The sequence below is a fragment of the Equus przewalskii genome, chromosome 32 (assembly GCF_037783145.1).
Source record: "Equus przewalskii isolate Varuska chromosome 32, EquPr2, whole genome shotgun sequence".
In the NCBI taxonomy this organism is placed as follows: domain Eukaryota; kingdom Metazoa; phylum Chordata; class Mammalia; order Perissodactyla; family Equidae; genus Equus; species Equus przewalskii.
Genome location: NC_091862.1, coordinates 5,665,179 through 5,914,451, shown reverse-complemented (window position 1 = coordinate 5,914,451; position 249,273 = coordinate 5,665,179). Strand labels below are relative to the sequence as shown.

At 38.4% G+C, this 249,273-nt stretch overlaps 1 protein-coding gene and 1 long non-coding RNA gene across 35 annotated transcripts; one reads left to right on the top strand and one right to left on the bottom strand.

The window, feature by feature from the left end:
* Positions 1–25,646: 25,646 nt before the first annotated feature.
* On the bottom strand, positions 25,647–56,914 carry LOC139080775 (uncharacterized). Of its 3 annotated transcripts, XR_011535529.1 has the most exons (7): positions 53,486–54,767; positions 49,082–49,307; positions 43,581–43,695; positions 36,356–36,468; positions 27,650–27,766; positions 26,417–26,568; positions 25,647–26,097 (listed from the first exon to the last, which is right to left on the bottom strand). It is a non-coding gene; the product is annotated as an uncharacterized lncRNA (long non-coding RNA). The 3 variants fall into 3 exon arrangements; XR_011535528.1 differs by lacking the exons at positions 25,647–26,097; positions 26,417–26,568; positions 27,650–27,766 and adding an exon at positions 55,826–56,914 and having other exon boundaries at positions 35,308–36,468; positions 53,486–53,761; XR_011535527.1 differs by lacking the exons at positions 25,647–26,097; positions 26,417–26,568; positions 27,650–27,766 and having other exon boundaries at positions 35,308–36,468; positions 53,486–53,972.
* Positions 56,915–65,096: 8,182 nt separating this feature from the next.
* Positions 65,097–216,801, top strand: QKI (QKI, KH domain containing RNA binding). Of its 32 annotated transcripts, XM_070602991.1 has the most exons (10): positions 70,510–70,812; positions 71,037–71,111; positions 74,199–74,310; positions 103,718–103,860; positions 123,605–123,721; positions 172,673–172,816; positions 202,040–202,127; positions 203,700–203,999; positions 206,771–206,845; positions 210,789–216,801. In XM_070602991.1, exons 3-10 carry the CDS (start codon positions 74,262–74,264, stop codon positions 210,803–210,805), a joined length of 933 nt encoding a protein of 310 aa, XP_070459092.1. In that variant the 5' UTR covers positions 70,510–70,812; positions 71,037–71,111; positions 74,199–74,261; the 3' UTR covers positions 210,806–216,801. The 32 variants fall into 32 exon arrangements, 30 of the variants coding, with proteins under 30 accessions (XP_070459085.1, XP_070459084.1, XP_070459083.1 ...); XM_070602992.1 differs by lacking the exons at positions 70,510–70,812; positions 71,037–71,111 and adding an exon at positions 67,959–69,046; XM_070602997.1 differs by lacking the exons at positions 70,510–70,812; positions 210,789–216,801 and adding an exon at positions 70,476–70,501 and having other exon boundaries at positions 205,986–210,241.
* The last annotated feature ends 32,472 nt before the right edge of the window (positions 216,802–249,273 follow it).

Below are 249,273 nucleotides of genomic sequence, written 5' to 3'. Positions count from 1 at the left end.
CCAGGCCAGCCCCTCCACTTCCTCTCTGAACTCCCCAGGAACGAGGTTATCATGTCTCACACACTGAAATTCAATAAACGGGAACAATCAGAGGAAGTGTGGAGCTTTCTCCACATAGGGAGCTGAACGGGACCCTGCTTATCAAAGGGACAAGATTTATTCAGTTGCCACAAACTTCCAAAGACTTCCTTTCCAGAAGAAAAGCCGGAGGAAGGTCATGTCCTTCGGCCACCTCCGTTGAGCCAAGAGCACCATCTGCTTCGCTTCAAGCAAAGCTTCAGGCCCTCCCTCACCCCCGGCTCCTAGATCCAGGACCGTGGGGGGGATCCATCATTCAAGGGGGGCCGGGTGAAGGAGGCACAGTCTACAGCATGGGGAATGCCATACATGTCCCTGTCACTACCTGGGAGAGGGGAGGGGAGGAGAAGAGGGAGGGGAAAATAAGTAAGAGAGCAGGAGAGGGGAGGGGAGGCACATGGAGGGGAGGACAAGGACGGGGGAGGGGGGAAAGGGGGTAGGGAGAGGAGAGAGGGGGAAGGGAGGCAAGCAGGGGAAAGAGAGGAAGGAAAGGAAGGTGGGAGGGAAGGGGAGGAGGACACCTGTGGCTTTCTCTAGGCGCTCTCTGTACAACCCGGGCCCTCGAGCCCGAGCCCCACACCCTCCAGATGGTTCTCCCTGCCTCTGGGCCCCCCTTCCTTTCCCTCCCGCAGCAGAGGAGTCTTCCTACAACCTCATTTCCATCAATCATCTTCCCACCCCAGCGCCTTCCCTACGTCTCCCCATCAGAGTAGAAGAAATATTCCAGCCCAGGAGACAGAAGCTCTCGGTCACCTGGACCCAAGCAGGCCCCACGTCCTGTCCCAGGCCCTCGCCCAGGCCACCCCTTCTGGTGGAGGGCCCTGTCCTCTCCTCTCCCGGGTGGCCAGGTAGAGCCTCCCGCGAACCCTGCTGAGCTGAGCAGGCCTCTCCTCCCAGTCTCTGTACCCTGTGCTCTCCCGCTCGGATGTGGTTAACCTCAGTCCCCGCGCACATCCCACCGAGTTCGGTGAGCAGAGAGCACCGCAGAGCTGGCTGTGACTGGGGGACCAGCACCCTAACCAGAGCCATGGGCTGCACAGCATCAGAGCAGACACCCCTTCATCCTGCCTCCGGGCTGCTGGGCCCAGAGAGACTTACCAAAGGCCCCTCCACGGAGGATGTGCTGGCCGGGATGAAAGCCAGTCTCAGCGCGCCTGACTCTGCACCAGGCTTAGGGAAGTGACATCCAAGCAGAGGCAGCTGGACAGAAGGTCTCACTCTTCTCCATGCACTCTGGAAAAAGGGGACATGCCAGAGTTTGCCCACTGCCATCTGAGGAAGAGGCTGCTCCAGGCATAGATGGAAACACCTTTACCGAGAATCAGTGATAAACCTGATACCGGTTAATGGATTTATGTCCAAAGTGGCTTAAGAATAGCCCCTTCACCTGCTTTCTCCAAGACCCGTGGCCTCAGATTCAGATGGTTTTTAAACAGAGAAGTGTATCAAAGGGAGGCGGGCCTTAAGTGTGAACCCACTTTTGATAGTCTCCACTTTAGAGGGGCTCCCTGAGTTTCCCAATCTAGAATCAGACCCTAGACAGAGCGGACTAATAAGTAACATGAATGCATTGATTCCTTTCATTTGTGTCCTTGGGAGACTTAAGGAATAACCAAGGCTAAAGTTAGACACAGCTTCAGAATCCCTCTCAACAGTACAAATCAGAGTGGGCCTGTAAGTTGAAACCTATTTGACCCCTTGCTCTTGATGAGGAGGACTCAACTCACGTCCATCCACCAGTGAAGTGGTACCCAAGCCAGGAGCCGGCAGCGGCTTCTCTCAGGCACCTCCCTCTGTACCACACCCCAAGAACCTGCTTGCTCCAGCTTCTAGGCCTCTCTCCTCCTCCTCCCTGGCCTGGCAGCGCTGAGCAGTGGCCTTCGGGATGGAAACAACGCATTCCAGATAGCAGCCTCCTCTAAACAGGCTTGGCAAATTCCCATGGCCCCTGGATTCCTCAGAGGCATCTCCAGGGTTTCTCTGCCCTTCAGTCTGTCAGTCAATTGATCAATCAGCATCTACTGAGCACGTTCTACAGAGATCCATAACCTTGGCAAGCGGGGGACACTCAGATTCATTTCATCATGTAATGAAAACTCTAAACAACTGCATTCATATTAAGTTTATCAGCTACAAAAATAGAGAAAATTCAGTTAAAAGTGCCTTAAGAAATAGGACATTTATTGTATCACATAACAAGCTCAAAGTCAACCAATCGGGGCTGGTGAAGGCAGTGTTTGGTCACATCTAAAGGTCCCAGGTGCCTCCCAACTTCCGACTCTGCCTCTTGTCACATCCTGAGGATGTCCAATGAGGAGCAGGAGCCTCCCTCTCATGTCCCCCACCCCTCACTAGTAAGGACCCTCTTTCCCAGAAGTTCCTGGCCAACTTCCCATCGGATCCCACTGGTTTGGAAGGTGAGGTGCCAAAACCTACATCAGTTGCCGGACAGTGGAAGGAGACCTCCAGGATTGGCACAAACCACAGGGGGCCTCCTAGGACAGAAGAAGTGAGCAACCCCTGTTGGGAGGCCACAACATTGTCTGCCTGACATGTGCACAAACTTTTCCCACGACTTCAGGGCCTTCATGGACCCCCTAAACTCTCTCCATGGACCACACATTAAGATCCCCTGAGATTCTGTGGGCCGGACACTATGGTAGCACCATGGACTAGAGACGGGTCTCCTCTGGTGAAGGGGACACACAAGTTCCCGTCAGTGCTACATAAAGATTACCATGTGAGTGTGAAAACAGCAAGAGCCAGCCCACAACTGCTACGGAGATGGCGTGGAGGTAGGTGATCTGGGACGATGTGGGGACATGCTGGTAAGAACGGACAGGATTCCAGGGGAAGGAAAGGCAAGAGAAGGCGTGGCCAACAGACATTCCAGGCCAGAAAAAGCCCGGAGTTTTTCACATGACAGGAGAGTTTGCAGCTGCGGTCACAGCTAAGCCACTGGCCAGCCCACTGCTGTATTCCTATTGAGTCCTTTTGATGACAGCATGAATTCTGAGAACAAAGCTTCCAGGCCATGGCTATGTAACTGGAACCCAGAGACAAAAATAGCTTCTCTTCACATGCATATGTAGGGGCTGATCTGTAGCTTTGAGAAAGGGTTTTTGTCATTTATGAAACTTAGGGGGATCCTTAAAAACCACAAAACAGGTGAATGACCAAGCATTCCTATCTGGCTAGTTCCGTCAGGTATGATGTTCTTTTAGTTATTTGGTACTTTCCTAATTAACTTTTCCTTCTCTGATTGAAAAACCCAGTGACTTTTGAAACTGACTTGAGGTACAATACAGAATGATTTGGCAGATTAAAAGGTTGGACTTCTTATAACAATGTGAAAGAGAGTATGACGGAGCCACGTGCGAATCTTGAGGAATAAAGTTTTCCTTAGAGACACACATACACGTGCTCAGGCAATATTTCTAAATCGAGTCAGAAAATGAACCAAAGAGGATGTAGCTGGCTCGTGTCTTACCTGAACCCCCAAACTGGGATTTTTATACCCTAATATAGGTCAATCCAAAAGGAATCATGAGAAGTTACAGATTCAGAACAGATAATGTGGAGAAATTATGATAATTAGTCACATATATTTTAGGATATTTAGTAATAAAACAGTACACAGATAATTATATCCAAACCCCTTTACTGATATAAAATGAATTGCATTTCTTTATAGCTTCCTTTCATCTGTATACATATATATTTATACATTATTTTTTACATATTTTCAGTTATTTCAATATATTGTATCCTACTTGACACTATTCTATAAAAATACACTCTATTCCGTTTACTTTCTGTCATTTTTAATTACCATGTCATATGTTATAGAGACAGTATTCTATGACAAAGTAACCATTGCTATATTATTGGATTTTTTTTTATTCTTACAATCCTACCTACATGCCTCATTACAAGTATAGCTTTCTCTTGATTTAAATTATTTCATTCTCAGGAACAGAATTATGGGATCGAAGTGCAGAATATTATGGTTCTTGATAACAGTTACCAAATTCTCTTCCAAAATAATCAAATTTGCGCTCCCATCAGGAATTCCTGGATATTCTTAGTTAACGGAAGTCTCTCCAGCATCTGTGTTGTTATAATGGCATTTGATATTTGCTTTACTTTGTACTTTGTTCTCAGTGAGTGCAGTAAGCAAAGCAGGGTTTTTTCCCTCTAACAGTCATTGAATCCATTCATTTACTTTTATTTCCACTTCTGTGAACTGTGAACTCTTTTGCTCATTTTTTAGGGATTCTCATATCCTTGGCGATTTGCAAGAGCCCTTTATTTTTCACATTAAGTCTCTATCTGTCATTATTACACGTAGAATTACTATGACCACATTATTATCATTCATCATTCATTACTGCTGCCATATGCCACGCTGTGTGCTGAGTCACTTCATTATAACAACCCTATCATAAAGTATTATCCCCACTTATAGTTGAGAAAGTAGAGGCTCCATGGCTGACATCTTTTGGCCAAGGCCACAAAGCTAGAAAATCTCAGCCCTGACCCGAGACGGTCCCTCACTGCCCAGCAATGGTTCCCATGTTGTTTGTACAGCTTCTTTCTATCTTAGTGTCTTCCGGTGACTTGAATTTTATAACGTGGCTTTTAATTCCATATAATCATATACGTCCATGTAGTTTTAAATTTTTTGTGTCTCTGTAATCATAATTACCACTAAGTACACATTTGTGATTTTACTTGATATGGGTATTTTAATAAACCCCACTGAGCAGTTCCCTTTCTTATTTTATAGGGGGATTCCAACATGCTAGGCACTACTTCCAGACCCGGAGATCTTTTTGTTACACAGAGAGTTTTGATTTAGAGAGATTTTTTTCATAACTCAGATCTATGCATCTTTATTTTAAAATTAGCATGAGTAATATTTTCCAGGTAGGAGAAGCAAAAATGAGGTTTTAAATATTTATACTTTAGTCAAAGAGTAGAAGTGAAAGGAACTTGAAGACTCTGAGACGATTGTCCCTTGCTGTCATGCTAAGTCCCCTCTGCCAAATGCCAGCCTTAAAAAGCCCTGTCTTTGAGATCGATGATGAAATTATGCTCTCGGGGGCATCACTTCCAATCTCTGATATTCAGAGCACGAGTTCAGGTAGCCTTCCTTGGCTCCCGTGTTTTGTCTGCTGTTTACCTCTTGTCAAGTCTAGACACAACCCCCGAGACTCTGGAACCGTCTCCTCTAATCCCAAATGGGCCACTGGCTCCAGTCTTGCCACATGAACCCGTCCTGGTGTGCTGCCCACATTTCAGCCGCCGGCCAAGCTCTCATTTTAGCTTTATTCTGCAGCCCTGGAGCTGGCAGCTCATCCCAACCCCAAGTTATGAGAACCAGGGCTCCGGCTGCCCTGCCTCTGAGGTGACAGAGGGATTCCTGAACCACTCTTCTTGTCGCTTTGGGATACAGACCCTTTGATCTCCACATTTGCTGCTGCTGCCGCTCTTGTCATTCTGAGCAATTCTAATGACGGAGGTGCTTATTAAAGAATCAGTTCCTACAATTGTCCTAAACCCAGACACCAAATTCCTGACAGGTGGTTCATTCTGCCCCTGCTGCTCGAGGAGACGACAGAGGACACTGCCGTTTCCCTCAGGGCCTCTTCATTCCACAATGCTGCCTCTGCTGCCTTTGGTAGCCGGGCTCACCCAGCAGGCAAGCTTCAATTTCCTGCTCTGACTTCTTGGAACTGCCTTTTATTTCAGACTTCTCTACTTTTCCCGACCTCTTGCATCTGCAAATTTACAGGCCTCACGCACTCTTCTCTTCCGCTTTATTGGCTGCTTGCATCCCCCTGGCCATCCACGTTGGTCATTTCCACCACAAGTCTATTGATTTCTCACTGGTGCACGTGTGTGTGGAGCTCCAGGCAATTCGGTGTTGTCTATCTATCTGGTCCCACAGGCCCTGCTGTACAGCCAGCCCCTGCTGTGGACCTCACATGAATGTTCTTTTTCTGGCCCATAGTTTATTGTGTGCCTGTTAAGATCCCCAGTACTTCCAATATATGATAATGATAATCTCCGCTATTTATCACTATGAGGAATCAGTTTTTAGGAACGAGTAAAATAGGCTGTATCAGCTTTCCAGGGCCACCATAACAAAGTACCACAAACTGGGGGGCTGGGAACAACAGAAATTATTCTCTCACAGTTTTGGAGGCCACAAGTCCAAAATCAAGGTGTTGACAGGGCCATCCTCTCTCCAAAGGTCCAGGGGAGAAGCCTTCCTTGCCTCTTCCAGTTTCTGGCGGCTCCAGGTGTTCCTTAGCTTATGGTAGCATCACGCCAGTCACGTGGCTCCATAATCACGTGGCTTTCTGTGTGTCTCCGTCTCCTCTTCTTATAAGGACCCCAGCCATATTGGATTAGGTCCACACCAGGGACCTCGTCTTAACTTGATTACATTTCCAAAACTCTATGCCCAAATATGGTCCATCCACAGGTACTGATGGTTAGGACTTCAATATATCTTTTTGGGGGACACAACTGAACCCCTACACAGGCAAAGTCTGTCTTCACCCCCCTTCCCCATCATCCCATTCTTCAATTCCATCTCAGCCTCACTGGAACCCCTTCCTTTCTCTATCTCCATTCCCCGCTCCCCAACATTTTTCAAAATCGACACTGGCATGAGGTAGGCGGGAAGATGAGCTCTTGTTGAGGTGGGACTAAAAGTCTTAACAGAATGACACACTAATAATGGAGCTCTATAAATCCATGAAGAAGGACTGAGGAGGGGTGGATCTTTGGGGGCCCTTGAAATCATTTCAGGAGGCATTTGCTTGGTTTGCTGATGCTGAAGCCAACACTTGTTCTGGAACCTGACGTCCCTCGGGTCCACACGAGTTCACCTGTCCCTGCACTGCTTAGCACCCAGCCAGCAGCTACTTACTACTTCAGGGCGGAATGACCCATCGGGCAAGCAGATCTGTGAACATGAAATGCGCAAGCTCATGAAGACCAAGAGGGTTCCTGTGAAGAAACAGGCGTGGGTCCAGACAGGATGGCTCAATGTTCCCCCTTGAATAGAGGAACCATGTTGAAAGCCACTACGCAGACAGGAAACCAACATTCCCAGGCCAAGATGAAAAACACAAGACAAACGTGTTTTTGGGCTCCTTTCCAGCACCTACAGCTGACAGGATCAATCAGAGGTGGCTGATTCCTATAAGCCTAAAGATGTCCTTGAAATGCCCCCTAAACAGCAGTCCCGGCAGCACCTGCTGTCAAAAGGAGTTGACACAAATTAAGGCTGCCTACTATCCTTTGTCCGGACCTGGAAGGACAAACGTCCCTCATGTTTTGAACTGAGCTGCCTTTGACCACTATTGCTGATCTGACTGACAGATCTACCCTCCTCTCCGGCTTCTAGTGTGTGGGGCAGGACATGGGGAGAAGGGAAGAGACCTGCATTAAGAACCCAGACGCCACACACCTGTAGAGTAGGGACCACTTTCCTGCACCTACCTATAGATGGAGACACTGAAGCCAGGGTCAGGGCCAGCCTGAATTGCATTGTTCCTTAAATTTTGCCCCTCACTCAGGGTTAAAATGAAAGCCTGCTAGTTCAAGCTCTTGGCTCGAAAGGTTGGTGGTTGGAGGGGAAGTTGAGATCGCTCACAAATACACTATTTGGAAAGCATTTATAGTTGGAGGATGCAGTATCTGGGATATTTTAGAATCAACCATCTCTTCTAAAAGTACATGTATATCCTGTTTTTAAAATTATGCTGCATCAAAATTCCAATTCAAACAATAGATATAGCAGTTATTCATTTAACAAATAGGTTTTGGTGCCTTCTTCAGAAGTTTACTTTCTAAAATGATCCATCGTATATCCTTTAAGTGCCAGCTCTCTGACACATCTTTAAAGCTATTTGATTCATAACAACTGGTTATGACATAAGCTGCACAGGGTAAGTGACACCTGTAGACGAGGCTATCAGGTATGAATTGAAACATTGGTTTGCCACATAGAAGAAATTCTTCACTTTTCTTTATTAATCATCCACCTTTTATCAGACATAGAAAGAAATATCAGATAACTAAAAATAAAGCTGTACCTTGGCATTAAACTCTCTGTGTAGTCTCCCGGACCTGCCACCAGCCCAGATCCCAGGGACCTACCTCCAGGTGGCACACTCTTCTCCCTGGGCTCCTCCCCCAGGGCAGAGCTCCAAGCAAAGTCAGCAACTGCAAATGTTGACTTACTTCCCCAAAGCCAGATTGAGAAATAGCACACCCCACCACGTGTTCAGACCCTCGACGTGAGCATTATGTGTTTGGAAATGGGAAGAGAAAGTACTCCTCCACGGCTGGCCCTTTAGCTCACATTCAGCAGTTTGTTGGGGCCCACTCCTTGCCCCATCTCCTCTGCTGTGACTTCAGTTGCACCTCTGCAGGCCTTTCTTTTCTGCCTTCTCCCTTCCTTTTAGTCTTTGCAGGCCACCTCCCACCCCAGGGCCATGTCTGGAGTCCCATAAAGAATTCAGATACCTGATGTATCTGCAACAGTTTGGGGACTGGAAAATAACTTTGGGCAGCTACAATGTCCAAATCCATTCCTGTCTGCGCTCCTGTGCCAGGCAGGTCCTCTGGGAAGCAGCCACAGGTGCAGAGAAGGGGGGCAAGAGATTTATTGGGGAATAAGACCTGTAAAAGATGGAAGGGAAGGAAGCAGGATTAGGCAAGGAGAGCCACAGACTACAATGCAGATCTGGCAAAGTCTCAAGGCTCCAGGTCCCATTAGAGGATGCAGGGGGAGAAGAAATGCCCAGGCCCTCATTCCTCATACCCTGCTGAGTTCAGTCACTGGTGGAGGCAGCTCAGGGAGAGTGTGGCCTTGGCTTGAAAGCTGAGTCCAGTTGTGAAGAAACTAGTAGCCTCTTGAAAGAAGATGAGGTGATCCTAGGGGTACACCTCCCATGGTGGCCACAGCAGAGATGTGTTTTGTGTATGTGTGTTTTGTTCTGCTACGTCGTTGAGGCTCTTTCTAAAAAGGAACCATCTCTTCTCTTCCCTGCCCTTGGTCACTAGTGGGGCCACATGCAGCCAAGGTCACTCTCCTCCTTGGTGTCCATTTATAGGGCACCATGTGATATCACCGCACTCAACATCCAGCCAGTGCCACTTCTGCCTCAAAAGTAAGAGAGACCCAAACAACCTCGAGGTGCCTTTTCTGGGACCTTTCTCAAAGCGCAAATGTGACCAGCAACATACAGGCACTTCCATGATAATGCAGGTACACGGGGGCCTGGGAGGATCAGGAAAGTCTTAGCTGTCTTGGCCACTGAGTCAGCCCTGCAGCCCTCACCCCCATTCCGCCCCCTCCTCCAGAAGTCCTGGTGGCTCCAGCCCAGGCCTCCCATTGTCCTGGCTCTAAGGAGAGGGAGAGAGGACTGTGAATCAGCTCAAGTGCCCCTTGGCTGCATCATCCGAGTGCTCGGGGCTCAGCAGCGTGTTAAACATATCACATCAAAACATCTCTAAAAATACAGGCTGATGTCATGAGGCTGGCAGATTGAAAGCTGGAGGTGGAAGGGCAGAAATAGCCAAACCCTAAGAGTGTCTTTTGCTCCTAAGTTTCTTTTCCTGGGGACATGGAAGAACCCAGTACAAGCAAATGGTACCCTTCAACTTCAGAAATACCCTGAAATGCTTGCTTTCCAGTTAAGATTATACAACAGGAAACTTTTTCAAAATTCGTTTCTTCCGATTTGGACTCCAGCACAAGTGTGTCCCTTCTCCTCCAGCCACACATCTCACACCTTCCCTCCTCCTCCGAGGACTCCTCCCTGCTCCCTTCTCCCTCCCACTCCCTCGGCTGTCAGCTGTCCTGAGCCTCCTGCAGGTTGGACTGTAACCGGAGCTCCTCCGCATCCCCCAGGCAGCCAGCTCTGCTGTTATCTTCCAAACTGTTCTCACAGATGCTGACCCAACAAGCACAAAGAGTAGCTGGGAGCCCAACCAAGGGGAAAGAGCCCCGAGTGTCAGAGATAGGGGCCTGTGCCCAAGTGGCAGTGAGCACTGATCCAGGGGTCAGCACCTAGGGAGAAGCGTCTAGTGGGCAGAGGCCCGGGAACGCTGTAGCGCCGGCACTGAGACCGGCACTGAGAATGGTTTTATTTTATGGATGTTAACACACTAGAAGCTCGTAACACGGCCAAGTGGTTATGAGCTCAAAAGCTTTGTGAGAGATTTTCTCTGAGGACTCGTTAATGTGGTCTTTTAATGGAATACTCCCGAATCTGAATCCTTAACTGGAGCTATAAATAGGCTGATAAGTACTTGACAGTGAAGCAGTCCTGGCCTCAGAGCCCTCTTTGTCCAGGGGTTCTGTTCGCGAAGACCAGAGAAGGAGATGGAGCAGGGCAGGAGGATGACACTAGGACAGTTTCGGGAAATGTGCTTCTTGGCATTAGAAGCACACACGAGCACGGTAGGGATGGCACTATATCCAGAGAGAAGTTTAATGGACTGGTTCCAGGCACGTTCTGATCGCCAAGCGCTGCGGAATTGCCTCCCAGCACAATCGTTAACTTGGATAAATCCCATAAATTAACCCAACCATGAATATAAGTGCTGCCCACCCCACCCCACTACCCAACCCCAAGCCTAAAATACTTGGGCCGAACTTGCCCAGTGACTCACGATGAACTTCCTGGGCTCCACCCCTCCTGCCTATGGCCCTCTCTCGTGCAACCTTCCTGAAACATACATGGTTGAGGGAAATTGCTCAGGATATTTTTGGGAGACAGCTGTTACGATTCTAGCTGAGAGCTATGGATGACACTGGCAAAAGGGCGGGGCACAGGAACTAGAGCAGGTGAATGTGGGCCGGGAAAATGCAGATGTGGAGTCCCCTAGAGAATGTAGCCTCATAAACACTCATTAAGTGGCTGGATGGATGAAAGAATAAGTGAAGGATGAATTCTCTACCTGTCTTTGAGGGTGCAGTTGAGTTCAAGCAAATCCTAGTCAGATATTTCCAAGGGGAAATTTCAGATCCTAAACGAGGAATTCCTCTTCCCCAGTTTTCAGTTATTCACATGACGGCATGTGGTGGCCTCCAGAGAATGTGCTAAATGCAGAGGTATAATTCTGTCTGTAATCTATGAAAGCAGCCCCCCAAACCCGGGTGACCTTGAACCTCTTCATGTGGGGCCTCGTTTTTCTGGTTGGGCTGAAGTATGTTTCCTGAGACTGTGCTCCCACTTTCTCCTGAAATGTTAATCGGTTTTACACAGGAAAAAAAGGGATGGGGAGGGATCTTTGGTCAAACAAGATTGGAAAATACTACGTACGAAATTTCTCTCTTGGATTCTATAATATACATTAGCATATTAAGAATTGCAAAAAGCTCTGCAATAAAGAAACCTCTTTAACTTTATTTAACCCAACATTTCCAAAATTTGTTAAAAAAAGAACACTTTTTGCAGTGTGTGGTAGACAGAACAATACCCCCAAAAAGATGTCCACATCCCAGAACCTATGACTGTGTTATCTCACATGGCAAAAGGGATTTGGCTCATATGATTAAGTTAAGGGTTTTGAGATGGGAAGAGTATCCTAGATTATCCAGGTGGGCCTAATCTAATCAAAACGGTCTTTATGAGAGAGAGGCAAGGAGGTCAAAGTCAAAACGAGGTGGGCCCGTGAAGCAGAAGTTGGAAGGATGCATTTGAAGATGGAGGAAAGGCCACAAGTCAAAAAACGTGAGCACCTCAGGAAGCTGGAAAAGTCAAGGAAATGGATTCTCCCCAGAATGTCCAGAAAGATCGAAGCCACACCTTGATTTTAGCACCCCCTTTAGAGTTCTGACCTCCAGAACTATAAGAAAATAAATTTGTGTTGATTTAAGGTGCTAAGTTTGCAGCAACTTGTTACAGCAGCAGTAGGAAACTAATACATTGAGTAAGTATTAATATCTCATGGTTGGTTCATAGAATTTGGAAAGCTGAAGACATCCCTGCTTAATTGTCAGGCGCGATGAAACCCCACAACAGGCCTCCCCAGGCACCCCGTCTAGCACTCAGCTTCGAGTCCTCCTGGAGTCTTGCTGTGGACATGGGAACAGCTGTTGAAGGACCACATCGTCCAGTATACGGTATCAGCAATTTTCTTTTTTGTAATGCTGTAACCATAGAACAGGGACAAAGGGGCTGAGCTCTTGTTTTGGTGGCTGGTCCAATACAAAGCTGTGAAAAGTCTGTCCTTCAGGGGAGACCCAGCTGGGAAGGGGCGGAGGAGCTGAGCACGTGGAAATATTCTGCACAGGAGTAATGAATCTTCACCAGTTAAGAACGCCTGTCATTGACATCCTGGCACTTCATTCTGTTTCTCTGGCAGATATAATTAAAGAGACACGGTTAAACTTCTCAGGTTCCTCCATAGAATATTCTGGGAAAGGGCTTGGCAAAGAAACCTTCAAGGTTTCCTTCCAGAACCAGTTTAAGTCAATGTTTGGGGCTAAGAGTCAAAGTGATTGAGCTGCTCTATAATAGGCCCAGATGGATGTTTTGGTGTAAAGAAAGGTCAGAGGAGTTGGAAAAAATGTAAAAAAACATAAAATCATCCTGCCTAAAGTTTTGCAAAGGAGAACTGGATCAAAAATGAAATTGCTGAAATAGAAGAATACCTCTAATTCTTTATTTCTCACGTGTTGGGTCTTTAATGCAAGAATTCAGTAGTGTGGTTGAAACACATAGTTCTTTGCTGTCCACCCAATTACAATGTATTGTTCTCCGTGGGGCCTTCCCACCCCCCGTGGCCAAATGAAACAGTGTGCAGTTTCACACACAGGCCCATTGTGTGCCTGCCCCCAGTCCTCGCACTGTTGTTTCCTTTGGAATGCTCTCCCCATCTCCGCGCAGCCAACTCCTATGTCTTCAAGGTCTCGCTCCTCCAATTGGCCTTCTCTGACTCACCAGCCAGAAACAATCTTTCACTCTCTGGATCAAGGAGTCACACCACTCACCCACACCTTGCTATGGCCCCTTACCACATCCATGTCAGAATTACGCATATCTCTTTGTCTCCTTCCTTAGACCACAAGTTCATTGAGAATCTGTCTTCATCAGGGCTCTTTGCCTTGCAGATGTCAGAAACCCACTCAGTCTAGCTGAATCAGAAATGGAAATGTCTTATAAGAATGCTGGTTTCTCTCGTGAAGCCTAGAGCCGATGTTGCTAGTTATCTGCCCACTATCCCTTACCTTTGTCTTCCTACGTATATCAGTTTCTTAGGGCCGATGTACAAGTACCACAGACTAGGGGTCTTAAACAACAGCAGTCTCACAGCTCTGGAGGCCAGGAGTCTGAGACCAAGGTGTGGGCAGCGTTGGTTCCTGCTGAGGCTGGTTCCTGTGAGGGAGAGGCCCTAGGCCTCTCTCCCAGCTTCTGCTGGTTTGCTGGCCGTCTTCCATGTTCCTTGGTTTGTGGCACCATCACCTGGATCCCTGCCTCCATCTTCACATGGCGCTCTCCCTGTTCACGTCTGTGTGTCCAAATTTCCTCTTTTTATAAGGACTCCAGCTATATCAGATTAAGGGCCCACCCTAATAACCTCATTTTAATTAATTACATATGCAATGGCTCTATTCCAAATAAGGTCACAATCTAAGGTACTAGAGGTTAGGACTTAACATGTGAATTGGGAGTGTGGGGACACAATTCAACTCATAACATTTAGTAACAGAACCCTCATTTTGATTGAGGTGGCAATGTGGCCAATTAAAAATACTTCTCTCTGGGGCCGGCTCAGTGGCATAGTGGTTAAGTTCATACGCTCCGATTCGGCAGCCCAGGGTTCTCAGGTTTGGATCTTGGGCACGGATCTAATACCACTCATCAAGCCATGCTGTGGCAGTGACCCACATAAAGTAGAGGAAGATTGGCACAGATGTTAGCTCAGGGTCAATCTTCCTCACACACACACACACAAGATTTCTCTCTGGGGCTGGCCCTGGGGTGTGGACCTACACCACTCGTCAGCCATGCTATGGTGGTGACCCACAAACAAAATAGATGGAAATTGGCACAGATGTTCACTCAAGTCCTCTTCAAGCGAAAAAGGAGGAAGACTGGCAAAAGATTTTAGCTCAGGATGAATCTTCCTCAGGGAAAAAAAAATTCCCTCTCCACAGTTCCCTTTATCTGAGGTGGCCATGAGACCCAGTTCTGGTGCACAAGATGTAAATAAAATGCTCTTGGGTGAGGCTTCTGGAAAAGTTAGTGTAGCTCTTCACCCTGTCCCCTTTTTCCTTCCCGAGCATGGATGTGATGCAGAAAAAGGGTAGAGCAGCCATCTCACCACACGAGCATAAAAGCCACATGCTAAAATGGTGGAGCAAGAAGTCAGAAGGAATCTAGGTCCGTGGCGACTTCTCTGAGCCATTACACCATCTCTGGTCCATCTCCTTGCCACATGAGAAAAATAACCTTCTGCTTATGTAAGTCAGTGGTTCTCAACCAGAAACAATTTCCCTCCTCCCTTGCCCCTTGTCCCCTGGAAGACATGTGACAATGCATGGAGACACTTTTGGTTGTCACAACCAGGGAGGGTCCTACCAGTATAGTGGGTCAAGGCCAGGGATGCTACTAAACAACCTGCAGTGCACAGAGCCGTCCCACCTCCCAACAAAGCATTATCAAGCCCAAATGTCAACAGGGCCAAGGTTCGAGAAACCCTGGTTAAAGTCACTGTTGACAGATTTTTGTTACATGACATCCATACTGATAGGCAGGGAGTAGAGCGGAGCCAGAAGAGAGATCAGAACCAGGAGTTGGAAGCCATCAGAAATTCCATTTTATTTTCTCCGGTTCTCCGGAATCCCCCAGCCTCTCCTTTCTGTTTCTCTCTGCAAGCCTGTTCTATTCTTTTCTCTCTGTTGACTGAGGCTCTTTGCTTTTCTGTAAGTACACAGCCAAATGTAACATTCCCTCGTCTCTCGAACTGACCTGTCCTAAATTCCAGCTGCTAGTAGAAAATGCCTTGTATCTCTGATACAAATTTCCAATTTCTGGAAGAAAGAATTTGATCAGCCCATCTTAAGTCAGGCTCCAAATCAATTCTGCTCAGGGGAAGTAAGTCATTTGACTAAAATAGGCTGCTGGGTCCCTCTTTGAGGGTGTGGATGGTGAGACTAGAGGAGGAAGTTTCCTAGAAATGGGGCCCCTGACTGGGAAGACCCGGTGGGTGTGTCCTTCAAGAGACGGCACACTTTCTCAGTTTTGTGTCCTTCCTAGCACTCAGCACAGCGCCTTTCATACAGAAAGTGCCAGTGAACAAGGAGGAGTTAAGAGGACTCAGAAATAGCAAGATGCTCTGTTACTAAGGACCTATGTTGTTATATTATTTATTTAGGAGTCCCAGGACACCCATGGGGTGGTTAGAACAGATCCTTTTCCCCATCGATACACAAATGATGAAAAGTAAGTGCCCTCCACTCACACCTACCCCAGATAAATTTACCCAACTTTTTTCTGAGTTTCCAGAATTCTCTGACACCTGTAGTATATTTATTATACTTTTGTCAGATTAATATTAGGATCCATTGCTTTAAATGTATGAGTTCCTTACCTGGAAAAGTATCAGAGTTTGAATAAAAATATACTGAACATATTATTCGAAAATCACTAGTAGTCTGGTTAAAAATAAATGTGTCCTGTGTTTCACAACCTTTTGGACGCTTGGTAACTGGTTCCTCATACCCCTCAACCCCCCGCCCCTCCCCCAGCTGCCACAGTCTTAGCCATGAACTCAATTCCCTTCTTTACCTTCACAGCCCTAAGCCATTGCCCCCACCATCGGCCTTTTGGGGTCAGGACTCTTCCCCCCCCCCCACCCCCGCATCCCCTAAGGCCATTCCCACACCACCCCTCCAAATTGGCCTGCGGTTTGCCCAATTGTCAGAGCCTGCTAATTAACTGACTGGTTGACCTGATAAACTGATTTAAACAAAGGTGTTTGCAGCTGGGTAATGGGGCCCTGTCCCAGTCCCCTCCCCCCAGCCCCTGGAGAATGGTTTGTGTTTTAAGAGGAGCCTTCAAATGACATCATCTAATGACTGAGTGATAGCAGGAGTTTCATCCATTGACACAAGTCAGTGGGGAAGATAATTTCAGATAATTTTGATTGGAGGGCCTTTCTCAGGACCCACCAAGCTGTAATGACATGCCTGTGCATTGGGCACCTTGAAGTGCCAGACCCCGTGCTGTGCACTGACGTGCAGCACTGCATCCTCCCAAAGACCCAGAAAGGTGGACATTGGTGCCTGCAATTTGCAGAAGAGGGTCGCAGAGATTAACCAGTTTTCTTTCCCAAGGCCACACAAGTCAGGACTAGACCTGCGATCCAAATTCAGATCTATCTGTCTGTCTTTTACCCCATGCAACCAATCCGCTGTTCCTTGTCTCAGCTGGCTTCTCCGCGAGCTCTAAAGACAACAGACCTTTAGAAATAAACATGTGTGTCCCCATCCAGCCCAGAAAGTGGTCGCAGTACCTACTTCCAGGTTGCCAAGGAAGGCCTCTGTCAGCCGTGGGCCTTCTGCACTGTCCCCCACTTGTCTCTCGCTGACCACCCCTGGAGGACCTGACCACCTCCACAGTCACATCCCAGCTCTGCATTTACTAACTGAAGACTTGCTAAGATGTTTAGGGAAGAAAGGACATCACTCAGGCAGCACTGGCACAGATTCACTGGGGCCACGTCTCTTCTCCTACGTCTATATCCCTACATCCAGATATGACCATGCTCCTGAGCTCTGCAGCCCAGGAGGAGACTCGATGAAGCTGCGGGCCACTATGCCTGCAGGCTCCTCTTCTGTCACCAGCCCTCAGCCCTCCCAAGAAAATCCACAGAGGGCATCCTCCAGCATTTGTGTCAGTGGGACCTCTCCCCCAAAGGGACCATCAGAACCAAAACTCCTGGCCAGGCTGGAATCCTGCACTTCACTTTCCCTGAAAATATTTACATTGAAAGAATTTTTACAAATCAAATCAAATCATAAGCGCATTAGAGTTAATTATAAACTATTAAATTCACTGCTGTGGCAAAGCCTTGGAAAATGAAGAATCGTTTTCTAATTAAAATAAACAAATTTCAGGTCACCTCTTGGCTTTACTTTTCTGTAACACCCTCTGAGTAAAATTGAGGCACATTCACATATCCAAAAATGTTGCCAAAACAAATGTAAAGAATCTAAGAGACATTTGGTAAACCGGAATTTCTGACCCTTTCTGAACATCTTCAGTAATGACTTTCGGCCTGTACTTTTCTTCCTGGAGAGTTCAAGGGTCTGGGGGTGAAAGGGAGGGGGGCACAGAAAAGAGCTAATGATACCCCCATCCTGTAGTTGGAAATGTGGCAATAGTCAGAATAGCTGAAGCAAGAAATGAACCAAAGTTTTCACTGAGTCCAATACCAACAAGCTTGATAATAAAGGCTGCATATTTAATTCTGCAAATGCATACGCCTGTTTGGCTGTGAGAATGTGCATAGCCCATTTTATGTAATTTGCAGAGGAATTTCGAGAATGTGAGGGTGTGAAATATTAGCAACTCGCTATATAATTATTAAGGGATTTTTTTTTTCAGAGTAAAAAATTGTTATGGAGCTTAAATAAAGGCTGAGAAGAACATTTCATTAGTTTTCCTCTAAGTTTCTTTCAGACCAGTGGGAATCAAAATTTATAATAATGGAGCTTTCTTTGGTAAAGAGTGATAAGGCTGAGGTTTCTGATTATAGCTACAAATGCTTTAAATAGCCATCATAATTAATTATTAAGAGAAGTAGCTTTCTTTTACATGTAGAAGACTAAAATTGTAAGGAAGGAAGAAATATAAGATGTCAGTACATGATCGTTTAGGGCACCAGGAGCTTAAAATGGGATTCCTGTCGGTCAGCATTTCAGGAGTGGAGATGTCACTTTTGAGGAAGTGTCTCCAGGAGACGTTTTTGCCCTCAAAAAGTCATGATAAAGGAAACGCTGTTCTTTCTTTCAGCTGGGGCTGTTCAATGCTGGGGGACGAGGAGAAAAGTCAGACACTCACTCTTGCCTTCCATCTCTGTGGTTCACAGGCATAGATCTGACTTGCAGAAAACATGTGCCAGAGACCAGAGAAATTGTCTCACAGCAACACGAAAGGGTCCAGACAGTGCCCAGGGGGTGGCACACCAGTGTATAAATGGGGGAGGAAAGGAACCCAGCTAGCTAGATTCATTTCCTTTTTTGATTCTTGAGAGGCTGACTTTCATTTCCCCAAAGTACACGCAGAGTTGGCATGGAAGCTCCCAGACTGGCCAGCCCCTGGCAGGAGCTGTAGACAAAACCCTCAGGTCTGGGGCTAAGCGTTCAGAAGCACAAAACACTGCAAACTCCTACAGACCCAATGGCATTCTGCCTCATGGCCACACGCTTCCAGAAACGTTAACAGACAGTGGATTCCGTGTTGGGTGGAGGGCAGAGTCAGGGAAGCAGATGTCATAGGGCTTGTGCATGTGCACATACGTGTGCTGCTTTGCACAAGCATGCATCTGTATGTGGTGTGTGTGGCCTCTACTTTGTTAGCAAGAATAAAAATCATGAAGGCCTTCAGAGGCACTTCAGCTGGACAGGCAGTTTTTTATCTTTTTTTCCTGCTTGGCTACAAACGTCCAGAGGAAGTGAATCTCCACTTGCTGGTGACCTCATTTCCACCGTTTCTCAACAATGCACCAAGCTGGCAGGAGGAAACTTACTCAGCTAGTCATTCGGAGCTGAGGGGAATGGGAGGTGCTATAGGCACGGATTGCACCCTATCCTTTCTCTACTGCTCTAGCTGCACCCCAAGCTCACCCTGCTGACCCCTAGCCCCACACACCTCTCCTTCGATGAGCTGCAGTTGGCAAAGTCATTTCTAAGATGAAGCATTAAGGTGATAGCCATTCGCAAATTTGAGAGTCCAAGTAGGCAGGATCCAGCCGACAGGGTGGGGTCATCAGTTATCTGCAGGGACACCAGAACTGTGACAGTGATGTAGGTTTCCTGTGATTATGCCATGGAAATTAGTTGCGCAACAAAATCAGCAGAACATCTATCACTGATGACGTTCGCCAAACTGGAGATAAATTGGTGCTTTATCCTGACCCAGTGACAATGATAAGTGACTTTTATTAAATCAACAGATCGATCCAAAGCCAATAAGTTGAGATATCCAGAGGCCGATCAAAGCAATATACTACCACAGGGAGCCCAAAGGTCAGCTCCCCAAGAAAGGGGAGCTTAGGAACACACTGAGACAGCCCACCAACAAGCGGAGAGTTAAAAAACAGATTCTTTTCCTTTCTCTGCTTATTTCTTCAATTTCAAAGAAAAGTAGAAATTGTGCAACGGCTAGAGTTCTATCCATTGTATCCATGATGCATAAGAGGTTATACACATGGCAGGAGTGCATGGAGAGAAACTCTCCGTTATATTAAAGTCCTTTTCACCAGCAAAGCCCCTTCCTGCGTATTTTCCGTCTCATCCAGTCCTCACCAGGTTGTCCTCATTTTGCAGTTGGTATCGTCACCATTTTACAAATGAGAAAGTTGAGGGTCCTGGTGGGGTTAGGAGGCCATGTGAGAAGCCGGAGGGAGAATGTCGAGGCACGCAATGTGGATGAGGAGCACAAATTCCTCACCACTGCAAGGCCTGCAAGCTGCGCACAGGCAGTGGTTCCCTGAGAACAGCGTCCCTCCCCCGCCGCCTCACTCTTCGCCCCCCGCCACACTCCTCTAGGCCCAGCAGGTGGGAGGGGTGCCTCCTGGGAGCTAGTGGCTGATTCTCTGCACACACACAAGGCGTGCACTCACAGACACACTCACACATGCATACACACTCACATACACATACAGACACAAAGACACTGTCTCACAAACACTCATATACACTCTAACACATAAACACACACACCACTCACAAGTACACACACTCTCACAAATGTAGACACACACAAACACTTGGTCACTCTCATAAACACACACACACCATCACACACAAACACACTCACAAACATACGTTCTCACCTACACAGGTACACACTCTCAGGACAGCAGGGCCGTCCCAGGCAGCAGCTCCGGGAAGGCTGGAGGTGGCTCTGTTCCTTGCTTCACTCTCCCCCAACCCTGACCTTCTGTGTAGCAGGTTCAGATCACAGGCAGAAGATGGAGAAATACCATTACTTTCTCATCTGACCACCTAGAGAGAGAGAGTGTTAGCAGAGGATGTACATTGGCAATATTGAAACAAGGAAAAGTACCAGATTCTGAGACTGGCTCTTCTGCATGTTAAAGAGAAACAGACACTTATTAAGGATTTAGGGCTTGGTAAACCTGGTGACAGGCTGATCATCAAGAAAGAAAAGAAAGTACTATGACAATTTTTTTAAAGCTTCCATCTGGAGAAGAGCAGGGTTTTGAAGTGGAGGTTGGGTTTACAAGTACAAACTGTGCTCAGGAAACTTAAAAGCCTTTTTGATAGCATTGCGGAGCCCACAGATCAGGGCGCAGTGTCGATATTGTATTTTATACTTCAGCAAAGCCTCTCGTGAGGGGTCTTATGGATCTCTGCTTGCAGTCAGTTCAAGTGGACTTCGGTAAGTCTCAGGCTGGCGGATGAGACCTGAATGAGGCAGTGAGACGGAAGTCACGTGGTGGAGGACAAGCCCCGATGACAATGTGAGCGAAGGGGGCCTGTTGGGGGAAAAGGCTGGAAAATGGTACCCGTGTAAAGAAGAACAAGCTGAGTTTAACTAAGCTTGTTTTACTGGACACTTACACGTTCAAAGAACACTTTACCAAGCTCCAAGTATAGGGAAAAGAAGTTGTTCAAATAACACTGCCAAACCCCATGGATATAAATAAAATAAGAAGTTCTTAAAAGGCACAGAGGCTGAACCCAAAAAGCTTACGTTCAAGTACAGTCCAGAAAACAAGAATTACAGAAACAGTATATATGTTTTTATAGCTGTTCATAAATGTCAAGGAGTCGCTGAAACAGGAGTGACTTGGAGTCCTGGAGGGAATTTGATTCAAGAGCTTCTCAGAGGAGTGTGGTGACGTGTTGGAGGAATGTGGGTGGGTGGCCAGGAGGAAGGCAGGCAGCCTGAGAGAACATATTGCTGGGGGCAAGCTAGGGAGAGAACGTGGCTGAGTCTCAGTGATGGGACGAATCTGGGGAGTGATGAAGAATAGCTGGGTCAAACTTAATCTGTATCTTAGGTAGGAAGGAATGCTTGGTGGGGCCTGTGAAGATCATAGTTGAGAGTCGTAAGTTTTCTTTGAAAGGAAATGAGAGACATTGAGACTTCCGAGGAAAATGGTTCCTTGGCTGGAGAACTTCTGTGGGTGCAGGATGAGGCGGGTGGGGGGGGCCTCTCTAGTTCTGAGGATTGGAATCACCCACTGTGTGAATGGAAGATGGAAAGAGGTAGCAGAAAGCAGCTTCACTGGCAGGTCAGAGTTGGGCTGAATCTCAGAGACAAAGGAGAGAAAACTCACAGATAGCCGGAAGTTGCTAACTAGCAGGACAATAGGAATACAATCATGGAGAAACAAGGAAAATATTACAGCAGGAGGAAACTTAATGTGGATCTTGGATTCAGATATGTTAGCTTTAAATAGCAGTGGACTTCTAAGTAGACATCTCCTACCAAAAAAATACTACTACTAATAATAATGGCCAGACTTGGTCTGGATAAGCACAGGGGAATACAACAGTCTTGGAAGTGCAAGGTTCCGGAACTAGAGACCCCATATACTGTGGTGGCAAAGACATTGGTGCCAAAGACCCTGCTTCAACGACTGGAAAAGTCTAGTCTAGAACGTCCAGCCCACGAGGAGGGAGATTTGTGGTTGGTCTGATTCAGTAGAAAAATACTGATTATTGGACTGATACCAACTGGCAAGAGGTCACTAGCTGATGATCACAAATTTCTTGTTCTTGTCTATTGAGCATTATTTTAAAAGTTATGTAATTTCCTTTCTTTTATTCTTATTTTTTAATAATTTGGGGGGAGGAATGATTTTAGATATACAGAAAAGTTGCAAAGATAGTACATTTCATTGTCATGCTTCTTCCTCAGTCTCCTCTGCTCTGTGACAGTTTCTCAGTCTTTCCTTGTTTTTGACGGCTTGACAGTTTTGAGGACTACTGGTCAGCTATTTTGTAGAATGTCCCTCAATTTTGTTTTTTCTGATGTTTTTTCATGAATAGGCTGTAGTTAATGGGTTTGGGGGGGAAAGACCACAGAGACAAAGTGCCATTCTCATCACATCATATCGAGGTGCCCACTATCCATGTGACATATCGATGATGACATTGACCTTGATCACCGACCAGGTGGTGTTCAACAAGTTTGTCCATGTGACATATCAATGATGACATTGACCTTGATCACCGACCAGGTGGTGTTCAACAAGTTTGTCCAGTGTAAAGCTACTTTCCCCTCTCTTCCATACTGTATTCTTTGGCAGCAAGTCACTAAGTCCAGCCACATTCAAGGGCAGAAGGTTGCACTGGGGAAGTGTCTATGTAAATTATTTGGAATTCTTCTGTAAGGAATATTTGTTCCTTCACTCCCATTTATGTATTTACTCAGTCATTTACTTATGTCAACATGGACTCATAGATTTATTTTATACTTTGAGTTATAATACAGTACTATGTTATTTTCTTCTTTGCTCCAATTATTACAGCTTTGGCCCCTGAGAGCTTCTTCAGGTTGGCTCTTGAGTCCTTTGACATGGCCTGTCCTTATGTTATTTGAGCATTTCCTCACCTTTTGCTACTACAAGATGGTCCAGGCTTATCTGGTACTGTCCGTGACCCAATCCTAAAACGAGCCATTTCTCCAAGGAGGCCTGGTTCCTTTTACTGGAGAATTGCATTTAGAAACCAAGATACGGGCCCTGGTTGTGCTCAATGCTACTGGAATGTGCCGGCTTTTAGGTCCTCTCAGCAGACAGAGCTAGAAATATGTGTATGTATGCTAATTCATGTATTTACACATATCTATAGTTATTTTTGTATCCACCTAGCTGCATCTAAGCTAAACATGAGTTCATACTGATGTCTCTGACTCTAATCTAGTAACCTCTCCTTTCATGTATCTTTAAATTTCCTCTCCCAACAGTGAGAAACTCGGTTCCCACCATCCACCATCCATTTACTTATTAGCTGGACCCCAGTGCACAGGTAAACTCCCTCAGAATTGTGAACCAGTGCCCCTACTTTTATCTATGCTTTTGAAGCACAAAATAGTCACATATTAAACTTGTGCACAACAAAAGCTTGGAGGAAATGTATAGGTGCACAACAGAATGGGGATTCAAAAAGATACCAATTGGCTAGAAGAATGAATCCGAGTAAAGACGTAAATTCACAGGATACACAAAGGTTTGAAAATAAATAAGGAATGAGAAAACTGAGCCCAGGCTGAGCAGCAATTCATAAGAGAGGGGAGAGTGTCCATGTATTTGGTTGACCAGAAGCTCAGAATGTCACTGTGCTGCTAAACAAAACCAATGGAGAGTCTGCACTGATGAAAACAGAATATTCCAGCCAAGGCAGGAAAATGCCACCTGGTCTGTGTACAGGTCAGACACCATCGCTACAGATGCAAGCATTTATATCCATCCTTTACAAGAGTGCACAGGAGAGGGCGCAGAGCCATGCAAGAGGGATAGGATCACACTCTTAAAATACGAGCAGGGATTACATGTACCCTGTGCCACTCCAGAGGACAGAACTGAGACCTACAAGTGTGAGCATCAGTCCCAAACCCATAGGGCTGAACAGGGCGGGGCAGGCCATCTACCCCATGCACTCCGGACTTGAGGACAGCAAACTCAGCACAAAGTCCAGGAGACTGAAGGACAATATTGGAGGTCACGTCCTAGAGAAAGCGTCAAGGCGGCGCTGGAAGGACAGTCCACCTGGGTTGTTAATGACAAAGCTTCGGTGAAAAATGCAAATAAAGTGAGGAACCAATATGAGGGAGGTCAGGGGACCAGGGCCACTGATATCAAGGAGCAGGAGGAGGAGGGGCCGGGGGACTCCTGAGGATAAACGCCCCCTTTGGTTCCGTCCCAGCATACTGCTGACCTGCAAGCCAAGTCCGTTTGAAGGACACAGAGCAAAACAGCCCCAGTGAGGACAGTAAGAGGAAGGCAGACTTTGTTTGATTAGAGGGAAAACGTTCTAACAATTAGAATTGTCAAAAAATAAAACATAATCCCTATCAAAAGAGGGTTTCCAACAGAGCTGGTCAGGCAATATCAGCGGGGGCGGCTGCCAATGACAAATTGATGCAGACACTCCATGATCATAAGAGGTTAATAAATGCTGGGAAGGGAGACCTGGGGCTCTGTTGGTTTAGGAGGGCAACTGAACCACTGTGAGCTGATGGGGTCCCTGAGGAAGTAAATAACGCTAATCAGAGATTCAAAATGCCTGGGATGAAATCGTACGTTCCAGTGCCATGGAGTACTGGAAATGTGTTTGATTTGATGTGGCATTGTAAGTTGCTTTGGTTCTTTCTTTTACATCCATATTTTTAATTTTTAAAAGTATTTGAAAAAAAAAGATAGTCTTTAAAAAAAACACTCCCACACTAAAATGAGTCAGGAGGCCAGAATTCTAATCCTGACTCGGGCACAGACTCCCCACAGGAGTCTGGGCAAGTCACTTGGCTGCTCCGAACTTTGATTTCTCAATCCATAAAAGAAAAGGACCGGAAATAAAGCTAATCAAGCCCCTGTTCCAAGTCTGGGTAATGTCTCTTTAACATCTTTGTTAGCAGAAGGAAAATGAATTGAAAAACACAAGCATCTGACTTCCCACCAGGGCCGTAGTTCAAATAGTGACGAGGAGAAAAAATATGAATGGATTCAAAGCTTACAAATAGAGGAGCCAAAAAAGTCAACTTAGATCTATAACAGAACTTCACGATGTGTGCCGTAAAGTGACCAAAATGTGTGAGAGGTGAGACTAGACATTATGTCAGGACGAGTTTAGAAAGGAACAGAGCCGCACAAAGGCCAGTGCTATTTTGGTTTGCACATGGAAAGACATCCTGTCATGGGATATTATATTCTGTGTGGGCACCTCAGAGTGCAGGAACAAGAAGGACTCCTGAGGGATGAAAAGGAAGATGGAGAGCCGAGAATTAGCACATGAGCTAAGAGGCGACAGTGTTTCGCCCAGAGCCTGGCGTCTCAGAGGAGCTCAGCACACGTTGGTTGAATGAATAACTCAAAACTCACAGCAGAAGGGAAGAGTGGGCAGATGAAGAACTGTTTACTTTGTAAAATGTGAATAAATAAAATCCAGCGTGAAACTAACCCAATCTGATATTGATATTTACATACATACATACATGTTTGCCAGTTATTTGTGAAAGAGTGTAAGGTCAACACTTGAACCAAGATTCTCAGCAAAAAATTTTGGATAAAAGTAAATGTATGCAGAATCACAAACAGAAAGTACAAACCGGTTACCAGGGAACTGTGAATTTATTTCCCAGAAGCCTTAGGGGCAGCCCAGGGTACCATGAAAAATCATCCTGGGGAAAACCCCACATCCACATGGTAGAAATTTATCCTTCTCAAAGCAATATGCCCAAGGGTCTGGCCAGAGCTGTTTCGGAGGTCGGTGCTATGTCTCCATACGTCTACGTTTTTCTAGCATTGATTATTCCTGTGGCCCACCCAGGCCTAGGAGAGAGGCGATGTTGATGACAGTAGAGGTCCCATCTGATCCTGCAATTCTCGGGTGTAGGGAAGACAGTGTGAGTAATTTAAAATGAAAGAAAAAGCTTGGGTTTGGGATGTTTTGATCATTGAGTCTGTCAGCAAACTTCTTGAGCTTTTAAGGTGGGTAAAATGCTGAATTGATAAGGGTGTTGAAAATGAAAAAATGTGTCCTTTTGAAACTCGAATCACAATCTGAGCAGAGAAAAACAATACAAACAGAAAATTTATTATAAATATTGGCAGCTTTAATAAATGTTAAAATAACAAAACAAGAAAATGTTAAAAGAAAACAAAGAAACAATAAAGGGATATACAGAAATGATTTGCAAATAAGATAAATGATTATGGGGCATGTGAGGATGACTATGGTGACTTCTAACACAACCCAAGACTTCTTCCCTTGGGAAGGCTGAGGGCGGAGGTGGGCCTCGGTTGAGCACCTTCCAGGACCCAACCCACTGTGTGTGACCTCCTCTAACCCTGATCCCCTGGGAGTAGAGGTGACGATTACTTGTGGTTTGCAGGACAGGAAACTGAGCCTCAGACAAGTTAGGTCACATGCCTGAATTCCCCACGGCTACTAGGTGGAGGAGCAGAGATTCAAACCCACATCGGCCTCACAGTGCACACTCTTTCCACTAATCTCCACGGTCACGTGACTGGCTAAATGATGGAAGAGAACAGAAATCAATTTAAAATATGTCAGTTTTGGGTAATAACCAATGAGAGTGTGGGAGATCCACCCTTGGAGAGCTTTCTGGAAGTAGACTGCAGAAGCAACACTTCCTCTGAGAGCTCTGTTGACGGAGGGAGCTCTCACCCTCAATTCAGCCCTGATTTTTAAAAAGCTCGCATGTGTCTCTCACAGGTTCTCTTTTACGGCAATGTCCTTAAGCAAGATCAACCTCAGGATTCAGGGAGAGCCTAGTGTGAAATACCACAGGTGCTCCATCATGCGGTGACTCAGTAAATGGGAGAGCGCGTGCTCTCACCCTGGAATCCACCTGCTCCCCCTTCCAAAGATTTGATCTGTAAATCAGAGATTGGGAGCCCAGGAGCAAAACTGTAAGAAAGGATTGCTGTTGTGAATTGTTTGTAAATTGCTATTTCTGTGTTAATTTGTAGACTAAAAATGTCGTCAGACCCCATAGACTACTTGAGGAGTATTCCTACCCACAGAGAGAGAGAAAATGGGGCTGCAGGTGGGAGCTGTTTCCTCTCTCCTGCTCTATTTTATTTTCCATCACCTTTCTCCTTTCCCCATGGAGAACAGGGCCACATGGAGAATTAATCCGAAAGACTAACGTGTTATCTTCACCAGGTGGAAATTTGCCGAAAGCATGGGGTGAACTGAAGTCAATTCTGAATGAGAATGTCATGTTTAAGAGCTTTTAAGGTTCTGATAACACTATATAAAATTTCTCCATTGAACTTTCAAGTTCTAGAAGTAAGAAATGAGTCAAAATGCAACTCTTCATTATTGTGGATCCCAGGATGTCTACACTTTGGGCTCTCAAGCCTTCCAGAGGCCCTGACTCATTGGTCAGAGGCCTGGCTTGGGGGTCACATCTGATTTCCAGGCTTGATGCGACATGACATGGGACAATTCACTTAGCTTCTCTGTGCCTTAGTTCCAGCTCTAAAATCTGGAAATTCCATAACTCAGCCTACCTGGCTCAAATGCTTTAAATACGGCCTTCTGTATAAAACATGGACACTTGTAGTTAAATATCTTATTAATTACCTGTTGAATGAATGAATGAAGGAATGCCAGTCAGAGCTCTGAAACCATTTTCTTGAAAACTTTGAAAGAACAATCAAAGGCAAAGTTCAGCAACGAAAAACTGGAGACTTTGATTTCCTGTCACCAAACAAGTTGAAAAATCTTAGTAAGAGACACTTGAACCTTTTAAGTATCATCTTGCGGTAATAATGACCTCTCATGCATATTTATGCACTTAGCTTTATAATAACCACTTGAAAGACTAGCTTTTTTTTCCCCCTGGGAATGAAGCTATGTGAAGTGTGACAAAATATTCCAAGTTCAAAGGTCCAAATATGTAAAATACAAAAATGTTGGAATTTCTTCCACAAGTAGAAGGCATCTTGGTGTTTATTGACTCAGGGAACATTGGTACACTCAGCCTGTCCTTGAAAGTCATGAAATTCTTGCCTGCCTTCAACTCAGCATTCCTCCTGAGGAACACAGGTCATCCTTGCTGAAGTGTGCATGGTTTGGTCTGGGTCAAGACAGGTAATATTTGGTGATGGAGAAAACTGGTTGGCTGTTGGGTATTTCACAAAAAATCCCAAACAGACTCCACAGCCAGAGCTGCCTTGCAAAACCTTTTTGTTGCTGTTACTCAACGTCATTCATTACTCTCTCAAAGTAAAATCATATGACCCCCATTTCCTCGGTAAGTTAATTATTTTATTTCTTTGTATGAGGCAAAACACTACTTTTATTGTTAATTAATATGCTAAAATTAGGTTATACCATTCTAGACATGTGAAATTGAATTTAGTACTTTCAGATATATTTTTTAAAAGCTGGTTAAAAATAAATGCCTTAAACATCTTTTCTTTTTCCAACTGAGCATAGAATTTCCTTCCAATGCAATTTTATTTCTTCCTGCTGTTAAAAATGACATAATGCCACTTATTTTCCAAAGGGAGGGGGCAAAATAAGAATAAGACATTCAGTTAGCATTTCAAAATTCAGATATTTAAGAATTGAGCAAAAAAAAGAAAAGAAAAAAATACAACAACAGAGAGATAATTACCCCTTGGTTTCAGGACAAAAATAATTAAATGGAAAAAAATGAGCAGACTTTGTTGTTTTTTTTAAACTAATTTCAAGCACTTAAGATTTTTCTTTTCTTTGCCCATTGATCAAAGTGAAGATATAATAGGAGATTCAGAAATTTCTCTTCTTGAAGAAAAGTAGAAATAACACATCCATCCTAGGGAAAGGCAGCATGAGAGCTTCATCAGACGATGGGGCACAAAATGATTTCTCGATTCTCTCAGTTCTTCTGCTCTAATGAAATTCCACCTGATATATCTGCCATTGAGTGCTGTTAATTACTTTTCTATTTATTTAGTAGACCTACAAGTGGAAAGCAATCTATTGCCAGGGAATTGTTTGACTCTTATGCTAAGTAGACGGCATTCCAATCCGGTGAGGTTGACAGCAGCTGGAGCTGAACTTTTATCTCATTGCCATGTCAAATTAGCACCCAGCAGGCCCTAGATACAGCGAGGGGTTTTTTTCCTTCTCTGCAAAAGGTTAATAGTTCTTAGAAGTCAATAAACTGAGCCTGGGCATCTCTGTTGTCAGCCCCTGCTTCTTTTTCCCTGAAAATGATAGGAAGGATTGTGTGTAGAGTTCACATGGCAGGGAAGGGGTTCTTTATGTCAAGGATCTAACTGTAAGTACGTAGCCTTTTAAATCTGTGATGTAAAATGCACTTTTAAAAGTATGCCGTGTCTCCTAGAGATGAACGAAAGAGCAAGTTCATGTCTAAATAACGATGAAGCTTACAAGTCCGTATTGTATTACAAGTCCTTTATTCCCCTGTACCAGGTTTTCACCAAGCAAATGTGTGAATTATGGTCACATTAATATGGGCCTGACCTTCCTTCTTCACCCCTGGGGTCATTTGGTGGTCAGTTAAGAGGAAACCCAAAGGAGAGATAAGACTTATCTTTGCACCCCACTCTGGGTTTTCCAGGAGATGGGGGAGAAGCAGATGCCGCAGATGTCCAGCTAAAAAGCAGTTATTTAAGGCAAAGAGAGAAGAGCACAAACTGATGAGTGAAAGATCAATCCAGACGTTTCTCTCGAACAATAGAGTGAGGTTCTTTACGTGTGAAACCCTCACCGTTCAAGAGTAGAAAATAAGGCTTTCTCTCCATTTCAATCTCTTCTCATCATGTGCTCTGCTTTTTAAAAATTTTTATTTTTCTTAAGACTGCAAGCCACACAGGCTCTTTCTGGAACATTAAAATAAGCCAAGAGAAGAGGCACAGTTACACAGGGAGAGTAGTAGTAAGATAGGCTAGCAATGAAAATTCTGCTTCCTGTTTCCATTTTTTACTGAGACCTCCTTCCTTTATTGAAGCTATTGCTAAGTGATTGAGTGACTGTTCAATATGAAGACTGCTTATGCTTGAGGGGCTGCACTGGATGGAAGTCTAGAACTTTGAGTGGTGACCTGAGATGCTGAGCAGGCATCCCGGCTGCTCCCATCCTGGCTGATCCAGGCACACCTCCTTCCCACCACTGGTGAGTCTGCTCTCCCCTCTCTGAGCCTGGCTCCTGACCTTCCCCTTGTGTCATGGTGACTTCCTCCCCCATCCACCCACCCAAGGCCCTCATTTCCTTTGACCTTCAACTCCTTCAAGAAGCATTTCCTGAATCTCTGGGGCCCACACTGGTGACGGCCCAGCTCCCAGTTCCTCCTCACTTAGGGAGACTTGCCCTGCCATCCTTACCAGCTCGTATTTGCTTTGAAAGCAGGACTCACGTGTCCTACTGGAGGGGGTCCTTCTGCAGGTCCTGCTGCAACATCCTGTGACCCCAGAAGGGGAATGAGGAGCCCAAGGCATCATTCTCCCTCTGGGCTTCACTGCCACCAAACTGGAAGCCCCTGGGCCAGTCCTCTGTGGATCCACTTCCATTTCCTTCCTTGTTGGAACCCTGTCCTCCTTGTTGCCTCTTCCAAGCTCAGGCTTCAGTCCCTCCTGCCCGGCTGGATCCCGTCCCAAGGGCCCTGCAATGAAGTCTATTTTTAACTCCGTCCAGTCAAGCGTCTGTGAAAAGAGAGCATGAGTGACCCTCCAAGACCACCTTCTCCAGGGCTGACTCTTCTACTCGTCTCCATTCTCTCCCCTACCTTGATCTGTCCATGTGTCTAGACACCATGTCACCACGGGAGTGTTACTTTTGCGAGGGCTAGGATTAGACGCTCTCTCTTTTCTTCTCCCGATGGGAGAGTCAATTATGCATCAGAGTCTATTAATCTTATAAACAGTTATGGAGCTGAAGAGGCTGAATCGAACAGCTGAGGTTTTAAAGAAGTTGGAGTACTAGAGCCATTATTATAATGAAGTTCCGTGATGTATAATCATATCTCTGGGTGACCAGGTGCAATTCTTTAAGTCTGAGAAATTGTAAATAATGCATAGGGTATTTTTTATGTATACAAAGCAGCCTCCCCAAAGCTTGAGCTCATAACCAACCATCTCCAGGTCCCCTATCTGAGGGGAGCACCTACTCTTAGCCTAAGCAGTGTGTCTTTGGTGCCTTCATCCGTAAGCTGACAAACCCCGCAGGCTAGAAGACACCTCCTCCTCCTCCTGTCCTGTCCACACAGGACCGAGAAAGATAGCCAGCGCGAGGAAGAGGGATGTGAGGCTGTCCTCTTGGATTAAGACCTGTGTGTTTGTCTGTCTCTTAAATTTGGTTCAGTGGCATAAAAAAGGGAATTTATCTTTCTCCCCAGATGCAACAAACAGATGCTGGGGACCAGAGACCTTGCATAGTCAATAAAAGATAAGTTATAAAATCTATAAAACTGCTGAAAGAAATCAGAATTTCAGCAAATTTCAGGGGTTTTTTCCAGGCTGCTCCTTTTGATCAACTATGGGGAGAGAGAGGGAAAATTCACTCGTGCATAAATTCCATCTGTTATTATAGCATGGTATGATTGTGGCCGGAAGAAGAATACAGGATAGAGTGATATTGGAGCTGTGGTATTGACGAAGTAGAAATGGAGAATGATGCCAGTGATAAAAACAAGGCTGTCATGATCAATTAGCATTTAACTTTTTCTAAAGATCTTGGAGGCAATGGGTTCTTTAGATTTTAATGTGCATCTTCAAAGTAATTTTGTAAGCTGTTTAAATGATGCTCCCTTTTTACAACTCTACATAATTTGATTATACAAACCATCCTCCAATCCTTGGATATGCAAATCCTGCATCAAAATGATTGTTTTCCCTATTTTGATAGAATCTGATGTTCATTGCCATGATAAGAAGTGACACAGATGACGGCAGAGCATCAGTAACCCATTCATCTGGCGCACTGGAGCTGTAGAGATTTTTATATGACTGCTTTTTGAGAATCACTCTTAAGAATAAAAATTTGGAAATCAAAGACAGGTTAGTGACTGAGGTTTGGAGTCAAACTGCCGTGGATATAATCCTAGGGCCACCAGGATGCTGAGTTTGCAAACTAAATTCTCAGAGCCTCAGTTTTCCCACCTGTAAAAGGGAATAGTAAGACAGAGCTCACAGAAATGTTATAATTTTAGTACTTAGGGTGAAAACAGCTGGCAGGACATGGAGAAGACCCTTAAATGGCAGCAGCTGCTATCATAGCTCTAACACTACTATTAGTATGACTATTAACAAAATCTGGGTTATTGCCTTGGCAAAGTTATTTTTCAAGCAAGAATCAAGTGACATTGTGATGCTGTGATTATGCCAATGGCTGAGTTTCTTAGGAGAACTTAGATGAGAGGACAATCGAGATGTGTCTTTGAGGAGTCATCACCAGAAAGTACCAGCCTAGAATGGCAGACCGTCCATTCAGCCAACCTTTCTTCAACACTTTCTATGGGTCAGATATTGTACTAAGTGCTCAGGACTTAAGAATATAGATTTGGAGGCATAATCCTTGAAGTCTGAGATTTCACGATCTAATTGGCACAGAGGGGAGACAAACAATTACACTCCCATAGCATAAGCACCAAATGGAGGTGCAAATCTCTAAGGCTCAGGATCAGCAGAGAGAAGACATCTAGTTCTGCCTGGAGCAGTTCCAAAGGCTTCAAGGTGGACATGATATTTGAGTTGATGCATGAAAGACGAGTTGATGCTAGACAGACGAGTGTCAAGAAGTCCATTCCTCTTGAGCGGTGGTTACCGCCCAGGTATCATTTGGCAATGTCTGGAAACATTTTTGATTGTCATGACTTGGGGGTATTACTGGCCTCTAGTGGGGTAGAAGCCAGCTAGAGATGCTGCTACAAGGTACGGACAGCCCCCTCAAAAAATCCAGCCCCAAATGGTAACAGTGGCCAGGTTGAGACAACCTGAGCTGAAGGTACCATGTGAGCAAGCACATGGGGGTAGGAGAGCACACAGCGAGTCTGGAAAATCCCAGGTGATTCAGTATGGCCTTGTCTGCTTGGGGTAGACGGGGAGGAATCTGGATGTATAGGTAAGGGTCAAATTGTGGACTTTATAGGCCATCATGAGCTTAGGTTTGGTCCTGTTTTGGGGCTCCTTAAACTTCCCTTGAAATGGCCCCAACACTAGAGGGAACGAAACTCAGTTCCCCGTATTGGGAAGCAATAGTCTGAAAAAGCCTAAGTTCCTGCATTGTCCTAAAAAGTCAAGCAAGTTTTGTTTCTTTTCATAATTAAAATAAAAAACAATGATGAGGTCTTTTTCCCCTAGAGATTTAAAATCATTACTTCAGGCAGACGAGCCGTTATGTGTGATCGAGGATGAGAAACATGAATGGGCAGGGCAAGCGCTGAAGAATTTTGAAGAAGGAGATGACAGGAGCAGATGTGTGGGTTTGAGTCCTTCTGTCACACAGGGCTGCGCAGAGTGGGCCACATCCCCGAAGGACTGACTCACGACCTGGTGCCACGTTGACCCAAGGTCACAGCTAGTTTTGTCCCCAGCAGCAGTGGGATCTGAGGAGCAGGCTCCATTAGTGGAAAGAGCACTGGACTGAGACACCAGGAACTTCTAGAGACTCTGGCTCTGCCACTCATAAGCTGTGTGACCCAAAGAAAATACTTCATCTCTCTGGTCCCAGGTGACTAGAGTAACCCAGGTGAGGTGAGCCCTCACATTCTGTGCCTCTTGGCAGTCGAGTAAGCCTTTCTGCTGGGTGCTCACACAGTGGTGTGATCTGGGAAGTCAGCTGAGTCCTGGCTGGGCCCGCACCCCAAACACAGCCCAATTATGGGCCTGAGGGGACCTCAGTGGAATTTAGCAGCAGTGAGTTTAATTTTCCACTTTCCTAACTTCATTCCTTCGAGTGTTGAGAACACTTTGGCCTTCAAGAGTCCCTTATTATTACACAAATCTCCCAAATCCCTTGTCAGCTGACATCTCAGGCTTCAGAGAGCCGTCCAGCACCCAGCACGTATTCACAGGAACAAGACTTCGGAGAACAGCAGAGAGAAGCCAGCTCGTGTTACAGGAGGACAAATACCGTTAATGTCTTTTCAAACATATTGACTTCCCTGTTTATTTAGGTAAGGCTCTTTCTCTCTGGGGTTGCAAAGCATATTACAAAACTAGAAATGGATCTTTTCTGCCTGCTCCAAGGGCCGCAGTTGAACAAAAGGCACACGAAGAGAGAGAAGAGATCACGGCCCCTCACTGCCAGGCACGTGGTCACAGGCTCAGAAATGTCCTCCTTGTTCTCCACGTGGTCTTGACTAAATCCTGAACTGCTCCAGTGTGTGTCCTCGGCTGTAAATGAAGAAGCTGAAATAGACGGCTTCCACAACTCCTTCCGCTTTTGTGATTATGAGGGGTGAGCCAGTGGCTCTGGGCTGGCTCTTGCTGAAAACTGGGGATGGTAACCCTAGTTAGTAAATAAAAGGCCGCTGAGGCAGTGAAGTGAGACTGAGGGCCGCCCTGTGGGCATGGCTGCGTTGGAAGTGCTGCTACCACTCAACAAATAATTGCCCCACAGTGCTGGGGCGTTAAGGACGAAGAATGGCCCCATTGAAGGAAGGACACCAGAGAGCATGGGGGGAGTGGGCGGGAGGGGGCCCAGGATGAGGAGGACCACAGCAGGAGGACTGCAAGACTTGCAGGTGCTGCTGGGATCTCAGGGAGCACATCCCCTTGTGGTTTGGGGGGATGGACTGATCATGGAGGGATTGCCCCTTGACTCACGGGCATTTGGGAAATACGTTCTTCCCTTGCCCTCTTTGTTTGATCGTAGTTATTCTTCAAGTAAGAATCATACAGTCATATCACAGGGCAGTTTTTAAGGGCAGTCCACGTGACCACTGGAGTGTGTGGCTTTCGTGTCATTCGTGTGTGCGTGAGCTCCTCCAGCATCCCCTCTCCCAGCCCGTTCCATAGGATCCGTCGGTTGGTTTGTCCTACGTCCCCAACCTCAGAGTGACCTGGATGACCCAGGCCTCTGGTTCTCACGGGAAGGAAGCTGAAGTCCTGTGTCCTTGGGTGACTGGACCTGGAGTTAGAGGCTGGGGTGATGCAGGCACAGGCTGGTGGCAGAACCTGTCTCCACGTGATGCCCTGAGAAGGATCCAGGTTGGAGACATATCGACGGACTTTTTACCAGTTTTTTGAGCATTAAAAACCTAGATTTGTTATGTATGAAATATTCATAAATTGGCCCAATTTCATCTTTTTATTGATTGATGCAGAGAAATACGTGTATCAGCAATACAAATCATGCATACCATAAAAAAAGATATTCTTTTGAGAGTTGTCTTTGCTGAGATATCAGATCGCATCGCATCTCCACGGGCTGTTACTTCACCCGCTCCTGAGAACAAAGCCCACGGAGGTCCCCCTAGCACATGGCAGCTCCCTCAGACTCCGGGGCCAGGGCTGAGCCTCCTCCCAGTGGGGAAACTTGGCACTAGACCTCCTCAGGGAGCCAGAAGCCCTAGCATTGAGTCTGGGTCCCAAGGCCAGTGCTCAGGCTCCTGTCCCGCCCATCAGACCCGGATCCGGTGCCCTGGGGTTGCCTGTACGTCCAGCTGTCCCAGCAGCTGTGCTGGCCCTGCGCCTCATCAGAGCCAGAATGCTGTGACTACATCCTAGTGCCAGATGCCCTTCTACCCCTCCCTACAGCCCCTGTGAGGAGGTCCCATTCCTCAGCCCCTCTCAGATGAGGACATGGAGGCACTGAGAGGGTAAATTGTGTTAGAGCCAGGTTCCAAACTCGGCAGTCTTGCCATGTGTCCACATTCTGAACCACCATGCAGCAGATCCCCACGTGCATCCAGGCGAGTGGAGGCCCTTTCAGAGGTCTCCAAGGTCAGAACTAACTAAATTATAACACTAAGATGTTAGGGACCTTCTTCCCGCCCACTCCCGGATGTATACAGTGAGTCTTCCAGAGGCTGCCTGAGGTGTGGTGACATCATCACTGTGACAGCTAGTGGCATGCCTACTTTTGTTCTTGGGTCTTAAAAAATGTCTCAGTTTTAATTTCTAATGAGGCTGACATTGATTGATATAGGCACCCGGGCCTTTGTGGGATTCTCAATAATTTTTAAGGATGTAAAGAGATCCTTAGACAAAATGGTTTGAGATCCACTGCTCTGGGCTAGGCCACACCCAAGTCTGCTTCTTTGCTCCTGCTCTCTGGCCCCACCCAACCCCAGTCCAGCCACTGAGGCCCTGTACCCTTTGGCCACCCCCTGACCACCTGTCACAGATCCCAGTTGGGGTGACTTCTCCAGCTCACAGCTGCCATGCCTACACCACGGCTGATTATTCTCACACTCGATTGGGGCCAGCTTCTTCCTCCGGAATCTGAAACTTGAAAGCGGAGAAAGACCAGACGTCAGGAGAGCAATAGTATTTTAATGACAGAATTCTAGAAAATGGCAGTGTCTAATGACAGTATCTACTCTGGATTCTGTGTTGGCCCTTGAAGTGGATTGTTCGGCTCTTCTGTAAATTCTCTGAGCTACCCCAGTAGCTGTCAAATATCCTTTTATCACTTAAGGTTGCTTGAAAAAGCAGAAGCTTAACTAATAGGAAAAATTTAATATACCTTTCCTGGATTCCCCACTCCATCTGCTTATTATAATCTGTTAATTTTCCTTTGGGCCCCATTGCTCGTCTCCTGCCTGAAACTGCTGTGGGCATTGCACTCTGAGGATCACCTGGCCAGCCTTAGTATCATTCCAGAGCTGCTAGCTCTAGTGGGTGGTCTCGTCTCCTCATCTCTCTGCCCATCCCGCAGCTCCTCAAAGGAAACCCCATGCCTCAAGCTTCAGCGTTAAGAAGGGACAAATGGAATCTATAATATGACAGGTCTAGGCACCTTTTGGAATATCTTATTCTTTGGGCTCAAAGCCCCTGTGAGAAACCTGGGCATCTCTCTCCCTGGAGCAGCCCAACTGACTGGCACAAAATCCTCCCCTGGAAACAAACTGGCCACTATGTAGCAAAAATAATAACAATAATAATTAAAAGAAAATTAACAAACATTAACTACGACATAACAGGAAAGATGCATGAATTTCACGTTGCATAATGAGTATTTCCTCTCTGTTATTTACCATCAGTAGTGCATTGAATACTGGTCCCCCAAAAGATGTGTCCAGGTCCTAACCCCAAGAACCTGAGTGTGATCTTATTCAGAAAAAGAATCTTTGAAGACGTAATTAAATTCAGGATCTTGAGATGAGATCATTCTGGATTATCCGGGTGGGCCCTAAATCCAATGACAGGTATCTTTATAAGAGACACTCAGAGGACAGACAGAGAGAAGAGGGGAAGGTCATGTGAAGACGGAGGCAGAGATTGGAGTGATGCAGCCACAAGCCAAGGAATACCTGCAACCCCCAGAAGGTGGAAGAGGCAAGCAATGGAATCTCTGTTAGAGCATCAGCCCTGCCGACACCTTGACTTTGGATTTCTGTCCTCCAGAACTGTTAGAGACTAGATTTCTGCTGTTTTAAACCACCAAGTTGTGGTAATGTGTTAGGGCAGCCCCAGGAAATGAATCCACCACCTTAGATGGAAAGCCCATGATTTCAGGGACTCTCACCTACTGGCCCACCCTCTGATACTAGAAGGTGCTCCCAAAGTGCAATACAGTGCTCCTGGCAGCCCCGGCTGTTCCACTGTTACACTCACTCTCACCCAAAACGTGGATAGTCCCGTCCCCTGCCTTCCCCACAGCTTCTGGCTGGAGAAATCTCCTAATAAAGCAGTGCAAGAGGGACTGGCCAACGATGGCCACTTCTCTGACAGAAGGTGCAGCCCTTGCAATAAGGGGCCATGTAGAGGACATCTTCACCTTGAACCTCTGCATGCACAGAAGGCTAAACTTGTATGTACGCTCTTCATTTGATCTCGCACCATGTGGTTCTTCACTCTCCACTCCTCTTCTTTTCAGTTGCCCCCTGTTGGGTTTCTACATCAGAAATTATTGTTCAACAAAGAATGCTTGGCTTGCTTAGCTCTCTCCAGCTTCCCAGACTGGGTTGAGCATCTTTGAGGAAGAGTCTCCATCACGTGTGCTACCATGCCCTCCCTCCTACCCCACCCCGAGTTCTTCCCCATCTTTGTCCCATCAGGCAAAGGCACAAATGGGGAAAATACCACGTGCTGAGCCCTTCACAGCCCTCCGTCATCCCAGGAGGGGAGTTCATTCTAGGATGATTTCTAGGCACACAGGCTGGAGACTCACTTTCATATCCCCTCTGTATATGCAGGAAGGTCAGAACTCAGGTTTTTACCCTAGCTGACCAGAGGTCATTGACGTGGACATTCCTTGATGCCTGGGGACCCTAAAGAAAAAAATATTCTGGTCTTATGTATGGGTATATGTATGTAGCTAAACATGCAGCACAAACATTAAAATCCAACTTTCCAAGGAAGTGAGAGAAGCCAAAGTCGTAAAAGAGGAAAATGAGAAACCTGGGCCTGTGGCAACTCAGGTGGGACCTCTGAATTTCCACTCTCAGCCACCGCTGGCGTCACGGTCTGCTGCCCCTGCATAATGGGATCTGAAAGTGCCACCGAGCAGAGGGCAGAGCACCTTGTTAGGTCTGAAATGAATAATGATGAATCCCAGGCTCAGTCCTGCTTGGGTAAGGATAAATAAAATTAAAATTCGGAAATTTGTTTTAAATGGGTTGTTAATTGCTGTTGAGCTTTAAATATTTGAGTTTATTAATTTCTCCCTCACCCCCTGAATTATATTTCAGCAACATTCCCCTGTTATTAGGCTATTAAATCAGACATATCAAAAAGGAAGCATTTATTTATATCTTCAGAGACATGTACATCTAATTAAGATAGTGTTACTGTGCATATTTTATATTAGGCAAACGCTGCCTGTGTTTTCAGTCTCATCAGCTCTGAAGGGCCCTAATAAGCGTTTGGAAGATTTGGCTTGAGCTGGATGAGGAAGCATCCTATATCTTTCCGAGCAGTGATTGCTTAAGAACCTTCACCTTGGAGGAAGTAGCTGTTCCTAGACATTATAAAGCTCCCTCTTAAAGTTAAAGAATCCAAAATGGCAACCTCTGGAAAACAAGAGATTTGAAAATTGGCTGCATTGCCAGAATGTGTCTGTGTTAATAAAAACAATGAAACTAGCCAGCATCTAGAGAGCTCCTTCTGCATGCCACAAGCTCTTAATGAATATTCATCACTTCATGCAACCCTCACTACAGTTTGAGGGAGGAGGAAATATTTTTATCCCCATTTTATAGATGAGCAAAACAGATGCTTAAAGAGATTAAGTAATTTTCCCAAGAGGCAGAGTCAGGACTGAAACTAAAGGCTGTCTGACTGGAGCCCATGCCTTTTCCACTTTTCTTCCCTTCATTGCCAAGAAGAGTTCATCCATTCTAGAACATTCTCAACCAAAGTGTTATCATCCCTTCCCCCTTACAATGTGATGAACATTGGTTCTTGGGGAGCAAAAGAGCACATTCCTTTTATGGATAAAACACAAATATACAGGCAGTACATAAATAAATAAACAGTACTAAACTGTGGTACTAAAACTTCACGGGAGAGGACAATTAGGAGAAGACGTCTGAAAAGGCACATTAGGGAGACGACAACGACAAAGGTTGAGAAATACTGTTTTAGAGCAACTGCAGTAATACGCAGCCCCACACAGATGACTCCCTTATCCTCGTGCACAATGATGGTATCACCGTCCTGCATGCCTGTTACTACCGCTGTTTAATTTTTACAACTCAGATAAACTGGACGTGAACACGCTGTTAGCTCACTGTAATAGCAGGCCCAAGCTCCAGTGTTGGATTGCAAATTTCCTTTAGTTGTGATAAGTCTCTTATCTGGTAAACTTTTGTCAAAAGACAACGGATTCCCATTTCTAAAGGAAGATCAAGTTCTCCATGTGAAGCCATTCCAAACTGTGGAAATGATCTTTTGATGCTCACATTTATTTATGTTTTGGGGCTTCTTGAGCCCCAAGATTTGTGATTCGGTTTTCTGTAATGTTGTACAGGAAGGTAGGGGAGATATGAGTTTGGGTTATATCAGAAAAACTCAGGATGAATCGTGGTTCTCTCCTTTGCAGTTCATGAGTCTTGGGGCGAGATATTTAACGTCAAGTCTCTGTTTTCTCAGTGATAAACCTGGGTTCTTACTGTGCGTCAAGATTTTACCCATATTTTACCCTGGACTTGCACTGTCCAATATGGTAGGCCACTAGCCACATGTGGCTATTTCAAATTAAATTCATTAAAAGTAAATAAAATTTGATACTTAATTCTTCAGCCACACTAGCCACATTTCAAGTACTCAGTGATCACACATGGTTACCAACTGAACAATGCAGATAAGGAACATTTCTACCACCACAGAAATTTCGATCAGACAGCACCGTTCTAGAGACAGTAACACCAAGAAGACAAGACCTTATCAGCAAATGGGTGGTTACTTTCCATTTAACAAATTTTCAATGAGACCCAACTTCGTGCAGACCCCATTCTAAGCACAAGAGATAATCTATGATCAAAACGAAGTTCCTACACTTAAGGAAGTGTTCCTATTTTACTACTACAGGTTTTTGTGATTTCCTAATTAGTGGGCGATACAGTAGTGTGTTTAGGAATATTAGCATGGCGTCAGAGTCCTTGAGTCCGAGCTGTGTGCATGGGTAAATTTACTTATTCTCTCTGAGACTCAGTTTCTTCATCTGTAAAATGGGTATACTAATAACTTCACAGATTATTGTGAAGATGAAATGAAGAAATGGGTTTAACGCAATGTCTGGCACAGCAGGCGCTCAATAAATTATTGGTCTCCTAATTAAGATAAAAACCAGTCGGTTCCCTAAATTGCCAGTTTGTTAACATAATTAGGACATTTCCCCTGCTATCTGGAATTTATTGGTTTGTTATTAAGGCTCTATCTCAGGATGTTTCTACAGGTTACTTGATAACACTAAAGTCATGCTTAAAGTGCCATAGGAATCCATTTTTAATTCACATTTCAGAATTCATTGCTCCTATAGTAATCTTAACAACATTCTTGTTGGTATTGATTGCTGTAATTGCAGAATGTTGGAGCCTAAAGAGATGTTAGAGAAAATAGAATCGAGTTCACCTGTTGCAAAGGTAAGGCACATGAAACCCAGGGAGAAGGAGTGATGTGTCCAAAGCCACGGCCATTTAGTGGCAAAACAAGGACTAGAATGCTCGTCTCTAATCACCACATACAGCGTACACAGTATTTCAAGAAACTTTCCTCACTCCCTATCTCTTTGGCAGCTACTCCACCTCCCAAAAGAAAACGACAATACACTGATCATCCATCAGGCAAATACGTCTTCCTCTTCTCTGGACATGGAAGTGGGTGTTCATTCAAAATAGCGCAGCATTTGAAGCCCAGAGAGAACTTGGGTGTCCATGGTCATCGTGGTCCCACCCCCATGGCAGCCTTGGTGGCCAGTGGCTGCGGGACCATTTTCGCTCCCTTGTTTTGGGTGCTGCTGTGTGTATTTTGTTCCCTCCTTGTCACCTCACGATTCTCTCCCCAAAATGACAAGCCTGGAAGGGGAGTCGATCCTCTCCCTTGATGTTATTTTGTCCCGAGGGTGGAGGAATCATCTGAAGGGAAACACGCAGAGTGACTCCTCTCTTCTGGTCACTGCATAGAAAAGAATCTTGTGCTTTCAGCCATTTTTAGCGACACACTCAAATTTTGATAGAAAGAGAATGTTAAGAGAAATCACACATATAAATCCCTGGATACAGAGAAGGGAACACAATCCTCAGCCAGGTTTGAACTTTCCTACCAGAAAATGCAGGGTTTTACAAAAGTGATCAATTTCACTCGATGGGCAGTGAGGGTGTGAATAAAGAAGCCTTCTTTATAAAAAGGGCTTTTTCTTGTTTTCTTGTCCTCTAGAGTCCAAAACTTTTTTATATTCCCATTAGGAAGCCCAGAGAATGAAAATTACAGTGGACTCTGGATTATTCATGGGCCACCTGGCTTGTTTCCATCTCCTGGCGCCAAGGTGGGTCTCCATTCAATTACACAGTTCAGGCGGTGAGGGAGGTGGGCTGCTTGTCTCTCCTTCCTTCCTTTGCCTCTGGCAGTGGGAGGAAGGGAAGGAGGCAAAAGGAGCAGAGCAGAGGGAGAGAGACCTTTTCCCCTGAACTTGGGGAGAAACGGATGCATCAGCATTTCAAAGCCAAATAACAGAGGACGAGTAACTCAGTCACCAAAGGTTTGGACTAACTTGTGCAAACTTCAGCTAGCTGTGTGTGTTTGATTTTCCTGTCAGAAATGTTTTTAAGGATTTAAAAAAAGTTAGTGTCTGAGTAACGGGCACCAATATAGTTTTGCCTTTGTATGAAACAAGTATGTAGTTATGGATCATGGCATTATAGAAGCGATTAGATTTTACTTGGGGGTTGAAAAGGTTGAAAATTTTTCTTTTTTAAGGAGTATGGTTAGTTTTTATGATATGAGTGAAAGTGTAACAGAAAATCTGGCCTTGCAATTGGACCCTGATTTAGATCATCATAAAGTGCTATTTCCTCTGGAATCTTACGGCATTGGGCATGTACAAAAAAGTCCCAACAGGAAGAGAGGGAAGAGGAGGAAGTGTATGGATAGTTAGATAAAGTATGGAAACTGTCACAATATAGCATCCTGCCCTATCCCCTTCACACACGCACAGGGCAAGCAAGCAATCACAAACTCATTTGTACATATTGTGCTGACCGTATGGCTGCCTGAACACCTTTTTCTGCTAGGTTTTTCTCTGCGCTAAAGGTGCCAGTGCTCAATGTTCTGCAGGGCAGCACAAAAATGTGGATTGATTCCTTTTTGGATAAAGGTAACACGATTAAAACTGAAATTGGCTCTGCATGTATCATGGTTTGTTTGGGATTAGAATAACCAAAGAATAGAATTTCCTGCCCATCTGTGAAGAGCTTCAGAGATCAGAATTAACATGGGGAATCCCTGGGAGCATATGGAATTATCTAGTAAATGAGCAAGCATGCTTTTGCCTACTGTGTCCGTGTCTGCAGGCCTGGAACCGTCCTGGACCTGGCCAGCCTGCAAGCAGAAGTGCCTCGCTGACCTTCGTCAGTGTGACCTGTCGCACTTCCTCCCTCTCGTAGTTCTTGGCATGCTCTGTGGCTCAGCACCACTCATTTTGGCTCCATAATTCAGCTCCCAGTTTTCCAACAGTTACTTTAATTTACGACACAGTTTGGACACACTTGCTGGCCATGACCTTGGCCCTCACCCCAGAATATTATTTTCAGCATTTATCCTCTAGCTCTCCCATTGCAACCATGGGCAGGAGGTGCTCCATCCTATTGCGGCCCCACATCCCAGGCCCAGATGGACAAAGGCCAGGGCAAACCTATTCCAGTTCCCACCCCTAGTTGCCAATCAGGTAAGAGACTCACCCGGGAGTGGGGCAGAGAGATAAAGTTGGCTAAGTTTTTCTGCTGTGCATCCTACTTTTACAATGAGATGCCAAATACTTTTCTTCTGGCAGCACTGACGGTCACTGCACTCCTCCTGCAAAGAAATTTGGCACTCACTCAGGTTTTACCTATGGTAAACATACACATGTAGCAACTTGAGAAGATGCACAAAACTATGCCTGAGAAGTGCCAACGGATATGCTTGGATCACATATTCACCCAAAATAAAGAAGCACTCCTAAAGTGAGTGGGCCAATGGGTTAGGTGTCTACCCCAGACCACTACGTTTCAACCCAGTCTTGAAGGACATGATGGACATATCCTATGATGGGTAGTGACAACTAAATGGAGATACGTTCCAAGTAGACAGTACCCACATGAGGCAATGTAGAGAAGCTGGGTCTAGCTGACACCTAAAGTAACTTAAGTATGGGATGTAAGTCCCCATCATAGGGTCACAAATACCTCCACTCTTCTGTAGATCTAAGTGGGATAAAATATTTTCCATTATCTTGAGACTTGATAAAGTATAAATAGCTTGTGCTTTGTCTCTCTTGGCTTTGACACCTAATGAAATGTGAAAAGGCAAGATGACACATGAAAGAAAAGCAAAAGCTAACTAATTCAGGGATTAATTTTGGAAATGCTCCAAAATTAGATCATGTAATTAGTTCACAGTTTAGAAGCCTTTGGTGGAAACAGATTTATGCAAACAAATTCCATTCACATAGGTTAGGAAGACTGAAAGATTGTATAGATGAATTATGCTTAAAACTGAGATTATGTCAGTCTTATTCCTCATTTTCTCTATTAACTGGTTTTAACAATCAAGAAAACCCAAGAATGGGTGCTATACTGCTCACTGGAAAAATTGGCAGTAGACACCAAAATGGTGGAAAGAAGGCTGTAACAAAGTTAAATGATGGCAACTCTTTAAAAGGCATAAACATTCCTTGAAGGCAAGTAGCCAAGGTTGGGAAGCTCCAAATTTGATCTGCCCTGGTTTTCATGTCTTTGTGCAATACTGTACAGGGGTGAAACGAGTAAAAGGCTAGACTGTATTATTGGTTTTTAAGCTGTATTTTTGTTGTTGTTGTTAAGAAATCCAACATAGAAAATTGTCAACAGTGGAACTTTTGTCATTGGAGGGGTCAGGGAAGGAAACACAGAAACCCAGGGCTCTTTAATAGCCACTGGCCACGATAAAATCTCTGGAGTTTTCCCACCTGAAACATTTGCGACTCAATATTAGTTCCAATTAACCATATGCTTAAATATTGATTACAGTAATATGATCATAACTTAAAACATTACCCAATTCCAATGGGAATTCTTGCTTAGATTATGAAAATTCAGATTGAAGATTCAACTATGTAGATAACTCAATGACTAACCAATACAAACAAACCATGCAATTGAGTAAGTCAACTCGAATATTAAAAAGAAAATGTTTGCTTTTTTCCACTCAGTTGACTGGTTGTCTATACGGACAAAATAAAATGACTATTTCATTGTGTGAATACTTCTTGGACGGTAAACCAGCTATTTACAAAACAGCGATTTTCAAACCAGTCAGTACATGAACATACTGTCGGAGAACAGGGGAAGGCAGATCAGGGAAGTTTTGAATTTGGCAGTTAGCCAGAAAACTTCTAAATTCAATTTGGATTTAGGCTCAGCTGTGAAGCATGTGTCTTGGTGTAGGGCAATAACAGTTTTAGGTTGGAAAAATATCACAATGTGTAAGAGCAGCCACTCCCAGTGATTCCATGAAAACAGCTCGGGGCTGATCTGTGGGTTCATATCATGTTTGAGAACTACGAGTAAACATTCTGAAATCGGCAGTATTTTTAAACTTTGCAATGAGTTGCATGAAGGTTTCAAGAATCAAGTATTTGAAAATGTTTGAGAGACAAAAATCATACCGTGAGATAAACCCTTGTGAAAAATGAGACTGAATACAAAACTGTCGTTTTTAATATTTCAGTTCTGAGTTAAGACTTCATATAGATATTTTCATTTATTCATCGCTGTTTTAATACTAATTCAGATTGGTTCTGGTTTGAGAAAAGATAATGTTCTGCAATGCTTTCCTACTTGCATGACACACCATGGTAATGAAGTTGCTAAGTGTTGCCTATATTTTGCGTGTATTTAGTTGTATTTCAAAAAGCAAGTGAGAAATTATAAACTTTTCAGAAATATATATATATTTGAATTAATTAAAACAAATTTTGTCTACAGGTCTCAAAACATAACTATTTTGCTGACATTTTGCATGTTTTGTTTTGATGTCAGGAAAAGCTCTGGCTTAAGAGTATCTGCACAAGGTTTTCCATACATCCTGGGACCTGAGCATTTCTGTGACACCGGAATAGGAGCTTACTCACTGTGGACAAACTTTTTATCTTAACAAATTTTATTGCCAATTTCTTATTACATAATTAATCCATGTTTATCAGAGAAAATATAGCTAAGCAAAAATAATAAAATAAAATAATAAAACAAAAGAAATAATAGTAAAACAAAAGTTCTTTCTTCTAAATCCTCATTAGAAATAAGAATATTGCTATCTTTGTCCATCTATGATTATTTATACAAAATAAATTCCCAGAAGTAAAATACAGCCCAAAGGCATAAAAAATTATAAATCTTTTGATATATGTCATCAAATTGCCTTGCAAAAATCTTTTACCAACTTCTAGTATTATCATTGGTGTATGGGAATGTCTTTTTCTTTGCTTTGTTTACAGTGGATCATATCATTAAGACATAGTTTCCAATTTTAGAGGTAAAAACATAGTTTATTTTCCTGGACAAACTTCCACACTGTGCAAAGTTTGTCTTCAGCTTCCTCCACCCTGATAGATGTCTCCTTTAGGTGCTAGTCTCTCCTCCACTGCAAAAATGTATTTTAGCCTCCCAGGGAACCCTGTTCTAGCACATTCTAGTACATTCTAGCATGTTCCTCTACAGGAACTGTTGCAAAGGTCGGATATTTTCCTCCTTTTGTGTATTCTGTGTTTTCAATTACAGTCTTTTTTCTCTCCCTCTTTCTCTGCTAAGGTTAATCCAATACACTAATTTCAATCAGAGCTTAACTACTGATGACATCATCCCAGGAAACATACATGTTTTTTAGAGGCTTATAACTAATAAGAATTCTAAGAAGTAAAGGACACTGGGGAGGAACGATCTATTTTTAGTCAAGGAAGATCTTTCTCAGAGACCTTCATCTTACACAAGGCAGATGCTGGCCCTCTATTGAGACCTATATGCAAGACCAGCCCTACTGCTTCCTGTCCCAGTCAAAGTGTACGATGCCAGTCTCAGCCTAGACCTGGAGATGGGTGTGGGGTGGCTCCTTCTCACTAGGCATTCTTAGGGGAGAGCAGAGCCTGCAGCAGCTTGAAGTATGGGACATAAGTTGGGCTTGAGCAATATACCATCAAGAGATAAGAGTTCTGTTGATGTCTGCATATATATATTTATTTGTGCATAAGTTGATGACTAAACTGTGCATGTGTACATTTAATTTTTTTGATCAAAGCCATGCAACATTTATTTAAAAACTCTTACTGAATATTTGCACTGATTTCCCAAGTTTTCTACAAAATGCCTTTCTGAAATACCTTCCAAGCAATGCTTTTTTTTTTTCTGGGGGAATTTGGAACAATTTTGTGAACTTTCACTAAATTTTTCTTTAAAATCTAGATAGCGTTTTCTCTAAACTTAGATATAGCCAAGTGCCTATTCATTCAGACAAGTAAGTAACAAATGACCATGAAATGATGCTGGGCAAATACAATTTCCTGTCGGCGTATCAGACAAAAGACTATTAAAAATTTGTGTGAACATTTTGTCTTAGTTTTTATTGATGAAACTGATTTAAAGACACCCTGGCTATAAACTAAGAATATGTAATGCTTAGATTATAACGTTAGTTACATAAATAGACTGGAGGCAATTATTATTTGGACTTCAAATAAGAAAAAATCAAGTAACCAGGTTTATTTATTTTTTGGGAGTGGAAAGTAGGAGAGCACATTCTATACTTTAATGTGAAATAAACAAAAAAAATTAATAATCAACAACCAATTTTGAGTTTGTCACAAAAATGTGTAGGGAAGCTTCCTGCATGTTGAAAGGGAAGCTGGAGGTTTCCTTTCTACCTTCCCTCCCTTCAGCTAGAGCAGCAGTGTGGGCCATGTGAAGTCTGAGGTAGGATTTCTCAACCTTTTTGGTACCCTATGAAGATAGGTGATGAGAGCCAGGCTAAGTTATTTCTTGAATCCAGCAAGAATTTTTGAAAATAACAAACACAACCTTAGTCTTTTTGTATATCAGTTGAGGGGTAATAGTTTTTTAAAAAGAAAAAAAAGTATGCTTTTAAACCTAACATTCTGATGCACAAATATTAAAGATAATTACAGAGCCACCTCACCCTTTGTGAGCAGGGACCTGACCGACTGCTCTGGCATTCTGTGCTCACCGGAGAACAGAAGGGAAGGGAAGATGATTAAAGGTTGGAAAGATGACTGTTTCTGGCAGGGTGATATTAAGGCCATTAATATGTCTGCATTTCAGTTCCAGTGTGCTGATATATTATTCTATCTATTAAAACATCATAAAGATTACCTATAATTAAAGATGATTTATAGTCTAAGCCATAACTAGATATAATTTCATGCAAACACATTTAGGGTGAATTCTCTTTAAAGTGGATTTAGCTAGCATAATGAAAACAGTAACCACAAGGCCTTGAGAAGACAGAGGAAAAAAAGACAGTATATTTGGCCAGTACAATAAAAACCCTGACACCCTTTTATGGATTCAGACCTAAATAATCTGTATTGAAGGAACATGTGTAAAGGGATTGCTTAAAAGAAAATGTTGGTTAGTCCTCTGTTTTCTAATAAACTATTTACTTCCGATATTGAAACCCTGTCCTTAATTTTTCTCATCACTGGGAAGAGCCAGGCCAGCCAGTTCTCATTTTTCATTCGGCATGTTTTATCTCACATTTGTACTGACTTGAAACAACAGTTACACTTGCAGCTCCAGAAAGCAAAGATGAAACTTTGTTCTTGCTTTTGTGTTGAGCTGTACAATTTATTTCTCTCCTGGCAACGGATTTGAAATCTCTCTTCCTCCCCCTCTCTCTTTTCTTCCTTTTCATGGGAACTGTTTGGTGAGCGCCGACAAAGCGGTGCGTGTGTGTGTGTGTGTGTGTGTGTTTTCCCTTTGCCTGGTTTCTGTGTCGGTGTGTGCAGGCACGCATTCATTAACGTAATTCCTCAACATCCAACAAGAGTGCATCATAAACCAGGGAGAAAAAGCCTCATAAATATTTAGATGCTCCTACCTTCCAAACTAGAGTGAAAAACCGTATTTAGAGAGGAGTTGGTCTGGGTTAATCTGCATGTGAATCGAAAAGAGGGACAAAAGGATGAAAAGGTGATGGAAACTCGAATACAAACCCTATGGTCTCCAGGGGGTCATTCATCTTGCTCTTGTCAATACCGTCGCAGGCTTGGCTTTTTTCTGCGCATGAGCAAACAGAGCAGTTTTCCAAAGACAGCTGGCAAAAGATGTGGATGCTTTGTTCTATCTTGTAGTTTTTTAAGGAATGAAATTGCTTTGCACTTCATATTTGACTGACTTATTCATTCTTCTTAGTTGCTGCTATCCATACGAGTGATGCATCTATATTTAGTGATGTATGGAAATATACAAGAAGGGACGTATGAACAAGATTTTTTTTATTGTGGCAAAATATACATAAAACTGACCATCTTAACCATTTTTAAGCATACAGTTCAGTGGCATTAATGACAATTACAATGTTGTGTAACCATCACCACCACGTGTTTCCAGAACTTTTTCATCATCCCAAACAGAAGTTCTGTACATATTAAACAATAACTCCTGAATCTCCCCTCCCCCAGCATCAACAAGATCTTAAAAAACGCCATTCCCAGAGACTCTCCATGGAGTTAGAACTCCCAGCACTTGATTTTAGAGGGGTTGGGGCGTGCAGAGCAAGTGAGAGTGACGGAAGGTAAAGATAAAGAAATGAGATAAAGTCAGAAAAGTCTTTGCTCCCAAGTGAGAGCTGATGAATTCAAAGTCTGGAAATCAATATGGGGAAAGAAAACTGAGTGTCAAATGGCCAGTCTGATTTTCACCAGAATGAAAGAAAATGAGAGTGAAAAGGTTAGTAGCATTTGAAAATTCTCCATTTTTTTTTTTTAAGGAATTGGTTTACCCAAGTAAGAATTTCAAAATAAAATTCAAAGATAAAAGCCTTGTAATACCTGCTATTATTTGAGACAAAACAAATGGAATACATATTTTATAGAACTATTCCACCAAATAGTGGGAGATGCACTGTACTTGACCAAGAGACTAAAGTGAAGGCTGGGAGCCTAACCTGTATAATTAACTAAAAATTAACTCATATTGTTATTACGCTTTTCCAAATCTCTGGGGTTGCAACTATGTTGCTTTAAATGAAAAACATATCCAAGTATTATCGGTCAAATTCCATTAGAAGGCAACATATCCTGGAGGAAATTTGCAAGAATTTCCCAACCCCTAAATTCACCACTTACTTTAAGAAATCTTTAATAAATGTTCAATGCAATTAAAAATAAAATGCGGGCAGTCCCACTGAGTTTGTTTTAATGGGATCTTGTTTCGTAGCACATACAGCCAGGCTCCCTCCCTAAGAATGAGCACTATCAGTTGAGACCACGTGTGAGTGACCAATACTCTTCTTCCCTCAGTGGAAGTCATGCCTGTTAATGCCACTCATTATTTAAGGAATTTTAATATCTTATATAATGTGAAGGTAGGATTATCAAGATGGCTCTCAGGGCAGGTGTTGGGGGAGGGGAGAGAGTGTGTGGAACCAGAGGCCCAAGGGAACTGGAGGAAGGGGCAGAGCTGGTAAACTGGAAACCTGCAGATCCAAAGAAGGGGAGAACTAGCTCTAATTACCTTAACCAAAAAGGAGGTTCACTGACAGAGGGGATGGGGAAATACGAATCAGACATAATGAATATAGGAGTTCAAACGATGTCGTAAGGAACGTTCTTCCATAGTGGCTCTGCTCTCCTCCATGTTGGCATTTTTCCTTGGCAGGCTCTTCCCATGTGGTAAATACCACCATGGCCACAGTATCCCTAAAATATGTTTGTCCTTAGACACCAGCAATCCCACCAAAAAAAAAGACATCCCTGTTTTCCTAAAGTTTCAGAGGAGTGGTGGCAATGATTGATTAGCCTGCCCTGGGTCAGATGGCTATCCTGGAAAGACATGGAGTCTTGTGTACATGCCTGCCAGTGGTGGTGGAGGTGTTAAGCCACACTAAAGTCACACTAGATTTCCCACAAAACAAGAGAGGGCATTCATGGAAAGGAGGAGGAGGAAGGGAAAACATGCTGGGTAGACAACTATAGCTCCAACAGTTCACTGAGAAATTGATCCTTCATTGAGCTCAGTATACGTGAGTTGTATTGGTAAGGATGGGCTGGGATGCCAGCCACACGCGTACTAGTTCAATACAATAAAAGTGGGTTTCCTATGTAGGTAACAGAACTGTGCAAGTGAAGAGGTCTGCAAAATGGCCTTTCTCCAGGCAGTCATCTTCAACAAGTCTCCATTCCAGCTGGCCTCAGTAGGACGGGCAATGCTAGAGGACATAGGAGGCATTTATGGGCTTGGCCTGGAAGGGGTACACATCACTTTAGCTCATATTCTGTCGACTAGAACTCAGTCACATGGCCACGCCTAACTTCAGAAGAAGTGGGAAATGTAGACTAGCTGTGTGTCCTGGAAGAAGAGGGAATGTGTTTTGGTGAACCGCTATCAATCTTTGCCTCATCAGTCTCTACCACTCTGCAAATGGGTCCAAAACTAGAGGCACTTGCAGTGGCATAATAATAGCAGTATCAAGTTCATACTATGTGCCAGGGGCTGTTTGAAGAGCTTTGCATATATTAACTCACATAGTCCTCTCATCAACCTGGGAGGTGGGATGAGCATCCTCATTGGAAGATGAAGAAACACAGGCACAGGGAGGTCACTTAACTTGTCCAAGGTTGCGAAACTAGAAATTGTTGGAGCCAGGATTTGTCACAAGACAGGCTGACCACACAGGGTTGTTGGGGAGACTAATTGAGATGATGTTTGTAAAGGTCTAGGTCATGCAGGTCACAAGGGAAACACAATCAGTGGAAGTAGGATTATTAAACTATTTCTCAGGGTAAGCATAGCATCTTGGATGAAGGCTCATCTGGAGGCCTAGCTGGAGGCTGAGGGACAGTGTCCATAGACACAGGCTCCAGAAGGCTCTTTCTTCCTGAGTCTACAGGGCCCCTGGGGAGTTGGGATCTGTTCATTAAATTCAGGCAATTGTTGAACCAGCCATGTTGATGCAAGGGCAGGACCAGCCTTCACCCCTCCTTGTACACATTACCTGCCCGAGCAAGAATACCTTTCCACCATGATCTGCACACCCTTCCCCTGTTCTTGGCCTCAGGTGGAGTTAGTTGCTCCTTGCTCAATGTTCCTGAAAGACTTCCAGCAGAATCCCATTGAAAGATAGCCCACTGCTTTGCAATGTTTGGTTTACTTGCCCCCTTTGCCACACTGCAAATTTCCTGAAGGCGGAAATGATTACTCACTTTGTATCCTCAGAGCCTCACATCGTGCATGACAGAGCAGGCCATCTAAAAGTGCTAACTGGGTGTTGATGATAATTATAATAATAGCCAATATACATTGACCAATCGCTACACTCCAGGCATATGCTAAGGGCTTTAAAATCATTGACTCATCCTCATAGTAACACTATAAAGTGGGTATTATCAGTATCCTCATTTTGCAGCTGAGAAAACTGAGGGTTGCTGAAATCAAGCTGTCTGCCCAATGTTACAGCAGAGCCAGAGCTTTTCAACATCATATCACCTCACCAGGCCAGCTTTAATTCAATGATGGAGACCCACATCCTGTTCTATGCCAGAAGCAAGGAGACCTCCAGAAGGAGCAGAGAAGCAAGTGCTAGATCAGTGAAGAACGGCCCAGTGGGGAAGCCTTGGGTGTGGGAGGAGCAGCAGGAAGGAGAGATCCCCAAGACCTCAACCAGGAGATGCTACATTAGGGACCACGGTGGCAAATTCAATGTCAGAACAAGTAGCCCTGAGCCCACATGAGAAGCCTTGGAGGGGGAGGACAAGGGACTCCTTTGTCAAAGGATCAGAGATTGGGCCTGGATCCCTAGGAGCTAGGGCGCACCCCCCAGGTACAGAGAAGGTGCCTCAAGGACCTCTACAGGAACAATTTATAAGAATGTTTGGGAAATATTCCCAATGGTTGACCAGGTCTCCATTGAAATGTAAATGAGGTCAGGCCCTGGGAACACCTGCTGGATTTTTCTGAGATTCTTTAGCAACCTTGTAATTTCTCAATGTTTGTAATTTTATAGAACTCTATAGAACAGAACTCTGACCTTTCTACAAGTAAAACTCCTGTGTCCTTTTCTCTAATTTGTGTTTGTTTTGGAGGCAGTGGGGATAAAGAGGGGTGGAGGAAGCCATGTGTGTCCTGTAGTGGGCCCACGGAGGAGAGCCCGGGGAGAAACTGTGGGAGGAGCTGGGAAGGAGGAGTGAGCAGCCCCAATTGCCAGGGGCTGGCGAGGAGGAAGGGAAACAGGTAGGGTTGAGCGGCTAGGGGATGGTGGCTGGCCTGGGATACAGGGGGTGCAGTGGGTTGACACGATTCTTTGGCTACTTCTAGAACTGAACTCTCAGACCCAAGAAGGATCTGTGTCATCCAGAATCTCATGTCAGCATTAGAGGGAAGCCAGTGCATGCACTTACCTCTATTACACATGCAGCTTAAATTAAATTCGGAAGGGAAGACTACAAGCTTTGCCTATGTCCTTCGTAGGAATCTGGGGATCAGCGACACTTGACAGCTGAAATCACTGGAGGCTCACCATTGCAAAGAGTGAACACTGGCTCCTGAACTATTCGGTGGAAACTGCTGGGCCATGGAAGCTCCTGTAGCTGGGCAGATGAGGTCCAGGTAGAACAAACTGTGAGGTTTAATGAGCCCGAAGATTTTCTCCCCAGATCCGAGGCCTCCTTCTGACTCTTAAAGAGGGAAAATAGATCGTGAATGGCAGTATTTCTCAGTTTTGTGAAGTTAACCACTTATTTAATTCAATTCCAATTAAAAATAAATGACAGGTCCAAGGACTCTTTTTTTTATTCTCTGAAATGTTTTCTAATATTTTTCTTTGGTTAACATTATACAGAAACCAGGATCTTTACTTCAGCAATGCAGATCTTGCAAACAATTTTCAAACAGAGCACAGAATCTGAACACTCTCTCAAGCCACCTGGGACCAACCTGAACTTTAGGACATATAGGAAGACTAAAGCCACATAACACTTTGGGGTTGAGAGACAGATGAGCTAAAATTGAGCTAGCAGGCAAGGAGTAGCGTTTTTTTTGTTTAGAATTTAAAAAATGCAACTATTAAGCTAACTTCCTAGCAAATTTGCCTTTTGGAAACTTTTTCCTTGTGTTCTTTTCTTCCTCATGCAGTTTACCTTTACTTCCTTTCCTAGAATGACATCGTTAATGACTGCTGTGCAAAGTGGTGACTGCTGAACACGGTGTCAAGTGAAGGATAAACAACAATGATTAATTTTATATGCTCAGCATTTTTTAAAAGCTATATTAAGATGCCAGCAGAGTTTCCCATCCAGGAAGTTCGATGATAGACATTAAGAACCAGGTCATGGGAAATACATATCACGGTGCTAATATGCACACATTATGTTATAAATAAAAATTCTATCACATCACAGCAGCAAGTTTCAAAAATAAAGTAACCCATGTTGCCTCCAACACTCTGTGTGGAGAAGCTGCTGGGCTGGTAGGAAATGACCCTCTGACCAAGAGGACAGAGAGAATGAGAGGAGTCAGGCAGTGAGGAGAGCTCTTGAACTTGAGACGGAATAGGGGAGGGGAAACACCATGAGGGAGGGCCAAGGCCTGAGCTCAGATTTGTGTCATTCCCATGACAGCTCAAGGACATGTCAAAGATTTTGCCTTGGGAAAATCTGTTGTAAAAATAAGTGATTCAAGGTTTTTGCTGTAGTTCATAGCATTACCCTCACTTGGTACATAATTGTTGCATACAAGTTGCAAGAAGCCAGTTTTGTAAAAAGACCTATCAAGAGGAAAATTCTCATCGAGCCCTTGTGATGTCAGGGATTCAATGAATAGTTCAGAGTGAATCACGCCCCCAGAGATCTAGTGATAACGTATCATCCTTTGGTAACAACAAAACATACCATGCAAATGTAAATTTTGTTCAACATTAGTATTATAATGGATATGTGATTCACTGTGAAGCCAGACTCATAATTATAAAACTGATTATTTGAAAATTCTTTTTTCCTTTCAGTTATCTTGATTTAATTGTGTGTCTTGGGCTTAATTTTGAAATGATGCTCTGAAAACCACTTTGATACCTTGAAAACCACTGAGAGAAAATTTTGGTTCCATTGGCAAATTTTCTGAGGCTATATGGTGGCCTGGGGGCTGGCCAGTGGTGACAGATCCAGGGCAATGGAAATCCTGGTCTCTGGGATCTGGTCTTGCCAAAGCTGAGACTTCCAGGGGTTCACTTGGATAGATCAAGCTCACCTCAGGAAAGGCCCTGGGGACCTAGAGCTGTCGTGATCTCCTTGTTGCTTCATCTGCAATCTCATGAAACTGACCTGCAGAAGCCATTTGTGAGTGTAGGTACATTTGTCTCCTCCCACCACTCTCAGATTTTAAGCTCCTCAAAACATGAGTAATTTCTTCCCATGGTATCTGATTTTAAACGTCGGTGGTGGGGGCAGGCTTGGTGGCATAGTGGTTAAGTTTGTGCACTCTGCTTCGGCAGCCTGAGGTTCATGGGTTTGGACCCCAGGTGCAGACCTATGCATTGCTCATCAAGCCATGCTGTGGCAGCATCCCACATACAAAATAGACGAGAATTGGCACAGATGTTAGCTCAGCAACAATCCTCCTCAAGCAAACAGAGGAAGATTGGGAACAGATGTTAGCTCAGGGCCAATCTTCCTCACCAAAATAACCTCCAGAAAACAAAAAACAAAAGTTAGTGGGGAAGGGGGAGCGCTCATTGCTTTACTTACCAAATGTCTGTTGAGACAGGAAGAAAGCATGGTTTTGCTGAGTGGGCAGGTGGGGCAGATGTCCCTGCTCCTTCCCTCACCTGTGTGTGCTGGCTGTAGCTGCCTGAGCCAGAGATTGGAAGAAGCCCTTGAACCAGGCTAATGTAGCCCAACAGTTGCTTGGACATCACATTTCAAACCCTGGGTCAGCCCACAACTGTCAGTGTTTGAACAGAATAATGGGATCAATGCAGTTGTTGTGGGAGCTCCTGCAAGTGTGGTAGGGTGTGTGCCTGTCCACTCTGGTCCTGGACCCTCCAGAGGATGTGCTCTCCCAAGGCGCCTCTGCTATCTGCCAGCTCAGTTGTTCAGAGGGCAGGAATGCAGGGACGCAGTTTCTTCTTGGCCACATTTGCCCCACTGCTACAGAGCTGTTTCTACTGTCCGGGAGCTGAAAACCGGGTCTTGAAGAGCCTGGAGGCCCTGGGCCAGCAGCTTTGGATCAACCGTTGTTGCTGCTGACAACACAGCCAGCCTGGGATCAAGGCTCCTTTTCATCAAGTTATTTGTCCTTTTACTTCCTAGTGTCAGCAGTCCTGGGAACAGGAAATAGTTTGTGCAATAGGAAGCGGCAGGAAACTGATGATTAATTACTTTTGAGCTTTGTGGATACAGTATCAACGTAAATAAGGTATTTACACACATTCCAAACCCCATGTGCATTGATAAATATGAGCTATATCCAGGCCTTACTCTTTTCAGTTTTAAAAACAATACTGTTTTTAAAAACAATACTGAAAGCTTACTGAGTGCCAGGGATTTTGCTAGGCACTTCATGTTATTCACTCCATAATCCTGACAACATCCTTAGGTCACATTCTCCTATTTTACATGTGAGAAGAAAGAGGCAAAGGTAGTTTCTGTAGCTTTGGTAAGAGGCAGGGCTGAGAATATGAACCCGGGGCCTCCTTAGCTGCTGCCCTGTGCTCAGCTGCCTCCTCCAGGCACCAGCCAACTCTTCAGGATAAATGTTTTAGGACTTTGTTTCACTGCTTGGGTTTAAAGATAATTCATCTACATATCTGTGACCAAAGCATTTCTATGGCTTGGCAGGTGGTTATGTAGTGGGGCTAAGGTATTATTATTTCACATTTTCAAAGAGCCGAAGGAAGTACTTATTAGACACCAATTGTCTGAGCCTAGAGATGAAAGGCCTCCTTCCCCTACCAGGCTCAGTGCTGAGCCAGCCACTACTGTCCCCACTTAGTATCTGCTCCCTGCCCCCACATTGAGTGACAGGGCCTGGTTTGGCCATTTGATTAAGGGAAGGTGTGTCTCCATAAAATGAGGCACCGGACTAGCTGAAATGTTGAAATCTGGTCAGCTGAGGGAGAGGAGAAAGTCAAGTCTGGCTATGGGTCCCTAGAGGTTAAGGAACCTCATGCATAGAAGGGCCTGCCACCTTTGTCCCCCTCAGCCAGCCAGCCAGAGAGGAAGCTGGTACTGGAGGGGGAGCAGGATTATTGGTGGCATGTCAGCAGATGGGGCAGTTTACAGGGCTGTCTTTGAATTCTGTGAACCCAAGTCTTTTTTCTCTTTCCTCATTTCACAATTTAACACGTTAGTGTTCCTGATTCCCCCCTCACATTCTTTCTGCTCCTTGAATAGCTTTACCTGGAAAGAGAAATGATACTAGCAAGAGGAAAGCCCGATCCCACCGTCTGTCACAGCTGCAGCATGCAATTCCCCACTACTACTTAATTCCACGCTCACACTACAAATATAGGGCACCCATTTTAGAACTGTTACGCAAAAAGTGTTCCTCATTTCAGAATGCTACATTTTATTTCCATCTACAAAATGATGCTTACTACCAATGGACATTGAGAAAAATACAGTGTAATTAATGTCAGTTAATCAAGTTGGTGGCCCTTGAAGATCTATAAAATGTAACTGTAACACATTTTTACAGAAGGGCTTGGACAGAATAATTAGGAAATAGTAAATGCTGACATCATCAGTATTACTTGTGCAATTCAGCAAAGGAACATGAATGGCTATGGAGGACTGGGGGAGAGCAGAACGGAAGCACCTCTTTGGTGTGAAATATGAAGGGTTTACCCTAAGGGGGAGGAGTAATCATTTTTCAGCTCTGGTGACAACCTGTTTATTAAAACATTATTTGTTGGAAAATAGAAAGTAAAACTGAAGGCTTTGGTATTTCATCGTAACCGGGCAAACATGATTTTCAGAAATCTTCTTTCTAAATTTGGATATTGAACCTACACATATTTTAGATAAAAAGTTATCCATTTTTGTTGCAATCAGTAAAAACTAGTAAACTCAGGTTTAATGGACATGAAGATATGAAGTAAACAACGTTCTGAATTTGTAAATCAGCTGACACAAATAGAGGGAATATTTAAAATGTTCTTAGCAATTGGTACAGCAGGAGCTCAAATAACCCGAGTGGCTGCAGCCTGGGTGGGAGCAGAGCGCTGGGCATTGTGCCTTCGGCTGCTGGCTTGGGGGCATTCCTGGGGGCTCTGGGAGAAGGCTGGGAGGTGTTGCTAAGAGGAGGAACTATGCTCTGTGAGTGGTGTGGAAATAGTTCAAAACTTAAAAGTGACAAAGCTGAAGCGGTGAGCACTAGTTGAGTGTCAGTGCTCCGAATAACTGCTTTTCATCTTATATCTAAATACGTAGTAAAGTAATTCTGATACAATCTCATTGTTATACAAGCTCCTTTAATATTAAAACAAGAGATCCTCATTTTCTGACCTGTTGGGGACTCAAGGGACTAGGTGTGCTCTGACCCTGTCATCCCAATGGGATATACATTTCTTGCAGAGTGAGGCATATCTCATGCTCCAAAATACTTCCCAGGAACCAGTGAATCACCTTGCAGAAAGCTGTTCCCACAGTGCCAGGCCCCACTGTCCCCTTCTGTTTTCTCTATGTCACTGAAGGCAAAGAAATCTTTTGGATTTTCAGATGCTACTATTTACTCAAGTAAGTATTCTCGGCTGTGAGCAGCTTACACAGCTGCTCGCCCTCCCTAGAGCCTAAGTATGTCTATGTGTTTCTTTCTTTCTTCTTTCATTCATTCAAACAACTAACTATTGAAAGTAGACTATTTGTAAAGCATTTAAAGAGCAGAAAGAGGAAGAGGCCTGGATTCTACCCTCCAAGGAATTTTTATGCTTTCCTAATATAAGTTTCTCCAGTAGGAGCCCTAGATGCAATTTTTTGGCGCTCCCACTTTTTATTAAGTTGTAATATGTTAAAAAAATAAAACAAAAAGGAAGAAGATTGGTTTTAACCTGTTGGAAATTATAAAGATGTAATTTTCAGTCAAACGTATTGTATTGCCTGAGGGAAACAAAAATCCTTAAATACGTATTTTTTAAATTTCAGTATAGAGTACAAAATTGGACATCTGAGATTTTCAAATACATTTCTTATTGCCATTACATGACTATCCATCTGTGCACAGGGTTATCCTAGACACTGAAATTACATTAAAACAAAGTCAATTTGCTGATATAGATGAGAACATTTTATTCAGAATCACGGAATTTTGGAACTCTGAAAAACTTCCAAGATCACTTAGCTCCAATTTCAGAGAGACTAAGTTACTTACTCAGTGTTTCACAGTCATTGTGATAGAACTAATAAGGCTTTTTTATACCCAGCACAGCAATCTTTTGTCTACATGACATGAATGCTATTTCAATTAGATACAAGAGCACAATGTTTGAAAAGGTTCAACATAACTGTTGGTTAGAACACTAAAAAAATAAAGACTCAAAGATGACAGTATTTTAATCATTTAAAGACATAGCTCTTAAGGTACCCAAATTTAACCTATGGAAGGGCCAGCAGTGTGCTGTAAATCGCTTAGGAGTTGAAGGTCTGGTTTGAATGTCGTCCCCAACATTTACTAGCTGTGTCATCAGAGTCACATCACTTAGCTAACTCTCAGCCTCGGCTTCTTCACTATAAAATGGGATAATAATTAACTCAGAGCTGCTGTGCATTCATTGAGATAATAACTGAAGGGCCTGACAGCGCGTAGGGACTCTATAAATGTCAGTCTTCTTTTTGTCTGCCTGGTCCCACTAGGAACTCTGTTTAGAAAGCATGAATACACAGAAGTTACTGGAAAAATGCAACATTTAGGCTATAAGCTAAATGCTAGTAAAGGATAACAACATTTGATCAAATGTCTGGGACATGACTAAGCACTTCCCTTACTTGTAAAATGTTTACTCACAGTTAGTTATTTAAAACTAATGCATAGATTATGAATCAAACAGTATCCGTTAAACATGTTAAAAAATCTAATCACAGATTCATCGTCAAGGAACAAGATCCTGAAGGAAAAAAACAACAAATCAGCGCAGTCCACGGGAACACTACGGAAATTGTTTTGCAATTATAAAACCATGAATCTGTCTGAAAGTTGATCAAAACAAAATGCATTTTTAATTCACTCTCATATTCGTATAATTAACAGACAATTATTTTTTAGTTAAAGTTTCTGTTTAAAATGGCATGCAGATCGGATTACATGGCACCAGGCCTGCCTCCTGGCTGACAATGTTCTTACCTCTAACGTTTCATTTAGGGTCAAATGAGTAGAAACCTGACACCACCAGTTAGCAGTTAACCCCTGTACAGTGGTGGAAGCTAAATATTAGTGGGAGTCTGCAGCCATCAGGGTAGTGGTTTGAAAAGGCAGTACAATTAACACTAGAAGGGCCGTGAAGAGCAGTGCCCATGGTTTTACAAATGCTGTTTTTGCACTCAGAGATGTAACGATGCCCCACTGAAAGGAATCTATGTTACTATTCTATTGATTCATTTCTTTGTATTAAAAAAAAAAAATTCCCAAGGCTCTTCTTTACTAACACTTTAGCTTGACATTGGAGGCCAACCAAAATCTGGCATCTGCTCTTCTTTACAGAAACTCCTCCCCTACAGTCCCGTACGTTCCCACTTTCCAGCCTTTTGTCAGCACCCTCCCTCAGCACTTTGACTTCTCCTTAAAGAAGAGCGCAAACCCACCTCCCTGTGTGGGTCAGCTGTGGCTTTCAGGCCTGGAAAGGCAGTGCTCATTTCCATTCTTAGAGCAGTTTGTCTTTAGCACCTATTTTTATTAGCTAACTTTTCATTTGTTTGTGATATGAACTCCCAGCTTAGCCCGTAAGTGCCTTAGGGTTAATGACAGGTGCTTAGATATAATAGGAACTTAAATATTTGTTGACAAAGACATTCATATTCAAAAATGTGTCGTTTTCAACCTTTTAAATAGCACCTGATGCGCTACCTCACAATTTAAAAAGATAAGAAGTCTTTTAAGACAATAAACAAACATTCACTTTACAAAGATACTGGGAAAGTTCCATTCCCTTTTTGGAAAAAGTAAGGATTAAGATTTTTCAAAAGACTATATGGGACAAATAGCCATCAAAGATTGATTCTTAAGTCTAAGAAACATTTTAGTTCCTGCAAGAACTCCTTGGCTATAAACAAAAAAATTTTTGTAGTATTATAATTTTCTATTTTAAATGTCAAGAATAGCAATAAGCAAATAGAGCCGATCAAATTTAAGAGAACAGAAAACATTTTACTCGTGATTAATTACTGATGTTAGAGGAGAACCATTTTTAGTGTCAACACATTAAATGACAATTTTTCACAGCGAAAAAAAGTTATTATAAGAATCTTCAATTGGAGGATCACCTATACATATATACCTGTATGCTGTAAATTGTGTTAAGCTGATACTCTTGTAATAATGTGACAAGAGTCTTTCCACATTAATTTTTAGATGTGTGAGCTTTTCGAAGGCAAGTGATGTACCCGAAGAATTTTAGTATTCCTCATTGCACTTACCATGTGTTGGGTAATTAATGGTGTAACATACACCTAAAACGCCTGATGCAGGAGGGTGAGAAAGAAAGGGGAGGGATACAGTGGGTACCTGAAGACAGTGCAGTTGTCTCGGTGAAAGGCATCACCCTGCATGGACCCAGTTTTGTCCTGAATGGGACCAGGTACTACTACTCTTAAGCATCAGCCATCTCTCCTCTGAAATCTGGCTATTCACGCCTACCTCAAATGTTTGCTGTGCAGATCAAAAGAAATAACGTAGCTAAGGGTTTTGCACAGTTCCTGGGGAATAACGAGTACTTAATACTTCTTTGAACATATTTTTAGTGAGTGCCTATATGTTCCACGTGCTGTTCTATGTGCTGGGAATTCCACATAGAGAAAAATAGTCTTCGCTGTCATGGAGCTTATAGGCGGGGAAGGTTGCAAATTTATCCATAAAGCACATCAGGTGGAAACAAATGCTATGAAAAAATTTAAAGGGGGGCGGTAGGCAGATAGAATAACAGAGAACATGTGTGTGTGCACATGCATCCAAGCATGCACTATTTTATATAGGGTGGTAAGGGAAGCCTTCTCTGTTAAGACCTGGGAAAGGGTGGGAGGCAGGCTTGCAGACATGGGAAAAGCTTGCAAGGGGAGGGAACACCAAGGGCAAAGTCCTGGAGTAGAAAGCATGCTTGGCCTGTTTAAGGATCAGGAGGGATTCCAGGGGGTAGAGCCCAGCGCACTGGGGGAAGAGAGGACACAAGGTCAGCGAGGCAGCAGCGGGCCAGAGCACGTGGGGGCTCACAGGCCTTGGTAAAATCTTTGGGTTTTTCATCTGATGGGGAAAACCACTGAAGAACTGCGAGCAGAGAAGTGAAGTGATAGTATGTATACTTGAAAAGGCAATACATAGCAGCTATGATCAAATGCTATAACCATAAGGGATTGAATACGAGGGAAATGAATACTGCCTCTCACTGCTCTTTAACTCTGATCTAGCTCACCTAGATTATAAGAACTAGGTGAGTCATATGAAACTGCAGTTTCTATGGGTCAAAAATTTCAACCTAACTTGTTGGATAGGGTTAGTAGAAGTGCAAAGAACATGGGCTTTAGAATAAAATATAAGCGGATTTGAATCCCAGACCCAGGACTCATAAGCTATATGGTTTTGGGCAAGTTACTTAACCTCCTTCTCCTTGGGTTTCTCCTGTGTAAAATAAGGCCTTGGCCAACCTAAACCACAAGGTTGAACTGAAGATTAAACGAGATATTCATGTAAAGCATTTAGCACAGGGCCTAGGAGCTTAATAAACAAGTGAACCAATTAAGAAGGGAGATGGAATCTTCTATAGTAGCAAATCAAACGAATAACTTGGTACCAAAACTCTTCAAAACTACCTATCACTTTCCTAGGTACTGAGAAAGCACACCTTACATTAGTTTTTAAAGAGACAACAGCTTTTTGATCAAATTATATTCCTTGCATTTATAAATTCATCCTTTAAACAGATAATTAAGTAGGTAAATATTCCACGGCTCTATTAACAGCGATGGATGTTGGAGAACTTAAAATATTTGAGTTCAATGTTTTTAACTCTGTCTACTTAAGGAATTCCATTTCCTCTATCAAAGTAACTTACTTTTAAAAACAAACTCATTCTTATGTTCTTCAAAAGAACAGGCTAGAAGCTACTTGCCACTCAAAGAGTATTTGTTTGAATTCATGTAGTAGTTTCAACACAACTCAAAAGTATTCCTCAGAATCGGTTTGAAACAAAATTTTACCAAAAATCCCACTTAAGGTCTTCACAGTTAAAGCGCAGTGGACATGATTAGCACATATTTCAGCCCGTGTTAACTCTCACAATGGTCAGTCTGATATTGAATAATTTTGTCTATATTAACTGAACACGTCATAAAGAGCTGGCAGTAAAATGCAGATGCAGATGTAGTGCCTGACAACATTCTATAAACCCGGGAACTACACTGCTGTAGTTCAGAAAATTCTTTCCCAAACCAACCTAAATATTTGAAATCCATCATATTACTTGGAAAACCTCTTGCCCGCTGTACGATTATTTTGGCAAGTTTGCAAATACGAACGAACGTCGACTCTCGCTTTTCGACCTAAGTGCAGTACGTGGTCTTTATTCCAATTGTTACTGTGGCTGCATTTTACTACTGGGCACGGATGCCATCGCGAAGCGCAGCATCGCCCACACCATCGCGTTCTCCTCGCTGCTCCGTGCGCCGCGGCGCCCTGTCCTGTGACCGACTCCCGGAATAACGGCATGCTGCGACAAAGCACAGCCTGTCCCCAAAGGCGTGCCCGCCGCTCGCACAGCTCCTGCGCCGGCAGCGGCGACGCCGTCGGGGCGACGAGGGGCGCCCATGCGGGGCCCGCCGCTCCGCAGGCTCCTTCGCGCCGCGCGGCTCCCGAAGCCGGAGGGGACCGCAGGGACACCGGGGGTCCTCACGCGGTCCCGCCAGCTTTGCAGCGACACGCGGAGCCCACCGTGAATATGTCCTACCGAGGCGGACCCGGGGCTGGGGAGCGAAGACCCCACTGCTTCCCGCCCCCGCTGCTCCGGGTCCCTCCCCCACCCCTCGCCCCCGGGCGCGCCCCCTCCCCGGTCCCGCCCCACGCAGGCGCGCAGCAGGCCCCGCCCCTCCCCCCTCGCCGGCGGGACACGGGCGGGGGCGGGGCGACCCTCGGAAGGGGCGTGGACGCCGGCCTCGACGCGCGCACGCGCTCTCGGACCTTACGGCTACGTGTCGGGCCACGTGACGCCCACCCCGAAAGTCCCCCGTGAAGCAACAGGACGTTGGAAAAAAAAAAAAAAATCTGCTTTGGGGGGTGGCGGCTGAGCAGGGTTTAGAAAACTATAGTAACGGGAGGCGAGGACGGCGCCAGCTGCGGCGAGCGCTGCCTGGCGCGTCCCGCTGGAAAGCCCGCTCACCTAGCGCGCAGCCCGACCGCGCCCGCCAGACGAGCCGCCTGGCGGCGGCGGCGAGCGCGAGGCGGCCCCCGCCCCAGTCGCAAGCACCGCCACCCGGCGCCCCTGCCGCCCCGCCCGCCGCCCTCCCCCGGCCGGCGGCCCGCACCGGCCCCTCCCTCCGCTCTCGCCCGCCCGGGGCGGCGACCCCGGCCCGGCGCCCAGGCCCCGCTCGCCGAGCGCCGCCTCCGTCACGCCGCCCACCCCGCCGCAAGGAGACGGCGCGGCTGCGGCGGCGGCGGCCGGGCCGGGGGCCGCGGGGGGCGGCGGCGAGAGGAGGAGCGCGCCGGCCGGGCCCCGCTAACGGCCGCCCTGCGCGGCCCCGCCCGCCGCCCGCCCCCGGCCCTCCCCGCGCCGCCGCCCCTCCCCCCGCGCCGCCGCCGCCGCCGCCGCTGGCAGCGCCGCCTGAACTGAGGCGAACTCCGCCGCCAAGTGAGTGAGGAGGAGGAGGAGGCGGCGGCGAGGAGGAGGAGGAAGAGGAGGAGCGCAGTCAGAGCGCGGCGGCAGCGGCAGCGGCAGAGGCGGCCGCGGCGGGGACCAGCCCAGAGAGACCCCGAGCCCGCGGCAGAGGCGGCGGCGGCGGCTGAGCGGGCGCGACCAGCCGAGCGAGCGGGCGAGCGAGCGGCGGCGGCCGGCTCCTCCTCGTCGGGCGCCGAGCGGCCCGCGCCCGCACTCGGCCCGCGGAGACCCGCCTCCCGCCCGCCGGCCTCGTGAGGGACGCGCCGAGCCGGCGGCCGAGGAGCGGCGGCGGCGGCGGCGGGCCGGGAGCGCGTCGGGCCGCGGGCCGAAAGTGCCTGCGGGGGCGGGGAGAGCGCGGCGAGCGCGCGGTCCGGCCGCCCCGGCGCCCGGCGCGGGAGCGGAGCGGAGCGGGACGCCGAGTCCCGAGCGGCCGGCGGCCGGGGCTCCCCGCCCCTCCCTCCCTCCTCTCCGGCGGCGGCGGCGGCGGCGGCGGCGGGCGGAGTGAGCTGCGGAGCCTGGAATATGGTCGGGGAAATGGAAACGAAGGAGAAGCCGAAGCCCACCCCGGATTACCTGATGCAGCTGATGAACGACAAGAAGCTCATGAGCAGCCTGCCCAACTTCTGCGGGATCTTCAACCACCTCGAGCGGCTGCTGGACGAAGGTGAGTCGCCGCGCCGGCCCCCGGCCCCCGGCCGCCCCTCTCCCCGGGGCCCGCCGCGAGGGGGGAGGGCGGGAGGTCGCGGCCGCGGGGCCCGGGCGCCCGGAGCGGGGAGGCCCGGGCGGGGCGCACGGAGGCGGCGCCCAGGCCGGGCTCGCGGGGCGGGCGGGCCGGGCCGGCCGGGGAGTGGGGCCCGCGCCCCGGGGGTGTGTGGGGCCGGCCGCAGGCCCCTCCGCGCCCCGGCGTCCGCGACGGCCCGGAGCTCTGCGGGCCTCCCGGGGAGGAGCCCGGCCGCGCCGGCCCGCGGGCGCCTGAAGGGCACCGGCCCGGGCCTCCCGCAGGACGCCGGCGGCCCCCGGGCGGAGGACCCCGCGGCCGGGGCTGTTTTGGAGTTTGTGTGGCGGGGAGACCCTCGAGGGGAGCGGCGCGGGCGCGCGAGGGTGGAGGGACGCCGCGGAGCCCTGGGGTGCCGCGGACGCAGCCCCGGCGCGCCCCGAGTGACAGCGGAAAGCACTTTCGGTCCTTTTGTTTGGGGAAGCGAGAAGTGTTCGCGAGTTTAACTTCACTTTTGGGGTGGGGGTGGGGGCGAACGCGAAATACCGCGAGGACGAGTGGAGACGTAATCCCGAGTTGGAGAGAACTCCGGCGGAGAGCCTGCTCCCGGGGCCGCCGCCGCCTGAGTTTACCGTAGGACGGGCAACCCGGCGATGCGAGAGGCCGAGCGGAAAAAGGAGCAAAAGTTTGCCCAGAGGCTCGGTCGGCGGAGAGCGGTGCGCAGCGGAGAGGGGCGAGAAGACTCCCGTCCGAGACGGTGCGGCGGCGACCTGGCGGGTTCACTCCTGGGAGCCGAGCGGTCCCTGGACGCCGAGGGGAGACGCGCGACGGGAAAGCGTGTTTGAAAATCGAGTCTCGCTTTGTCGGTTCAGAAGCATCCGCGGGGGACTGTTTAGAGAAAACTGGAAACGGTGTTTTTACAGAGCGGAACAGCGGATCGTGGGTTTTCACTGGAACGTGCAGGTTTTTACAGGAGAGCTGGGGAAAAGGACTCTGAAGTTTAGGGAGTTGGAATGTCACTAAAGAACAAAAGACCGGAAATGTCTCCGAGATGAAAGAGAGAAAAGACGGTTAAAGAAGACTCCCGGGAGCTCTTGTTGTCAAGAAAGTCAGAGGAACAACTTTCAAAGTACCGAAGTTAGGTGTTCCTGCGCCCTCGTCCCTTGCTGACGTGTGTGAAACCTGCAGCGCTAATCCGTATTGCCCTGGCTTTTTCCGCCCTTGAAACAGCAAATCTGTTAATTTCAAATTGCTCCAGAGAAAGCTTGAGCTGTCCCTTTAAGGGGTTCTGCTTTTCCTATTTGTGTTGGCATTTGAAAGATTGTGGAGGCAGAAAACTTTCTGGAATGTCAAAAAAAAAAAAAAAAAATTTTGTTGGAACTCTTAAATTGAGTGCTTCCAAATGTGAGCGCTAAGGGGCGCCAGTTATTTTTTTTTAAAACGAGAAATGTTTGGAGCAAAATGTGTAACATATTCAATAATCTGACCTATATTAAATTCAGTTGAAATTTAAATGATAGTGGGTTATTTCATCTCACTTTGTGTCCGTATATGTTTACAAACATTGGGAATGCTTTGTTTAAAATTATTGGAACGATTTTATCACATTTCAAAAGTAGTATGCTGTTGTTTTCTTTTTGGCATATTTTGGTGAAGTGAAAGTTTTAGTAGTGTTAGTAAAAATTTCTAAGGTTTTTTTTTCTTAAGCATTGTTGTTTAGAATGAATCCTTTCTAGACATCAAAATGAAAATAGGCCTTGCTAGTATTTAGGGTTAAAGTTAAATTACATTCTTTGAATTAAAATGTTGCGTTCAATCAGCAGAGGCAGTAGTAAAAAAAGTTTGGAAATATTTTCATCTTCTGCGTACTATTTAAAAATAGAGTTTCTTGATTAGTTCTGAAAGGCTTCTCGCTTGTGCTTTTGTGTTGATCTCAAATCTCTAAATGATAATTTGGTGTTGGTCCTCTTTTGAGAAGTTTCTAACCTTTGGCTTCAAAAATTTTTGATCTTCTAAATGTAGAATTCCGATTACGTCATTATCTCTAACAGAGATTTGTTTGGTCATTTCTGTCCCGTTGAAATAGTAACTACTTGAGTTGTAAATGTTGGAGACCACTAGTTGAAGATGAAACATTCTAAATAATATTTTTTTCCTTTAATATGGTTTACTCTGTCTCTTTTCTTAGTCTATCTTGAGTTTTAGCCTTTTCAACTCCGTAGCGTAAAGAGTGCTTCTGTGTGGTAGCTAGGATGTTTAAAATGGACAGCATAATGACTAGGAAGTTTGATTGTTTTTTTATCAGACCGGTACAAACATGCAGGAAAAGGGGCTATTCCTTAGTGTGGAATAAGCTGCTTCCTGTAATTGTTAGTCGTCTTATAAACTTAATTTAACTAAAGAAAAATATTGGTTTCTGAAGTGCATCATGATTTTACATGCTGGGTGATTTAATTACGAAATTTGGCAAGTTGTCCCCTTTGTGGCTTGTCATTGTCCAAAACAGATTAATGATGACTTCTGTTTGTAGTTAGGAATTACCTTTTCCTTTGTCTATATGATTGGTTGAAAAATTCTTTTTAAATTTAGATAAACTGCAAATTTTCCTTAAATGATTAATCAAGATACTGAGTTACAGTAGATGTATTCTCTGATGACTAGAAATTTTGAACGAATATTTAGCAGTTTTATTTCAAAATATTTTTCAAAAGTAAGCTTTTAAAAAACTTGCCTGTCAGTTTGAGAATTTTTATTTGGCTGGTTACAAATTTGGGACTTATGTGTGCTAGATTTTCTTAGTTGATTAAAACTTAAATGCTTTAGACTGAGTATTTTAATTCCATGCCAAGTTAACCTTTAGCCTATATTTGGACTGTGGACTATGGACAATCTTTTTGGTTTTGTTTTTTGATTTTTTTTTTTTTTTTGGTGGGGAGGGGTTATAAGATCTTCCTGCCAAATATCTTCATCACGGTTGCTTTTTACAGTTTTGTGTACATTCTAGGTTGGACCAGTCATAAAAAGGATGTAACTTCAGTTGATAATTTCAGTATGTACTTAAGAATCTTTCATTCAAGATAGAGACGATTACAGATAAAACAGAGGTCTTAAAGTCGTCAACTGCTCTTTCTTTAGAAGTTTTCAACTGAACCCTGGGACCATCCATGGGAAAGAGTAGTTACTGTAAGAAGTTTTTGCTGTTTTTTTTTTTTAAACCTTTCTTTGTCATGAAAAGGAAACTTAAGTAACAACAGTACTTGAATGCAAATTCTGTTTTTTATAAAGTATTGCAATTTAGAAGTAAGGCCAAAATTAAAATGAGCTTGACTTAAAAATCCCAAATAAGGCACAATGGAGAGCTAGGGATTTTAAAATCAGATTTTGAGTTTTCATTTTTTAGGGAGATGGAAGGTTAATTGCTGATATAAAAATTAACAAATATATAGTATGATTTATGAGGAAGGCCAGCTTAAATCTTTTTATTGTGAATATCTGAAAAATTAGTGTGTGGCTCAGAAAAAGTGAACAGACATGCTAATTAGATTCTGCATTACTGATTTGAGAAATTCATTTTCATTTTTTCATGATCTTTTTTTTTTTTGGTAATACAATTTCTTTTTCACTTCAATTTAGTTTCTTACACTGCTTGGTCTCCCTTAAAAAATGTGGGCAAAAAAATATTTTAAGTTAAAATTTGCTTTACGAGTTAACATTTTGTCACATTAATGTTTTTTCCACTTATTATGCGTGCATTGTTGAATGTCTCATACCTTCAGTTTTCTTACCCTTCAGCTTTTTTTAGAGAAATCTTGTCTACAAAAGCTTTGGTTTAAAAATTATATGGCTATTTGTTGGTGTTGAGAAGGCTCTTGCTATTTGAGTTTATTTCAATTTTAGTTTTTTTCCCCTAAAGAAGCATTGTTGACAGTAATCAATATCTGTGACAAACAGATTTTACTTAAGTTGAAGTAATCTGTTTTTAGGAGCAAACATTTTCCTTTAATACACAAGCCCTTTGAATTAGTAGTAAGAAGGAAGCCAATATTTATAGTCAGTTCTTTTCATTATCCTTTTTGCTCCTCACTCAGGAGGTGTCACCAACCACATAAGGGAATGAATAATGGAAATGATAGTTTGTATCATAGGTCATTTATTCAGCATGCATTCTGTACTGTTGAAACGAAACTCCCACGTAGGCAGAATGTCTGTTCCAAATGTGCAGACATACTGTGAGGCAGAAGGTGATTCTTTTTTCTTTACTTTCTCCAGTTTACGTGTTTTGTAGTAAAAGCTGTACTCCCAAGGATATACAGTAATTGTGTTAATAGAAATAGGTTTCTTTGCTAATCGCGTTTGCTAGTGTGTTTGGTATGAGCTCCTTTCTTAAAAGGCTTTGAGACTATCAAGTGATAAGTTAATTTGACTTTTTAAATGATTTGTATACATTATATTTCTGTAATTATCCACTCACTAGTCACTGTCCTGAATCTGATTCAAATGCATCAGTTTTCCATAAGAACAAGTGGCTTTTGGTTTGCTTTTTAAGGGAAATAGATGCCTGTGACAAAAGGCATGAAGTGTAATAACCAAGCCCCCACCACCCCCCTCGCTCAGGGCTTTGACCTTGCCTTTACTGAGGTGTGATTCAGATGCTCCTTTTGTGAGGCCAGAATACTTAGACATGCGAGGTTTATGTTTTGTTTTTTGACTTGGTTTTTGGTGTTAAGAGAATTATACCAGTGTGATCATAGGGGCGCTTTTTATAATCTGGAACCATATTTTAATTTACTTGAGAAATTCAGTGCAGTTAATATAATTTGTTTGATTTATGATGGTGCAGTTATAAGTAAAACTTAGCTTTTTCTGTTGGAGGTGGAAAATGCTATGCCGTTGTTGGGTTTTATTTGTTGATAACTTAAAAGAGCCCAGTGAGCAACTTTCTGCTTTTGGTATGTCAGCTATTGTGAGGATATCCAAGGATCTATTTTAGGGCCAAGGGATGGGGGTAGTGCGTGGGCCCATGTCAAAAAGTCGGAATTATATACCAGTTTTACATTTACATAATTGATAGGACTTCATTATTTTCTCCGACACCTCCTTTTTTGGACATCAAGACAGTTCAGTTGTAATTTTAAGTGCAATAATGTGTTTTTCCCATAATTATAACTTTTAGGGAATGCTTGTACCCCTTTTAAAAATTGGCATTTCAGTTTTGGGGCGCAAAATAGCTAGCCTGTTTGATGTGCAGGTAAGATTTTTACAGCTTTATTTTCGCTTAACAGAAAGCAAAAAGGGCATTAAACTTTTTGTAGTGAGTACAGTTTGTTTTATTAGTGTGACTGTGTTATGAAATTTGACTGTACACATAACCTGGATCTGTGTTAAGTATTACTCTGTATGTAGTTATCATCATACTTAACATTGTAATAGTAATATCTCTTTTTGCATCTGTCTGTTAATTAGTTCCTTGAAGGTGCCCACCTCATATCCTGGCACATGTACACGCTTAGATGTTAGTTGAATTAATAAATAGGTTAATGCTTTATGTCCTTTCTTTAATTTCTAGTTTCTCTAAAATGTGGGATTAAGCAAATTATGTAATGATTAGTGATCGTTTTAGACAATTAGCAAAAGGTACATGTGTTTTTTCCTTAAAAATGATATTTTTTAGAAATCGCACAATATTATTTGCAATACTTGCCCTTAAGGAGCTTAATCTTAATTTTACTTTACTGCCATGGGTGTGAATGAGAATTAGAAAGATAAAATTGCTTTACTTAAGAAGTTTCTAGTCAGACTTTATACAAAGTGTATCAGTCCATAAGCAAAGAAAAGCTATCAGTGCTCATCTCAGCTCTTGAAAGTTTGGCATTTATTGCATTATATAGATAAACCTTTTCCCTAGTCAATTACCTGTAAAAGTAAACATTCATCCCATATGGAGATCTATACTTTGTACAAAGCACAATAGGAAAAATTCCTTGTCTTTGAGTGCTGCTTTGATGTGTTCAGGATAAATAAGGATTATTTGAATGGTTTTAGTTTAGAAGAAAGCTGAGTATAAACATATGTGGCAGTTACAGTAATTTAACACAAATAGCAATTTTTTAAACACAGGTGTTTCTTTAAGCTAATTTGAAACAGTGCCTTTACTTAGAAGACTGATAAGTTGAAAATTTCAGTTAACTGAAACTTAACCCTCTTAAAAGGAGTCTACTTTTCTGCTTTAGCCTTAACAATGTTGTAAAATAAATCTGTCATGAGTTTTTAACAATTATGTAACTTGTAGAAGATAGGTGATTTATCCAGAATTCTTGTAATTAACAAGCAAATGACTGTACTTAATGTTTTCACCATTTCCTGAATTTCCTAAAGCAGAAACTTTAGTTTGAAAATCCAGCACTACTCTCTAGTCTAACAAAATAAACAGAATTTTGTTCGTGTTCATAATGTTTCATATATTGATTCTAACCTATATATTTTATTAAACTAAATTTTGAGGCTGGTGAAATGAATCACACTGTAACACTTCTGTCACATCATTTGTGATAAAGCGGAGTTTGTCAGTTTGGATGCTTTTCAACGGTATTGAAGTGTCAGAAAAACAGGAAAATGCAGTTAATCTGTAAAGTGGTCCTATGTTATGTGGCCATGATAATAAGGAGAGGGCGTATTTGTGTGCATGGGAGTATGTGCAAGCATGCATGTGTATAAAGGGAGACATGCAGTGCATGTGAGCTGGCCTTGAAATACTTGGGAGAGGGTGCTGGGGATGGAGAAGTTCCAGAACAAGGAAGGTTTTTGATGTAAGGAAATATCTGCTTGGCCTCAGGATTGAAATGATTATATATCAACAGTGGAAAAGGGAGCAAGGTCTTAAGTAAGCATCTTAATTTTGGCTTTAGCACAGCATGAGATGTTGTAAAGACTGGGCATAATCACCTAGTCAGTTACAAATTATCAGGGGGAACCCCTGGGCTTTTAAGCTAACCTAATAGTTTAAAATATATAGGAAAAATTGAAGAATAAATATGTAACATATATATTACATTTGAGAGAACTAGGAAAGTGGTGGTAAAACAAGCTTTTATGCTGTTTTCTTTTGGAACCTTTTTTTCATTAACTCAGTGTTGTAATATTTTATGGGGGTCTCAAAATTGTTTTACGAGAGTATTTGAAGAGATGTATATGTGAAAAAAACTGGAAGAAATGCAAAACGTTTCTTCTTAGATGGAGTTGAATGTAAGGAAAATTTAAGTAATATCAGAAGATCACGAAATTACAAGAGCTGCAAGGGAACTGAGAGTAGAGGGATGATCTTTATTTCATAGGTGTAGAGACGGAGTCTAGAGACATGTGACTGGTCCAGATCACAGGCAAAGTAGTATCAGGGCTGGAGCCAGACCCTCAGTTCTACTTTCTGGTCTGTTTGGTTGACTGTGCCACTCTGTAAGTGAGACTGCAGAAGAAAAACCAAGAATAGTTCCTCGTGTTAAAAAACTGCTGCTGTGGCCTCAGGTTGTGAACATGAAGGTGAAAAAGCAAATGAGGGTTTTGCTAATCAGTGATAATATCAGTGCTGTTTTGGACTTGAGCAAATGCTGGTCAAATTCTTGGAGCTAGAATGTGTTTCTTTTTCCTTTTCTAATAGTAAATCTTTATGAGAGTTAAGCAGCTAAAAGTGAGAAAGTAAAGGCATTTTTAGAGTATTTCAGCTCATACACTTAATCTTAGAAACCAAAGGATAGAGCCTTAGCTCTTTAAGTAATATGGTATGAATAAATCTAGTGTGTATTTAGTGTTGTTGTTGCTGTTATTATTACTATGATTACTATTTTTAATAACTACTCAAGAGGAAGCAACGTTTTTGACTGGAAGATTTAATAGAGGGGATTAATGTTGCCAGGTGATTCAAGTAAGGGATGTACACTTGCATCAGTTTTAGATTAGCACAGGGTAGTTAATAGCATAGGTAGGTGACTCTGAAGAGTGACAGCCAGGAGGTGGGTGATGATGAATTGAATGGAAATGGGAACTGCACTAGGTAGCTACTACATCCCGTTCCTTATGCCTGCATCTGGAGCATCGACTGCTTCTTTCGAATATATTCAGAAGAATTAAACATAAACGACAATTCTTTACTTGCTGTATTACATTAATTGTATCACTCTACTAGAGTTTTTGTTACATGGCAGGTGAATAAATTTTTTAAGAAGAAATAAAAATTTCAAATCAAGGCCAAATATAAATTACTCTGAAAGTAACTGCAACTAATCCTCTGCTATTTTTACTGCTACCACCATTATTGCAAGTGATGTTCCCATTGTTATTACAGGTATGCTGGTGTCCACTCTGCATGTGCCTGTATGCATGTGTACACTCGTGAGCCCGCATAAGGATGAAAATGAATTTTTGTCCATATGCTAATGAGACCATATTGCAAAGTGGTAAGAGTTCTTTGACTAGTAGACCTGGTATCTCTTCATGACTTGGCAGTTAACTAGTTTGGTGACCTTGGACAAAATATCTACCCTCTCTGAACCTCAGCTGCTGCTTCTGTAAATGGAATTATCAACTCCCCTGCCAACTCAAATCAAAATACTCGGAGGCTGGAGAGTATTGTATGCAAAAGAGCTTCTCAGACTATAAAGTAGCATTCAATTTCTCTCGACAGTTTTAGGTTGTTTTTAATAGGATGGGCAATTAGATAAGCAGCTTGTAGAAAATGAGAGAAGAAAAGAAACAAGGAGAAGGATATTTTATTTATCCATATGGGTATTAGCATTTTTATGTGCCGGAGGATTACTCACTGCTAGCATTCTGAAAGTTCAGAAGTCACTTTGAGCTGAAGTATCTAGTAAGGTTTTTTTGAGAAGTGGAACCTGAGTTGGTATTAATAGTTGGTAGGATTTAATGAGTTGAATGAGAGAGTAGAAGACATTCCAGGAGAATGGATAGTGCAGCAGCATCAAAACACTGGTGATGGGAGATTGAAAGATTTTCAAAAAGTGTGTCTGAATTGTTAGTTGGGATAGCAAATGCATGTAGGGAAGTAGTGAGAATTGAGAGTTAGAGCCAGAAGATGAGGTTAGGGCTATATTGTGATGGGCCTTGAATGCCAGGATAAAGAGTTTCAATTTTATTCTGAGTTTTGTAAGGAACCATTGAAGGTTTGGATTATTTTGGGGTGTCATAATGAACTCTTTGGGGGTAAACAAGCATATGGAATATATGGGTTTGACGAAGTAGAAATTGGACACAGTGTAAAGAGTTAAGTGGTTAGGAAATTTTTTTTAAATAGTTATCTTTTCTCAAAATAATATTTAATAAAAATATTTTGAGCTTTCTGTATTTTGGATATAGACTAGAGTTTTTTAAAAATGTGTTTTAACTAAAAATAAACATATACACAAGTTATTTTTTCCTTAGCCACAGGTTATTATATTCTTCCTGAATATATTGAGAACATGTGAGGCTCATTTGTTTAGCTGTTGGCCCAATTTTTGATTAGTTAGAATTGAGCTTTCATTTCTATGTGAATTAAAGAGAATTGAAAAAGAAACTTAGTTTGGGAGAATTTTAGGAATTCGTGAGTTAGTTTGACTTGGAGAAAATTTTGTCCCAAGCTCACTCATCTATTGTTAAATCTGTGTGTTATCAGGTACAATGAAGACTTCTTGAGAACTTTACTACACTCATCATCCCATTTTACTTTTATTTAATTGTATTTATTTTTACTTAGACTTTGTTAAGTAAATTAGAGATATCTTGACATTCTCTCTCTAAATATTTATGTATCTCTTTATAAACTAACATTTTCCGACACAGTGACATCACATTGAACAAAATAGATTAATCCTAGAGTTAATGTAATAATCAGTCCATATTCAGATTTCTGTAGTTATCCCCAAAATATTCGTTGTAACTGGCTTGTCCAGATCAGAATCTGACTCAGGACCAGTCCTTGAATCTGGTTATGACTTTAAGTCTCTTTAATCTAGAACCATGTCTTTTTTTATGACACTGATGTAACTTCCTAGTCATTGAGCTTGTTCCTTTATGCCCTTGCCCTCTATATCTAGTACTTTGGAAGTTAGGTCTAAAGGATTGAATAAGTTCAAGTATAACATCATTGGTGATGCTGTGTACTTGATGTTGCATCATGCTGGGGGTGAAGAATCTGGTTCCACCATTAAGGAAGCTGAGATTGATGCCTGAGTTAGGGTAGCAATAGACTGATCCTTCCACCGTAAAGTTAGGTATTCTTTAAAAGGGAAAGCTTTCTTTCACCAGTAGGGGATATATTACTATTCTGAAGTAAGTTGCTAATGGAAAAGCCAGATAGATGCTTATTATTAATTATTGCTTGGTTCTCAAAAGTGTTGGTTTGCCAACTGTCTCAAATGGTGACAGATGAATTTTTTCTTTCTTTCTCTTTCATGATCATCATTATGGGCCCATGAATTTTCATGGACTCACTATATTTAAGTCAACTACCATTATTATTCTTTTTGAGGTTCAAATTGTCACATCTTTGGGCGGTGATAGTCTAACTGGCTCCTGTGTCTTTTGAAATTTTCCTTGCTTTCTGGGATAGTTTGATGTCCTAACTTCACCTTGTACTGTCCCTGCCCCACAGCTAGAATTAGCCGTTTCTCCAAAGTTCTTTTTAGTGGGAATGGTGTTAGAGACGTGAGTTTAGGCACTAAACGTGTTCATTGCTGTCATGAGAAGGTTACTTCCAGGCCATTTTCTGTGGACAGAACTAGACAATATCGATTTTGAAATTCATGTGTTCATGTTTGTATTTTCAATTCAATTTTAACATTACATTTGATTTTATAATCATATCTTTTTTCTGCCAACACCAAACTAACTTGGTTTCTGACAGTGACAGAATTACTTAGTATGAATAAAACACTTTCAAAATAGCAATAATATAACTAACAACAGTAAAACTAATGAATATGTTTAAACATTTTTATATGCGTTTTAGACACATTACAAATTATAGATGCAGCCAGTGACCTCTTGTTCTTCTAATTGATTGCAGTTTTCTTCCTTTTTTTTTTTTTTGGCCTTATTCTATCTATAGTAAGTATTTTTTACCAAAGCGTTTTGACTTTTTGATGCTGTCACTTATTAGCTAAGTTCTTCTATTGTACTGACCGTTTCTGTTAGCTTTCACCTGATGTCCAGCAGAAATTAGAAGAAAATATATGTATATTTTAAAATCAGGGGTTAGTAGGTGTGTGTTTTATGGAGATATGATGTAGAAAGATAGTGAACTTATAAGGAGAAGGTTGTACTACTTAGACTAATACTTTGTGTCTTAAGCAAAGGGTAGGAAAAGTACATAGCAGGCAAAAAGATTTTAATTTAGTAAATTCTTCTGAATAGTATTGGTAAAAGAATAAGTATAGCTCTTTCAGCTTTTGAAGTCCTATGAGGGTAGAGAAAACCTCGAGGTAGAAATTAAGTTTGAAAATTTTATTTATAAGTAGTTGCAAAATCTCTACAGCAAAGTTTTTGTCCTTAAGACCTGTTAATAGTAAGGAAGTTATGTTCCAGCAGATGGAGATATTAGTACACACAAGCCAGTTTTTAGTGATTAAAATGTGTTGAGAAATGACCCTTTTGCCAGAATAGGACATTTTTCTCCTTTAAATTGTAAAAGAAGAGTTGCTCAGGAGTATGGTGAATAGCAATTACTGAATTTAGTATTTGGGGTGATGTATAAATCAGTTGTGATACTTTAAAGAACTTGTTTTTTTAAGACACCATATGTTAGTATGTTTACTATATAAAATATGACTGGTTTAGGACATCGGATCGATTGCAGCAATTTTCTGAAATACAGTGTCTGCCTTTACACCTTAGTTGTTTGAAGGGTTTTTGTTTGTTTTGGCAGGGGACTGAGTCAAATTTGTTCAAAGGTGTTCTATTTGTATATTATCTTTGCAGCTGTAAAGTCATTAACCAGGAGATTGATTTGTTTTATTAAGGTAAATCAGAAAACAATGTGTGCCTTAGTTTACTCTTATATGTTATACGAAGAGAAAGTTCTTTTGGGGATTATAGTTTTATCGTAGTAATAAAAAATTATCAGCAGTAAAAGGTAATCTTATCTCACTTTATTATTATAGTTCATAGCATTCCTTGTCAGTTCTTTTTAGTTAGGTAAATGTTAAATATTTTGTTTTAAAATACGCTTTCCATTTGTTAAAGAAATAGTACTTATTTAAGTTCCTTCTTAGATATGATTTTGAAGTATGTGTTTTTGTTAATGCATTTAAATTATATTTTTCTAGTTTTTATATTGAGCTTTTTTTCAGTTGCAAAATACCTTTTTTTCTTCAGTCACTTGAGATTGAACTCAGGAGTTTGTTAGCTCTCTTATGAACTCTGATATGAGCGAAGAATATATATGTCTTTGTTTATGTGTGGAGCACCAGGGAAGAAGTGATCCATTGTGGTACCTTTGCAGAACTGATAGTAACTTGCATTTTACTTTTCTCCCCCAGACTGTTCTTTTTCTCTTTTTTGTTATTCCTAAAATGTAGAGAATTGAAGATGCAAGCATTTTCAGTTCGCCTTGACAGTAGCGTGGTTTGTGGCCTCTGAATCCTGGGGAAGGTGGTGGTATGGCCAGAGAGGTATCATAGCATATTGTATTTGAACCTTAATGTGAATTATTATCTTTCAGGGAAAGTGAGGAATGGCCAATTTTGTGTATGCATTTTTAAGATTGTTTCTTAAAGTCATTTGAGAGTTTATGAGAAACAGAAATTTTTCCCTCCTAGTAATCGTTAAAAAAAGTGTCGTTATAAAGAACTAGACACCTGCATTTTATTCTTATGATAACAAGTATTCTTCATCTCATGGAAAAAAGCCAAAAATGTATCAATTGAAAAATGAGAATCATCTATAATTCAGTGATCATCACTGTCAACATTTTGATGCATTTCCTTTTAGTCTACCCCCCCCCCCCCATTTATAGATATAACAAAATTGTGATCCTGTTGTAATACTATTCTTAGGTTTGTTTTTTTAAAGTTAATTACATCCATGAGCATTTTCCCCTGCCATTTCATATTCTTTGACAGTATAGTTTTTATGGTAACATAGTTTATCTTAATAGAGGTATATCATAATTTACTTAACTATTCTCTATTGGACATACCACTTTGCTTTTAGGAAGCTTATTTGATGATGATATCAAATGGTTTCTGAAGTTTATTACTCACTGTTTAAAAAGCCTTAAGTTACTAAATATTGTAACTGGGCCCTATGAATACCAAGCTCTCTTATTTTTGCAGTGTGGTTATTCGGAAATCAGCATTTTATACTGCCTTCCAGTAGAAAGTGATTACTATTAAGTGATATCTAATTTTTGAGTAATGTCAGAGTTGCATATGTCACATATTAGTTTTTAATGACAACATATTTATTTGAAATTTTTTATTTGCAAAATTTGAATGCATACCATGTGTAGGATGTTATGAGGAATACAACAAAGCTTCAAATTCATTCCTTACCTTCAAGTTGTCTAGTAGAGTAGATAGCATGAAAAGAAAAGTAATATAAAGTATAATAAACTAGAGACTACTAAAGACTGGTGCTAAAGAGGTCCCTTTAGGCTGAAGAGGTTATGGAATATTTCAAAAGAGTTAAAATTTCACCTGGCTCTTGAAGGGTAGATAGGATTGAAGTGGAGAAAAGGTGAGGGAGTAGTGTTCTAGATCCAGGGAACACTATCCTGGAATGTGAGAGCCTTCCAAGAAGGAGAAAGGAAGTAAATAATTCTCTACTGCAGAAAGCTTTAAATGCCTGCAGTTTAGATTCTGTCCTCTTGACAGTGGGAGACCCATTTAAGCGTTTTCCTCTTAGATCTTTCTTAGTTTTTTTTTCCCTTTCATCTGCCTCCATATTTCTGTTTAGTATGTGTTAATGTGATAGATTGCTATGCTTGCTGCATGTTTTCAGATTTTCTTTTTCTTGATTCACTCTCCCTGTTATTTTGCCACTTAACTTCTATTATTTTAACTTTTTTTTTAATCTGTGCATACTTACTTTGGCTTTGTATTCTGTTTTACTAGTATGTTTGGATTTACTTAACCCTTTATTATGATTGCGTTTGTTTTAGTTCTTTTCTGTGTCTATATGTTCGTGATTGTGTTGGGTTTGGGTGCGTGGAGAAAGATGGATGTCTGGATTTCTAGATGCGCCATAGGTTGACTGCTAGGATACCATGATCTGTATGTGTGGATGGATCTCTGCCATGTGCCTGCCTGTCATCATCCTTCCCATTTGCTTCTGCTCTGTTGGCTTGAAAGATTGCAGTCTTAAGGGGGAGCGGAGAGATTGAGATCAGCTACTTTGACTCTGAGTTGAGGGAGGCTTTAGGGAAGTGTTTGCTGTGTTTCATACAATACTGGCCTCCAGAGGTGGTCTGAGAATAGAAGGGTTCTGTAGTCAGAGAAGTGCTGCACACTCCTTTTGTGAATTCAGCATGTGTTGACATGTAAATATCCAGGATCTGCAGTAAAGAGAGCTAACTCAGTTCAGCTGAGCATTTTCTGAAATTACTTGGTAAAGAATGCCCTTTTTTTTTCCCTTTCTTCTTGGAACTAGTGGTCTGAGAGTTCCTTATGGGAAATACCAGAAAGAGGGTTATAAAGACCTGTGGATCCTAGAGAGAGGAGGTTTTAAATAATAATTATTTGAGAATCTTATTTTTGAATGAGAATGTTGGTTCAAGTCAGATCAAAGTACCCTTTGAAAAAAATAGTTAAATTTCATTTAGTTTGGGATCATTTCAAATTCCATCTGAAAGGAAACAAGAAAAAGTGTCCTTTCTGGCTTTAATTATATAACAATTGAAGCAAATGTTTTCAATAGTAAATTTTGTTTTATTCAATGTATTATTTAAACAAAAATTTAGACTTACTGCTTTAAAAAATGTAGTTCTCTAAATAAAAGAAAATTAACGTAGAATCCTTACAACTTAAACATCCAACTGAAACATACTTTAAAATAGATATGCAAAGAGGAATACGTTGATGTTCTAACGTATGCCTGGTTTAAGTCTAAAATTTTTAAATTTTGGAACTACCCAATTGTAAAGTAAAGAGAAATTGTTAAATTTTGGAAAGAAAAATATTTATGTTTGTTAGATTGTTTAATAAACATTGAGGTACAGTGATGCAGTAGTTTTGTGAGCTCTGTAAGTCAGTAACCAGTTGAATCTTTTCTGTAAAATTAGATTTTAGTCTGTGAATACAAGATTAGCTCTCTTTTTCTCTGTTGTTACAGCAGTTATTCAGTCATATCATAAAATGAAAGTTTTGATGACATTTATGATTTGCAGCATCCTTTAAAAAGGGGGAAGTACAAGGGTGGATGGTAGAAAAGCATTTCACCTGGAATGCCCAAAGGATTTTTATTAAAAAAATTTTGTCTTTATTCAAAGAAAAATCCTATAATTGAGATTTTAAAGCTGGAGTGGCTCTTAGTGATCATGTTTCCATCCTTTCATTATGTATGTAAATGCAGTTGATTTACAAAGGGTATGAAGAAGTTTTACAGGTTAGAAACTGCAGGTTTCAGGAATGGTAGCTCAGTTGGCTCTTGTGACAGAAATATATCTGTAAGTTATTATCCAGTCATAGGCTACCTTTGGGCCTGATCCCCTCTGTAGAGAATTATATCATAACTGATAATTTGTCTAGTGTGACTACTTTCTGACGTGTGGGTAGTCTTAATTATTTTAAATTTTATTTCTTTGCTTGAGAGATCTACCCAGAGTATTTTTAACTTTTCCTGTAAATAAGAGTAAAATTAAGCATCCAATACACGGAGTGATATTGTCATTAAACTGATGTTGAATCAAAGACGAAAAGCTCTCCTAGGTTCATGGTAGTCTCCATTAGCATTTTCCAGCAGGCTGACTCTAGGTCTAGGAACAATTTAGTGTACATTTGCATAAGAACTTCCACTGTCCATATTTTACACAGTATAAATATTTTAAAATCATTTGTTAGAGTAAGCTGTTCATTTCCCCCGCTTTCTTATAGATCTAGGTCATTAGCCCTAGAATAATGGGATAAAAGTCTAAGGTAAAGATAAGGGAAAGCAAGAAAACCACTTAGTGTCTTCTGAATACTCAGTTCAGGTTCTCTGCCATTGCTAGACTAAGCCTTAGACGTGTTTGTGGTGATGTTCCATACAAGTTGTCATTTCATAAGTTAGTGTAAGCTTATCTAAGTTTTGAAGGCTGATTAATTTAGGAAAGGTGTCTTTAAAAAACAGTTTATGTTGTTCTTTTATAAATCTTGAATAAAAGAAAATAGGAAAAGGGAAGGAGAACAGAGGGGTAAATGGATCCCATAAGAAAATGACAGTAATTCGGGAAGATGAAAGTAAGATCTGAGTGAGAAAATCTTAGGTTTGTTTATAAAGTATAGGGAAATTTATTTATTTTACATTGTGGTAAGGAACATGAAAGTCTTATTTTTCACATTTTGTTTTTATTCAAGGACCATCACTTTTGATTTTCTTATTGAAATATATTAACTGAACATCATAGGGGATACCACAGTAACATTGTTATTTTGTTACGTGGTAGCCGCACATGTGTCTCAGGTTGTCCAAATTTGAATACGAAAGTTTTACTTTATTGATGTTTAAAGGCATATGGCTTTGAGCCTGAGAAAGGCAAAAGAGTGAAGGTTTTGGAGGAAGTAGTGATAATTAAGAGGATCCTCAAAGTAAAAGTCTTTGTGACTTTGTGGTTTTGTGGATCAAGAGTCTCTTTGATTATTAATAATATTTATTGAATAACAAGTACATATATCCTGACATTATACATATGAACCAGAAAAATGGTGTAATATGAACCAGAAAAGGGATGTATCTTAAATGTTTTTAAATCCTACCTATAAAGAGAAATATTTTGTTATATACATGCAAATATATATATTTAGATAACTAAACAGGTGAAATGGAAAGTTTCATGAAATAATATTTGTCCATATTACCTATGATGTAATCTCGTATTTTTCTGTTCTGTTCCACTTAGAAAAATGCTGATTTTGACTAATAATATAAATTTAATGGGTTGTGGCCCGTGTAGTTTTAGCAAAACCGATGTTGACTTCTGCTGTAATTTAGTTTTCCCCAAACTTTTTTTAATCCAGCACTTGCTGGGTGCTGGTGATAGAAAGATAAATAAGATGGTGCTGGGGATGCAAAGATGAAGAAGACATAGTCCAGGCCTTAAGGAGCTCTGCACTGGTGTGGAGAGAGAAATCAAGGGGAAACTTCAGTACAGTGCTTAACTGCTGTGACAGAGGCCTGCACAGGTTAAGATGGAAGGGAACACATCATTTCCTGGCAGGAAGGTGAAAATTTCTTCTAGGTTCGCATATGATCTGATAATTCCTCTGGTTGCAGGCTTCACTTAATGTGAAATTTAGTTCTATTTTTTCCCCTGTGAATTCCGAAATGAATACTATCAAATTTACTTGAAAATAAGAGCTTTCGTAATTTTTGGCATACAGGTCAAGTTTCTAAAAGTAAAGGTTAATTTTATAGATAATCTTTAAAAAATGTAAATATCACAAATGAATAATATTTTCCTAAATGTGTCATGAAGACTAGCTTTAATGCCATTATTTGTGAAGTGTTATTTCTTTTCTGACTTTTTTTTCCCTCTGAAGCTTACATTGTGTCTTATTAAGATAAAGTCAAGATAAAAGTGTTACATAAATATAAACATATATGTCTTATAATTACCTTTGACCATTGGCCGTTTGCCCAACCGGTGAAAGTTAAGCTACAACACAAACCATGAACTTTTAAATAATGAAATAAAAGATAGATGCTTAATTATCTAACACTTAACAATTATATTGTCCTTTATTGAAATTTGGAAATACTCTATATGTTGACGTTTTATCTTGTGGCTAATTCATTCACAATGACAGTGAATTTAAAAATTTGGAGTTTGTGTTTTATCCAGAAAAACTTACAGCATGGCATTTCTATAGAACTTAGTTTCTGTGGGTTACAAAATTGTTACCAGTTTTCCCTGTGAGTGATAGGCTCCTACATCAGGTTGAGGAAGCTGATGTCTGAGTGGATGTGATGGTTGCCTTAGAATGATTTTGCCGTTAGCAGTGAAAAATGTTTTCCTTATAGTTCTTGTGCAGCAGGCCGTGGAGTAGAGCACATTTTTATAATAAAGGTGATGAATTTAATCGCAAACTGGCAGCCAAATGGAAATTGCAGACCTTGATACTGGGAGAAAATTGCCTATAAAGCAACTCTTGAGAGAACAGGCTTTAAATTTATCCACCCATTTCGACATTGAGGAGAACATAGGAATCACAGGATATTTTGCTTGGCCTGCTTAGTTCAGATGAATGACACTTGTGTGTTCTATTTAAGAACTAAAGGTAGTTGGTTTAAAGTTGTGCGTGGTTTGTACCTAAAGTCTTTAGCACATATCTTTTTATATTTTATTAAATATCTGAAATATTGCCACCTTTTTATATTTCATACATGATATGCCTAATGAATTGAAATTTGTTTACTACATTGATGGTCGTGTAATTCATGTTTCTGCCATTTATATGATCATCCTAAAGGATGCAGAATACTTTGGGTTTACAAGTAATATTCAATTGATAGAATGTCTGTCATATAAAGCATCAGTCTTTACTGTTTTTGTTTTTTTTTTTCTTTTTCAGATTGGCACCTGGGCTAACAACTGTTGCCAGTCTTCTTTTTTTTTTTTCCTGCTTTTTCTCCCCACATCCCCCCAGTACATAGTTGTATATTTTAGTTGTGGGTCCTTCTAGTTGTGGCATGTGGGACGCTGCCTCAGCGTGGCCCGACGAGCGATGCCATGTCCGTGCCCAGGATCTGAACTGGCGAAACCCTCGGTCTCTGAAGTGGAGCACGTGAACTTCACCACTCAGCCCCGGGGCCGGCCCTAGTCTTTACTGTTTTATATTTCAACAGTTTATATTATAAAATTTAAACACAGAATGGTAGAATTTCTCTTAGGGGAAATCTGAACTTTGTCACTTTTTAGTCTAAGTGACTAATGCTTGTCATTTCTTAGGAATAACCTAACCTTTGATCCAACATACAGTATTTAGGGTGTTTAACCCTGAATCTTGGGATAATGTAGCATGTATTTTGAGGTGCACTTCCCCCCATGATTCACGTATTTGTTAACAGATATCTGTGTCCAAATTCAAAGAATTGTTTATTACTGTTGGAAAGTGAGACGTATCCAAGGACGCAAAATGTTTAAAATGTAAAAATGCTAATGTAAAATATAAAAATAATGTTTCTTAGTATACTTATTGAAACCACTGGCTTCTAAAGGGCAATAAGGATTACATCTAGGAGGTTATTAGAATTTGCTTGGATATACAACTCTGATCTGATGGATTATATTTTCTGGGCAGCATGGTGCATTATGTAATAAAAGTATAACTGTGATGAGTCTGTGTTCTCTTTAAGTATAGAATTATAGAAGTGTTTAGTTTTAAAGTAAATGTGGGAATTTAATATTTGATGGTTGAGAAAGCAAGAATAGAAAGAAGAAAAAAGTTTTACAGATTCTCTTTATATAGAAAACAGTTTATTGAGGTTGTGCACATGAGTTTGAAGGAATGAAGACCAAGAAAAAGTAGTATACTTTTTCTTGTTAAAATAAGTACCAGTAATTGTATCTTTGTCATTGAAAGTAGTTTCATTTAAATTACTTTAAGTGCTAGCTTGATTGTAATACATCCTTATGAGAAGTAAGCATCCATGTAATGTTGAAGATAAATTAGAATGTTTAGCCATCTCTGAAATTTGCAAAGTTTAAAATAAATAAACTTCTCCATTCCCTTAGCAGTGATATAGATGCTTGGCTATTTGGTTTATTTGGCTTAAGTAAGCTGTGGGAAGTTTAGAATTCAGAGATAGAGCTTAAATATAAATATTCTTTATAAGAGAAATAAAGTATAATTATTTTAACTCTAATTCTCCTGATCCAATAAATCAATATGTGGAAAGCTTCATTTTCAATTTCAGAATAAAACTAAAATTTTGTGCATTTTAACATATGAGGCTGAAATAAGGTATATGAAATGTATATAAATTGTATACATGTTTATAAGTATATTAATATATAGTAAATGTTATATAATAATATATGGTATATGTAGTATAATATAATAATATAATTTATATAATAATTGTGTGTGTATATATATAGTTTATATATATTTATCTATAATTTTAATAAGTATTTTATGTTTACATGTGTGTATCTATAGTACTTTGTTAAAACTTTACTACTTTTGAGGGCTGGCCCCGTGCCTGAGTGGTTAAGTTCGTGCACTCGCCTTTGGCCCCGGGTTTCACTGGTTCAGATGCTGGGCGTGGACATGGCACTGCTCATCAAGCCAGGCTGAGGCGGCATCCCACACAGCACAACCAGAAGGAAGTACAGTTACAGTATATAACTATGTACTCCGGGGCTTTGGGGAGAAGAAGAAGAAGAAAAAAAAAGATTTGGCAAAAGATGTTAGCTCAGGTGCCAATCTTTAAAAAAAAAAAAAAGCAAAAACAAAAACTTTACTACTTTTCTGTAGCAGGGTGAGTATAATTAGTTGTCTATAAGCTGATACTAAATTAACTTCCCATAGATACTGGTGTGGTTTACTTTTTAAAAAGTGATTTTTTTAGTGAAATGCTTAAATTCATATCCACATCTACTACTGTGATAAAGGTAGCCACAGTTCAAGACTGTTTATGCAACAATCTGAAACACCTGAAGCATCTAAAATTCTGAGTTTTCCTGAAAGAATTTTAGAATTCTGTGTTTGAACAGGCACATCGCTGACTTAGCTCATGATTACAGGATTGTCAAGTGGAGTGAAGCAAGGGGAGTGTTCATGTTAACATTGCAGTTTGAAGGTGACAGTGTAAGACGTGATCCTTTTCTATTGTTTTGTTTTTGTTTAGATAACTGTTTTAAGGCACTGAGTTGTAGTTATGCAAATATACATTAAGGCAGAATGTCTCCTCAACTTTCCTTCCCCCAAATTATTCATTTGAGGTTAAAATAATCTTAAATTCTGGAAAAGTGGTTAAACCAAAACAAGTCAGATTATGGGGCAAGAAGCTCTTACCTTTTTTGAAGAGTGTTTTGGGGGAAAACATTTGACCCAAGTATTTAAGGGTCATTTTTAGTAAGCTGAATGTACTGTGGAGTTTGTATTTGAGTAGTTTGTAAGGTTTTCTGGATTACTTGGTTGAATATTTGAGGAGGAGCCTAGTACAAGCAAGTTGGAAAAGTTAACGCTGTCTTTGTTACCTTCTACTTCCACTTTGCCATTTATGATGAATTTACATGTGAGAAGTCATTTGCAAATAGTATTTGGTAGGTGCCTTTTCTAAGTATCTTTTATGCCTATAGATTCTGGGAAAAGAACAGTTAGAGATTTTAGATAATGGATATTTATTAGATTAGCAGATGCTATCTTTAAGACCTATCTGTCACATTACAGCATTTCCAGAATATATAATTTTACATCACATTCATCATTGATAATGATGATGATATGGACCTACTGATATATATGTATCAGGCACTTTATATATATGTTCATTATCTCATTTAATCTTTACAGCAATCCTGTGAGCTGGAAATAACTCCATTTTATAGATGAAGAAATAAAGGCAGGGGCCAGCCCAGTGGCATAGTGGTTAAGTTCACACGCTTGCTTTGGTGGCCCACGGTTAGCAGGTTCAGATCCCGGGCATGGACCTACACACCACTCATCAAGCCATGCTGTGGTAGCATCCCACATATAAAATAGAGGAAGCCTGGCGCAGATGTTAGCTCAGGGCCAATCTTCCTCACCAAAAGAAAAAAAAAAAAAAGAAAGAAAAAAGAAAAGAAAAGAAAAAAAGACATGGAGGCAGACTGAAACATTACAATACTTCATTTCAAAAATTGCACTTTCACCAGTTTGTTTCTCTATTCTTCATCATAGATTATTATCTACAAGCATGCAGTCGACTGTTTTGTAAATTTTTTAAAAAGTAAAGTCTTGTAAACTGTGAACTGATAGTTTAAGTTAGTTCTGGACAAAGACCTGAAGAGTCAGAGTTTTTCTCTTCTCTTCAGTTGTTCTCCTTTATATGCACATTACATTAAATTATCTTTCGCTATTGTAACTATAGCTCTAAGGAAGATAGTGGTCTGTTAACTGTGTAAATAGCTTGTTTGAATTGACAGTGTCCTTCTTTTCATAAGAGAAAAGGAAGCACAACATACTCAGAATGCAGGAAGTGTATTAAGTTTCTTTCAAAGCTTGTTTCATTTAATACTGACCTGAAAATGGGTTCACTTTTTGTTAAGTCTTCATATTCTGATGTGTCTCTTACTGAAGGTTACTACTAATACCCCCAGGCACATCTGAATTGGCCTGATTTTGAGAGATTTTGTGACCTTTTCCACTTGCTTTCTTTAAAAAAAAAAGTGTGTACTGGGGAGTTCTAATGTACATCTTACCCTTCTGTTGCCTATAAATTGTGTGACTGAAGATGGTAGATCTTGCTGTACTTAGTTTTCCTAGGAGTGTTTGGTTTTAAACCACTGTTAGAGATTCATCTCTAATGACTGGATTTCACTCACTTTCCAGTGTGGTGGGCGTGGTGGAGTGCTTTTTGAAATAAGATTGTTTTTAGACTTTGGTTTATGTCAGTGATTTTCCACCTGACCCCACCAGCACAGGCTTGGTGAGGACAGAACTTTGTTCTTAGAAATTCTATTATGAACTTTCCACTGGGAAAAATCCATATTGGTTTCAAGGAACAAATACCTGATTTGAATGATAACTTGCATGTTTTTAAACCGTAGCATGACTACTCTAGAATACACAACTGTTCATTGACCTCTGTCTTTGAGAAGTTTTTGAGTAAATGAAGACAAGTACCTTGAGCAAGGAAAACAGAACCACTTGCGGATAATCATAGGCATTACTAAAAATATCAGTACAGTACAGAGGTGGGGTTAGGATTCAGAAAACTAAGGTTTGGAAAAAATCCTTGAGGGGGACAGAAAGATATATTTTAAGGTCTTTTCGTGTACCAGATCCATCAATATAATTATGTATCATCAGGGTGATAACTATACATCCGTGTTTTTTCCACTTTTATTTTCCTTTCCTTCATAATTAAAGTGTGGGTTTACATGTCTAGAATCCTGTTTTCCCTACCTTGATCTTTCCTACTGTAGAACTAAATGAAACCGTAGAACTCTGGCTTACTCTTTGAAAATTGCTTTGTCTAGTGTTGAGGTCCAGGTGCTTATATCCCAGGACACTCAGCCTCATCTGTCACTCACTTCTAACCCTCTAATCTATTTGCATAGAAACCAGTTCTTACTACCAGAAGAATTGTGATGGAAGGGACTGTGTTGCTTACCAGCGTGTTCCCAGCACGTAGCACAGTGCCTGATGCCATAGAAGGATAGGACATAGTCAGTCAATATAGTGGCTTCTTGAGTACCTATTAGGTACCAGACACTCTACAAATATTTGTTATTCAAGGGAAAGAGGTTTTTCTATGAAACTCATAAATTTATGTCTAGAGTTATCTCAGATGCCCTTATAGATGAGAGTAAACGTATACCATGAAAAGCTTAAATGATTTGCTGAAGGATGTGTTGCTAGTCCCTGGCAGAGCTTAAATGAGACTCTCTCATCTGACATTCATTCTAGTTTTAATTTGGATTATACTATTCTTCCTTTCCTTTATTGTTACTGTGTATATATATCTCTACTTTTCCCTCTTTGTATCCATATCTCCAATTCCTACCCTCTTCCCCATCTTTTTCCTTTTCTCTATCTGCCTCTTACTGTCTGGCATCAGTGCTTTTCCCACTATCAAGACCACTTACTTTGACAGCAACCAAATTTAATTTTGGGAGATGGAGCAATCATGTTGGACAGGCAGTGTGGTGTGAGTAAAAGAATACAGCTTTTGGAGTCATGCCTAGGCTTCGATCCTCACTTTTTCACTTAGAAGTTATGTGATCTTTGGTAAAAGTACTTAATCCCCAAATCTTGGTTTCCTAACTATAAAATGGAGATGAGAATAGTACTTATTTGTAAGGAAATCCATTTAACCAGATCATAATACTAAAGTGCTGACCTCCAGGGCAGACTTTGAATAGAGACTCATTGCTTGGAAAGAAGTTAGACTTAATTACTCTAAATTCTGAGTTTAAGAGATACTCCTCCTCCTCACTAATTGTCTGCTACCATCACCACCATCAGTCAACTCTGTTTCATTCCCAGTAACACCATGCTGTGGCATTTCCATCAGCCCTGGGAAAGGTCTGGATAACAGGGGAAATAGAGACAGAGTAACAGCCAGATAAGTTGTTCATAAAGGGGAATTCATTTTAAACTGTGTCTTTGTATGGTATCTGATTGGCTTGCTTTCCCTGGGGTCTTTGTCAAATGTGTCTTCTCTTGGAAGCCAAATCTCAAGCAGGAATGTGAAGTCCAGAGGAAGCAGGAGTTCTTTTTGAATCTTGAGTTTTGGTTTCCTGTCTGAAGACTCAAATTTCCCTGAATAATTACTTCTAAGAATATCTGTCTCCAAACTGTATAGACCACATAACCACTAAATGCAACATAATACTTTTAATATTTACATAACTTCCTTAGATTGTTGTAGGATGATAGTGAGGAGTAGAAATTGCATAAAAGTTAGAATTACTGTTACTTTTATGTTGAGAGGTGCTTCTTTGAGGCTGTACCTAGGTGCTTTGCTTCAAATATTGTTTTTGCTCATGTAGTTTCTGATAGAGCAGGGACCATGTCTGTTTTTGCACACAACTATATCCCTAGGGCCTTGAGCAGTGCCTACTTCATAGTGGGAATACAATACATATTTGTTAAATGCATGTATGACAAACCATTATATTGTACCGTGGATTATTAAGATGGTTTAAAAAAAAAAACCTTAAATTATACTTTATTCAGGCCAATACATTTTATAAGCAGTTGTACTTTTAGGAGATAAAAACCTTTTATTTTATTCTTAAAAGTTTTACTAAGTATGCTTTCAATAGAGTTGATTAAAACTGTGCAGACTGCAATATAGAGGTTACGAAAAGCTCAGGAGGAATGAATCATTAAAACCTCTGGTAGCAATCCTGGTAGGGGCAGACTTTTCCTATGGATTAGGTTTTTTCTTTTTAAGCTGAGACCAATCATATTTCAATGTGTGTGCATTTTATCTTCTCAAGATTTGAAGTAAACTAGAGAATTTTAATATTGATGTAATGAACATGTTATTAACCAAGTGTTTTTAGATTCTCACAGATTCAGGATAAAGAGAGCAGGCCCTTTTGAGAAGAGGAATGCATTTCTGTTAAAGGGAAGAGAAATAAGTTTCAAGCAAATAACCTATTGATTCTGGAGTGAAATTTCACGAAAGTTTTGTAGCTTTCCATGTGTTTTTTGCTAATAGTCCTAATAAGATTTGTTCAAACAGCGTTTTTTCCAAGGGTCTAGATGTTGAGAATATAGCAAAAGAAAAAAACAAAGCTATCTGCCCTCCTGGAGTTTACATTCTGATGTAGGAGATAGGCAATAAGCAGAAAATACATTCTGAAGTATATTAGGCAATATGAGTTATGGGAATACATTGAATAGGATAAAGGGGATTGGAGTGTTCTGGATGGATTGGAGCAAGTTGCAGTTTTAAATAGGGATATCTCGATGAGCCTCCTGGAGAAAGTCACTTTGGAGCAGAGCTTTGAAGGAGATAATGGACTGAGCTGTACTGCTCTCTGGGGAATAGCTTTCCAAGGGGAGGGAAGAGTCAGTGCGCACCTACCTGCAAGGCCAGGACGAGCAGTTCCTGTGTGGCTGTGGCTGTAGTTGTGAATGAGGGCTGGGGGCGTGGATTGGTTAGGAGGGTAGGTCAGAAAGGTAAGAAGGGGAGGTGAAGGGGGAGCCTCTGTGGATGTTGTGGGCCCTTGTAGGTCTTGGTGAGGACGTGGGCTTTTACACTGAGATGGGAAATCATTAGAGGAGTGGTTGTTAAATGTGGTCTGGGCACACTTTTAGGGAGCCTTTGAGATCAAACTATTTTCATGATAATAAGATGTTATTTGACTTTCATTCTCTCATGATTGTACAGTGGAGTGTTCCAGAGGCTATGTGCTGTGTAATATTGCAACAGATTGAATTCAGGAGAAGATATTAAAATCATGTTGTCTTTATTAAGAAGGACATTTAAAAGATTTGCAAAAAATATTAAACACTGCTTTTCACTATTTTGTTGAAAAATGTTATTTTTCATAAAATGTTTTCTGTTAATATGTAATGGTATTTACTATTTTTTTAAAGTGAGTCAAAAGTAACCACTTTTCAGTTTTGATTTCTGGTACAGTAAATATTAATAGATAAAACTTTCACAAACACAAGCTCTTTCAGGTTCCTTGTAGTAAATTGTTAAGTGTGGACTCCTGAGGCCAAAAAGTTTGAGAACAGCTCCGTTAGAGGCTTTTGAGCAGAGGAATGACATATCACTGATTTTAATAGACTAACTCTGGAAGATAGAGCCTGGACTGACAGGGGCAGTGGTGGAAGCAAGGGACCAGTTATTTGAGTAGTTTTGGTGAGAAATGATTGTGACTAGAACTAGGGTGGTGGGGGTTGAGGTGGTGAGAAGCAGTATTTTGGATATGTTTTAAAAGGTGAGTATACAGTATTTGCTGATGGATTGGCTATCATGTGTGAGAGAAATGGACTTGCGATTTTCTGAGCAGCAGGAACAAGTTTGGGGGACAGATAAGGAGTTTGGTTTTGAATGTGTCAAGGTGACATGTTTAGAAGGCAGTTGGATACAGGCGTTTGGAGTTGAGGGAGGAGGGTTTGTCTGGAGTGTACTCGACCAGGGTTTTTGTTGGATTATTTTGGTAGTATTTTTATATGATAGCATTTATCTTCCATTCCAATAAATTAAACTTTTACGATCTCAAAAAGAAGACTGTATTCTCCATTTAAAAAACTCATATTAAAATTGCTTCCCAAGAATATTGTTATATGATAATAGAATGTACACTTTTGAGGGCAATAAAAATGTAGTTCTGCCAGTAGCATGCAGAACACTACTTAGATTTTCTAAATCTAATTCTTTGTACAGTAAATCGATTTTGGTTTAATTACAGGGAATCCTATTGTTTACCATATTAAAATAATGTTTTTAGTACCAATTACATTGACATCTGAGGGTAGTGTGTATGTTGCTTTTGTTACAAAAATGGAAGTTTTGTTTTCTAATTCAATCTTGATGCTTGCTATAAAGGACCTTTTGGTATAAGGTGTATAGTAGATTGTTTATTATGGCTTAAAAAAATCTCCTTAGCTTTTACATAGTTTGAGTGATTTGACTTGTATATGGGCTGTGGTAACACTCATGAATGTCATTTGACGTTCATTTGCTTTATGGAGTTACGGTGATGCTCTGGTAAACATGTGGTGCATGACTGCAGATCTTCGATTTTTCCTTCATTGAACATAGGTGGGATTTGAAATACAATTGAAACGAATAATTAAAAATCAAAGAAATAGGGGCCAGCCTGGTGGCATAGTGGTTAAGTTCGAGTGCTTCGCTTCAGCCGCCCAGGGTTCACAGGTTCAGACCCTGGGTGCAGACCTCATCAAGCCATGCCTTGGCAGTGTCCCACATACAAAATAGAGGAAGATTAGTATAGATGTTTAGCTCAGTGACAATCTTCCTCAAGCAAAAAGAGGAAGATTGGCAACAGATATTCTCTCAGGGCCAATCTTCCTCACACACACACAAAAAAATGTTACCTAGGAAAAGCAACCCGCCTGGCCTGCCTACACAGACATAATTCCTTCAAAATTTGGGGGAGTTCTGTTTCATTTTCACTGTGATTTACTAAATTCCTTTCCAACCCCTAAGGATTTTGAGCTTGAAGAGGATAAAGTACAGAGGGACAGACCCCTCCTCACCTCTCTGAATTCAGATATGTAGAGCCTGGTTATATGAGGATTTGATGCTTTACAAGGATATCATGTAAAGTAAATCCTGGTGCCCAGGAGATTAAGATATTTTGGAATGTGTAATTCCAACAGGAGTAGGATTGACTGTCTGTGGTTCAATGGGTCACTGAGTTTATATATCCCTTTCCTGTGGGATATTGATACAGAGGGAGTGCAAAATGAGATTCTCTTTGAAGAAAGAGGAATGTGCACAGACTCTTAGTTGATAGAATTTTAGAGCAAGAAGAAACCATAAATGTGATCTGGTCTAACCTTATTGTGCAGAGGAGGAAACTGAGACCCAGATGGTTAATTTCAAAGCCACACAGGAAAATCTTGCAGAGAATCAGGAGTAAAATCCAAGTTGTGTAAACTCAAGACCAGTGCTTTTTCTCTGCTACATGCAGTTATTAGAAACATTTGCTTTCTGCAGAAAGATCATTGTTTATGGATTGTAGCCTTTCTCCATGTTCTTAAGGCAGATTTAAAGTACATGTGTGTTTTAAGCAGTATCTGTTAAAGAAAATTAAAGAGATTATTTTGATTATTTTTAATTAAAGAGGTTATTTTGAGATCCTCCATTTTATTGGTAAACAGGCATTTTCTTTTTCTTTTTGCTATGACTAGAAAAGTAAGATGTTTGTATGACTTTCATTCTCTCCCACAACTGTCCTCCCACCCATTAGAATAAATAATTCTGAAGGCCAAAGCAAAAACTTTTAATTTTTTATTTTGAAATAAATTTAGATGTAAAAAGTAGAAAAAATAGTGCACAGGTTAATGTTAACAAGTTGTATAACCACAGTACAATTATGAAACCAAGAAATTAACTTTGATACAATATTATTAACTGATTTGCAGATCTTATTCAAATTCCACCAGTTTTCCTGCTCATGTTCTTTTTCTGGTCCAAGAGCCAATCCAAGATTTCGTGTTGCATTTAGTGGTATGTCTCTTTAGTTTCCTTCAATCTGTGACAATGTCACATTCTTTCATGATACTTCTGTTGACACTTTTGAAGATTATTGGTCAGTTATTTTGTAGAATATTCTTTAATTTGGGTTTGTCTGATGTTTTCTCATGATTAGATTGAGGCTATGCATTTTAGGTAAGAAAACCACAGAAGGACTGTTGGGCCCTTCTCAGTACATCATATGAGGAGTATATGTTGTCTTATTCATGATATCAACTGGTCACCTGGTTAAGGTCGTGTCTGCTAGGTTTCTCCACTGTACAGTTACTCTTTTCTTTATGACTAATAAATGTCTTGTGGGGAGATACTGAAACTGTACAGATTGTGTTGTTTCCCATCATACTTCTGTTCACTAATTTTAGCATCCATTGAATGGTCCTTGCCTTTGGTGATTTTTTTGTTGGTGATTTTCTATATCCATCTTTTCTTTTATATTTATTAATTGGAATTCTGTAAGGAAGCTCTCTCCCTTCTCTCTCATGTACTTATTTATTCAGTTATTTATATCATTATGGTCTCATGGATTATAATCCATTAGTATCATCATATTATAAGTAAAAACTTCTAAGAAAAGTATTTATTTTTCAAAAGTTAAGGGGCCAGCCCCATGACTGAGTGGTTAAGTTCGCGTGCTCTGCTTTGGTGGCCTTGGGCTCACAGGTTTGGATCCTGAGTGTGGACCTATACATTACTCAGCAAGCCATGCTGTGGTGGCTTCCCATATAGAAGAACCAGAACGACCTACAACTAGGATATACAACTGTGTATTGGGGAGCTTTAGGGAGAAAAGAGGAAGATTGGCAACAGATGTTAACTCAGTGCCAACCTTCCTCACCAAAAAAAAACACCTGAAAAAGTTAATACATTGAAATGATTAAATATTCAAAGACATATAAAGACATATAAGAGTGTATGGTGAAAAATGTCTCTTCCACCACAGTAATCCAGGGTACCCATTTCCATTGCAATGAGTATGTACTCATGCGTCTCTTAGCAACAGGGATGTGTTCTGAGAAATGCGTCGTTAGGTGATTTTGTTGTGTGAACATCATAGTGTATTTACACAAACTTAGATGGCGTAGCTGACACATACCTAGGAGGCCTATTCCAATCAAATAATTGTTTTTAATTCACTTTTAAAAAATGCTTTCCCCTACCATGTTCTGTTTTTTTTCCAGTAGCCTGTTTGCCTTCTTTGTATACCAGCAGTACCCATTTATTCATTCCCGACTGTCGCTCTGCTAGGAACCTGTGCCTAGATTTCATCTGCAGAACTGTGTTCTATTAGCATGGAGTGAAAGAGGAGGGCTGCAGAGACTTTTTTTGGTAATCACTAGTAAAACAGTGAACACATTGGACTATGCTTGTTATCTAGCCAGCAATAAGCCAAAAGTTGGTTTGTTCCATTTTCTTATTTTCCATTCTCTAATTACCATCTCTTAAAGTGAAGTTTAAGGGCTTTTTATTCCAGGAAGTCCTTTATGAAACTAAGTAAAAGCTGGTTGGACTAGCTGTGACCTTGGACCAATTCTTTAATCTCTGAGCATTCATTTCTTTCTTCTGCTGCTGTTTTTTTCTTTTTTGGTAAGATGGATGTTATGTTCTACTTCAGATTCTGTTTAAGGTCAAGTGATAGTTCATCTAACGTATTTTAGCATGAGGGAGGTACTCGTATGTTAAAAAAATAATTATATAGGTCGTTGTGGTTTACTTTTAGAGTTGGGGATCAGTGACTTAATTCTTATTATAATTTTATGTAGGAATCTAATATTATTTGTAGCATTTTGACTTAAAGTACTTTCTGCCATCCTAATGAGAATATCTTTATTTTCTAAGTGGTTATTGTAAAAAGTTTCATATAGTAAATCCATCTCCCAGAGATGACTCTGTTGATAGTTGTTTTTTGACTTCTATATGTCATGCTAAAAATACACATACTTAATATAAATTGGATCATATAATAGGCATTCTTTTCTGTAACCTTTGAAAGAGCCTTTCTAGGACTGTGTAGCTATTATTAAATACGTTCCATGATACAAAACCGCTGCTGAGAACAAGCATGGAAACAAGATGAACATTTTTATAAGCCTCTACCGTTTCATATTTTTTAAGTGAAATTTATCAGCAGTTTTGCACAATTGTTAATTTTGCCAATTTAGAGGAGGGCTATCATGTTGAACTGAATTTTGTAGTTTTTCTTTTTTGTGCTTGTAGTTGTGAAGTACAAAATACAATTTAACCCAAAAAATAAGGTCCCATCTAGAGAATTACTGATAGCTTGGTTTTTTTTCTTCCCTGTTTCAAAATAGTTGCCTCAAAATTAAGTCAGATTTAATTTATGTTTGTTCGAGTAAGCAAGACATACATTCCACTAAATAGCGTGTATTGTCTAGTAACCTGCTTTTTTATTCATTTGCTTTCTGTACCTTGTGGATGTGGCCTTTTAAAACAAGCACAGTGAAGTTACATTATTCCATGGGTTTTCCTCTGCCGAAAATATCTTTAAAACTTTCCCTGTATTTAGTAAACCCTGAATTAGAGGTTTCTTTTTACAGAAGAGATCGTTGTTGCCCCTAACTAAATAACGGTACGTAACAACCACCTCTCATGTAGTGGCAGTTGTTCTTCAGTTATAAATAGATTCCTAATATTGCTGTTTTAAGATTTAATAAGTTTCATGTAAATAGGGACAGTAATTCGTTAATGAAGATCTAAAATAACTAAAATCTTAACTTTGCTTTTGTGGTAGCATGCCAGTTTGGTGTGTAGCAAGAGATGGATTGCAGACAGTGGGGAAATAAAAGCCCACTTAAACTTTAGTTGAAATGATGAAAGCTGTCATTTTAACTTGGTTTCTAAAATTTATACTATGTACATCAAAGCATATACAGTTTTATAAGTAGTTGGCTCTTATTTTACTGAATAGATTAATGAAAAATGTTAAATTTAAAAAACGAGGCAGTAGTGGTCCAATGACATTGTAACCTTTTCATTTCTTTCTGTATTTTAGCTCCAGCTGTATTACAATAAGGTAATTTTTTTGATGGATTTAAATGTAAGGCATAAAGAAAAAGCAGATAGACGCCCAAATAAGATATATATGCCTATAACATAAGCATAGTTGATTGAACAATTGGAAGTAGCTACCACAACACTGAGTATAAGATGTGTTTTGTCTGAAAATTTTTTCAGTTTTAAAAAGTTGTCTTTTAATTTGGATTGTTACAAATTCCAAAAATAATTGTCATGAATTTTGTTTTATATTTTATTATTTGTATACCATTAATAGTTTTTTGCTTACTACTGAGCTAGTAAATATTTTTCATATTTCATTTTCTAATTTTTTTCTTGGTTTAAGTTTGTTGAAAAAATTTTAAATCATAAAGTATAATAGGGCTGTATTTTATTCTGTAGTCTTCCAACATTGCAGTATTGAATTTATATACAGCCATTATCTATCTGTCTGTCTTAGGAAATGATTACTAATTTCGTAATTTAGATTTCTCAGCCTCTGTTTTTCTATTTCTGATATTTCTTTATGTTGTCCTTAATTCTGATATTCTACTTTTTTTTTTTTTGAGGAAGATCAGCCCTGAGCTAGCTACTGCCAATCCTCCTCTTTTTGCTGAGGAAGACTGGCCCTGAGCTAACATCCATGCCCATCTTCCTCTGTTTTATCCTTTGTTTTCTACATGGGACGCCTACCACAGCATGGCTTTTGCCAAGCGGTGCCGTGTCCGTACCCGGGATCCGAACCAGCGAACCCCAGGCTGCTGAGAAGCAGAACGTGCGAACTTATCTGCTGCGCCACTGGGCCAGCCCCCTGATATTCTGCTTTTCCACAGAGTGGTTGATCTGTTAGTTAATCCAATAATTCAGATTTTAAAAGAAGGTTCAAAATTTTAAGGTGGCAGAGGGTGGGATGCACATACAATAATTCAGATATTATAAAAGTGTAGTGGTGATCGGAAAGCCAAAGGCAGAAATGAACTGAGGCTTATGAAATGTAGGAATGATTTTAAAACAAAGATGTTTAGTTAACTCGATAGTTAGGTAAATTAAGGGGAAGGGAAAAAGGTTAAGGCAGATGATGTAACATTGACAGGTCATGTAAAACAGAACTGTGCAGGGACTATTTTCCCTTTTCTCTTAGGAGCAGAATTTACTGACTGATAATTGAGCTTTAGTTTCGAAAAAGAAAAAATCAAGGTAATTAAAGCAGAGAAATGTGAGGAGACTGTAAGTAGTATAGCTGAAACAGATTTTCAGGCTTAAACCGAAATAGTTTTCAGGATATTGAAATTTGAAAAAATGTGATCCCTGAATACAATTCAAGAAAACATGGAAAATGAGAGGAACTTGAATGCTAGAAAGATAAATACTCCCAAAAGCCGAAAACTTTATATTCTAAGCTTGATGGCACATTTGTAGATTCCAAACCAGATTATTTTCTGTTTAAACTGTTGGATCCAGAGGTTGATTTGGGGGTCCTAGTGTAGCTTGAGATTTCATCAGATAGTTGATAAGGTGTGCCTGTGTTTTGGTATCTGGGCTAGAGAAATGTGTGCACTGTGAAATTATAGTTAGTTGAATCCTTGATTCATATAATAGTCATCCCTGAAGAATGCCAACTGATGGATTAACATCAGTCTAAAGGGATATGTCTAGTAGAAAACAACCAGGAAAAAATTTAAATCGTCCGCTGATGTCTAATCAAACAGTTGTGGAAGCATGGAAAGCTGGAGGCTTTGCTTAGCACCACCACCATGTCAGCAGTGTAAGGTGCTCACCAAAGAAGTCAGGGTATTCTTAAACACACTGTGGAAGTGGAGTCTTTGGGATGGGAGGTAGGCAGCCTCCATCTGCATGCTCTTCAGTTGTCAGAGAAGGATGTGTACAGTGCAGGAGTTTCCATTTTAAAAGGGATAGAGACAATTGGAGTATGTCTCGATAACCATGTCATTATATAGCTTAGAGAAGAGGACATTTACATATTATGGAACTTTTCAGGTATTTGTAGGGCTCTCATATGAGAGAGACATTTGACATATTTTATGAGCTTTGGAGTGGTGAGTGGGAGAAATTTTAGGAAAGATTTTGGTTCAGTAAAATTTGTAACATTTAAGAACTTCAGAGATGTCTATAACAAATTGTATTGATGATGTGAGGGATATCTTTGGGTTATTTTGTGGGAATTTTTATGCTAGGTGATTAAACAGATGGTTCTGAACTTATAGTTTTCTTGACCGCTGCTTCAGGTTGATGAAGGTAGTGTGGAGATGAGGGGACATTTGAGCAAGCATTATCCTGTAATGTTTGATACAATAAAAGAATATATAGAACATACTAGTTATGAAGCATTCCAGAGTTTCATAAATGAACACCTCTGAACCCACCACTCTGGAAGGAACTAGAGCATTACCCATACCCATACCCATGACATGTTTCTATACTATTTTGGCTATGATTATATCAATTTGATAGGATAGCATTAACAAAAGCTCTGATTGTCAGGGCTTATGGAATGAAAAGCTTTGGAGACAAGACTTTTTAAAACGTGGTTATAAGGGAAAATAATAAATGGGATCCTACATACTAAGATTGTTAGCCAGTGGATTCAATTGAGTCATTAAATAAGCAACCTCTAATTATTTGAGGTACAGGCACAGAGAGTTTAAGTAAGAGACTTGTGTAAAATCACACAAACAGTTACTGTTAGAACTGGAATCAGAATGTGTTCTGACTTGAGTGTTGTAAATAACATGCCAAGAAGTGATTTTCTGGCTAGAAAGGTGCTGTTGCTAAAGGTAATACTCAGCTGGTTAGATTCCACAGTGCATAAGATTGTAAATTCCTTGAGTACTAGAACTGTCTTAGTCATCTTTTCATTCCCGTCAGTATTGTCTTGTATATAATTGGTGTTCTATTATTAAATTGAGTGATACATCTTAGAGATAGCAAGAAACATGGTAGAAAGACTTTTTATCTTAAGAAAAGTAGAATTTATAATTATGTTGTTTGTACTTTTGCTTGCCGTACTCCTCATTGTTAGAAAACAAAGGCCAGAGTTTCTTTCCTCCTGACTTCTTTCTTGACCTTAGTACCCTGCAGCAGAGTTGATGACTCCTGCTTTTGTGCTACCGTTATCTCTAATCTATACCTCCTACTCTTCTTATACCCTAGATATCTATTTGTTTGTATACCTCCCATATTAAAATAAGCTCTTTGAGAGCTAGAACCATGACTTACTTAAGTTTAATGCCCTAGAACCTAGTTCATTCTTCCCTTCATTCACCAGCCGTCTACCTAATCTACTGAGTATTAATTGAGGACCCACTGGGTTCTGGGCACTATTTTAAGAGCTGGGGATACAAAGGGTAACAGAATCTTATGGAACTTTCAGTTATTAATCAAAGAATCACACCAATGTTTATAGAAACACAACGTAAGTGGTAAAAGTATCTTTTCTTCTAATTTCTATAATTCTAATTCTCTAACTCTAACTTGCAATTTCTTCTAATTATTATATCATCTAATTGGATCTATGAAGGTTGTTGGTTTTTGTGTATTTATATATTTTTTAATCTAGTCATGTTATCTGAATTTTCTTATTTCTAATTGATTCTCTTGGTTTTTCTAAGTGGGATAAATTTGTTTACCTGGGAAATCATCTTTTCCCCTTCAGTCTATTGTATTACTATGTTTACTTATAGATTTTTTAATATTGAGCTATTCTTGCATTTATGGTATAAATTCCACATTGTCCTGGTGCATCATTCATTTAGAATGTTTGTATCTATATTTATAAGCAAATTTCACCTATAGTTTCCTTTTATGCTATCGTCAGATTTTTGTATCGGTGTTACTGACTTCATAACAAGAATTAGGCAATTTCTGAAGAAGAAATTTAAATGTAACAAATTAATATTGAAAGTGCTTTTATATGGAGACCTGGACTAAAGGATATATGTATAATTTTAATTAGATTAAATTTTCATAATACCCTTTGGTTAATAACTTGCAATTATGTAAATTATGTGAAGAATCATTTATGTTTAAATTATTGGTCATTGAAAACTTGATTTGAGAATTGCTGTTACATGCTAATTTAAGATAAAGACTAATTTGATACTGGACACCTTTAGGAGAGATTTTCTTATGAAACTTAAAAGTATAAAAAAGAACTTAAAGAATGAAGTGTTGCCCTTATAATGTAATTAAATCCAAGGTACTTTCTTTTGATTTTTTAAAAATTTCATTTGCTATTCAGAGACAAACATTTGGTAAGCTTTGATAAGCAAATTGTTATTTAAGAAAGAAAATTTGTTATAAAATGAATATTGCCATCACTGAAGCAGAAAATGTGCAGTATTTTCAATGGTTGAGACTTTGTAACTGGGTAAGAACACTTTTGATCATGCCTTTTTGCGGTGTTGGATTTTATTTAACTGAAAATGATTTAAATAACTAGTTAAGAAAATAAAAGTGTGCATTCATATTTATAGTTCCTTAATAGCAATAGGTTTAAATTTCATGTTTGGAAGGCATACAAAATACATTTTAAAAATAAAAGCATTTTATTTTTAAATACTAATGGATATGAGCCTTTTCCTCAAGGAGGACATAATCCATAGCATGGAGAGATGGTTACAGAGTCATACAGCTAATTTAGTGATGACAGCCCTTATTAGCATGTTCCAGTGGGCAGGAGCCTATTCCCTAGCACATTGTGGAAGCTTAATAAAGAATTCTTGAAAAGAATTAATCAGTTTCTTTATACAGGACTTGATTCATTAAAATAGATTTTTCATGCTTTTTTTTAAGAAGTATGTTTATACCTGGGATGTCATAATAGTCTTTTTTAAAAGATCATTGGCTTTAGGTATCTCTTCTTTTTTTTTTTCCCCCTCATATTTCATTCATTAACTCAATGTAGTTTGATCCCTTACCATCTTTTCCTTACTTCTCTGATCACCAGTGGCTTAGTGGTGAAATCCAAGGTACCCTCTTTTGCTTTTTACCTTACCATGCTTTTGTGGTATTTGATACTCTTGATCATCCTGTCCTTGAATCTGTCATTTTTTAGCTGCTTTCACACCACTCTTCCCTACTTCTATCTACCTCCATTTCTTCTGGGTTTGAATCTTCTTTTCCTCACCTCTTAAATGGTGCTTTCTCTAGGATTCATTCAGTCCTTCCTTCTCCCCATACCCTCTCTTCTCCTACAGGTTTAACCACTAAATTTGTGTATCAAACTCAGACTTCTGCTGAACTTAAAATCTGTGTCTGTTAGACGTCTCTGTTTGGATATTCCAAAGACACCTAAAATATCTAACAAAGTGATCCAGTTTTAGTCTCATTCACATTAGTTCTGAAGTATAAGAGAGTCTTTGATATTAGTTTTGTCTGATAGATGTTCTTATGATAGTTATTTGACAAGCTATCATTTGGAATGACTGGCCTCATTTAGGGATGGAGACATTAGACAAAGTGACAGATCTGTTTCATACTGAATAAGAGCTTGGGCTCTGAAGTTAGTTTTAATAAAATATTATTTGGTTCGTGTAGATGTGATTCTGGTAGAAATTAATTAAGGCTATAGTTCAGTTAAACATAGACTTAATCCAGAGAATACAGGATAGATCAACAATTCTTTACCTCTGTGAGTTTTAACACTTATCATTGAAATCCTCCCCTACCCTCTTATTTTTTTTCCTGGGCTAGCAAGAATATTTTTTTGTCTAACACATTTAAAATTTTTACTTTTAACAGAAATTAGCAGAGTACGGAAAGACATGTACAATGACACATTAAATGGCAGTACAGAGAAAAGGAGTGCAGAATTGCCTGATGCTGTGGGACCTATTGTTCAGTTACAAGAGAAACTTTATGTGCCTGTAAAAGAATACCCAGATGTAAGTATATTTTGTTGTTTTATTCAATTTCTTTTCTGTTTCACATACTTTGGGAAGAGTTATATCTGGTGGTAAATACTTAAGCATTGTCAGCCACTTTAAAAAAACCTTCTTGTGAGGGACTACAGGTGTGAATAATTTGGCATGAATAATTTTAAATTTCTTTCTAAATATGTTTTCATTTAAATGCTGCTATATCACTTTTGGAAATGCACATGGTCAAAACTTAGTTTTAGATTTCAGATTGAGGCGAGAATTATGGAAAGAGCTTTGGCCTGAATGTCAGAGAGCACCAAGCATAACTTTCTGCTCATCTTTGGCTTGACCTTCGAGAAGCCTCAGTCTGGGCCAAGTCATCCTTTCAGTAAAATGAGAGCTTGGACTCTGTGACAGCTAAGGTTGCTTTCAGCTCTAAAATTTTTATGATGACCACTGTTTGTAATTTTTTTGTTTTTGTTTTCTTCATCTTAGTCGCTTGCTCAACTGTTCTCTATAAGCACCTTGTTCTAAATAGCTTCCTTGTTTTATACCAGCTAATTTATAAGTAGCTCCAAACTCTTTGCCTTTTGTTACAAAGCCCTACACGATATGGTGCTTTTTGTCTCTCTGACCTCATCTTAAATGATTTCCCTCTTCCTCCATATACTGTAGTCACATTGGCTCCTAGAACAACTCAAGTCTGTTCCCAGCCTAAGGCCCTTTATGTTAACCTGTATAGTGATCTCTACTGGCTGGCTTCTTGTCATTACGATTTTAACATAAATGTCACTTCCAAGAGGCCTCCCCTGACAATTTTATCTAAAAGAAATCTGATTACTCATTGTTTCACATAAGTCTCTTTATTTCTCTGCAGTAGCACTTATTATCTGTTATATTTCTTATTTGTTTTTCTGCGTCTCTTTAGCAGAATATAAGATACTTAAATCAAGAACCTGTTTTTCTTAATCACTGCGATATTCTCACTGTGCATAATGTTGGCGCATAATAGGCATCCAGTACGTGTTGAATAAATAAAGGCAAATTGGTGGCTTTTTGTTAGGTTTCAGAGGACTTTACTGAAAGCACATATAAGGAGGAGTTGATGTTCTAAGGTCAAAAAGGTGATGTTTACTCTTAAGATTCATTGATCATATTGACAGCATACTAGTCTGGAAATGGGAAGTAATTGTCTTAAGTTGGATTAATGGGAAAAAGCTTTGATATTTCACAAGTTGCCTTTCCAATAAAATTTTCTTTAAAGCTCTAATACGTTTACTTTTTTTCTAAGTATTTTTGCTTGCAGATATACAAAGCAGTTCTGGATAACGTAGGCAAAGAAAAAGTTTGTTGGAAGATAATTGGGTGTGGTACAAAGGATTAAAGGAATAGCTGGAGAATACACCTAAGACAGGAATCAGGGCAGCTCTGAGAACCTCTGCAGTAGGAGTTTGGATCTTCTCTGTTGAGAGCCATGCTGTTAACATAAATTGGTATCAGTGTCTCCCAGACTTTATTTTCAAACTTCAGATTCTTAGGAGAGAGAATGTGTTTTGGCCCAATCTGGCATGACTAGGAATGTGAGGTTAACTTACATAACCTAAACATGACGACTATGGTCCCACTCTGGGTATTGAGATGATTCCTAGAGATGGGAAATTGTGATTTGGGCACCTCTCCCAATTGGAATCTACAAATGTTTGGTCTTTCAGTGTCTCCTAAAGGATATCAGCCTACTCATCTGCTTGTTTAAACTCTAAAGGATAAAGTTTCTGCCGCCAGTCTTCCTCCATTTTGTATGTGGGTCACCACCACAGCATGGCTGCTGATGAGTGGTGTAGTTCTGCACCTGGGAGCTGAACCCAGGCTGCTGAAGCAGAGAGCACCAAACTTAATCACTAGGCCATGGAGCTGGCCCCCACACAATTTGTTTTTTTGGTGAGGAAGATTGGCCCTGAGCTAACATCTGTTGCTAGTCTTCCTCTTTTTGCTTGAGGAAAATTGGCCCTGAGCTAACATCTGTGCCACTCTTCCTCCATGTTTTACATGTGGGATGCCACCACAGCATGGCATGATGAGAGGTATGTAGGTCCATTCCCGGGATCCGAACCCATGAACCCCAGGCTGCTGAAGTGGAGCTCATGAAGTTAACCACTATGCCACCAGGCTGGCACCCCCAGACAATTTTTTTAATACCTTGATTTTAAATTTCTCTTAAAAGAATTTAAATTTGGCAAAATTGGGATCTGCACATATGTTTTGAATTTTTCTTCTTTGTGGTTATTAAAACATACCAAATGAGTAGTAACTGTTTTCTGGTGTATGTTAGGAACTTTAGCTCATCTTTTAGAAAAAATTAAATAGTATTAAAATAAAACAAGGGAGTCTGTGTCAGGTTTTGGCAGTATGGGAAAAGATTTGTTTTAGAATTATGACTTAGATATTGGCCACAATGAAACAAATATGCATTCTTACTCTTGCTTTTTTTCACTTAATATATCTTAGAGATCATTGCATATGGGGCTTCTCTCTCACGCCCCCCCCCCCCATTTGTATGTACGTTTGAGTTTGTGAGTGAATTCATCCTATTTGATTTGAAAATGCTTTTATTATTGTTAAAGCTTCAGAGGGACAGTGTAGCATAGTGGTTAAAAGTGTGGACTCAGACCCAGACCCCTGACTGGCTCTTCTACTTGTTTTGTGACTTTGGGCAAATTACTTGTCATTTCTGGTCCTCAGTTTTCTCATCTCTGTAATGGAGATAGTAAGTCTCTCACAGGGTTATGTGGATTTCTAAGTGAGTTACTACATGTAAAGCATTTAGAAAATGTCTTTATGCTGTGCGCGTGCTACCAGAATGTCAACTCCATAAGGGTGGGGATGTTTTCTGTTTTTATATTCCCACTGCCTGGAATAGTGTCTGATAAATGGTAGAGGCACGATAAATACTTGCTGTGCATATCTGTAAGAAAGCCTCACTCTTTCAAATATTGGTGGACTTTTTTTTTAACTTTTGCATTTGCACACAGCAAGTTATTTCTAGAAGTAAGTGTTAATTTGGAGATATTGTTTTGGGCGTGGCTGTGTATAGCTCTGGAACTGATAGGAGGAGAAAGTCTGAGATTCAGTAGTTGGGAAATGAGATTGTGCTGTATAATACCCTTCCCAGTGTTTTTGAATCAGTGGCTTAATGATGTGGGAATGAGAAGCCTATTGAAAACTTTTACAAAATTCCTATGTATTAATATTTATACTTATTAATAAAGCAGACTTTTATTGCATCCCTATTGTACACCACAAACATCCTGGGGATGGGACTATTAATTCAGCTGGGAAAACTCTTAGACCTAGTCAAGATAATAGTGGGGTTTTGAGCCAGATAGGCTTAGGTTTTGAATCCTGGCTTACTCTCTTACTGGCTGTGTTTGTCAACAACTGCCACAATAATACTCTATATAATAAGCCACCCTAAAACTCAGTGGCTTAAAATAACAAGCATTGATTTCTGTGCTCTTTAGTCTGTACCGTATATTGACGGGTTCTGCTGTTTGGGCTGAGCCAAGGTTGATCTAGGCTGACTGCAGATGTGTTTAGAGCTCTATTTAGTTCCTGCTGGGCCCAGCCCAAAGAGGAGCATGCACTTCTCATGGCAGGTCACTGGAGTGCCAGAGCCAAGCCAGATTGCTTAAGCACATGTAAGGCCTCTGCTCTTGTCCCATTCGCTAACATTTGGTTAGCCCAGTGATTGTCAACTGTGGATAATTTTGCCCCGCTGGGACGTTTGGCAATATCTGGGGATATTTTTGGTTGTCAGAACTTGGAGAGGTTACTAATGACATCTAGTGGGTAGATGCCAGATTTGCTACTAAACATCCTACAATGCACAGGACAGCCCCCTACAACAAAGAATTATTCTGCCCACAATGTCAGTAGTGCTGAGGTTGAGAAACTGCATTATCAAGTCACTCTGTCCACAGTGAGAAGGGGACTGGGATAAATATTTGCTGAAAAATGATTGAGCCTATTACATTGGCTTTGAGCATCGTTAATGTCTTAGAATTTGTTTACTTGTCTATAATATTATAAGGTCCCCCTCATAGAATTGTTGGGAGGAATGAAGATGACAAATGTGTGGCATCTGATAGAGCACTCAGTATGGTTCTTGGGATCATGAATAAGGAAAAACATCCTATTCTTGAAGGAGTCTTGTAGGAAAGATATTACATTAAATCATTTAAGACTATTTAAGTTTATCATACATTCATAAAATAACATACATGAATGAAGATTAAAGTTATATCTAGGCCATCAAACTGGTAATTTGGCCAGTTATTAAGGACTTGTTTGGATCCATGGAGATCTTATAAGCAGTGTATGAATGGAGTTAACTCTGATATAAGTAAAAAATGTTATGTTTCAATGAGTCAGTAATAATTCTGTCATTAAATTTGCCTAATTATCAACATTGAGTTGTGAGAGGTTGTTTTATAGGATCTGCTAGAGTGCTAGATAAGTTTCAAATATTGGCAAGGTCTAGCAGTTAGGGATATTAGTCATCCTGTGTATACACGAACAGATTAGGATGTGATATGAAATTGTAGTGAGGCTTTTTCCAGAAATTTTATATGAAGGTAACTCTGATTTTCTGATGTTTTTGAAATGGGTTTTAATAGCCTTGAAAGGTATGTCTTGGGTCGAGGCTATCATGATGACGCATATTGTCAAAGGTTTGTAACGTAAATAAATGCCATTTCAAATATTTTTTCCAGCTTGTAGGATCCCAGCCTGGCAACTATAATTAATAAAGTAGATTGATAATGTTATTCACAGTACTCTAAATAATAATCTATGTTAATGGTAGAGCATAAATTTTAACTTCCCATTCAATTGAATTATCTTGGTTTTGCAGATAAAATTTGGCTAGTCATAGCTTCTCAGTTAGTATTAGGTTATGGTAGTTTTCTCCTGTTTCTCAAGATTGTCAACTCTAAATTGGATATTGAGCTGGCGTTTATTTTGGAGGGGTTGTGAGAAGAGAAAGGGATCAGTGCAGTTAGTTACGTTTCCTTAGTCTTTTGTTCCTTTGACTATTGTGGTTTTCTTATTGTGTTGAAGGAATTAATCAAGAGTCCTCAAAAGTCTTGATATGAAACTACTTGTCACCTTTGTTCTTTTGAGAAACAAATGGACATTAAATCCAAATTTAATGATCTGGAAAGTCTAGTTATTCAATGCCTAAATTAAGCCTTGATTTTTGCCTGGATATCCTTAAATAAGAGTGAATATGTTATATTTTAAAATTAAGATCTATACATCTCTCTTCTTTGACAGTTTATACAGGAAACTGTTAAGGAAGATTGTTGATTTTAGGAAGGATTATATATTTTTATTGAGTGGAGTTAACTTGTGAAGTTTTTCAGATTACATAGCAACCTGTTGGAGTTTTTAATTTAGCGGTATGATTGGACAATACAGAGCGTGTCTTTAAGTTGTAGGTGGAGAAACTGTTGTTCAACGACTTAGAACTTTAAACAGATTAATTTAATGAAGGTCAATTTCATGACTTTCGTTGTTTTGCTTTTGGTTTTGAAGTTTCCTTTTTATTTTACTCTGCAAGGGTTTATTGAGGGCCTGCTGTGTATCAGATATTTAATAGGCCTCTTTGTGGTCTGAGACATAGTAAATTTCTTAGGGTGTTAATAGAAATTATTACAAAAAGGATTCCAAGACAATCTGAAAACAATAAATTTTGTTTAGCTCAGGTTTTTTCATTTTAACAATTTTTCAAATAATAAGCCTTCTCAGAGTCTTAAATTGCTAATGCTTTCTTTTGTAAGTAATATTTAAAAAGAACTAGTGTTCAGAAGAACAAATTAAAAGCTGTAGTTAGTTTTTAGGGAAGAATTATTGCTTGTAAGCAAATGTTTTCCAGGCTCGGTTGAGATAGAAAGTTTTGTCTGTGATTTATCTTATCCAAAAAGTTTCTTTGGATATGCTTGGTTAAAATTGTTACAAAAGACTTAATGAATCAGTTGGATACCTAATCACAGGTATTTAACCTCCATATCTCTAAGATCCTTATGGAAATAACCAAAGGAGTAGAGTACAAAAACTGGAGAGAGATGTGCTTTTCAGTGCTATTTATATTCCAGAAACATTGAGGTGTTTCTGTTAGATGTTAAAGGAAAGCTTGAGGTGTTGGTCTGCAGTTGGCCCATCTTGAGAGAGCATTGTTTCCTGGAACCCAGGGAAGCAGTCAATAACAGAATCTTCCTAATCCTAACTAACCCTTTCCCTCCAAAATTGGCAAATGAAATGGGTTGTTGAGTAGTCAAAGGTTATACCACTTGAATTTGAACACCCATCTTAGTGCCTGCTTATAGTAGTAGGTGACTTAAATTTATTTTATGAGTGAATGAACTTATCATTTATGCCTTCTTTTAGTTTGAATTTCAGCAGAAGACTACCATAGTTTGTGATCGAACCTGCCTTAACTTTACTCTAGGGACATCAAATTTGAACTTTTCAATGACTAGCTTTGGAACTAAATTTAGTTCATTATTTCATTGGAAAAGCATATTAAATGTCTTAATAAACCCAGCCCTTTAGAACCAAATAGTTTTTAAATAAGTAGGGACTTCCTGAAATGTAGTTTTGACTATCATAAACACTGCTCTTCCCAAGTCCCACAACACGATCGTCAGTAAGCAGCCTACGTTTCATGCACTTGGCCATCTCTCTGTTTCATATTGGTAGGATAATTTTTTCTTTGTTATTTGGTAAAGAATTGATTGAGCTTAAAAAATATGTCTATGTTTTATTTTTTGGGGTTATAGATTAATGATTGTTTTGATTAGGTTCTTGCCTTTTTATTTGTAAGATAGTATAAAGGTAGTATAAATTTGCATTTTAAGAACAGATTAAGACACAAGAAAAAAACAAAATTTGAAAAGTAATTAGAAACACGAAGGCTAAAGAGCAGATCTTAGTATAAACCAGAAAACTTTGGGCATCATTCTTTTATTCCATAATGTTGTGTGGCCTGTGCTGGGCAACTGGCAAAGGAATATAAAAAGGCATAATCTTTTTCTCATGGTACTATTACAGCCGTAATCCAGTTATACCATAATGAGAGCCTAAACTAAGGCATTGCCAGTTGAAATGAAGAAATGGGAACAGATTAAATAATGAAAATCTTAAGATTTCTTAGTCTGTTACATGTAGAGGCTAAGAGAAGACAGGGCGTTGCTAGTGGTGCTATTCATTGAAAATAGAGAATACAGAAGGAGAAGGTTTTATAATTTAATATTGAGCAGGCACTAAGAGTAAGATGATAAATGTATTATAGTAAAAGAACATAATAACCAAAAGTCACTGTAAGCTGAGTTGTTTGTAACAGTGTAGGAACATTGAATCAGGGTAGTGTTAAAGACAGTTTTCCCTAGGTCAGATATGACTAAAATTTGTGCCAAAAAAAGCAAGTCACTTTAAGAACTGAGTTAATACTTTTGGAACAGTATATGAGGCTGATAATATTTATGCAGCAAAGCTTAAGTCATCAATTTCAAATAGCCTTAGACAGTATTCATAATCTGTGGTCAGAATTACATATTTCGTCTCCTAGAGTTTTCATCAGAGTCTGAGGTGATACTTGTAAGGTCAGTCCTGACTCAAATAACCATATTCTTTGTCTCTTTTTTGAATTTATACATATTTGTCATTGAAATATGCAGATGAAATAATAATTACATAAAGGTTTTCATTCATATAAAAGGTTCTGTTGAGGTAAAAAGATGTATATGATGATTATTAAAACAATGATCCCAATCAGTAAAAGACAGATGAAAATATTGAAAAGGCAAGGTGTGGTTATGTAAACGTAGTATGGTAATGATATGTTTTGGGATGTAGGTGGAGAAGAAATTATACAAACACCATTGGACTCATTGTGAAAGTAAACTTGGATGTGATGAGAGTTTTTATTCAACTGTTGTACTAAACATTTGGAATGATTGACAAGAATGAGAAAACTAAACATGAGTTTCTGATGTGATCAGGGTATATGTTTAAGGTCTTTAAGTGATAGTGGTAATCACCTTCCAGTGTTGTGAGGATTAAGTGACTTAATGTGAGTAAAGTGCCAAGGGTAGAAACGGTCGTGTTCTGGAACACTCATTGTAAGACATACTTTAGTGTACTCAGCACCTAAGAAATGTTGAATGACATAGACTTTGCACTCAATTGATACTTCCATATTGAAATGAAAAGTGGAAATAATATTTGTTTTGTTTCTATGACATCATTGACTCTGTCATTTGGAATTTGTCCTGAGATCAGTCAGTCAGGCTTACCATGTGGGGTATTTCTGAAATGTATAAGGGTTCCTGTGCTGCATATTAACTTACTTAGTGATTGAATTTTTTCATTGAGAAAGAAAAATTACTAATGATTTCTGCAAAGACTTAAATTGTATTATCCAACAATCTGAATAAATATTAGTTTCTTCTGTTTGCTGTATAATTGTGTAAGGCACTGTGGATTGAAAAAAAAAAGACTGGGACCAGCCCAGGGGCGTATTGATTAAGTTCGTGTGCTCTGCTTTGGTGGCCTGGGGTTGGCGGGTTCGGATCCTGGGTGCAGACTTACATACCGCTCATCTAGCCACACTCTGGCAGTGTCCCACATACAGAAAAAAATGGAGGAAGATTGGCACAGATGTTAGCTTAGGGACAATCTTCCTCAAGCAAGAAGAGGAAGATAGGCAACAGATGTTAGCTCAGGGTAACTCTTCCTCACAGAAAAAGACCAGGTGCTGGTTCCTGACTTGAAGGAGTGACCTGCATGAGACAGGCAGCTCATTGCATACTGTGTGATAAGGGCATGAGAGGTGGGTACAGAGCGCTGTGAGATCTTCACTTTGGTGGAGAAAACTGCTATCTCTGGGAATCAAAGAACACACATGGAAATCACAGAAGGAATGCTTGACCTCTGTATTGTGTAATGAGGAAGATTCGACATGTTTGGTGGAGAATGAGAAAGGAACGTGTTAAAGGGAAGAAAAATTAAAAGCACCTCTAAAAGTAACTTTTAGAGAACGATGAATTGCTTATGTGTCTGAACAGAAGGGTAATAGCAAAAATAAGGGTTTGAGAAATAGCTTGAGATCTTTTAAAGGGCCTTGTGTATTAGAGTTTGGACCTTATACTGTCAAAAATATTGTCCTCTTCTTGTGTCATAAAACCCTTACTGGCTTTCATTGCCTTCATATTTTTAATTGATTAAATGATTTTTTGTTTTTCTAAGCATTTGTTATTTACCTTTTAGAAGGATAACCATCTATGTTATTTACCTGAGTTTTTTTTTTTGACTAGGTTGGCCTTGAGCAAATGTCTGTTGCCAATCTTCCTCTTGTTTAAAATTTTTTTCCTTTCTCTCCAAAGCCCCAGTGCATAGTTGTATATCCGGGTTGTAGGTCATCCTTTTCCTCTAAGTGGGAGGCTGCACCGCCATGGCCTGACGAGTGGTGTGTAGGTCCGCGCCCAGGATCCAAACCGGTGAATCCCAGGGCTGCTGAAGCAGAGTGCATGAACTTAACCACTTGGCTGTGGGGCCGGCCCCCTACCTGAGTTTGTTTTGCATGGTTTCAGCCTCTTGCTCAATTATGTCTGTACTCAGAGGGTGAAGATTTGCTGTAATTTAGGATATCCAAATTCATATGCCACAGATTTCATATTTTGGTTATTATTGGTTACTGTTTTTCCCCTTTACAACTTCTGGTTTAAATGTTTCCTCTTACATAGCTTTGTGCCACCAACAGAAGATGTGTACAAAGGCCTCATATATGAAAGGTTTTGCAAAATGAATCCTATATAATTATTATGTAGCATAGGGAGACATATTAGGCTGCTTATCTAGAATTAATATGAAGATAGAAAAGAGATAAGGCATTTATGTCCCCTAAAAGCACAAGACATTTTGATATATTTAATTCTGGTATTTTTAATTAAAAACAGTTGTACTGCAAAATAGTCACCACTCTCATCTTACACACTTATATAAGGTAGGTTCGCTGGTGTTAACTACATTAGAAGTGATCCATTTTTTGTCATCTGCTAAGTGAAAGACTTCAACATATATACATTTGTGTGTGTTTCATACCAACTGTATTACTTATGTGATATAATGTAAAGTTTGTAAGGTATCTAACTAAAATCACCTTAGAAATACTAGACACAATATTTAAAAATAGATTATCAATCTTTTGTGCGAAAAGCAATCTGAAGAAGTGCATGTCCTTTAAATTGTTTTCCAAAATTTTAAGCTGAAATTACTCTAACATTTCTTAGAAGTGTTTCACTGAAATACTTTTGGAAATTCATTTTTTATTAGTTATCTGTTTTGATAGTGTATCACAGGAGGTTTTCTCTTTAATTGTAAACTTCGTAAAAGGTTAATGGGAAGATTTGCCATAATACTTTATATTTTGTCATTGGGAGAAAAATATCATTTCCATTTAAAATGAAGCGAGCAGCAACGAATAGCGTTAGACACAATTGTTGTTAACCTCTTCTTTAGAATTAACATGCCACTTGGCAAAAATGTAATTGGTGAGCCACAGAGAATGTCTGTACTTAAAACAGTAGGGTTAATGAATCTTTTTTTTTTCTTCTTTCTTTCTCTTCGTTTGGCCTTTAAAGTTGCAGTTAGCTCAGGCTGTTTGAAATGATTTTCTCTGAGTGTGTTGTGACATTGTTTTAATTGAATGAAGCTGCAGAACTAGCATGATAAATCAACACAGAATGAATTTTAATGCAAGGCAAACGACATTAACTTGGAAATTGGTTGCAGTAGACAAAGCAGCTGCTATGATTAATTTTTTTCGTTCTCTACTTACAACATTTTGAGAAAGATGACCTTGACAGTTTGAATTGTCTTAGTATCCCAGTAGTATGCACTGTAACACACTTGAGCTGTTACGAGATTGGATCATTTTTAAGGTTAGGGAAATTTTGTGTTACAGATTTAATATGTTGGTTTTGACTGATTTTGAAACATTTTTTATTTGGTAAATAATAATTGTAAGGATTACTTAGCTGTGATAGAAATCTATTTCTATGTGTTCTTAATGCTGTGGTTCCAGCAGAAGAGGTTTAATATGTGAAAAGAATAGGATATACCAAAGAGGGTCTTCTAAGTATTTGCATGTCATGAAGCGTAGGCCAACCAGTCTGACAAAGGATGTAAGTCAAAAACAATTACATGTTAGTTATTTCAAGTGCTAAAGTACTTGCATTTATAATACGTTTTCCCAGACAGTCTTTGCCCTCTTTGAGATATATAATGTATATTCAGTATGTGAGTTGCTTTGGAAAAGGATCTCTGTAGAGCCCAACTACTATTGAGGAAGGGCTGGCAAGGCTACTTATTTTAAGAAACAGTCAAAGTAACAGAGTAAAGGCATTTTCACAGATTTCTTGAAAGCAGGGAGTATTCTCCTCCTTCTCCTCTTTGTCCTTCTTTTTTAATCCCTAGCATCTATTTCACTCTTTACCATATAGGAAACCTTGAATAAATGTTTTATTGAGTTGAATATAAAAATGAAAGGCTATCACCCAAACTAAACCAAAAGCATGAGGGATGCAATATGGAGATTCTTGTCTCTCTTCAGGCTGTTTTGAGAGGTGGAAGGGGAGTAAAGTTTTATAGAATCTGGGACTCTATAAAAAGGTGGAGTCACGAAGTTGCAGAAAAGTAGAGCGAGCTTGCTGTAAGTGAACATAGGACCAGGCCTGTTGATAGACTTTTTCTGATACGTGTTTTATTTCTCTTCCTCAGTCCCTCATATATATTTTTACCTCGTTCTGCCTGAAGTTATGTCAATTCTAGATGCATTTAGATTAAAAGGCAACCTCAAAATGCCATGGACTTCTCTGTTTGTTAAGGACTAACAGGGTAATTCAGACCAGCTGAGCAGTTCTAAAATAGTACACAATGGGAGAAAACATCTACTGGAATGCATCAGAAACCCAGCAAGATTGTGAAGAACTAGTTCAGGATCCTAAGGAGGATAGATAATCAAGGATGTAAGCCTGGCTTTTGGGAGCTCCTTTTCCTCTGGGTATGTTTGCTGAATCTGGAGAGGACAGATGAGAAACTGAACTTTGGGGGACAGGGGCTGGAGTCTATAACCTGTCTGTGTCGGCTCCTCCCTATCCCCAGTCTTTACTTTGGGTGCATTCTAGGAGTTAAGACTGAACCACAGTTTCCCAGGCCCTCACAGATACAGCATGTCAGGATCAAATTCTGTCAGTCTCAGTAAGTGAAATTGTATTGAAGTGATCTTGGGTTGCTAGTAACAGTAGGTGCCTAGCAGAAGCTGATCTGTATCCTTCTGGAGGAAGGTAACATCATTTTAGGCCTTATGTTATTTCTGTTAGCTATTTAGTAAGTACAGTATCTCGTGCAAACTAGAAAGTAACCAAATACACAAGAAGGTAGGATGACACTAACAAAAATCTGAAGAAACAACAAAACAATAGAAACAAATCCACAGGGACTCTAGATATTAGAATTATCAGACCCAGACTTTACAAATGCTATGCTTACTGTGTATGAGGAGACAAAGACAAGTTGGAGCAATATGGAAGACATAACAGAAAAATCAAACTGAAAAATTCCCTAACTGGAATTTACAGGTTTAATAGAAGTTTAGAAGCATTTGAAGAGAGAGTGAACTGGAAGATGGCTCAGGAGAAATTACTTATGGAGAGGCAGAGAGATGGAAAAACTAGAAGCGAGTGTGCAAAATGAAAGGAATACAGTGGAAAGTTTAATGTGCATAATTGGAATATTAGAAGAGGAGGAGAGAGAGAATGGGACAGAAGCAGTGTTTAGCGGGGGTCGTGGTGGGTTGTGGTTGAGAACTTTAAAAGCAAAGAAATAAAGTAGCAGATTTCACAGAAACTCTGAACCATAAAACAAAAACCATACCTAGGCACATCATAGTAAAACTGCTGAAAACTAATATTGGAGAGGCAATTTTAAAAGTAGCAAAAAGAGGGAGAAGATTACCTTCAAAGGGACAACAGTAAGACTCATAGCTTGTTTCTCAAAAGAGGAAATCAGAAGGGGGGGTAAAGAATCTTTAAGGTGCTGAAAGAAAATAACTGCCAAACCAGAATTCCAAACCCATCAAAAATAAGACATTTTCAGAGTAGAAAAAACTGAGAGACTTGATCACCAGAAGACCTTCTCTAAAGGAAGTACTAAAGGGCGTTTTTCAGGCAGAGGAAAAATGACCCTGGTTGGAAAGTTGAAGATATGAAAAGGAATAAAGAGCAATGGAAATGGTAAATGCCTGAGTAAATCTAAATGCACATTATCTGTATAGAGTGATAATGTCCTGTTGAGATAAAATGTATATAAAATTTGGAAAACAACTAATGGCATATAGCCTAGATTGGGATAAATGGTGTTAAATAGTGTAGCCTTCTTGCATTGTATGTGAAAGGGGAGAAAGTACAAATTAACGTTAGTGTTTGATAATTCAGTGTTAGTGTTGTAATCTATATGGTAAACAAGCATGCAACTTTCAAGATAATAGAAAAAGTGAGAAAATGTGCTCATTTGCATTTATGAAAAGGAACATAAAAGAGGTATAGGGTATGTAGAAAGCGTTTAATAAGAAGGTAGATATAAACCATATAGTGTAAATGGGCTAAGAGTTTCAGTTAAAATTCAAAGATTGTGAGATTGGATGAAGAAACAAAACTCATGTAGATGCTGTTTAGAAGAGTTCTGTTTAAAATATAAGGATAACAAAAGGTTGAAGGTAATAGGATCAAGAAAGATACACCATGAAAAACCAAGCAAAAAATTTGTATCTCCGTACTGGTATCAAGAGGCTTAATGACAAAAAGTATTACTAAAGATAAAGAGGGCCACTTCATAGTGATAGAAGGATGTAATTTGAAATTTGTATCTACCAAATAACACAGCCTCGAAACATATAAAACTAAACTAAAACTAAACTAAAAGGAGAAATAGGCAAAAGCTAATACAGAATAATTTGCATTGTTTTTCAGCACCCATGGAATATTTAGAAAAATTGACCATATGCTATGCTGAAAAGCAAGTCTGAAGAAATATTATAGGATTGACATTGTACATAGTATGTTTTCTGATTACAATGTAGGAAGCTAGAAATTAATAACAGATAATTGGGAAATTCTCATGTGTTTGAGATGGGAAAAACACATTTAAATATTCGGTAGGTATCAAATTATTTGACCTGAATGATAATGGAAATCCTGCATATAAAAGCTTCGGGATACAGCTAAAGCCAGCTTAAAAGAATACTCAGAACTTTAAAAGTATACATATTGGAAAAGAAGGGTACAGTAAGGTCAGCATCCATTTCAAAAAGCTGGAAAAAGTACAGCAGATTAAACACAAAAGAAGTAGAAGGAAGGAAATAAAGCTAAGAGTAGAAATCAAAGACAGAAAACCACAAAATGAAGAGAATCAGTCTATCAGATGCTATTGCTGCATTATAATAAATTACCCCCCAAAGTTAGGTTAAAACAGCACCATTTGATGTGCTGGTGCTTCTGTCCTGCAAGCTGTTCGTTTAGGTTGGGTTTGCAAAGCATTTCTGGTCTGTATTTGCAGTCAGCTAGCTGTGGGTCCACCACCCAGCTCTGCTTTTATCAATTATCCAGCTATGGGCTGGGGGATTGATGGTGACTGGGTCACTTTGTCTTACATTCTCCAGTAGGTTAATCTGAACTTGTTTACAGGGGCATAGTAGGGCTCTAACAGAGTAGATGCACATAAGACTGAGATTTAGGCATTTAATGCCTATATTATTCTTTCTGCTACATTGTATTGGAAAGCAAGTCACAAAGCTAGCCCAGATTCAAGAGGTGAGAGGTGCTGCAAATTTATTTACACTGCAAGTGGCATAGGAACTTTTAGGGGGTGAATGGGTTAATTGTGGCCATTTTTGAAATCAGTCTACCCTAGTCAACAAAACCAAAAGTAAACTCTGAAAAGACTGTAAGACTGATCAAGAAAAAGGAAAACATAGATAACCAATCAGAAATGAAAGAGGGAACATTGCTACATATCCTATAGGTATTAAAAGGAAAATTGGACCTAAGCTTTATATGAACAAATTTGAAAAATTAAACAATACAGACATATTTTTAAATAAACGCGTTACCAAAATTGACATATAGAGGAATAGAAAATCTGAATTATAGCACTGAATCCATCATTGAAAACCTTGCACAGAGAAAAACTCTAGGGCCCAGGTGGCTTCACCACTGATTTCTATTCAATATTTAAGGAAGAAAATAACATTAGTCTTCTATAGGACCATCCAGAGAGTCGAAAAAGAGGGAATACATCCCAGTATGGTTTGAGGCCAGAATAACCGGTGATGTTAAAACCCAAGAAGCATATTACAAGAAAGGAAAATTACAGGCCAATTCTAGTCATGCCTGTAAATTTAAAAAAAAAAAAACAAAAAACCACCAAAATGCTAGCAAACCAGCAGTTTATAAAAAGGATAGTGTGTCATGATCAGGTTGAGTAGGGTTGGTTTAACACTTGATATTTAGTTGTAATTTACTGCTGTTAACAGAGTGAAGGAGAAATATAAATGGTCATCTCAGTAGATGGTGAAGAAATAAATTTAAACATTCGCTCTTGATTAAAAAATACTCTTAGCAAACTTTGAAATAGAAGAAAATTTTGTTAATCTGGTAAAGTATATCTACAAAGATTCTACACGTTACTTCAAACTTTGTTGAGAACTTTATTCTCAAAATCTGGAACAAGTCAAGAATGATACACTTTAATTTGACTTTGAACTCAGGATGTGCTGGCCAGCACAGTAATTATGGCAAGAAAAATAAAATAAAAATAAAAAAATATGGTTGGAAAGGAAAAAAATATATGAGTCATTATTTGCAAGTAGTATGATTGCTTACCTGAAGAATCCAAAAGAACTTACAGAAAAATCATGAAAATTAATAATGAAGAATCAAAATGGCTGGGTACAAGGTTTAATATAGGAAAATCAATTATGTGTTCACATATAAGAACCAAATAAAAAATATGATATACAGTGGCAAAAACAAACCTCCAAATATCCAGAAATAAATCTAACACACAGTGAGGAAAGGCACAATCAGAAAGCTTTAGATTTTTGAAAGAAGTCGAAGACCTAACCAAATGAGGGAATTATACTGTGTTCATGGTTTTGAAAGACTCTGTGGTCGTATAATCCCAATTAAAATTATTGCAAGTGTTATTTTTAGAAATTGACCAACTGTCTCTAAAATCTGTATGGAAACACAAAGGGCCATGAAGAGCTGAGACACTCTTGAAGAACGGCAAGGTGGAATAACTTGCATATCGAGGTTTATTATAAAGTTACAATAAATAATACAGTGTGATATTAAAGCAAGGATAAACAAGTAGATGATATAATATGAAATAGAGAGCCCAGAAATAGACCCAAGAGTATATATGGATGCTATTTATGACAATGATGGCACTGTACAGCAGTTAGAAAAGGATGATCTTGTCAGTAAAATGTGCTAGGACAATTGGGTATCCATCATAGGAGAAAAAAAGAAAGTTGTCTCATCACAGACATCAATTCCCGGTACACTGTAGACGTAGCATGAAAGACATAACAATAAAGCTTCTAAAAGCTAATATGGAAGGATATCTCGATGACCTTGGGATGGGAAAAAACTTCTTTTAAACGTAGAGAAAACACTAACCATGAAAAGAAGATTGATAACTTCAGCTACGTTGAAATTAAATGTAATTTAATTAAGTTCAATCTAATTAAATTCAGTCATCATACAACACCATTAAAGAATGAGAAGGCAAACCACAGATGGGAAAAGATGTTTGCTACACATGTAACCGCAAAGTAGAAATCAATAAGAAAAAGCTAAACAATGCAATAGAAAAACAGACCAGAAACTTCAAATGTGCTTCAAAAAAAGTTTATCTGAATAACCAGTAAATGTGAAAAAATGATCTACCAGTAATCAGGAGAATGCTAATTCAGACATTTAGCAAATGCACCGGAATAGCTAAAATAAATAACATTGGCAATAAGAAATGTTGGAAAGGAAGTGGATCAAAACGAATTCTTAGTCTCTTCTTTGGGGAGTATGAAGTGTTAACAAGTATTTTAGAAAATAGTTTAACACTATCCACTAAAGGATATTCTATTTGAATATTATCTTCTTTCAGCAGTCTTCTCCCTCAAGGAACAGTCCCTTGTCCTGTTTCTTTATTTTATGCTGTCTTTTTCTTGAGCCTTCCTCAAGTCTTAGGTGAGCCTTCTTGGTCTATTCTTATTAAAATATGAAGAACTAAAATTTTGAAATAGAAGCTTATCTTCCCTGGGCTTGCCCACTGCAAGCTTTGGTTTTACATAATCATCTGAAGCATCAGCCTGTGAGAAGGGAGCCAACTGCTAGAACATGAAAGACTTTTCTCTGGGCACTTGTTTTTCTAGAGATGAAAACTCAAGCCTGTTACCTGCAAGTTAGATACCTGGCTTTTGGTGTTCTGTGGGCCCGGATGGGTCAAGTGTTCTGGGTATCATTTCTACCTTTTCTTTATGGTTTTCTGCAGAACTCAGTGGCTGAGTGTCAAGTCTCTCTGGAGTTCTGTAGAGCAAATTTGATATTGATCATATCCCCTTCTGTGGACATTGTAAGCTGAGTTGTTGATTGAGAGCCTAAGGTTTCCTAAAGTGAATTTGTAGTGGATTTGGTAGGCTGTTAATTGTCCACTGTGTGTGCCAGACCTTGTATCAGATCTTTTCTATATATTGTGCCGTGTACAATGTAGTGCTCACTATGCTTTATCAGATGGTTAGTATTGTCTTCATTATGTAATTAAGACTTAATTTGATTTGACTTTCAAATTCCTAATAATTATTTAGTATTGGAGCTTGGATACTGCTTGGAATCTATGTGCTTTCAGAATGTAACTACTAAGCATATTACTTGAGTTTACTCAGATTGGTGATGTAGGGGATTCTAGGTTGGAAGCAAGTGCATGTTAAAATGGATGACAGCAGGGTTTAGATTGGGTAAAGAGATAGATAAAGTATTATATGCTGAGAAACTAGGCAAAGATAATTTTTTTTTTTTTTTTGAGGAAGATTAGCCCTGAGCTAACATCTGCTGCCAATCTTTCTCTTTTTGCTGAGGAAGATTGGCCCTAAGCTAACGCCTGTGCCCATCATCCTCTATTTTATATGTCGGATGCCTGCCATAGCATGGCTTGATAAGTGGTGCGTAGGTCTGCACCTGGGATCTGAACCGGTGAACCCTGGGCCACTGAAGCGGAACGTGGGAACTTAACTGCTGTGCCACCAGGCCAGCTCCAAGGATAAGGGGTTTTATTTGAATATAAAAAGATGGTTCAGGCAAATTTCAGAATTTGGGGTCTTGTAGAACTAGATCAAATGCTTACAGGATCAAAGTCTATGAGTCTCAACTTGGGGTGGGAAAAGTTGTATCAAAGTTCTCTGAGGGGGAAGGGGTCTTTCTTCCAGCTATACATGTGTACCACCCATCTTTCATTTGGCCAATCACTTTTTTAAGATGTGGCAGTGTTGGTGAGCAGCTTAGTGAAGCAAAGTGAGAAGCCAGAAGATTAAAGTGCCCTAGCTTCTTAAGCCCTGACAGCAGTGAATTCTAGCATATTACTTTCATTTAATGATATATAAACAGTAGGATCAAATGCAAGAAAAAAGTAGGAAGCTGTAAGTGTTAACAATCAGTACCTATTTGACTGAATAAATAAATAAAACCACCCATGGGTTTTCGTGGAACTGATGGTAAACACTCATTTTTTTGTCTTTTATGCAGGTGATACGTGAATGAGGAAAATTTACCTTTTAATATTTACAGTCTATCTCTTCTCCCCATTGGCCTTTAAAAAAAAAAAAACTTCTGTATATGAATACTAGAAGTTTCTATTGAGGGATGGTAATTCTTTATTTATATTATGGTTTATCTCACTGTCCTTTCTATAAAAAGAGTTTAAGCTCCTTGCAAAAGTAGTAGTGTAAGTTAAAGGTAGAAATGGAAAAAAGAAAGGAAAATAAGAATGCAGACAAAATTGTGCAAACAATGTGATGAAAAATATATACAGTATTCTCAAGACTTAAACATTCTGTATAGGGTAGAAATCAGGTTTGGCCATTGGTGTTCTGACAGCCAACCTCAAAGTAGAGTTCTCTTTGAAGAGTTGCGTTGGAAAAAGTATAACTTTTCTTCTTAGATAAATAAGAAAGGAGTTTTCCCAAGGATTTCCGTAGAAAAGACAATTACCTTTTAACGTAATGAGCAGTTCCCTGAACTTAGTCATTACAAAGAATTTTGTTGAAGAGATTTGCATTCTTGGGTGGCATCTAAGATTTTGTCAAACTCTTTACTATACTCTGGTTTAGATTACAAGTTGATGGACAGTTCAGTATAGTGCCTGTTTTAGGTAGTTACTGTTGTTCCTAATTCATAATTTGTATTAATACATATGAAAATTTTATGCTAAACAATGAACTATTGTAATTATACCCCCAAACTTAGCAAGAAATTCATAAGGACTCTAAGATTTTATTTCAACTTAGTATTAAAAAAATCTAAAAAGAAAGTAAATATACATATTAAGAGTTATAAATTCAAGCAAGTGAATAATGTATTATGATGGTTTTTTTTTCCAGTTTAATTTTGTTGGGAGAATCCTTGGACCTAGAGGACTTACAGCTAAACAGCTTGAAGCAGAAACAGGATGTAAAATAATGGTCCGAGGCAAAGGCTCAATGAGGGATAAGAAGAAGGTAAGTCCTTGAATGTAGGGGCAAGGCTTTATGTGAATAAATTGCTCGTGCTTTGCTTTCTAGTAATATAATATCTAGATCTTTTGTACATAAGGCACCATACATTATTTCATGTCAGGAACATTTTAAAGGTATTGTCATGATTTTCTTTTGTTAATTATCATTATTTTTCCTTTAGAACTAAAGTATCACTCAGTCCGTCATGTCAACTTACTTTGGTATTTACACTTGAGAAGCTGCCAATTTGGAAATTCATCAAGACTATAATGTATATATAAAAATATGTGACTAAAAGTTTGAAAAATCTAAAACGTTTCTTTTGATGAGATTTAAATGAAAATGATCAAATGAGTAACTTTGGATCTGTCATATCATTGGGGGAGTTAGTAAACTGAAAAAGAAAGCTTATAACTAGCCATATGAGATGCATTTTGGATTTCAGTAATATTTTGTGTTGGTTATAAATTTTCTAGACATTTTACTTTATATATTTCCTGTTTTCTGTTGTTTTTTTTCCTCCTGCCAGTTCTTATTTGGCTAGTTTAATTAATAAAGACTACTTTATTTAATAAAGACTTTAATTAATAAAGTCTACTTTATTGTTTTTAGGAAGGTTTTTATATGCTTAATTTCCTTTTATCCAGTGATACTGTGAGGCAGGGTACTTTTGAATTTCTATCTGTATAAAAAATGGTTGACTGAATTTTAAAAGATAACGTAGATTTTGACTGCAAAATATTAAACTTATTGTTAGGAAGGGTGTTATTTTAATACAGTTGTGTACTGCATAATGACATTTCTTTCAGTCAACAATGGACCACGTATACGCTGGTTGTCTTGTAAGATTAGTAGCATAGAGCCTAGGTGTGTAGTAGGCTGTATGTATCATCTATGTTTGTGTAAGTACACTGTATGATGTCCATATGATGGAACAGCCTAATGATGCATTTCTCAGAATGTATCCCTGTTGTTAAGCGATGCATGACTATATATTGCCTTGAAAGGGCTATCAAATGATAGACCTGTGGTCAGCTTATGTTGGAGCATGTGTGTTGAATTGCTTTGTGGGGCTTAGGGAATGAATACCATACCTACAAGGTATCCTGACTTTATTGTGATATGCTTCTTTTCTGAGCTTCCCACTTCATTTCATTTAAGCTCTCCCATAAGGTGTCTAGATTTCAATCATTTTCTCTCCCTACAAATAATGACTTGGTAGCTAAAAGGTTGGAAAGTCCTCAGTAATATTGATCATATTTAAATCTTATTATCCTGTTCTAGTCAGCTGAATTTAAAGATATTTTGAGGCAAGTATGTGAGTTCTCCTTGAGCATATTTAGATGATGTGTTTAAAACATTTTTTTTTTTTTTGAGGAAGATTAGCCCTGAGCTAACTGCTGCCAATCCTCCTCTTTTTCCTGAGGAAGACTGGCCCTGAGCTAACATCCATGCCCATCTTCCTCTACTTTATAAGTGGGACGCCTACCACAGCATGGCTTTTTGTCAGGCGGTGCCTGTCTGCACCCAGGATCTGAACCTCCGAACCCTGGGCCGCTGAGAAGTGAAAAGTGCGAACTTAACCGCTGCGCCACCGGGCTGGCCCCGTTTAAAACATTTTTTTGTATTAGAATTTAAAAAAACTTTAGTATATTCTGAATCAGCTGAGTGGCAATCTTGTATTACCATGCAGTTTTCGTTCCCATGTTTGCACTTACTCTTGTCGCATTGACATTAAATAATGCTAATTTAATAGCCGAGGGGCAGTGAGATGGAATCTCAACAGCTGAACCACAAGTATATCTTCACCCAAAGGTTACTGTACCCATCAGTTAAACGTATTATTCTATCAGTCCGTTAACGAAACATGCTTTTCCCTCTCCTCAGCCTCTATTAATTCTTTAGAAATGGCCCTCCACTCACTCCACTCTTGTACTCATAGACACTGAGGATCAGAGCTTGGAACTGTATAGTGAGACATCATGAATTCTGTTTTCAAATGGGGTTGAACTTGTAGCCTGAAGAACATTTTCTGCTGTCTGACAGAAGAACAGAATGGTTAAGAGTGAGCCCTGCGGCCAGATTACTTAGGTTTAAATCTTAGTTCTATCACTTAGCAGCTTTGTGACCTTGGGCAAATTACTTACTCTCCTTGTGTCATATAAAATGGGAGTTGTAATGTCACTTATCCCTTACAGTGGTTGTGAGGATTAAAGTAGTTGTAAAGCTTTTAGACCAGTGTTCTGGCACATAGTAAATGATCAATTAATGTTAACAATTATTCTTAATAAATTTTATCTTAACACTCTTAGAATTAAACTCTTAAATGTATCATGGGGGAATACTAAAGTTTTTTAAACTTTGGAAATAACAGTACTTTTGTGTTGTTTTGTGACCTTTGAATATGCCGTAGTCTCATAGCTTTTCTGTTTTGTTTTTGTGGTGCTAGGTGCGTCCATATTCTGTCTTGTTCACTTTGTTCTTAACCACAAGCAGAAGCAGTTCACACATTTTATTTATTTTTAATTTCTACTATTGTCTACTGAAATAAAAAAAGTTTACAGATTTTACCTATGCAAGAAAACAATAAATTAAGACACCAGAAGAATTTTGGCTATAGATTACATTTTTAGTTTTATTAGAATGCTACAGGTTTACTTTGGGCATATCAAGTTAATTTGAATGGCTTCCATATGTTTGATATTATGGTATGTGGATTCTGTGAAGAATTTATAGATTTATAATACCAGCAGTGTCTTCTGTAAACTTAATTTAAATCGACTGCACATGATAAATTGTTAACTAAATTATCTTGGTTTATGCTGTAGTTACTATACTCATTGGGCTCTTAAAAATGTTAGTAAAAGTAAAGTCAAAATGGAAAGTACTATCATTTTTTGCTTGACTATTATTTTGAGAAAGAATATGACAAACAGATGGAGACAAAAAGAGGTATTGATGTAAGTAACAAGGCTAATTGAGGTGTATTTCAGGTGTTTCATACCATGCAACAACCTCAAAAGATAGTTTTTCTCTTCTAACAGGAGTGGAGGCTTAAAGAGGTGAAATAACTTATCCAATCCCTCATTTCTAACTGACTGCACTAAGTATAAACATATATCTCACTAGCCATTCAAATTCAGCAATATACAACATTCTCATCAGTATATGGGCTTTGAGTTTAAAATCAGAGTAATCTGTAGTAAAGTTTTAATTCAGTTTTTAACTTTATATTTCTTTCCCATAGTCTTGACCATAGTCGTTCCTTTTTAAGAGATATACCTATAACTTCTTGAGGAACTAGTGTGTTTTGTGGAACATGATTTATGAAAAGTTATTAGAGAGGCATATTGCATAATTGCAAACATTGGTAGAATTTCATAACATTTTTTTCGTGCTACTTTTCATTTACATTACAAATTTTTCTTAAATATCTCTTATAGCTCTATTACTTTCTTAATATATATTTTAGTTAGTGAATATGTGATATTTTTAGAAAAGTTTAAAAGTACGGATGGCCTAAAAAAATTAAAAGCACAAGGGGCTGGCCCCGTGGCCGAGTGGTTAAGTTCGCGCGCTCCGCTGCAGGTGGCCCAGTGTTTCGTCAGTTCGAATCCTGGGCGCGGACATGGCACTGCTCATCAGACCACGCTGAGGCAGCGTCCCACATGCCACAACTAGAAGAACCCACAACGAAGGATACACAACTATGTACCGGGGGGCTTTGGGGAGAAAAAGGAAAAAATAAAATCTTTAAAAAAAAAAAAAAATTAAAAGCACTTAATTCTATCACTGTAGAGACTACTCTTGTTGACCATTTTGCTGTGGCTTCTTGTAGATTGCTCTCCATGTAGTTATATGTATGTTCACGTGTGTTATAGAAAGGGGGTCATATTATATGTGATGCTTTATAATTATTGTTTCCTCCAGCAACCCTTTATCTTCTCCTATGTCAGTTCACCGAATAATTGAGCTTTATAATGTCGAAGACTTAGGCCTGGATAATAGGAAAGCACACTTAAAGATGTTTTAAGCAATATTGATAGCAATAAACAAAAATAAATTTGTTTGATTTATGGGGGTGACTTAGGCTTTTATTTTTATGAAAGATGCTACTGCTGTCTCAACACTTTGAAAAAAATCAAATTAATAATACAGTTTTTTGGTTGACATTTTAAACAGGCCATGATAGCCAGTGACATAACATTAAGTACAAGCATGGTTCCAATAGCCTGTTTTATGGATCCTGTTGAATACTTAGCTTTCTGACAACATAGGTATCTTTTAGTTTTTTAAACACTTTTCATCATGGCAAATTTTAAGCAATAGTTATCCATCACCCAGTGTTAGCATTGTCTGTCTCTTTCCACGTTTACTCTCATTCCCCCTTGCCCGCCCTCCCCCTTTTGCCTGCCAGATTGTTTGGGGAGCAAATTCCAGACATAATTTCATCTGTAAATATTTTATTAGGTGTTTCTAAAATAGAAAGGTTCTTTAATGCTATTGTGTTTATTTTTTTATCACCAGGAAAATTTCTTTATGTCATCAAATACTTAGTCAGTGTTCGTAGTTCCCCTCTTGTCTCATAAATGTGCTTTTAAAAAAGTTTGTTTGAATGGTATCCAAATGAGGGCCATACACGTTGAAGTTGATTGATAAATCTCTTAAGCCATTCTCCCTCTTACCCTCATTTCTCTTGCAATTTATTTGTCAAGGGACTGAGTTATTTGTCCTGAGAATTCCCCTGGATTTTGCTGATTGCATTTTCATGGTGGTGTTTAACACTTATCTCTGTCCCCTGTATTTCTTACAAATTGGTGGTGACAAAGGTTTGATTAGATTCAGATCTTCTGTCATGCCTTCCTCATTTCCTTTCTTTCTTTTGAAAGAGTATTTCACAAGTAGTGTTGTGGTAGTGGTACATAAAATCTAGTTTCCTCTCTCTGTGATTTTAGCAATCCTTGTTGATTGTTTTTTTAGGCCCTCTATTTCAGTAGGAGTTGCAAAATAGCTATGTCCTCTTTCTTCATTAACATTAGCTAGATTTACTTTTTATAGGAAAGGCTAGATAACTACTCACTTCTTTATTCACTAGTTTTAAAATAGTGAGTCGGTTCCTAGGAATCTTCCAAAGGTAATGAATGAGTCTTGTTTTCTTTTCTTTCGAGTATCATAGTGAAGGCAGTTAAACAGTTTTGGTGTGTTTTGCTTCATTGTAGTTAGTGTTTTTAACTGATGATCACATTGTTTGGCCAGTGGGGGCCCCTTCAGGTTCACATCTAACTCCGTTTGACACAATCCCAGCAGTTGGGTCTAGTAACTTTGATAGTCCAGGCTCATCTTGTAAGATTTCCTCCCTGGATTTGGAATCAACCATTTCTTTAAGGAACCCAGGTTACTATTGGTGAAAAATAGTATTTAGAGGCTGCAGTGTGGTCTTTAGTGATACTCATTATTTGTAGACCTTTTCAGGACAGAACTAGGAGATACATACATGCACACACATACTCAGGAATATAGATAAATGTTTACAAGTTCATTCTCATCCAAAATTAAGACGACTACATGTTATTTAATTCATCGTATGTCTGTATTTTCTTTCTTTCCCAGTGAAAATTCTGATTCCTACCTAGTGACACAAAATAACGATTCATTTGTTTTAATCTAAGATATACAAAACAATCTCAGAATAGCCATACAAACAGTACTACCAACAGTTTCATCAGTGAAAACAATTTTTCCCCAATTGTTATTGTTTTTAGGGTATATTCCACTAGAGATACAAATGACTCTCTTTTAAACCACTCAGTAAGTTTTCAGTGAACAACATATGTCATCATATGGATCCACAGTCAAACTCATTTGTTGCACTTGGTTGCTAGTTTTAGGAGATGCTTAAATTATTTTCCTGTTACTTATAAAATATTTACATAATTCCAAAGTCAAAACTACAATGTAGGGAATTTTCAGAGAAGTCTGGCTCTTTATTTTAGTTTTTGGTTTGCCTTTTCTTTTTTTGACATAAAAAGTTACGATTATGACAATTGTTTGTGTGTATGTGTGTAATTTCTCACTCCCTTCATAGATCGTTATATACTCTACACTTTTTCTGTGCTTTGCTTTATGTATTTTTTTATGTAACAGTACATCATTGAGATCATTTGATGGGAGTAGATACAGACAGTCTTTATTCCTTTTAATAACTTCATCATACTCCTTTGTGAGGATATACCATAAATTATTCCAACATGCCCCTCTTAATGGTCACTTAGATTGGTTCTAGTCTTTTCTCTTACACATAGGGACAGTGCTGCATTGAATAGTTTTTATATACATGTTTTCATGTACCTGCTAGTATATCTTTGGGATAGGATTCTAGAAGCAGTATTGCAATATATAATTTTGCTAGCTAGTGCTAAATTCCTCTCTCTAGGAGTTGTTCTTATTTTGCGTTACCATCAGCAATGTATGAGAGTACCAGTTTCCCAACAGATTCACCAACAGAGTTAAACTTTTATAGTTTACGCAGGAGACTGAACATCTGTTATAGCCTCTTCTAAAGAGTCTATTCCATAAGTATATATTATGTGTGTGAAAGTTGTCATTGCTATTATGAGCAATGCAACCATCTCTGGTTTCCCAATTAGTTGTTTTTTTTGCAGTATATTTCTTATTTTACCATTGAACTCGTTTATAAATATGATTAGACGTAGTTGAAATGGTATTATAACTGATCTAAAGATACGTTATAATTGTAATAAACTTCTGGTTGGGCCTAAGTAACTAATTACTATTTAAAATGTTTTCACGAGGAAAAGTACTGTGATTTTCTTTTTTAGCTAGGGTTCCTCATCTGGACCACGGAACATAGAAATTCTTCAGTTTTATTGGGAATGGTTCATAATGAGTACCATTATTTATGTAGGAGAGAAGTTAATTATATATAATTTATGCCTTGGGCCAGGCATTAAGACTTGATTCTCTTGTGGAATCCTTAGTTGAGAAAGGCAGTACCCTGTGAGGAATGATTTTTTTCCTCTACTTTATATCCCTGCCTTACGTGCCTTCGACTGCCTGCCATTGGTGCCTTTAACTTGATGTATTAGAGAGGAGGAACTTCTACATTCTCTCTTAAAGTGTTAATCTTATAAATTGTATACTTATAAACTTTCATAAATCTGATTGAATAGTAGTATTTAGCTATGAAAACAAATCAGTTACTTTAGAAAAGTGATTATGAAAGTTGTTGTCATTGTTATGTGCTCTGAAGTCAGTTCCATCTCCAGGGGACCCTGTGAATGAGTGTCCACAATGCCCTGTCCTCAACAGCCCCACTCAGCTTCTGTAGACTCATGGCTGTGGCTTTCTTTATGGAGTCAGTCCTCTCATATTTGGTCTTCCTCTTTTCCTGCTGCCTTCTGCCTTTCCAAGCATTGTTGTCCTTTCTAAAGAATCTTGCCTTCTGATGTGCCCAAAATAGGACACCCTCAGTTTTATCACTTTTGGCTCCAGCAATAGTTCAGGCTTAATTTGCTCCAGGACCCACTTGTTTGTCCTTCTGGCAGTCCAGGGTATCCATGGAGCTCTCCTACAACACTGTATTTCAAATTAATTAATTTTTTTCCTATCAGCCTTCTTCACTGTCCACCTTTCAAACCCATACATAGTACTGTAATTGGGAATAGGGGGGTATGGATGATCTTAGCCTTGGTCTCCGAGACACTTCCTTATACTTGATGATCTTTCCCCATTCTTTCATTGCTGCTGGTTGGGAAGGAACCTTATTAAAGCCATGGAGTCTAACAACCCTTATGATATTTAATTCTGTGATATTTTATTTCCTATACTGCAAACGGTTGTCACTCAATTTTTATTACTTCATGTCATAGTTAATTTAATACATTCTCAGGTAGCAAATATTTTTTGAATGCCTATGATTTTTGCCCTCAAGGAGCTTTCACCCCTGGGAGACTGATGTATTGACAATGAACTAACATGTAGTGTGGTAAATACTACAACAGATGTTATATGCTGTGCTATGGGAAGTCCAGGAAGTAATAAGTTCTTTTTGCATGTTGAGGGTTTTAAGGAAAGCTAGAGAGCATAGGACTAGAGGTAGGAATTTGTAAGGTAGACGAGTGGAATGGTATTCTAGACATCAGAAATAGGATCAGCCAGTGTATGTCGTCACGTTAATGCTTGGCTTTATTGCAGTGGAAGTCATGAGGTATGGTCAGAGAAGCAGTGTAGCTATTGAAGACAAGGGTGGGTCTAAGGATATAGGGCCTTGAATACTAAATTAAAAGAATTTTTTGATTTTGAAAGCAGTGCATTGGCACTCTTACAAGTTTTTAAGGTAAGAAGTTATATGATATATTAATTGTTTTAAAGATAACTTAGTAGTTGTAGAAGGGATGGGCAGAAGAGGGAGAAGACTGAAGGCTACAAGCAGGTGACCAAGTCTTAGACAGCTTTGCTTAGAAAGTTCTTCTTTGTATTGAGATAAAACCTGTATCTTTTTAAACTTAGATCCTCTGATCTTGGTTCTGCTTTGAATTCAAAACAAATATAATCTCTTAAACCTTAAAGCCTTTGACGTATTTGATAACAGTACTTATGTCTTAAAGGCATCCTGCTCTAGCTATAAACTAATTCCCTAGTAACTTTAATCCTTTTTTTTTTTAATGTAGTGTCATGGGACATGGTATGGAATTCACCCTCGAAAGTAATTAATTGGTTTTTTTTTAAAGAGAAAGAAAAGCCTGCCTTTCTAGAAGAGTTTAAATCAGTGCTTTTCAAATGATCTGCAATAAAAGACTATTGCAAAAAATTTTTAATCCATTGTAGACCAATCCTTTTGTAAAATATAATAAAATTAATTATCAGAGAAATGGAATTTAAAAAGACAAAAATTTAATCCTATTTAAAACTTTTTATATCACCAGACAAAATTATCCAGTCGGAATGCTGTAATAGATTGTAAACACTCTTGATTTCTATACTTGCATGCTCTACACTTCCAGCAGCACTGATTTAAATACCAGCTTGTGACATGACCTGCTAGGTTTTCAGGACTGTAAACTAGCTCCACAGTGTCTTCTCTACTTTTGTCCTTGCTTCTCACCCCCTCATTTTTGTTGTGTGTGTTTTTAAAACAAAATTTATTTTAGAATATTAACTTTTTTTGTTCTCCTTCTGGTTACATGTTTATTATGGACTCAAGTGGCTTAGTCTTATTTTAAGATAAGAGAGTATAAGCAGTGCAATAAAAATTAAATATTTATTTCAGATTGGATAGTATCTCAATACACTTCAATAGAGTAGAATCACTGTTTTGCCCACATTAATTGTTAAGAAAGATTGGGAGGGTTTGAAATAAAAATTCTATTTATTTTAAAGTACAGTTACTAAGATTTGTGAGACACTCTTGGAGGGGTAGTAAAAAGATAGATCCAGTGAGAATAAACCTTTGTTTTCATTAGTCAAGTAACACTTTAAGTAACCTGTAAAACTTACTCTAATTACCCTGCCATAGATCTAATACTGAGATGAGTTAATTGTCCATGTCTAATGAAATGAGACATGAGTTTCAGTGAAAAGGGAGAGTCCATTTTATCACTAGATGCTGTTAATGAGCCTTTTAAAATTAAGTCTTGATTGGATTGCGGTCAATTTAGTTAAGGAATATTTGAGCACCTTGTAGTTGTGATGCATATAACAAATTTTCTTCTTAGAAGATTCGCTTCTCTGTTGACGGAATTAGTAGTGGAATGTGCCTTATGTGTATATCATTATGCTGCATCAGTTGACTTTCTTTTTCAAAATCCTTTAACAAGGAACTTAAATGGGAAAATTTTTTCAGTCACATTCACAACAAATTGTTTGGCAGTTTCATAAGCTGTCAGCCATCTGATTCTATCCTTCTAGTTTTTTCTATTTACTCCTTCAGTTATGAAAGATCACTACTTAAAGAAATTACATATTGGTGTTCTTTTGAATTTAAGACATGTTAATTTTTATTTTAAATCAGGTATAATTAACTTTTTTACTTTTAAAGACGTATATAATTGTTAATTTTTTTTTAATCACACGTTGTCATAGGATATCACAGCCTGTGGGTACAAAAAAATTAAAAGTGTGAATTCTTCGTTTTGTGAATTATTTTTTATTTAGAAAAGAGTAAATAGAAATTATAGTATGTAGTTAGGGATGTTTTACAGAGGTCTTCATAGGTTTTTTTAAAGTTTTTGTTGAATTCAGATACCTATACAGTATTCTAAATATAGAGAACTAATCACTTCGTATAGAAAATATTATTTTTGAGAATCTGATCTGAAGAAAGTTTCTTGTAATTTCACCTTCATAGCTATTAAGATTAATTTCTGAAAAGTAACTTGTGTTCATTTAAGTTATGAGATTATTGAATAATAAAAAAGAAGTGTGTAATTGGAAGTATAAGGAGGCTGGAATATGTGTAATATGATCAAGTTGTTATAAGAGCAAAGTGTTTAAAATGTTTGATGTAAAAGAGGTCACCACTTTAAAAGAAGTCACAAGTGGTAAAAGCAAATGCTTAAGCTTATCTTTTACAAAATAAGGATTTTTTCTTAATTATGAAAGCTTTGCAGGTTTAGTGTAGAAAAAATTAGACAATACTGGTATTTGTTTTTAAAAAACTTTTATCTTCCCCATTTAGAGATGTGTTGTATATATGTTCATATATATTTTGAGACCATATGTTTCTGTAACCTGATTTATTTTACTTAAGAATATTATATCTGTCTATGCCCATAAAAACTCATGTATACTTTTTAAACTAATTGTTTTTACTATGAAAATGTTGTGAAGAACATCTGTGCATATTATTATCAGGATAAATTTATAGAAGTGTGATTGGTTGGTTGAAAATGTATTATCAGAATTGCCTTTTAAAGCCACTGTTTGAAATTATAAGCCCCTTAGCAGGAAATGAAAATGTTTGTCTAATGAATCTCCTCTAAAATTGGCAATACCACTTTTTAGGGGGACAAAAATACATTCTATTAATTTGCATAGTTTTGGTTATTGAGGTTAAATCTGTTAATATATATCTATTTGGACATTAATGTTCAATTTTGTATTGGCTATCGTCCTACCCCAAACTCCTACTTTCGTATTTCCTTCTAATTCTCATTTTGAAAAAATAAAAAATTATACCTATAGAAAATTTGTAAGAGTAGTACTATGAATTTCTGTATATGCTTTACCTGGATTTGCCATTTATTAACATTTTGTACACCTGTGTATACTTGTATGCTCTCTCTTTCTGTTTATATATGTATATACATACGTTTCACGCAGTTAATGCTCATTATTTGCAGATTACGTTTGGAAATCTGCCTACTTGCTAAAGATTATTAGTAATTCCAAAATTAACATGCATGGCACTTTTGTAGTCATTCTTGGACACGCTCAGAAGAGCAAAAACATTTGAGTCACGCAACGCTCGTATTCCCAGCAGAGGATGAATAAGGTGATACCAGTCTTCTTGTTTCAGCTCTCATACTGTCATAAGTGTTCTTTTCATGGTCTGTTTAGTGCTGTGATTTTTGCATGTTTATGCTTTTTGTTGGTGATTTTGGTGTTACAAATGGCCTTCAAGCATAGTGCTGAAGTGCTGCCTAATTTTTCTAAGTGCAAGAAGACTGTGATGTGCCTTAGGAAGAAAATGCATACGTTAGAGAAGCTTCATTCAAGAATGAGTTTCAGTGTTGTTTGCTGTTAAGTTGATGTTAATGAATCAGCAGTATATATTGATATAAGCTGTCTTTAAACACAAACACATACAAAACAGAGTTATATATTGATTGGTTGATGAAAATGTGTCTAGAGGCTCACAGAAACCTGACTTTTTATTTCCTCTAGGAGCCATGGGTTCAGTATTCTCTAAATCAGTGTTCCCAGTGACTTTACAGAACATAACTATCCAGATTAATGAAAATTATTATTATTATTTAATTTGCTGGACCATTTGAGCCTTAAGGTGCAGATGCTCTGACCCTTCATCCCTGCTTTTAGTGTGCAGTTCCTTAGAAAAAGGACATCATTTTCATTATCAAGCTCCCTTTGTCAAATTCAGTAAATTTTTTAAATTTTAAAAAAATTTTTATTTTTTATTGAGTTAATGATAGGTTACAATCTTGTGAAATTTCAGTTGTACATTACTGTTTGTCACTTGTGTTGTAGGTGCACCCCTTCACCCTTTGTGTCCACCCCCCACCCCACCTTTCCCCTGGTAGCCACTAATCTGTTCTCTTTGTCTACATTTTTAAATTCCTCATATGAGTGAAGTCATACAGAGATGGTCCTTCTCTATCTGGCTTATTTCGCTTAACATAATTCCCTCAAGGTCCATCCATGTTGTTGCAAATGGGACGATTTTGTTCTTTTTTATAGCTGAGTAGTATTCCATTGTATATGTATACCACATCTTCTTTATCCAATCATCTGTTGATGGGCATTTAGATTGCTTCCATGTCTTGGCCATTGTAAATAATGCTGCAATGAACATTGGGGTGCATGGGACTTTTGGAATTGCTGACTTCAAGCTCTTTGGGTAGATACCCAGTAGTGGGATAGCTGGGTCGTGTGGTAGTTCTATTTTTAATTTTTTGAGGAATCTCCATACTGTTTTCCATAGAGACTGCACCAGTTTCCATTCCCACCAGCAGTGTATGAGGGTTCCTTTTTCTCCACAACCTCTCCAACATTTGTTACTATTAGTTTTAGTTATTTTTGTCATTCTAATGGGTGTAAGGTGATATCTTAGTGTAGTTTTGATTTGCATTTCCCTCATGATCAGTGATGATGAACATCTTTTCATGTGCCTATTGGCCATCTGTATATCTTTGGAGAAATGTCTGTTCATGTCTCCTGCCCATTTTTTGATTGGGTTGTTTGATTTTTTGTTGTTGACTTGTATGAGTTCTTTATATATTATGGATGTTAAGCCTTAGTCGGATGTATGACTTGCAAATATTTTTTCCCAGTTAGTGGGTTGTTTTTTTGCTTCAATCCTGTTTTCATTTGCCTTGAAGAAGCTCTTTAGTCTGATGAAGTCCCATTTGTTTATTCTTTCTCTTGTTTCCCTTGTCTGAGAAGACATGGTGTCCGAAAAGATTGTTTTAATACTGATGTCAAAGAGTGTACTGCCTACATTTTCTTCTAGAAGCCTTATTGTTTCAGATCTCACCTTTAGGTCTTTGATCCATTTTGAGTTTATTTTGGTGAATGGTGAGGAAGAATGGTCAATTTTCATTCTTTTACATGTGGCTTTCCAGTTTTCCCAGCACCATTTGTTGAAAAGACTTTCTTTTCTTCATTGTATGCCCTTAGCTCCTTTTTCAAAGGTAAGCTGTCCATAGATGTGTGGTTTTATTTCTGGGCTTTCAATTCTGTTCCATTGATCTGTGCACCTGTTTTTGTACCAGTACCATGCTGTTTTGATTACTGTAGCTTTGTAGTATATTTTGAAGTCTGGGATTGTGATGCCTCCAGCTTTGTTCTTTTTTCTCAGGATTGCTTTAGCAATTCGGGGTCTTTTGTTGCCCCATATGAATTTTAGGGTTCTTTGTTCTAGTTCTGTAAAGAATGTCATTGGGATTCTGATTGGGATGGTATTGAATCTGTAGATTGCTTTAGTTAGAATGGACATTTTAACTATGTTTATTCTTCCAATCCATGTACATGGAATGTCTTTCCATCTCTTTATATCGTCATCCATTTCTTTCAGAAAAGCCTTGTAATTTTCTTTGTATAGGTCTTTCACTTCCTTAGTTAAATTCACCCTGAGGTATTTTATTCTTTTTGTTGTGATTGTGAATGGTATTGTGTTCTTGAGTTCTTCTTCTGTTACTTTGTTATTAGAGTATAGAAATGCTACTGATTTGTGTAAATTGATTTTATACCTTGCAACTTTGCTGTAGTTGTTGATTACTTCTAAAAGTTTTCCAATGGATTCCTTGGGGTTTTCTATATGTAAGATCATGTCGTCTGCAAACAGTGAGAGTTTCACTTCTTCCCTCCCTATTTGGATTCCTTTTATTCCCTTTTTCTTGCCTAATTGCTCTGGCCAAAACCTCCAGTACTATGTTAAATGAGAGTGGTGATAGAGGACATCCTTGTTTCGTTCCTGTTTTCAGGGGGATGACGCTCAGTTTTTGCCTATTGACTATGATGTTGGCTGTTCACATCCAGTAAATTTAATACTGCTACAATATTGTTATTTGACAGACATTCTAAATTCAACCTTCTCCGATTTTCCATTCACTGTAAATTCTGTTTCAGAAACCAGTCCAGATCATACATTTTGTTTGTGTCTTTTAGTCTCTAATTTGGAACAGTTCCTCAGCCTTTCATTGTCTTTCATGGTTTGGGTTTGTCGTACTGTTTTCTTGTGATTAGATTCAGGCCATTCATTTTGGCAAGAATGTTTTGAAAAAGTGATGTTGTGTCTTCAGCACATCACATTAGCAGTTACATGACGTTAATTTACCCCATTTTTGATGATGTTAACTTTGATCATTTGGTTAAAATGGTGTCAGTCATATTTTTTCACTGTAGACATAGTTTTTCCCCTTTTAAATTAATAAGTAAGGGGAATATTTTGAACCTTTGTAAATATCGTGTTCCCAACAGAATTTTGCTGAAGTGGTTTTAGCATTGGTTAATGACTCTTCCCCAAATCTGTTATTACTAAATACAGGGTTTGTCAAATAATTTTTCTAGTTGTATCATTCCCTTTACATTTATTATTTGATATTCAGTTGTAATGAAGATATTTGCTGTCAGATCTAATAGGTTAAGATTTCTTTCTATGTTTCATATATACTCCTCCTCCCAACCCCTCCTTGTTGACTTTAGAAGGTATATTTCCTGACTGGAATCTCCCCTGAATTCCAGACTGCTTACTTAACATCTTGACTTGGTTGAGTGGAGTTGGGGTGGGCGGTGACAGTAATGCTGAGTTGGTGGAGGTGGTGGTGTTAAGGCTGCAACACACACTGAGCACTTCCTAGGATTTAGGTGCTGTTATCATCATTCCATATGAATTTGCCCGTTTAATCCCCAAACAGCCCTATGAGGTAGCTACTGTTGTTAATTCTGATTTTATCCATGAGGAAATGTGGGTATAGAGAGGTTAAGTACTTTCTCTTAACCTGGCTAGTGAATTGCTTAGTCAGGATTGAAACCTGGGCTGGCTTGAGTACATGAGTTTAATCATGCCGTTGTGCTTTTTCCTCACTAGGCTTTTAATTTTCTTATTTTCTCTGTTCCTCTGTCTCCCTCCAGCAGCCAGAGTGAATTTTAAAAATAATCCTGCAGTGTATTTTTTTTTTTGAGGAAGATTAGTCCTGAGCTAACTACTGCCAATCCTCCTCTTTTCGCTGAGGAAGACTGGGCCTGAGCTAACATCCATGCCCATCTTCCTCTACTTTATATGTGGGATGCCTGCCACAGCATGGCTTGCCAAGTGGTGCCATGTCTGCACCCGGCATCTGAACCTCCGAACCCCGAGCCGCCAAAGTGGAATGTGCGCTCTTAACTGCTGCGCCACCAGGCCAGCCCCCCTGCAGTGTGTTTTTGTGTGTTAGGAAAGAGTCAGATCTCACTGTGGCTAACAAGGCCTCACGTGATCTTGTGTCTCTCTGCCTTCCAGGCTTCTCTTCAATTTGCCACTTTGGTGACTGAGCTTCCACCTTTCCATTCCTTGAACATACTAATGTTCTCCTTGTGAGCTTTGGTCTTACCTAGTCCCTCTGCTTGGAATACTCTTCCCCTAATATCTGTGTAACTTGATCCTCACTTTGTTTCAGATTTCTGTTCAATTTAACTTTCCAGAGAGACCTTCTGTAACCATTCTGCCCAAAAATAGCAAACCTGATGCTTCACCACTACTCTCTTATCTTTTTGCTCCTGCATTTTTCCTCTTATCCATCATCATCCCAGACATGCTTTCCATGTTTATTATCATTCATACTCCCTCAGCAGGACTGTGTTTGGTGTTCAAAGAGAGCGGGATGCTGTTTTGTTCACTGCCCTGTCCTCAGTATAGAGCTGTAAGTACCTGCCACATAGTTGGTACTCAGTAAATAGGTGTTGGAGTAAAGGAATGCTTTGCCTTTTAATTTTGCTTATTATTTTGCATAAAGAAATTATCAACTGAACAGTCAAACTATATTTTATTATGGTTCATGGATTCTGTCTTTAGTGTCAGGCTGAGCAACTTTTCCATTCCCCAGTAGTTTATGTAGATATTTACTGTTTTCTATTATTGTTATGTTTTTATTTATTCAGTTAAATTTTATATTCTTTTACAAATTATTTCATTCTGTGGCGTAAGATTGGAAATTATACTCTTCTCAGTTATTTTGCTTTTTAAAACAATTTTCATGACTTAAGAAATTTTAATTGCTTTTGATAGTATAGTTCCCTTTTTTCAGTATGTGAAATTTAAATTTTGAAATTATTAATTCAGTGGCAGATCTTTTTTTTTTTTTGGTGAGGAAGATGTGCCCTGAGCTAACATCTCTGCCAGTCTTCCTCTATTTTGCATGTGGGATGCCTCCACAGCATGGCTAATGAGTAGAGTAGGGCTCTGCCCGAGATCTGATCCCGCACACTTGGGCCGCGGAAGCGGAGCATGCAGAACTCTAACCACTCAACCCGGGAGCCAGTCCTTTTTAACTTTTCTTTGTGTGCAGTGATTCAGTTTATGGAAGAATTGGGTCTTACTGTGTAGGTAAGAATTTGTCGGGACAGTCAGTTCTATTTTGTGAGATGTGCTATATTTATTACCTAATGATCTAGGAAAAATAAGAGTAAATAATGTTTTTAAAAAAATCTGTAGTGTTTCTAAATCATATTACCTTCATATTTTGATAGCATGCTAAGTCTTTCTTCTCACGATAACTCTTTGGAAGGGTGACATTTTTTCGATTGCCCAGACCAGTTTTAGCTATACTTACTGTCTAGGTGTATTATTAATAGTGTCTCCATTTACCTTCAAAGTGTCCTAGTTTGGATGACAAATTATGTAGTTATCCTCAGATTTGGGCATTGTTTTGGTGTGTGTTTAACTTTCTTCTACAAAAACAGTGTTGTTATTAAATCTGCTTTTGTACTGTCTGTCATGAGATTTGTTGTTATGGAATGATACTGTGGCCTTATGAAATTTTTGGTGTAAAATTAAAATGTTACTTTTAATTTGTTTCAAAGTGCTGCTGTTAGAATGAGAGCTAATTTCGGTATACTTGGAGAAAATAAATTACAGAAAAATGTGTATGTGAGACGATCATTCTGTCCTCTGGCACTTGATCCCTTGCTTGTTTATAGGATTTGATTCATGTTCTTCATTAGTTTGTTCTTACAAGCAGCCATGGTTAAAAAAAATAAATGGAACTTTTATCTGTGTTCACCTACATATATGATTTATTTTGGACCAATTTGCAGTATATAGATAGGCCACTGATAAGCCTCATCTGGCCACAGCAATTGAGTTTCATTGGCAATAAAGATATGAGTACTGTCATTGACTCATCATTTTTGAGGAGTTCTCCTTTGATGGAACGGTTAGATGAAAAAGAAAAACACTTCATCAAGCTGGCAAAGGTGACCAGGATCCATTGCGATATTAACTACTAGGCTTAACAAAAAGTCTGTGAAGCAGTGATAGTGGCATCACCATGCTCAGACAGTTGGTCTTGTTTCATCACCACCATCAACACTGTACATTTAACCTTAGGAAATAATACGACCAAGTCCATTTATCTCCTTCATGCAGTGCTATTTTCCAATGTCTCCTATGTTGTCAATCCCATCTCCTCATTTTCTATAAATCAGGCCATCCTTCTTGCCCCTGCATGTGCTTATTCACAAGCTTTTTTTCTGCCTAGAATATTCTTTCTTCTTCCTTTCAAAATTTATTAAATAATAATAAATTTAGTAAGTATTTTTTGATTCTCTTCCCTGCCCTGGGCCAGACACAAAACTGGGAGGTCTTGATCTCATGGAGCATAACTTAGAAAGGAAGACAGAAGATAAACAAATAAGAAATGACTAAGACAGTTTTAAATAGTGATAAGGGCCTTGAAAAGAATAACCATAGGTGATAGAAGTGTGATCGGTGTGGAGTGCTTTTAACTAGAGTGACCAAGGAAGGGCTGTGTTGAGGAAGTGACATCTAAACCAACAAGGGGAGCGTCATAGGAACGTCTGAAGACTGAATGTTTCTGGGTGCACTGAGAGCAAGTGCAAAGGCACTTGGAGAGGAGTGAGATTGAGCTGTCCGGGGAATCACAAGGTCAGTGTGGGTGGAAAAGACTGGGAGGAGATGCTGTTGGAGAGGGAGTCTCTGTCCATATCCTTCCATGTACGCCTGGAAAGGAGACTGACTTTTAATGGAAGAGCGGTTGAAGTCGATGGAGGATCTTAAGCAGAGGAGTGGCATGATCTGGTATATTTTTAAAAAGAATTGTCTCAAAGCAATTATAGAATGGATTGTAGAGGGCTGTGTGTGAGGATGAGGGTAAGAGTTGCAGTAAGGGGATTTCAGGAGGAGGCTTCTGCGGTTATTGGGGTGGGAGATGGTGGTGGCATGGACGAGGAACTTTCTTCCCGATCCGTTTTATTTTAACGCTATCAGAGTACTTCAGCCTTTGCTGAATTTCCAAAGCACTTGTTCTATAGATATACAATTTAATATTTAGTTATATGGTTTGTTCCTGTTAGCTTACCCAGGCTGCATTCCCCAAGAGCAGTAATTTCTATTGCTGATTTCCTCATTGAAGTGTGGGACATAATTTGTGCCCATTAAAACATTTATTTCTCACCACAGAATTTTAGTCAGCCAGTTTCTTGAATTTTCTAAAGTATAGGAGCATCAAATAGATAATTCAGAAGGAACAGTTGAAAACTTTACTTAAATATAAACAATTGACACATGACTTAAATTACAAAAAAGAAAAAGAAAGCCAACAAGCACTTTATAAGTTGAGTAAGACTTCGTTAGTTGAAAAATAACTTTATTCAACTTTATTAGTTGAATAAGAATTGAGGTTAAGAAGCAAAGTTGAAATTTAAAAACTAAAAGTAAAATTAATTGCCAGGGTAGAGACAATACGTGAGTACATTTTGCAAGAACATCAGTGGCTGTATTAGTTTTTCAAGTCACACCCACAGACATAGGTAACAATTTTGATCTTCTTGAAGTGCAAATGTTTTTACCTGTCTCCCTTCCAAAATACCAAAATATGCGTGATTCTTCTGCACACTAACACCTGCATATAGCTTATAAGGTAAACCCATAAAGTAAGATGAAAATAGTTTTACAATCAAATGGTTGGAATATTTAGGAATATTTGGTAATATTTTATATTTTGTTAATAGGCGTCATTTAATGGAAAGTTTTAAATTGTGTATTTAAAAGAATTTTAAACAAATATCTCAACAAATCTTGAGGTAATCTTAAATAGACAATGTTGATTAGGGTGTGTGCTTTCCTTTGGCCACTTACCATGCCTCCCTACCTGACACATGCATATACATAGGAACTAGGTTGCCAAGAGAGATTTATTCCAATGATTTGGTTTTAATGTTTTTAATATTTAAAAAAACCCAAGGCATTTTAGGCAGAGATGTTTTTTAAACAATGGTTGTTTAATGAGCGTCTTGTATATACAAGAGAGGAGAATGGGCCTGATTGCTCACAATCTGATGTTTGAAAAAGTATTTTTCTGGATCTTATGCATTTGCATATCTAATTGCTATGTAATCAAAACTAAGTGAACTGTAGCTACTTGAAACTCTAAAATGAAAGGCAATCATCTGTACTGGGAGGAGGGAGAACCCCCTTACATGCAAGTTAGCCTGAATATTAGCATTATAGTCTTCTTGTGTTTAATTATAGGTGTCTGACTGAGCAGTAAATGTATGCTTGTGTAATAAAGAAGTGAATATGACCCTGAAACACCAGCTCTGCTTTGTGGTAATAGAGCGTTGGCTTTGAGAGAAGTTAGCATCCATTGTGTATTTTGGCGATAAGGGATTGTGCCAGAATAGCTAATTACCTGCTTTGTTTGATATGGAAAGTAGTGGTTCCACACTTTTCTTCCTACCAGTGACAGCACTCAATTAAAACATGTATTAAGCAGCTATAATGCCCTCGTTCATCTGTTGGGAAGACATGAGGTGAAGAAAATTAACTTGACTTTTCCAGCTGTTTGTTGGTAACTTTGCTTTGTAAGTCCTTTGAAAATAGAAAACTGTTTACCCAAGGATGTGCACTGTATGCTTTTTATAGACTACAATTTTATTATTTCTTGCTGCCTCATAAAAGGGTTATTAACTTAAGGAGCGATTGTATATTTCATATTCTTAAGTGTCATTTGAAGTTTTGTAGCCATTGAGTACTGGAGAGTTTTGAACTAGTTACAGCTCTTTTTATATTTTAACTTGTTTGAACTTCTAAATCTTACACAAGTCTAAAACTGTGTTTTTAGTTTCCTTATTGTCAAATCAGCAAATTACCTTTTAGTTTGTTTGGTATCCATGCGCCTTCCTCTCTTGGGTCTTTAATCTGGGTAATTTGGGCAGTTAATAACCATTAAGGACTGCTGTAGGGAGGTTGTAGGTAATACGTGGAAAGGATGTAAAAGCGTATATTCATTGTGTGTATGCTGTTTGATGCTGCTCTGCTCAATGCCATTTTTTTTTAATGTTTGTCTCTGAAATATTTTCCTATAAAAATGTATTTATAAATTATTACAGTAAAGTGCAATATGTACGTTTTTCTGTGCTCTGCCTGCTGTTATGCACTCTGTCAATGAATGCTAGTGTAGTGGACCATATACATACATATTTCTCAGTGAGCATAATGCATCATATTGCAATACCCTCAGCCAGTTGAATGTTCTACATTGCGTGTGGTTTATTCTGCTCTGATCTCTCTGCTCTTTGTCTTTTGTCCTTGAAATTAGTTTTGACCTACAGTGGCAGATAAAAGATGTCTGTATTATAGTTCTGGATAGTATACTGAATGGGAAAGTAAGAGTTTTAATGAGAGTTCTGGGTATCTTCAGGGAAGAAAAAAAAGGGTAGGGGTCAGCAGAGATAAGTATGTGGCCTAGGAGAATTGACCAAGGACAGCTAGAAGAAACAGGATTTGGAAAGTACTGAATGATTATATTAGTCAAAATAGGAGAGGTAGGGAAATATTTTAAGTGTTTTAATAAGTACATTGTGTAAATTAAATTTAAAAGCAATGTACTTTGCTATCACAGTTAGCCTATGTAGAATTTAAGGGTCAGAGAAGATTTATTATATATGTATATTTGGGGGAAAAGCAACATATAACCTTCCAAAATTCCAAAAAAAAGAAAATAATTTTCACAATCATTTCCAAAATATTTACATTACTTACTGTTAAGGTATGTAAGTAGGGTGGAGATTATTGATACACAGCCATTTCTTCTTAAGTTTTATTTTGGAAATACAAGGTGGGTTAAGTAGGGACTATTGAATGGAATACTAATCTTCGTGAATTTTTTGGAAGCAGTTGGAAAGTACTTTTGTAGCTTACTAAGCTTAAGTATATAAATCTAAAGTTGCTTCTTGATAATTTAAAGTCTGAGAAGAGAGGGCATGTTTAGCCTGGGACCAAAGTTAAGATAAAGGATTCAGGGTTGGACAGTACAAAATATTAAGCCTTGGGTGAAACTTTAATTTTGGTTTCTTTAAGAACTCCTGAAATTTTTGCCCTCTTAAAGTTTTGTGCTTAAAATGGAACTCCACTGTATTTTGTATATTAGTTTTAAAAAATTTTTTTTTTGAGGAAGATTAACCCTGAACTAACTACTGCCAATCTTCCTCTTTTTGCTGAGGAAGACTGGCCCTGAGCTAACATCCATGCCCATCTTCCTCTATTTTATACGTGGGACACCTGCCATAGCATGGTTTTTTCCAATCGGTGCCATGTCCGCACCCGGGATCCGAACTGGGGAAGCCCGGGCCGCCGAGAAGCGGAACGTGAGAACTTAACGGCTGCGCCACCGGGCCCACCTCTCCACTATATTTTGAATCTAGTAGGAAAATAATGGTTATTCCATTTAGGGTGAAGTTGAAATTTTTATTGTTATCATTGTCATTTGAACAGTAACTTTTATACATGAATTCACTGATTTTCCCTTCTCTTTTAAAAAGCTTATTACCTCTGAGTCCCAACACTTACTCATAAGCTTCATTTAAAAAACACTGCTTGTGTTTTCTTGGCCTTCTGAAAATTCTGTTTCCTAATAATTTGAGGGAAAAAAATGTTTTATATTTTAGTAAACTTTATTAATTGAGATAAAGTTACCAGAGAGGTGTCAGTTTTTCTTGTGAGGTTTTCCCAGTCGAGTTGACATTTCTGTTGTTGGTCTGGTTGCACAATTAATATACTTGAAGTGCTGTGTTATAAAAATGTATAGTTGAAGGCTCAATCAGTAAAATCTGATTATAGTTTTATGGTTAAAGAAAAATCCCTGAACTTTGTGAAGGGCATCTATAGCCACAGTAAGTTTTGTTGTGCAGGTGAGGAATAGTGCGCTTTTAAATCACATGATTTGTGATCTCTACAAAGGTTCCAAGTGCTTAATCTATGTTTTGGATCCTATTTACGTTTTTCAAATCCTTTTCTAGGTCTTAGACAATATATTCAGACACAATCAGTTGTTTCCTACTCCACTGATCCCATACATATCCAGATCTCCTTTAGAGCACTTAATATGTTTTGTGGTTGATTAAAAAGTTCTTTAAGAGTGGTAACTTTGTCTTAATCGTCTCTAACATGCACAGTGCCTGGCACGTTGTAGACATTGAGGGATGCTTAATTAATGTGATCCTTATTAGCATCTTGTATTTGAGTTAATCACTGGAACTCTTCATCTCTACTGTTGAATTAATTTTCTCTTTTCATACATAACTTTAGTTCTTTGAGTATTGTATTTTAAGATTTATATTGCCAATAGCAGTGTTGGTTAATGTTTGTGAATTTTTTCCCATAGCATACAGATAAGAACCAGAAACACATAGCTATAAGCAAAGAGTAAAATAGGAGACTTACTCAGTTCTGACATGATTAAGGGCAAGATGTCTGGGAAATTGCTTCTGAGTATAGGTAAGGGGTATTGAAGCCAGTTTCACTGAAGTAAACTGAGCTTTGGGGTGACATAATCACCTGTGAATAGAGGCTAAAAGCTATGACTGCCACCTAGGAGATGTTCCTGATGGCAGTAGGAAGAAGACAGAGTATTGTAACTAGAACCAGGGCCAAGGTGCCTGCCAATTTGAATACTGGGTTATTGCTATCCCTCTGGAAGAAAGAGCTTTGAAGAACTTGAGGCTTTCTGCTTCCGGGAATAAATGAATGATTTCCTATCAGACTGACTCACCTGCAGAAAGCAACTCTAAAATATTTATATAACACAAGGCTACCCCAAGGCACTGGGGAATGAATACAAGCAGAGCTAGAATGGAATTAGCCCTTGGAGGAGGCAAGTTTATACAATGAATGCTTGTTTGTCTAGCTTTTAGCTTGGGATCAAGCACAGTAGGCGGCACTAATTCCAACTTGTGAGAAATCCCTGTTGTCGGAGAAAGGGGAATAAAGGAAGGAACAGAGACAGAGAAGGAATCCCCAAATTCTAGCTGACCCCTGAATCACACATGTGCAGGACAGACTTAAAGGACCTCAGCTACAGATCTGAACTGGGACCAGACTTGGCACCCAAGAAACAAAGTTTGGAGTTCTGAATTGAATCAAGACAGTTGCCTATTAACATAAGAATAAACCCTCAAAAGAAAAGTAACAGAATCCCGAATCAGCATACAGTTCAAAATTAAAACCTGAAAATGAATCACATTCTCAAAAGAAAATCAACTGCTAACAATCTCTAGATGTTGGAACTAACAGGATAGGTATTTTAAAGTAGCTGTTAAAATGATTTTCATAAAGGAAGACAAAATATGAGAAGATAGGAAGTCCTAACAGAGAAGTAAAAACAATTAAAAGGACCAAAAGGGGATTTTAGAACTGAAAATAGAATATCTGAAATAAAAATTTACTGGATGGATTTAACTGCTGAGGAAACAGTATGGAAATTTGAAGATAGAGCAATAGATATCCATTGTAAACAAAAGGGAAAGGAGCAAAATTGAAATAAAAGGGAATAACATGTCAAATGTTCTAACATATGTATAATTGGAGTCCCAGAAAGAGGAGAGAGCAAGTGAGACAGAAAAATGCTTGACAAAATAATGGCATAGAATCTCACAAATTTCTTGAAAGATATAAATTTATAAATTCAAGATTCTCATCATACAACAATCAAAAGGAACACAAAGGAGGCCACAGTGTGGCACATTAGAGTAAAACTGTTGAAAGCCAAGATTAAAGAGCCAGTCTTGAAAGCAATAAGAGAAAAATTATATGTTATATACAGAGGAACAATAATACAGTTAATGGCTGACCTCTTATCAGAGAGCAGAGAGGCCAGAAAAAGAGTAAACTACAGTCTTGTGTTGTGTAACAAGGTTTCAGTCAGTGATGGGCACCATATATCATGGTGGTCACAATGATAAGTATGATAGAGCCTAGGTGTGTAGTAGGCTGTACCATCTGGGTTTGTGTAAGTACACTCTATGATATTCCCACAGTGATGAAGTCACCCAACAATGCATTTCTCAGGATGTTATCTCCATTGTCAAGAGCTGAATGACTGTATCTTTTAAATGCTAAAAGAAAAAAAGTCAACCCTGAATTCTATAACCATTGAAAATATCTTCAAAATGAAGGTAAAAGGCCATTTTGAAATAAAAGATAACTAAGAGCATTCATTACCACCAGACCTGCATAGTAGAAATGCTAAAGGGGAATTTTTCAGGCTAAAGAGAAGTCAGAGCAGAGGGAAAGTTGTTACTTAGAAATGATGAACACCAGTAATGATAAATCTCTGGGTAAATAGAGAAGATTCTCTTTTTTTGGTGGGAGATTGGGGGGTTCTTTTTCCCCTTAATTTTTACATAATATGTATGACTATTTAAAGAGGAAAAAAAAATACGGGCATACTTCATTTTATTCTGCTTCACTTTATTGTGCTTCACAGATTCTGTGTTTTTTTTACAAGACGCTTCACTAGTGAAAAGATTATGACTCACTGAAGGCTCAGATGATGATTAGCATTTCTTAGCAATAAAATATTTTTTAACTTAGGTATGTACATTTGGTTTGTTTTAGACATAATGCTATTGCACACTTAACAGACTATAGTATAAACATAAATTTTATATGCAGTGGGAAACCCAAAAGTTTGTGACTCGCTTTATTGCAATATTCACTGTATTGTGGTTGTCTGGAATTGAACTTGCATCTCCAAAGTGTGCCTGTACCATTGTCCTGTGGAGTTTCTAACCTCTGTATGTGTAAAAATGGACCTATATGGTTGTAAGGTTTCAACATATTATGTGAAGTGGTAAAATATTAATCATAAGTAGACCTTGAAAAGTGAAAGATTTATATCATAACCCCCAGAGCAACCCCTGAAAATATAATGCAAAGGAATATAGGTAAAAAGACACTAAGGAAAACTAAAATGGAATTGCAGAATATATTGAAATAATATATTTTAAAAAGTCAGTAAGGAAAGCAGAGGAACAAAAACAGAGGCTATGTATAGAAATCCAGTAATAAAGTTGGTAGAGCCAGACCTAATCTTATTAATATTTGCATTAAATAACAATGGAAGAAACACTCCAATGAAAAAGCAGAGACTGGCAAGATCGATTAAAAAAAAAAGGACCCAGCTATATATTGTAAAGCATGTAGCTGTACTTATAGCTATACTAAAGTTTCTCAACAAGAGAAACTTCAAATAAAAATATAGAAGTAGGTTGAAAGTAAATAGACAGAAAAAGATATATCAAGAAAATAGTAATCAGAAGGTTGGAATGGCTTTGTTGATATCAGGTAAAATAGATTTCAACAGAAAAAATTTGTATCAGGTAAAGGGATGTTTCATATTGATAAAAGTTTAGCAGGAAGACATAACAATCATAAATGTTTATTCACTTAATACAGAGTCACTTAAAGCATGAAACAAGAATTGACTTAAAGGCAGAAATGGACAATAATTCCACAATCAGATTGAGATTTTAACACAACTGTTTCAGCAATTGATAGAACAAGATAAAAAATCAGCAAAGACTGAGAAGAACTCAACATTATTATCAGCCACCTTGACCTCATTGTTGTTTATAAAACATTACACCTCACAACTGGAGAATTCACATTTTTTCAAGTGCGCATGGTACATTAAATAGGATAAAACATATACTAGGCCATAAGGTTGGAAAAGATTGAAATTATACAGAGTATGAGCTCTGACAAAAAATGGAATTAAACACTGAATATATGAAAACTGAACAAAACACTTCTGTACAATCCATTGGTCAAGAGATGTCATAAGAGAAATTAGAAAATATTTTTCACTGAATGATAATGGCAATGCAATGTAAAATTTGTGAGATGAAGCTAAAGCAGTGTTTACAGGGAATTTATGTCTGTAGATGTTTATATTAAAAAACTTAAATCAATTATCTAATTTTCTGCCTAATTAAAATTAAAAAAAAAATACAGCAAACCGTTACCTTACAGCAAGGTAAGTAGAAAGAAGAAAATAATAAAAATAGGAACAGAAATTACTGAAATAGAAAATGGACAAGTAGAGAAGAACAATGAAACTAAAAAGTGTTTTTTAAAAAGATTGATAAAGTAGATAATGCTATAGTTAGACTTATCCAGAACGAAAGAGAGAAGATGCTAATTACCAGTATCTGTAATAAAACAGGGGACATCGCTATAGATCCTACAGACATAAAAAGACTTTTGAGGGACTTCTGTGAGCAACTTTTTAAGCCAATAAATTTGACAACTTAGTTGAAATGTCTTTGAAAAAAGCAAATTATTACCCCGAAGTAACAGAAAAGTTGAATTAGCCCTATATTGATTAAAGAAGCTGAATTTGTAATTAAAAATTACCCCACAAAGAAAATCTAAAGCCTAGATGGCCATACTAATGAATTTTATCAAACTTTAAAAAAGAAATTGTGTGAATCCTATATAAAGTCTTTCATAAACGATATAAGGAGGAAATAATTTTATCACCGTAAATTGGTAATGATGCCACCAGAAAAGGAAAATGAAGATCAGTATTCCTCATAGATGCAGGAACTTCTTAATAAAATTTTAGTAAATTGAATTCAGTGATAGATGGAAAGGATACTACATCAATAAGAAGTAGAGTATATCTTGGCATGGCAACATTAGTTTAACACCTGGGAATTAGTGTAATTTGTCACATCTGTAGAATAAAGGTAAAAAACTATATGATTATTTCATTACCTGCATAGAGAAGTATTGGACAAAATTCAGTACACTTTCATGATAAAACCTCTTAGCAAGCTGAGACTAGAAGGAAATTTCCTCAATTTGATAGAGACCACCTGTGAAAATACCTTTAGTAACATAATACTCAGCAATGGAATATTCAGTGCATTTCTTCTAAGATCATGAACAAGCCAAGGATGTTTGCTTTCACCATCTTTATTCAAGTTTGTACTGAAAGTCTTAGCAAGTGTGATAAGACAAGAAAAAGAAATAAAAAGGCATACAGATTTGAAAGGAAGAAGTAAAACTCTATTTTCAGACTTCCTGGTTCTTACATAGAAAATTATAAGTTTTATAAAAGGATCAGTTCAACAAGAAGAGATCAGGATCTTAAATTTGTGTATACCAAATAGCATAGCTTGAAAATACAGAAAGTAAAAATTACCAGAACTAAAAGGAGAAAAAACATAAATCCACAATTATAATTTTAAAATAACTAAATAACTGATAGAACAAGCAGACAAAAACTATAAGAATACAGAGGTTCTGAACAATACAACTAGCAGAATTAATTAACCAAAAAAGAAGATTGTACCCAACAATGACAATTCATTCTTTTAAAGTGCATGTCAAACATTTTGCCAAATTGTGTGTTGGGCCAATAAGGAAAGCCTTAGCAAAATTCAGAAGTCTAAAATCATTCACAGTGTGTTCTTTAATCACAATGGGATTGAGCTGGAAATTAAAAATTAAAAGTTGGCCACAAATGGAGTACATTTCAACTTAAGGATCTAGAAAGAACAGTGAAGTGTAGATCAAAGCAAAGAAAGAAAAGAAGTAAAGCAAAGAGCAAAATCTAATAAATAGCAAATGTTCTGAATATTATATTGATGATTAACTAAAATAAAAGATGTTTCTTTGAAATTCCACAGAGTAGGAAAACTTATGTAAAAATGAGTGAAAAAAAGAAGCAGAACTCATTTGATTTTATTTATAGCACTATTTTATGTACCACCAAGGAGTAAAAAGAACCAAATAAACTGACAGAAAGCTTGCTGTTAACACAGAATTTATAATTCTACAGAGACTTACTTAGTCTTCTCTTTTCATTACATTCTGTGATATAGGTTAAATGGAAGATGTAAATGAAATTAATCAAATTTCTAAGACTTTCTCAAAGTTCTCTACTACCTTTTTACTCAGGTTTTCATGCCGTATGGTAATCTGTGATACTAGGAATATTTATGATGCAGCATTTTTAAAGGAGTGCTCCATTATTCTTCCCTAGAATTCTTTTCCAAGCCATTCCAAGTTTTAATACACGTTGTCAAGAACAGTAAAGGGTCTGAGATTTTATCTTACTTATAAGTTAACAAGTTAACTTGCCATCACAGTTTTAAGGATGCTGGCAGAAGACCAGAGACTCCTGGATCAGAGACCAGACTTTTCTATTCACAGCAAAAGCAGTAGCAGAGTGTCAGCATATTTGCATTGATTCCCTGAGCCCCAGTTCCCAGCTGAGGCTGTGCACTCAGTGGGCTGTGTTGCTGAAGAGGAGCTGGGCCAGGTCCCCAGCATTTGTGAACAAGCAGCAGACAGACAGTACAGTCTCTACCCCGTGGGAGTGAGCACTTGTCAAGATGTGTGGTCTCCTTGACCTGCTTAGTTGCCTCTGTGACTGACTAGAGAAACTGCTCAGTTTGAGGAGATAGGTAACCTTGTACTCTGGCATACCCCATGGCAACTTGCAGGGATGCTCAGGGGTTGAGGCAGACTGCTCCTCCCAACAGTGCTTTAGGCAGGGACAGCTGTGTCCTGCTGCTGCCTGGCTTACAGCATTAGCAAGACACTTCAGGTTTCAGAGATGTTAAAATATTTTAAAAGAAATGCCTTAGAGTAGGTGACATAGTGTAAGTAAATATCAAGAATGAAAGTGAGGGCCAAATTAGAAATACTGGAGATATTTTTTTAAATCATGGAAAATGCAGTGAACAATTTTAGAGCTATAAATTTGAAAAGTTATATAACTTCAATTCTGTATTTTACAAGTATCATTTGTTTCTCAATCAGTATTTATAGTCAATAAAATCTAATAAATTCTTTTTTCTTTCTAAAAAATAATAAAACTTTTGTGTGTGGAACTGAATTGATTGGTTTCAAAATTAAGACAGTAAAACTGTCCGTTGGTGATTGAGACAATTCTGAAAGAAAAGTAAAACAAAATGGAGGAGTGCCTTGAGTGCATTTAATTCTATCATTTTATTAATTTTTTATATTACTGAGGGACAGCAGGTAGACCAGTATGATTAGACTAAGAGCTGTTTTAGTACAATATGTGTGTGTATATTGTGGAAAGAAGGGGTAGATGCAGAGGAATGGCAAAAGAGGAGCGGGAGACGTGACTGTTCACTAAGTGACGTTAGGACAGTTGAGTTTGTGTGTGCAAAGAGAAGTTCCAGATGACTTAAGCATCTAAAAGTGAAGAGCAAAAAATTTAGCCGTTAGAAGAAACTGTAGGAGAGTGTATTTATGACTTTAAAGAAAGATTACTGACTAGAAACTCAAAAAGAAAGATGGATAGATATGAGTACATTGGAAAAAAAACCTTGCTATGCAAAAGACACCATAAACCATTAAAGGACAGGCCGTGCAAAGTATTTGTGTTCAAAATATATAAAGAATTCATTCAAAAACAGAAACGAGACCACAGATCCAATAGTGAATCGTCAACTCACAGAACAAGAAACCTGAATGAACAATAAACACATGAAAGATGCTTTATTTTGTTAATATCCAGGAGAATACATGTTATAATGAGACTATAATGTGATATATGACACTCATCAAGTTGTCAAAAATAAAAATACTACCTGGGTCTAGGATGTGGAGAAACACAAAGTCCCATGCACTGAGGTCAAGAGTGTAAATTGGTACAGCCACCTTGGAGAGCAGTTTGGCAGTGTCTATTAATAGTGGATTTTTAATTTGTTTGGTAAGATCTTGTCTATGGAAATTCCACTTTTTTGTAATTTCCTTAAGAGATGTCCTGGAAGATAGAATGAGGATGTTCACTGCAGCCTTGTTTATGATAATATAAAATTGGAAAGAGCATAAATGGAGAGAGAGAAATTCTGGATTCTTCCTATAAGAGAATATTATGTAGTAATGAAAAGGAATAAATTTGATCAAATACACTTGATTCAACATCTACTCAGTCTTGAAATTGTGATGTTCAAAAAAGGGCACAGTTTTTAATTATTATTCTAAGTACTTTTCTCTTTAGTGTTAAAAATGTATGATGTTTTTAATACATAGAACAAGTTGAAAGGGAGCCCTTATTTCATGGTGACATAGTGATGAGTCACTCTGTATGTGAGATGGAATTTTATGTCTAATTTATTAAACTATTAAGAAACACTTGAAATATTGAATACTTGAGATTTTGTCGGGGAGGCATGGGTAATTAGCTTCTGTTTTCTGTTTAAATAACAAAATTAGTCCAGCAATTGATAGTTAATACTTGACCAAAGCTTTTCACTATTCATCTCTCTCAAATCTGTCACCTCATTGTGATGTAATCTGTTCATTTATGTAGGAAATTATTTTCAAAGACAATCCTCTCATGATTGAACAGTAACCAACTAAATGTAGTTGTATTCTGGGGTGTTGAGGTCAAAATTAGAATATTTTTCTATGGATTATTAATGTCTTACGAGTGCAGACTATTTGTAGAAAGTTAAAATATGTGTGCATACATGCTACACATACGTACATTCTACTCTGTGTGTCTCGTTTGCATCTTATAATATGGTCTTTTTTGGATTAAGTCGAGAATTTCTAAAAATTCATCTTAAATTACTTGTATCTAGTTAAATTTGGGGTTTTATGGTCTTTTCAATATGCCTTTAATGCCTTGATTTATTTCAAGAAGAGTTCATTTTTCCTGTCTTAACTACTTTCCATCATGTTTATTGAATAAGGATTACTCCAACATGTTTATTAAAGAAATTATTTTTTCGCACTAAAATGAATACTTCTTTCTTTCTTAGCACTGTGGATTTGGTCCACATTATTTGACATTCTGGAATAGATTTTAATTTATTTAGCCTAAAAATACTCAAAAACATATTATGACTACTGTGAAACACATACTGACCAAAGCTAGCCTCTTGTATTTATATCATAGGGTATAATTATGGCTTTCATGGCCTAATTAGATACTTTAAATTTTATTTTATAATTTTTATGGAGGTGAAACTTTAATGAAAAGTGTGTAAGTCAGGATTCAACTGGAGAAGCGGCAGGACACACATACACAGAGATTGATTATGAAGAATTGGCTTACACAGTTGTACCTGCTCCTAGTCAAGGGTCCAGAGCAGTCAGGAAGGAAGATCCAGGGGGAAGGAAGAGCATCTGTAGACCCAGTTGATGTTTGGAGTATTGGAGTATCTTGAGTTCAGAGAAGGCCTAGTGCCTCTTTTAAAGGCTTCCAGTTGAACAAGTCAGGTCCACCCAGGATAATCTCCCTTTTGAGTAAAGTCAGCTGGTTAGTGACTTTAATTATGCCTACAAAATCCTTTCACAGTCACACCTAGATTAGTGTTTGGTTGAATTGCTGGGAGAAAGTGGGTATATGCTACAAAAATGACCCCACTGCCTCCCTTTTGTCCTCCAACTCTTGGGAAGAATACACTTTTGCTCAACCTAACTGGAAACACACTAGGATGGGATTCTGGCAGCTGTAGTTCAGCCTAGCTAAGTTGACACACTCAGATAACTAACTTTTCTTCTTAAATAGTAGCTCACTTTATTTCAATTATTGATATTAAAGAATAATGTCAGTGATAAGCAAGGGATATAAAATTAAATGTTGGGGCCAGCTCCGTGGCCAAGTGGTTAAGTTCTTGTGTTCTGCTTCGGTGGCCTGGGGATTCGCTGGTTCGCATCCTGGGCACGGACTTGGCACCACTCATCAAGCCATGCTGAAGCGGTATCCATGTAGCACAACCAGAGGGACCTATAGCTAAAATATACAACTATGTAATGGGGAGCTTTGGGGAGAAGAGGAAAAATAAAAGAAGAAGAAGAAGATTGGCAACAGTTGTTGGCTCAGGTGCCGATCTTAAAAAAAGTAAATAAATAAAAGTTAAATTAAATTAAATGTTGTTAGAAGATACACAGCTATTTCCAGAAGGTTAAGATCACTTAGGAGTTACCTGGTCCATTTTTGGACTGTATTTAGTTTATATTTAATAGATAGGTTTACCTGCTCCTGTCCAATTTGTTCTTTATTTTTCTTCCTGGCATCAGTTTTATATATTTAGTGTACAAAGTCCTTTTAACATTTAATGTGAAGGAAAGCAGTAATTCAGAAACAAGATATCTAAACAAGGTTCCAGTTTATTAGAATTCAACTTATCTGGAGAGTTGTTGAGTCGTAAATGGAAAGGGAACTATAGAAGCTGGCTAGAGAAATCCCATTTTCTAGGAAAAACAAATCACAAACTGAAATTAATTCATTTCTCGATTCTTTTATTCAATAGACATTTAATAAAGTTTCTTTTGTGATAAGCTATCTGCTAAGTGCTAAAGATAATAAGATACTGTGCCTGCCCATTTACCGGCAAGATGGACAAGTATAGATTTTGATTAGAAGTGGCTCAGATAAGCACGTTTGCAAAACAATGTTTTACATAGAAGTAATTTTTCGTTGGTCGCATGTTCTGTTTTATTCCAAAACTGGGCATAACTGAGGGGAGCCACAGTCTCATTTCTAAAGTAGTCATCCAGGTTTCCCGAATATATTTTTCAGAATGATTGCAAACCATTTGAATATTTTAAGGAAGAGAGTATTTTGTATTTATTGGGAGAAAGGCCTTTACTTTATTTATGGATATCAAAGGATATTATATTTCTTTGATGAGCAAGGGATGTAAATTTAGGTGTTGTTAACAACATTAAGGTTAAATTTGTACATGTAGGTATGTAAATTGTTTGCAATTTGTGAGCTGCAGACTTTGAGGGTTAGGGTTCCGTTTATTGTCTGATAGTTTCTACTAACTGCCTAAAGTAAAATCACTTCTTTTAGCATGGAACAATTAGAATAAAATGCTCTATTTTTCAAAGAAAGTCAAGTTAATTCTATTTATAAATTCATTTTTTTCTTAGAATGTCAATTTTATATTTTGGCAAGAAGATTTGACTAAGTAAACCTAGAAAGACCACTATAATTTGCCTGTTCCAAATCGTCCCAAATGCAATGGGTGTTTACAAGGTTTGCGTTTTTTATGGATGTCTGAATTTACTTATTCAGTATTTCTTTCCCTTTCTTTTCAGAGCAGCATGAAAGTAGTCATTGGGCGTTCTGTTCACTGAGGATCTGTCGGTACCTGTTCTGCTCTATAGAGAAAACCAGAGAGCTGAACTAGGTGTAGAATTGGTGTTCATTGAACATGGTATTTTTTTCTCCCATTTCCCACCAGGTTCTTACTGTTTCACTAAATAAACATCTGAATGTGAAGAATATTTTACGAAGTATCAGGCAGGAATCCTAACTTTAAGTAGCCATAGTAGAAATGAAAAGATGAGATGTGTAGATATATAGAGTTGTCTATAAAAATGTGTCATTAATAAGAATCCAGTGACTAGGACTGCTACAGAAAATCAGGATGAAAGAGCTCTTGAGACAGTTTGACAAGAAGGGGACCTTAGAGATAATGTCAGATTTCATGTGGACCGGCAAAAAGGATGAGTTCAGTGATGATACTTACAGTGTGGCATGGTGGAGGGAGGACGTGAGAGAAAGTCAGATTTGTGTTCACCTTCTGGGTCTTTTACTTACTGGTTGAAAGGCTTAAGACAAGTTACTTTCTCTAAGTCTCCTCATCTGTAAAATATGGTTAATGATAGCTACCATTCAGGATTAGTAAATAAATACTAAAGGATTACCTTTAGTATTTTTATATTTATTGTTTTAGAATATAGACGGTTGATAGATCCTTAGGTATCTGGGTCATTTTCAAGAAGGTGTTTTCTCCAATTATGATTACTATTTACATTATTTAAATTGCAGCTCATTCTCAAAATTAACCACAGTAATTGTTAATGGTAGCTTAATTCATAAGCATTACAGTGATTGCGTATGGTGGTTGTAAAGTTTCTTTTGTACCTCAGAAGATGCTTTCCATTGTGTTCATATTTTAGTTAGATGGTGAATAGCATCTGTTACCTTCTGTGTAATAGAAAAACTCAATAAATATTTATTAAATAAATAAATATATGAACGAGTTGCTCAAGGTTATAGAAATAGTTGCTTAATGTTACAGAGATAACGAAATAAGGCTGAAATAAGGCACTAAATAGGCTGGCATAGAAGTCTGTTCATTGCTTACTATATTATGTACCCTGTCCACTTTTTGGGGGAAGGGAGTGGGGAGAGACCTTCTTCTGTGTTACCTTCCTACCTAACCAATTCTTTTTATATTTGCTCTCTATGCTGTAATGAGTAAATGATGATTTAGGGCTTGGAGCAAACTTAACATTCTAGTTATCAGTCAGTGAATATGAATACTTGATAGGTGCTTAACCCCATGGAATATAAAACAATTATAAATTTTGTGCTTTTTTTCTTTACCAAGGATCTCGAAGTTCAGTTATAACACCATGGCTCTCCCATACACCCACAGATATGCATTCTTAAATCAGCAATTATAGGTTAAGGTTATTATTCTACACAATTGTGTTTGTGATGCCGTTTCTCACTGATGGGTTCAAGATCACATGAAGGCAGCTGTGAATTAATATTTGGGCAATATGAATGCTATAAATTTCCACAGTGGCATTAGGTTGAGTGGGACATAGCAAAGTAACAGCTACAAGTAATGGAGCTGCTCTTTGTCTTCTGTCTTACGGTCCTAACGGACCGTAACATTAATGAACCATGTGCTGTTGCTCTCTTACATTTGGAAATCCTAATTACATAACATTAGGCTGTGATCTCTTGCTTCAGGAAGTAAGGCAGACTAATATGATGAATGTTTAGATGAATTCTGATAGGGTAACTTGGGAAAATATTATGGAAGAAGTAATATTTGAACTCATTCTTCAATTTCATCAATTTTTTATAAATTCCTTTTACTACTCTTTTAGTCTATATTGTGTAGAGCTCATGGAATAATCATGGTTTATTCCTCTTCCTGGGAAACTATAGTCATCCTCCTTTATTATGCATCAAATCCAAACCCTGTATGGAGGGCAGTCCAGTGTTTTTGATCAGCTGAGCTCTCCTCCAGTCTACAACCCCAAAGATTACAGATGGATCCTTTATTAAGCTTCTTTCTCCTAAAAAGTATACTTTAAAATAATGTCATGTTTTTATTTAATATGTTTAATATCTTTTTATTGACTAATTAAAAATAGATTATCTTAAGCTCGTACTCTTTATCCCCAAAGTACTTTTCCAGTTCATTTTTCTAAATTGTAACCTCTAGTCATGTCAGTTTATTTGCTGTTTTTCAGTCATCCCTTCTCTGTATTCCTGCTTATGTCATTTCCTATAATCATTTATCGCTCTTTGATTTTAGATAGGCTGTTCAAACCATGGTAATGTCAGTTTCACAGCTCTTACGAGATGCTAGGTACTCTTCTATGTGCTATACAAACCTAACACATTTAGAATTCATCACAGTCCTGTGACATAAATACTACACTTACATCTGTTTTACATGTGAGGAAACCGAGGTTCAGATATTTTGCCCAAGATTAGACAGCTAGTAAGTGGCTAGTATGTGTAGTATCATAAATTCCTTTAGAATATCAGCAAATGAATATTCAAAATTCATATTTAAAAATCATATTCTAAAACAAATAATTGTTTCCTTTTGTTTTGAATGTCTGTAGAACTTACTTTCTGAATAAATTCCCTCGGGCAAATGGAGCTTTCTAACAGTGAACCAGGAGCTGCCACCCTCTTCCCGTCTCCTTAAAACTGTCATCCATAGACCTAGTGATGGTCTTTGCTTGAGGCAGTAAGTTATCCTGTAGGTGAATTTGTCAAAATAATCATCTCGTTTCTTGTTATTGTTTTCAGTGAAATAGTTTTAATCTTTTTTATTATTTTGGTTTTTAAATATTATGTTTAACCTTTCTTGTCTTCTTACTTAGTATACTGTTAGCTGTCAGGTGTTTAAGGCAGAAGTGTCTGATATCAGGTCAGTTTAGCTGAGTGATGTTGAGTAAAGTTTCTGCCCATTAGCTTATCTCATTTTTAAAGAAGAAATCGATGATGATAATACCTACCTCTAAGGTTTAAAAGGATTGATTAACTTTATAGATACAAAATGCTGAGTACAAAACCCTGTGTATGTTACTTTGTTATTAATAATATTAGCTGTGACTTTATTTTTGTGTCTCATTCTGTGCAGTAGTAAATGTTAAACGGTTATGGGGCGTTTATATTATAGTCATTGCTAAGGGATATGGAGATGAGTCTGACTCCAGACTTGCTGAAGCTTTTTAGATAGCGATACACATCAGACTTACTATGTCAAAAGAACAAATGATACAATGGAAATACAGGAAATATCCTGTCTGAGAGGACCTGGGGAAAATTTCATTGAGATGATTTTTGAAATTGAGTTTTGGTGATTTGAGAAGGAAAATGAGTATAAGTAGAAATGTTAGTCTTTTTTTTTTTTTAATCTTTTTTTAAGAAAAATCTTTTCTTGGTATACCCTCAGCAAATAAATATTTCAATTTAACATTTTAAAACAAATGATTGTTTTTCTGTCTTTAATAATCTTTTCTTATGTCTGCTAGATAGTGGAGAGAATAAGACCCAGTATACAAAATTTCACATATGGGTAGTGAAAGGATTCTATTAATGCTATAAAGAAGTATTTCATGCTTCCATGGGCAATAACTACTTTTATGTAAGTGATCATTAGAAACAGGAACTCAGCCCAAAGTAAAGATTTCCCGCAAGTTCTTTATTTCTATTCCTACTCTCTGTTTTTGTTAAACGTTAGCCAGACAGTGATCTTTAAACTTGCTGAGAAATGAAATTAAAAATCATCTGTTTGTTTTTATCTTTTTATGGGAAACTCTTTGCACATATTTAGTTCAATCTTTTCAACCTTAACTATGGTATCATCAGGATCATATTCAGCTTCTCAGTCGCATCCAAAATTCTTTCTGCATACTAAAAGCAGCTCTGATCTAGAAAAATCTTACTAGTTTTGATCATCATTGAGACAGACCAGTATTATTTGGCCAGAACTGGCAGTACATAAGTTTAGTTCGGACACACATTAATTACAGTTAAATTAATGGAATTAACATATGAAAATTGGAAGGAGAACATACCTGGCAATTATTTAGTATTGTGTTTGTAGGAAATAGTTGTTGTTTGTGTGTGTGTGTGTGTGTGTGTGTGTGTGGCTTACTACAACACAGATTTATTACCTTACAATTCTGAAAGTCAGAAGTATAAATCAGGCTTGCTGATATAAAGGCAAGGAATGGGGAGACTTTCATGTACATCATCTTGATCCAGAACCAGAAGTCTGAAATACAGTTGATTTCTATATATTGACCATGTATCCAATGACATTTGAAATTCCTTCTTAATTTGAGTAATACATCTTTATATTATTTTGGATTTTCTATGCACACAACTGTATAATCTGAGTAATATAATATAATTATTATCCATTTCAGTGCTTATCACTTTGTTTTGTTTCATTTAATTGGTTGATACTTCCAGTACCATGCTGAATGGAAGTATTCATAGGGAACATACTTGGATCATTCCCAATCATGGGGGGAAATACTGGCATCAAATTGTTTCTGATGTTCTGTTATTGTCTTTTTTTTTCATTGAGATCGTAATAGTGTATAACATTGTGAAATTTCAGGTGTACATTATTATTTGTCACTCACCGTATAAATGTGTTGCTTCACCCCTTGTGCCCACCCCCCAATCCCATTCCCCCTGGTAACCACTAATCTATTCTCTTTGTCCGTGTGTTTGTTTATCTTCCACATATGAGTGAAGTCATGTGGTATTTGTCTTCTCTGTCTGGCTTATTTCCCGTAATGTAATACCCTCAAGGTCCGTCCATGTTATTGCAATGGGACGATTTTGTCTTTTTCATGACTGATAGTATTCCATATATTTATACACACACACACACACACACACACGTGCACGCGCGCACACACACACTCCACATCTTCTTAATCCAATCATCAGTCGATGGGAACTTGGGTTCCTTGAATGTCTTGGCTATTGTGAAGAATGCTGCAGTGAACGTAGGGGTACATCAGTCTCTTTGTGTGGTTGATTTCAAGTCCTTTGGCTGATTACCTGGTAGTAGGATAGCTGGGTCATCTGGTATTTCTAATTTTAATTTTTTGAGAAATCTCCATACTGTTTTCCATAGTGGCTGCACCAGTTTACATTCCCACCAGCAGTGTATAAGGGTTCCCCTTTTTTCCACAACCTCTTCAACATTTGTTATTTTTTGTCTTGGTGATTATAGCCATTCTAACAGGTATAAGATGATATCTAAGCATAGTCTTGATATGCATTTCCCTGATGATCAGTGAAGTTGAGCATCTTTTCATGTGCCTATTGGCCATCTGTATATCTTCTTTGGAAAAACGTCTTTTCATATCCTCGGCCCATTTTTTGATTGGGTTGTTGGTTTGTTTGTTTTTTTTTTTTTTGATCAGTTGTGTGAGTTCCTTATATGTTATGGAGATCAACTCCTTGTTGGATATATGATTTGCAAATATTTTCTCCCACTTGGTGGGTTGTGTTTTCATTTTGTTCCTGGTTTCCCTTGCCTTGCAGAAGCTCTGTAGTCTGATGAAGTCCCACTTGTTTCTTTTTTCTTTTGTTTCCCTTGTCTGAGTAGACTTGGTATTCGAAAAGATCCTTTTACAACTGATGTCAAAGAGTGTACTGCCTATATTTTCTTCTTGAAGTTTTATGATTTCAAGTCTTAGCTTCAAGTCTTTGATCCATTTTGAGTTTATTTTTGTGTGTATGGTGAAAGATAATGGTCTACTTTCATTCTTTTGCATGTGGCTGGCCAGTTTTCCCAGCACCATTTATTGAAGAAACTTTCCTTTCCATATTGTGTGTTCTTAGCTCCTTTGTCGAAGATTAGCTGTCCATAGATCTGTTGTTTTATTTCTCGGCTTTCAGTTCTGTTCTATTGATCTGTGTGCCTTTTTTTGTACGCATACCATGCTGTTTTGATTACTATAGCTTTGTAGTATGTTTTGAAGTCAGGTATTGTGATGCTTCCAGCTTCGTTCTTTTTTCTCAGGATTGCTTTTGGTATTCGGGGTCTTTTGTTGCCCCATATGAATTATAGGATTCTTTGTTCTATTTCTGTGAAGAATGTCATTGGGATTGCGTTGAATCTGTAGATTGTTTTAGGTAGTATGGACATTTTAACTGTTCTTCCAACCTATGTACATAGAATATCTTTCCATTTCTTTTTGTCATCATTGATTCTTTGAATAATGTCCTGTAGTTTTCATTGTATAGGTTGACCTCCTTGGTTAAATTTATTCCTAGATATTTTATTCTTTTTGTTGGGATTGTAAATAAGGTTGTATTCTTGAGTTCTTTTCTGTTAATTTGTTATTGAAGTATAGAAATGCAACTGATTTCTGTAAGTTGATTTTTCACCCTGCAACTTTGCTGTAGTTGTTGATTATTTCTAATAGTTTTCTGATGGATTTTTTTTTAGGGTTTTCTATATATAAAATCATGTCATCTGCAAACAGTGAGAGTTTCACTTCTTCATTGCCTATTTGGTTTCATTTCTTTTTCTTGCTTAATGGCTCTGGCCAAAACCTCCAGTGCCGTGTTGAATAAGAGTGATGAGATTGGGCACTCTTGTCTTGTTCCTGTTTTCAGAGGGATGGCTTTCCATTTTTTCCCCATTGAGTATGATGTTGGCTGTGGGTGTGTAGAAGATAGGTTTTTCTTGTGAAGGAAAAGTATTAAGAATAGTCCTTTTGTTTATAACTTGGAAAATCTTTGACATAAAACAATGAAAGTTCTTTGAATTTAGCAAATATGTTTCATTGTGCTTAATTTAATAAGCATTTGTTAGATTCTTGCTGCCTATAAAGGCTTGTCTAGATGAGATAAAATTATTTTGTTCTTCGTATATTATTAGAAAATAATTTGCTTTGAAAACATGATTGTTGTTGGACTTAAGTTCAGGTTAAAAAAATTTTTGAGTTCAACTTTATAACTAGAGTCAGTTAGCAATTAAACTGTGAAGTCTACTTTATGTCCATTTTGTCAATCAACATTTCTTAAGCTAATTTGATTGTAAGTACAATCGCTGATGGTTACATGTCTGAGTTTATCACTTGGCTTCAAATGTATATATTCATAAGTGTGTTATTTGAACCGTGGTTTGCTTAAATATTATAACACTTTTGGAATTCCTATCTAGGAAGTTTTGGCACATGAACTTTCACATTAAGAGCACAGTAGGGGGAGAAGTCTTGTGCTCATTTTCCTGATTAGAAATGTATAATTAAAAGAGTCTGTCAGCAGGAGTTGGGACAATCAGTGTATTCTGATACTTCATGTTATAGAATTACTTTGTTGTTCAAACAGATACTGTAATTAGAGCCTAATTTAAAACTTCATAGGGCAGCGACTCATCGGGTGTTTTTGTTTTTAATCAGAAACAAAAGTATTTTCTCAAATGTTGAGAGTGTTTTTTACTTACTATTTTTATATCCCTGTAAACAGCAGATTCCAAAATGAAGTGGATGATGTTTTATTTAAAACTAATGGTTAGAACTTCTTTCAGGATGATGGTTTCAATTAGCCCTGACTTTGCATAATGTTGGATATATGCATTGTATATTAAGACTAAATTTTAGTTTTGAGAATCTCATCTATTGAAAACTTTAGTGAATGGAGGAATTCTGTGTGTTAAGTGGTCACAGGTTTATCATTTTAGTATATTTGTGTCATTGAAATTTGATAGGCAATTCTGTCGTCCAGGAAAAAAGCATTTTTGTAGGTGTAAGAGATCTCTTTTACCAGGTGCTTCTCTTGACTTTATTCTTGATATTGTTTTTCATATTTGATATTGCTCTTCACAGGACTTACTCAGGAATTCACTTAGGAGAGAGAAAGAGCACTTGACTTGGAATTAGGAAACAGGACCAATACAAAAAAAACAAAGCCCAGATTTACCAAATAATCAATTAATCTGTTTGTTTATCTGCATCCTAAGTCCCTGTCAGCTCTAAAACTCTGTGAGGACAAGATCTGCTTAGAATTCCATGCAAAAGAATGTTGAAAGGTAAAATGGTAAAGTAGAAAAAAATTCTTAAAGATTCAAGACCTCAGTGTTTTGTTTCTGACTCTCACTAATTTGTGAAGCTGTTTTAGGGCAATTTCCTTAATTTTAGGGCTCTCGTGCAGGTTATGTCTTGTACTAGGAATTAGTTGTTAAGATGCAGGCCCTAAAGTTGTTCTGCCTGGGTACCTCAGCTTGGCTGTAGAACACTTACTGTCTATGTGACTTGGACAAGCCATGTCTGCCTCGACCTCGTTAACAAATTAGTAACAATGACAGTACTGTACTCACATGGCTGTTAGGAGGATTGAATGAGGTGATGTCTTTCTATTGCATAGCATAGTACTCAGCAAGCAATAAGTGTTTAAAAAAGGCGTAGCTATCATTATCATCATCATCATTTTCATTTCCGAGTTTCTTTAGCGTCACCTGAGAGACTGAGTTATTTGAAATTTACTTTTCTATAATATATTTGCCAAGAATATAGACCATAATAAAGGATCGTTGGTAATTGTCTACCTGCTCTATGATGAAGTATGAATGGTATTATAAAGTTGTTTTATATGCTACTAAACTTTAATTTACTATGTAAAGTATATTCCATTTCCTTAAGAGCTCTCTTGTCATTTCAGCCTCCCTCAAATCAAAAGATCCAAGGTCAGCGGTTTTGAGCTTTGAGCATATTTATACACACAGTAATTTCTTATATATAATTTATCTTTGTGGTGCTCTGTTATAGTAAGATATAAGTTTAGTCTTGGAGTTTTAAAAAGACTTTGACCCTTATATCCCATTCTTCCCTTATACTCCGTTCTTCTGATACATTGAAATAAGGTAGTATTGAGGTGACAGAGCAAAGGAAAAGCTGTGGAGGGATGTGGAGTTCAGACTTCGTGAGCATGATTGTAGAAAATCTGGGAGAGTGACTAGAAGAGAAGTAAGAGAACAAGAATAAAAAATGGAGGTCAAGATTGTCAAATGGAAATGGCAACTTCAATAGGAGTCAGAAAACAGCAGGCCGAGCCCAAGATTCATGATTAAGGGAGATGGTGTGGAGGTTTCTATAGACAGACAGAGTGATACTGAATACGGCAGAACGCTGTGGGGAAAGCTGCGATTTATTAATGTACAATTTGATATTTGATTTTAATGATGCTCAATAATAAAAGCTCAGTTGCTCAATTCAGTAAGTATTTGTTTAGTGCTCGATATGTGTAAAGTCAGTGTATACATACTGTCAAGAGTATAAACATCAATGAGACATGGTTCTGGTCTTCACCTGGGATCAGACTTTCTAATAGCTAGAATTAGACCATGCATAGATAACAGTAAGCTACAGTATGATACTTAGAACAAAAGATAAAGTCACTATTAAAGAAGGGGAAAGAAGAGGCATCCTGGACCTAGGCAATAAATAAATTGCTTAATTTAAACTTAAAACTATTGACAAACAAAAACTTAAACTATTCGCAAACTTGGGAATAGGCTGGTTTATTTACAACATGGAGGGAATATAAGCATATCATGGGACAGTGAGTAAGAAATGGCACTTGAAGTTAGTGTGGATTAAAGTGAATGGGTGAATGAATGTACAGCAGTCTTTCTCTGTCAGGGCACAAATAAGCTTATGACTGCATTTCAAAGATTTTTTACAAAACCAGTTGGTGCTTGTGCTCAAGTGTTAAAAATCCATGCTTTTCAGAAAACTCATTCAAGATCAGTAATAACTGAGACGTAGTTGTGGACAAGTTTGGAGAAGGGAGATGATGAACTCCAGTTTTGATGTGTTGATTTGAGAGCACTTTAAAAACACTGACGTACACATCTCAAGTTGGCACTTGGAAGTTGGAGGTCTAGAAATCAGCAGGGAGGACTGTGCTGGAAATGTATGTTTAGGAATATGTTGATGCAAAAAATCCCATGTTCTTCTCTATTGCTGAAGATTTGGTGGCACATAACATGAAATGACATTGGTTTGGGTAACACTAAAATAGACATCATAATTCATGATAATGAGCTATTTTTTCCTATTAGTATCTCAGCTAAGATTGTTATTATTTGAAATATTTGAAATATTATTTGAAATACATCTGTAAAAAGAAATTAATGCCTCATAGATCACAATTTCTAAGAGATACAACATTTTTGGTCTATATCCGTTTTGTTACCCCTCCTCTCTGCTTCATTTCAGTCTTTCTTTTGTCCCAAAATATTGAAGAGAGAAATTTGGGGAGTAGATTCTTAATGTAGGTATTTTAGGGTATAGAAGTAGGCACCCTATAATCTTATTCTATGTCTTGTCTGTTTATGATTAAAAGAGAACGTTTGTGGATATGTTTTATTGACTTCTCTATAGTATTTGCCAATTCCAGATTGCCTTCATTAGATAAGAAACAGAAAGAGAACACAGGAGAAATTATATTTATGTTGAATAATTACTAGGCTCAAAACTCACTATTGAAGGAATTTACTTAATCTCTTCTTAAGTTAGAATGGACTACAATTGGATAAATGTGGCTTCTGGGTAGAATGATCTTAAAATCTTTTTTTAAACGAAGTTTGATATGCTCGTAGATTAAAAGTATGTATCTGTAAGGCCTGGTGTGGAAAACCAGGGTCTCTGTCTCCCCCTCTGCTGTCTTGCCACCACCACCACAGTCGCTTCCTGCTCTGTGAGAGATTCTTTTGTTATCGGTTCCCTGTTGCTACATTGTGTACTTAACCTTGCTACTAGTTGTTCCTTCTTAGTTTTCATTTCATTTTTTCATTGTATGAGAACTCAGTAGTCCCTTTTCATTTGGAAGTTCTCATCCTTCAGTTCTGTTTTAAAAGTATGTTTTACGTTTATGATTTTTTCTCCCTTATGCTTCCTTTTTGTTTTTCTTGGTGGGTGATCTGTCATTTAGTTTCTGAACCTCTTGAACTAGATCTCTAATTTTTATATTACTCTCTACCACTGTCCATCTCTGTCTTGCTACTTGGAGGGAGAATTCCTCAATTTTTATCTTCTAACTCCTCTTAAGTTTTTCATGTCTACTATCATATTTTTGGTTTCAAGAGTTCCTTTGTATATTTTGAATTCTTTTAATAGCATTTTTTACTTGTTTTAAGGATTCAGTATCTTTTTTTAACTCTGCGAGGATTTTTGAGATTTTCTTCTCCCTGCTCAGTGTTTGCTTTCTTCAGGTTGTTTTCCGTTTGTTGGGCTGGTCAGACTCCTCACAGAAAGGTGTTCAATGTCCTGCCCCATTGTGTGGGCTGGGCTGCCTTGGCTCTGAGTGTAGAATCAGGGTGAAGGCTGGACACCTTAGCCTTCAGTGTGTAAATGATCCCATCAACTGCCCCTCAAAACCCAGTTCCAGAAAGGGGAACTTTTTAGGAATATGTGTCTAGTCTTTTGCTGGGAATTAGAGAGTGCCAGATAGCTAGCTCTTTGGGGACAAGGGATGTGGAGATTCAGCTGCTCCTTAATGAGAATTCAGCCAATCTTCCACTCTTAGCCCTACCCTTGCCCCTGTTTCCATTGCTTCCAATTTCCTTGGCCTTTGGGGGAAGTCTGCAATATAAATTGGTTCCTCCTCTCCTGGGGTTGACTAAGTCAGTCCCTGACTACTTAGCCATCTGCTTTCTAGTTCCTACATTGTTTCCTTTCCCATTTTCTTCTTCCTTATGAGATTGTACATTTTAAACTCTACAGTATTTTAGGAGGGAATGAAGCTACATGATTGCATTAATTTCACTGTCTTTTTCTATGTTTTTGTTCTTTCAACTGTTTTTAGAACTGTAAGCAAAACTGTTTATTTTGAAGCAAATAGTAAGATAGTATAACTTTCTTTTACTTTTGTATTTTTAACTGACACCTAAGTTATTGAATTAATTAAGAGTATACATTTACCAAGGTGTTTCACAACTCCAAAATTTATTCCTTCAATAAAGCACAATGTCAAGTTATACTACAACTTTGTTCTCTGTTCCTATCATGTAAGTAATATTATTTCCTTTAAATCCTCTGGCTTTTTGTCTTCTCCTTGTATAAAAGTTTGTGGCAAGTCATTTATGATTTTAGTTTTTATTCTTAGACCTTTCTTAAATATTTTGGGTTATAAATGTTCCTCAGTTCTCCTTGTATTAGTATCTGTACGCATTAGTGTCTGACGCACACGTACTAGCTTTTAGTGTCTGTCTACTAATTACAACATCTGTGTCAGTTACAGGTTGGTTTCGATGGATTGATTTTTCTTATATATATTACATTTTCTGCTTCTTTGCATGCCTGTTAATTTCTGATTAGTTGCCAGATAGTGTGATTTTTACCTTGTTATGTGGTTATTTCGTGTTCCTGTAAGTATTCTTGAGCTTTGTTCTGGGACACAGTTAAGTTAGTTGGAAACAGTTTGCTCCTTTGAGGTCTTCTTTTAAGATTTAGGTAGTACTGAACAGTGCTCAGAGCAGGTGTAATTATTTCCCACCACTGAGGCGAGACCTGTGCACTTTATACCCACTGTGAATCATGAAGTCTTCCTGCTGGCTCTGTGTGAGAACCTGGCTCTTGTACCTTGAATCCTCTGGATGGTTCTTTCCTGGCCTCCAGTGCTTCCTCACGTGCATGCACTGATCAGTCATCAGCTGAATGCCGGAGTAGACCTTGTGCAGGTCTCCAGAGTTCTTTTTCTGTGCAGCTCTTTCCAGTACTCTTTTTCTGTGAACTCTAGCTACTTAGGTGTCCCTGGATTCTCAGCTTAGTCTCCTCAACCCAAGGAGTCATGTTAGCCTGGCACTCTTCCCAGGGCTACTGCCTGGAGACTCCCAAGCCTGGGAGCTGGGGCAATAGTGGGACTTACCCTGTTGATTTCCCATCACTTAGCCTTACTGTCCTTATCACCTGAGGTCCAGGGGCTTGAGAATGGTTTTTTGGTTGTTTTGCCTGTTTTTTGGTTGTTTCAGGCACGATAGTGAATCATGTTCATGTTACTTTATCTTAGCCAAAAGCAGAAGTCCCTTATTCATATGCATATAGACACACTTTTAGGTTCATCAAATAGTACAAGTAACTTTTTTATTTATTAGCTCTATTCCAAAAATAGCTAAAAAAGTAAAAACACAAATTTTGGTGAGTAAATGTTGTCAACACTTTTAAACATAAAAATTAAAATCTGAATTTAACAAATTGATTTTTTTTTTGCCACAGTAGATATATATATATGTTTTACATTTTTTGGCATACAGATAACCCTGAGGGTGCCAATTTCTTGACTCATTGACTCTTTCGTTTCTCAGTTTTTCATAGTGTCCCCTAGGCAAAGAGAATTACTTAGTAGTTTTTTATTTGATTAAATAGTTACTTCCAAGCAACTTAATTAGCGTTTATATCAAAACAACTTAAATTGAAAAAAATTTTAAATTTTATTCATAAATAACCACATTATTTATTAACGGGAGATGTGTGTTTCTCTTGGGCACTGTTCAAATTCTCAAACTTGAGAATCAGATTGGACACTACCACCACCTTCTTTTCCTGTTCCAAATTGATTTTTGCATGGACTTCCTTTTATTTCATCAACCGCTGAAAACTTAGCATTGCAAAGATATGACATCATCAAAAGGGAAGTAGCATGATATAATGTTGAAAAATTCAGATATTTTGAGCTGGGAGTTTGCATGGTGTCTGACAGACATTGACTGTCGTTGCCCTTGGAATTTCACATCCCCTGTTGTATTCCTGTGAGTGCGCTGTGGTGACTCTGAGTTCACTCTTTGGGAACACGTAGATGGCCTACCCTAGGATGGTGTGCTTTGCCTGGTTTTTTGTTTCCCCTCACAACATTTGGATGCATATTCATTTTAATGGCATTAACAGAAAATAAAGGCAGAAGCATATACTTGACTTGGAACTTATTTCTATCCTTATTGACCAGCTCCTTAGATTTCCCTAGCGTGGCCTCTGTAAACATGGGAATGGTAGTAGAAACGTGTTTTATTATATCAGTTTTGTTAATTTATACTAGTTTTATTTTCTTTGGTTGGAATCTCATAATTTAGTAAATAGTGACCTTTAAGATGAACATTCAGCAACAACAGGTGTTTTTTTTTCTTTATGTATAGTACCTTACACTGAACTAGGTGCATTTATTTATGCCATTTTTATATTATTTATAAATTTATATTCTTATTTTTTAAAATTTTTTAAAAATGTAGATTTATAAATTATGTTTTATAAATATCTTATTAGCTCTAAAACTTAAAACAAGAAGCAATTCTGAAGTTCTTATATCTTAGGTAAGAGGGAAATGTGGCCAACTCTACTTCTAAACTCCCTGTAGCTTGCCAGTGTTTCCATGCTAGGGATATTCCTCACTAGGTGATTTGAAGACATCAGGGAAATGCAACATAGATATTCTCTATTAAACTAGTACTTATGGGTGGATATAATTAAAGACTGACCTTACAGTTCACTAATTTTAAAGTAAGGTCTAATGGAAATATAGTTAAACTATACTTAAACATTTATTTCTTACTGTGATTATAGTGAAATGTTTCTGTAATTACTACTTGAAATACTTAAAACAAATGGCATTTCTCTTACACAGTAATGTCTATTTGCAAAATACTTTTCCTAATCTTGAATTTAGCCAGTTATTAAAAATAGTTGTAACAAATTGAAAAGATGACTGAATTTGACAATGAAAACTTTGATTCAGCGCCTAAATTGTCGAGTTATTAACTGTGTGACCTTGACGAGTGACTTGCTTAAATTAACCTTGATAACCTTCTACTTAACTCGTAACATACAAAAATAATACCATTCTTTTCCTGAGAACCTAAGGAGGACACCATACAGAAGTTTCTTAGTGCCTAAGAACACTGCAGGGGTTGAGATTGCCTTGCTCGCTGTTGTAGCCTTAGCATCTGTCTCCATGATTAATACATAGGAAGTGCTCACTAAATATCTGTTGAATTAGTTCTCATTTGATTCAGTAATCACACACCCAGGCTTTTTGCCAGGGAAATAATTCAAAGATTTATCAGTCATCATGGAAGAATATGCAAAACATACCTCAAATACTTGGCAACAAGTGGGTATTATGAAAGATATACTCTCTCTTTGAAAAGAAAAATTTGTAATAGTGTACTTTGTAAATTTTCTAGGAGGAGCAAAATAGAGGCAAGCCCAATTGGGAGCATCTCAATGAAGATTTACATGTACTGATCACTGTGGAAGACGCTCAAAACAGAGCAGAGATCAAATTAAAGAGAGCCGTTGAGGAAGTGAAGAAATTACTGGTACCTGCAGTAAGTATTAATTTCCAAATCCTAGATTTGGGCCTAAGCCTTTTTTTCAGTTTAATTTTAAATAATTGTAATGTTTATGTTAATAAAAATAGGTTGTTATTTGTTAGAAATTTTATTTAACCACAAAATATAAAAATAATTTATAACTCATTTACTTTAGTATAATAAACATAGACATTGCTCAAACCCTTAAATGGGAAAGCCTGTTTATTTTTGTGAAGGAAGTGTTGTGAGGGGAGCAAACTCAATTAGTGACCTACTTTTGAAAAGTAGTATTGCCTTTATATCACTCTCTTATAGGATAAGAATGTAGGTACATTATTAGTAGGATGACAAAAGCTTTCTTCTTTTATTTGTGGAGCAATTTCTCATTGTAAGTAAGTGATGAGGGTACAGAAGCCTGTACATGTAATATTTATGTTGGGTGAGCCCTATTAGTAGGAGCACGTTATTTGAGTTGACGACAGGTTCCAAGAACTTTCCTGACATAGCATTGTCTCCCATAGAAAGACTATTTGATGGTTAAATTTTCCCATAATAATGATAACATTTTTCTTTAGAAAAATAAGAGGTAACGTTTACTCATGTACCAGGCATTATTCTGGGTACTTTTCACACTTTAACTCATTTAATATTTTTTCTGAGATAATAAAAACCATTAAAGTTCATGTTTGGGGGTCTTAGATGCTAGACACTGAAAGTAATTTTGGAGGGTGACATCTCATAAGAAATAATCTCAGACACCTCTATGTTTTCATCTTCCCTCCTTCCATTCTCCATCTCCCCCTCTTTATTCCCACCTACCATTGTCTTTTCCTCATTCTTCCAGAACCCTTTAGTTTAGAAATGATGATTGAACTACTACCAGAGTATTATCTTTTTTAATGCAAAATTAAAAATAAATGATTGGCTTTCTAAGTCATTATTAAAATATTTTTTGTATTAGTAAAAATATATGGGAATGTGGACCCTAACCTACTATTGAGAAAATTAGGAATACTGTTAGTATTCTGTCCAACAAAAATTTATTAACCTTTTACATAAATGAGTATGGCATCTGCTCTTCTTTATTTCTCAGATAGTCTATTCTACACATAAACTTAGAAGTCATAAATATTTTCTTTTTACTTGACACAATTAACTGTTTGATAGATCTTATGAGGCATATAAACTAACAGGTTAAATATGAGCTAAAATCTGTATTTATATACTATTATGCTATATAATGTTTCTCCTTTTCCTTAATAATTGTGCAGTATTGAAAAGCTCTATAGAAAAGGGTTTTTTCTAAGCATACTGGACTGTTAGTTCCATAAACAGAAAAAGTTACTTAAGATTTTTATTGCTTTGTATAGCCAAAAGTATTCAGCTCATATAATACTAAGCAAATGAGTTCACCTAATCTAGCAAATAGACCAATGTCTAATAATTAAAACTCTTACCTATTAGATTATTCTAATCATTCTGTAAGCTACTTTACTTCTAAAACTATTAACCTGAGAAAGAACATTGAATTAGAAGCTGTGTTAGTAACCAGTTATGTGTCTTTCAGAAGGGTTATAAACTTCTCTGGGTCTGTTTCCTCATTTACAAAATGAGAGTTGGAGCAAATGACCTCTAAGGACCATTTTGATTTTAAAATTGTTCATCTTTGAGTATTAAAAGGTGGCAGTAGATAAAAAATGACAGAAGCTTTTTAAAAATTTCATGTAATTTACATTTTAAAGGAAAACAGTACTTTTGATGATTGATCTGTATCCTTTAGAAGTATTTTTAGGATTGTTATTAATTACTACCTCTGAAGTAGTAAAATTTTCTTAGAATTACAAATTATGGAATAAAAATACTTTAAGGTATGGGTTCTATAAGGTGATTTAACCTTGCAGTAATTTCGTATTCCTGTTCATTTGATTACATAGGTTTATTGTAACATGGATGCTATATCGAAATTTATTTTAATTAAACTGAAAGTTACTATACATTTCTGGTAATGGTGTCTGGATAAACAAGGATTTAAACAAAACAGAAGCTTTACAATCCTGAACTATCAAGTGATTTGGGTTTTTACTTAAATAGGTTTTTGGGAGACAGAATACATCGTATTTGAGACTGACTTCTAGATTTGAATCCCATCTTTTTGGCCTTTTACTGTCTCAGTTTTCTCATCTGTAACATTGGAACATCATTAAACTCCCATGTAGTTTTTGTGAAATTAAATGAGATGATACATGGAGAATGCTTAGCATAATGCCAGCACATAATTGTTCCATAAAAGTTTGCTGCAGCTTTTTGACGTTGTATAAATACTATTGTTTTATACTTGTATAGATTTATGTGTTATTCTTTCCAAATACTGATTTAGAAAGAATGCATTAATTCAAAATTGGAGAAAATGTAAGTTCCTTCCCAACTCATGGTTATTCTTTTTAAGTAAATTTATTTGGCCTTTATAAAAAAATCCAGTATTTTAGTTTATAATGAGTTTAGTCTCATGAGTTTATCATTGCTTAAATATTTTCAAGAAAATTTTTTTTGGCTTGAAAATATTGACCAATCTTGATCTTCTGAAAAGAATTCACCTATAAATGAATTTGGGTAATTCTGATATTTTTCTTGCTGTTTATGTAAAAGTTATAATGGGAATGATACAGAGACCAGCAATTATTTTGGATTGTATTATTTAAGATGCCCTCATCTTGAATTGAGAATTGCAGAAAAGAATCATCGGCCTAACTCAGTGGAGTTTGACTAAGGGGTGTCAGAATCATTGCAGGAGAGAGAACACATTTCTTATCAGCATTTGTGTTTTGTCTAACCTCAGATTGCCCTTCCAGTGAGCTGCCAGTAGATTTTTTAAATTTGGTCTTGTATTACATGAAAGCCTTTTGAAACTTTTTTGTGGTTTTCATGTTCCAAGATTTATCTTAAGAATAGTGATGCTGAGAATTTTGCTCTTTTGACCATTTCAGTTGCAGTTGCTTATCTAACATGTGAATTAACAGCCCTTTGTATTTGAAATTTTTAGTTGTGCCTTTCCTGTCTCATCAATATTCTGTTATCTCTATCCAGAAAAATACCAAACTCAGTCAACTTTACTTCCTACAGTTCTCAAATTTGCTTACTTTCTTTCACCCTCCCCACTTTTCTTTACCCTAATTCAAGCCAGAATCCTCTCAGAACCCCACAACTGGTGTCCCTGCTTGTAGTCTTGGGCCTCTCAACCCTATCTTTACATTGCAGTCTATTCATACCTTTCCTCTTACTCTGAGAAAAGAAAGCAGAATTCCTTAATGTGTCCTTACAAATTGCTTCATGATTTGCCATACCTTACCTTTCAGGCTTCATTTCTCACTCGCCCTCATACCGAAAGTACACACATAATATACACACATTCCACACCATACCCACAGATTGAGTCATTCTATATTTATTTGAATTTCTTGAAACTCCAATCTTTTTCTCACCTCTGGGCCTTGTACTTCATTTCCCAAATGTTTATTTCATGCTTCCACTGTGTCAGCTTTTGAGGATAAAGACAATAAATAAAGCTGACCAATAAAGTGCCTGCCATCATGAAGCTTACCTTCTGGGGATGGGTTGTGGGTTAGATTACTGACAATAAGCATAATCAAATATAAACTATATTAGGTTGTGAAGAAAAAATATCAGGGTAAGAGGATAGAGAACTTTGGATTAGGAAAATGCTGTTCTATATGGGATGATTAGAGAATGCCTCTGAGAAGGTGAAGTTTATGAAAAAGAAAAAACGAATTGAAATGTGATACAATTATTTGAATATCCAAAGAGCTTTCTAAGCAAAGAGAGCAGCAAGTACAGTGACCCTGAGACGTGTTTGAGGTATATCAACGGGGTCCTGTGAGGAGCTTAGTGAGTAGGTCGGAGGTTGAGTCAGAGGGAGGATGAAGAGCTGGCAGCTTACAGAGGCCTGTAGACCATGATAAGGATCTTGGATTTTAGTCTGAGATGAAAAGCTGTTGGAGGAATTTAAGGAGAGGAATGACACGATCTGATATTTCAAAGGATCATTCTGAATAGAGAATAGACTTTGAGGGTGATGGTGAAAGCAGAGATGCCAATGCACAAGCGTTTGCAGTTCATGTAAGAGATGAAAGTGACTTGGACTAGTGTTGAAGGTGCTGAGAAGAAGTCAGATTATGGATTTATTCTGAAGGTAAAGCTGACAGTAATTTTGATTGATTTGATGTGGTATGTATGATGACTTCAAGATTTTTACCCTGAGCAATTGGAATCGTCTTCTGTTTACACTGTTGGAAGAGCAGATTTGGAAGGGAAGTCAAGAAATTGAATTTGGAAGTGTAAAAGTTGAGATAGCAAATGTTAAATGGGCATTTGATTATAATAATCAGGTTAGATGAGAAGATGGGGCAAGAATATGTCAATTTTGGAGTCATCGTCATATCAAAAGCTTTTAGAACCGTGGGACTGGACGATATCGTCTGAAGACTGGATAAATATATAGAAGAGTAGTCTGAGGACTGAGCCCCTGCGGTCCCTGGGTACTTTACCACATAGCGGTCAGGAAGAAGAGGAGGATCCAGCAAAGGGTACTTTACCAAACAGAGGTCAGGACAAATAGGAAGATCCAGCAAAGGAGACCAAGGAGAGGAGCCGCTGAGGTTGGAGGTAAACCAGGAGTGTGAAGTCCTAGAAGCCAAGTGAGGACGTTTGTTGCGGAAGATGATTCAGTGAAGATAAGAATGAGGAGTTAACCATTGGATTGGGCAAGTAGTGGTCATTGGTGACCTTGCTGATCAAAGTTATGGATGGTGAGTTTAAAAGCCTGATTGGCTCAAGTTCAAGAAAGAATGAGGCAAGAGGAAAAGAAGCTGAAAGTTTTTCCTCTAAGATTTTATTTTTTATTTTTTTTGAGGAATATTAGCCCAGAGCTAACTGCTGCCAATCCTCCTCTTTGTGCTGAGGAAGACTGGCCCTGAGCTAACATCCGTGCTCATCTTCCTCTACTTCATATTTGGGATGCCTCCCACAGCATGGCTTGCCAAGCTGTGCCATGTCCGTACCTGGGATCCGTACCTGGGATCTGTACCAGCCAACCCCAGGTGGCCCAAGTGGAACGTGCGAATGTAACCGCTGCACCACCGGACCGGTCCCTAAGATTTTATTTATGTAAATAATCTCTTCAGTACACTCAGCCTCTCAGTTCTTTTATTGGTTCATCTTCATTGATCTTATTCTCCACTCCACATCAGCCTCCCACTCCATGGTAGTTCCTTGGAACTTCTGAGGGTACCTCCCTAAACATGCAACAGCAGAATGCCCAGCAGAGGACAGTTTCCTCTCTTCAGTGAGAAGATGCTGCATAAATTTAGCAAGCAGCGTTAATTAACTTGTGCATATATACTTGTAGGATAAATCTTTTGAAGTAGAATTACTAGGTTAAAGGGTAAGTGCATTTTACTTTATAATGCTTCATTCGTATTAAAATTTATAAGTTGCTTTTCAAAAAGTTTATACCAGTTTACAGTCCTGCCAGTGTTGTATGAAAATGCCTGTTTCCCAACACAATCTCAAACCCTGGGTATTAGTAAAGTTTTTAATCTTTGCTTTTTAAAATTTTTTTTTAAAACCTTTCGTTACAAAAATGTGAATAAAATAATTCTCATGGTTCTTACAACTATTTGTTATTTTAGGACAGTTTTTATATTAAGGTGCTGTGTGATACTATAGATATTTTTGTAACAAAAAACTATACTTTTATATTTTATGTTTATGTCTTGAACTGGTACATAATTCCTAGTTTCATATTGTTTCTATGGGGAGTATGATTCAGTTTACATTATCATTTACAGAATGAATTTATAGCTAAAGTGTGAAATTGTCTTTATTTTATTTTAGTGTAAATGTTTCTTACCTGGAAAGATGTAGAAGGAGAGTTGTGTGTATTTTAATGATTTTGTGCCCACTTTGTTTAATGTTATATAGAAAAATATCTAACCCTATCTTGAGGGACCTACAGGTGGGGAATGGAGAGTGGTAGACTTTTTGCTTGAATTAATTTCATAACCAAGTGTAATAACTAATCCATTTTATGTTTTACATCTGATTTTTAAGGTTAATAGTCTAGATAAAGATTGTGCCTACTTTTCTTGTGCCACGGTTCTAATTTTTGTAATAATTTTAATGATCTGAATGTGTCACCATAAGTTCCATTAATACTACTTAAGTAATTCCATAATGCAACTTAATGTTTAGTAAATCAGTTCAAACTCTTTAAATCCAAATTGGAGTTTCAAAACAACCTTATGAAGTAGGTTCTTTTCTCGTTATTTTTTTAACAAGCATATGAAGTCAGAGAAACTTTAGCATTGTTAGAGCAATTGGTAATTATTTTTTTCAGGGGACAGTTCAGCATTTTAATTCCACTGCAAAAGTAATAAAGATTTTGAGATGATCACACTTGATTCATTAGTAGAGTCTGATAGTATCTTACCTAGCGAACTTGTTTACTCTGAAAATAATACCATTTTTATTTCAGACGTTTCTTTGATTTTTAATAATCAGTTTGTTTTTACCTCTTTTGTCTCTTAAATCACAAAATAACCATGCCTAACTAGGGAAGAGTTCTTTCTCTAGTTAAATATAGTATTTTTATCTGACCAATCTAAATCTGTCACCATCAAATATCTGCTTAAAATATCCTTGCCATTATAAGTACATTCAGTCCACTTGTTTAAATCTCACTTCCGTGGACCTGATCTTTACCTCCTTCAGATTCCTAAGGACTTCAATACACTGGTATAATTACAGTGTGAAATTTTGTGAAAAATTCAGTTACACTCTCCTCATAGAAAAGGACTGTAGAACAGTGTCCTAATTTTGCTAATCTTTGGGGACTTAGGTCATCCTTGGCAGGAAACAACTGCTGATACAAATCTGCTTCCAAAGTATTTCTTGAACACATATATTCCTGCTACCCTAGTTGAAATCATCTTTCGTTTCATTTTTAGTCTTACTCCATTCAGTTCATTTCCCTTAAGTTAGCATGATATTTTTTTAAGTGTAAATCATATTAAAGCCTATCAGTGACTTGCCATTTCACTTAGAATAAAATTCAAACTTGATACTACTGGCTTCTCTGAAAATGGAGTAACAAGTGAGTTATCTGCTATGAAACTCTTTGGTGTGTAGTGAAGAAGTGGCTTTTAATTGTAAACAAAGTGTAAGTATTTGTGAAAACATTTAAAGTCAGGAAGGAAAATATTGATGAAATTGATTTTGGATAGCTTCATGTAACTATAAAGTAAAATTTCTCATGTATATATTTTTGTCTTCAAGTTATCTTATAAATGGGTGAAAGAATTTTGAAATATTAGTATGCAGTAGAGGGAAATGAGCAAAAGAAGTAATTTCTCCTAAAATGATTATGAGGAAATCTTCAAACTGAGTGATGAAATTTTCCTAAGTATGACGGTAGGACGTTAAGCAAAGCTTATATAGAGAGAAACAATACGTTAATATCAAGATTTGATACAGTGATGGTCTTCTTATTTCAAGTTCACCCTATAAGGAAATTAATGTTACCTGGAAATGATTAGGGGTTTGTGATTGCTGGTTTTAAGTAACTATTTTGTTATGTAAGTTAATTGGGTAGAAAAATTGTAGTTTTCATGATTCTTACAGAGTTTTACAATATAAATTATTCACTAATTTTTGCTAAATATTTAAGGCAGGATATGTTGTTCATTTTTGTTTGCTAGTAAGCTTTATTGCAAAGTAGTACTGTTTGCTTTTCTACAAATTTTTGTGTCTTTAATTAAACTTCTTTGATACAGTTACTAATTTAATATAGTCATTATGATAAATTATTATTTGGTAATTAGACAAGTGGTATTTTGAATAGATTATTTATTTTATGTATGTAAACCTTAGGCTTTTAGACATATATGTTGAACTTGTTTATTATAATTAGAAAACTTTCTTCAGATGACATTTTAATGCTTGTTATTCATATCATAATTCTCACACTTTTTCTGTGAGCCCTTCAAAATAACTTGGATTGTTAAATTTCTTGGCTGAATTTCTTTTTATAGTCTTGACTTAACATTTACCTAATATGTTTACAGTTATACAGAATTCTGTGAACTGTGACATAATGATTTCTTACCTTTATATATTACTTTTCAAATTATTTTTATATTTTGATAAATTCAAATTTTATATTTTGATAAATTCAAATTATTATATATTTGATCCTCACAGAAAGCTTGTGTATTAATTTACTCATTTCTCAGTTCTGTCATCAGATGTTTTCATTTCCTTTATTCTTGTTACACTGATATTATGTTACTAGTTTCCAGTTCATTTTGTCTTTTATAACACAGTATCTAAATCTGCCTGTAATTAATTTGATCTTGATATGCTCATGTACATATTAGAACAGTTGCTCAATCGTCGTGCAAGACCTTGTTGACTATCTTAAGGACTTTAGCTTTTAGTCTAGCATCAGTGAAACCATTGGAGGGCTTTTAGGAGAGGGGAGTGACATGATCTGATTTTTTTTTCAGTCAGCAAGATTGGCCCTCAGCTAACATGTGTTGCCAATCTTCCTCTTTTTGCTTGTGGAAGAGTGTTGCTGAGCTAACGTCTGTACTAATCTTCCTCTGTTTTATGTGGGATGCAGCCACAGTGTGGCTTGATGAGCGGTGCTAGGTCTGCGCCTGGGATCCAAGCCCGTGAACCCTGGGCCACAGAAGCAGAGTGTGCAAACTTAACCACTGTGCCACCAGGCCAGCCCCCTGATTCATATTTTATAGGATTACTCTGCCTGCTCTGTTTAAAATAGAGTAGAGAGCACAAGAATGGAAGGAAGGAAGCTCTCACAGGAGTCTGCAAATTATGGCCCATGGGCCAAATCCACCCTCCCACCTGTGTTTGAATAGCCCATGAACTAAGAATGGTTTGTACATTTTTTAGTGGTGGGGGAGAAAAATCAGAAGAATAATATTTGATGAAATATGAAAATTATGTGAAATTCAAGTCAATACTGTCTATTAAAAAGTTTTAATGAAACACAGCCGTGCTTATTCATTTACATATTGTCTGGCTGCTTTTGCGCTTCAGTGGCAGAGTTGAGTAACTGCAACAGAGACCATATGCCCAGAAAAGCCATTTATTAATCTGGTTCATGATAGAAAGAGTTTCATTATAGAATACGTTTTCCAATTCCTGGACTGTTGCATTAATCCAGATGAGAGATAATGATGGCTTGGACCAAGGTAGCCATAGACGTGAGGCATGTCTAATTCTGAGCATATTTTTAAAGTGAAGCTGGCAGGTTTTGCTAATGGATTGTCTATGGGATGTTAGAAAGCAAAGAGTCAAGGTTGATGCCAAGGTTTTTAGCCTGAACAACTGGAAGGATATAATTGCTATTACCTTGATGAAGAAAGATGTTAGGAACAGACTTTGAAGAGATTATCAAGAGCTCAGTTTTAGACCTAGTAAGTTTGAGACGCCTGTTGGCTATCAAGTGTAACTATTCTAGTGTTCTATTCAGATTAACAAAGACTTATTCTAGCTTGACTGTGTTTTAGGGCACCATAGGTACAGAAAATTATTTAAGGCAAGATCTTTAATATTTAGGACAGTGGCATTTCCCTAACTCTTCCATGAGACACTTGTCATAGATAGTGTGGGTTAAGGAAGCCTTTATTACACAACTAGTAAGATTTGTGAACCTTTGGTAGGAACCATTTCCAAATTTATTGACCATCAAATTATTTTTCTGGGGTGCATTCACATTTAGAGTTGTAGAGATACCTGTTGGAGAAATAATATTGAAAGTCATGAGTCTAACTTAAATACAGTTGAGCTGTTTTTTCACTGCTGAAGAATAGTCATTTTGAAGACAGTAAGGAAGAAAACTCTTCTTGAGGGTGTTTTCCATTTCTTTTTACACACAGTCATGTCGCTTAACAACAAGGATACGTTCTGAGAAATGTGTTGTTAGCTAATTTTGTTCTTGTGCGAACATCATAGAATGTGTGACACAAACCTAGATGGTATAGCCTACTACACACCTAGGTGATATAGTGCTCATCTTGTCGGACCACCATTGTATATATGGTCTATCATTGACCAAAACATAGTTATGCAGTGCATGACTGTACAATAAAACATTAGTTTTAAGTGTACAATTTGAATTTTGACAACTGTATATACTTTTAACCACTACTACAATCAGGATTTCCATCTCTCTAAAAAATTCTCTCTTACCCTTTTGCCATCGATTAAGTACTCCCCACGCTGCTCCCAGGCAACTGCTCGTCTTAGTTTTGCACCTTGTTTTCTCTTATGGTCTCAAAACTTTATTTTTTTCCAACTTTATTGACATATGATTGACAAAAATTGTATATATTTAGGTTGTACAATGATCTTTTTTTAAGATGTACAGTGTGATGATTTGATGTACATATGCACTGTGAAATGATTATCACAATCAAGTTAACACATCCATCTTCTCACAGTTATCTTTTGTGTGTGGTGAGAACACTTGGAGGTCTACTCTCTCAGCAAATTTCAAGTGTACAATACAATGTTGTTACCTGTCATCACCATGTAGTTCGTTAATTCCCCAGAACTTATTCATCTTTTAACTGAAGTTTGTACCCTTTGACAAATATCTTCCCATTTCCCCCACCCCTCAGCCTCTGGTAGCCACTATTCTGTTCTGTGGTTGTATGAGTTCAACTTTTTAGATTTGGTTTTGCCTTTTCTAATTTTATAAAAATGAAATTTCTTTGTGGCAGCCTTCTTTCACTCATCGTGGCTGTTTTGAGGTTCATTCACGCTGTTGCGTGTATCAGTGTGTTGTTCCTTTTTGTTGGTAATTAGTATTGCACTGAAGAAATAAGCCACAATTTTTTTTTATTTCACATGTAGTTTTAATTGTTATTTCTCTGAAGAAAAATGATGTGGAGCATGTTTTCATTTGCTTCTTCACAATTCATATATCATCTTTGATGAAGTATCTGTTTAAATCTTTCTTTTTTTATTGGTTTGTCTTTTTGTTATAGCAGTTATTTACATATTTTGGGAATAAATCCTTTATCAGACAAATATTCTAACCTGTGGCTTATCTTTTTGTTTCCTTGTGTTTTTGTGGGAAGGCTTTTAATTACAAATAGAATTTGTTCATAAATATAGAACTTCTCAAATTTTTCTCTTGTTTTTGTATTTTTCAAGGAATTTGTCCTTGTCATCTAATTTGTTAAAATTTTTGTCATGAAGTTGTTCATAGTATTCCCTTTTTATCCTTTTAAGGTCTGTGGGATCTGTAGTAGTGTCCTCTCTTTCATTTATGATGTTAGTAATTTGTGATTTCTTTCCTTTTGTCTTGATCAATCTAGCTCTAGAGCTTTATTAATTTTGTTTTCTAAGTATCAGCTTTTGTTTTTGTTGATTTTCTCTATTTGTTCCTTTTCTACTTCTTTGATTTCTGCTTTTATACCTTCTTTCTATTTTATTTGGGTTTAATTTTATTTTCACACTTCTTAAAGGTGGAAGATCAATGATTTAAGACCTTTCTTTTCAACTTTTGAGACCCTTATTTTTTAAAGATATAAATTTTTCTCTGCATAATGCTTTAGCTGCATGCCAAAAATAACGTGTATTTTCATTACCATTCAGTTTAAAATATTTTCTAATTCCCTTCATGATTTTTTCTTTGACCCGTGAGTTGTTTCCAAATGCTTCCAAATATTTGAGACTTTTCTCTTTATCTTACTGTGACTGATTTTTAATTTAATTCTGTTCTTCTCAGAGAATGTATTCTGTAAGATTTCGGTCTTTTTGAGTCTAATTAAGACTTTTTTAATAGTCCAGCATATGGTCTATTTTGGTGAATAACCTATGTATACTTAAGAGCATGTGTGTTCTGCAGCAGTTGAGTATGTGCTCTATAAGTGTCATTTAGATGAAGGTGGTTGAAAATGTTCAGATCTCCTATCCTTATACATTTTTTCCCTAGTTTTGTTAATTACTGAAAGAGATGTGTAAAGATGATTTATTGTAAAAATATGCACACTAGTGTCTTCTCCTTGAAGACACTGAAATGGCAAACTAATATGGTGTACGCACATGTGTGCACTTGTTTACATGTGTGTATGTATAGCTTATATAACCTATATGAATGGGATTTGGCATCATTAAAAGAATTCACTTTTTGTTTTATAAATGGCAACATTCCCCTTGTGTTAATTTTGAAGTCTTTGTTTTTTCCCCAAAAATGCCAATTATTTCATGCAGCACATTTTCTAGAGAGGTACTAGCAAGCAGTATATAGGTGGCAGTCAGTATTAAAGCAGATATTACGGAGGTTCAGAGGAACGTGTCACAGTGGACTGGGGTGCTTAGGAAAGAAGACTTCACTCACGTTAGGTGGGTGAGACTGGAGCTGGAACTTCAAGTTACAGCGTTCATAGAGACAGAGGAGGTCAGTGTATATGCATTTTAGAGGTGGGAAGTTGTGCATTTCAGGTCATTAAAATGGTAAGGAATGCAATAAGATTACACAAATCGTCATCAGAGACTGTTACTTAAGCTCAGAGCTTTGATTTCCTTATTTGTAAAATTGGGTTATTATTCTTTACTTGCCTTTGAAGGACTTTGTGAAAGTTAAAATTCTTATTTTAGTTGTGTGGAAGTGCAAGACTTATGTTACCTCTTTCCTCCTCTTGTTTTTTTATATATGTGGACTGGTTACCTCAGCTACATCATTGGCCATGTCAATTACAAGTTCAATTCCTAGTCACAGGAGGCACCCCGCCAAAAGAAAGTACTTCTGTTCCCTGCCTACAAAATGTACCGTCAGTGATAGTCCATGATCTCATCAATATAGGCTATTTTTTATAGCAGCATAATCAAGAAAATTATGAAACAATTTATTAACATTACTAAGAAGTAACATGTATAAAAGTCTCTTGGTCCTCCCTCCCTCTCTCCCCCTCCCCCTCCCCCTCTCCCTCCCCCTCTCCCTCTCTCTCTCACACACACACACACACACACACACACACACACACACACACACACGCTATGGGAGTGCATCTACCATTTCAGATATCACATCCCTCTTTCAATTAATTTTCGTTCTAGTTAGTTGGAAAATAATAAATAGTACTATTTCTCAGCATTAGTTAAGACCTTATATAGATAAGTATCTCGTGATCTTTTCTAATCTTCTCTGAAGGGACCTAAAAAACACTGGAACAGTGGAAGCAGGGAAATATTGCGCTGGCGTCTGTTGATGTAAAGATTGAAAAAGTAGAGATGAGGGATATTTGCCCAAATCTCCTGTTTCTCACTATAAATTTTCCTTTCAGTGGGAATGAGGGTAAAAGATTTCTGTTTGGGAGATAGAATACTAAATTGAAAAGACTAAACTAAATGAGTGGCAATAAATTTGTATTAGAGAAATTAAGTGATTTCAGGCAGCTAAAGTTTACATTGTCTCACAATTCCAGACAGACATTTGCACACCAGGTGCTACCAGCCCCAGACAATTCATGAAGTGTTTATTTCAGGCTTTTTAACTTTATGATCGATAGGAGCATATCCTTTTTTTTTTTTTTGGTCTTTTATTTTCCTTTAAAGTTTGCTTTATAAGTATTTGGGAACTTGAACATGAATCAATTTTGAATATATAACTGATCTCTTTATGAAAGCATTTATATACATAGACTTTAGTAATATTAAACTAAAAAATTGATCAAATAGATTCTGATAAATTCCCAGCCAAGAGGATTTTGAAATTTAAAGTTGTTGCCAGTTATTTCAAGGAATATTATGAAATTTGAAAAAAAAGTTATCAAAACAAAAGTAACTTTAATTCACTTTTTTAAAAAACTGCAGATGTCAGTGTCATCAAAATTTGGAAAAAAAGATCCGTCACAAAATATTTTTTTTTGAAGTTTGCTTTTCATGTTTCCCCAAGATTCTCTTCTAATGCCATATGCATTTGATTCATAGTTAACTGTGTATTAATTTTAACTTGAAAGTAAATGAAAAGAGTTAAAGTGAGCTAGGAAGAGAGATAATGACTCGAAATAAACTAATCTTATCTTGGAGGTGAATGTTTTTAACTGGATTATTAATGAAGTGGTAACACCACATTTAGTTCTTGACCAGAGTATCAGTAATTGAAATCTGTGGTATTCTTGGCCCCCTTTTTATTTTATTGTTGGAAAAGAAGGTAAGGTATTAAAAGATATACTAAAAGACATCTAGCTGTAATGTACTTGCTCCTTGATAGAGCTGTAGTGTGAGAGAGCATCTCTCTCATGTAAAGAAAGATGTTGCTCCTGTTTTCCGCCATGCACAACCATTTTAATCTGAATGGGAAATCTGTCTTGGGACCCAGCATACAGTAATTAGCAGTCTCTTCAGAGTGTCAGAGCAGAATTACCATTGTAATGGTTTAGCTGTAGGATAAAAGGATTGAATTTGGGTCCGCCTGTCTGCCAAGCTAAATCAGTTGCCATGGGAATTTTCAAATGTGAGAGGCGTTTACTTAAAGCAATTTGGCGGGTTTGAATAAACTCATACAATACAAGTTTGAAAGGAGCCAGTCCTTGCTTCCTCTCATATAAGCAGGACTATATAGAAGGCTGATATCTTAAATTCTTAATGAGAATGAGTTGATCCGTGCTCCTATGTAGACAGTCTGCTTATTAAGGCTCGTATTTTCACTAAATACAGTATAATAGCATGTTTAAGGAAGGAGATTTTGTTCGAAATCTCTGGAAGGAAAAAATGACAAGTCCAGACATAAATTTCCCTTTCTAAATTAAATATATCTTCAAATAATACTATTAAAATGATTGCTTTGTTTCAATAGACATTAACCTGATAGTAACTTTAATTTTTCTCAGTGCATGTAATAAATATATATCTTTACACTTGTCATATTTTTCTCACAAGGTAAGATGAACGTCTACCGCCTTTTTGGAAAACAAAGTACTCGAGCTCATAAATTAGATTTTTCAGGCTGCGTGTAAATACTTTCAGAGATCACTTCAGCTCTTCCCCTCAGAAGAACTGGGTTTTAGTGTAATGACTTTTTAGTGAGAAAATGCTCCCTTAAATACCTGAGGTAATGAACATCACTTATGCTTGTATAACCTCACTCGTCCCCAAGATGTCAGTAATAATAATAGTTCTTGCATTGATGGTTTATATCTGCCCTCCAGGAAAAACACTCAGTGAAATTTAAGTGTTTAAAATTTTGAGATTGTAAAATATTCTCACATAATACATAAGGTCTTTGGAGAAGTCTATTAACATTTTGAAGCCACTAGGTTATAGTTTCATAATGAAGGTAAAAATTTGGTTGTTTCTAACCTTAGTGGCCTGAAAACGTAGATACATCTTTCGGAAATGTTTCATAAGGAGATGCAGGTATGCAGAATGATTTTTAAATTCAGATGAGAAGGTATGAAATAAATATTTTTTAAAGTACAGTAAATGTATTTTTGTTTATACATTAATCTTTACTCCTTAAGATATGATTATATATCCAAGTAGTCTGATTAAAATCCTGTAGTTCTAAGATTACCGTTGAACCTTAATAAATTAATAAAACTTGACCCAGTTACAGTTAAAACTTTCTAGAATCTCATTTAAGTTTAGAATACAAAGACCATCATAGAGGTCCTTGCCAGACATCCCTAGAGCTCTTGCGATCAAAATGGCGTAACGTTATGTGCTATGTGGAAGGCACTCTGATGGGAATGGGTGTGTGCTGCTTTAGGAAACATGAGGAGGGAGAAAAGCACTTGCAGAAATTGAAATGTGCTGATTAATTTTTTCTTGCTAAAAGGGACAATGCTAATAAATAAAACTAAATCAGATTTTACATCAGTATCTTTTTATGCCCCACTCCATATTGTAGCTGTGTTGTTTATGCTGCATTAGGGAAGCCACAGGAGCATTGTTCCAACTAGAATTTTCACAAGTAATTAAAAGTGCTGTCTCTCTGGATAGCAATCCATACGGACAGATTAAGTTAAGAAGTGTGACAAGGTGTAGGTTTTAAGACCTAAGTCACTGTAATACCAAAATTTTATAAATCACGGAGCAGCTGTATGAGCTCTTACTCTCTGTCCAGTCATAATTTTGTCTGGCAGTGGGTCAGGCTTTTTAAAACTAACAGAGGGTCGTTTCCACAAACCTGGAGCTTCAGTTTGATGAAGCTCCTTGGTGATGATAATAAAATATGTCTTGTCTAGGATAACTATGAACAAGCTCTCACAAATACAGACTTTCTGAAAATCATTCTTTTCATTCTTACAAGGATTCATTGAGGAGTAGCTTCTCTAAATACAAAATTTTGTTGGGATTCACAAACAGTTTACATAGCTTATATGAGGTGTTGCAAAAATCAAACAAGGGATTCTGGGCTTACAATAATAGGGCACTGTCTTTTCTCCCTAAGAAATACTTTCACTGTTTATATAGTAAGTCCATCCATTTTAATCTTGTATTCCATGCATCCCTCAGAACTTGCATGTTGAATTTATTACATAGCGTTTGCACTTGCTTGTACCTGTTTATTCTTAAATATTAGTGTTTGTATCCCATAATTGAATATGCTGCCCACTGGCTGGGATAATGCATTTTAGTTTTTTAGGAAATATTTTCCTATTAAATATATGATATTCAACACAGACACTCTAAAATTAATTTAAAATATGTTAATTTTTTACTAAAGAATTAAAAGTATTTCATAGGAAAACAGGTGAGTGATTTCTCAGCTTATCTTTTTTAGTTCAATTATTTTCATACATCCCTTTAATTTGTTTGCATGCCCTTCTGATGGTTGGTAAGTAGCATTATGTTCCTTATATATAGGTGAAGTATTTGTGTAATCCATTCACTTTGTATTAATATTCATTGAAAGTGAATTGACAAAGTTAAACCCAAATGCCCCTTATTTTATTTAACTTGCTTGTATTTTTTAACCCCTTATTTAGTTTTTCTTGACAGCATTTCACTTTTTTGTGTTAAGAAATTTGTAAGTGAAATTATTCAGATTCTGCCATTGTGAGATTTTAATAGTATATTAATGATTCAGATAAGCATTTTAATATTAAGATTGTTTCAGATAAATTTATTTGGTAGCTCATGGTATGGCTTGATTTTCTTCTGGTTTTTTTTTTCTTTTTCTTTTTCTTTTTTGGTGAGGAAGATTGGCCCTGAGCTAACATCTGTGCCCGTCTTCCTCTATTTTGTACGTGGGACACCTGCCACAGCATAGTTTGATAAGTGTCATGCATGTCTGCGCCCAGGATCCTAACCTGCAAACCCTGGGCCACTGAAGCGGAGCATAGAGACTTAACTACTATACTGGGCCATCCCCTCTTCTCTGTTTTTGATAATTGAATTTTGAAAATTTAATTTCAAAAGTGACGCTTATTAATAAACAGACTCTTCCTTTATGGGAATTACTCTGAATTCTGTATTGCAGAAGTATGTAAGTAGATGTGTTTTCTTTTTCTTATAATGCCTTTGTGGAAAAAAATTAATCTTTAATGTATAAATCAAATATAAAATATGAATTGAATTGTTTTTAAGGTTATGCTTTTAAACTGACTTGATATTAGCTTATTTCCGTGAAACCTCTTCCCACAGTATATTATCTCTGAACAAGTCAGCAGATTCATGAATTAGCTTACTTTGTGATGTTAACTTATGTTATGAGTTCTCCTGTGAAGGATCGCAGTGTTCTCTGTTTAAATAAAATACTTTGATTACTGCATTTAGCATCTGTGGAATTATCACATACTTGTGGAGACTGAAAGGCTCCGTTAATGACTGTCAAAAGCAATTCACTTCACAAACTTCTATTGAGAAACTGCTGTTTACCAGGCTAGAAACCAAGACTTCAGTACATAGAAAGATTTAGATTTAGTAATGTAAATGCGAGTACGACCAAATTAATGTTTCCCAGTTACTTATTTGAGCACTTGATGCTTGCCCTTAAGAAATGTTGTGCTCCCACTAAAGGTAGATACTTCCCAAAGTAATCTTCTCTCACTCCACTTTGTTCTTCTTGGGCAGCCTCATCCATAGCCATGTCTCCAGGGACCACTGCCATGGCGATCATTCTTCAATATGGTGCCAGTCTTGAACTCCAGATCACCAGTCCTTTCAACACCTCCCCCTGGATGACTTAGCAGCATCTCAGACATAACATTTCCACAAGTAAAATCTCATCCTTCCCTGCCCACCTCATATGGTGATTCCTCCATTGTTTTCTCTATGTGAATGACATTGGTTGCCTAGGAGTCATATATCCTTCATTCTGCCTTCTGTTATCCTCTGCCGTGCTCCCACTCCTTCCCATCTATTTTATTACCAAATTTTATTTGTTTCTGCCTCTTAATAGCACACGACTCTGTTTTTTCTGTTTTCACTCTTGGACTAGGTTCAGTGGTACTCCATCCTAGTTGTAGTCAGAGCTATCGTTTTAGTATATAGAAATATCACACTCCCTGTTTCAGGTTTTCAGTGGCTTTCTGTCACTGCATGGTAAAAATGCAAACTGGTTAGCATGGCATTCATACTCTGTCTCCACCTGGTGTGTACGTACCTTTCCAGCTTTGTTTCATGCCATTTCTCTGTTACCCACTTATGCTCCCCCTATATTAAGTAACTTGGCAGTTCCCAGAACTCTCCTGGTTTATTTGGGGTATTATAGTGACTTCTGGAGTGGATGTGGAGGAAGTGGACAGTAGGTTTTGTAGTGGAAACTAAGGTGGGAAAAGGCTCAGAAAAAATCACAAGATTTCTCTTAGTACTCCCATGCTTTGAACAATTTAAAACTTCCAGTGAAAGACCAGCAAATAGGAGATTTATTCCCTAAAAATACTACACAGTATTTGTCAAGGTTTTTAAATGGATGTGTATTACTATGCACTATAGTAGTAGTGTTTTACTGGGTTTACTGTGTTGTTCATAACTTCTTAAAAAGTCCTATTCTTTTTTGATCTAGCACATTATTGTTTTAACAGGAATTGTAAGCATCTGCTTATATTCATTGAACAAATATTTATTAGTATTATATATACCAGGAACTTAATAGTGTAGTTGGTTTTAGAAATTAAAAGTACACGATCTGCTCTGCAACAAATGAAGAGGTGTGCTCCTAATAATGTGCAATCAAAACTTTCATTGTTAAAAACTTTTGTTTTATAAAACGTTTTCATGGGAAGTTAGAGTTTCTAACTCACAGTAACAAAGTTGCTTTTTCCTATGGGAAATTCAGTAATCAAAGGTTTTTGAAAAAGCTATAAATCTGATACTAGAAAACCAAATTATAACAGGACAGATCCAGAGTTGAATTACTTCTAGCTCTGGAACCAGAAATGTTGCCTTTCTTTTTACTACTAGCAAATTGTTTCTTAAATATTCATACCAAATATTTAAAGCACCAACCACCTCAACAAAAGCTGCTTACCTGTATAACATCAATGAAATTTTAACCAATAGTGCCTAGTAAGTATGTATGTTGTTCTCTAAGTTATTGCTTCCTAATTCCATTTCTTATCATGAAAACTCATCTGTTAGAAAAATACCAGCATGTGTGTGTGTATTGAAGCCAGTGGTAAGAATTGTGCCACCACTTGTGATAACCGTACGAAACGGAAGCACTGGAGCTTGCTGAGACGAATAAGTCCTGCCACTGTCGATTAAAAACCAAGTAACGAAGCGATTCTTAGAGTTGATCATGTCATAGTTACAAGACAATTAAAATGTCTTTGAGCCACTCAGCTTAATCTGTTGTGGGTGCTCCTAAATTAAAAAAATGCATTACAGCAATTTCTTTCTAAAGCATACTTTTGTTACATGAACTTCATTTTAGCTACTTACTTTTGTAAATTAGAGGTATTTTGAGTATAAAATATGTCACTGGAATGTAACATTTAAGAGTATACTAATTTTATATATGTCTGATATTTTCCATGATGAAAAGAAAAAAAACTGTAAAAGTACAAGTAACTTTTAGAAACTATGTATTCTACCCACATATGTATACATACATATATGTTACACATACATACATGGGTATCTATAGAATACACAAATGCAGTAAGTAGTACTAAAACTGGTCAGAATACAAGCAATATTTGTACTCTCTAATCTTTTCTTTGCAGTTACTGAGCTAGCTTGTCAGATGAACGCCTCCAGGCACAGAGAGCAATCATCAAGTTTGCCACGAGTATAGACTTTTTAGTGAACTGCCATATTTTAGTACAACCTCAGCAGATGTCAGTTTTCATGGGGGAAAAAAAAGTGGGAAGATCACAGCTCTTTCTTGAAAATACCTGAGGAAAACCCCAATTTAAGCCTCCATTCAAGGAAATCAGTAGCATTGTTTACATTCGGTTAGCAATTATTTTGCTTTAAGTTTTTTTTTAATAAAGTTATCGAAGGGGCCGATACCTATACCTCTGTGTAACCATGTCCCCTGGAAAAGCCTTTTCAGGGCACAGTTTAACAGTGTGTGCATCTTCTAGAATGATGTGGGAACTAAACAAATAACTGAAATTCTTCTTGGCATTTATTCAGAAGAAGTAATCTCCAATTGGGAAAGTAATTGGCACCAGTATTCTTTATAAAAGCAAAAAGTTGGGGCCCGGCCCCGTGGCTGAGTGGTTAAGTTCATGCGCTCTGCTCCGGTGGCCCAGGGTTTCGCTGATTGGGATCCTGGGCGTGGACATGGCACCACTCATTAGGCCACGTTGAGGAGGCGTCACACATGCCGCAACTAGAAGGACCCACAACTAAAATATACAACTATGTGCTGGGGGAATTTGGGGAGAAAAAGCAGGAAAAAGAAAAAAAAGATTGGCAACAGTTGTTAGCTCAGGTGCCAATCTTAAAAAAAAAAGCCAAAAGTTAATGTTAAGCATTGGTTTAGACTTAAAGTGTTATGAATGTTTAAAATGTCATGCCACCTTTCCACACGCATACAATTGGTTCTGCCCTTTAACCATCTCTTTTTCTATTCTCATCTCTCCATCCCCACTGAAATTACCTCAGTTCAGGATACCACTATGTGTTACCTGGATTAGGAACCTATAACCTCCTCTTAATCTATATGGTATTCCTGCCTTTAGTCTTACCTTCCCAAGTATTCCTCATGCTGGAGCTGAAGTGCTGCTTCTAAAACAGAAATCTAATTATGATTCTCCTTAGGTTAAAAAACTTGAGTGACTTCCAGTTACTCCAAGGAGTATGTCCACTGCTTGCACATGGCTTGCAAACTGTTATTACCTTACAGCTTCATTAGTTCTTTCATACTCTTGATGCTAGACCTTTGAACATGTTGTCTTTCTCAGAATCACCTTCACTCTTTGTCCCCTCTGTAACTCTTACTTATCCTTTGGGTTTCAGATTGCATATTATTATGTGTTGATACCCCAAAGCCTTCTCTGTTCTGTTCATCACCAGTCCAAACTGAATTTGACACCCTTGCACTATGTTCCTGGAAAGTCCTTGTCATCAGTTTGTTTTAGTTGCTTAATTGTCTGTTGCCGGCTTTTCCCACCCACCCCATCCCTCCCGCACACAGACACACCAGTTTCCAGGAGGGCAGACTTTGTTAGTTAAAACCTATCCTAGGGATAATGTTTCAGTAAACATTTATATAATGAATGTAATCACTTTTTAGAGTTTCAAGGACTATAATATGAAATTTTTTGATAGAATATTTCATAAAAACAGGATATAAAATTGTATAACAACTCTTAAAGGAAAAATCCCATTCATAATAAAATCTAGATCAGAATAAAAATATTAAGTTTCCCTAGAGTAGTAGATTGTGGGTAAATTTTAAAATACAATTTTAAATCAATAAAGAAGTACCTAGATTTGGAAGGACAATAACCAAATCCATTTGTTTATGAGTCTAGATTGTTTAAGAGCATTTTCTGCTTTGAGTCCCTGGATACATGCTATAAAATAGAGTTATGATCCTGTCCTTGGTAGCTTAAACTTTGTTGCTGTTTTCTCCCCCTTGGTAATATGTCACTGATACCGTTTTCAAAATAGATAAGTTTTGTGTATATGGAAAGAAATCTGTTGAGACCGGTGACTCCCTTCCTTGATAAACTCATTTAGTGTCAGAGGGAATTCCTTGGCAGCCTGAGTATTCCTGTCCCCTTCCCAGTGCTTGTGTTGACAATATGTGTAGTGTAGACGTTCACTGAAGCCTGGAGGTTACACTACACGACTATCATTTGTGACTTACAGTCTGCAAGTTCCCTCTGCCCTTTGCTGTAAGAGCCCTTAGCTTCTTAAAACGCTTTCTGACGTTTATGGTTTTCTCACCACCTCTCCATTTTTGTTTCAGTTGATAATTGTATGTTACTAAAAGTTTATGGCTCATTGTTGTCACACTAGTTGGATATGGTGTGATTCTTAGTATTCATAAAACACCTCAAAATACAGGGTAAACCTAGCAGCCACAGAGGATACAGGAATAGCCAAAACCCAAAATGACCATGCATAATCAGCTTGCTTAAGGAGAGTGTTTTTATCGGTTAACTGTAAAAGTTAATAAGGTTCAAAGTTTTAAGTAGAAGAACTTCTTTCCTCTAAAGTAGTGTGTGGTGTACTCCAGCAGAACAGCTGTTTCACTCACAATTGCTCCTGCTATGGAGGAAAAAATTGCTAAGATTTTCGTTCTGGAATTGATTCCTGTTTCTAGCAGTCAACTCCAGTACTTAACTTTCTGTGATTTATTTTGTCCTACTTTCAGATGTCGTTTTTAGATTACTATATAGGTAGTTTCCTACTTAAGAAATGGGGGAGTATTTGCAGTTTCCTTCAGAAGTAAAATATTTTTTGTCCCTAAGGGGATGTGTTGTTTGCATTCCAAGTTTTTTTATTATCATTTGATTTTTCAAGTGTGGCTGAACCAAACCTGGCTCTTGTTGGATAGCTAAGCATAAGAAGTATTCAAGTGCTTTATTAACCTAGTGGCACAAATTCCTATCTTTTGTTTAATTCTACCCTAAAGTACTGCCATTGGCAGAGATAATACCTGTGTTATGTATACCTTACAGGGTTGTTCAGAGGATTCAATGAGATAAGAAAGGTTAGATTCTTTATAAACTATAAACACTTAAAATATAGACTTTTATTCGAATCCCAGAGAAAAGACCTAAACCAAGAGCCTAACAAAACCAGGTGGGCAGAGAAGAAGTAGTACTAAATAGAGGCCCAGACCCATCATTTGAAAGCATATAGCAAGTCAGTTTGAAAATTAATAAGATAATCATCTTGAAGAAAAATATTCTGAAAATGGTGTGGGAGGATAATTTTCCTACTAGCTTTATAGGATAAGTTGGAGTAAGTAGACCCCAGATTCATATTTAGCTGTCTACCTGACATCTCCAGTTGAGTGTTAAATAGGCATTTCAAGTTTCGTATTTACAAACAGAACTTTTGCTTCCATATCAGCCTATATCTTCTCATTACATGGAACTACCATCTACTTTACTGCTTAATCCTGAAGCTTAAACATCATTCTTTAGTGTCTCCTTTTCCCTCACCACCTATATCCAGCTGGTCATCAAGTCCTGTCTAGTTAACTAACTTCTTCCGTCGCTGTTTTTATCTCTACCCCCATCCAGTTCGTCTTCTTCCGTCACCTGGAGTGGATTAAAGCTTGTGACTGGTCTCCTTAATCATACTCGAGCTCCCAACGGGCCATTCACAGAATAGCAAAATGAACCTTTAAAGATAGATCCTGTTGTCACCCTCCTCTATAAAACCTCTATTTAAATTTGTCAGTTAAGGTCTTTGCCAGACTTTTCTTTAGCTGGTAGAGTAGATGCAGGCAATGATTGGTTTTAAAGTTCTTTGTAAGTTTTGGTCACTCTTCATTTTCTCTTTTCTAATTTCTTATTCAGCCCTTGTTCTCCAGTTGAATTAGTCATGTACTTTTTCTTTTATGCTTGGAAAAACTTTTCTACTCATTTCAAATTTATAGAAAAGTAAGAATCTGCATTTTCTAATTTATTGAGCAAATTCACCTTTGCAGGGCATTGGGGGCTATGAAGAAGACTGGTTTATTAGTTTTTGGTTAGCTATGGATATAAGTCACTTGAGACATTTCCTAAAAACAAGATGAAAAAAATAGAAAAGAGGAGATAGTATATGGCAATATGTGATCGATTTCCCCAAAAGGAGTGGCATAGATTTGAGAAAGTGATGCCATCTGTTTTATGTGGGACTGGTTTCAAAAGACTGTCCGCTGGAGAGAAGTGATCTGGGCTGTTAGAAGAGGCAGCACAGGATGCTTCTAGACAGGATCTTGTCTAACTTGGAGGCAGAAAAGCATAAGGTATTTTCCAGGGGACAGCGGACAGATGATTTTGACTAGTACAAAATGTTTGCAGATAGAGCTGCTTATAGAAGTTGTTCGGTGCCTTGGAGACTTTGGGTTTTTCTTATAGGCAGTGGTTTGAATTATTTTATCAGTTGACACATTATTAATGATTTGGAAATATTCATACATTTGTTTCAGCTCTCTATTATAATTCATTACATTGTCGTAGTGGGTTTTCTTTAATGTGTACTTTATAGATTTTAAAATACCAAATAAACTTGATTTTCTTCATTTCTTACGTGAGGTCATTGATGAATTCAAAAGATACTTCCACTTAAAGTCACCACATCATTGGAGAAGGTATAACGAGGACTTTGGATCAGGTACTATGGATTGGAAGCCAGTTTTGCAGTGTGACCTTGTGTAACCTTGGATAAGCTACTTAACTTGTCTGAACCTCGGGGATAATATAGTACCAATTCCTTAGCTCTGTTCCGAAGCATAAACGCTTAGATGATGAAGATCTAGTATCTAGTTCTAATAAGGAAGAACAATATATAAATTGTTCTACTCTAAATTATTAAAACCTTGTTACTCTCATCTAGTATTAACCATGATCTTTTTCTATCTTAATAGCATAGCTGTATCTAACTATAATATATGCATAAATTTTATATATTTATATACAGATCCATTATCTATCATTCATAATTGCAAACCCCCAGAAGTTCAGAAAAATATGTTTATAGTGTGTCTTTTATCCCACTTAGTGTGAGTATTTTTATGTTTGTTACAGATTGGATTATTGTAGTGTTCCCCGAGACTCATTGGGGATGTTTTGTTATCATTGAAATACTATCTTTCTACAAATCTGAAAAATTCTCGAAACACTCTGATGCCACAGGTTTTAGATATGGGGAAGTGGACCTGTAAAGAAGTTAGCAAGTGTTTGTTATATTTTTAAACTTTTCTGTTTCAAAGGTAAAAGTGTTATTCATAATATCCTAATTATCTTTACATAATGTTTTCCATGCAAAATACAAGAGAAATATTCATCTACCCTATGACCCAGCAATTCTCCTCTTAGGTAATTATCCAAGAAAAATGAAAACTTAAGTTCACCAAAAAAAAAAAAGCCTTGTATGAGAATTTTCATAGTGCCTTTATTCACAATATCCCAAAGCTAGAAACATCCAAAAGAATGGATAAATAAATGAAATGCTGCTCAGCTGTTAAAACAAATGAACTGCTGATACATGCAACAATATTGCAAGAGTTTCATAAATAGGTTGAGAGAAAGAAACTGGACACAGAAAAGTATATACTACATGATTCCATTATATGAAATTCTAGAATAGGCAAACTAAACTGCGGTGATAAAAATCAGATCTGTGGTTTCTTGGTGGGACTTGACTGGGAAGAGGCACAGGGAACTTTCTAGTTGGTGGAAATGTCCTATCTTGATGTACATTCCTTAAAACTGATGGAATGTTGCGCTTAAGATCTCAGGATTTCACTGCATATAAATTATACCTTGATTTTTAAAATATAGAGCAAATACTTAAGAAATGAGAAGTTAGGAGGTTCCAGATGACCACTTGGATTCAGCATTGTAAAATAGCATTTTATCATCTTAGCTTTGGTTGCTTAAGAGCAACCAAAAGTCAGTGTTCACTCTCAATAGAGCAAGTTTCTATAAAATACCTTTTGAAATGTCTGGAGTTGAGATGTATGATTTCAGGATGCCATATTTGATCAGCTTGTATCTTTTTGAGAAGAGGAGAGGTCAAATAAACTCCCAGTCTGAAGCCTGGCTCATAGAAGTTCTAGAGCCACTGGACTATAGGAAAAACTTAGTAGTGATAACTTCAGAAACCAGCAAGTTTTCTTGTCTGAACTTACGTTTGAAAAAGAGGTGGCATGTGCCTTCAGCAGTGTTCAGGCAGGTTTAACTGCCAAGTTTTGTTGACAAAACCAGGGCAAGAAGGCTCAAATAACGCCTTCTGAGTGAAAGTAATTCTGTAACGAACTCTGCCATCTCTTGACACACAGAATGGTGCTCTCTGAGTACAGTGTGGGTGGGAGTGGTGAGGACGCCGTAGTGAAGCTCTCTGGAGTGAGACCACCAGGTTCAAATTCCAGCTTTGCCAGCTAAATTCTGGGCTCTTCTGGGAGGTGTTAGTGTAGTCGGCCATAATGTGATATAATCCAGTGTACGTACCATAATTCATAACTTGGAAGTCTCAGTGGCCTCTGGCTGTGTCATCATGGCATACTCCACTGACACTGCCTGGTTAAAGCTGTGCTTTCTGGTTTTTATTCTCCCCTTCAGGGGTCTCTGCTAATGTCACTCCATCTGTTTTTCAGTTTCCTGCACTCCGCAAAAGGCACAGAAATGCATGTGCATACCCTGATGTGCACACATGTGTTTCTTCCATCATCTTTCTCTGGCTCTCTCCTGTGTTTGACGCTGCATCACCAGCTAATGAGTGGGGTTATTTTGTTAGCCAAAAGAAGCATTTCAATTAAAATATGTTTAAGCACCTCTTCTCTGGACAGGGCTCTGTGTGAAGCATTATGTCAAATCACTTCTTCCATCTTTATTTCTTCTGATTTGCTGGCAATTTCAAACATGTACCCCTTTCTCATTGTGGAAGATGACTAAAGATATAGCTATTACTTTTCTTTTTATTTATATAGTGTATAATTCATGGACTTACTCTGGTATTCTATTATCATGTGTAGGATTTAAATTTGAAATGACTTGATGTTTTAATTTTTAGTATTAGTTGTTTTCAGTGAACAAGTTTGAGTTAAATCATAATGATTCTAATTCTTCCTTTCCACTGATAGTGCTTACTTATTTTATCTTTAACAAGTAATTGCTGTGTCTTTTAAAGAAATCATAGTACTTTATTTTTTTCCATTCGTCTTTGTACAAGTTCATAGAGATCAAGGATTAGTAATTCCACAAGCATTCAGATATCTTCTCCGTTTTCTACTACTGCAAAACAGGTTTTTGGAAAATTGGCAGTGGTACGTTAACACCGTCTTCATGACGTTTTCACTCATCTTTAGTTTAATTGTTTGTGGTTATTAAAAACCTCAGCAGTTCTCTCTGCTACCCCATTTGCTGCTCTGGTTCCATGGACAGAGTTTTGTGTGGCATTTACAGTTCTAATAGAAAAGGAGGACTGAGAAGTTTGTCATCTGTCCTGGTACTGCTCCTTTCTTGAATCAGAAAGGACCAAAGTTATGTCAGAAAACTGTATCATAGGAAGTCCTGAGGATTAGATAGTGCATAAAATATGTGAGGAGCACGGAGTTCCATTTCTGCCACCATCTTCAGGGATGAACTGTAGTCAATGGACCGTCGCCTGCTGCTGCTTTCTGCCGCATTAGGGTTTATTCTGTAGATTTAGACATTGGAGATTTGGAAATAAAGTTAGTTAAAGATTTCTCATACCAATCACTTAAAAAGTAAATCCTAGCAAATAACTTGAGGGGTAGCATGAATAGGGAGATAGGTAGTGATAAATAAGAAATAGACTCTATTCTCGAGGAGCTTACTTCAGTAGTGGTTGTCTACAACAAACTTTAATTCAAGGCAGAAGCCATATAATCTACAGACGGCCCTGTGAGAAGGTAGCGTTTGGTTGAAGTTTGCAAGGATTAGATACAATTTGGAAAGAGGAGGGGGTAGAGCAGAGTACAGAGGAGCATTTAAGATGGAGGAAATAAGAATATGCACAGAGATGAATAACAGGGAGTGATTTGGTTTGATTTATAACATACACACTACATGTAAAAAATAGTGTAAGATTAATTGATTTAACTTAAGAAGGTAGTTTGGGGCCAGATCATAGGTAGCATGAATGGTTTATATTTTTAGGTAGTAGGAAACCATGAGGGGTTTTGAGATATGAGAATATTAAGAAACATTAAGATGAAAGTTGTGTTTTGAGCAGTTAATGTGGCCATTATGTATAGATTGATTGGAGAACAGATCCCATTAACATAATTTTGTAGTAGTTGACTAGAACAGGCTGACAACAGTGAATGGAAGGGGTGGGGTGAATCCCAGGTAAATGGGATGGCCAAACATTTGGATGATCAGAGACCATCCTGGTTTATGCCTGTCGTCATAGCATAGTTATTAATAGTGCCCCTTTTTGCTTTTAAATATTTCATGGTTTGGACATTGCATTATATGTTGACCGTAAAGATAGATTTGCTTTTAGAATTGCTAGCTCTTACTCATTGAGGGGAGAGTGGGATGTTGACATAAGAGAACAGAATGTGTATACAAATTTTAGAAATTCTTATAATTATTATGATTTTATTAAATTTTCCTTTTTGGACAATTAAACAAAAAATTCTCTTACTTGAATACCACAATCAAATCTTATATGTTTAAAATCCCAGGTTTTCTTTTTGTTTTTTTTCTTTTAATGAACACATTTGAGTTTTGTAATCTTCAACAAAATGATAAATGCCAAAGAGAATATACTGTATTTAACCTTATCTAACATTTTCATTGATTCCATTTAAAAGCAACGCTTAGAACTTCCATAATCAACATAGCTTGCGTAAAAATGTCCAAATAGAAATTTAGCTAGTGGCAGTTGAGAGTATCCTGTGTCAACATGCCGTCACTTGAGAGAGTGGGCTTCAGTATGTCAGCACCTTTTGGTGCCTGGTCTTTTTTCCCTGATTGAAACAGGTGGCAGTAGTCACATGATACCTATTTTAAGGCTTGTGCATAGATGAGGCTGTCATGTATGTGGACCGTCTCAAGTGCTTACTGCTGTTGTGTTTTCCATGTATAGGCAGAAGGAGAAGACAGCCTGAAGAAGATGCAGCTGATGGAGCTTGCGATTCTGAATGGCACCTACAGAGATGCCAACATTAAATCACGTAAGAATGAAACTGAGGCCCAGGGTTATAACTGTTGCAGCCATTTTGTCCACAAGCCTTTCTCCTTTGGCAGCACAACACATGAACAGTTAAACAAAGAGAAGAGTTGAAATAATTATCACTTGATATGGGACTAACAGTTTCATTTTTACTGCTTTCATGAATTGAAGACACTCTCTTAATTTTATTTTATGCCAGTATGTCTAAGTTTTGGGTTAATAAACTTTTCTTTTATTCTTTTGATGAAATTTCAACTTCTAAATTCAATAGTTTCAGAAAATTTTCTCTTCTATTAACTACAGATTTAAGGCTTCTAGCTTATTTTGTTGGATTTGCTCAAAGAACAAAAACATTTCCAAAACTTTTTTTTTAAAAAAAAGCTAATTTGGAATGTATCTGAATGCAGTGATCCTCCTGTTGAATTCTGTCCTTTTGTCTTGCTTGCATGTATTCCCTCCAATATTTTTCTCTATTGATTTCATATGTGAGTTCACAGAGAGCAGTAGGTGATACTACTTTTAATCCCATTTTTTCCTTTATATGCATGCTTTCATAAACTGTGAGGATTGCTTTTTTAATATTTAAAATGACATAATGTGAGATTTATATTTTGAGACAATCTAAGGTTTACACATCATTTATATGAATATTAATATGTTTAAATACTAATTTTTTTAAAGAGGTAAAAACTAAAGTCCTAGCCAACTTTCCAAAAATGTAGGCAACCTAGTGTGTTTAGAAGGGGTTACTTTACAAGTAGTTGACTTTAATTTACTCATGAAAATGAGTACAGTCATGTGTCACTTAATGACAGGGACACATTCTGAGAAATACATTGTTAGGTGATTTCATCATTGTGTGAACATCACAGAGTGCACATACACAAACCTAGATGGTATAGCCAGTACACACCTAGGCTATATGGTACTAATCTTGTGGGACCACCATTGTAAATGTGGTCCATCTTTAACTGAAATGTCATGTGGTCCATGACTGTATATCATTAATAGTTATGTATTTAGGAATGGGATATTTTTTGTATTGTTTTGTCTATGAAGAAGTTAATTCCTACAGATGCAGAAAATGTATAACTAGTGGTTGCTTGACTCCCTTAATACAGTGAAAGTTATATTAATTTGAAACTGAAGCTACTCTCTAGAAATATACAAAAACTGTATTTCTGTGGACTCCAATTACAAAATTTTTTTTAACATCTTTTAATGCAAGTTTTTTCTTGTGCTTCTGCATGTACCTTTCATCTCACGAGATCTTAAAAATACAGATATATCAAATATATGAACTAAATATAACCTATTTTAATGGTCTTTTTTTTTTTTTACAGTGGCTTTTTAATTTTTGCACATTTATACTTAATCACATTGGGAAGGGGGAAGCTGTTTGCATTTGATTGGTGTGCTTTGGCATTTTTGTGTGATCAGCGCATGTACTAATGATTTCCTTTTATTTTTCTTCCTTCCTGCTTTTTCCTTTCTTTTTCCTACTTCCCTCTCATTTTCCGTATTTTATACTGCTATCTCTATACTTCCTTCTAAATTTCTTTGCTTACTGTAGCAGCCCTTGCCTTTTCTCTTGCAGCAACAGCTCAGGCTGCTCCAAGGATTATTACTGGGCCTGCGCCTGTTCTCCCACCAGCTGCCCTGCGCACTCCTACGCCAGCTGGCCCTACCATAATGCCTTTGATCAGACAAATACAGACCGCTGTCATGCCAAACGGAACTCCTCACCCAACTGCTGCAATAGTTCCTCCAGGGCCCGAAGCTGGTTTAATCTACACACCCTATGAATACCCCTACACGTTGGCACCAGCTACATCAATCCTTGAGTATCCTATTGAACCTAGTGGTGTATTAGGTAAGTTGATCTCCTTGTATGGTTAACAACATTTTTATTCCTAAATTTTGCTGTCCCAGACTTTGAAATGATTATATCAGTTTTAAAGAGGCCAGACAAGTTTCCATTAGGAAAGGCTGAAGACTGAATTTATTTCAGCCTCTCTAAGGGTTCCCTTTGTAAATAATTGCACTTTAAATTTTTTCAGATTCACTTTGGTAACTCAAATTCACTTTGGTTGGGTAAATTTGCTGTGAACATTTTAAGCAGAAAATACACATTTGACATCACTGACGTCATTCTTAGTTTTAGATCCCATCCGTTGGCCTATCCCCTCCATCAGCTCCACCACCCAAAGTTAGATTCCTTCTATCTCAGAGATTTACTTAATTGTCGACTGAATTTTAAATTTCTATGTGAAAGTATTTTGAGATCATTTTGAAACTGCTGTTACTATGTGTGTTTTCTAATATTTGTGATGACTTAAAATATGAGAAAGGCCAGGTAAATAGTTGCATTCTTCAGATTTCTTCAGTTTTTCTTTTTGAAGTCCTAGTTAATAAGAAATACTCTTAATTTCAGTAGTACAGTATGGAATTGTTAAATAAATACCAGGTCACTGAATTAGAATCACACTTGAGGCAAAAATTAAGATCATACTATAAACGCTTGGTTTTACATGAACAAAAAGTGGTGTGCTTGAAAAAGACATTACTGATGCCTTTTTTTTATAGAGTGGATTGAAATGCCAGTCATGCCTGATATTTCAGCCCATTGACTTGCTGGATGAAGGACTAGAATACAGCAGCTGTTATAACACGACCAGTCAATGTGGAACAAACTGTTTCCGTGCTGCCCCTTTGTTTTACCAGACAGAATTTGAATACTTTTTTCTTGAATTGTATATGACCTTGGTGCTGCGTGCATGCTATTGACTTTTAGGACTTATCTGATCTTTTAAGGGTGTTTTTTTTCCAGCCTTAATACTGATTTATAAAAATTTGGAAGCCTTTAATGAACCGGACACTAAGATTTAAACTTGAAAGTCATTGTTCAATTAAAGAAAGCCACAGTGCTCTGTATGTTATCTGTGTGTGTGCATGCACTCAGGTGCCTTTTGTTTCATGAGCAGATACATTTTATTGTACATGTTTTTCGTTTATCTCTAAATCATTGTATAAAATACTATAGGTCAGAATTTTACGTAGAACTGTTTATGAGAGGCTTGTTTCTGTTGCACATTTCATAAAGCATTTTTAAATAACATGTAACATGTAACCTGTTGACGTTTTCCTTTCTGTTAACGCTCTGTCCTGTGGCCCCATGCCTGCTCCTTTCCCCCAGAGCTCCTCTCTGCTGCACGCACAGCGTCTGTTGGAGGAGTTTGACTGTTGCTTCCTGCAGGGCTGGCCCTCTTAGCCACCAGCTGCTGTTCTAGCACTCTCAATGCAAGATCTTGCTGATTTTGCCTCGTGGAGTTATACTTGTATAAGAGTAGTTCATCTAAAATGAAAAAGGGTGATGGACCAGTTTACTGCTTAGAAACAGCAAGAGGCACTGCAGTAAAATTTGTTTCTCACTTTAAAGCAATGTATTTTTTGTTGTGTTGGGAAATTTTTATTTATAATACTTAATTGTTAGACTGACAAAATTAAAAGCAAAATATACAGATACCTAATTGGCATTCATAAGATGAATAATAATGAGTACTAAATGATGAAAATCCATTATTAGTTTTATTTCTCGCTTTGCCACCTAAGCAGTAAAACATGTGATATTGACCACTTAGAGAACTGAGAAAATTATTTCAAATTGCTAAGTTATAATAAATTTGCACACAGATAACATGCATGCTATATATGTCAAGTCTCACATCACATTATTTTAAAATAAGCAGTGCCCTTCAAAACAGATGCAGACATGTGTGTTGGTGGTAGTGAGGAGATTGGTATTAGCATCAAATCTTCATTGATGACTAATTTTTAATTCCCTTCCTTTTATCTTTAGGTATGGCTTTCCCAACGAAAGGCTAAGAATTCAAGAACGGTCTTAACTGAACCCTCATCAGATCTGAATTTAACAAATGCTTAGTCTCAGCAGCCTCTGGGGGGGTGGGGGGAAGCTTAGCCTAGCAGTCAGTGACTTACTTGCACTTTTTGCACACTGATAGAAAATAAAAGTATGTTATTAATTTGGTTTAGTCTGAATCTTACAAAGTAACAGTAATTTATAAAGGAGTGTGTAGTAGTATACTGACTGCTAAGTGTACTATACTGTTTGCTTTACTAATCACCTAATTCATTGCAGTTCATACTTATTGACTCAAAGTTTAAAACCACAATCTGTAGGCTTTAAGAATTGCTTTTAAACCTTTTTAAGTGATAAACTCTGGATGGTCTTAAGGTTAGCAAATAATTGTCAGTATTAAACATGGCATTATTTAAGTAGTCCTGCTGCAAGAAAGGCACTTCAGTGAATATGTGACTAGTAAAGCTTAAATATGTTTGGATCTAATAGAGTTCATGAAATACTGTAACCTGGGATTGTAAATGAATGGATGAAATAGGTTAAGGCCAAGATGTTTGAAATGAATGCAATATTAATAGATGCATATATACGCAACATATTATGGTTAATTTTAAAACTACTGTGCCTTAACGTGTTTCTTAAAACGAAACTTTTGTAGTAAATGAACATTTGAAATCCATTTTGATAAACCTGCTGTTAATGTTTGTTTTCTTTTCCCCTGTGAATGTTTTCTAACTTTGTCTTGGTAATTGCAATTTAACTAGGTGCGGTGGCTACTAAAGTTCGAAGGCACGATATGCGTGTCCATCCTTACCAAAGGATTGTGACCGCAGACCGAGGTTAGTTTAGTTCTGCAGTTCTTGTTTCTAAGAAATGCGTTGGGCGTCCATAAAATTTGCAACACCACACCTGATGGAAAAATATAACTGCTTACCTGCACACTATTTCTTTTCCTTTTCTAAATTAATTTGTAATAATTGACAGATTTAAGGGTTGGGTTCTTTTCTTTTTGCTCCCTTCATATTTTAATTTATTAAATCCTATATTAGTATGTACTATGATTTATTCCTACTAAAACATAGATTAGTCCATTTGGGGAGCTATTAAATTTTGATGTTGCCTTAATTATTTTTCAGTAATAATTTTTGCTAAAATTTGCCTTTTAATTGTTCTGAAATTTTGGGTTGGTTTTGCAAAATGAACTGAGTGGATGGTGCTTTAATGAGAGAAGTAAAGGAATATATGCCTCCTGTGTCCTTTTGGAGAAAACTGAAGATTTAGTTTCCATTTTCCTTTTTAGTAAGATATTTGAGCCACTGTATAAACATGAGGATATGCATGTCAAGTACCTAGCTAAAATCAACAAAGTAAGGACTGTGAAGATAACTTTGATGCAGTTGGATTTTTTATAAATCAGAAAATCAATTCCCTTTTATTCTTACATTCTCTTGCCAAAATGGATCCTTTGATTTTTGTCATTTGCTGCTAAAATATATTATCTGAAGGTAAACTATCTCTTGAAGTTCTGTGGTGACATGAATCCAGCTGTTTGAATATCCTTTTTGACTAACCTGTGACTGGAAAATAAGTCTTCATTTTTCTCCTTTTCAACATTTGTAATTTGTGTCCTATATATGCCCTTGGACCCTATTATAAATTATTTATGTTTATTGAGGAGTGATATTTTCGGTTTATTGACATTGAATTGTTTTCTAAGTTTATCATCAAAAGATAGGAATCCAAAGTAAGGTAGAAAAGGATTTTTTATAAGCTTCTATTATGGCATGTTTATTACCTACTAATTAAGTTGATCAAAGTCTCTAGTATTAGTGGGGAAAAGTGATGGATTTACACCCCAATCCTACATCTTCTGTGCACTTATGAAAGACCTACCTGCTTCACATGGTTATCTTGAATACTGATGATAAATACTGGACACACCTGTTGTCCACATCAGAATAAAATACGTTTCCAAAGACATTGATGATTATTTATTTAGCATCATACATAATTAAAGAGCCTTGAAGACTTTTAACTAATACGTACGCTACTTATAGTGATCATTCAGTGAACAAAATAATTAGACCCCCAAGCTCAAGGGTTATTTATGAAGATAATACACCTTGTAAGTGTGTCGTGGACAAGCATGTACACCACCTTTCTTGCATCAGAACAAGTCTCCTAATGAAGGAGGAAGTTAAAAAAAAAATCACTTGGCACTTAAGGAAACCAGATAATTCCATGAATAATTTGAAGCTCTTTTTCACATTATTAATGTCTAAAATAGTTCTAAAGAGCATTTTAAAGTACGTTTTCTTCTGTTAACCTTTCCCTGTATCCCTTTTAAGAGATTTCTCATAATTTTAACACAATAATTATTGGCCTACTCAATACTGCAGTGCCTTGAGATAGTTAAAAATATTAGGAAGATTTTATTTTATTTGGAAATAACAGCACATTCCATGCATGGCTCTTTTGTAGTTATCTGTGTTTTGATTAGTCCTGTCACTGTTTGTATTCAAAATGCAATGTCAGCAAACCGAAATGCTACCTTTTTTTTTTTTTTTTTTTCCTTAAATAACAGAATACTTGTATACTGCTATTACTATCACTGTATGCACTCTTTGGGTCTAAGGGAGATGTCTGAAGTCCTTCACTTAAATTATTTTATGATACTACTGTTTTCTCTATTTTTGAGGTTTTTTATTATTATTTTTTAATCTTTTGAAGGGAAGATTAATATAAGCATTCATTTAATGCAAGGAGCTCAGCCCTTGGACATATAACCATGTAATTCTATATGAGCATTTAGAGTACTACATGGTTGACAAATATCTATTTCTTTACTAAAAATAAACCCACCTCTACACCTATTTCAAAACTGAATTTGAAGCCTATAAAAGACCAACTGACTTTTTAGTTGTAATGAACCATAAGTAATTTTGCACGGTTGACACACCTGTGTGTACTGTAGGAGGCCAGGACTTGGCAGAGGATGTATTCTAGGTGTACTGGTATATATGTAAATGGTAGTTTGCTTTGTTTATATATTCCACACTCAAAAAACATAATCAGAATTTTTCTGAATAATGATTTTATAAAAACCATCATTTATGTAATTTGTATAAGAAACTTAATACAATTTTAATCAAAATTTTAAGTAATATCAAAAATGCTTTAAGATTCTGTATTTCTGGAGTACCTATGAAGTGGTATGACTACAGCATGTTAAATATTTATTTTCTTCTTTGATTTTGGAATAGCAGTTTTTATTTTAAATAAAATTCCACTTATTTTTAAGAAATTCAGGGAAAATTTGGTCACATTGAAGATACAATATTTTTGTAGTATTTATAAACTATCCTAAATGATAGACTATAGAAAGCATTTTTGTTATATGAAGGTAAACCAATCCATTATGTAGATCACTTAAACTCTGAACATTACACCTCCTGAGTTTTGATTTATGAAGTAGCATGGAATCTACCTTTGCACTGAATATCTTTTCATTCACGTCTCCTCTGCCTTAGTCGCAATGGCAACAGTACAGAAAATTGTATCAAACCTCAGAATATAGTAGAAATAATTAAGCTGTTGAATGAGTCTTAAAAATCATACTACTGTTAAGTGGACCAAGTTTGGTGAAGCAGAATGTGACAGAGGTTGATTAAGGAAGGAACAACTCAAGGACATTGGGAATGATAACTTTTCCACTTGAGAACTACTTTATGTTTTACTGTAATTTTTAAAAATTTTTTTTGTTCTGTTTGTTATTTTGCGAAAGAAAATAGTATTTACAGGTGGCTTCTTTTAAAATATAAAATATAAAGCAGGAATGTATATGAAATGTCAGATTTTATTGTATTTGCAGAGTATTAGCTTTGAAATTGAATACAGAAAGCTGTAGTTTTAAAATGCCTTATTGGTATCAATTAGAAATTTCTTATATTTTTTGATGTACTTAGAGCTTTTTGAGTATAGAATTTTAAATGGCAGGATTTTACAGTGTTTACATGCAAGTGCATTTTATAAGTGTTCTATATGTGTAAAATAGTATTTTCAACTGGAAAGTGTTGGCTAGCGCAGAAGGCCTGGCCTTTTTCTGGTTCCCATGATGTTGCCTACACTGCTAGACTATAGTTTAGTATTGCTTTGTATCATGAGGCCAAGAAATTCCATGTTGTTTGTAAATAGAATAATTGAAAAAGCAATAAACGTTTATTGAACAAAAGAAACCTTGTTTGGCCCAGAGTTTATGTTGAACCAAATTGTTCATAGAAATTTAAATTTCTTTAGATCCATTTCTGTTAATCATCAGTTATTAATAATCACATCCATCATTAATAGTTGCTTTAATGCTTGCATCTGAGAGAATACTAATGCTTAATAGCAGTCAGATACTGATAACTGCACTGACTGTTTCAAAATTCTGTATACCAAACCTATTCATTGTTGTTGTTTTCCAATTTCCTTCATTGACTGCTACTAACTATTAGTTGTTAGTTGTATTTTATTTCTATTTTTTCCTGTTAACCAATTTTTTTTTTTTTTGTGGGAGTGGGCTCTCCTTCATTTGTTCAAATCATGATATGAAATTGTCATGATTTTTATTGTATTCTGTAGATGGTGTCAATCAGTTTGTCAGAATTAAACATGCTTTTTTTTTATTAGTTGTGATTAGTTTTTCATGTTGTCATTAAGCCGTCACTAGCTGAAACTAATCTCTTCTCTATCTTTTCTTTTCTTTTTTTTTTGTTTTGTTTTTTGTTTCTAACCACCCAGCCGCCACCGGCAACTAACCTATGACCTTCTGACCTCTGAACTCTTCACCCAATGATGACCTGACCATGCCTGCCTGCTGATCAGTTAACTGGTAATCGCCTTTGCTTGCCTGTCGTCAGTGCAGCGAGCTGAGGCACTTGTCCGTTCGTCTTACCATCTAACCAAACAAAAGACAAAGAAATTGTTGTCCTCCAACTCAGCTTTTGGTTTTTTTTCTGTTTGGGTGAAAGTGGTTCTAGAACCTGCACTGAATAGTAGTAAAGCAATAAGGCCCAATTCATCCCACAGCACTGATCATCTTTTAATGTCCCACCCTAAGCGAACGGTAAGAAGGCCTCACTTCAGAAGGGGAGACAGATGGCCCTTACCTACTCAATGACAGAGGCAGTTACTGTGAGAGACTTCTAGGAATCTTTTCTTCTCATAGCGAGTCCAGGCTCTCTGAATGTACTGTGTGATGATGCATCATGCATGAACCTTCGGTCAGGGATGTCATTGGTGAAGTGATCTCAAAAAGTATTCAAAATTTGATATGCTGTTTAGTCACTACAGTGCCCTCAAAGGGCAGAAGTTGCAGCCTTTTTTATATTGCCTGCCAAAATTTGAAGTATTAGAAGTGTGCCATGAGACAAAAACTTAAGGAATTTTGAAAAGTAATGCAAAGAACAAAACTGCAACACTATTTTTAAAAAGATAAATATCTGAGTTAAAATTACTGAACCTTTATTTTACACCTCCTTAAAAAAATATATGAGAACAAGGTACATGCATTATGTGTCACATTACTGGGCAAACTGTTCAAATATTTTTTTTAAACCTCCCTGTATAGAAAAAAATCATTAAGGATGTAAAAGCCATGCTTGCCTATTTGCTGTATACATGTAATGAAATTGTAGATAAAGTGTAGTGCATTGAAACAAATGAACAAAAAGTAGATACTTTTACTATACAAGGGTGCTGGTGCAGAAAAAAATATATATATTTTTGGAAATGTAGCATTTTATACTTTCAAGTGTTATAAAAAAAAAGAAAAAGAACAAAGAATCCCTTTATTTCATTAAATGATTTTTTCTGGTGGTTGTCAAGAAACAAAAGACCAAAAGAGCCTTTTTGTCTTTCTTTTTTATTTTTTAAGTATTGGAATAAGTCTAAAGAAAAGAAAGTGCCTTATTTTCCTTCATGGTCATTTAGTCAAGTGTCTCGTAAGATCAGCTCCTCCCTCAGAATACCAGTTAATGCATGTTACTCAGTCGCCCAGTATGTGAAAGAAGATATGAGGGGAGACAAATGAGTTGATGGTTTGAATTGTATGATTTTTGCCACGTTACCTTGATACAAATTTGCCAAATCTGATACTGTGAAAAAATTTGATAACTTTTCTAATACCTGACAAGTTTTAAAACATCATTCTTTTAAAATCATAATTGAGTGCTTTTGGTTATTGCACTATTTAATGTTAGCCCAAAGGATTCTGAGATAAAAATTATGTGTGATCTGAACATCAGTTTACAGACAAAATTAGAGCTTTATTTTATTTGGAGAAAGAGGGGGTGTGGTGGACTTTTCCTTACTAATTGGAGATAATAGTATGCTTAGCAAACTTTTTCACAAAAATGAACCTTTGTGATTTTCATTCTGTCTTTAAATGACCGAAATTTAATCAGACTTCTTTCTACCATCTCTTTGCTGGTTTTAATAACCTAAGCTACCCTCCCCACTCCACCCCACCCCCACACACCTTCTTTTCTTTCAAAGATTGTGAAAAACTCACATCATTGTGCATATTAATACTCAAGTACATGTGAGTTTCAGCTTCCAGTTTCTCTTGAAGTTCAGTTAATTTTGTAGTTGAAGCGATTTATGCACAGAGCCTACATCTAAACACTTAAGTAAATAATCATTAACTGCTCGGTACCAGACGTGGCAAATATTAAGTGGCAGTGGATTCCCAGCTCATCAACTCGTTCCCTCGTACATACCTTCACAGCTTCACAGTCAAAGGTCAGCAGTAAGCTCAGTAAGCACCTTCCTGGTGCCCTCCTCCATCATCTTGTCTCACTTGGAAACGTTTTCAGTTTATTTACTATGCAATAGACATTCATTGTTTTGTATTCAGCTAGCTTTGGTTTAATGTGCCACTGCTTTGTCTTTCTGTTACACATACAGTTGTTTTGATTTATTTACAATATATGCTGTGCCATTTTGATTTTTATTTTGGTTGGTTGGTTGAATAAATTTGCGACACTCAAACACTTGAGGTGATAGTAGTTTAAAACGATACCAGTATTTGATCCAGTTTCATCTCAACTGTGTTATACCTGGACATTTTAGATGTTTATCAAAGGTCTTTTATGGGGAAGAAAAGTAAATATATGAAATAAATGTGTGACATTTATGAGTAATGTTGGCTTTGAACAAACTTTTGAAAACTTAGTTGACAAAATTTTGGATCAACTGAAAAAAAAGCATGACTTTTGAAATCTCTGAATGCCTTGGTTCTCAGTATTATCATTCTTTATTGAATTTATTTCTTATTAAAATACGTAGTTTTTAAGACTTTTTTTCTGACAGTATTATGTAATTTTTTAGCGTGGGTAGATGGGAGTGTCGCTTGTATGTTACCGTACAGCTGACATGTATTTTTGTCTATTCTTTATTATCTTAGTAGTTTCATGCTATGTATGTACCATAACCAACCTATTGCCTATGAGAAACATGTAAGATAATGTATTTACAGCCATTGTTACAAGTTTATAATGTATTTTTCTATCTTGTTTTATATGTATGTTATATAACATTCAAAAAGAATTTTTTTCTTGATTGAGAAAAGGATACAAAATGCAAAATCCACAATTTTGATAACTGAAAATTGCCAATTGTTTTGCAGTACTTTATTATATTGGGTGTCTTGTCTTTCTTGGGCTTTTAGTTAGCTAATGAATGAATACATTAGACACTTTTGGGTTTTAGTTGGGATTTTACATAGCTTGCATTTTAATTCTTTGGTTCTTTGCTGTTTCTATTAACCCATAGCATTATTTTAATAAATGTTATAATACCAACCTACTAACTCTGGACTATGTCTGTTTATTAACCTTTACATGTTTAATTAAAATAAACAAATAAAGACAAAAGAATGTAAAGTCTTGAGTTACTGGACTAACCCTGAAGAACGTGACCACAGATAACATGGCGTGACTTGTTTTTATGTTGTTTGTCAGCTGACAATTCCGCACACTACTGTTAAAATGGCTTTGGTTATTCTGGCCTTTTACCTTGGGGGTTACGTGCCAGTAGAAATGGGAACAAAGTAGCGTTGGTTTGAGGCATCCTTCTAGTCTCGCCACTTGCCTTTCAGCCTCTGCATTACTAATTCCACACTTTATTTTTCCTTCTCCAAAATAATCACTGTCTGCTCACAGCATAAAGAGTAAAGAGATTCATTGTAATGATAAACCCCAAGAAACCAGTTTGATTCTTTGTTGAACCATTTCTTTTAATTTTTGTAAATAGGTAATTTTATGGTTACATTATAAAGCAAAGAATCTCATGATGTTTTACCTTTATTCAGATTTGTGTTTTATTTGGACATTTTCCCTATCTAAAGTGTTCAGTTGTTTTAGCCAACTGCTCCTGTTAGGGTGGCTCCGCACAGATAAAGCCAAAGGTAGAGTGACTCTGTTTCTCATGACAGTCGAGGGTAAGCCATTATGACGACACTGCACCCTACTTCTCCTCACATGTCCTTCAGTAAGAGATCAGACAGCATTGCTGAGTTTTTCTCAGGTGTTCGTTCTCTCTCACCTCTTCCAAAACACAGTCATAATATAGCGTTAGTACAAGAAGTGTAAAGGAGAATAAAACTGCATTTGAAAAGTTATATATCATTAATTTCTTGTGTGCAAGTAAATTTAAGAAGATTTATTAAATAATCTTCATGCTTTTCTTGGCTGTAACCTAGGTAAATTGACTTCTACTTACAAATTCTTTAGTTTAACTCTTGAGGTGCCTTTTTATTTCACAGATAGTAGTAATTTCCTTTTCTGTGAAACAGTTCTCCTAGATAATAAGAAATTCACAGGATGAATTTTTGCAATTGTAAATAATGGCTTATTTTTGTAAATTACCTCTTATTTATTTTAAAGTTCTAAAATTTGAGGCTGAAATGAGTCACATGTTATAGAAGACGTAACTATACCAATATGCTATTAACCAGTCAGACTGTCAAAGTATTCCCATATGATATTTATATATTCTCATAGTGTATATGTATACAAAATACACAGAGTAGTGATAACAGCTTATTTAATCGTTATTGAGATGGTCATTTGCTTTGAACAGAGTTGTTTCTCTGATGCAGGGGATGTATCATTAGGTAGACAGAGCTTTAATATGCTACTATCTGTAAAAGTTCTCACTGCCATACAGTTCGTATGTTACTCTGTAAAGATTTGAAGATGTCTGTTAAGCTGCTAATATGTAAGTCATCATGGTACCATGTCACTTAAATTGATGATGAATTTCTATGCAATTTACTACACATTCTCTGAAGCCTATGAATGCAGTCTCATCTCATTTTCAGTTAAGGGTACTTTAGGTATAATTATGTCATATTGTCACCTCTGTTGGCAAAGTTGTAAAACTGTTTTTAAAAGGTGAAAATATTACGAATCCCATTTTTATACAGGCTGTAGTAGCATTAAACATGAAACTACCAAATTCTTAGAATGATAAATGCTGGAGTCAGTTTATTGTTTCATACTATTATTTGGCTAAACAGTTGCAAGTTAAGCTTTCAGTTGAGAAGCTGCTGAAATTAATGCACTTAGTAGTTAAGCGTTTTTTTTCTTAGGCAAAATGTCAAGGAAAATGTAGTGTGAAAGAAGATATTCACATAGGCCTCAGTGCGGTGGCTCTCAGTACTGCAGAGCTCACCTAGAGGGGCAAGCGAAGCGCCCCGTCCTTGAAGCCAGGAGGAGCGTAGTGAACATGAGGTAGGTGGGTGGGTAAGGGTTTCTGGATAAATTCTAGATAGGTACAAAGGATCTAAATTTTCTAGGGTACTGAAAGCAGGCAATGGATTTAAATGAAATTGCCCGTTACCAAATCAAGAATCTTCTTAACTGGTGAAGTCTAATGCTTTTATATCTTATATATGACAGTCTAAGTTTGTCCAGTTTTGGAGAGTTTTTTGTGTGCTTGTTTAGGATAAGATGTCTGTCTTTATTCTTTGATAACAATTAGCTATCATAATATTTCCAGAAAGTGATTTTTAGTAGAATGAAATGTATTGCTAAATTATAATTCATTATTTAATAGCAAAAATTACTCTCAGAAAACTTTTTGGACTTGCACCCTTTCTAAGTACATAAGGTAATTTTTTTAACATTTCACAAATTTCTTAATACGTTTATTTTAAATGGAAGAAAATTCATTTTATAGATAACACTTTTAGAAATATTCGTATGGTACACACATGTAATTTTTTATCTGGTTTCTTTAGTATAAAATTGTCTAAATTGGAATGCCCTTGTTATGAAGAGATGACAGACTTATCTGCATAGCTGGTGCTCAATGCTGAATCAAACTGGTGTTCACCTAAGTGTAGTACTTCCCTTTCTGTGTTTCTTCTGCACTAATTGCCAGGGTGGGAGAGAGAGGGGAAGAATTCTTTCTCGGTAGAAGTGGATGGTAGGTGCAGCAAATAACACTACATTGATACTGCAATGCTTAAGATTTTGCTGTCCCTTGTTGACAAAAGACACCACGTTGTAGAAAAAGCTTAGCTCCCAGGGTAAAAAATTGTATCTTTTTAAAAATGCTATTATTGAGAAATTTTGGTTACCAAATACATCTTTGATGGTTTATATTGTAGTGTGTATAAAACATTTAGAATTTTATTTGTGGAGATTGTATATATAGAGAAGAGTTGGAATAGGGCTTCCCAGATCACCTGTGAATGGAGAACCGCGTATGACTGTACATGAAGTGCAATAAACCAACTGGAAAAGTGCATGTGCTTCATCCTCTCAAGCTGCCTGCAGCTGAAGATGCTGCTTATGGGTCCCCATAAAACCATGTATAGATATCAGGATAAAAAGTACACATCTTCATTTAAAATTTTTATTGACGCTTTTAACACCGTTTAAAAGAAAATAGAAAAATCTGACATCCTGAAACTCTTAATATCTTTGGAAGAAGATCATAAGATTTGCCCTGATTTCAGTGATTAAAAACGGACTCAGTGAACAGGTTTCTGCCTTTGCTCGGTTGAGGATGCAGCCACAGTAGTTACCTCTACCTGGGAAACTCAGGTCTGATTCGCAGGTAGCGTTCAGATGTAAGGAGCACTGACCACGCCTTGATCTCATCGGCTGTGTGAAAACAGCTAGAGTCATGAATTTCTTGAACAAAGAAAATTAGTAAAAAGATTGTTTCCAGTAGTTGAAACCTTTTCTCTTAAGATTTCATCTTGACATCGAAGTTTTATAACCTCCTTGTGTCTTAAGTTTCCCAGTCCTCATTCATATAATCTCCAAGTTCCTTTTCCCCTTTTTCTTTTTTTGCCAAGAAAGTTTAGCCCTCAGCTAACGTCCACATCCAATCATCTTCTTGTTTTGCTTGAGGAAAATTAGCCCTGAGCTGACATCTGTGCCAACCTTCCTCCACTTATACGTGGATCGCCACCACAGCATGGCTGGCGGTGGTGTAGGTCCGCACCCGGATCCTAACCCACCCACTGGGCTGCCAAAGCAGAGCGTGCCCGCCCCCCCTTTTCCTCTTTTCTGCTCGCTCCCGGAAACCTTAAGTTTTCCTGAGCAGTATCCTCACACACTTCTAAAAGTAAGTGACAGAGACAGGATCCTGAGCAAAAGACACAACCAGCCGCTGACAGATGGCATTTGGTTTGGCCTATGCGGTGTTGTTGCTGTTGTTTTAATTACCTGCTGACATTTAAAGTCTAAAGATTAGACTTTTTAAAATCTCTTCACAAAGTCTGTATTTCTTCAAAGATCGAAATGTGTAGAAAGTTGAAGCCTGCATTCTCACGTGGTGGCTGTCAGCTGAAACTGAGTAATTTCCCTGTTCCCTTGAAACCGAGTACCCCCAAGTCACCATCCACCCCTCCCTCTGCCCCTGCTACCACCTCGCCACTCTTAATTTCTTTACTCCTGACTTGCTTTAATGTTTTCCTCACCTCCCTGGTTCCTGGAGACATCTGTGTTTGCCTCTCTCGATCCAGAATGGTAATTTTGACTCTTCAGCACCAAACTAGCTTCTCAAAAGGTATAATGTAAAACAAGTTTTAATGTTTTTCTTCCTGAAAAACTAGATAAATATGGTTTCTAAGTTAATAAACATGTTAGTCTATCATTATAATTCATGCATATTATATTTCTTAATATTTTATTAGGAATTTCTGTTAAGTGAGTGGAGGGACTAGATGACATTTGGGTTTCCTTCCTAATGTCATTTTTTACAGCTATCTGTTACCTCTTTATAGTAACTCTGTGGTCTTGTTAGAAAGCAGTTAAACTAAAATTGAACCTTTTAACAATGTTAAAAATATTCCACATCTAAAACAATATTACTGATAGTGAGTTTGGGATCACATTTTTCCAGGAAATGTATACTAAAATTAGATTATGCCATTTAAGTGCTATTAAGTGAAGAAGAGTAGAGAGTACAGGCCATAAAAAAAGTGCTTATTTTTATGTACTGCACAACAGTTCCAGTTCCAGAGAGCATTTCAAAATTTGGATGCAAATTTACTGTGGTTCTGTTTTCTTAATGTATGCTCTAGTTACTTAACTGGATATTACTTACGCGCTGGTCACTTAACTGGATACTAAAGAACATTATGGGAAAAAATGATTAAGAGCAAACTATTAAGAGAAATATTTGCTAATGAGTAGTATTTTCTTACAGAACTATTCAAGTTGATACCAACTTAAAATTTCATGATCACTCATGTAACTCAGAACTCCTGTCAAGGTTGGGAATGAATAAAGTACCTTGCTGCGCTTGAAACCTGAGTTTTAAAAGCTGCGCTTATCAGAGTGTTTTAAATGATTTAGTCTATATCATTAAAACAGTAGTGCAAGTGGAAGGTTGCCTTGAATACATTTTAATTAAATGACATATTAATGAATGATGCTTTTGCTGGTTTTCTCACTGAGGTAAAAGGGTGTTGAAAAATTGTTCAAAGTTAAACTTATTCTAGATTTCTAGATGGGAAGGTGGAAGACTAGAAGTTAGTGTGTGGAGCATTACACGTGTGAAAACACCGCAGAATCTAAGAAGCTAAGATCTAAATCAATGTGTCAGGGAAGCAAACTAGATTAACAAATTGAATGTACAAATGCCCCACCTCAAAATATCATTCAAACATTAGCTTGGGGAGCTATTAGCAGTAAAGTTGGTTTTTAAGTCAAAGGAAAACATTGAGAAGCTAGGAAAGCTTGACATCACGTCTGTCATCACTAAGTGTCAGTGTTCTAAAATGAATTAGGTACCTCTCATTGCTCTTAGAAGAAAAGCAACCTGGCATGGAGAGACACAAAAGAAAAAAAAAAACGTAGTAAAAGTTTTATGTATTCCAAAGCGGGGTGGGGGGGGGTGCATCTTCACTGAATTCTATATGAATCTATTTGACAGAGAGATGTTGTACTATTCAAGGAAAACATCACTGATGTGGACTCCACCAATTAGCTGTGTGCTCTTAAACTAATAAATACCAAGAAAGCCTTGTAAATACTTTGGCTCCTTCAGAGAGGTGTTAATCTGCATTTTTCTAAACTGCGTGTTATCGTCTACGAAAAATTCTCCACCTCCATCCTTAGCTCCAGTCCTAGAGAGTTGGTAGCAAAGAAAAGTTATTGAATCACAAAGCATAGATTATTTCTAAACCAAAACTAAGAGAAGTAATCACCAGGAGGTATAACTTGTTTTACTTATTGAAATATGTGTATAGTATTTTTATCTATAAACCCCACATTTGAGTAAATATGCAATGAACTGTGACCAGAAAGACTGCATGTTATTACGGGAAATACTGGGAAGCTCACTCTTTCCCTACTACTGCATCCCCTACATTCAAAGAGGAATATTACTTCCTTCAAGACTGTGTTGAACAGCGCTAACTGAAAGGGAAAATAGGAAAAAAAAAAAAACCCATATAAATTTAATCTAAAGAGTATGAACTTGAAAAATAGAGCTGGTTACCACACCATCTCCCGTTTCTTAGGTATTTTTTCATTTGTCATTCCACTAGACCCAAAGGTGATGAACATAATGCCTGCCTGCCGTGAGATCTGTATGTGTCCCAGCAGGTTGCTTGCTGAGAATTTGGGAATAGTGTTAAAGTGAGCCATCTTGCTGAGAGTCCTCAGCTGGTTGTAAGGAAAGCCTTAAGATTTTTATGCCCAATAGGCTCTTTTGCCTCTCCTTTTCAGTCTGAATTGCTACCTATTTTCCCTCTGAAAATTTCTTAAGAGTAGAAACTCTTTGTAGAATTGTGGTAATGAAATTAAAATACACAAATGCTGGTAGGAAAGTTGTTTGGCTGTATATTAGAAAAGGATTGTTGTCATATCATACCATACGCCAATGGCTTTAAAAATCAAATGTTAGATAAAAGACACTAGAAAGTATCCTGTCAGGCATCTTGTGTGTCTTGCACTCTGGTTTACTCATATTGATGGATATTAGCACTGCGCTCAGCTTTTTGTGTGCTTAACTGGATTGGACACATGCTGGCAATCAGATGCCACTATCAATAAAATTCAATAAAATCGGTAACATGTAATTATCAAAAGTAACCATTTCTCTGTATATTGAAATGCATTAAGACCAAACTGTTGTCCCTCAGATTTATGTTACCCAAATAGGGTACAACCAGGTAATAAAATAGATTAATGCTTTAGAATCAGAAACCAAGAGGAGCCCAAACACTGAATACCCATGTCCTTTCCAAAGTGCTCCCCTGGTGACCTGTTAGGGAGATTTTGCAATTCTTATTCTTGTTGCTGATAATCCTCAAATATGTGGTCTGGATAGATAACAAAGATAGGAAATTTTAATCAGAGACGTCTTTTATTTCACAAGCAATTCTTAGCCTCCTTTTAAAACGAAATTTACGAATGTTTTACACCTACCCTTAAGTTATGCTCTTCAAACTGAACAGCTCTAAGAACTTTAAAGGTCAAATATTTGTGGAGGCCACAAGTTAAAAACCATAGAGATAGTGTGTAATATGTATGCTGTGCATTTATTTATTTTTTGTTTTTTAGAGCAATATAAGCTTGCTTTCCACAGTTGCGCTGCAGATTTATTTTGCCAAAAGCATCCAAGTGTCTAAAAGCTTGGTGTATTGCAAAGCAAACTGGAGACATACAGCCTGCTCCTTAGGAGTGTATGTGCTTTGTCAAAGGAATAGGAAAACTGTATGTCGATTGTCCAAATGAAGATTTTTAATTCTACATTTACGTTATAATATGCAAAGTTAATTTGGAATGTGTGTTTACAGAGATAATTTGATATCTTTATTGAGGCTGCTTGATCACAGTAATTTTCCTATGGTTCCTTTCATCATAGGAAATGTTACAAATAAATAGAGGTCATTTTATTTTATTAATTTATATGCTGGTGATTCCAGCAAAGCATTTTTGTTTTGTTTTGTTTTTAAAAGACTTTATTTTTTAGAGCAGTTTTAGGTGCACAGCAAAATTGAGCAGACGGTGCAGAGAGTTCCCATAAACCCCTCTCCCCCTACACGTGCACGGCCTCCCCTAACATCGACATCCCACACCAGAGCAGTACATTTGTTAAAACCGATGCACCTCCATTGACACATCATAGTCACCTAAACTCCATAGTTTACAGCAGTGAACCTTACAGCTCACTCGATGTCGTACATTCTGTAGGTTTGGACAAATATATAATGACATGCATCCATCATTATGGTGTCATTCAGAGTATTTTCACTGCCCTAAAAGCCCTCTGTGCTCCACCTATCCATCCCTTCCGCAACCCCTGGCAACCACTGATCTTTTTATCGTCTCCACAGGTTTGCCTTTTCCAGAATATCTTATAGTTGGAATCATAAAGCGTGTAGCCTTTTCAGACTGTCTTCTTCCCCTTAGTAATATGCATTTAAGCTTTCTCCACAGCTTTTCATGATTTGATGGTTCATTTCTTTTTAGCGCTGAATAATATTCCGTTGTCTGGATGTGCCGTAGTTTATCCATTAACCACTGAAGGACATCTTGATTGCTGCCATGTTTTGGCAATCATGAATAAAACTTCTATAAACACTTGTGTGCAGGTGTTTGTGTGGACATTAGTTTTCAGCTCCTTTGGAGCACAATTGCTGGATCATATGGTAAGAGTATGTTTCGTTTTGTAAGAACCCACCAAACTGTCTTCCGAAGTGGCTGTACCATTTTGCATTCACAATTTAAGAGGAAGGTGATAATTAAGGAGGTAGATAAAAATACATATATATAGGGATTTTGAGACTGAACTGTCAGTTACATTGTTTCAATAGACAAATCCAATTTGGAATTCATGCTAGTTTATTAAAATTCCAAATATGAGTGAAAGAACTCCCCAAATTACTAAGCCATTTTATTCACAAAAGTATTTATGTACTGAGATGATTGTGCTGAATACCATGCCTGTTAGATGAGAATGAAGATGCAGTTCTTTCTTCAAACAGCTCATAGTCTAGGTCTGGGGAAGACAAATAAACGTAATATAAAAATAGTGTGTTAATCATCCAGCCGATAGAACACCACCATTCCAAGCCCCAATTCTACGCAGAACATCTAGTAAATTTATGATTTCCATTTGCGTAGAAGGGAGCTAAGGGTCCGTTTATGGTAAAGAGGGCTAAATTTTAGAAGAAAGTTTTACTTCTTGGTGTAGCCATATTTGAAGTAACCCCAATTCCTAAAAGCGTATCTTGTTCGATTACTATTCAACAAAAATACCTTTAAAAAGTCACTCAGTTTGGGTTGTTCAGTCTTGGGGGAAAAAACCCATTTGTCCTCCTCTGTCTTTGGCTCCCTGTTCAGATAGGAATTTCTCAGGCCCTACCCTCCATGTCTTAGGTCCCAGGGGTCTCATTTGGACCCAAAGACAAGCCCTAGTGTGGTGTGGCCCTGCCAGGGTAGGGTGCTTATGGCCCAGCACTAACTCCATTACCAATCTCAGAAATCGTTCTTATTCCCCTGGCATACAACTTAATACTAACATTGAAATTAAACAGCTCTCCTTTAACCCTTTTACCATGGTCATTGTCTGAGAAGAGGAATTTTATCTAAAAATGGCAGCCTTGCATTTGATCTTAGTGGTCTATAAACTTTTAGAATAAGGTTACTCTTTCTTAAGACTATTAGTCTTTTTGTTTCTTCTGTCCTGTGAAAGCAGCCTCAAATGTGACTGAAAATATGTTTAAAGATAGGAGCACCGAGTGTGTTTTTCCTTAAGTTTCATATCCACATTTAATTGCAATTGGAACCCAAGTGCTCGATAAGTGTTTGCTGAATGAATAAATGCCGCTTTACGTCCTGGTTCCAAGGCCATCCCTAGGGAACTTTAAATTCAACACATAGACTTAAACCTTGAAATGTGTGGAAACCACTTGACGACTGGCTGAAACTACAGTGAAGGCGTCCAGCCAGGGAGAAGGAGGGTAGGTCAACAGGTTCTAAAACACACCGACTGTGCTGTCCTGTCCCTTCCGTCTGCAGCACTGTGGAGGTGCTGTCCTGCCCAGTCATATTCTCACCTCCAAGACTGCTTTGCTGGTCACTTTAAGCATATACTTACATTAAGTTACAGAGGGAGAGGTTGACTGCATGAAGTAGTTTATCCAATTTCCATCTCTGAGAGACAGCCTAGCATCTTTTTGTAAGCATCATAAATAAAAAGATTTAGAACAACAAAATCGATCAAATCCCCTTAGAATGAAGGCGACTTTGGCGAACATACAGATCCTGTTGGTTACAGATGAGGAAACAAATGCCCAGAGAGATAGATCCAGAGATGATATTCCTGAATTCACGCACATGGGTGACAGAACTGGGAATGGAATCTTTTGTGTATCGAACCTTTGTGACGTGCTGGAAGAGGTGGCCCTTTCAGAGCAGAACAATGTAAATTTAAAGGCCAGGTTTTCTCACAGGCCTCCAGCTTCATTAAGATAAAGATCTGTATTGTACTTACACCCCACATTTCAGTCTGGGGTATTTACTGTTTCAGGCAGCATTTGCTGAAAGCAAAACAAAATTGAAAAAGAAGGGGCACGTTTTTAAAACAGGCGTCTTATGGAATTCCACTACTGTAGAAGACATACGGAATTTGTCTAAGCGCTGAAGAGTGAAGTGAGAATTAGGTACATATATGGAAAATTCAAGCAGCTAGTTCTTCCCTTTTCTCAAACATGCTTGGTCCATAAGAGGCGCTGGATGCATAGTGTCTGAATGAGCCGTCTTACCAATCAGAGCTTCCATCCCTCCATGTGTAAATTACTACAATAGCCTCTTTACCCACACTCCTAGGTCTTCTTTATTCCGCAGTCCATCCATCTTTGTACTTTCTGCCAAACTAATCCACAACTGACAAACTTTGCTCCGTCATGTTACCGCCCATCCTGGGTACCATACCCACTCTTCTCCACAAAGATGAGGGGTTGGGAGGAGAAAGTGGTATGTTAGGAGGCCTGGCTTCTACGGCCAAAATCTGGGGGTCAAGTGGGCTCCCCAGAACAGAGCTTCCCAAAGTTTTTCTAGTCGTGTTACATTTAGAAAATAATTGAATAGGTGAGTGGGAACAACTGATGAGGCTGCTTATGGCCCAAGCCAGAGACACTGGCTCAGGAGCTACCAGCTGAGTGGACAGTATTTTGGATGCATTTATAGTCCATTCTCTCTGTACCAGGAATGGAGAATGGGGTAAAGCAGAACCTGCTACTTTGTGGAAAGGTAGTGTCAAGTGTGACAGCCCACTCAAAGTTGAAAGACGTTCTGGAGCCAGCCCTATTGCATAGTGGTAAAGTTCAGCGTGCTCTTCTTCAGCACCCTGGGCTCATAGGTTTGTTTCCCAGCATGGCCCTGCACCACTTGTTCATATGCTGTGGCACTGTCCCACATACAAAATAGAGGAACATTGGCACAGATGTTAGCTCAGGGCTAATCTTCCTCAAGCAAAAGAGGAGGAAGATTGGCAACAGATGTTGTCAGCTCAGAGCGAATCTTCCTCAAGGGAAAGAAAAAAAGTTGAAAGAAGTTCAGAGTTAAATATAACATAATTTGAAAACTAGGATTGTTAACTTACATGTTGTCTTATGTTTAGAACATGGCAAATATCATGTTTCGCTATTTGAAATTCATAACAATTTTTGGTAATAGAACGTTGAGCTAATCTATTTATTTTTCCTAGAAAAACATAAGCTATTATGCACAAAACATGATTTTTGGTCTTCCTGGTTCACAGTATATAAGTTTTATTCATAAATCATTGGTCACCTCCTTCTGGCTCAGAGCACTAGAACATTTTACCAAGAGTTGACCTCTGGGAAATTATTTTTCACGACTATACATGTTGAGGAGAAGGTTATAGAATTCTAAAGACAGAAAATTCTGAGTGTAATAAAACTAGCTTTATTCTCACCTTGACTTGCAATGGTGATGTTCATATTATCAGGAACCTGGAGGGTTATTTGGGTCAACTGATTGTTTGATCCTTACTACTACAAATTTCCTTTTGAAGAGACGTAGATTGTTAATTGAAGATTTCCACTTCGTTTCTATGATTCTGAATCAACTGACTTTTTTTCCCCTAGTAATCTGATTCACACTCGCCATTTAATTTTGTGGGATTTCATTTTCCCTGAAGTTAGCGTCATTTGACTGTTTTCCCACGGAATTTAGTTCTCTGTGGACTGTATGATCTAGCGTAGAGATTGGCAGGGTACTTCTTTCACTATATTTAAAAAAATGCTCTGTAGCCTGTGACAATGTATTTCTAGAGGAGGCATTGCCACTAATAATGCTTTCATCAGAAACCACCAGCTAGTTGAGTCTGTGCATCACAAAGCTCTTGCATCTGATGTGGGTTTCTCCAAACAGTGTAGTCGATCACTTAAACAGAATGGAAATACCTACTATTAAAACACTGTATCATATCTAAATGCAGCCCAAGGCTACAAATTCTTCTTTATTTAACCCAAAAATCATTTACAGTAATATTTACTAGGGAGAACAAATGCCTCATTCTCTAAAACAAAATTTTAAAAATCACCTACTGCTAATATTTGAAACAATACACAGAATACTAAAAAGCACTCTACCAAATATGTATCTGATAATCTCTTGCCTTAAAATGTGAATATTTGGGCTTCTAAAAGGAGTTCTGAGATGAACAACAAAAAACTAATTGATCTTGACTTACTTTCCTGGAGAAATCCCTGTCAAGTATAGACTTAGATAAAACTCTGAGAGAATTGAAATAACCTAATTTTAACCACCCTTCAGTAATAAAGAAGCGCACAGCGTACATTGAAGTGCACCAGTTGGCACAAGGCACCCGATGAGAAACAGCGGGAAGATGCTGATGACGTGACTGTCTGTGCTGGCGTGGCTGTGACAGTCTGTCCCACTCAGGAAACTCCGGGAAACAGGAAGCTTGGATCTTTAAGAAAAGCGTATTCTTATACTTCCTTTGGGGAGATTTGTAACGTAATTTGTAAACTTAACTATTTCTCTGTATTATGCTTGTTTCCTCCTTTGTACCTAGGAAGTGGAGAAGTACTTGCATCTATCTTTTTGAGTTCTCAATTCCCAAGTTCTTCACCTGGATTTCTGTCCTAGGTGGAAGTGTGCTTTTTGGCACACTTTTTGTGTTTTTTCAAATATTAGCAGTAAGGTGATTTTTTTTTCGCCATTTTTAAAGAATGGGAAGTGTTGCCCTTCTGATTTTTGCTCTACAGGAATTTTAGGTTAAATAAGAGTTTGCCTTCTATGGCAGCAGCCAACAATCTGTGTCACAGACCTGCCCAGGGCACCTTGAAGAACATTGCCTTGAAGACCCAAGGTGTTACCCCAGTATTCCACCCAAATTTTATGCATAACCACAGTCGTGCCTAGAGGTCAACGTTGCCTTATAGTAAAAGTCAACCACAGCTGGAGTAGGGACAGAAACTAAGAGTTTCCTTTTACAGCCCAAGGACAGCCCATTCTCTCATCTGAGAGAACAGGGTTGAGCTGATATCATAGTTAATTTAAAAAAAATGTAATTTTTTTTGAAGGAATTAGAAAGTACTTGTCAATCACTCAGAATTTCCAATTAGAAACCTACATCTCTGGGCCAGCCCGGTGGCACAGTGTTTAATTTCATGCATTCCTCTTCAGTGGCCTAACGTTCACTGATTCGGATCCTGGTCAAGGACCTACACACCACTCATCAAGCCATGCTGTGGCAGCACCCCATATACAAAATAGAGGAAGATTGGCACAGACGTTAGCTCAGGGACAATCTTCCTCACCAAAAAAAAAGAAAGACAGACAGAAAGAAAGAAACCTACATCTCTAAGGTGTTCTGTAAATCTCTCTCACATCGAAGTAGATCTATGTATCAGCATGATATAGGCTACCTGGGTTTACAGCTACTTTCTACCTCTGGTGATTTTGGATAGGTTACTTAAACCTCACATCTCAGATTTCTCATCTGTCAAATGGGGAACAATGCCTACCTCTTGGGGCTCGTAGAGGATTAAATGAGCTAATAATGTAAGCCTCTTAGCACATTGCCTGGAACTGGTGTTTGTTGGGTCAGTATATGTCATTATTATTGTCTTCTATTTTTCTTGCTGCTGCATTAAAGACATGTATGTATTTAAACTATTTGGAGTCACTGGAAGGGGGAGCATGTCCAACCTTATTGTAGTCTTGAAAGAATGTACCGTGCCTTCCTAAGAAATGCATGTTCTTAAAGGGATGCCTAGGCACTCTTTGAAATGTTAAGTAGGATACGTTACACATTTTCTACATGATTAAAATAATTTATGCATTTTATAACTAAGCTGATGTTTTCAAATAAAATTCAACTAAACTGCTCCCACAACTGTAATGGGCAAAGACAGTTGTGATTGCCTAAAATGTCACTATTGTGCAATGATATTTAAACCTTATATTATATATCTTCATCTTAAATTCTACTTTGTGTATTAGACATCAGTTTATAAGACCTGAAAATTTCGAAGAGCAACAATTCCCTACACATGCCCCCAACAATTAGATTAGGGTGTTTATTCCCAGCCATTTTTTTTCTATTGTATGAATATCCAGATGACACACATACGTGTAAATGATCTGATCAGTAACCAAGAGGAGGCCCACCAGAGGTCGGCCTAGTGCCAACAGCCTCCAATCCATCTCCATGAAACCTTCGCAGAAATGCTTTTGGAACGTTCTTGTGCTCTGCTCACCCATGGCAAGGTACTGGTGGTACTACCTGCAATTACCAGTCACCCTAATGTCCTTTTTCACTGACTTTAAAACTTCCTGAAAGTTCATTCTTCTAAATGCTAAGGTTGGAGAAATACAAGCAAAACCTTGACAAGCAGACGAGGATGAAGGAAGCTTTCCTGGCCATTACTTTCCCTGTGTCCTTGCAAAGGACAAGCCCACAGTCTCTTTACCAATTCTCAAAAACACATCCATTAATTCTCCAGAAATGACCAGCTCTGCTCTCATTGTCGACAGTCAGAAGAGCGTGCAACCGAGAGAGATCCCTCTCCTGAAACATAAATAGATGGGATGATGAAAGCAGGTTTGTTACAACAACTGCCCTTTGTCACTGAGGGAATCCCATCTGTGCACCACCTACTTGGTGCTTTTTCTTTACCTGCTTATTGTAGTGCAAATTTTGCTTTGCTCTTTCCACAAGGACCAGGCCAGGATGCAGACAGGAGAAGCCGGCTGAAGTCTTTGAAAGCACTATTGACTTGGTTCAGAGGGGTGAGCAGACCAGAGCATTATTACACTATTGAATATCTTAGGCTTTTATGTTGCCCGTGTGAGTACGGTTTTGCTTTGCAAGAAACCTAGCCCCTCTGAAAAATATGAGAGAAAATGTAGTAATAACAGTAATCCTCCCTGGAATCAGTCTTCTTTTAAAGAACTCTAAGAGACAAAGCCACCGTGAGGGGGGACAGGAGACTTGAGCTGAGAGTGGTTCCCTCAGGTGGTCAGAGGAGAATTCCATGAGATGATTGACTGATTGATGAATAGACCGATCAAATCATCCTCCTCTTGGCAGCTGGAGAAAAACGGGAGAGAAAGGAAGAGGGAAAATTCCTAGTGGCAGTGTGTTTTTCACTTGTAAACTCTTACATTCTTGGGGTTTATATATTATACTTCCACAGCTAAGGACACGCTGGGCATATTTTCTTCTCTGAGTACATTAGAATGCTTATTAGAGAGCAAGAGCCTTGTAATTGCATTGTAGAAGCTTTCTGGGCTCCAGACTCCAAAGGAAGCGTCAGGGAGGGAGTTGAGTTGTGATGTGGAGAAGACAGGCTTGTATGAACAGGAGACCACAGTAGAATTTGACCACAGTTCAAATCAATGGATTTATGAGGTTAGAAACCTGTCTTTTTAAATAACAGAGGTGTGAAAATGATGCCGTTGCTCAACTGACTAGATCAGTGAAATTCAGTTGGGAATAAAGCCGGGAAAAGTATAGAAAATCAGCCATGTAATCATGCTGGGAACCTCTTATTTCGCTCAGGATCTTAGCGAAATTTTATTTGCATGACATGTGAATTTAAAAATACTGCTAAGTTTCGTGAGAGCTTCCTCCATCTGGTCATGTGAGAAACCTCGTGGACAGGAATGGACTGAGCTTAGTGGGCATGAACTTAAAGTGGAAAAAATAGGACATTGTTTACAACCACATGGCATTTCATCAAAGGCTATTTTCATTTTAAGTTCTTGACCACTATTTAGAACCAAATTCAATATGTTTTCCTCCCTTATAGTGGTTGTACCCTCAAAGCTACAGAAAAGGATACTTGAGACCCAACAAATCCAATATGGAACCCAGCATCTTCCCTTCAGATATTTCTACCTCACCATCCATTAGTTGCTCTTGAACATAGAAGTCAGCCTTGACTCCCTTCTCCCAGTCCCTCCCCACTTCCAGGTCCCATCTTTTCAGTTTTCATTTTCTGTCCTATTCCTCTCTACCACACAGACGCCATGTTGGTGCCATGCCTAGTTGGGACAGTGCAGCAGCCGCCCTGCTTCCATCTAACTGGACATCTAGAGGACAGCACCTCTGCTTCCATCTATCTGACTCCAACTAATCCTCCACATGGCTCAGAAGCCCTTCTAAACTAATGAATGCTCGTGTCTGGGCTTCCCCACCTTTCTCCTTCATTTTCTTTTGGAGTGTAGAGCCCATAAAGATTCCATTTTTTGTATTATCCTCCTTTCTGCAAGCCCCTAATTGAATGCCAATTACAATTCAACTATGTGGACAAGCTATCGTTACTAAAGTTGTTGTGTTATGCTCAAAGCAGCAGGTCTTCCAGCTTTCCCTTTGAGAGATTTACCTCTTTCACACAAAGCTCATATCCCTTCAGCAGCTCCCTGAACTTATCTTATCACTTATCACCACTCTATGCCTCCCTTTCTGTTCCAGCCTCTCCAGTTCAGAATCCAGCATCCCTTCCCCAAAACACCCACCTTTGTATTACAACCTTCTCCAAATCACCTCAGCAAAACAAAAGCATTCTAGCGAGACAAACTATACTTATGGCTGTTCCAGAAACATACTTTTGGAAGACTTCAAGTCAACCCAAACACACAGCTGATCATCGTACTTGAGAATCCCGACAACACTCCAACGACCTTCTCCATGCCCCTCTTGCTCTAAACGCGAGTCCCATTTGAATGATTGCTACTCAAACAGAAATGCTCTTTCACCTCCAAGCTTTAAGTATGCCACCTGCTATTTTCTCTGAATAACTTTATTTGCTTCCTACTTTTGCTGGCTAACTGAATGTTATTTTTCAGCACTTAAGTCAAAAAGTCCTCTCAAATGGGTTAGTTATCCCTTCCAAGTATCTCACGGTTCCCATAAAACCCTCTGGGGATGTCTACAGCACTTGTCACACTCTACCACATCTGTCTACATGCCTGTCTCCCCCACCAGAACATGATGTTCTTGAGATAGGAGCTATGTGTTATTCATTGGGTATCTCAGCACTTGGAATAGGTTTAACACTTAAAGACAATCAGTGAATGATTGTTCTAAACTGAATGAGAGACTTCTGTTTCTGGTAATATGGCAGGCTGGGTACCCAAATATGCGTTTCCACGGAAAATAGCAACACGTGTTGTATAAAATATCAAGTATTTTTAAGTCAACAAAATAGCAAGAGAGTCAGCAATCCTCTGGCCAAAATCCAGACAATGGCATGAACCTTGAGAGGTAACTGGAGTACTGAGACAGGCTCTTTCCTGGGATATTTATCGAGCCAGAAAACCTGAACCTCAGTTTTCATCACATTGTGAGACATAGGGTGCAGGATACAAGACCTGGGGAGTCCAATAGGAGACCTCATCCATAGAGCTTGGACTCCCTAGTACAAGGGTAGCTTGGAAAGGACTTGCCCACACAACACACAAAGGACCACGAGGAAAAGTACCCACTTGCAGCCGTGAGTCTGGCTGGTGTAAAAAGAGAGAAGCAAGCTGTGCCTGAGAAGTTTAACCACAAGCTGCCTTCACACTAATTTTCAGCCTGAATCAAACCTTCTTGATGCACTAAAATAATCACATCAAGCCCAGGATAAATCTTCCTTCATCCCAGTCAGACTATTCTAACAAATACAATTCCAAGAAAGATGAATGAATAAATGGCCAAAGAAATAAGGCAGCACAGTGAAAACTCATATGTGTGTGAATATAAATACAAGTATAGTAATAGCAGAAATAGAGTCACAGAGACTTCAAGTACAAGACATACCAGACACAGACTGTAAAATTTCTTTGTTTAATGCATTTAAGGAAATAAAAGACAAACTTAAAAGTATGTATGGAGCACAAGAAACTATAAAGAATGACCAAGCACATATGATAAGAGGCAAATAGAACACATATTAGTGAAAAGAGTAATAATTGAAGGTAAAATCCTTGTAGGTTTGACAACAGATTAGACACAGCCAAAGAGAGAATTAAGAAAGTATCCAGATGTAGCACAGATAGACAATGTGAATGCGAGATTGAAAAATATGAAGGGTAGAGTGACTTCCACCATACATCTAATCAGGATTTCAGAAGGAAAGAGAGAAATCATTAGGCAAAACCAATAAGTGAAGAGACAATGACTGAGAAGTTTCCAGAACTAATTAAAAAAACCCAAACCATAAATTCAAGAAGTTCAATGAGTAAAAAGAAATCTACATCTAGACTGTATAACTAAATTTTACGCTCCATGAAAATATGTTTCAAGAATAAGTGCAAAATATATTTTCAGAGTAACCAAAAATAAGAGAGTTTGCCAACAGACCCATGCTAAAGGGAATTCTAAAAGATGTATTTCAGGCAGAAGAAAAGTGATCTTTGATGAAATATCTGACGTGACATAGAAGTAAAAATCACAAGCAGTTGCCAAAATGTGGGTAAGTCTAAATAAACTTTGATTATGTAAAATAACAGTTTGGGGTTTACTAAAAGCAAGATAAAACAGAATGCCCAACAACAGTATATACCTTAGAAAGGGGTGATTGGAGTCAAAATATTGAATCATTCAGATTAGGCTGGGTTAGCCATAGTAAGCAATCCTGAAATGTCACTGACTGAACACAATGAAGGTTTATTTTCTCTTATACTGCTTATCCCACAGAGGTTGGCATTCCACACTCATTTAACCATGAACATCCAAGGACCCAGGGTAATGGAGTTTCCATCTTGACCTATCTTCCCAAATTCATAATGGCAGAGGGAAAAGAATAAGAGAATCATACATTGGTTCTTAATCACATATGACCTCCTTTACCACTTATTGGCCAAAGCAAGTCCCTTGGCCATATCTACATTCAAGGCTTGGAGTGGGGAAGGGCAATCCTACTATGAGATTACGAGGAAGAGTACTGGACAGTTTGTGACCAGCCCTAATGACAGTGTCTGTTAGGAACAGGATAACAGGATTTCATCAGAGAAGATTTGTGTCAGTTTCTACAAACACGATAGGACTTGATGGGGAAACAACTAAGAGAAGAGTTACAAAGTTACTTCCATTCTTGAGGAGGGAAAAAAACTGGATGAGAAAAATAATCAATCCAAATAAGACCAAAAAAAGACAGGAAAATAAAAAGAAAAGTCTGAAAAAATAAAAACCACAAAATAAGGCAGTAGGTATAAACGTAAACTTATCAGTTATGACAAGTGTAAATGGATTGAAAGCTGCCACTAAAACACAAAAGATTATTAGGATGATTAAAAAAAATCTAGCTATATATTGTTTACAAGAGATGTATCAAAAACACAGGACATGAAGAGGCTGAAAGTTAGAGGATGAAAAAAATATATCAGCTAAATTCTAAGCAAAAGAAAGCAAGTATTTCTGTATTAATATCAGACAAAACAGACTTAAGACAAAAAGATTTACTAGAGATAATGATAAAAGGTTTAATTTGTCAATATTTAGTAATTTTAAAATTGGACGCAGATACATAAAACAAAAAAAATAATTGGAATTGTAAGGAGAATTAAGCCAACCCACATTCAGACTGGGAGATTTTAATGTGGTTTTCTCATTAATTAATAAAACAAGTACACAAAAGCAAGTAAGGACATAGAAAGCAGGTAGAATATTTGAACAAGATGATTAAAAGCATTGACCTATTGCCTCTGTTTGGAAAACTGTAACCAACAATTGCTGAATGCACATTATTAGCTGCATACTGTATCAAAGCAAGTCTTCGAAAGTATTGAAATATATAGACTCTGTCCACAGTGCAGTTAAACTAGAAATCAACAACAAAAATATAGCCAGAAATCCTCCATATGTTTGGAAATTAAGAAACACATGACTGAGACCAAGGGTCCAACAAGAAATGGTAATGAAAATTGGAACATATTTTGAACTGAATAATAACAAAAGTACTATATCCAAATGTGTATGACAGAGCCAAAGCAGTAAATAGAGGGCAGCTCATAGCCTTGGAAGTTTATATTACACAACAAGAAGGCCAAATGACTGAGCAATGTTCTGTAGGAGTATGGGGCCAGCCATATTTTCATCTTCTCTCATAAAGTCATGCAAAGCAACAAGGAAAATGTATGAAAACACTAAAAACGTACATCTTTCAGTAATACTGTAAAACAGAATCTGCAAATTCCAAAACATCAGTTAGTTTCAGGAGAGAAGCCACCAGAAATCAGTATAATCAATACAGGCAGCCACTGTGATGTGACAAGAAAGAAATGAATGTTCCCAGAGGTCTACTGGAAACACATCCCAGAAAACACCAGCAAATCTTCATCCCAGAAGTAAAGGGCTCTGACTTTAATGGAGATTCTGTGGGCAGGTCTGAGAATGAGCAGGGTAGAGCTTGACTAGGGGAGAGGGAAGAAAAAGGTCTGGAAAGTAGGTGGAGAACAAAGGTCTGCAGGTTAAAGCAACTGCCTGTCATCCTAGCAACAGATGAAGCAGCCCCTTAACTGAGGAACGAGGAGAGTAAGCTCTCTTATTATGAGCTTGTCCAATAATTGTACAGAATTTTAACAGAAAAACAACCCTATAAAGCAAATGAAACTCTGAAAGAACATCATGAAAAGTAATTTTTAAAAATTCAGAGGTGACTGGAACTCAGGGAAAATTTTGAAAAAAAAATGCAAAATCATTTCATATTGCAAGGTGCACAGGGGAGAATAGATAACATGGACATAAGAATAAGGGACCGAATACATAGAAATGAGAAAGGAAAATGGGGGAAAACAGATTAAAGGGATTAGAAAAAAGTGATAGAATAATACCAGCAAAAGAGAGCCAAGATTTGTATACTTGATGCCCAGAGAAATAAAATTGAAATAGAACAGATATTTTTAAAGCTATAATTCAAGCAAACTTCTCTAAATCTTTTTAATCTGGTAAAATAACCCTAATGTTTATATGGAAGAGATATATTCTTGAGAATAGTCAAGGAAAAAGAAAATAGTGAGGGAGGGCTTGACTTTGCGGCCAGCAGAATCAGAAAGCCACTGTCCTCAGATCAGTTTGTGAACTGCACCAGAACAGACACGTGTATCAGTGGAAGGCATAGTGTATCCAGAAATAGATCTCAGATATACAAGAATTTAATATACGACAAAGTAATATTTCAGTTCAGTGTGCAAATAATAGATTATCTAATATACATTGTTCTGGCACAGCCAGCCATCTATTTGTAAGAAAATAAAAATAAATAAAATATACAAGATTCTTATCCCACATCATATAAAAACAAATTTGGGATGAATTAAATATTAAATTTAAAAAATAAAAGGAACAGGGGACAGCCCGGTGGCGTAGTGATTAAGTTCATGCCCTCTGCTTTGGTGGCCCAGGGTTCGCTGGTTTGGATCCTGGGCACAAACCTACACACCACTCATCAAGCCATGCTGTGGCAGTGTCCAACACACAAAATAGAGGATGATTGGCACAGATGTTAGCTCAGTGACAATCTTCCTCAAGAAAAAAGAGGAAGTTTCACAACAGGTGTTAGCTCAAGGACAATCTTCATCATCAAATAATAATAATAATAAAAATAACAATAAAACACTTCAAGAAAAATAAAGGACTGTATTTACAATCTAGGAGTGAGAGAGATATTCTTATCCAGCAACCTCGAAACAATAAAATAATAGATAGGCTTGTGTGAATACATAGACATCAGAAGTTTTGTATGGGAAAAGAAAAAATAAGCACACTTAAAAGTGAACAAAATATAGGCATTGTTGAGGAAAGTGTTTGATCTCTATAATATACAGAAAATTCTTACTAATTGTCAAGAAATGTGTAATTAACCCAATAAAAAATGGACAAGAGATTTGGAGAGCCACTTCACCAAAATTGCAAATCCAAAAGGATAATAGTATGAAAAGTGGTCAAATGCAAAATAAAGTCAGAGGAAGATGCTAGCCCAGACCCATGATATTTCTCTCTCCTCTATCAAAGAGTTGTCACCCCCACAACACACACACACACCAAAGAGACTGCTGGTGAGGATGTAAGGTTAGGGACACTTTCACGCCTTGCTGGTGGGAATGTAAAAACTTGCAATTTTTTTAGAAAACAAACTGGCATTATCTGTTCAAATAAAAATATATAAATCTTTTCACCCAGCAGTCCCACACCAGAGAATCTATCTCATGGAAACGAAAGCAACAAGTTGTAAGAATACTTTTATAAGGGTATTTATCACAGCATTGTTCATAGCAGCAAAACTAAATGAAGGCCTGGAATCAGGGAAATGACTAAATAATTATGGTATAATCCCATGAAAGATTACGCAGCTGTCGTAAAAAGAATGAATCAGAATGACAACAGGTGAACCAGAGGGGTTTTCACAAGGTACTGTTGAGTGTGAGAAGCAAGATTCAGAAAACTGTCTATAATATGACCTCCCTTTGATAAAATAAATAATAGCTAAACCCTCATACATGCATAAGACATACATGCACGTCATAAATATGTCTGAACATGATTATATGAACATAGAGAAGAACATTTAAAAATCTATACTACGTTGTTGACATCAAGTGGTAGAGAATTCTTCCTGGTCCCCAGAACCCAGCTTGCTCCATCTATTTCCTTGCCATCTGCAACCTGACCATTACACTCAGGCCACATATTTCAGTTTTTTGTGCAGCCCACTTCAAGGTCACAACTTCTGTATTAGTTGAGGTAGCACAAGCTGCCCTGAAAAAAGAAACCAAGAAATCTAATGGCTCAAGTTAGGTAGAACTTTTCTTCTCGTTCACGTAACTGTCTGAGGCAAGCGTTCAAGGTTGACGAATGGCTGTCCTTCAAGTGGCAATTTGGACAAATAGATCACTAGAGGTCTGGTGGCTTGTTGGGCTATGGCAAAGCATTGGTAAAACTGCCCCTGTGCGAACTTGGAAGGCAGACCACATGCCTACCCAGCCTGTAACGCCAAGAAAAGCAGCTGGCAGGTACGAGCATTTTGGTGTGTGTTGTCTACTCCTTGTTGCTTTATGAAGATATGAAAAGAAAAGTGAGCTCAGGGAAGCATGGCCTCGCTTGTGGGAAGAGGTGAAGAGGAACGGAGGAGGGTACAGAGACTTGCGACCAGGCCAGGGGAAAGTCTACTGCTTCTGCCCCAAACAGCAGGAGATAAGACTGCTGTTGCTCGTTGCCCGAAACCTATCTCAATGGTTTCCATTAAGGAAAAAAAGAAAAAGGGATCCATCTCTGTAGAAAAGTTTGTTATGAAGATATAAGGGTGTTGCCTTTCCACCAAAGCCTATTATGTCAGATGGCCTCGGTAGCCATCAAGTTGAGAGAAAAGCATGTGTACAGCAAGGAAGGAAAGCGTAAAGAATTGAAGCAGGCTTAAGAACGACATCTCAGAGAAAATTTTCAGTGTACTTATTAGCATGTGGAATAGACTAAAAGTGAATGGATCAGAAGCTTACTACGATCCTGAGAGAATTATATTGCCAAAGGTAGCTCATGCTTGGTCTGAGATGAGCTGGGTGTGAAGGGACCTGTGATGGTTTTGAGACTTAAGACAACACTTGGCATTCCAAACACGTGCTAGCATCAAGTGGGCCATATGATCTCTATGGCCTCCCAAGGAGGTGTACTCCCCAATACCCACTTTAGATGTGATGATGGAGATGAATGGACAAGGATTCCCAGAGGGGACAATGGACCAGGGATTTATTCCCAGAGAGCAGAACTGAAATCTAATCAAGGAACTTTCTCATCTGCCAGGACATTTCTTCTACAATCCCTGTCCAACATGACCCACCATGACTATGGACCAATGACAGCCATAAGTTGCTCATTTCTCCTTTTCTAAATGAGAATTTCAACTTATTATCCTATGTCTGCTCTAGCATTATCTATTAGGTGCACATGTAGGAGGCCTGATCATTATCTTTTAGTTTATAGATCATCAGACCACGAGGGTTGATGTCTGGACCTGATGAAGAAGACTGTGCATCACCCAGGGATCTTGGTTGCTGAGTTGGATGCAGTACCTGCGTGAGACCTTGGGCTGTGTCCTTTGGGCAGGCAGGACCATCTACATACAGAAGAAGGGCATGCACACAGATAATTGTTGGTGAGGACAAGGATATTCAGGTGGGGACTGCATTTCACAGTCTCCCCATGTCCCCCTGAGTGCCCCCACAGCTAAGTTTACTTGACTGGGCTCTCTCCAAGGGAATGTGAGTGAAAGGATGTTGTGGAATTTCCACCTCGCGTTGTTAGGCTTCTGCTCTGCCCCTCTTCTGCTGGCTGGAATGTCGATGATGTGAGTGTCCTTAGAAACCACATAGAGAAAATAGCAGAGCCTCCCTCAATTGGTCCTTGAATAACCACGTGGAGGAGAGCCACCTCCCCACCTGGAATAACTCACTGTACTGTTAATTGAAAAGACGTACACTTATGTCTTGTTTGAACCATCATGAGTTTTTAAATTACAACAGCTAGTGTAACCCTAATAATACACATAGTTGATTGGGGGAGGGGTACTGTGACCTATGAGATGGCATATTAGTTTCTTATGTTTTCTGTAACAAACTACCACAAATTTAGTGGTTTAAAGTGACACAAATTTGCTATCTTAATTCTGGAGGTCAGAAGTCTAAAATGGATCTACAGGGCTGCATTCCTTCTGGAGGCTGTAGGAAAGAACCCATTTCCTTGCTTTCTCCAGCATCTACATCCTGCCTACATTCCTTGGCTCATGGCCTCTTCCTCCATCTTTAAAGCCAGCAGCACAGCATCTTCTCTCTGACTTCTGCTTCCATCATCACGTTTCTCTCAGACTCTCACCTTCTTGCCTCCCTCTTATAAAGACCCCGATGATTACATTGGGTCCACTTAGATAATTCAGGAGAGTCTCCCCATCTCAAGGCCCTTAATTTAATCACATCTACAGAGTCTCTTTTGTCCTGTAAGACAACATATTCACAAGTTTTGGAGGTTAGAATGTGGGCATGCTTAGGCGGAGACATTATTCTGTCTACTGTAGAGGGGAAAGGGAGGGTGGAAAAGGCAAGCAAAAAAAAAGACCAAGCATTTGTATATTATGTAAAATTTCATGTGTGTATAAGCAAATAAGCAATTTTAAAATAGAAAACAATGTTCAAAATAAAATAATAAAGGAGGAAGAGGAGAAAGAGGAGACAGAAAAAGAGGAATAGGAGGAAGAAACAGAAACAGTTCTTTTTGAGAAACAATTTAAGCTAGTCTATCCATTCATGCCTCTGGGCAGGCAAAGGTATTTTATAAGAAATCTGTTCAAAATATGATTTTATTTTTCATAGTTTGAGTTTCCAGTTCCCTTGTTGAGAAGAGAAAAGCAAGTGAGGGCACGGATGGGAATTTTCATTTTTAAAAATTTCCCAAGGTGCTGCCTTTCTAGAACAGAAACCTGCTACTCTCTCTTTGTTATAGAATCAACATCTTCTTCCCTTCTTTTTTTTCTGAACTGATGTTCATTGAACAGTCTATCCTCCTGACAGCCAAGCTGGGCTTCATACAATGCTTGCCTGCTGCTGGGTGCTGGGAAGATCCTTCAGAAAGACAAGTATCTTTTAAAGATGGTATTGAGAGAAAGCAGCACCTAAAATAAAATTCTTGGAGAGAGAATCCCTTGGAGAAATGAGCGGAAATTAAACATAATACCTATTTTTATCTCCTTGAAATTCAAATTTTCTGGAACCAAGAGCAAGATCACCGTGAGAGCTTTTTCTTTATTTAATTCCTAAAGAGTTTTAAGGATAACTCCTTCCTTTCCTTCATTTTATCTTCTCTCACACTTGAGACTGAAAGAATTCTCATGGAGGCCACCAATGACCTAATTCTAGTGCAGGAGTATCACAGGACAGGGATGCATATGGGATTGCAGTGGCATCTTTCCTACGGAATTCTGGAATGACTGCAGAATGCTTTTCCATCCAGTGCTCCAGTCATCCCTGAGAGGTGACAGTCCAGTTGTAAATCTATTTGCCATCCTGACATAGAGACTCGGCTTACAATGGAATGAGGAGCTAGATGACCTGAGGGAAAGGGTAGAGAAAGACAACGTTGATTTCATACTGGCATCTAATAACATACAGAATGTATATCTACATGTCCTGTTTTTCTCTTTTATGTTTCTGATAAAGAAGATCATACAACTCATCAAAATTAACTCAAAATGGGTTAAAGACTTAAATGTAAGACCTGAAACCATAAAATTAAAAATAAAACTACCATATGATACAGCAATACCACTTCTGGGTATATAGTCAAGGGAAATGAAATTACTATCCTAAAGAAATAATCTGCATCCCCGTCTAAAGTGCAGCATTATTCATGATAACCAAGACATGGAAATAACCAAAGTTTCCATCGATGGACGAGCAGATAAAGACGTGGTATATATATACAATGGAATATTATTCAGCCATGAGAAAAAAAAATCCTATTGTTTGCGACAACATGGTTGGATCTTGAGGGCATTATGCTAGGTAAAATAAGTCAGACAGAGAATGGCAAATACTGTATTATCTCACTTATATGTGGAACCAAAAAACCCCGAAATCATAGAAACAGAGAGTAGATTGGAGGTTGCCAGGGGTGGAGGGTGGGGGAGGGAGACATGGGGATCTTGGTCAAGGGGTACAAACTTCCAGTTATAAGATGAATAATTTCTGGGGATCTAATGTTCAGCATGGTGGCTATAGTTAATAATACTATACCATATACTTGAAAGTTGCTAAGAGAGTAGATCTTAAAAGTTCTCACTGGACACAAATAAAGGTAACTATGTGAGAAGATGGATGTGTTAACTAACCTTATTGTGGTAACCATTTCACTCTCTGTATACCATATTGACACGTGTATATATATGATAAACTATACATATATAATCATCACATTGTACTCCTTACGCTGACACAATGTTATAGGTCAACTGTATTTCAATAAAGCTGGGAAAAAAAAGATCTTACAAGCATTCATGATGCTGCGGCCAATAGTAAATGCAAACTTGGAAGCTTGGATCTACTTTCAAGTGCTCTTAATTGGATCCATTGAAAAGAGGACAAAGGCTCAGAAAGTTAGGATTAGTCTATTTCAAAAGCTCGTGAATTAGAAAAATAGGAAGAATTAAAAAGGTTAGCAATTTTACTAAGCATAATGTATACATCCTTTTTATTATTATTCCAAAGGTGGAAATTACTAAATTCAAACATTGTAGGTGGGACTTTAGTTTAGTTTGGAACTTAAAACTATTTCTAACATTTGAATGTGGCAAATTGTCATGTTAAAGTTAAGTGAAAAAGATTTGGAGGAGCTAAAGTTTCATCCACAAAGAGCAAGAAAGGAATTTTACTTTTTGCTGAAAGTATTTCATAAATTATCCATAGCTATCTTCAAAGAAACGTAAAATGACGACTAGAGATCGGCTTTCTGGGGTTATTGTCAAACCTTCGCCCGGTAAGACACTGTGAAGTGCTGGCACTGTTCCGCTGTGCTAGTTGCTGAGGGTGGGGTTGAACAGGATCTAATGTCTGCCTTCTAGAAACTCAAAGGATGGATGGGGAGAATCCTTAAGCAAGGAAGTGGAAGCAGTAAGAGAGGTACAGCGAGGATAAGATGGAGCAAAGACAGGGCAAGGGAGGTGCAGGGGGCAGGGCGAGGGGGAAAGAGTCCTTGAAAGCTTTCTAGAGCAGAGGCTCCAGAAAAATTGTGGTTTCATGAGCCAGTAAACTTCTACCCCTGCCAACACACACACACACACAAACACACTTACACACACACCGTGTTGTTATTACCATTTTGCTAACTTTTAGTCTTTCAAATTACATTTTAACAATGCCACTGTCTAATATCACCATCAGTTAGGCTAGCTCAAGGTGGAGTAACATATCATGAGACTATACTTGGAATAAGGATGCGGAAATTGCATAAAAATCCCAAAACAGGAAGATTCATGCCAAGACTTCTGGAACCTGGTGTGGAAGGCTGCTTTGGGTCTAAAGAACTTGTGTCTCTTCTCTCTGCTCCTCCCATTAACACGGTGCAGATTCTCATCGTGCCGGCATCTCTCAGAGCCTGTTCGATTCCGCTCTTGAATATTCTCTCTTCTCTCATGGCTTCCTCACAAGAGAATTTGGTTTCCTCTCAACTTCAGCTTGTTCATAATTCCCAGGGCCATACGTTTCTCTCGTGGCCTCTCCATCTCATTTCCTCTGTAGCCTCCAGTGGAACCTGTCTGCTTCTGTGTCTCCGCGGTCACGTTTTCTGGTCTGAGCAACTCGTTGACACAGCTTGTCCTGTTTGTAGAGCTTTGTGTTTGCAGACCATGTCTCAGGCTGCCAATGAGCCTAAGGATTAGTTGCCAGGAGCCCCATCTTGGTCCAGTGATTAGAGCTTAGAGAAACGGGCTCATGTGGTATGGCTGTCCAATTAGGAGGGAATACAGGTATGACTAGCACCACATGGGCATAGCTAGGGAAGTGTGGCTGAGTCAGAAGGAATACAGAAGATCTGAGCCTTCAGTTAGTATTCCTCAAGTCTGCAGTCCCAAAGAAGTCTCTATTCCCTCTCCAGTAAGGGTCGTCTCTAACAACGTAATGCATATTCATTGTAATGCAAATTAGCAACACAATTCAGAACCTGCCTTTCCTTGGCTTACCAGAGTTGCTGTGGCTCACCCACCACTTGTTGGTACCTCAGGACTTGGACTTGTAGCAACAACGCTGGGTTCCAGGTGAATACCGGGTGGGAGCTGTGAGATGCATGCTCTCTGATGATTTGTTTAGCCCACCACCATCCCAGCCCTAATTCTTTGTTTAAAAAGTAAAGAGACAGATAAATCCAACATTAACACATTCCCCTCAGTAAGTTACCATTATCCATGAGCTTTTAGAAATATGACTTGCTCAAGAAGGCATTAGAGCTAAATTATCATTTATGTTTGTCACAGGGGTTGCAAATGTATAATGAGATTCCAGAGTTAATGTTTTGTACAAAGCACTTAGGAGAGCCAGGATGAAATTGGTTCAGAATTCTGATGTGGTGTTTTAATTAAAGATACTTTCTAATCAAGGGTGGAGCAAAGGCTGTTTGGAAAATGTCAGTTCATCGTCCAGTCCACCGGGGCAGCGAGGGTCAGGAAGCTTGTATGGAGTTCCTACTGCCGAGAGAGAGAATGCAGATATGGTCTTAGGACACAGGAGTGAGCCATTCTGCCCGAAGTTGCTGCTGACACCTTGGACCGCATGCACGTGGCTGTGCATTGCCGTGGTGTCAATGGCTCTTGCTCCAAGTTCTAGTGAACGCTGGTTGGTCAGCACTGGACAGAAACTCCATGTGAATAACCCTAGGCTGGAACAGAAATGGTGGGAGCAACTCTGCATCAGCGCAAGGTCAACTGGGTGGCCCCCTCCTCAGTATTACCTTGCCTAAGTGGAAAGAGCAAGAACAAGAGCAGGAGCCCTCCCAGTCACTTTCCTCCTCATCCTCATGGCTCTTGCATCTCTCAGGTCCTCTGGATCCTTTCCCTGGAAAAATTGCCCTAGTGGTATAGAGGCTCTTAAGAGAGACAAACATCCGAATAGGAATATCGGGATATAAGGAGCCAGTAGAGATCTGATGGAAAGCCTGTGATTTTGGACTTTTGATAAGTAAGAGGCATTTGTTTGCTCAGATCATGCTGAATTTTTTCCTATTTCATTTTTATTCATCACACAGAGAGCAGGAAGTCTCCGATTTCTTGTCCTATTTATCAACCGTTTCTGATTCAAGGTGTGACACGAGAGCGAGGAGTCTTCTCGGAGTCTCGGTGGGAGAAGGTTTCCTTAGAACTTAGGGCAGCAACTTCACTCATTGCCACTGCTCTTCCCTCCTCCCCTCAAGCATGGCTTGTCCTCATACCCGCCGTGTAACTCCTGTCTTCTCCGTGGTCTAGTCTGTGGACCTCAGATTAGAATTGTCTGTGAAGCAACTAAATCTTAGATGTGTTTGGTGTGGAACTGCATGTGAGCAGGCGAAGTCTCCATCCATACTTGGAGGCAGTGTGCTGTGTGAGCAGGGAAGGCAGCTGGGACTTGGGAGGGGGCTTCTAGCCTGATTTCTAGTCTAAATTCTCCTCCCCTCTGACCGTACTCCCTGCCTGCACTCTTACCAGCAAAGTCTCTTCCCATACAGCAGCTGGAAGGAACTTTCTAAAAACAAATGAGACCAGGTGAATCTCCTGCTTTCAACCTTCTACTGGCTCCCCATAACACTCGGAAGGACAAGGACAGGCCTTTCCTATCTTCCTTGCTCACCTGGGACCCCACCTGGACCCCTACTTGGACCCCACCTGGATCCCATCTGGATTTCATCTTGGACCCCCCCCCCCGACCCCAGACTCCACCTGAATCCCATCTGGACCCCACCTGGGGCCCACCTGGGACCACTCTCCCTCTCACTCACCAGGCTCTACATCCCCTGGCTCCCACCATGACTCCAAGGTGCCATGCTCACTCCCACCTAGGGAGCTTTGCGACCAAAGGCCTTGGCCTGGAATTTCCTCTCAACACTCTGGTGACTCCCTCTTTGCATTTAAGTCTCAGATCCAGTGTCTCCTCCTCCCCGGTGTCTAAAGTAGCCTTCACAGTGAGGCTCTCCTCATCACCCAGTTTTATCTGTCAGAGCACTTACTTCTAGTTGAAATGATCTCATTGTTAATATGCTAGTTGACTGCCTGCTTCCTCTGGAACATCAGCGTCATGAGAGCAGGGATCTCTATATCACAGTGTGCTCACATCAGGGAACTGTGGGTGAGTGGAGTGGGTTCAACACGCCCTCCATAAATGGCCAAGAAGGAGCAAGGCGCAGCTTCATCGTTATGGACTTTAGTATTCTAACCTGTAAGAGGTGATTGATCCCACCTGCTTACCACGGGTGGTTGGAACCCACAAACATGTGAAAGAGTGAAGCCTTTATCACCGCGTGAGATCATCTTAGATGCCTCCTGAATTATCTTTAAGTTCATTTATTACTCTCCGTAGGTGTCTTATTAATGCAGCTGTTAGAACAGTAAGACCACAGCCGCTGGCTGGCATCACCTTATGAAAGAACCACGTTTCAGCGGAGTTGCATCGTATTGAGGAGGTTTAGAGATTCTATTTTATAGATTGGCAGGTGAGGGCTGGGGAGGCGGGCAGACAGGGGTGACCTGCAGTAAATCTACTTAAATCCAGGTGATACTGAGCTTCCGCACACAGGGCCTCTCAGATCTTCTGTAGCTAGTGGGCTAGTGGGTAGAGCCAGCGCTAACCACACTGAGAGCTTTGTTCCTCGTTCCAGGCGGAGCCAAGGAGATAGTTCTTTGCCATTTTCACCACGGGCTGGCTGGCAGTCCACTTATCCTTGGAGGGACCTCATAGCTGAGAGGGTGACCCAGGCCCCCGGCACTCCCTGCAGCGTTACTTAAAGCAATAACACTAATGGCGATTTTGTGTTCGTGTCTGAAGAGTGATCGCCTCTGCAAAGGGTTGATGCGAAACTGCCACGTCTGGCCAGGACACAGCCAATTGATGTCTGGGCACAAGGTCTCATTTCATTAATTCTGTTGCTGTGAAGCCAAATTAAAGCTTAGGAAGTTAACTGAGTAAAACACGGAGAAACAAGCGTCTTAAGGTCACAGCGACGGGTGGGTCTGGTGGGAATCGCTAATACATATATTTGATGGAAATGATTTATAGGGATTTCCTTGAATAGTTAAAAACATAAATTAAAGTTCTAGACAGCCTGTATGATTGTTCTGGGACTGTCCTGGATCAAAATATATCCTGATAAGCTTTAAAATGGTTGGTTTTTTTTTTTATTGTACAACACTGAATAATAATACAATCTCAGTTAAAAAAAAATCCAGGTCTCAGGCCTCCTGTTTACGTCATGGTCATTTTACTATGAATTTACATTAATCAGTATCAGCTCAGGCTAATTTTTTTGTGTGTGAGTTGAACTTGTAGATGAAGTTGAAATAGAAAATTAATATACTCTATCCGCTCCCCCAGTCTAGGCAGGCAGTGGATAATGGGGTGGCCTGCACGGAAGCTGAAATCCTGGATGGTTCATGGAGGTCATGGCTCTTCCTGGTCCCTACATCTCAATTTCCACTCTACTAGCATCTTAGCTTTCTGGCTCCTAAACTTCTCTTGTTCTAAGATACATTCCTGTGGGGTAAAGTTTATCTTTCATTAAATTTAATGCAAATTTCCGCGGGAGAGGGCACATTTTGATCCTTCTTGCTCATTGTATCCCTCGTGTGAATAAGTCATTCTCATCTTTCCTATGAGCAGAGCTTAGAGTTGAGGGCAGGAGGAGGCTGAGGCAGGGAGAACGCTGCAGAGAGGAGATGCTGGGGGCCCAGCCGCACTCCACTGACTGTCTGCCAAGTTGCCCACAGCCATATACATCTGACCGCCCTTCACCCCCATTTGTCTGCCTGTCCAGATTTGGGACTTTCCACTTTGAAGCTTCAATTACAGGGTAACATCACTCTGAAATGACATCTTACATTTTAGCATGCTGATCGAAATCATCTTTTTGTCATTTTGCCTTGTTGGTATTGTTTTTTACATGAAAAGCCAAATAATCTTTCCATTTTCATGCATGCTAGTCACTAAGATTATTTAGCTGCCTAAGTTAATAACAGTCTGTCATCCAGAAAACTAGTTTGCATTTCATTTGGGGAAAAGATTTTAATAATTAAATATAATCAATAGCAGAATTATCATTCTAGCAAATATCTGAATCTAAGAAAGATGCTGTCAATTTGCGCTTTGTGCTAGCGCCATTTATTCCATTAATGGCTCTTATTTTAACATGCTTAATCATCTTTATAGGTTTCTCTCTGATTCCATCTCCTTTCACTTTTTTACTGCTTGGCTCATGTAAATGCTTCCATAATTTAGTTAATGTGAGGCAGGAAGGAGATAGGTATTTTCCCACTTGATATTGACATTAGGTAAGCCCCTTTGATGAGCTTTTGATCATTTGTATAGTGTATGGGCTATACTGAATTTTTCAAAAGCACATTTGATTAAAGGAAATAGGGTGAATTCCATGCTCTTAATTTCCGGACTAAGTCAAAGGCATTGTGCTGCATTTGTACCTAGGCAAGCCCTTGTTTCCTTCCATTCCTTTGGTTCTTTGATTAAGGCAGAAAGGAAGGGTGTTGGCGTGGAAGATGCTCAGCAAACTTCTTTAGGCCGAACCCTCCCTGCAACGCGGTCCCCTGTCCCTGACCCCCGGAGCTGGCTTACTCGTGTTTATTGATATGACTGTTTACACACTAACACATTTGTTTAATTCTTCTAACCTCCATTTGAACCATAATTCTTGTGAGAGGCTCTGATCTTCTCCCCAGGGGTCTAGACTTTGCTCCCTCTAGGTGTGGCCACTGTCAGCATTAATGGGAGTTAGAGGTGGGAGAAGAGGTGTGTGGTCCCCAGGGTGACCAATTCCCCAGGATGTGTTACCTCGTGCCTCCCGGATGCAGACAGAGGGAGGAGGACAGGATGGCTCCCTTCCTCCCTCCCTCCATCTCTCTCTTCTCACCCTCAGGCCTGTCACAGAGCATACATTTGTAGGTTGCAGCTGGAGACTGACTGCAGTGTGCTCAGGGCCTCTGGGAGAGTGCTGGTAGCCCGCTGGACGATGTGGTCACGGCACCTCCTGGGCCAGCCCTGCCTGGGCCATTCATCCTGAAGAGGCTTGTGAGGGTACTGCGTCTTGGAATGTTCAACAGCCCTGTGAGCAACAGTGACCTTTTTGTCCTGCTGGAGCAGCCAACCTGGCACTGAATTTCAGGGCCAAGGACTATGAAGGGTGTGTCTGCCTGAGAACCCAGGCTTCCTGTGCCCCATCTACACTTGAAACAGTCACAGGGAGAGAATGTAGCTGGGTTTGAAACTTTAAAAATAATTTCTTGTTGTTTTCACTTATAACAAAAGCAAAAACTTGCTTTTGCTTTTAGCCTCTGACTTAGGGTTTGTAAATTGCATATACGTTTAGTGGAGATGAAATTTACTGACATTAAATCAGTTTGGAGAAAGCACCTATAGTTCTAACCTCTCACACCGGCACCCCCAGCCTTCTGCAAAGAGCTGTTAGCACAGGTGCAGGTGGACCACAGGTGTGGGTGGACTGCAGGTGTGGGTGGACCACAGGTGCAGGTGGACCACAGGTATGAGTGGACCACAGGTACAGGTGGACCACAGGTGCAGGTGGACCACAGGTATGAGTGGACCACAGGTGTAGGTGGACCACAGGTGTAGGTGGACTCCCATGGGAGCTGCAGAGCTCCCACCTCTGCCCTACAGGGTGCTCCCTGGGAGAAGGCAGCCAAGCAGGACGGCGGCTTCCCTCGCTGCATTTCACACCCTGTGCTTTGAAAATCTTTAATAAACAGAATGTCATGCAAGAATGAAAACACAGGAACAAATCTCTCTGCAAACCTTGTTTTCACCACCCTTGATGCTGCTTCTTGTCTGCTCTGCTCCCGTGTTGGTGATTTGCAGGACTCGTTCTGGGGCAGCCTGGGGACGTGGGCTTTGCAAAGTGCCTACCAGCTGCTCTCTGCTCTGACAGGTGCCACCAGGCAGGCCCCACCTGCCTTTCCAGGTAAGCTATGGGGCTGGGGGTGATGGGAGGGTGGAGGAAAGAGGCACCTCCACAAACATTTAAAAAAGAAAGTAAAATGAAAGCTGTTTTTCTTCAGTTTATAGATTCATGGATGGGGGGTGTAGACTCGGGGAACTTCTTGTGAAGCCTGATGTCCCACCTGGGAGCGAGGACAGAACACCTGCTCAGCGCCCTCCGTGGCTAGGCCTGGGAGTCCAGAGGACCTGGTGCAGTGTTGCTCACTTTGGGGACAAAGGCTTGATAGATTCTATGACCAGAAAATCTTCCACCTAAGGTGGGGAGGGGAGGGGGGAAGAGCGAGAGAAAGGAAGTGTCACACACAGATTCAGACGAATTAATAGAAAAATGTTCTTTTTGTCTTCTCTTGGGAGAAAATGTGTCTGAGCTGAAATGAGACTAATTCTAACTCTGAAGTTGGGGGAACCACACACATCACCGCCTTCCGGTGGCAAATCCGGGCCTGATCTCCACAGTCAGCAAGCTGTTTCTCCAAAACCCGCCAGGAGCAGTTTCAACACATGAGCAGGTTCCAGTCTTTAAGCTT

What these genes read in the sequence shown, in the direction of transcription:
- QKI (XM_070602982.1), top strand. Translation starts at nt 65,671, where the DNA reads ATGGTCGGGGAAATGGAAACGAAGGAGAAGCCGAAGCCCACCCCGGAT. An exon ending in AGAAATTACTGGTACCTGCA is followed by an intron (nt 172,817 to 202,039) that starts GTAAGTATTAAT and finishes TTCCATGTATAG; the next exon opens with GCAGAAGGAGAAGACAGCCT. An exon ending in TGAACCTAGTGGTGTATTAG is followed by an intron (nt 204,000 to 206,770) that starts GTAAGTTGATCT and finishes CAATTTAACTAG; the next exon opens with GTGCGGTGGCTACTAAAGTT.